At 39.9% G+C, this 288,358-nt stretch overlaps 3 protein-coding genes across 5 annotated transcripts; 2 read left to right on the top strand and 1 right to left on the bottom strand.

The window, feature by feature from the left end:
* Positions 1 to 63,022: 63,022 nt before the first annotated feature.
* LOC136881173 (transforming growth factor beta regulator 1) lies at positions 63,023 to 160,295 on the top strand. 2 transcript variants are annotated; one of them, XM_067153839.2, is made up of 7 exons: positions 63,023 to 63,109; positions 84,734 to 84,845; positions 111,522 to 111,656; positions 115,998 to 116,143; positions 144,008 to 144,153; positions 153,310 to 153,541; positions 157,961 to 160,295. In XM_067153839.2, exons 2-7 carry the CDS (start codon positions 84,767 to 84,769, stop codon positions 158,138 to 158,140), a joined length of 918 nt encoding a protein of 305 aa, XP_067009940.2. In that variant the 5' UTR covers positions 63,023 to 63,109; positions 84,734 to 84,766; the 3' UTR covers positions 158,141 to 160,295. The 2 variants fall into 2 exon arrangements, with proteins under 2 accessions (XP_067009940.2, XP_067009939.2); XM_067153838.2 differs by lacking the exon at positions 63,023 to 63,109 and adding an exon at positions 63,671 to 64,146.
* Positions 160,296 to 168,652: 8,357 nt separating this feature from the next.
* Positions 168,653 to 206,292, bottom strand: tank (EI24 domain-containing protein tank). Of its 2 annotated transcripts, none has more exons than XM_067153866.2 (7): positions 206,170 to 206,292; positions 205,739 to 205,908; positions 201,358 to 201,613; positions 196,162 to 196,281; positions 188,052 to 188,275; positions 182,835 to 182,909; positions 168,653 to 177,384 (listed from the first exon to the last, which is right to left on the bottom strand). In XM_067153866.2, exons 1-7 carry the CDS (start codon positions 206,182 to 206,184, stop codon positions 177,258 to 177,260), a joined length of 987 nt encoding a protein of 328 aa, XP_067009967.2. In that variant the 5' UTR covers positions 206,185 to 206,292; the 3' UTR covers positions 168,653 to 177,257. The 2 variants fall into 2 exon arrangements, with proteins under 2 accessions (XP_067009967.2, XP_067009968.1); XM_067153867.2 differs by lacking the exon at positions 168,653 to 177,384 and adding an exon at positions 180,494 to 181,064.
* A 259-nt stretch (positions 206,293 to 206,551) lies between these two features.
* On the top strand, positions 206,552 to 218,528 carry Trs23 (trafficking protein particle complex subunit 4-like protein Trs23). Its single transcript, XM_067153449.2, has 3 exons — positions 206,552 to 206,831; positions 206,948 to 207,226; positions 218,008 to 218,528. The coding sequence occupies exons 1-3, from the start codon at positions 206,657 to 206,659 to the stop codon at positions 218,205 to 218,207; spliced, it is 654 nt and encodes a 217-aa protein (XP_067009550.2). The 5' UTR covers positions 206,552 to 206,656; the 3' UTR covers positions 218,208 to 218,528.
* The last annotated feature ends 69,830 nt before the right edge of the window (positions 218,529 to 288,358 follow it).

Below are 288,358 nucleotides of genomic sequence, written 5' to 3'. Positions count from 1 at the left end.
TTATGCGTGGTAAATCTCTTTCCTGATTGGGCAGCCACAGCCCAGGCGGGGTACGACATGCCGAGTTCAAGGGGAGAAATGAAAGTATATACGAATAATATGTGGTGGGGCGCGATCCATTTTCATTGCTTATTATGAGTCACGAGTTGGTCAATATCGTCACTGCTCTATCTGAATTTATTTATTTATTTATTTATTTATTTATTTATTTATTTATTTATTTATTTATTTATTTATTTATTTACTTTAGCTTCAAGGCAAATTAGAATCAGTAATATTACAAATGACGCACGGCAATGAGGCAAGTATAATGAAATTACGAACTGTTAGTCTTACAAACGAAACTACAGTAGCATTCAAACAGGCTTTAAAATTAAACTGTCTATACAAACGCTCATACGCGTTTTCTTGGTAACTTATAGTTTGCTAGAAAATTGCAGTTTTCTGCGTGTTAAAGGAACATTTCAAGCTTTGGGCCCAGTGCGTTTACACGTCCAGCGCGTAATCCAAAACCCTTTTGGTAAAATGCATGGGTCAGTGTTGTAAAAACCTCCAAGATATTCTTAAATTGAACTACTTAACTGGAAAGAATTCTGCACGAACGAAGTCACGGGTAAACGCTAGTGAGTAGTTAAAGTTAAATATTATTTATTTGTAATTTCTACAATGATAGGCTACCTATACCTGAGAAAGTATACCATAACACTTGAATATTGAATGCATGTGTAAACATTAAGAGTTTTCTGGAGTTTATCCTTCTTGTATGCATTACTATGTAGGTGATTTCTAACAATTTGGGCGGAGCCTTGAATGGCCAAGACGGCTAAATTACGGTACAGATTCTTGGGAATGCCCACACTTTTGAAAAACTCAAGAATGTTGATATGGTTTCTCTTCCTCCGATGAAAACTCCTACAACCCTTATACAGGAGATGTATGATTCTTTGAAGTGGCTGATGGTTGGTTCATAGATGGCTCTCTTCTCCGCATCTACGTCTGCTGGCTGACTAGTCGACCTCACATCTAAAGATGGGGTCCATAAAATATGCAAAGTCCTGTTCTCGGTCCATTGCGATGATATCTATTCTCCGGTTGCTTCCACCGTCAGCAACACTTAGCACCTCTTCATGTACCTCGTAACCTTTCTGGGAGAATGGTGCTAGATCGTATTCTCTTGTGCCTAACATTCCTCAGCAAGTGCACATGAACCAAGAACACGAGCTAGGGCTTCAGGCTCACTGCAGTGGACTCCATCCCGGCTACGTCCTGGGAGGGTCCGTACAGGAGTCACGTTGTATTGCATTTTCAGCGCGTCTTTCCGGAGAGTCAGTTTAGGGTGTCGATCCATCGGTTAGCCGGTGTGTATTCCTGACAGAGGACGACTTCCTTACCGTGAGTTCTTAATGCACACCATTTGCTAAACTCTCTTTTCCTTGGCATTTCTCATAACTTCCTTGCGCTAAGTACTTCGAGTTGGGTGTTATCTGCATTTCTTAAGTCAAGTTTCCTCTCTTCTACCAGATTGAAGTGATCAACTGTTAGATCTGTTTATGGATCCCGCTGTAAGTTGACACATGAAGCAGTCTATCCTTATAATGAGGCAATGTTTTAATTGGGCGGTTCATTTCGTTTGCGCTTCTTATGGCTAGCCCAAACTAAACCAAACCCCATCACGCAACAGCCCCGAAGAACCTTGGCGTACCCAGCGACTGCTGCTCAGCCCGAGGGCCTGCAGATTACGAAGTGTCGAGAAGCAGCACGGCAATTTCCCTCGGCCGCCATCTCACCGTCAGATAGCCAGTCAATTGTAATAATAATAATAATAATAATAATAATAATAATAATAATAATAATAATAATAATAATAATAATAATAATATTGGCTCTACGTCCCACTAACGACTTTTACGGTTTTCGGAGACCCCGAGGTGCCGGAATTTAGTCCCACGGGAGTTCTTTTACGTGTCAGTAAATCTACTGACACGAGGCTGTCGTATTTGAGCATCTTCAAATACCACCGGACTGAGCCAGGATCGAGCCTGAGAAGTTGAGGTCAGAAAGCCAGCGCCTCAACCGTCTGAGCCCCTCAGCTCGGCATCAACTGTAATCACGCAGACTGAGTGGTTGAAGATGTACATATAAATCTTACGATTTTTGAGGTTGTTGATTAGTGATTACTGATTACAAATTCTCATGTCAAAGTTGCACAATTCAAAATGGCGGATTCAATATGGCGGATCAAATATTGAAAAAAAAATTAAGGGGATTGGCGGGAAACGTGTGTATATAAGGGTTTCCGAGGTCACTGATTCAAGTTTATTGTCAAAGTTGTAAAATTCAAAATGGTGGATCAAATACCAACTTACCGTCTTGCGAAACCCAAGCAAAACATTTTTAATTTCTCCGCATCAGTGCCACACCCGTTTGCAAAAGAACTTTGCTCTTTGGCTACACTTTACAACATTGATCCAAAAAATTTGCGCGGTGAAAGGCACATTTTCGAAAAATGCCTGCTACGTACTCTCACAGAAAAATGACGATAAATCAAAATCCGGTTGGATTGAAAATATTCTCAGAACGCACAATATCAAGACTATTTTTAAGCATAATAACATCATAGGCAATTGCTATGATTCCTTGCTCCTGTCCATCGGTTTATGCTTGCCAAACATGAAGGAAGATAGCAACAAGGGTTAAAAAAACATCGCAGGCACTTAGGTCTTTGCCAGCGAAAGAAGTCTGCTGTGGCAGAACACGCCATACATAATGACCATCAAATTATTTTTGATGCAACTCCTGTAATTTATAAAGAGAAACATTTTATACCTAGAATAATTCGTGAGGCGATAGAAATTGCTAAACACACGAATAATTTTAACAAAGGTGACGGCTATACACTGAGTAGATCATGACTACCCTCCATAGTTAACTCGTCAGCATCTTTCTCCGTGACTCTGGAAGCCCTGGAATGAACTATATTTCTAACAGCGTTCCTCTAGCTTGACTCTCTGTACTATAGAGTGATAGTTGCCATTGCATGCTTTGTTACTGCTCTGAAGATGGTCCTTGTCACAGATTCGAAACGCGTGAGCTGATTATTAATATTATGCGACCTAATATCCCCAAATTAAGTATTATTATAACATTTAGTGGTCGTGAGAGTTTGTTTATTAAGATGGTCAGCCAATTCGTATTTTTTTATTTAAATACATTCAAACTTGTCAGATAAACTTTTTTTTAAAGCGGTACTACTCGGAGAAGAACGTTTAGCCAAGAATGTGTGAAAATATATGTTTACGCGTGTGTTTGAAGTGGATATAATCGATATAGTAGTTTCAGAATGTGTTCAACTAACTTTCTGGGGTGTCATCCATTACGAATAGTCAAAAAGGAATGAGGCGGAATGTCACGAAAACACTTTCAACAATATACAACGGGAGACTTGAAAAACTGGCAACACAAATGTGGCTGGAATGTCCGCGTCACATTCGAGTAGTGTGCACCGGAGTCATCTATATATAATTTCATGCAACGAAACTCGAACGCGCACTTTTTTCTTTCATTTCGGCCAAGAATTAAATTATTTAACCACTGTGCGACGTATTGAATAACAATGAATACATGTGACACACTTGAAATAAGAGTCACTTCCGTATGGCTCGGATTCAACGCAAAGTGGAGTGCCCCGTAGCTAAGAGCATGATATCATTTTTTAATTTTTTGTTAAGGAGGAAGCCATACTTTCTAGTGTCGGCTCAGTTAAAGGCTCTTCAGTCTATAGAACACACAGGTTAACACTAGCACGCCCAGGGTTTACAACCTTCCTATAATGCCAAAAGAGAGTAATTTTGAATACGAATTTTTGTCCGTTATCTATATCTTTTTTGATAATTTAACATTCTATTTTTGGCAGTTTTGGCGAAGTTTGTCAAGACATTGCATGGTATTCAAACTATGGTTTTGAAAAAGATAAGTGCAAGAAATCAAATAATGAGCAACCATTTCATTAAAACATAAAAATATAAGTGTTAATAATATGAGTTACATCAATAACTTTTAATAGAACGCTAGCTGTGGACATTGTTACATACATTTTAATTTTCAATGTACTGTAGAAAGGAATAAAATAAATATGAACAGCTCAAAACACAATTAGATGCCATTGAAATTTTGCACATCCTAGTACAGATGGCAGTGCAAGATCCAAAGACTGCTTTGTTGGATGCGCTACATTTTTCTACTGTCCTACTCTTTTTGCAACTTTCCATGACTTGACGGTACTTTATCAATGACCCACCGTCGGATTGTTCGCTTGATATGGATAGCGTTTCTGGTGTTCGTGTAAGGATTTATCAATTTTTCAGCTAGTTTTTGCAGAAATTGTGATCTTGCTATTTTCTCTAATGTTCTTTCCTTGTATAGGATCAAGACATTTATTGCAGCCAGATCTAACGTGTTCTGGAAAGAGTGAACTGGCCACCGCCCTGTCCCTGTTCTGGTAGATTATTTGCGAGCGATCTGGTCCACTACATTGACACCATACTCGTTATAACCATACTCGTTATAACATGTCACTGTAGAGGGTGTTTTCTTCTCATTGTCAGATATGTCTACGTCTGGGTGGAGTGTGCTCAGAAGCACCACATTCTTCCTCCCCTTACCCTGATACACAGTAACGGTCATATCATCATTATTGTAGATTTTTGTTGAGCAGAGTTTTAAAACACAACAATGTTACGTCATCCAAAACAATAACGGACTAATCCATTACAGTGTTACGTTCTACCCACTGACTGGCTACTAATGTAAGTCAAAGTAACATGAAAAAGGGTATGATTTGTATGCATATCTCTCTAGGACTCAAAATGACCCCACTGGGCGGCTAAGGTAAATTCGAAGAATGCAAGCGTAGTTTTTAATTGAAACGATGAAAATTCATCGAACAGATTTCTTTGAATTCGTAAAATTAAAGGCTACAGCACACTAAGAAGAGGACTGAGGAGTCGAAATGACTCATCGGGTGTTCTGGTGTTAAATATTAATATTATACTAAAACACAATTAAAAACATATTATTAAACATGGGTCAATGTGTATTTTTACAGGTATGTTGTAGTATAATATTTAAGCTGTGTGTTCAACAGACTGGAGAGATTTTACGTTATATTATGATATCAAGAGTCACGTAAAATACAAGCTTCTTTTGTTTTTCAGGTGAAAAATGAACCGTTTCAACTCTTCGAAGAAAGAGGGTATCGGACAAAAGGACGGGAATGAGCATGAAGGGGGTCGGAAGAGAACAAGAGATGGCCAAGGGAGGTTGGATAGGAAATATGAACGTGGGGAGCCTGGCACAAGCAATGGGAGCAATAAGAAACCCAGCTAGATGCCCCGCGGTGTCCAACCCACGCTGCCAAGTTGAAGCCCCTGGGTCCATTCTTTCAATAATAATAATAATAATAATAATAATAATAATAATAATAATAATAATAATAATAGACAGGAAGCAATCGAGTCTGTAGAAAAACTCCATGAAATAGCAGCTCAAACAGGTCTCCAAACTTCTTATGAAGAGACGAAGTATGGAAGGGCCTAGATTAGGTTTCAACAGTCAACCGTTAATCACCAAATATGGAAATATAGCTCAAGTAGACACATTTTAATATCCAGGTGAAATTATACACCCAGCTAACAAAGAATGAACTGGAAAACTTCCAAGAGCTTACAAAGTTACTTAGAGCAGATACAATGAAAGAACTGTATAAAAAAAAAGCATAATTACGACATAATAACACAGTTAAATTAGAACCACTTTATGCATCCGAAACTGTTATATTTGGTGGCAAATTTCGGATTTAAAAAATCGAAAAACAAGAAAGGAAAATCCTCAGAAAATCTTAGGACCAAAACCAAAATACGAAAATGGTATTTGGATGAAATAGAAATCAAATGAAATCTATAAAGTTACAGAAAAAATCACAAATATCATCAGGAATCGGCGATTACAATTTTATGGTCGCTTATATACAATGGTTAATAACGCGCTCATAAGGAAAAGTTTAAACTTAACCCTATCAATGAAAAGCACAATAACTGACTAAAAGAAATCAGGGAAGACCTAAGTGAAATTGGCATTAATGAACAAGCAATTGAAGATAGAATAAAATTCAGAACACAAAATTTCTGCAAAGCCCACACGACTAAATACAGGATGCACTGAACAATGTAAAAGGAAAGCAGCGAGAGGATAAAGAGATACTGGGAAGAGAAGAAGAAAAAAAGTGTTAGTAAGTTCAAATGCGCTCCTTAGTTGGGCATAACGAATAAAATAATAATGGATTTACGATCCATTAATTACGTTCACGGCTTTCGGAGACGGCGAGGTGCCGAAATTTTGCCCCGTAAGAGTTCTTATATGTGCCGGTACGAGGCTGACGTATCTGAGCACCTTCAAATGCCACCGGATTGAGTCAGGATCGAACCTGTCAAGTTGGGCTCAGAAGGCCAGCGCCTCATCCCGGCGGTTTATCATTCAGAGCCGGGCTGAGTTAACCCAACAGCGAAGCGAATTCTGTTGAGCATAGTCCAGGTGAGACGAGCCAAATCGAAAACACGTGCTTTGGTTGAACGCTCCTTAATGTTTGCCGTGCGCCTGAGAGGTCACCTTGACCTCTCTAGACGTTGTTGACATTACAGCTACTGGATGTCCACATGCCACGTAGCAAAAATTGCAATCAACCATCTTCAACAAAATAGGGACGATGTGTCAAGAGCATGGTCTTTCGAGTCGACGCCGTATGGGTGTCTATGAGGATGGGGCTAATGCTGAAGACGGCACACACACCCAGCCCCCGAGCCATTGGAATTAAGCAATGAAGGTTAAGACCTAACGGGGATATATAGAAGCTTTTGATAGCGAGATTTGATGAAGCTAAGTGTACAACGAAATATCAGCTAACAGGCAGGCAGAAGGGGAACACTTGTTATTCAAAGAATAGAAAACAACTTTCTTTCACAATTTGCCTTACGTCGCACCGACACAGACAGGTCTTATGGCGACGATGAGATAGGAAAGGGCTAAGAGTGAGAAGGGAGCGGCTGTGGCCTTAATTAAGGTACAGCCCCAACATTTGCCTGCTGTGAAAATGGGAAACCAAGGAAAATCATCTTCAGGGCTGTCGACACCGGAGTTCGAACCCACTATCTCCCGAATGCAAGCTCACAGCCACGCGCCTCTAACCGCACGGCCAACTCGCCCGGTTTCTCACAATTCATGAGCCTTAGAATTATTTTGTTGATACGCTCATTTTCCCTTCGATTTATCATAACTCTATATTTCCCCTCTGGGAAGAGTCAAAGGATGCATTATCTGTACCTCTGTAAGTGGCTACTACGAGGGAAATAACCAAAGAATCTGCACTTGCTCTCTCGCCTTCTAAGCCCAAAAGCAAATTTATTTGAGATTCTATTCCTTACCGTGTAATGGAGAAAATGTTCGAGTGCAAAGTCCTTGTTATTTTGTATGTTAGATGTAAACCAGGCTTACTTCATCAACCCAGAGGCTGATGGATTTTCAAATAGCACCATCGAAAGTTATGAGGTTATACACTGACTGACAGAGCAAATGCAACACCAAGAAGGAGTGGTCAGAACTTTATGCCAATTGCAGGGTAGACTGACGTCACTGAGGTATGCTCATGATGTGAAATGCGCCGCTGTGCTGCGCACGTAGCGAACAATAAATGGGACACGGCGTTGGCGAATGGCCCACTTCGTACCGTGATTTCTCAGCCGACAGTCATTGTAGAACGTGTTGTCGTGTGCCACAGGACACGTGTATAGCTAAGAATGCCAGGCCGCCGTCAACGGAGGCATTTCCAGCAGACAGACGACTTTACGAGGGGTATGGTGATCGGGCTGAGAAGGGCAGGTTGGTCGCTTCGTCAAATCGCAGCCGATACCCATAGGGATGTATCCACGGTGCAGCGCCTGTGGCGAAGATGGTTGGCGCAGGGACATGTGGCACGTGCGAGGGGTCCAAGCGCAGCCCGAGTGACGTTAGCACGCGAGGATCGGCGCATCCGCCGCCAAGCGGTGGCAGCCCCGCACGCCACGTCAACCGCCATTCTTCAGCATGTGCAAGACACCCTGGCTGTTCCAATATCGACCAGAACAATTTCCCGTCGATTGGTTGAAGGAGGCCTGCACTCCCGGCGTCCGCTCAGAAGACTACCATTGACTCCACAGCATAGACGTGCACGCCTGGCATGGTGCCGGGCTAGAGCGACTTGGATGAGGGAATGGCGGAACGTCGTGTTCTCCGATGAGTCACGCTTCTGTTCTGTCAGTGATAGTCACCGCAGACGAGTGTGGCGTCGGCGTGGAGAAAGGTCAAATCCGGCAGTAACTGTGGAGCGCCCTACCGCTAGACAACGCGGCATCATGGTTTGGGGCGCTATTGCGTATGATTCCACGTCACCTCTAGTGCGTATTCAAGGCACGTTAAATGCCCACCGCTACGTGCAGCATGTGCTGCGGCCGGTGGCACTCCCGTACCTTCAGGGGCTGCCCAATGCTCTGTTTCAGCAGGATAATGCCCGCCCACACACTGCTCGCATCTCCCAACAGGCTCTACGAGGTGTACAGATGCTTCCGTGGCCAGCGTACTCTCCGGATCTCTCACCAATCGAACACGTGTGGGATCTCATTGGACGCCGTTTGCAAACTCTGCCCCAGCCTCGTACGGACGACCAACTGTGGCAAATCGTTGACAGAGAATGGAGAACCATCCCTCAGGACACCATCCGCACTCTTATTGACTCTGTACCTCGACGTGTTTCTGCGTGCATCGCCGCTCGCGGTGGTCCTACATCCTACTGAGTCGATGCCGTGCGCATTGTGTAACCTGCATATCGGTTTGAAATAAACATCAATTATTCGTCCGTGCCGTCTCTGTTTTTTCCCCAACTTTCATCCCTTTCGAACCACTCCTTCTTGGTGTTGCATTTGCTCTGTCAGTCAGTGTACACAAATCTCTCATTCCTCACATCCACTGTAACCCGTCTAAATCTCCAGGCCAGGGAGAAGGCGCAAACTTCTAGGTGGCCCGCCCTACCCCTTCAGGTTGGAGAATGAAAACTAGCATTCGGATTATATGCGAACTGTAAAACTCGACGTCGGCGCTTTAATGAGGTGTACTGCGGAGTGAGGTAGTTCGCCACTGCCTTCCTCACTGTACCAGAAAGTACTATGGCAGCACAACTGGGCTATGAATAACACCTTTCATAATATTCAGATACCGGTACATTAATCAGCAGCTTCTATACTGCCACAGTCACTGAGACCAAGACTTCAGTGGAAGCTGCATTTTGTTCTGATCCGTACCAAGAGACAGATGTAAAATTACTGCATCCATCATGACACAGGAAGTAAGCTGCCAACTGAGGAAAAATATTAGTAATGTTTAAAAATTGTAAAGTTTCTAACTCGTTGGCTGGCTGCTATCGTTAAAAGAACGGCGAAGACAGAATATTTGGTTTGCGTATGATAGATGAGGAAGACACGGTGAGGATTGTGGTTGTTATTCTAAGGACAAAGCCCCTTTTAACATTTATCATTCACATTATATTTAGGGGCTGCCTGGCCGAGGCGGTAAAGGCGTGCTCTGTTCGCCCGGAAGAAGGTGGGTTCGAATCCCCGTCAGGAAGTCGTAAAATTTAAGGAACGAGATTTCCAGTTCCGGAGGTGCATATGGCCCTGAGGTTCACTCAGCCTACACCAAAAATGAGTACCAGGTTAAATCCTGGGGGCAAAGGCGGCCGGGCATAGAGCTAACCACTCTACCCCATCACGTGCCGCGGTTAACAGTGGTACCTCTACGGAGGTGTCTTTGTCTATTCACATTATATTTACCTGCCCCGCTCAATATACCCTCCACAGAAATCTCCAAGACCTCCACGATAGATTTCCCGTTAGCACAGATCCGTTTATTTACCACATACTTGCACAGTTTTTGAAACAATCTGAACTGTCAATATAATTGAATTTAAGGGGAGTACAGAAGACGGGGTCCGCCTCTGTGGTGTAGTGGTTAGCGTGATTAGCTGCCACCCCCGGAGGACCGGGTTCGATTCCCGGCTCTGCCACGAAATTTGAAAAGTGGTACGAGGGCTGGAACGGGGTCCACTCAGCCTCGGGAGGTCAACTGTGTAGAGGTGGGTTCGATTCCCACCTCAGCCATCCTGGAAGTGGTTTTCCGTGGTTTCCCACTTCTCCTCCAGGCGAATGCCGGGATAGTACCTAACTTAAGGCCACGGCCGCTTCCTTCCCTCTTCCTTGCCTATCCCTTCCAATATTCCCATCCCTCCACAAGGCCCCTGTTCAGCACAGCAGGTGAGGTCGCCTGGGCGAGGTACTGGTCATACTCCCCAGCTGTATCCCCAGACCAAGAGTCTGAAGCTCCAGGACACTGCTCTTGAGGCGGTAGAGGTGGGATCCTCGCTAAGTCCGAGGGAAAAACCAAACATGGGGGGTAAACAGATGATGATGATGATGATGACAGAAGACGGGTATTGGTAAAAAAAATTGCCGATATTTAGTTTTTTATGGAACATTATTATTATTTGGAGGTTTTTCTTAATTTTATGCATTTTTCATTGATTTCAAATTACTACAAGTATTAAATTTAGAAGATATGTCACTGCACAAGCCATTTCTCCCGATTTCGTAAGCAATTGTTCAGATAAGACAAGATATTTCCGAAACTATTCGATGGCAGTGATTTATGTTGATATATAGTAGACATCCTGCTGCATAATTTGGCTACATTCATTGCTATGATATCACTTAATATCTGGTGTCCATGTGGTAAGAAAAATGGTTACCGAGCTCGATAACTGCAGTCGGTTAAGTGCGGCCAGTATCCAGTATTCGGGAGATAGTGGGTTCGAACCCCACTGTTGGCAGACCTGAAGATGATTTTCCTTTGTTTCCCATTTTCACACCAGGCAAATGCTGGGGCTGTACCTTAATTAAGGCCACAGCCACTTCCTCACCACTCCTAGGCCTTTCCAATCCCATCGTCGCCATAAGACCTGTATGTGTCGGTGCGACGTATAAAGAAACATGGTAGCATCCACGTCTTGTATGTGGCATTACACTTCAAGGTTTAATATCTGAGAGACCGAGCTCGATAGCTGCAGTCGCTTAAGCGCGGCCAGTGTCCAGTATTCGGGAGATAGTGGGTTCGAACCCCACTGTCGGCAGCCCTGAAGATGGTTTTCCGTGGTTTCCCATTTTCACACCAGGCAAATGCTGGGGCTGTACCTTAATTAAGGCCACGGCCGCTTCCTTCCCACTCCTAGCCCCTTCCTGTCCCATCGTCGCCATAAGACCTATCTGTGTCGGTGCGACGTAAAACAACTTGCAAAAAATAATTTCTGAGAAACTGCATATTTTTGCTAATGTTTCCTATTTTCTCAGAAACTACTTAAGGTAGAGCTCTGAAACCTTTTCCTCTCATTAACGCCATTATTGTTTTTATGTTGAACTTCAATGGAAGAGATACAACACATATTTTGATCACAAATACTTTTTAAAAGTAAATATATTTAAAAATTTAAGAACTTGATTTAAAATATCCACATGTTGATTTCTATTAAAGGTAGAACAAATAACATAGATGAATACATGTATTAGACATGATTCTATATCCTACCAAAATTTCGTTTTATTACATTGGGTAGTTCGTCCGACTCGTTGGCTGAATGGTCACCGTACTGGCCTTCGGTTCAGAGGGTCTCGAGTTCAATTCCCGGCCGGGTCGGGGATTTTAATCGCTTCTGATTAACTCTCCTGGCTCGGAGACTGGGTATTTGTGTCCGTTCCAACACTCTCCTCTTCATATTCAGACAACATACCACACTACTAACCACCACAGAAACACGCAATATTGATTACATCCCTCCATATAGGGTTGGCGTCAGGAAGGGCATCCAGCCGCAAAACAGGGTCAAATTCACATATGCGACGCAGTTCGCACCCGCGACTCCACAGGTGTGGTAAAAGCGGTAGGAAAAGAAGAAGACATTGGGTAGTTCAAGAGAAACTCGGATGTAAATGTGTTAATTTTAACATTATCAGGATAGGCCTTTGATACTCCCCTTATGAGCTGTGTACAGAGTGAAATAATAAAGCACGCTAAACTTTCAGGTTACATTCCTCACGTGTAGAAGAAGAACATGGGCCTGGAAATACTTCATTTCCATGCTAGAATTTATTTTCTTTTTCTACACCTCTACATAGTGCATGGGAAACACATAGGAACAGAACGTAGGTTACCAGAATAAAACTTGAAATGTTCAAATTGCCCTCCGTTAGCACTGATACTTACTCCAATTATACATGTTAGGGATTAAATTTCATGTCAAAAATTATTAGGGAGATGAATTCGGCAAAAGAACGTAAAGACTATGGAAGTTGAGAAATCGAAAGAGACCGTGGAGATCACTAATAGAAGGAAAGACCTTCATTATGTAACCCCATTTAGAGAACACCTCTCGGAGGGCTTCCCAATTAAGACAGCGGTGAGGTAAGGAGATGGGATCTCATGCATATTATTTAACTGCGTCCTGCTAAAGATCATCATGGAATAGACCAGATCCCTTACAATGAACACCGGATTAAGAATGGGGGGTCAAAGCAGACAACCTAAGGATCCCTTGCCTGGACTTTGCTGATGACCTGACCTTAATAGCGAACGACGTGCAAGAGTATACTATGCAACTCCAAACATTACACTCAATAGCGGCTAAAGCAGATCTCCTGATCAACATCGCAAAGACCGAGTTCGTTACCAATATAAAAGACGCCTCTGTAAAGTGTCCTGGAGAGTGGATTTCAGAAGACCTTAGAGAAATGTTTGCTCTCGAACAGAGGAGAATCAAACTATACAAGGCTTATCATGTCTGCAAAAAAATGTACAACTGAAAACATCTATTGACGAACGTCAAACTAAGACACTTGTAATAGTCAGACCGTCAGTTCAGGAGAGTGCCGATCTCTAACTAAGAAGACCCCACTAAGAGCCCACGAAGTACAAGAAAGGAAGTTCCTGAGAAAGACAGTAGAACCAAGGATCCTGTCAGATGGAAGGCGGTGGTACAAACCAAACCGTGAACTCTACCAACGCCAAGAAACCCTCACAGATGCCATCAGAAGAAAACGGCTTGCTTCCCACGGACGCCTATATAGAATAGATTTCCACAGGCTGTCCTGTAAGATCTTCAAAGTAGCCAGCAAGGGTAAAGCTGTGGATCCAGCAGGCAGAAAAGGATCTGGCAGAACTTAATATTAATAATGCCATCATAATTAACAGGAGCAACTACTGTTCAGCTATCAAAACCAGACCCTTCCTAACATCCCTTACAGAATCTAAGCACAATGAGACCAGGAAACGGTCCAAGCAACGCAAAATAGAGTTCAGCCAGAGAATTAGGGATTACTGGGCCAACAGAAAAGGTCAAGGTACCAAAAAGAAAGTAGTAGCCCAACCTACCATTAACTACCACAAGCAGCAACAACACAGCTGAAGCACAAGCACCGTGGTACTTAGGTACCCAAACGAACTTTAAAAATATTAGTTGGAATTCAAGACGACACTGGGGCAAAAATTAATTTATAGGAAGAAGGATTAGGGGCTGGAATAATTTATCCAGGGAGGAGTTTGATAAATTTTCAAGTCCATTGAAATTATTTAAGAAAAGACTAGTGAATGTGCCACTAGGCGACAGTCCTAAATGCAGATCAGTGATTGCTGATTGTCTCGCAAATCTAACACCGTCGGGAGGGGAGAGGACATGAGTTGAATGAGGAATTTCGGACACGAAATAGAGAAGTGTGCTCGCTAGCACAAGCAACACCAGTCTCAATTAAGAACGTGTGGTCACGAACCACGTCTCTCAAATCCTCAGTCGCTTAAGCTACGAGTAATTTAGTAGAATATGACTTTGCTCACTCGTATCGCGATGAAGTGAGAGCGAACGGTTCCGACAGAGCCGCCAGTCGTAAATGGTAGACCACGATGTAGTGGAGTGTATAGACAAACAGGTGCCGGACTGAAAGCATATCATTAGTTCCAATAAACAAGCGGCGGAGCAGTTCATTCTCTGCCTTGTCCAGACTACCCTTGGTTCGTCATCAGTCTGTCTTGTCAAACAGTTCCGCATCGTGTGCAGAAAATACAACTTTCGTGAAGTTCCACTCGAATTCAGACATCGGCATGTTGATTGTAGGGCAGGCGAGCACCATGTCGTATGAGTAAACAAGTACGAATGTCCCTGAGGATTGTTCGTATTTTAGAAGAAAATTAACTGTTGTTTAACATGGTATATAAGTCCTTTTTTACCGACCGAGCTGACCGTGCGGTAAGGGGCGTGCAGCTATGAGTTTGCATTCGGGAGATAGTGGGTTCGATCCCCATTGTCGGCAGCTCTGAAGATGGTTTTCCGTTTTTTTTCCATTTTGACACCAGGAAAATGATGGTACTTTACGTTAATAAAGGCCACGCCCACTTCCTTCCCACTCCTATCCCTTTCCTACCCCATAGTCGCCATAATACCTATCTGTGTTGGTGTGATATAAAGGAAATTAAATATGTAACTTTTTAATTCACTGGGGACTAAATCAGAAAAGTCAAGATAATGTCGCTCGTGTATTCCAAAAAGAGCGTTATCTATTTCCATATTTGTCATTTAAATTTTCTTTACAATGTTAATACGAATGGGCTTACAGAAAAATTCTGCAAATATTTATGTACAAAAAATTGGTGAAATATCAAAAAGTATTTTTTTTAAACTTCTTATCTCCTTCTGAAAAGTTGAAATCGTTTTGATAACGTCTTTTCTTTCAAAACGCCATAGAAATGTTTGCTCATGTGGAAGTTGGACTAATAGATTTCCAGTTTTCTTAGCGTTGTTCGAAAAGGAGAACTTCGCAGCCTTTTTCGGGAACAGAATAAGCTTAATTGTTCCAAATACTGCAGCGTGTTCCCCTGAGATGTTTCCCTTTATTCAGGACGACCCCATCCGTGTGATAAAGTTACATCACGTATAAAATATCTTCAGCACAAAGCACGATTGTGATAGACTGATTTGATCCACATCTTCAGCATCTTTTACGTGTAACTAACAAGGACTTCTTTCTGTAAATCATTGAAATTTTGACCAAAATTCACCTGAAGGATCTCGGAAATCTGGCGAGTGTTTTAAGAATGTATTTATTAAAGCTATTTGATTTCATGATGCTCCCATAATCGGAATTGCATGTACAGTGGTGATTACAACCGTATAAAGGGTTGAAAACACCTGCTGAAGGGGGTGGCCAGAAGGTACAGACGAACGTCATTGATGACGTACTTTTCCTGACATTTTTCCAATTATCCGGGGTTGGCACTAATGTGCATTAAGTTCGGGCTTAAGGTCGAATGTCGTTCCTGCCAACCTTACAGGATGTGGAGGGATATGCTCACAATGCGTGGTGCTGTTGTGATGTATGTACCTAGAAGAATATTGTGGCGATCATAAACACGCATCCCCCGAGACAGAGGAATTAACCAAACGCTGAAATCCCTCGACCCAGCTGTGAATCGAACCCGGGGTCCTATGAATGGAAGGACAATACCCTGACAACCAGCCAAAGACTCGGCCTCTGAAAACAACATACAATCTCATTTATAAATAACTAACGACCCACCGCGGCTTCGCACAGGAGCAATATTACATTTTATGCGATATGCCTTGTAAGATTCCCTTGCAGCTGTTATTGTTGTTCTTCCTGAAGACTGGCGTATCTCAGTGCAGGCTCTTCCGGGCCCTGCCTGTTAACTCAATCGGTCTATCCAACCATCGTGAATAAATTACCACTGTCGCCCAGGTGCAAGATTCTCTATCAGTTGTTTACCTAACCTTTCCCTAAATTATTTCAAATAAGTTGGAAATTTATCGGACATCTCCTTTGATAAATTACTCTAATCCTTAATTCCTCTTCCTATAAATTAACATTTGCCCCCACCAGTCCTCTTGAATTCCAAATGTATCTTCATCTATTTTTAAAAGTTTCATCAAGCTTAATAGTCTACTAATGTCATTCCACGCCATCTCCCCACTGACAGCTCAGAACATACCTCTTAGTCGAGCCACTCGTCTCTTTGCTCCCAAGTCTTCCCAGCCTAAAATTTGCAACAATTTCGTAACACTGCTCATTTGTCGGGAATCACCTTGACAACTTGCAATCGTCAAACGAGTATCAGTATCTGCTCTCGCACGATGCTGTATTGTTGGCGCATCTAGCACGTGAAAATGATGATGGAGATGAATATCTGTTCTCAAGAATTAAACATTAAAATAAAGCAACATCTATATAATATCAATCAAGTGACTGAATTAGTCATGTATTGAGGTCGAGAACGAAAAAATGTTATTGTTTTTTTTTTTTTTTCTTTTTTCTTTTACCTTCTGAGAGGAAATCTGGTCTATGGGAGACAGTAAGAAACGGCTGGAGCTATTGTTACAACATTTGAATAATGTATGGCTGCAACGTACACAAATATTGTGCTCAAATTTCTCACTTACGTCTAGAGCACTAGTAGATCCTTCGTGGCTCAGGTAGCAGCGCGCCGGCCTGTTACCGCCGAGTTCCGTGATTCAAGTCCCGGTCGCTCCATGTGAGTTTTGTGCTGGACAAAGCGGGTACTCCGGTTTTCCCTGTCACCTTTCATTCCATCGACACTGTCCTATATCATTTAATTTCATCTGTCAGTCATTAATCATTGCTCCAGAGGAGTGTGGCAGGCTTTGGCAGCCGGCACAGTTCCTATCCACGCCGCTATAAGGGAGCTTCATTTATTCTATTCCTGACCCGGTCGAATGACTGGAAACAGGCTGTGGATTTTCATTTCATCCAGAGCACTAATTTATTTCAACAAGTAGCAAGGTTTTTCATCTCGCACGAAGGTTCTGCAATGATAATGCCTGTAAAGTGGGTTAAATGTAGCTCATTTTAAGGACATTTTGTTTGTTTTATGGAACCTTAGTATCTGCGAACATATTCAGATCCCAAGGAGACAAAAAGCTCCTGCAAAACATCTTAAGAAAAATAGTATGTGAACAACCTGACTTAAAAATAGACAAAAAATCAAATAATATAGAGACATTCAGAGTGGCATTAGGAAATTTAATGGGCACATCAAAATAATGGACCGTGGCAGACTCATAAAACAAATACTAGTATAAAAATAGACACTAAGACAAGGATCGGCTAAATCAAAAACCGTTATAAATTGATAGGATCAGACAAGAAGTTATCCAAGGATCAAGGGTTCCATGAAGTTGACGTCACAAGATTACAGAAGACATAGGCCTAGGTAACCCACGAGTGAATGTTCGAGAAAATCGGTGAAAAAATGCAAATTATTATTTACGTCATAAAATATTGCATCACTGCTGCACTACCGCCATTTTTAAAGTCCCTCTGCCGGTTTAATATCTCACAGATATTACTGCAAGAAGTGCATGCAGATCTTCAATCGCTGTTTACTAATACTTCAAATGTTCAGTACTTTGCTATCTAAAAAATGCCCTTTGCATTGCAGCTTTTGAGATAGGCAGTTCAAACTTGCTACATTACTTTACAGATATATGGTGAATTAAAATAGCCTTCGATTTTCTTCTGAGATTTTTTAAAAATTTTATATAATTATATTTGATAAAAACTTTATGGTGCACAAATTTTTTAAAAACTGGAGGATTATCTACCGCTAACACACTGAAATAAGGAGAATTTTAAAAAATGCATGTGTGATGAATCTACTGACAAAATGTGTAGTTGAAAAAATGAAATTTTCAGTACGAGGGACTTTTTATGTGGCGTCCCATAAAAATGAACTAATTTGACCATATCGTCTGAACCATAAAAGCTACAATAATGAAATTCTATTAACAGTCGTGTGCTATTGGATCACAACTTTGGTACAAATTTGAAAAATGTAGCGTTTATGGTTTAGAACTTTTGAATTTCACTCACACTTACACGTGAAGTTAAAGGCATAAAACAGAGAATTTGATTTGTTTTAAAATGTGTGTGTTGCCTAATGTAATGATTTGGAGGCAGTGTTATGAAGTTCAGAGGTCAGAGCTCCGAGAAACGTGCACCAAGGAAAAATTGAGACTATTTCCATGACTAAGAAGTTGTTAAATGCGAGTCAAGTGAGGGTTGTTGCATCACGCACGCATTTAGACGTGTCTCAGAAATAGCTCGCTCTGTAACTACTGGCGGGGATTACGTGGCGAAATGAAATCTATATAGCGAGTGGTCTAATTAAAGATCGCACAATGACTTGCTTGTTTTGACTAGTACCTACAGCACATGTCTTTCGATTCTCTTCATACATTCTTGGCTCATAAACCGCCCGAAATGAGATTCCATGATTTGCATTATGATAACAATACCTGCGAGCAATGTAGCGCAGTTCGTTAGACGTTCATATTACGTGGGGGATATTCCACGTCAAGTCGGGTGACAAAGTGCAGAAGTAAACTTTGATCTATCAAAGATTTCGAAAAATTTAAAAAACATATAGGAAAGTGTAATTTTTGTTGTGTTTTGCTTTCAATGTAGAAACTGTTTCTTAGCAGACAAAATAGGACTCCCCACACTACGAAAAACGTAAAATTAAGCAATTTCCTCAATTGTGCCGAACCTTAAAGGGTTAAAGGGCCCGGAAACGTTTCAAATTGTGAGTCTTGGAGAGCTCTATCAAATTAAAAAGATTTCGAAAACCACTTTCGGGCTGAATACATTTTCTGAAAAAGTCTAAAATCGCTTGTTTCTGTACTCGAATTCTTTTTTATTCAAATCCTAGCCAAATTGACTTATTTACATTATTCTTTCTGCAATGTGTTCTTTGGCTCAATACCCTGAGGCGTTTATTGATTTCTCAAAAAATGTCCACTCCGAATGCAGTTATAAGGACTTCAGTGAAACTTTGCACTGACTCACATTAGTGCTCGTAGTGGTAGGAAAAGGCAAACTGCTAATCGGCCAGATAACGATGATTAACAAAAGGTATTGTAATTTTTATGAATAAATAAAGAATATATTCTCATACTTTATTATATTTTACTGGCCTAAAATTCGTAGCCTGGAACTGTGGATATTTTGCTAGCAGTTTAACGTTGCACAAAGAGATCGAAAGATTTTGAAGCCGCAAGAATGGGAAAGGGCTACGACTGGGAAGGTAGCGACTGTGCCCTTTATTAAGTTGCAGTACCAGTATTTGTCTGGTGTGAAAATAAGAAACCACGGAAAACCATCTTCAGGATTGCCGACTGTGGAAAGTGGCAAAATCAAGATTATGTACAAGGGTTGGACCAAAGATCATCGCACTTACTTTTTCTCACGAATGCGGGATCCAACAGACAAATATACAAACGAAAGTGGCGAGCATAAGGTGCTCTGGAATGTATTACGATGTAGGATATAAATATAGGAATCTGTGAGCCATCAAATCCTTGTGCTACATAAACCCTTAGAGTAGTCCCCCAGATTGTACACAAGGCGGTCTCAGTGATGCGGGAGACGTCGCATACCAGTCGCCTACCATTCGTTAATTTTGTGATCTAATGTCACACAGCGTTCGCAATTTCTTCTCGTGCACGAAGCAATCTCCCACGCAATCATTCTTTCACTTTGGGGGGTGAGATCAAAATCGGACGGAGGCAGGTCCGGTGAGTATGACAGGGGTGAGGGTGGGAAACTGTTCCGGTACTTTCCACCCCCCCCCCCCCGCGCTGAAGTTACCTCATAACATCTACACTGCACTGCTGTGTGTGGTACTGCCGTCCCACGCTGTGTCCATGGACTATGAGTGGCATGTTTTCCAAGATATATGTCCAATGTATGGTAGCACCCAGCGAGTGAAGGAAAAAAAAAGTAGTTTTCATGACTAATGCCCCAAATCATTTCCTATTTCAATTAGAAATGAACGTTAAATTATCGTCAAATATTGCTTTTCGTACCAGGTAAGGTCTATATTTCAGTAGAAAACTTACTAGAATTCTATTATGTCGTATGCACGGCATCCTACACATAACCTAACTTTTGTAAAACCTTCCTTCACTTATTATTGTTAACACATTTTAATATAGTTTATTAAATGCTAAGTGCGACTATATCCTGTAAATATGTATTGTACACTTGTGGAACCTCAAATACGTATTGTGAATACGTCTAACTTCAAAATATGTCTAGTCTAAAACTGTAGAAAACTCTGTAATTTTCGTATACTGGGTATAATCCACTATTATTCTGATGCATATGGAGGTTTCTGAAAACTTACTGTAACGATTTATTGTGCAGATATATGTAGAAACATTAGGCATTTTGTAGACATGTCCATGTATGTTTGTAAATGGTAATCGAACATTCTAGTTTGATCTACTCCAATCGAGAGGCCGCTCGATCGATTGTTCCTAGTATGTTCCGATATGTTCCATTGAGTGTTGCAAGAACATTTCCAGAAGCGGATATTTCTAGACTGTTTGTCGAACGGTATATGTATCGAGCTTACAGGCCGAGAAGTCAGTGAGACAGTGACAGAGAGAGAGTGTCTTGAGTATGGATGCAGTCCTTCTAAGGCAGACCCTCCGATGAGCGTGGGTGGCATCTGCCATGTGTAGGTATCTGCGTGTTATTGTGGTGGAGGAGAGGGTTATGTGTGGTGTGTGAGTTGCAGGGATGGGACAGCACAAACATCCGGTCCCCGAGCCAAGGGAATTAACCATTTAAGGTTAAAATCTCCGACCCAGCCGGGAATCAAACCCGGGACCCTCTGGACCAAATGCGAGTGCGCTAACCATTTAGCCATGGAGCCGGAGAATATAACGGTGCACTTTTCAGAATCCACTTGAGTGAGAGGGTAGTCAGTTTTGCCTTGTAATGGTAAAGTGATTAACCAGTGTAAATATCTGATCTTTACAGAATCGACTGTGTGATGGTGAAGTGACTGACTTGACAGAATCGATAGTAAATAGCTTAAGTGTGTTTCCCTTAATACTGTAGCGTTGTGTATAACTGTTGTTAAGGAATAGATGTAGCGACAATAAAGTGTTTTTTTTGTAAGGAAGTGAACGTATCTCGTGTGATATTTATTTACACCAAAATAAAATCGCACTGAGAAAGATAATTTACACGCATATAATTGTCATTAAGGTGCGTCCACACCAAGTTGTTTTCGTTAACTTTGTTAATAAACACTGTTAATGAACAATGTTCATGAACATATTTGTATGTTAATAAACAAAATAAAGTGTTCATTAAATTTTCGAGCATGTTGATAAAATGTCTTTAACTTTTGTGAATTAACCTTTTAATTAACTTTTAATTTAAATTAACTTTTCGTGTTTTCATTAACATTTCGGTTCGCACATGCGCAAAGACGCAATTAGAGCACACAAATTAGTAGCACGGAATAGGCGATTTCTTATTCCTTCTAAAAATTATCAAATCACAAGTGAAAGTTCTAATATACAGCACCTTTAATTCTGTATGATATTCTTTTACCTGTGTTCTAATGTAGTTCAATTTCCAGCTTCGCTCCTCGCTGAATAACCCAACCTCCAATAATCGCTTGTATATCATTAAAATAATACTATCCTAACTAGGTTAAATGAAGATTATCTTTATTTCGTACCTTTATCAATTGCTTGATGTTGTTGTATAAAGCTTCGAACACTTCAAACACAATTGCTTGTTTTGATACTCTAGTCTAGACAAATACAGTAGGTACATAAGTGAAATGTCAGCAGTTGCTGGAATCTTAAAGTTAGAGCATATCTATTATTAAAAAACTATCATTAGTGGAGCCGTCTTTCCGATAATCTGTATCATTACTTGCAATTTCAGACCAAATTGCTGTCAACAAGAACTGAAAATCATGTGGGGGCATTCTCAAGAAAATTTTGAAAGCCTGTGCCATGTTTGGAAAGACAAGATTCGAAATTGAGTACCATCTAAACAACTGTAATGTGGAACTTTCAAAGCCTTTATACCATCTGACCATCTGTTCAGGAAATCCTGCTGCTACAAACAGTTCCTTAAGTTCATTCTCCACATCTTCAATAATTTAGTTTCCTAATTTTGTGTCAAGGACCAATAATTTAATAAATAACTGATCAAAACTATATCCCTAATATACCCATTCAAACTGTTAGGATATTTAATAAATAAATGTAATAAATAAAAATATGAATGCCTTATCAGCCACCTCACTTATCATGTACTTAATTAGGAATATTCTTAAAGTGTTTATAGATATGCTATATAGTCTTATATTAATCTGGTTTAAGAGGTGACCATCTGGCCTTAATCTTGCCAGAATAAATAGAGCATCAATCAAGAAGTCAATCAAATATCATCGGTGTTTTCCCTTCTAAAACGAAAGTTTAAAAGGAATTGTATTGCGTAACGTGTTGCCTCATTCGAAAGAAATGTTGACAGTCTTCATGTAATACAACATACCGGTCTAACGGCCTTCGGACAGACCTGTAAATTGTTAGCAGTAGTTGTCATTGAAGCTGTTTACTTCCATCTTCTAAGGCAGTCCTTCGGATTTTTTATTAATCTAATCTTTCAGATCAATTATTTTCATTTTTGCACTACTAATTATGTCTTTAAACTTACGGCACGTCAAAGAAAAGAGCCTAGAGAATACTGTTTATATCAATACAATGCCATAAAAACTTCAATAAGTTTGGAATGATCATGAAAACTATATGTAAAAATGAATGTTACGGGAAATAAGCAACAAATAGATAACAGAGTGAGACGTGGCTAAGTGATATATTAGAGATTTACATACATCTTTTTTGAAGAATTGTAGTGGAGACAATCAATTTTTTCGCCACATTAAGGAGGGAAGTACATTCTATAAAAACGAAAATAAATTGAAGAAATGCACATTTTCTTAACCAAATCATTTTTGAACAAGCACTGACGCAACCTGAAGGACCGAGTTCGATAGCTGCAGTCGCTCAAGTGCGGCCAGTATCCAGTATTCGGGAGATAGTAGGTTCGAACCCCACTGTCGGCAGCCCTGAAAATGGTTGTCCGTGGTTTCCCATTTTCACACCAGGCAAATGCTGGAGCTGTACCTTAATTAAGGCCACGGCCGCTTCTAGCCCTTTCCTATCCCATCGTCGCCATAAAACCTATTTGTGTCAGTGCGACGTAAAGCAACTAGCAAAAAAAGAGAAAGCAACCTGAAGGACAATGATGATACTGTTCGTACATAAAAATGCAAAATATCTTGCTAGAATTGACATCTAAAAATTTGTAGTATTTATTAATAAATACATGAATATTTACTTCAGTTAATGCACCATTTTCGATCAACCGGTACTGTGAAATATTCTAAAATATTTTCTAAACCCAACAGAGCAGTTTTGAAAAACACATACCTAAAAATTGGAAGCTATAACTTTAAAATAAGTAAAAACTTCCTAATAGTGTATCAGTATCATGGTAAACATAGTAAAATTAGTTATTCCTATCAGCTCCAAAATCATTGTTTCAGTTGTTTCTTTTGCTTTACTGAAAACAAAGTATAGTTTTATCAGCTGGGTTTGGAATCCGCCTCCTTAGTTCTTCATGTCTACCTCCTCCCTCAAAATGATACTCATGAACTTTGTATACCCTTCAGTATGCAAGTGTCCGACTCGTTGGCCGAATGGTCAGCGTACTGGCCTTCGGTTCAGAGGGTCCCGGGTTCGATTCCCGGCCGGGTCGGGGATTTTAACCATCATTGGTTAATTCCAATGGCTCGGGGGCTGGGTGTTTGTGCTGTCCCCAACATCCCTGCAACTCACACACCACAATAACACTACCCTCCACCACAATAACACGCAGTTACCTACGCATGGCAGATGCCGCCCACCCTCATCGGAGGGTCTGCCTTACAAGGGCTGCACTCGGCTAGAAATAGCCACACGAAATTATTATTATTATTAGTATGCAAGTTACGGTGCGTCTTATGAAGTGTCATGCTTCTTCTTCTTCTTCTCCTTCTTCTTCTTCTTCTTCTCTAAATCTCTGGTAAATTCCTTCCATTCTTGCCCTTACCCGTCCCGATCTACTTTCCTTTAGCATCCCATCGACACTGCTTGTCCTTTTTTGATATCATTTTGCCTTCTGTTATTATGTGGAACATAACCTCTAGAAATAGCGGCGGACACAGTGAGGGGTAGGGGGTCATGTTACTATGACGTCATCGGGGGACTGTAATATCACCAAGCAATCAGTGGGGCTAACACGAGACTGCGTCAGAAATAACTCAGCATGTAGAGCGAGAAGTTTGCTGTGATGTGCTGTGAGTACCGCCAAGTTCCGCCTCTTGCACCAGCGTGTCCGGCAAGGGAACTTACTTCTCCCCTCATCCATCCATGACGATGATTCAGTTTATGGCCCGTGGCGCTGAATCTTAAGCCGGAAAATGTTTTTATTTCCGATTTTTTGTTCGTGGTTTTTCTTTTTGCTATTTGCTTTACGTCGCACCGACACAGATAGGTCTTATGACGACGTGGGATAGGAAAGGCCTAGGAGTGGGAATTAAGCAGCGCTGGCTTTCATTAAAGTGTGAAAATGGGAAACCACGGAAAACCATCTTCAGGGCTGCCGAAATGAACCTTAAGTATGTTATACTGTAGAAGTGCGTAAATAAGTCGTGCAAACATACATTCCTAGAGTGCGGTATAGGAAAATGAACACAACGAAAATTGCTCCATATGTGACTGGGATGCGTGATCAGTGTTAAAGAAAATGGATAGGAAGAGCATTGGAAGATATGACGTTTTGCCCGAACAGCGACGATATTACCGTATCGGTTAACGCAACGGCGCTACAGCCTTGGAATTTCTACTTTCAATTGTGAAATTAAAATCCACTGCCTGTTTCCAGTCATTCGACCGGATCAGAAATGGAATGAATGAAGCCCCCAACTAGCGGCGAGGATAGGAACTGTGCCGGCTGACGAAGCCTGTCGCACTCCTCTGGGGGCAATTATTAATGAATGACAGATGAAATGAAATGATAATTAAGAGTGTCGCTGGAATGAAGAAAACTGGAGTACCCGGAGAAAAATCTGTCCCGCTTCCGCTTTGTCCAGCACAAATCTCACATGGAGTGACCGGGATTTGAACCACGGGACCTAACGGTGAGAGGCCGGCGCGCTGCCGCCTGAGCCACGGAGGCTCTTTTACTTTCAATTGTACAGAGGTTTTTTTCTTCTATGAAGATATCAGTTCCTTCATCCCTTCCACTTCCAAGAAATGATAACGGACTCGCCCAAGTCGTTCGCGCGAGATGCATCCCCTCACGCACACCCCTAGAATAACGTATGAAAGTGGGAAGCATTCTGAAATTAAAATTATAGACGCGTTTTCACAAACATTTTTGTTTAGACTATTTTTACTTGATTTAATGTCAAATAAATCCAATATTCACCTCTTTAAAATAACAACAGTAACTTGTGATTTTGACATATATTAAATATATCTTTGAGCGGGGGAGCGGGAGCGGGTCATCCGGAAAATTCTGTAACGAAGTAGCGTCATGTAACAAAATGTGTAACGTGATGTTACCTAGCACAGTACCTTGAGAGCTGTACAGGACATGGCCATCCATCAATACTTCACATCACAGCCAGCACGGTTGCTACGTAACATCGAGTCACACATTTTATTGAAGGACATAGTTATGATCATTTGATTTTCCAAACAAGATTTTCCTTTAATTCTGAAAAAACTTCGTTTTCTTTACTTTTTGTGTAGGCTAGTTAATTGTATTTAATTTCAAATACCTAATATTCTAATTGTATTTCTTCGTAACAAAAACTTACTGTATACCAAGTATCATGGGATTTTTCTTTCAAGCTACCGAGCCACGATTGCCGAGGCGGCTGTGCGTGAGTCCGTACCTCTTTTAAGGAACCATTTATACTCCTTAGATAGATAACATTACAACACTGTCATTTATGCAAGTTCGTTGAGGATCATATTACTGAATAAAGAATTATATATTATATTGTGTTTTGCAGTAAAATATAAATATTGTTGTTTAAATGAGTGAAAAAATTGAAGGACAGTGCTGTGCTGAACGGGAGTCTTGAGGTGGGTCGGGAAGATTGGAGGGGATAGACAAGTAAGAGGAAAGGAAGTGGCCGTGGCCTTAAGTTAGGTACCACCCCGGCATTTGCCTGGAGGAGAAGTGGGAAACCACGCAAAACTACTTCCAGGATGGCTGAGGAGGGAATCTAACCCCCCTCTACTCAGTTGACCTCCCGAGCCTGAGTGGAACCCGTTCCAGCCCTCGTACCACTTTTCAAATTTCGTGGCAGAGCCGTTAATCGAACCCGGGCCTCCGGGAGTGCTAGGTAATCACACTAACCACTACACCACAGAGGCGGACATAATAATAATAATAATAATAATAATAATAATAATAATAATAATAATAATAATCCCATAGCATTTGCAGGTGGTTTTGCCATACTTTCAGAAAACCTGAAAAATGCAACAATACAAGTCAATCTCTTGGCGCCCTTGTGGGTGGGGGCGGTAGAATAACACACACGGTATCCCCTGCCTGCCGTAAGACGCGACTAAAAGGGTCCCCAGGGGCTCTGGACTTTAGAGCATGGGTTGGCGACCACGGGGCCCTTAGCTGAGACCTGGCATTGCTTCCAGTTACTTGTGCCAGGCTCCTCACTTTCATGTATCCTATCCGAGCTCCCTTGATCACTCTTGTTCTTTTTCGACCCAGACGCTATTAGGTTTGCGAGGGCTAGGGAGTCTTTCATTTTCACGTCCTTCGTGGTCCTTTGGCCGATATCTTCATTTTTCGAAGTGTCGGATCCCTTCCATTTTTCCCTCTGAATAGAGGATATAGAGGATGGTTTGCTTAGTTGTTCTTCCTCTTAAAACAATAATCACCACCATCAATCTCTTGGAAGAAATAGCCAACAGAACACGTTTAAGAATTTCTGTAGGAAAAAAAAAACAAATTCATTACAAATATAAAAACTGCTCGAGAATTTCTAATAACAGAAATTGGTCGAATAAGAAATGTCAAGAAAAGTAACTGGAAGCAATGCCAGGTCTCAGCTAAGGGCCCCGTGGTCGCCAATTTGGGAGAAACAGTTCAAGAAAATTGTTTGGAAAATCCTCTGTAGAAGAAAGGATACACAAGAAGAGAAGAGCATAAGGTATCACTAGCAATATCTACAGCAAACAGTGTTTATCTATAAAACTCAAAATACAACACAGAAGTCAAATGCCTATATGCGAGTGAATGTCTAGTACTGAATTACAAGCTGAATAAATTCGAAGTACTGGAAAGAAAAATTATACGGAAAATACTCGGTCCGCTAAGAATTACAGAAGTCGGGAAATCAAGAAGTAATGATCAAATCTACCGGAACATAGAAAACATAACAGAGACAATGCGGAAGAGGCGATTGATATGTTTTTGGACATTTATACAGAATGGATGAGAACAGGTTAACCAAACAGATCTTCAAATATCTTTGGAACAAGAAGTCAACAACAATCTGGATTCATGAAGTCAAGAAAGATTTGGAAAGAAACAATATAAGAGAAGAAACAGAGAGAGAGAGAGAGAGAGATGTTAGGAAAGAAAGCGTAAAAAATGGAAGGATTCCAAGGTCAGGAGGGAAAGAAAGCAGGCACACAATGGTCCGAGGAGAGGAAAAGCAGGCATAGTGAGCAGATGAAGGAGAATTGGAGGGGGAAGAAAAGGAAGAAAGAAGAATAAACCCATAACCTCGACTCTAAGTGGAGTTAGTTCTATTCCTGCTGCCTTTGCTTTCAGAAATATGGAGTGAGAATTAATAAAAAGAATACCAAAAGTATGATAATTAGAGGAAGAGGTAGAAAATGTATTACTACAGGTGGTGAAAAAGAGCAAATGAATAACTTTCAAATTTGGGAATATGAGGGAATGTACGTACTGCATAACAGAAATTAAGAAAAGAATGACCATGGCAAAAGAAGGCTTTAGGAGAAAATTGAAATTACTTTGTGGGCACTAAAGAAAGATTTGAGGAAAAGACTTGCTAAGTGGAGCATTGCGCTGTGCGGTGCTGAGACTTTGGCAGTAGGGAAGAAGACGGAAGAAGATTGGAGGCACTAGAGATGTGGATATGGAGGAGAAAAGAACAAGTGGAATGGGAAGACCGGGTAAGGAATAAAGAGTTGGAGAAGAACGAACTATGTTACAAATCATTAGAAGGAGAAAAATGAATTGGATAGGACATTGTTTGAGGAGGAACTGTTTATTGAAGGAAGGAATGATGCAAGGAAAAAGAAGAAGAGGAAGGGAAAGATATCAAATGATAGGCAACGTCAAATGAAAGAAATATTTGGACATGAAAATCTTGTCTACGTTAAGAGCCCTGCACGGATGCGGATACCCGCGAAGTTAGTGTCTTGGCGGATACAAACTGTATGGCAGTGCGGATAATGTCTAAATAATGATGTTTATTGATTTTCGCTCTGATATATCTCGACAAGTCAGTCTTTTATACATGGCATGCAGATACTTTTGCTTGGGGTCAGGCGACCCTTGACCTTGATATGGGAGAATAGTGATATAAAGAGCCAGGAGTTCATAAAGCCGTAATTCTGATCCAGGACTAACTGACTCCTGCCAGCAATTAGTGAAAGCTGGGAATAAAGGCACCACAATAGAACCGCTCAATATTTCGATAGTTGTCCTTCATACATCTATCAGTGTAGGGGATCTGGTGCCAGGTATCAGGCCTGCCATTTCAGTACTCTGGGTGTAGTATACCGAGCTCGACAGCTGCAGTCGCTTAAGTGCGGGCAGTATCCAGTATTCGATAGATAATGCGTTCGAACCCCACTGCCAGCACCCCTGAAGATGGTTTTCCGTGGTTTCTCATTTTCATGCCAGGCAAATGCGGGGGCTGTACCTTCATTAAAACCAAGGCTACTTCCTTCCCACTCCTAGCCATTTCCTGTCCCATCGTCGCCATAAGATCTATCTGTGTTGGTGCGACGTAAAGCAACTTGTAAAAAAATAAATGGGTGTAGTATGATTAAAGAGTTGCAATATCCGGATGAAGGAAGTGGGGATGCGGAACGAATACGGATAATATTTTGTATATCCGTGCAGGGCTCTAACTGTGAATAGGCAAAAGGCAGAATGATGACCACCACGCCGAAGACTGTGCCTCCCGATAATATTTACACATTCTTTATCACTCAAAAAGCAATGTTGAACCCATGTTCTTTTCACGTGAGCAGAGCACCCTTCATTGCCTCAGCTCGACAGCCCCCAGTTCAGCCTACGACACCATGAAATGCAACGTGCACAGCAGTATTAACGAAGAGGAACATCATTTAGCCGTCTAGCGGTCACCTGTATGTGGCGATGACGGCTGCATTACGAAACACCTGCTGCTTCAACAACAAACAGCTTTCCAAAGGTCACATACTGACACAGCCTCGCGCATTACGTGTACTCGGGATTTAACTTCATCAATATAAACAACTTGGCTGGGATTCTATCAGCTGCGTGCACAAATTAGCCTAGAGAACTCATTGCGCAAACTGTAACTTAAATTGCTCATTAAGCCTCTGAATTCATCTTACTGCACCGCTCAAGAATATGCCGCAAAAGTACCATTGACACAGACAAACAAACACAAGTTCCTGTTCCCTTAATCCTTACAAGAGAACGTTTGGTTTGGACCAATTAAGACATTATGTGCTTACATTCCACTGTAATAGTTATTTAAACAACAGCCAAGGAAAGTATATAATTAATAGGGCCCGGATGTTTATGCAGTAATAGGTTAGAATGCAAACTTCCTGAAGCGAGTAACAAGTATAGTCTACCTTCACAACGAGTATGCTACGGGGTTTGCATTAACAATAGGGGTACGGCCCATCAAAGCCCCTATAATTTATGTTACTCTTGCTACATTATGGAAGAGCGGGTGGCCGACACTTCCTACTAACCAAATTAGTTTGCAATCTAAGCGGTTACTGCATAAAAATCCGGGTCCTCATAGTTATATATAATGGCGTGTGGCCTCCGGGGAGGCCTGGTGCAGGTCTTTTGATTTGACATCCGTAGGTGACCTGCACGTCGTCATCAGGATGAAATGATGATGAAGACGACACATACACCCTGTCCCCGTGAGAGGGGAATTAACCAATTATGGTTAAAATTCCGGACCATGCCGGGGATCGAACCCGGGACCCCTGTGACCAAAGGCCAGCCATGAAGCCGGACGCCAAGGGAAGTGATCTGTTACACTATGAGCGAGATGTTTACGGAATTTTGAAACGAGTAACGTAAACTTATCACTTTTATGGCTGCTGTGTACAATATTTTATCCCATACTCTGGTGAATTGTCTTATTTAAAATCAAATTAATTTAATTATAAATAATTTTGATTCGTCACGACGCAAATCGCCCATGTTTGATCCATGCATTGACGTTTTCCTGCCTGTACCTTGCTATGAAATAAAGGTTGACCCAAAAGTCCGTTAACATTTGACGAGGCGGAATATTGGAGGTAGAGAGGTAATCATATTGGCATGTCATGGGGTTTTATTGACAACAAAATAAAGTACAAAAAATGACCAATATATGGTCCTTCATACGATACACAAGCAATAATTAGCACATAACGATCGATGTTAAACAAAGAGGATGTTCCTTATAACACATGCTCAACATGTCGGCCATCATTCATCAACTTTACCTGTAGTCCAGGGACAATGTAGTGAACAGCACTGTGCAGCATATCCATACGTATTGTGAGAAATTGCCGTCGGATGTTGTCTCTTAGCTTCCCTAACGAGGTCGGACGATCGCGGTAGACTTGCGACTTCAGGTAACCTCAGAACCAATAATCACACGGATTGAGGTCTGGAGACCGTGGAGGCCAAGCATGACATGCCGCGATTGCAGGCGCATCTGACGCTCTGTCTCACGACAGATCCTTTTATACCGCAGACGGATCTCATGCAGCAACAATGGCGTGTTCCTGTCCAGTGTCGTCCGTTGGCCACTTTGTGTACTTTAGTTTGGTGTCAAAAAAATATATATCATGCCAATCATGTGTGTCAATTATTATCTCTCTACCTCCAATATTTTATGCAGTATTGCCTCGTCAAGCCGGCCCCGTGGTGTAGGGGTAGCGTGCCTGCCTCTTACCCGGAGGCCCGGTTCGATTCTCGGCCAGGTCAGGATTTTTTACCTGGACCTGAGGACTGGTTCGAGGTCCACTCACCCTACGTGATTAGAATTGAGGAGCTATCTGACGGTGAGATAGCGGCCCAAGCCTCGAAGAATAACGGCCGAGAGGATTCGTCATACTGACCACACGACACCTCGTAATCTGCAGGCCTTCGGGCTGAGCAGCGGTCATTTGGTAGGCCAGGCCCTTCAAGGGTTGTAGTGCCATGGGGGGGGGGGGGGGGGTATTGCCTCGTCAAACGTTAACGGACTTTTGGGTCACCCTGTATATAAGAGGTGTGTACATGTGGTTATGTTGTAAAATATATATATATTACTGGTATTTGAAGCAGCGAACAGTCCACAAGCTACCAGACTCGTAAACATGGTTCTCTGGGCCTGGATTAGTGAAGGTAATACGAACTTTATGATATATGCGATATTTATCTGTCGGAAATGTATTAACCTATACAGTAGACAATATTGTGATGGCGGCAGGTGACTTGAACTGGGAGTACAGAGATGTCATTATTGGTGTAGATGAGTACGGAACTACGGTGCTGCAATCAGGTGGAGAAACAACACGACAAGGTTAAGTTTGATGTTCCTTGGTTAATCATCTCTCTGACTATTCGTGTTTACGTTCTGTGAGACTGAACGCCAGTTCTACAGGATCCTACTCAACGCTCCATTTTAAAATGTGTTGGGAGTTGCAAAGCTGTTTTCTCCGTACCTTCCTGTCTCCACATCTAGTTTGAGCTGAAGCTCTCGGGTTGCGTGATCAGTTGTAGAACCCGAAATAATAGCCGTTCGGGTCTGCCCGACTTGGCGCCAGTGCTCGTATTACACCTCTACGTGCAAGCGCACTTCTGTAAAATTATGTCTACGCGCATTAGGGTCTTAAAAGTAATGTTTCAGATTTTGATTACTTACTTCTTGGAGGGTTTAGTGTGAACTCCTATATTAATGGCATTCTATTTAGTGAACTATGGCCTGTGAACAAGAAATTGAGCGTATAAGAGTCTGGAAAAAGACTGTGAAAGTGTTTTGGAATCAAACCCTACAGAATCAGACAAGGAAGAGGAAGATAATGTCCCACATGTGCAGAAAGGAGAGTAAGACTGTGTAAAACTGGAAATTTTGTAAACGTTTTATTTTTCATGCAAGTATAGTTTTCGCACTAGTAAAGTCTTACGCGAAAACATTTGTACTTACAACAGATTACTCGTATTTATATTAGTTCTATTTATTTATTTATTTATTTATTTATTTATTTATTTATTTACCACAAGTACGGGTTGTCGTGCTGGACACGGTATAATGTTTGCATATACAGTATAATATAACAACGTTAACTACTTTCAACTAATTGTTTACAAGCAATATTCGTTTGCGGTACCAACTGGCAATTTTCTCTGACGATATTGATTAATAATCATACATAATCCGTGCCAATTATTACTTGTCACATGCGCAGTACAATTCACATGGCAGTAATAGTACCGAGCTGGTTAGCCGTGCGTTTAGGGGCCCTGAAGATAGTTTTTCCGTGATATTCCATTTTCACACCAGGAGGGGCTGTGGTGTAGTAGCTGCTACCCCCGGAGGCCCGGGCTCGATTCCCGGCTCTGGCACGAAATTTGAAAAGTGGAACGAGGGCTGGAACGGGATCCACTCAGCCTCAGGAAGTCAACTGAGAAGAGGTGGGTTCGATTCCCACCTCAGCCATCCTCGAAGTGATTTTCCGTGATTTCTCACTTCTTCTCCAGGTAAATGCCAGGATGTTACCTAATTTAAGGCCACTGCCAATTCCTTCCCTCTTCCTTGTCTATTCCTTCCAATCTCCCCCGCCCCACTTCCACAAAGCCCCTGTTCAGCATAGAAGGTGAGACCGCCTGGGCGAGGCACTGGTCCTCCTCCCCAGTTGTATCCCCCATCCCAAAGTCTCACGTTCCAGGATACCGCCATTGAGGCAGTAGAGGTGGAATCCCTTGCTGAATCCGACGGACAAACGGATCCTAGAGGGTAAACGGATTAAGAAAGAAAGAAAGAAAGAAAGAAAGAAAGAAAGAAAGATGAATGGCATCCGATTTTTAAAATGCACAATGTTAAATTTATCTCCCATTTTTAAAAAAAATAATTTTAACATCGCTTTTCAAAAGTCTGGTTTTTCGTCCTCTTCGGGTACAGGGAACGAGTAATATAGGAAAATAAATTGAGACAGATGAGAAATTTGGCTTCACGGTAGGGGCCGTGAATCTGAATTATTGCATTCTGGAGATGGTGGATTCGAACCCCACCATCGAAACTCTGAAGGTTTCTCATTTTTACACCAGGCAATTGCTGAGACTACCTAACTTAACGTCCTGGCTGCTTCCTTCCCCCTCCTAGCCTAAAACCTATCTGAGTTCGCGCCACTAGCAAAAAGGATTGGAACAAATAAAAGTATTTTTGGGGGGCGTCTCTTTTAATGAATAAGTGATATGTAAACGCTAGGAAGAGGCGAAGACACTACAAGAATTTAAACCAGTATGGGATGGAGTGGAGTAGAATGTTGTATCTAACTTGTCTATGGATTGATGGTTCTTGCAATGCTGTAGCTGTGAATCGCCATTTAATAAAGGAAGTGAAAGTATCTGAGGTCCGATTTCAAGGACGTAAACTCTCACAGTCTGTTACTCTAAAACAAATGGCAATATAGATACGCAGGAGCCAATACACCATGCGTAATTTAAAAATAAATATTTTGCTAATATGGTATGTGCCATTTTTGCCGTTTAACAAATGTTCAATAATATTAGCAACCAGATGATCTAAACTAAAGAGTCCATATCTAGACTATAGTCAGACCTTTTAAGGTAGAAAGTACACCTTTGAAGCAGTGGTGCAAACTTTGGGGCGGGGGGAAAGGCGTTTCTCTGCCCCCCCCCCAATGATCTTAAGGGGGCAGAATGCCATTTTGCCCCCCAAAATGTTTCCACCTAGATGTTAAGTCCCCTTATAACGTGGAGTTTGGTAGTATTCATAGGCTGTGATTATTTTTGACAGCTTCGTACATAAAGCATTCCTTCAAAATATTTACTGTATTTATGAATCCAGTTCTATTTCTCCGTTTACTTGTGAATATTATTGAAAACTCCGTATACAAGACTCGTTCAAAAATGCTACGCCCCACTTCGCCATATGTTGCCATCGTAATTCGAAAACCATTGAAGAAATTTGCATGATTCTCTTTCATGGTAATGTATCTTATTTACATAAACAACACGTTCTAGGCTCTTTTCTTTGACACAACTAACTTAATTCTTTTTAAACGTAGTTGTTCGAGCCCCACTGTCGGCAGCCTTCCTTCCCACTATTAGCCCTCTTCTATCCCATCGTCGCCCTAAGGCCTATCTATGTCGGTGCGACGTAAAGCAAGTTGCACAAAAAAACGTACTTATTAGTACAAAACCAAACCAAACCCCAAGCACCTTAGCTTACCAAGCGACCACTGCTCAGCCCGAGGGCCAGCAGATTACGAGGGGTCGTGTCCTCGGCACAACGAATCCTCTCTCCCGTTACTCTTGGCTTTCTAGATCGGGAATTATTAGTACAAGCATTCGAAAAATTGAGACGAAAGGAAGCAATTAAGAAAAGAATATTTTCAAAAGAAATATCTCTGACTTTCTAGGGTGTGTTGTTGATATTTCTCTGCAAAAGAATTATGTAAACATTCAATTAAGTTAATTGTATTTCTTATAGAGAATCTCTCATTTAGATACATATGCAGATTTGTAAGAAATGTTACAGGTAATTAGTAAGCCTTTACAAATCTAAACATCATTTCATTTAATGCATGTTTTAAGTATGCAACGTTTTGTTTAGACAACACTTGTAGTAATGAGCTATAAAATGCTAAATCTTACAAAATGTATGTTGAAGAAAGATGTAGACAATATGACTTATAAAGCTATATGGTTAGGAAGTTCTCGGCGTTCAAAGACAATTCTCCTGCATTTCCTCTGGAATGATTTAATAGTTATTCCAGGCAAATATTGGTACTGATTTCAAGGCATGCCTTCTAATGTGAATTCTACACGTTATATAAGCATAGAGGAGTAAAGAGGGATGCCCCTAAGTTCGTTATGAATTACAGTGACAAGTTAGCGGAACATAGTACTTACGATCAGTCAGTCACCTGTCGCTTGAAGGCTCTTACACTACACGGAGCTTGTGTGGTTGCGACCTACGAACTGCCTCACACGCTGTCTGTGGCAGAAAGTGATACTCAGTCAAGCACTGAGAACACAAGTGTTTTCGCTGCTGCAGCTTAATATGAAGCAACTTTACATCGTGCAAATGGTGTCGTCTGAAGTGGCTTAGAGCTCAGACGAGGAATAGACGGTAGACAGTATCTTGCTTGGTATTTGCCACAACTTGAATTGGGTAAAAACACTTTTTTTGGCTTAAATATGTTTTATAACCGGGGGACATCCAAAAAGTTGTGTAACGTATCGCGACAAAAATCGGAAGTTTAACCATAGCAACCGTGCAGGCTATGTTTTAAGGCGGGTTGCCATTTGTAATTAGCAGCCGTTGATAGATGGGCATGACCTGGGGATGTATTTATGATCATCTGATGTTCGCAAAGGGAAAAGTGGTTTTCTTTTTTTTTTACGCCGCATCGACACAGATAGGTCTTACGGCGACGACGGGATAGGAAAGGGCTAGGAGTGGAAAGGAAACGACCGTGTCTTAACTAAGGAGCAGCCGCAGCATTTTCATGGTGTGAAAATGAGAAATCATGGAAAATCATCTTCAGGGTTACAGGCAGTGGTGTTCGAACCCACTAAGTCCCTAATGCAAGCTCAAAGCTGCGCGACCCTAACCTCACAGCCAACTCGCTCGGTGGATAATAACAGATACCAGTACCGCTCCTAGAGTTTCCAAGAGCAGGATTTTAGTTCAGTTTTCTCAGTTTTCTCCGAAAACCGTAAAAGTACTTAGTGGGACGTAAAAAAAATTACTATCAGTCCAGTGGTATCTGACGATGCTCAAAATACACCACCTCGTGTCGATCGATTTGACAGAATGTAAAAGAACTCCTAAATGGCTAAAATTTCGGCACCTGGACGTAACCAAAAACGTAAAATTAATTAGCGGGAAGTAAAAATAAATAAATAAATAAATAAATAAATAAATAAATAAATAAATAAATAAATAAATAAATAAATAAATAATATTATTAATCAAACAATATTCTTCAATGTTGCTCTAGCTACGTTTTTGGAGACGCTGAGGTACCGAGATTTTGCCCCGCCAGAGTTCGTTTACGTGCCCGCGAGGTTGACGTATTTGACCTCTTTAGATACCACTGGATTGAGCCGAGATGGGACCTGTGAATGTCAGCTCTGAAGATCAGCACACTACCGCCTGAACTACCAAGATTTACACCGAACATGGGAGTGAGAAGGGATCGAAACCACCACTCCGAACTGAGAAAGCTAGAGCTCTAGCATTTCAGCCACTTAAATCAGCGACCTCTCTTAGATTGAGACTTTTGAAAAGAGAGAAATATTCATCAGGCTCTGTAGAACTATCACTGTTAGGACGAGAAGAGAGTACGAGTTGGACACTCGACAGGTTGGGTCTAATACAAGTGGAAACAGTTCCAGATTCAGCGAGAGTCCTTCGATTGCCACTCACGATTCACACGTCACCACTGGAGGAGTATATTCTTCTTCTTCTTCGTCTTCTTCGTCTTCCTCTTCTGTGAATCTGTCTTGAGACAGGTATCAAGTGGACATTCTCTATGATTCTCTGTCCGGAGCATCTTGTTTCAGTTGTTCATAGCTTCTGCTTTGCTTGATATCTGTTAACATTATAAACCTTCTTCCTCTTCCTCTTTTTCTTCCAGCTATTTTTTCCTCCATCATCCTCTGTTGAAGATAACGTGACCTAACTAGGATATTTTCCTCTTCCTTATAGTGATTTCATCAGGTGTCTCTTCTCTCCTACTATACTTAAAATAATAATAATGATGATGATGTTATTTGCTTTACGTCCCAGTAACAACTTTTACGGGTTTCGGAGACGCCGAGGTGCCCAAATTTTGTCCAGCATGGGTTCTTTTACGTGCCAGTAAATCTACCGACACGAGGCTGACCACCGGACTGAACCAGGATCGAACCTGCCAAGTTGGGGTCAGAAGGCCAGCCAGCGCCTCAACCGTCTGAGCCGCTAAGCCCGGCCTACTCTGCTTAGCACTTCATTTTTTCCATCTTTTTCTCCATAAATATAGTTCAAACTTTCCAGATATATTGTATCTTTCTTGCTTAATGTCCATGTTTCAGGCCCGTATGACATCACACTCCACACAAAACACTCTTTTATTATGGATTGCCTTACAAGCTAAGAGGCCTCTCGCCTTTCCGACTGCTTCTTTTCCTGTAGATATTCTGCTTCTTACTTCTTCTGTAAGGCCGATGCCTTAGATGTTAGGCCCCTTAACAACAAGCAAGCAAGCAAGGAAGCAAGCAAGCATCACTTCTTCTTGTGCACAGCTTCCATTCCATGTTAACAAACTCACCAAATACGTGAATGGCTTTACTGGAGGGTTATCCAGTCTTATAAAGCAAACCCATCTCGACATAGGCCTCGTAAAACCCTTCCACTATCTGTAGCGGGATAAGAGAGGTTAGCTCTATATCCAGCCGCCTTTACCCCCAGGAAATAACCTGGTACCGGTACTTGATTTGGTCTAGGCTGAGTGAACCTCAGGGTCTTGTATCTCTCCAGAGTGGAAATCTCATTACTAAATTTCTCGACTTCCTAACAGGGAATCGAATTGATGTCCGTCCATCTCAATTCGACAGTCTCATACCGTACTAAAATGTGCCCTTGGCCACGAGGGCCGCGCAGATCAGATAGTATCGTCAAATGAGGATTTGTCATCGTTCATTTCCCTCTGCGCGACTGGCCCACATCTGTCCGTACTAAAAATAGTGCTTCGCGCATTTACCAAAATACAGTCTCGTACGTCAGAACTCTCCCTCCTGCCGGGGTGCCGAGCACGCTGGCGGGCAATCCTTCTCCCGTTTTGGCGACTGTACAGTCAGAGCTTGTAATGACGTTACGTGTCAACATACTCTGCATACTGAAAGAGAGTTCCGTCACGAGAATGTGGTTCGGGAATTTTGGTATTTTTAGAAAACGACTTACTTGACTCGTCGATGCAGCCAAGCTCTACATTCGGGAGATGCGTGGGTTCGAACCCCTACGTCGGCTGTCCTGAGAATGGTTGTGTGGGTAAAAATAACGAATTATTCACAAGAAACACACGAGTCTCGTAACTATTTGTTTACTTTTGCATATCTACAAAGAACTTACAGGGCAAAAAAAATGAACAACATGAGTATCCATAAAAAAACAAATGAAAATGGTATTTCTTCTTTATTCCATGACGTAGGTAATGTTTTTACTCTATGCAACCTTCCACCTCCTTACCTAGTTTAATTCAGCATCATTAATTTCATCTTCATTAGCCACCGAGCATGTGGTCGTGGGATGTGGGATCACGCAACTATCAGTTTGCTACGCCCCACTCTGCAATGCAGTGGCTTCACAAAGTATTCGTCGCTGCGATAAAACACAATGCAAGATGAAATGAAATGGGGTATGGCTTTTAGTACGGAAGTGTCCGAGGACAAGTACTGCTCGCCAGGTGCAGGTCTTTTGATTTGACTCCCGTAGGCGACCTGCGCGTCGTGATGAGGATGAAATGATGATGAAGACAACACATACACCCAGCCCCCGTGTCAGCGAAATTAACCGATGATGGTTAAAATTCCCGATCCTGTCGGGAATCGAACCCGGGACCCCTGTGACCAAAGGTAGCCATTTAGCCATGGAGCCGGACTAATGCAAGATGATTTATTGAAATAAAACTGTAAGTTCAGACAATGAAGTATACATGGTTTATATGTATAAAACATAGTAGCCGCAAGGGAAAAACAAAGCACTGCACATTTGTTCCTGTTAATTGACAAAACAGACAAAAACAACAGAGTGGTCTCCAAGAAGTCCGGCAATTTCAACGTTACTTTTGGAGTTCAGTTTTTCCTTGGCCCATCCTTTTGTTTAATAGCCTCTGCCAGTCGTCGGGACAGGGACTTTTCAGTCGTAGTTCTTGTGATATTCTTTCACTCGTCCAACAATACTGCCTGCAATTCATTCTTGTTGGAAATAGGTAGGTCATTTTCGTATGTTTCGTTCCAATACATCCCACAAATGCTCAATTGAATTGAGGTCCAGTGACTAAGGTGGGGTTTGCATATAACGTGGTGTGTTATAAAGCAGCAACAACCTGGTATTAAGAGCCGTGCGTTTAGGGTCGTTGTCCTAGGGGAAAATGTCGTCCCCTGTCAGGCCCATTTGACAAGATGGTCCCTCAGAATCTGAATATATCCACGGTGGTCCAAGATACCTTCAATTGGATGTAAGTCCCCAACACCACTCGCACTCATACATCCCCATACTTGTATGTGTCTGACACTAGCAGCCAAGTTCCGTTCCTCCATCTCACCGTTCTTTTGTCTCCAAACCGTCACTCTCCCGTCCAACTTGAAAATATTAAATTTACTTTCGTCTGTGAAGACGATCCTTTTCCAAAATACAAAGTCCTTATTTTTGTTGGTTTCTGCAAATGTGCGTCTCTTTCTATTCACTTTGTTAATGTATGTCTTTCTACGGGCTTTGGGCCATGAAAGCCAGCTACGTAGAGAACAGGATTCTCTGAAGCACTCTTTCCTAATTCATTTGCGACCTGAACGTTTAGTCTCGGAGCACTCAATTTTGGATCCTTTTTGACTTGACGGACCACTAGCCGCTTTTCCTTCTCTGTCAAGATAGGTGGACGGCCTTTTCGGGGAGCATTTTGGTATTTTTGTGTTGTTTTTTTTTTTGCTAATTGCTTTACGTCACACGGACACGGATAGGTCTTATGGCGACGATGGGACAGGAAAGGGCTAGAAGTGGGAAGGAAGCGGCCGTGTCCTTAATTAAGGTACATCCCCAGCATTTGCCTGGTGTGAAAATGGGAAAACCATCTTCAAGGCTACCGACAGTGGGGCTAGAACCTACTATCTCCCGAATACTGGATACTGGCCACACTTAAGCGACTGCAGCTTTTGTGTTTTAGTAAACATGTACAGTATATTATGCTTCCTACTGTTGTTATTGGTTTGCAGAGAAGTCCACTAATGTCTTTATAAGATTTCGCTGCTTTAAATTGACGTACGGCAGTCCATCGTTCCTCCTCGGTTGTTTCCTTGTTTTTCCGTTCCATTCTTCCCAACGCCTTGAAGAAACAATAACACACTGCCTGCACCATATGACGTCGGTGTCTGCGTTGGATGGACTGCGGCTAGCCTGCGATATCTGAATTAGTGCATGCGGACGAATACATATTGGAGGGTAGATGTCGCTGATATTTTTTTTTATTTTTTTTTTTATTTATTTATTTTTTTTTGCTAGTTGCTTTACGTCGCACCGACACAGATAGGTCTACTCATAACATTACGAAGGTTAATAGGCGAATACTTCTTGAAACCACTGTACGTTTATTCCTCATTTTCCGTAACTTTCAATATTACTAATGGTTGCCACGGTAATTCGAAAACCATTGAAGAAATGTGCATGGTTTTTCAGGGTAATGTATCTTATTTACATAAACAAGACGCTCTATCTCTTTTCTTTGACAAAACTAACTTAAATTACAAATTGTACGTGTTCGAGCCCCACTGTCGGCAGCCCTGAAAATGGTTTTCAGTGGTTTCCCATTTTGACATCAGGCAAATGCTGGGGCTCTACATCAATTAATTAAGGCTATGGTCGTTTCATTCCCACTCCTAGCCATTTCTTATCCCATCATCGCCATAAGACATGGAGTTTTGTTGTAATAATGTTATTTCAAGCAGCGAATAGTCCACTAAGCTACCAGAGTGGTAAACATGGTCCTCTGGTCCTCGATTAATGAAGATAATACGAAATTTTATAATACTCTGTGATATATGCGGTATTTATCTGTTGGAAATACATTAATCGCTTCATTAGTAGTGTTGTGTTGACAGCACATTACTTGAACTAAGAATGCAACGTAAACAAAACTGTTCCCTTTGCGAAAATAAAGTGATCATAAATATTGTTTTGTTTAAATGTTTTCATTCCTCCCCTGAAGAGGGAGGCGGGCCTCTTAGACGGTGACGCCGTCTCTCAGGCCAGGAGATTTGTTACGGTGAAGGAGATGTGCGGAGAAGGTGAGCGGGTGGGCGCCCGTGGCCTACACTACGAACTGTCCCGGCATTCGCCTCAGTGCAGGAGAATGGAAAACCACGGAAAACCATTCTCAGGACAGCCGACGGGTGGGACCAGGCGTGAAGTCCGGCACTGTGCCCCAGGCCCGTCTCCCGAATGCAGAGGCGTAGAGCCACGGTAGAGCCGTGGCCAACTTTCCTCTGCTCGGTTGGCCGGTCAGAGTACAGAGCATATGGGACAACAACCCACTCTGCATCTACCGACCTAAAATAACATATCCCCCGGTCATGGCCATCTATCAACGGCTGCTAATTTCAGATTACTGCCATCCATAAGATACAGCCTGCGCGGTTGCTATGGTCGCACTTCCGTCACACATTTCGTCGCGTTACGTTGCACAATTTTCGGATGACCTCCAGTTATAAGACATATTTATGTAAAATATGTCGGTGAGACGTAAAGCAACTTGTAAAAGAAACACTTCATTAGCTCCAAGTGGGAATCTTATTTCCAAACAGGTGCCAGGTCCAGAAACTTTAATGATGATAGAAAATGTACATTGGTAGCAAGCTCCATAACATGATAGAAAGAGAAATCGTCAGAACGGCCCAGGTCAATGCCAAACAGTGCTTTGAAGATAACGTTTCGTGCCAGTATGTACCAAATCCCAAGGCGGGGGTGGAGGGGGACTGGTGATAACGTAATGTATCCATGCAAAAATGAGGAGCGATTTCCGGGCCACGGGACCAGCAGAAACAGTACACATTATTATTATTATTAGTAGTAGTAGTAGTAGTAGTAATATACAATTTGTTTTTACATCGTAGTGACACGGATAATTCTTATGGTGACGACGGGATAGGAAAGGGAAACGATCGTGGCCTTAATCAAGATATAGCCCCAGCATTTTCCTGGTGTGAAAATGGGAAAAATAATAAATAAATTATAAATAATCATAAATTAAATCAGACCAGGTGGCCGATAGTTAAAGATAGCTGTACCCCAAACCAAAGTGCTCTACTTGGCTAAGTTTATCGGCAGAGTCAACGAAGAAATATTCGTCCTGTACAGTATCTTATTGGCCAACAGCTGATAGAGATGTTGGCTTCATTTCTGACCTATTTTCGATACAGCTAGAATCTGTTCGCGTTGTGTAATAGCACTGCCTACAGTATGTCTGAACATTCCTTACCTGTACTGACGTCGCACAACTATGTTTCAACGTATCTCTCTTAACAACCAACCTGCCATGTTGGTAGATAATTCTTAATGTCACACATAGCGGCTAGAAGGGAAAATCTCAATGTACATCACCCGATATCAGTGGCGAAGCATGAAAGTAAGACAGGGTGAGATGAGCTTTCCCAAAAATACTCTGATAAAATAAAAGTAAATACATAATTTGTATTTAATGTCCGTCCCCTTGGCTGAACGGTAACCGTACGGGCCTTCGGTACATTGAGCTGCGGGTTCGATTCCCGGCGGGATCGAGGATTTTAACTAGCCTACAACATACCACACCAGAAACCACCACAGAAACACGTAATAGCCAATACATCCCTCTAGATAGAATTGGCGTCATGGAAGGGGATCCGGCCGCAAAACGGTGCCAAAGACGTAAACTTAATTTAGGTAGATTTACTGGCATCTGAAAAAACTCCTGTGGTACAAAATTTCTGGCACTTCAGCATCTCCGAAAACCACGTAAGAATATTTCCGTTCACAGTCTGCTTTACGTCGCACCGACACAGATAGGTCTTACGGCAACGATCAGCTAGGAGTGGGAAGAAAGAGGCCGCGGTCGTAATTAAGGCACAGTCCCACCTTCAGGGCTGCCGACATTGGGATTCGAACCCGCTATTATTATTATTATTATTATTATTATTATTATTATTATTATTATTATTATTATTATTAACAGATTACTACATTTCCTTACAATAATTAGCTTATATAATGGACAATGTATATCCCTCCCTCCACAGTTTCTTTACGACCTCAAGCAACTAACAACTTGACAGGTTTGACTACAAGCCTAGTGGTTTCTGCAACGCAACGACGTGACCTGTTAACCCGCAGGCTAATGGAGGCTGACGTAGGATTCCTTGTTAAGACTCTTCTCTACATTGAGGTTATGTGGCTAACATTACAAACACAATCATGCTGGCCTACTGAGCGCGCATAGCGATATGTGATACCCTTGCTCTCCCTGACACATGTTGGGCTACCTTGGTTAAGATATGTCTTGAAATCTTTTGACGTGCTTGTCACAAAAAAAAAAAAAAAAAAAAGCCAACGGCCGTAGCCGTGTTGAAACACCGGATCCCGTGAGATCTCCGAAGTTAAGCAACACTGGGCGTGGTCAGGAGTTGGATGGGTTGCCACGCGCTGTTGGTGGGGGGGGGGGGGGGTTAAGGGAATGGAGGAGCGGAAAGGAACTGGCCACCCTACCGCACGTAAACTCCGGCTCAGGAACACCTCTGCGGAGGTTTGGACCTGCCTTTGGGCAGAATAACCCTTACCTTACCTCACAAAAAAACCCATGGCACTACAGCCCTTGAAGGGCCTTGGCCTACCAAGCGACCGCTGCTCAGCCCGAAGGACTGCAGATTACGAGGGTTGGTAAAATTATTTCATATATTTCACTTTCAGCTGAGTATACATTCGCTACACTGTCAGCAGACCTAGGGCTAGTTGTAATGATTTTTCGCTATGTAAAACCTCTGTCAAACGCTTCCATTTCCGTATTTTCACGGCTATGGACCTATTTAAGCTGAAAGTGACGCCAGTCTTGACGTATGATTTGGAATGCATATGGGACCACCTGAAGAATAAAAGACCTGAAACTATTAGAAAGTGTCAAAGCAAGTATTTGAAAAAGGCTATGAATCTTTCAAAATTCACCCCTTCACGCCTGGTGTATGTCCTGGCTCGGCTGGAATACTACATTAAAGAACTTCGGATGCAGTTGCATCTGCCATCTACTGAGGCCTATCAACAATTGGGAACATGCATCATTTTCAAAAACATTTTTTTTTTTGAAAAGTACACCAATGAAATAGTACGTAAACGTATTACATTGTGGTATGTTGCCTTGTTTTATACCATTAAAAAATATTTAATAGTGCCTTTCCGCAAGGCGAGTGAAACGGCCTCTGACGTAAGCGGCGCGCTGTGACGTCACGATCCAGTACCGCATGGAGCTCTACCAGCCGTTGTGCATCAGCCGTTGCTAAAAGCCGATTGTTTATTACTCATGATCGCGAATAACTTCAAAATGACAGAAGAAAGGTTCAAAACAGCACAATCCGACAATCTACCATGTGTAGATGTCATCATTCTTGAAAAATGTGACTTTTATGGCCGCAGAAATTAGCGGATAACAAGCAAGTTTGTAAGTGGCGTATTTTATATACTTGCAATATACTGTAACCCATAGTATTAGGATAACAACGAACCTGGATAGATATCACATCACTTTCAACATTTCCTTCTAGACTGATTCCCCTATTAAAGAATAACATTACATTTTCGGGCTTTCAGCATTAGTAAAGTAAGAAATCGGATTTCAGCACTAACATAAACATATAGGTAGCATTATAGTACTAGTCCGCTTCTGTGATGTAGTGGTTAATGTGTGCCACTCCCGGAGGCCCGGTTTCGATTCCCGGCTCTGCCATGAAAGTTGAAAACAAATAGTACGAGGGTTGGAACGGGGTCTACTCAGCCTCGGGAGGTCAACTTAGTAGAAGGGTTTCGAATCGCACCTCAGCCATCCTCGAAGTGGTTTTTCGTATTTTCCTACTTCTCCTCCAGGCACCTAAGGCCACGGCCGTTTCCTTCCCTCTTCCTTGTCTATCCCTTCCGATCCTCCCATCCTCCAACAAGGCCCCTGTTGAGCATAACAGGTGAGGCCCCCTGGGCGAGGTAATGGCCCTCCTCACCAGTTTCATCACCATACTCAAAGTCTCACGTTCCAGGACACTGCCCTTGAAGTGGTAGAGGTGAAATCCCTCGCTGAGTCCGAGAGAAAACCAACCCTGAAGGATAAACTGATTAAGAAAGAAAGAAAGAAGGAAAGAAAGAAAGAAAGATCATAGTACTGTAGGTCTATAACCTATCATTTCTGAAAAAATATATATTTATGGTTGGGGCAACTGGTCTACCCACTTCCGGGGCCCATGAAAGAGAATTAAATATCTTTGTGGAGGGAAAAAGTTAAACATGATAAAGATAAATATGACTTCATCTAGTTTTCACAAGTTGGGCTGAGTGGTTCAGACGGTTGAGGTGCTGGCCTTCTGACCCCAACTTGGCAGGTTCGATCCTGGTTCAGTCCGGTGGTAGTTGAAGGTGCTCAAATACGTCAGCCTCGTGTCGGTAGATTTACTGGCACGTAAAAGAACTCCTTCAGGACTAAATTCCTGCACATCGGCGTCTCCGAAAATCGTAGAAGTAGTTAGCGGGGCGTGAAGCCAATAACATGAATTACATTTGGCTTTTAACAAGCTGAGCATATCAGGAAAGAAAAGTGTCCTGGTGACATTTTAGTCGCTCAATACAGGAATGTCTTTGGGTGCTGTGACTTTTACTTTTTTTTTTTTGTTTTTGCTGTTTGCTTTACGTCACACCGTCACATATAGGTCTTATGGCGACGATGGGACAGGAAAGGCCTAGGAATGGGAACAAAGCGCCCGTGGCCTTAGGTACAGCCTCAGCATTTTCCTGGTGTGAAAATGGGAAACCACGGAAAACCATCTTCAGGGCTGCCAGCAGTGGGGTTCAAAACCTTCTATCTCCCTGATGCGAGCTCACAGCTGCGCGCTCCTAACCGCACGGCCAACTCGCGCGGTATTTTTACCCTTCGGTTTATTGACTTGGCTTGTATAACCTAAAACTTAGGCTAAGTTGGATAATATTTTAAACACCTACATCACTATTTTCACCTGTGTGCAATTATGGTATTTATTTCATTAATATTATGATAATAATTATTATTATTATAATTGAGGATTGTTAACTTATAAGACCCCAACAAACAAACATTGGTTTTGTGTAGAGTTATACATTTGTTAAATTCACGTTGTTTTCTTTCATGATGTACACGCCTATTCTTTGTTACATTATAGAGTATTTAGATATAGCCTAAATTTCTTTACCAATTAAGCTCATTAATAAAGACATACATAACTGTCCCATGCCAAGATATATTGGTAGAATTAGAGCTGTCAAAATGGTTCATAACCCCTTTGATTTATTATCTTGACATGGATCACCCAAAACATAGGTTAGGTTTGGAGAATACTTTAATAATCAGCATTATTTAATGCACTGTTTATTACTTTCATATTCCAAGATGTAATTGAAGCATTTAAATAAAGCATCATACATTAAAATTTAAAGTTTTACCACTAGAACAGCGGACATGGAAAAGTGATTTGAAAATTCAAACAAATTCATCTTACGTTAAAATCTTCAAAAAAATAAACTGTAGACTTTCCCGATATATCACCAGCATTTCTCCGGCTCGCCAAAATCCATTTCTCCCTAGTTTTATCGTCTTTGGAACATGTATAAACAATTTGTTTGGCATGGTATGCGATGTGCTATTGCACATCGGAACTCTACACCATTTATAAGTTTTCTGCCTCACTGTCTGCGCAGGATTCATTTTAAGTCTAAAATATACCACTCAGATTATTATCCGATGTATAGACCTCGAATTTAATCATACTAGACACTAACGTAAAGTAGAAATACGCGAAGTGTATCCTGCTTCTCACAGCGCACTATGTGTTATTTCGTCTGCTAATTCAGTCAACCTGTACGATGACGTCAGACCAATGAGATCGCGTACTTGCGTGACGTGACATTTTCGTAGATTTTTATCATGTTTGGAGTTATTATTTGTACATTCTGATCACATTTTTGAATTCTGCATGAAATTTTGAATCAGATTAGCATATTTTTAATTAAAACCCCGGATCATGCATGTTCCCTATTATTGCACGAGCTGCAAGAGAAACGGAAGGAAATATGGGACGATTTCTATGCGACCGAAGCAATGATGTCGACTGACTAGATGGACTCGAACTACGAGCTGCGACCCGCCTTGATTCATGAGTTTCACCATAGAGTGTGTAGCATGAAGAAGTTCCACGTCCCGGATATACAGTGTCTGTGTGAACTATGCGGACGGCCATGTGACAGATATTACGTACTGTGGTGTAACCGATGCGACTCCTCTCTAAGAAAGTTCTGTGAAAATTAATTATTCCATGCACATTGTGCGAAATTCTATACTATTATTATTATTTTCACTTTATCAGTCCTCGAGAAAATACAGCTCTTTTATAGACACTCCCTGAATGAAAGTGAACTGTTTATATCCTCTTGACCACATACTAGCCCTGGCAGTTAGGATCAGAACCATGATGGGAGGGAGATGTGCAGATTTGATGTATAGGTCTAAATGAGGAAAAATTTAAAATACCATCTCCAGAATTCGACTGTGGAGCATCTAACATATCACTCATGGGCTACAATAGTGGCACAACTAAAAACTCAAGTTCTGGCTTTGAGTTTAAAATTTCTGACGAAACGCAGACAATAATTAAATTCTTGTGCAACAGCGGCACAACTTCAGAAAACGCTACGCGACGGCCGAGAAGCGCCAGTATTGCAGCCAATGTAAACAACAAAGCAGGGAATACAACACCGGCACAACTTCAGAAAACGCTACGCGACTGCCGAGAAGCGCCAGTATTGCAGCCAATGTAAACAACAAAGCAGAGAATACAACACCGGCACAACTACAGAACACGCTACGCGACTGCCGAGCTCCCACTGAGAAGCGCCAGTATTGCAGCCAATGTAAACAACAAAGCAGGGAATACAACACCGGCACAACTACAGAAAACGCTACGCGACTGCCGAGAAGCGCCAGTATTGCAGCCAATGTAAACAACAAAGCAGAGAATACAACACCGGCACAACTACAGAACACGCTACGCGACTGCAGAGAAGCGCCAGTATTGCAGCCAATGTAAACAACAAAGCAGGGAATACAACAGCGGCAATTTTACCATTTGTTGGAGGAATATTGAACTGCCAGATAGAGCATGCCGGTGTTGCTCCTGGAAGGAAGACTATATCTTCAGTTCGTATTTTGGTATTTTGCCATAAATATGTCTGATGGCTGGGGGTCATGCGGAAATTTGTGTAACGTAACGTGACAAAACGTGTGACGGAAGTGTAACCCTAACAACCGGGCAGGCTGTCTTATGACTAGAGCCCGGATTTCCATGCACTATCAAATCTCAAAATATGCACGCATTCATGCACGATCATATGGGAAAACACGCACAATAAACTGGAAAATATGCACTATCAAATTTCAGTTCCTTTTGAAACAATGTACAACTATTTTCTCCAAATAGTCTTGATTTTAGCTCATCCGTTTATATGTCAGCACATTCTTAAGCACAGAAAATGACCTTTCTACGTCACAAGAAGTGACAGGTGCATACTTAATTGTGGACTTTTGGGACAAAGCGAGGTTAAATTGTACGTCTTTTGCACTTTCACCATAATACGTCTTTTATAAGCTTGATGAATTCAAAATCATAACTTGAACGCATCACTTTGCTCAACCTATCTGTACCTGCCGCAGCTACTTCTCCGTGCGATGACTGCAGACACATTTGAATGCCCTCAATAACTGGTAACGATTGTATGCTGCGATAACAAAGACGTGTGGTAATTGTGAGTTCCGGGTAGAAAATTCCAGGATAACAACAGAAGAGGATTCAATGCAAAACCAAGGTTTGGAAGCTAATATCTCAGTAACGCGGCACCACAGAAGAGTGTTTCAAGTTCTGTTTTGTTCGTCTAACATAAACGAAAAAACGATCAATCAATGAGTAATGCACAATTTGCGGTTCAATTTATAGCAATGTATAACTGGGACACCTTATTCCTAAGAATTACGGAGATGGACGTAGAGCCTTCCGGCTTACGTCAATGTTTATTCAAGCAACGGATAAGAAAGTGCTTGGTTAAATTGGATTATAGGACCTCTACCGTATGTACTAACTTTGGTTGTAACAATAGGATACCAGGAATACATTCTCTCCGTCTCCTAGTAATTGACGTATTGTGTAACGTGGAAAACTAACATTCGTAAGAGGCACTATCATGCAAGTTACCATTATATATGCGCCAAAGTCAGAAGAAAAGTCTTATTATGCAATATTAAACGTTCAAATATTCGCTATTAAATCCAAAATCTTCAAAATATGCATTATGCATGAATTTTGTCCTAAAAAGGCCGAAACATGCAAACATGCACGGAAAAAGAACGGTTATTTGGAATTGTTAAGCCATAAAACGCATATTTGCAAAGTTTGAGAAGTGTAACTATCTTATTTAAAAGCATGCATTTGCATGAAAATCCGGGCTCTACTTATGACTGATTCCCATCTGAAATTAGCAGCCATTGATGGATGGCCATGACCGGGAAACATACTATTATGATCATTTGATTTTCGCAAAGGGAAAAGTGGTTTCTTTTCATTATGATTGCACGCCGCGAGCAATATCGCTGAAGACAGTCAGAGAATATTCTGCAGAAGGTCTAGAGAGAGAAATTTGCTGAATGGTGTAGACACAGCCTTGGAAAAAGAGTACAAGATGAAAATAAATAAATGCTAAACAAAAGTAATGGAATACAGACGAACGAAATAAGGCGATGCAGGAAATACTGGATTAGGAAATTAGTGTCCGCCTCTATGGTGTAGAGGTTAGTGTGATTAGCTGCCACCCCCGGAGGCCCGGGTTCGAATCCCAACTCTGCCACGAAATTTGAAAATTGGTACGAGGGCTGGAACGGGGTCCACTCAGCCTCGGGAGGTCAACTGGGTAGAGGTGGGTTCGATTTCTAACTCCGCCATCCTGAAAGTGGTTTTCCGTGATTTCCCCCTTCTCCTCCAGGCAAATGCCGGGATGGTACCGGTACCTAACTTACGGCTACGGCCACATCCTTCTCTCTTCCCTTCCTATCCCTTCCAATCTTCCCATCCCCCACCAAGGCCCCTGTTCAGCACAGCAGGTGAGGCCGCCTGGGGGAGGGTACTGGTCATTCTCCCCAGTTGTATCCCCGACTCAATGTCTCACGCTCTAGGACACTGCCCTTGAGGCGGTAGAGTTGGGATTCCTCGCTGAGTCTGAGGAAAACAACCAACCCTGGAGGGTAATCAGATTACGAAGAAGAAGAAGAAGAAGAAGGAAATGTGTCTTAAAAGGAAGTAGATGAATACTGCTACTTGGGTAATAGAATAGCAAATGGTGGAAGAATAATGGAGGGCATAAAATGCAGACTAGCACAAGCAAGGAAAGCGTCTCTTAAGAAAACAAATTTGCTCATTTCTAACATTGATATAAGAATTAGAAACATGTTTTTCAAAACAACGTCATTGCCCTCATTCCATACGAACACTATGGAGAGGTTGTAACCACAAAGACGTACATAGGAGATGTTGTCAATATTGTGTACACTGTTTTATTTACAAATTATATACACGTTACACACACACTAATGAACTGCTATCTTGAACAAAACACTGCTACGAAGAAGAAGAAGAAGAAGAAGAAGAAGAAGAAGAAGAAGAAGAAGAAGAAGAAGAAGAAGAAGAAGAAGCATCCTGCCACATTAGCATGTCAACCAACTACCAACACAACAAAATCACAACATGAGTTCACACACTTACTAACGACTTTCGGTAGCAACTCTCGCTAACAACTCAACTCCACTCCCAAGACTGTCCCTTTAGGTTTCTAGAAAAGTATGACACAACATGTTTTATCGCATTTTCTCGAGTCTCCAATAACCTATGTACAAATGAATGGAACATCCCATAAAGCTCTGTTGTTATGGACTATTACCCTGTGTAATATGCTTTATACATCATATTTACAGGTAATAATAAATTATATACCGTACTATTAATTACGTGTCCTTACATTAAATAAACTCTTATTAATATACATACAGCAGATGTATCGTGACATAACCTCACATGTGTTGTTACACACGACAGATCATACAACACACAAATAATAAATGATAAGACCACGATTTATACCAAATAAAATGTGTACATCATTACGTAAATAATAATAATAATAATAATAATAATAATAATAATAATAATAATAATAATAATAATAATAATAATGTCCGCCTCTGTGGTGTAGTGGTTAGTGTAATTAGCTGCCACCCCCGGAGGCCATGGTTCCCGGCTCTGCCACGAAATTTGAAAAGTGGTACGAGGGCTGGAACGGGGTCCACTCAGCCTCGGGAGGTCAACTGAGTAGAGAGGTGTTCGATTCCCAGGTTGGCCATCCTGGAAGTGGTTTTCCATGGTTTTCCACTTCTCTTCCAGGCGAATGCCGGGATGGTACCTAACATAAGGCCACGGCCGCTTCCTTCCCCCTTCCTTGTACATTCCTTCGACTGCCCTTGAGGCGGTAGAGGAGGGATCCCTCGCTAAGTCCGAGGGAAAATCCAACATTAGAGGGTAAGCAGATTAAGAAAGAAAGAAAGAAAGAAAGAAAGAAAGAATAATAATAATAATAATAAATAATAACATACGTAAATAACTTCATAGCAAACACCCCCACAAGTAATAATAATAATAATAATAATAATAATAATAATAATAATAATAATAATAATAATAATAATAATAATAATAATAATAATAATACCCACTAATCGAGCTCGATATTTAAACTATTTACCCATGGGTTTAGAGAATTGTTTCCAAGTTATACTAGTCCATTACACTTGCATCAAGGTTTGGAATTGAATCCAGGCTTTACGGTACACAATCTAGTGATTAGAAATTGTATACCACCACTTCTTCTACGTTGCCAGCCAACATTCAAATGGTGAAAATGTTTCGACCAACGGGACTCGAACCAGCTAACCACGGTTTCAGACCATACAGACTTGACGCTTTAATGATCATGACCACCACGTGGGCTTAATTCGGTATGCAGTGATTTTTCAACATTTTGTACTGAGATACGCAGGTAGACGATGTGTCACAGTTCATGTGTTCGTACATTACCGTAGACATGCCGTAACTTCTAGTCTCCATCAGCTACGAGGACAGAATGACTGGTTAATGATAAGTAATTTGATCAATCAACTCTAATTGATAGAAGTTAAGAGCGTTTGGGCAGCAGGGCTGAGTAACTCGGTAAAGCGCTCGCCTTTCGAGTTCACACTGGTGGGTTCGATCCCAGTTGAGTCCGGTGATTTTGACAGTACTGTACTCAAATACGTCAGGGTTCTTTTACGTTGCACTGACACAGGAGGATTTTAACCATAATTGGTTAATTCCGATGGCTCGGGGGCTGGGTGTGTGTGTGACGTCGTCAACATTAGAATCATCATAGGGAGGCGGCAAACCATTTAATTCTTAGATACAGCCCCAGCAGTTTGCTTGGTGTGAAAATGAGAAACCACCGAAAACCATCTTCAGGGATGCCGACGGTCGGGTTTGAATCCACTACCTATCTCCTGACAGCAAAATTCCATCAGTCTCGTGACCTTAAATTTACTGGCACGTAAGAGAACTCTGTGGGACACAATTTCGGCAAATTGTTTTTGAAGGATGAATGTGGTCAATTCTGACCGCCCGGCACCTAAACTATAAAATCAGTTACCCACTTCAACTCGAAGTTAGTTCGTTCACTTCTGAACTCGTCTAGCTTCCCGATCGTGTGAGTCTATCATTGCTGTGATTATTGTTCTAAGAGGAACTACAACTGGGCAACCATTCTGTCTTATATACAGTCAGAAGGGAAGAGGTTCGACCCTTAGAAGAATGAGGTACCGGCAAAAGAAATGAAATGAAATGGCGTATGGCTTTTAGTGCCGGGATTGTCCGAGGACATGTTCGGCTCGCCAGGTGCAGGTCTTTCAATTTGACGCCCGTTGGTGACCTGCGCGTCGTGATGAGAATGAAATTATGATGAAGACAACACATACACCCAGCCTCCGAGTCAGCGAAATTAACCAATGATGGTTAAAATTCCCGACCCTGTCGGGAATCGAACCTGGGATCCCTGTGACATTGAACCGGCAAAAGAGAGGGAAAGGGCACGAAGAGCGTGAAAATGAGAATTCCTAGGCCTCACACAGGCATGACCATTTCTGATGTTTGTACTGCTTACTCGGCCAGGCATGAAGGGTGGGGTGTACTGCGTTAGAGGGAGCTGTTTCAACCCTGGGTAGGACGGGAATTCCCGAAATGCGATCACTCTGAACAACATGCAGGTCCCGACAAAAACAAGGTAGGTACAGAATATCAGTGGATGACTTTTTTAATGTTATTTAATCTGTTGAGCCCTCAGGGTTGGTTTTCCCTCGGACTTAGCGAGGGATTCCAGCTCTACTGCTCAAGGGCAGTGTCCTGGAGCGTCAGACATTTGGTCGGATATATAACAAGGGCAGAGGACCAGCACCTCCCCCAGGCGATCTCACCTGCTATGTTGAACAGGGACCTTGTCGGGGGAAGATATTGGTAAGGAGGAGGCCGTGGCCTTAAATGGTTAGCTGCCACCTCTGGAGGCCCGAGTTCGATTCCCGGCTCTGCCACGAAATTTTTAGGTCATTTTTGGCATTTATTCAGTCATTAAAATCTGCACCCTGTGCGTCACTAAGAAACGTCCTGACATTTGCTTCGACAATAAGTAGGAAACCACTTCGAGAATGGATGAGGTGGGAATCGAACCCCTCTACTCAGTTGACCTCTACGCCCCCTGCCCAGAATTCGATTGGAGAAGAGCTCGGCTGTACACGCAATTCAAAGAAATGAAAGTCTCGTTAAAAACAGAAATATGTGAGCGCCCACTGAAATAATGCTGAAACTTACCATACCATTTCTCACAATATCTAGTATAACATGAAAGAGAGAAATGCACCAATTTTACCATGTCAAGTCAAGGCCCTCCTGATTCTAATGGATTGCAATTTATAGTATTTAGACTTCCACTTTCTTGTAAGGATTTTTTTGAATAAGATAAATTTTTCAAGGTCTTAATGAAACATGTCGTCTTGTTGGTACACATTGCTCCTAAACTATTCTACCTAGAGAATTGCGTTGAAACTAGAAGCATCAATTGACGTTTCTTAGTGACGCACAGGGTGCAGATTTTGATGACTGAATAAATGCCAAAAATGACCTAAAAATTTCGTGGCAGAGCCGGGAATGGAACTCAGGCCTCCAGAGGTGGCAGCTATCCACAGTAACCACTACACCACAGAGGTGGACTGGCATATTTCCGCTGAGTTATTTTGCTTGTGAGAACTGCATTTTTAATAAATGACTGAAATGTCATTCTCTCAGGTGTTCTATACCTATTATTATTATTATTATTATTATTATTATTATTATTATTATTATTATTATTATTATTAGATGACACACGTATTATTGTATTCAGTGTAGTCAGTCCATTACCAGTTAAAGTTAATGTAGATAATGCACTTACACGTACTAATTTGGCTAAATATATATTTTCCTTCATAATTTTGGGTCATTTTGTAGGCCATTCTTGAGGATTTTTAGGTCATTTTTGGCATTTATTGTCATCAAAGTCTGGGCATAATCTGCATGCCTTCAGCGTCAGCAGCGGTCGCTTGGTAGACCAAGGTCCAACAGTGTTGTAGAGCCATAGCATTTGTTTGTTTTATTTAAAGAATCGTGTATCACCTCATTTGACCCATAAAATGATATTTTACGATTCCTCCGTGGTTTAGACTTTAGAAGGATAGACAACCGCCGTTCATCGTTGTTTTGTGGTTTCAATACTGGACAATGCATGTGAAATTTGTGCTCTACAGAACATCATCCTGGTTTAAAAGAAGAAAAAGCCCTCGTTAGTCTGGCACATTTCTATTAACTCGTTGCTACGTGGAGCTCCACCTAACCCAGTACTTACCGGGCGAGTTGGCCATGCGGTTAGGGACGCGCAGCTGTGAGCTTGCATCCGGGAGATAGTGGGTTCTAACCCTGCTGCTGGCAGCCCTGAAGATGGTTTTCCGTGGTTTCCCATTTTCAAACCTGGCAAATGCTGGGTCTGTATCTTAATTAAGGCCATGGCCGCTTCCTTACAACTCCTAGACCTATTCTCTCCCATCATCGCTATAAGACTTATCTGTGTCGGTGCGACGTAAAGCCAATTGTAAAAAAGAACCAGTACTTGGCAGAAATCAGAATAATATGTTGCCGGTTCTACGTACTACTTTGACACTTTGGGACACATCAATGTACCAGAATTTTGTCCCGCAGGAGTTCTTTTACGAGCCGGTAGATCGATTGCCACGAGGCCGACGTACAGGAGCAAGTTCAAATACCACCGGACTGAGCCAGGATCAAACCTGCCAAGTCGGGTTCAAAAGACCAGCGCTTCTGCTGTCTGAGCCCCTCAGCGCGGTGCTGGAATCAGGCTGAGTAGATTACTTCAAATAATAATAATAATAATAATAATAATAATAATAATAATAATAATAATAATAATAATAATAATAAAAAAGTGCCGGACTATGTAGCTCGGTCGGTATAGTGCTGGCCTTCTGAGACCAACTTGGCAGGTTCGAAACTGGCTCAGTCCGGTGGTATTTGAAGTTGCTCATATAGGCTACGTCAGCCTCGTGTCGGTAGATATACTGGAAGTATAAAAACCCCTTCGGGACAAAATTCCGGTATTCGGCATCTCCGAAAACCGCAAAAGTAGTTAGTGGGACGTAAAAACCAACAACAACATTATAATAATAACGAGCAAGTGGCCGCGCGGTTTGTATCACGTAGCTATCAGCCTGCATTCGGAAGGTAGCGGGTTCGAGCCCAACTGTCGGCAGCCCTGAAGATGGTTCTCCGTGGTTTCTCATTTTCACACGTGGCAAATTAAGGCCGTGGTCGCCTTCTTCCCACTTCTAGCCCTTTCTTATCCCATCGTCAGTATAAGACCTGTCTGTGTCGGTGCGATGCGAAGCAATAATAATAATAATAATAATAATAATAATAATAATAATAATAATAATAATCGTATGACTTCAGTTACCATCTGTAGGCACTTAGGCATTCTAGGCTGTCTTTCGACGTTCCGTTTTACTCTGCCATCCGAATCTCTTTCGGGCGAGCAGTGGCGTATGTCTGGTCACTTATCTTGGTGTCACTAGAGAACTTTTGTATGCTGACGTTGTACGACATGTGGAGGTGGATGGGCTTTTACCCTCCCTTCAAAAAATCCGACTACCCCTGTTGAGTTTGAACTTGCTATCTCGGGATTCGGAGGTCCACACACTTACCTTTGATTCGCAGAAGTACCTGATTACTTAGTAATATTGTTCCAAAGTTGGCACTTCCTGTTATAACTCGCAAGTAGACAATGGTGTTACATTCTTATCTGATAAAAATATGGTTTGAAATAGAGACTCAGAGAGCTGAAATCCTGTAGGAGAAGAATTAACACATAGCAGGTACTTACCCTACAGAGTGTGACGTACGGCGTCAGTCAGGCACTACGATGCGATTCTCACTGAGTCTAAGAAAACTATGAGTGCGTTTGCCTCAGCTTGGAGCGCCCGCTCTATATTTAGTTATTGGCAGCACAGACTCCGCGAGGAGCCATCTGTGAGCAGCTCACTCAACCTAGCAAAGAGCACACATTACCAACAGCGTGATTTTACGTCTTCATCTTCGTCGCTGATGACGCCTATAGTTTTATAGAGAATCCTACCAAAGGAAACAGATCTTTAGAACAAGGAAATTCCACAGCAGTCACCGAAAATGGATGAGAACTAAACTGCCATATCGCTGGCAACAGCGACTGAGTTAGTCGCCAACGCAATGCTACATTTGTGTTCAAATTCCGCAGCATTTTGTTTCACCAGAGACGGAACCGTGCTCTTCGATACAAAGTCTCCCATCGACAAATTACAGCCATTTAATTCAAATGGGAGTGATTGTAAGACGATGTTACTACTACTACTCAAAGTCAAGGGATTTTTACCTCGAATGATAGATTCTCTTCGCTCGGGGACTGAGTATGTATTTGTGTGTGTGTCTTACCAGTGGCGAAGATAACGGGGGATATATCCCCCATGAGGCGCGTGTTCTCCTTATTATAAATATATACTAAAACATAATTGAAATAAGAAAAGCATCAGTTTGCAAAAACATCCGTTTAAAAAGTTTTTTATTATTTTTATTGTTGTTACTCCGTAGGAGCCTCCGTGGCTCAGGCGGCAGCGCGCCCGCCACCCTCACCGCTGGGTTTCCTTGTATTTTTTCCCCCGCTGATTAATGTTATATAAAAGATAGCTGCCTACTTGTACTTCCTCTTAAAACAATATTCACCACCACCACCACTCCAAATCCCGATCACTCCATTTGAAATTTCTGCTGTACGAAGCGGAGGCAAGACAGTTTTTCTTTTTCTCCGGGTATACCGGTTTTCCCTGTCGTCTTTCATTCCAGCAACACTCTCCATTATAATTTCATCTGTCAATCATTAATCATTGCCCATGGGGAGTGCGACAGGCTTCGGCAGCCGGCATAATTCCTGTCCTTGCCGCTAGTTAGGGGATTTATTCATTCCACTCCTGAACCGTTGAATGACTGAAAAAAAAAAAAAAAACCATGCTGTGGATTTTCATTTTTCATTGCATTTAAATGAACCACTGCGCATTTTAAATGTATTATTATTATTATTATTATTATTATTATTAGTAGTAGTAGTAGTATTCATATCCCCCCTACCGGGCGAGTTGGCCGTGCGGTTAGGAGCGCGCAGTTGTGAGCTCGCATCCGGGAGATAGTGAGTTCGAGCCGCACTGTCGGCAGCCCTGAAGATGGTTTTCGATGGTTTTCCGTGGTTTCCCATTTTCACACCAGGCAAATGCTGGGGCTGTACCTTAATTAAGGCCACGGCCGCTTCCATCCCATTCCTAGGCCTTTCCTGTCCCATCGTCGCTATAAGACCTACCTGTGTCGGTGCGACGTAAAGGAAATAGCATATCCCCCCCCCACACACACACACCAAGAACAAGGCGTATCTTCGTCACTGTTTTCCACCGTTTATTTTATTATTTCAGGCTCCTCATTTCCTCTTAATGGAGGTTAGCAGCAAGCAGAGGATAATGGGACGGCTTTCCATTTGAGGATTAAGGGAGAAATCCCTCCTGAACCAAAACTGGGATCGGCAAATTTTCCTTCATAATCTGTTGGTAGAGGAGGTGGGGGTGGAGGATACCATTTCAAACTCTGTCAAGGGCGTCATACACCTTAAACGCGGCCCTGTCTAACACGAGATGTTTGGAGAGGAAGATGCCAAATGTTCAATATAAGCTGCATTAGAATCTTGTAAATGCGCTTGTAAAATCACGAGTACCCGGGCTGTGTGGCTCAGGTAGTTGAGGCGCTGGCCTTCTGGCTCCAACTCGGTGGGTTAGTCCGGTGGTATTTAAAGGTGCTCAGATAACTTACTTTTTTTTTTTGTTATTTGCTTTACGTCGCACCGACACAGATAGGCCTTATGGCGACGATGGGATAGGAAAGGTCTAGGAAGCGGAAGGAAGCGGCCGTGGCCTTAATTAAGGCACAGCCCCGGCATTTGCCTGGTGTGAAAATGGGAAACCACGGAATACCATCTTCAGAGCTGCCGACAGTGGAGCTCGAACCCACTATCTCCCGATTACTGGATACTGGCCGCACTTAAGCGACTGCAGCTATCTAGCTCGGTAGGAAGAAAGCGGCCGTGGCCTTTATTAAGGTACAGTCCCAGCATTTGCCTGGTGTGAAAATGGGGAAACCACGGAAAACCATCTTCAGGTCTGCCGACAGTGGGGTTCGAACCCACGATCTCCAGAATACTGGATACTGGCCGCACTTAAGCCACTGCAGCTATCGAGCTCGGTGCTCAGATACGTCAGCCTCGTGTCGGTATATTTACTGGCACGTAAAAAGAACTCCTGCGGGACTAAATTCCGGCACCTCGGCGTCTCCGTAAACCGTATAAGTAGTTAGTGGGACGTAAACTATTAACATTATTATTATTATTATTATTATTATTATTATTATTATTATTATTATTATTATTATTATTATTATTATTATTATTATTATTATTATTATTCAAACCACGAACATTGTTTGGGGCATTCAAGTAGATAGAAAAGAACTAGATTTGATATGTAATAAATTTTGCAAAATGATAATGTGTCTACCAAAATGAACAGATAATAGTGGAGTTATACTGTGAAGATATGCTGTGAGTATCCATGGTAAAAATATTATGCAGAGGTTATACCTGCCAAGTTGAACAGGATGGAGACCTTTCAGAGCCCTTTCAAATAGGGTTAGAAGTGAGGCAAGGTTGCCTGCTCTCACCTTTGCTGTTCTTGTTGACATTAGATCAGGTCATGAAAAAAGTGGTTGAAGGAAAACAGAGGGGAATACAATGGGGGATGACGGGTCGTCTGGAAGATTTGGACTTTGAGGATGATATATATCTATTATCTCACTCATTTAAACATATGACTGAGAAAAATGAAAGGCCTCGAAATGGAAGCACGAAAGGAGGGACTCAAACATTGCCAAGACAAAGGAGCTAAGGTTCAATGCTAGAAACACGAACCTACTGGTATTAGAGAACGAGATTGAGCGAGTTGACAACTTGTGTTACCTAGGAAGTGTCATTTCTAGAAGTGGAGGGGCAAATGAAGATGTCCAAAATAGGGCAAACAAGGCCAAAGGGGCCTTTGCCCAGCTCTGGCCGGTGTGGAGTCCAGAGAATTGAGAACAAAGACTAAATTGAGGATCTTTGAGACAAATGTGAAATCATTGCTCTTCTACGAGTGTGAGATGTGGAAGATGACTGGAGAGATAACACGCAAGGTCCAAACTTTCATTAACAGATATTTAAGAACCATCCTAGGAGTGTGATGGCCAGATATTATATCAAATCAGGAATTGTGGGGGCGTACCAAACAATGCAAAGCTGAAATCCAGATATAAGAACGTAAATGGAAATCGATATGTCACATACTGCGTAAAGGTCCTGACAGTGTTCCAGAACAGTCTTGTAAGAATGTCAAAACTGGGGCAGCAAGTTGAGTCAGATGAAAAGCTCTAGCATGTGCCCTATGCTCCACCCAGGAGTAACAGGAATTAAGATAAGATAGATCCTGGTTAAGCTTAAGAAGGGGAAACGGGGTAGAAAATTATGTTGCTAGACAGAATAGGAATGGAAAACTCGATATGGCGTAGACCGGGAGTATCCGAAGACACGTTCGGCTCGCCAGATACAGGTCTTTAAATTTGACTCCCGTAGGCAACCTGGGCGTCGCGACTAGGATGAAATGATAATGAAGACGTGCCAGCGAAATTAACCCATTATGGTTAAAATTCCCCGACTTTGCCGGGAATCGAACCCGATAACCCTGTAACCAAAGGCCAGTATGCTTACCATTTAGCCATGAGAGACTGGAGATACAGAGATTCAGAACGAAGACAAGAAGCTGGGCAAGAAAGTAACGATTTGAGTGAAAGATATTGAGAAGCAGATTATTATGGCAGAATATAAGACTAAAAGAACATTATTGGAATTCCGCGAAATTATCCAAAAGCTGTCCATAAAGAAAGAAGTCTTACCGAATAGCATGATCATTGTTCGTACGGTACCTTAACATTTCATGTTGCCAAAGGAAAGGATGAGACTGAGACAGGTTTATGAAAGTACCTAACAAATCTGTCCTAGCCTATACTAGAAGATATACAGTAATAAACTATTATGCCCTAGAAACGCCACAATATACCAGCAACCCGTTGGATGTCGATAAGCTGCACCGCAAACCAGTGATAATAAATTAAGAAGGTAGCATTTTGAGGTTGAACGACATGAGTTACCTTTTTTTTTCTCAGAATGATGGAAACAGTCCGCCCCTGTGGTGTAGTGGTTAGCGTGATCAGCTGCCACCTCCGGAGGCCCGGGTTCGATTCCCGGCTCTGCCACGAAATTTGAAAAGTGGTACGAGGGCTGGAACGGGGTCTACTCAGTCTCAGGGGGTCAACTGAGTAAAGGGGTGTTCGATTCCCAGGTTGGCCATCCTCGAAGTTGTTTCCGTGGTTTCCCACTTCTCTTCCAGACAAATGCCGCGATGGTACCTAACTTAAGGCCACGGCCGCTTCCTTCCCTCTTCCTTGTCTATCCCTTCCAATCTTCTCACCCCCACAAAGCCCTTGTTGAGCATAGCAGGTGAGACAGCCAGTTGTATCCCCAACCCACTCCAGGACAGTGCCCTTGATAGAGGTGGGAACCCTCGTTGAGTCCGAAGGAAAAACCAATCCTAGAGGCTAAACGGATTAAGAAAGATGATGGAATCAGTGCACTATAGTTACCTTCCGTAGTTCTTGTAATAACGAAACACAACTGTTCCCATTTCCCATTTATTTCATGTGCTTGCCGTTCTTTCCGCCACTTTTCTACCGATAAGCTTAAAACTAATGAGTGATCTTGGACGCTCTCAAATTTATCAGTGAAACATTTCTAGAACATTTCATCACCAGTGTATATGATTTCTGATTATCCTCTTAAAGTGCAATTATTACACATATAATAGTGAGGCTAAAATGCTATGTGAAGATGCACCTAAAGTATAAACTTAAAACGCTGGTAATTTTAAGTAGTTGGCAAGGGTGGGGAAGTTCTCCCTACAAATGTGAAATTTAATTTTACACGCAACAGTAATTCTAGTTTAAAACAGAGATAAATTATATTTTATGTATAATATCTTTGCCAGTCTGTCAGGTGTAGGCTCGATAGCTGCAGTCGCTTAAGTGCGGCCAGTATCCAGTATTCGGGAGACAGTAGGTTCGAACCCCACTGTCGGCAGCCCTGAAGATGGTTTTCCGTGGTTTCCTATTTTCACACCAGGCAAATGCTGGAGCTGTACCTTAATTAAGGCCACGGTCGCTTCCTTCCCACTCCTAGCCCTTCCCTGTCCCATAGTCGCCATAAGACCTATCTGTGTCGGTGCGACGTAAAACAAATAGAAAAAAAAAATTGTAATCTTGAATCTGAAAAGTCATCCAAATATTTTAAAGTAGTGACTGCTTCGAGCTGATTTCTTCTCTATGTAGAAAAGGACTTAGGCCCTACTTACCTCCTTTCCTGAAAGTCATAGAGACAGTTTTGTTTTCGTTAATGTTCATCTTGTTGCGTAGTGCCCGCTTTGTCAGGTCATCAAACTCTGATTCTGCGAGGTTGACATTAATGCCATGTAGTCCGCGTACATCATTAGCTGTACGTTGTCCTTTTTTATCATTGTAATGTCAGCTGAAGCCTTTATGCATAGGAGTGGACTGAGAGGATCGCCTTGTAGAACGGTGACTACCGATCGGTAAGTAATGGCGTGGTGTATCATCCCTTCCATAATCTATAAATATGGAATGAAGATTCCCTCTTGGCACTGCTTCGATGTCATTCATTTCCAAGTAAATGCAACATGAACTCGTTAACTAACCCCACTTTTTGCTTGAATATTTCCACCCAGCGGCATTCATCGCTTCTGTTTTCAGAGTTCCACCATGCTACTTCATCATTTAATAAAAGGAATTGCATACACAGAAACTCATAAAAATGTTATCATCAATAGTTTGTTTTGTTAATAAACGCCATAGATTTTTCATCATCACACCAAACACCGCAGACTTTAAAAGAATCCAACAAAAACAAGAACTCTAAATCTAGGAATAAGAAACTTGTTAGCGTCCTGATAAGTGTTTTTTGGGGCAACGGAACGCTTAGTAAAAATACGGAATCATTCTGTATAGTCAGGGACGTCTGGTCAGTTTATTTATAGTGAGCTATGCAATTCGTCTCGATATATTCGAATTTCAAGCGTCGCGCCTTTGGAAATATTATAGCAGGGTAGCAACCCATAATTTCCTTCAAGTTGTGTCCTTATCTTAACTGACGTGTAGTAAAGGGTAAAAGTGCTTCTTAGTTCTTTAGTGCCATTAGGATAATTCATTAAATAAAATTCATAAATGTGTGGATTGCTATATTCTTTATATGCTGCTAATATAATTGACCTTTGATCAAGATAATTCGAACGTATGTTGGGTGCACTGTAGATTCACGAAGATCAAATAGCGAAGACGTGCAAGGCAATAGGAAATAATAGAAAGATGATATTAAAGATGGCGGCTAGCTTGTGTCTGTTCCGTGATGATTGCTCAATGCGTGAATGTGTTTTAGGAAAGTGAGCTGTTGGGAGTTTTATTCATGTGCAATAATTTATTATAAACAATGCCTTTTGGTTATTCAGATGGTAACAATTATATGGAGAACAACAGTGATTCTAGTCTTGCTGTAAACATGAAGTACAAGAGAAAGTATAGATATTTGAAGAGGTTAATTAAAGATATTGTTTTTGTAAGTACAACATATTTCATTTCTAAGAACATTCTTCTTGCTGTGATTTTAGATGATGAATCATTTACTTCTTTCATCAGAAAGTTGGCAGTATTTATTTTGTATCATGCACACGCAGTATTGATTCTACAGGTATTTCGTTGGACTATTATTTTTTAAACAACTGATCTGTGTATGGGACTGTCGTCCAGGTGACACATTCCCTATCAATTGCTACCATTGATGCTTTCACGGCCCGTACTTAGACATGGTATAGGCGTTTTGGGCTTATGCTGTGTCAAGAAAATAAGGTGAAATTCTTTTCGTTTCGCAGAGAACTTTGCTCTGCGTCTTCAGAAGAAAATCTCGACTTCCCTCATGAACTATCATGTCCCTATCAATTGTTTACGTAGTGAGGAAAGTGAGGAATCTGGCACAACTAAGTGGAAGCAATACCAGGACTCAGCTAAGGGTCCCGTGGTCGCCAACCCATGCTCCCAAGTTAAGAGCCCTGACGGTCGTTTCAGTTGCCTCTTATGATAGGCAGGATATACTGGGTGTTATTCTATCGCCCCCACCCACGGGGGGATCCTGGTAGGGGTCCCATACACTGCAGCTATACTCTAATTGGCATCGTACCGGTGACTTATACACCCTCTACTTTACATCTTTACTACAACCCCTAAATACCCTCTTAACCATATGAAGAGTCTGTGACCATTATTTCCACCTCGTTATTGTGATTAGGGCCTACCCCAATGAAGATATTTCCTCACATTAACACACAGCAATCCCTTTGTGGTACACTCACTCCATTGACACAGCAATTAAAACTGAATGGGCTTTTCCTCTTGATGAAACTTACAACAGGGGCCAATGACCTAGCTGTTAGGCCCCTTTGAACAACAAACATTATCAAACTTACACCCTGACTTTTCATGCCTTTTATCAGCTTTGTTGAGGTCTTTTTGAAGTTGCTGACAGTAATGTTATTGTATTGCATCGAGTTGACCATGTGGTTAGGGGTGCGCAGCTGTGAGCTTGCATTCAGGAGATAGTGGGTTCGAACCCCACTGTCAGCAGCCCGGAAGATGATTTTCAATGGTTTTCCATTTTCACACCAGGCTTTTTCCTATCCCATCATCACCATAAGACCTATCTGTGTCAGTGCGACGTAAAGCCAATTGCGTATAAGGTCATTACTCCCAGATAAGGGCAGAGGACGATATTCTGAGATGTTGGATGAACATGTGTGCGTTCCATCTGTTCAGTATTTTTGCTCGTAGTCCAGCTCCATGGCTAATTGGTTAGCATGCTGGCCTTTGGTCACAGGGGACCTGGGTTTGATTCCCGGCGGCGTCGGGAATTTTAACCATCATTGGTTAATTTCGCTGGCACGGGTGTTGGGTGTATGCGTCATCTTCATCATCTTCATCCTCATCATGACACGCAGATGGCCTACGGGTGTCATATCAATAAGACGTCCTTGGACATTCCCGGCATTAAAAGCCATACGCCATTTCATTTCATTTTCTTGGTAGTTGGTGGTTCTTAGTCAAGCATAGGCCTAAATGTAATGTGCCTCTATAACCTCAATGCCTGTTACTAATTGAAAATATGACCTGATATTTTCATGGTCATACAGAGGAAACAGATGTGTGAGTAGGTCTGTTAATCGTAGGGTTACCATATTTGAAAATGAGGGGAGACACATTTTACAGGTATCCTACAATCCAGAGATACTAGACAGCAAATTCATAGAGAAAATAATTCCTTGGAATTGGATCTATTCACAATAACTGGTATAGAAGAGAGAATACTAAAAAAGCAAGACGGAAAAGCAGCTGGTCACAATTTGATTTTCTATGAGCATATCAAAGCAAGCTGGGCGACACTGAAAGAACCAATATTAGAGCTATTGAATAAATGTCTAATTGAAGGAATTATACCCCGTAGATGGAGACTTCCACATTAAAAATTCTGTATAAAGGAAAGGGAGAAGTTCATGACCCAAACTCTTATTGTGGAATTGCATTAGAAAGCACACTATTTAAAATCTTCACAGGACTAATATAAAAAAAATTAGAAAAACTAGTTGAGCACTGCATCCCAGAGGAACAGTTCGGTTTCAGGACCGGAAGATCTACTCTTCATGCAATTAAATGTCTTCTTGAAGAAGTAGAAGGAACACTTAGAATACCAAAAAGGAAGCTATGTGCTGTTTTCATAGACTTTTCAAAAGCGTTTGACTCAATTAGCAGGAGTCTTATATTGGAAAAGTTAGAAAACATCATAGGAGATCACTACACCGTGCAGATAATCAGAAATATCTTATCAGAGAATTATGTCAGTGTGGACGATAATTTATCAATATCAAAACCCATATTGCAGACTGTAGGCGTACTTCAAGGAGACCCTATCAGCCCTTTATTATTTAATATAGGAACACATGATGTAGTACAAGCCACCGCCTCAAAACAAGTGAAGATCTTAATCTACGCAGACGACATGGTTTTGTTATCGCCGAATGTAGGACAGTTACAGAAATCCCTGGACAAACTAACTAAGTGGTCTGAAGGGAATCAAATAACTATCAACATAAATAAGATTGTAGGTATGATATTCAGAAGGGGAGGCAGAACCTCAGACAAAGAAACCTTAACATGTGATGATGTCAAAATTAACATAGTCAATAAGTGTAAATATTTAGGAATAACCATGCAGACCAGAGGGATAGTGTTCACGGAACACATTAGAGAGAGAACCATAGCCGGGGTATTGGCAATCAGCAGCATCAAGCTCTTAAACCAGATCTCTGTTAACACTGCAAGGATTTTGTTTAGGGTCAAAATAACACCTGTGGTTACCTAAGGAATACAACTCATTTGAAACTATCGTAGTAAATATGACTTAAAAGAGCTGGAGAAGGTAAAAGCGATCTACCTAAAAAGATTTCTAAGTGTATCAAAATTCACCCCATCTCTTTTAGTATATGAAGTGACAAGAGAAAGCTTCTTTATTGAAGATCTTCGGAATCAGATGCATCTGCCTTACACTACGAGCTTTGGAGACCTCTTGGACGAACTGAAGAGGAAGAAAGAAGAAATATGGGAAGAATTCTACTCTATTGATGCAATGACGACAGAGTGGACAGGTAGCGGTTACGAATTGAGACATTCAGTGACCCGCTTTGTTATTCACGGATGTCATCATAAGTGCTGCCAACGTGAGACGTATTACACTGTTATCCCTAAGGTAACTTTATTTTATAAATAATCGCTATTAACGGATCAAATATTCATAAATCAGTGTTTAAATTACAAAGAGTTACATTTATCTTTGTGTCACTACAACAAAATATGATAATATACTTATTAACAATACCACTAAACAAAATACGTATAATCTCATAAAGATCTATAGGGTCTCTCATCTTTCATATACATTTAAGCCTTTTGACTCAAAAGTTAAATTCTAGGCTTATTCATTAAATAGAGACAGTTAATGTTTCGTCAAACCATTCATTCCAGCCTTCAATTAAAAGACTAATGATTATGCTACCTTTGCACGGTCAAAATACCACGGCCCTTTAATTAACCATCAGGGGGCAGGCCCGACCTTAAATACATCTCAAAAGGACATGTTTTTGATAAACAGGTGAACATTAAATTTGCCTAGTTCCTTTATATAAATGAACATTTATTAAATATCTTATACTTTTATATACTAATTTTACCATTATTATAATTAAACTTACGTTATACAATTCACTCCAGTATTCAACTTAATATTATTATAAAATTATATTAAAATAAAATAACTTTTAACATTATTCAACTGATGGCTAATTTAAAGCCTACAATTCTTTACAACTCCTATAATAATTATAATTTTTATTGTAAAGCTTATCCCTTAAAATATTATATTCAATTAACAGTTAATATATTAATATAAAAACTATTATTAAATACTGAATTAAATTCATTTCTTGAGATATCTTAAAAACCTACTAATATTTCATTACAAATTTGTTATTCTTGATAATATCACAGTAACCAACATAACAAATTAGCTCTTTTTAATTCGGGAAAAATAAATCTCTATCCCAATTTTAATAAACCCTGATACACAAGGTACAATATTAATTTACTTTTCTAAAATTTTATTTTCACCTTTTTCATTTTACTTCACAGTACTATTTCACTATAAATAAATTTGTTCTATTCCTATACTAAGACATATATAATTAATGTTATTTCAATTAAGTAAATTCTCCCATTCACTCATTTTAAATCGATACTTTCAAAATAATTCGAATCACACAAACATCCTCTCAGTGTAAATGAGATGCTTCACTTTAAGGTTTATTTTGCATTTTAGATACACTTTCCAGTACATCTGCTATGTTACGACTTATCTCACCTTATAATGAGAGCGATGGGCGATGTGTACATGTTTTAGAGCTAAAATCATATCATAATATAACAATATTACTTTCAAATCCACCTTCAAATGTACCATTTTCATTGCAAGATCCATTTAAATTCTTTTATTGTAATCCATCTCTTACTTGACTATAAGCTGCACCTTGACCTGACATTCACTCTAATAAGAGTTATAGAAAATTATCACTCAAAAAAAAAAAAAACTTACGATGGCGGTATACAAACTGATAACAAAATCGAGTCAAATATAACGTGTATTATCTATTACAGGACAGATTCCTCTGAAAAGACTAAAACACCGCCAAATTCTTTGAGTTTCAAGAACATAACTATTACTACTCAAGTAACAATATTTACAATTGGAATAATAGGGTGTCTAATCCTAGTTTATAATCCAACTTTCAAAGCTTCATATATCATTCCCAAGTTCTACATAAATTCAAAATTCTACCTTAAAAATCTACTTTTAAACTTACAAAAAACTATTAACTTTTATACTAATAATGTTTACTCTAACCCTACGTATAACCACGGCGGCTGGCACGGCTTCAGCCGGCTACATATTATATTACTAATTCCAAGTCACCTTGATAAATAATATTAAATACTGCAAATATACTTTACTATTTAAGCATATAAACTTATATTCACAAAAATTCACATGTAAAACATATAAAAAGTAAACAATTAAGCAAGAATAAAACTTTTAAAATCCATTATTAAACAATGGGTCAAATAATAACAATATTAATTATAACATAACATCAAATAATTAATTAGGCTTATATATAATATAATGTACCCATTTTGAGTATTTCCTGGCGTTGGATTTTCATCGTATTCTTCGCCCCTATACAATGTAAATATTCACTTATCCACAAAATAACATATGGAACGCATATGCTATATACTGATAACTTCACTTTATCTAATTAGTTTAAACTCCCAAAAAACTCCGCAGGCCACGTAATAAATATTTAATTAGAATAATAATCATAGTATATATTTTTTTAAATGTATAATTCTTGAAATATATACTTAAAATAGGTATATTTACTATAAATGTACATATAATAATAAATACTTTAATGTAAATGTATCTCAGATATATATGTAGATATATAGCCCCTACAATGCTAGAAATATCTATAAGATCCTCTTTTTCTCTCTCAAGTATATTTGTTATTAACATTATCAGGGGTTTGTATATCAATAAGTTATTATTAATTAATGTACCTTTTCTATATGTAATTAATACAGGGCGATTAATTTGAAAATACAGAGCGGAGTGCCGAGGATTAGGCGTGCTGGGAAGCGGAGACAGCGAGCGCAGTGCCCGCCATGACAAGCAGGCATAGTCGGCTCAAAGAAGCGGCATGATTACGCCTACAGAAACTAAATGAAACTGAACTCACCGGCTACATAGATGCTTTGGACAAATAAGTAAATGAATAAACAAATAAATCAACTAGGAAATTAAACTGAATTCGCCAGTAATAAATAAATATATAAACAAATAAATAAATCAACTAGGAAATTAAACTGAGCTCACCAGTATTTACAGACGATGCTGAAAGTGATCTCCTTCAGCTGCAATGCAAGTTTCACATCTTGTAATGAGATTTCGAAACACAGTTTGTAGTTCATGGACACCGATGGAATGCACAATGTTCCTAATTTCAGTTTTTTAATTCTTCTGCAGTTCGAGGATAATTCCTGTAAACTTTTCCTTTAAGATTTCCCCATAGATAAAAATCACATGTGCTTAAATCAGGCGAACGAGGGGGCCATAAGCCTTTACTGATGATTTGATCATCATCAAACATTTCCCGTAACCGTCGCATAGAGCTACGCGCCATATGGGCCGTTGCACTATCCTGCTGGAAATAGTCGTACCTTTTCTCTTCTTCAGTCAGTTCAGCAAAAAATGGTTCCAGAATGTTGTGAATATAACGGTCAGAAGTAATCGTGTCCTGAAAAAATATCGGACCGATAATTCGTCGGGCACTGATAGCGCACCACACATCCACCTTCACATTGTGCAGAGGTCTCGGCTGTAAAATGTGCGGGTTGTCTGTATCCCAGATTCTATTGTTCTGTGAATTGACATTTCCACTCAAATGAAACCAGGCTTCGTCACTCATAAAAAGAAAGTTCGGATCCACAACACCGTCGTTGACACTATTTATTAGCCAATTGCAAAATCGTATTCTTGCATTGAAATCTGTAGGCAGTATGTTATGGACTGAATGAGTCTGATAAGATCGTAAACGTAACAATTTTGTTGCATTACGTGCTGAAGAAGGTGAAATGCCACTTTGCTGAGCTAATCTCCGAAGCGACTTATGTGGACTGACCTGGAGTCTTGCCTGTATATCTTCTAACCTCTCTTGTGTGAGAGCTGTTCTCCTTCGCTTCTTTTTCTTATTGCTTACGGAACCAGTACTATGCCACTTGTAAACGAGCTGATGCACGTAACGTTTTGATGGTACTGTCGCACCGGGAAATTGTCTACGGAATTTTCGAAGGCACCTTTTAACTGGTTTCTTCTTCTTGTGCAAATAACACTCGACCAAAAATATTCTTTGCTCTATAGTGTATTTAACCATCGTGATAATAACCTCACAACACACTTTAAAAGTCCAATATTTTCTAACTAACTGAGGGACAGAGTGCTAAACAGCTGCGCATTGCAGTGAACACTTCTTATCTTGCCGTGTTGACAGAAGCCATATGGCGCTCGCTCGGGACTTCCCACGGCATGCGAGAAGAAGTCGGAACACTTAAAATATTCTCCCTGTATTATATAAATGTGTGTATATATATATAACTATTGTAACTGACCAACATTTCTTACTAAAAATTATCAACTAATGTAAAATTGATCTTAAATATGGCCTTTATTAAAAAAAATTTAAAATTTCAGGTAATTTCAAAATTGTTGCTAATTTATATCAACTACATCTATTTTAATCATTTTTTTCTGAACCTCAAAATTTCCAAAAATTGCTGGTGACCAAAAATGCAGAAAATGCACACTTTTTCAAAAACATTTACCCCACAGGGATTGTCCTCCTTTTTATTAACCATTATAACACTAACTACTACCCTGCACCAATCCTTATCATTCGTGCATAAAAGTTTTTTACAGTGAAGTGCCTGATAAAAAGGATTACTGTAATAGAGTAAATCATGTAACTATTTACCTTCATTACATCTAATAGATTTAAACTATTTCCTAAAGTATCAAAAACCACTCTTAGGCCTTTTCTATCCCATCATCACCATAAGACCTATCTATGTCAGTGTGACGTAAAGCCAATTGTGAAAAAGAAAAATGAATCCTTGCAGAATTCTACATTGTTAGATCTTAATACAGTAGTGAAATGGCAGTAAAGACAGTCTTCTGGTCCTATGTGATTCCGTATCACATCAGGTACCTGCCTGTAGCAAGCACCCTGGACAGAGAACGGGGTGGGGGGAAGTTATCAAATGTCGTATTAAACCTAATACATATTCAGTGCCGCTGTGCTATTCTCTTTTCCCCATTCTTAAAGCTTGCCTGTGTGTGGTTTGTGTATAGTTGGTATATCTAAGGTATGTTTTAACGTTTTGAAAGAAAATCCAAAATTCTTAACTGATTTGTTTGAATTTCATACCATAAAGCAAAAAACATTAGACTGACGTATTTGTATAATGCAATCAACCTTTTCTGCCTTATCTTCACCCAAAAAATATGTTTAATTAAAAAACCACATCAGTTTTCAATATGTCATAAAATTTCCAAAAATGTTACAATCTTGAAATTTTCACCAAGTTGAAGTAGTTCATTCATTGAATGTTTTGAACTAGGATCTTCTAATTATCAAGAACAGAAAGGGAATTAGACATCATTTTTGACAAGAGTTTAAAAATGATTAATCATCCCTCTTAAAAATGCTTGTAATAATAATAATAATAATAATAATAATAATAATGTTTGTTTTGTTTGAGTCATCAGTCCATAGACTGGTTTGATGCAGCCCTCCATGCCATCCTATCCTGTGCTAACCTTTTCATTTCTACATAACTACTGCATCCTACATCTGCTGTAATCTGCTTGTCATATTCGTACCTTGGTCTACCCCTACCGTTCTTACCACCTACACTTCCTTCAAAAACCAGCTGAACAAGTCCTGGGTGTCTTAAGATGTGTCCTATCATTTTATCTCCTCTTCTCGTCAAATTTAGCCAAATCAATCTCCTCTCGCCAGTTCGATTCAGTATCTCTTCATTTGTGATTCGATCTATCCATCTCACCTTCAGCATTCTTCTGTAACACCACGTTTCTTTCTTTCTGAGCTAGTTATCGTCCATGTTTCACTTCCATACAATGCCACGCTCCACACGAAAGTCTTCAAAAAGATCTTTCTAATTCCTATATCAATGTTTGAAGTGAGCAAATTTCTTTTCTTAAGAAAGCTCTTCCTTGCTTGAGCTAATCTGCGTTATATGTCCTCCTTACTTCTGCCATCGTTAGTTATTTTACTACCCAAGTAACAATATTCATCTACTTCCTTTAAGACTTCATCTCCTAATTTAATAATTCCTGCATCACCTGCCTTCATTTGACTGCACTCCATTACTTTTGTTTTCGACTTATTTATTTTCATCTTGTACTCCTTACCCAAGACTTCACCCATACCATTCAGCAGGTTCTCGATCTTCTGCAGTCTCAGATAAAATAACAATATCATCGGCAAATCTCAAGGTTTTGATTTCCTCTCCTTGGATTGTGATTCCCTTTCCAAATTTTTCTTTGATTTACTTTACTGCCTGTTCATGTAAATATTGAAAAGGAGGGGTGTCAAACTGCAGCCTTGCCTCACTCCTTTCTGGATTGCTGCTTTTTTTGCAAAGCCCTCGATTCTTATCACTGCATATTGATTTTTATACCAATTGTAGATAATTCTTCGTTCTCGGTATCTGATCCCAATCACCTTCAGAATCTTAAACAGCTTGGTCCAATCAGCATTATCGAATGCCTTTTCTAGATCTACGAATGCCATGTACGTGGGCTTGTCCTTCTTGATTCAATCCTCTAAGATTAGACGTAAAGTCAGGATTGCTTCACGTGTTCCTACATTTCTTCTGAAGCCAAACTGATCTTCTCCCAACTCAGCTTCAACTTGGATTTCCATTCTTCTCTAAATAATACTTGTTAAAATTTTGCAGGCATGAGATACTAAACTAATGGTGCGATAGTTTTCACACCTGTCAACACTGGCTTTCTTGGGAATAGGTATAACAACATTCTGCCGAAAATCGGATGGGACTTCTCCTGTCTCATACATCTTACACACTAAATGGAATAACCTTGCCATGCTAGTTTCTCCTAAGGCAGTCAGTAATTCAGAGGGAATGTCATCAATTCCAGGTGCCTTGTTCCTATTTAGGTATATCACAGCTCTGTCAAGCTCTGACCCGAAATTGGGTCTCCCATTTCATCAGCATCAACAGCCTCTTCTTGTTCCAGAACCACATTATCTAAATCTTCACCTTGATACAACTGTTGGATATGTTCTGCCATCTTTCTGCTTTGTCTTCTTTCCCTAGAAGTGGCTTTCCATCTGAGCTCTTAATATTCATACACCTAGATTTCCTTTCTCCAAAGGTTTCCTTGATTTTCCTGTATGCAGCATCTACCTTACCTAGGACCATACAACCTTCGATATCCTTGCACTTCTCCTTCAGCCAGTCTTCCTTAGCTACCTTGCACTTTCTATCCACTTCATTCTTTAATTGCCTGTATTCTTTTCTGCCCTTTTCATTTCTACCATTCTTGTATTTTCGTCGTTTATCAATCAGGTCTAGTATCTCCTCAGTTACCCACTGATTCTTTTCTTCCTTCCTAACATTTCTTCATTTTTCATAACTATCCACTCTTCTTCTATTTTGTTTCCTTCAGCCTTTTCATTTAGCCTTTTTGCAACATGTTCCTTGAAACAATCCCTCACGCTCTTTTCATTCAACTTGTCTAGATCCCATCTTTTTACATTCTTTCCTTTCTTCAATTTCTTCAGCTTCAGATGGCATTTCATGACCAACAAATTGTGGTCAGAGTCCACGTCTGCTCCTGGGAAAGTTTTGCAATCCAACACCTGGTTTCTGAATCTCTGCCTAATCATAATGAAGTCTATTTGATACCTTCCAGTGTCTCCAGGTCTCGTACACGTATAAAGCCGTCGTTTGTGGTGTTTGAACCAAGTATTGGGAAGGACTAAATTATGATCAGTGCAGAATTCAACCAACCGACTTCCTCTTTCGTTCCTTTGTCCCAATCCAAATTCTCCTACTGTACTACCTTCTCTTCCTTGGCCTGCCACTGCATTCCAGTCTCCCATCACAATTAGATTCTCGTCACCTTTTACTTATTGTATTAATCTTCTATCTCTTCATATGTTCTTTCGATTTCCTCAACATCCGCTGAGCTAGTAGGCAATATAGACTTGCACTATTGTGGTGGGCATTGGTTTGGTGTCTATCTTGACGACAATAATTCTTTCACTATGCTTGTCATAGTAACTTACCTGCTGCCCTATTTTCTTATTCATTATTAAACCAACTCCTGCATTTCCTCTGTTTGATTTTGTGTTGATAATTCGGTAGTTGCCAGCCCAAAAATCCTGTTCTTCCTGCCAACGTACTTCACTTATACCAACTACATCTAACTTTAGTCTACCCATCTCCCTTTTCAGATTCTCTAATCTACCACAACGATTCAAACTTCTAACATTCCACGCTCTGACTCGCAGAATGTCAGTATTCATCCTCCTAATGATTGCCTCCTCTTGTGTACTCCCCACCCGGAGATCCGAATGGGGGACTAGTTTATCTCCGGAATATTTTACCTGGGAGGAAGCCATCATCATGACATCATACAGAGAGAGCTGCATGTTCTCGGGAGTTAGTTACGGCTGTAGTTTCCCGTTGCTTTCAGCCGTATAGCAGTATCAACACAGCTAAGCCATGTTGAGAATTATTACAAGGCCATATCAGTCAATCATCTAGACTGCCAACCTTGCAACTTCGGAAAGGCTGTTACTACCCCCCCTTCCCTATTTTGATGAACCATTCCTTAGTCTGGTCTCTCAACAGATACCCATCCCATATGGTTGCACCTGCGGCTCAGTTATCTGCTTCACTGGGACATGCAAGCCTCCCCACCGCGGCAAGGTCACATGGTTCGCAGGGAGGATGATAATAATAATAATAATAATAATAATAATAATAATAATAATAATCACAATATTAACAAAGTAGTAGTTTCTAAGTTTTACAATCTTAAAATTCTTCCACCGTTTTGATACTTTTTATTTGCCTTTTGGCAAATTTTATTTGTCAACAGTATATGTTTTATTCCTACTTAGGAAGATCCTCAGCTGTTATAGCTTAGGTGAATTGCTAAGATTTTAAACACGTTAATTTGCAGGTACATTGATTCACTTAAAAACTACTAAAATACCAATTCAGTTAAATGATATTAAAAACAATGTAGGGGTTAGTGTGTTAATGATATGAGAACGGATGATTACATAGTTGGTCAGCTTAAAAACTATGTCTATTCATTTGAAGCCATATGGCGCTCGCTCAGGACTTCCCACGGCATGCAAGCAGAAGTCTGAACACTTAAATTATTCTCCCTGTATGTATGAATAACATCTCATTTTTGTAGTAGACTTCATGCTTTATTAAAATGGCATTTTTGGGCAAAAAATGCAGTTTCAAACGTTAGTACATACCTTTTAACAAAACATACCCCAGCATAAATCACATTATTTTGAAATGTGAATCGTACAGATCTTACCTGGTATAATTGTTGGGCCGGGCTGAGTGGCTCAGACAGTTGTGGCGCTGGCCTTCTGACCCCAACTAGGCAGGTTCAATCCTGGCTCAGTCCAGTGGTATTTGAAGGTGCTCATATATGTCAGCCTCGTGTCGGTAGATTTACTGGCACGTAGAAGAACTCCTGCGGGACAAAATTCCGGCACGTCGGCGTCTCCGAAAACCGTAAAAGAGTAGTTAGTGGGATGTAAAACAAATAACATTATTATTATTATTATTATTATTATTATTATTATTATTATTATTATTATTATTGCTGTTGGAGAGTGATGTGTTCATTGGCAAGGGCAGGGACCCACCAGCTCACCCCCAAGAAATATATTTTCTTTTGTTGCCAAATATAAATCATACATTTCCCATACCACTCTCATCAGCGGCCACTGCTATTGATTAAAATTGGTACACCGGGCGAGTTGGTCAAGCTGTTAGGGGCGTGCAGGTGTGACCTTGCATCTGGGAGGTAGTGGGTTCGAATCCCACTGTCGACAGTCCTGAAGATGGTTTTCCGTGGTTTCTCATTTTCACACCAAGCAAATGCTGGGGCTGTGCTTTAATTAAGGCCACGGCTGCTTCCTTCCCATTCCTAGCCTTTTCCAATCCTTAAAAAGACCCTGAATTACTGTTTTCCTTTGCTACATAATGTATTCCTCCAGCAATTCAAAGCCAATTCTGTTTGCCATGCTTGCTTTGCAGCAGACAGGCATGATATGTACAATCGGACAGGAAATCTGTTCAACTTTCTACAGGATTTCTACAAGGTTTTCTTCATTTTTTAAATTGGTTTTATGTTGCACAAACTCTTACGGCAACAGTGGGATAGGACAGGGTAGGATGGGAAGGAAATGATGACCCTGGCTTGGTTTAAAAGTGGGAAACCATGGGAAATCATCTTCAGCACTGCCAGTGGTGGGTTTGAACCCACCTGAATATGTGGCCTGAATTTCTTTCCTTTTTTCTATAAGAAGTGAACAGAAAGGACATTAATTACTGGTATATTAAATAATAAGTACTTCTACCATGTAGAGAAAAAGGAATACACAGTTTTTTAGCATGTATGAAAAGGTTAACAATTTAGTTCTTCAATGAAGATGAGATTCTCCCAAAGCTATAAAAGTAATTAGTGGGTGTAAAAGAGATAATCAGATGAGATTTCTCAAAATGACTGGATAAGTGTTTCAACATTTTAGACCAAATTTTAATGCAAATGAACGTTAGAAGCTTTTTTTTTTTTTTTTTTTTTTTTTACACCCTATTTATTTATTAAAGATTCAGCATGTATATTACCAGTATGAACTCTTTTGTCCATCTTCACATACGGCTGTACCAAAATATGCCCTTCCAATATTCAGCTCACTGCAGGTTAGTAACAGGTGTCATAGAAAAATCCTCGCTGCATATTTCTTTCAGGTGTTCTCTTTTGAAAGATGGTCATACAGTCATCATTGTAGACTTTCAGGGTTCAGTCTGCAAGCCTCTGTAAAGAACTAAGCACTTCCACAATCGTGTATTTACAACCAGATCTCTCGCCACATTTAGTTCCACATCTGTTACCATTAAATAATTAAAAAACAAGTCTAACCGTTGCCTAACCTCCATGGCTGAGTATTATTCTCCTACGTAATCTATTTTCCTCTTTCACCTCACATGACCCTACCACTGAATCCAATTCAAATGCACAGTATCATTTGTAGAGATCATTTGCAACTTAGCCTTTATTTCCACACTGTGAATGCCCTTCTACCACTGATCCTAGTACGAGAAGAAATTCATCTGCAACATGTAACGAGTAAGTGCTACAGAGAAACTGTACCAATGTTATTTTGATTGTACAGGGTGGGCCAGAAGTCATGACCGAAAATGTTTAATGTTATTGTATTGAAACAAGAAGCCACATGAAAGGCAAACAATTGTATTTAACAAAACAAAAAATACATGCAAGAATGGAATAAGACAGAAATGAATGTTCTTACAAATTTCAAACACTCTCGGTACACTGACCATCATTCTTGCTGCATAGTTGGATTCACTGCCAAGTGCTTCTACTTGCTCAGTGCAGGCTCGCACAAATCACGCCGCATATTCATATCATGATCACTTAACCCATTGATGATGCCGGGTCGAAATGAATGGTAACTTTAATTCTTCATCCAACGACGCATGGAGGTTCTGGGAATGTCCATCTCACCGACCGCTTCCTTGGAAGTGATAAATATCATTATGGTTCCGTATTGAAGATACTATATTTGTAGGATGCTGATTCATTTATTATTTAACCACCTATTCAATACATTATAATGTATAATGTAATGTATGAATGTAATGTATTGAATAGGTGGTTAAATAATGTATAATGTATTGTAATGTATTAAATAGGTGGTGAAATAATAAATTAATTAGCATCCTACAAGACCGCTTCCTTGTTGATTTTGCTGCTGAACAAAGTATGATGCATTTAGGCGTTCTGTGACTTCATTATCGTTGTCATATTTCTTGGGTCTTCCACTGCATGGTGCATCTAAAACAGACCCACTTGCAAAGGTCTTTCTTTCCAGTTTCTGAAGATTAGCCTCCTTTGGGGCTTCTTTATTGAAATGATTAAAATAGTTTTCCCTAATTTCATCATATGTCTCACCTGTTAATTCCTTTTCATGCACCCATATGCTAAGAACAAGACGTTCTTAATATGCTTATATCCTCCATTATAACACAAATGTCACTTTGGTAGCAGTTGCCAGAACCAGAATCACAAGCAAAACAGAACACGATCACATGCCTTTACTTGGAGTGACGCATAGCAATTATCGCCTGCATTGTAGCAATTTGAGTGACATCTACAAGAAGAAAGACGTACTATGGGCAGGGATGAACATCATTCTCAACCTTAAACACATTTCCAGATCCATGTTACTGCGAAACTATAGGTTAAGTTACTTGAAATACTTTATGATCGTGACTTCTGGCCCACCCTGTACAACTGGTGCAGTCTAGGTGCAGGCGCCTGCATATAGCACAGCATTATGCTCGTTTGTTGCTGGTACGGTACGTAGGAAATGCTACCATCTGAAGGTTATGGGCAACACATTGGTTTCTTTGAAGCATACACCTAACAAAATGTGGCTATCTGTGTTGGTGTGACGTAAAGCAAATTGTAAAAAAGAAAATAATTTGGTATAGTTTGGTGTCACTGCTAGAATTCAACTCAGATTGCCAACTGTGGCACAGTAAACAATCCTAATCAAGCAAGATCTAACGTCTTGGGGTACACTGCACACTGCATGAAACCAACAGCTTGAGACCGCCTCAGGCAAAATGTTTCGGGAGTTTCAAACAACTCTGCTCACACGCTGCAGGAAACTCAGGCAGTCGTCTGGAGAAGAGGGTGTAGATGGCAGCTCTGGCTCCTTCAGATAGCGGTTCAGAAGTGTCATCACATCTATTTTAAATCACTGCTTTCTTCCATCATGTAATTTATCTACGTCTTCAACTAAACTTTCCAAGAAACCAGGATGTTACAGGCAGGTACCTGATGTGATACAGAATCACATAAGATGAGAGAACTGTCCTTACTGCCATTTCACTACTGTACTAACATCTAACAGTGTAGAGTTCTGCAAGGATTTTTTATTTTTTTAAATTTTTTTATATATACAATTGGCTTGATATCACACTGACATAGATAGGTCTTATGGTGACGATGGGATAGGAAAGGCCTAGGAGTGGGAAGGAAGCGGCTGTAGCCTTAATTAAGGTACAGCTTGGTTTGAAAATGGGAAACCAGGAAAAACCATCTTCACGGCTGCCGACTGTAAGTTCGAACTGCTATAGCCACAAAGATGCACACAAAATGCTGTCAGTTGTGTACACTGTTTTATTTACAAGTTATTTACACATATTCTACACACATGCACTAATAGACTGCCATCTTGAAACAAAACACTACTATGACGAAGGGGACGAAGAAGAAGAAGAAGACTGCCACAATAGCATGTCAACGTACTACCACATGAATTCACATACTCTGCCAAAGACCTGCACTCACAACTCTTGTTGAAACAACTCAACTCAACTCAACTCTCAAGGCTGCCTCTTTATGTACATTGGCTGACCTGGCTTCCAGATGAATATGACACAACATGTTTTCTCGTAATTTCAAGAGTCTCCAATAGTCTGTTTACAATGTAAGGAATTTTCTAAACAATTCCAGTCGCACATTGCGTTGTTCTAGACTATTACAGTGTGTTGCACAATATTGCAGTGGATTTATACATATATATAGCTAATAATAAATTATATACTATTAATTATGTGTTCTTGCACTAAATAAACTCATATTAATATACATACAGCAGATGTTTCATGACATAACCTCACAGATAATACGATCGTTATTTATACCAAATAAAGTTTGTACACAACTACGTAAATAATAACACTAATACTAATAGATGTAAACAACTTCATAGCCATACCTCACAAGTAGTAGTAATAATAATAATAATAATAATAATAATAATAAATCGAGCTCGATATTTCCATTATTTACCCATGTATGTATGTTCAGTCCGTCAGCGATGCCGCTGGTGGGATCCTCAACAGCTCTGGCATCAGCTGTCATAGATGGCCTAGGCATCACTGAAGAGGCGTACTAGGGAAAAGAGGAGTGAGGTAGTTTCCCGTTGCTTTCCTCACCGAGCCAGAGTTGCTATTACATATCAGTCTGCCAAGCCCACTGAAATGCATACACCAACCGACCCTATGAGCAACATTTTCACACCATTCATAGCAGGGACTGGCTGCATAATGATTGGCATTACTAGCATCCCTCATACCTCAGTCACTTTCATATTGTCAAAGCCAAGGATAAGACAGAGACAGATGTGTGAAAGTAACAAAATTTCTCTAGCCTATACCAGAAGACATAGTGCCCTGTAAACATAGGTCCTGCCAGCAAAGGCATCATTTACCCATGGATTAGAGAATATTGTTTCCAGGTTATACTAGTCCATTACAGTTGCATCAGAACACACTACCTCCCGGATGCAAGCTCACAGCTGTGCACCCCTAACCGCACGGCCAACTCGAATGGTAGGTTTCATATAGGTGGCCAATGTAAAAATCACTTTAAGTTTCAGAGATGTGTAGATAAATGCATACCAGTGATGTGACAGTGACTGCTCTTTAATTGAAAACCACCATGAAAATTTTGGGTTCATCTTTTAAATGTTAAAAGAATTAAAAGTAAGAGGCTAGTGTCCTTGGTAAATTAATTATGGAACTGTGAAGGTAAGTTTCTTAATTAGACCAGATAATCCCTGCAACTTTCGACCTTTTATTAAGTTTGATTGGGAATGAGATTACAAAACAAGACACAAATTTTCAGAAAAGCATAGCCCCAGAGGAAAAAACTATTTGTAACATTGAGGTGAGCGAAACAAAATAATAGAGCATGTTGTGGAGTAAATATCTTCAGTTTATTACTCCTTTCGATATGGGTACATCATTTTACACGAGAGTGTATAGTTCAGTGTCATTTGATAAATTGCTGAAGGGTGTATCAGGAGCAGGAGGGGTGGAATGGGAAGGGCAAGGCTCTGGTAGTGGAAGATTTGATGGTACATTTACCTTATGGAGAAGGTATTCAGGCAGTAGGAATAGAAGAAGTAACAGAAAAGGAATCAGGCATTACAATGACGGAGATGGAATGGGGAGTTAAAAGATGAAGATGAGAAAATCTGTGGAAATTGATGAAATAGCCATAGAAATTATCAAGGCTGCAGGATCAGTGGGACTGCAGTGGACTTATAATATACTCAAGTGTGTGTGCAGAGAGAAACAAGTGCCCAAGGATTGGGAAAAGAGGATTATAATACCAATATTCAAGAAAGGATATAAGATGTGCAGTAACTACTGAGGAATCACCATCCTCTCCCATGTTGCCAAGATAATGGAAAGAAGAATTAGAGAAAAGGTGGAAAGCCAGTTATAAGAGAATAATTTGGATTCAGAAAGGCATATGACAGCATGCCCACATCAAAAGTTTGGGAAAGCCTGACGTACAGCGACATTGGCAAGGAACTAATAAGAATGATAAAAGCAGTATGGGAACTGTTACAGCTGTGTGGAAAAACGGTGGGTAGAACAGAATGGTTTGGAATTGACAATGGGCTAAAACAAGGGAGTGCATTGTCACCTTTACTGCTCATAATGGTGATAGATGACATCATAAAGGCAGCAAGTGCAGATTATAGAGGGAAAAGAATGAATGTAATGATATTTGCAGATGATGTGATCTGGGAAGAAGATGAGGAGGAAATACAACAGCAGCTAGCTAGTGGCTTTACGTCGCACCAACACAGATAGGTCTTATAGCGACAATGGGATAGGAAAGGCCTAGGAGTTGGAAGGAAGCGGCCATGGCCTTAATTAAGGTACAGCCCCAGTATTTGCCTGGTGTAAAAATGGGAAACCACAGAAAACCATCTTAAGGGCTGCCGACATCGGGATTCGAACCCACTATCTCCCGGATGCAAGCTCACAGACGTGCACCCCTAACCGCATGGCCAATTCGGCCGGTTATCATCATATTGTGATCTTTCCTACTTTTAAAAACACCACTGAAACTTATTCATCTTCTAATGTCATTCTACATGATCTCTCCACTGACAGCTTGGAACATACCACTAATTACATAATTTAATAATGTAGCGGTTTCTCAACTAAACTGAAAGTACAATGAAGGAGATAAACATTGCAAGTTTAATCCGCTAACATCATTCAATTCAAATAGGACATTTAAACTTACAAAAATAACTTAACACTAAATAGTGTTAGTACAAACTGGGAACTAACAAGATTTTTAGCCAGATCTTACAGATGTTTAGAACATTACTATAACTTGGACATCAGTAAATTGTAATCAATGTCTAGTCCATCACAGCTATATTTTAATTTGTTAATTCTTTTTAATTATTGTTAACTAGTGGTAATATTTTATTGGTGTAAAATAATTTTAATGATCAAATTGTTTATATGAAAGTTCAATGTAAAGACTTAACCTTTAGATATTTGTTCAAATGAGGCTGAAGATGCCCGACATAACGAGCGAAACGTGTCCTTGTTAGTGTTGTATTGTAATAAAATGTCCTTCTAGATACAATAAACCTTTTTATGTATTGAATTAGGTGAAAAATAAAACAAGAATTGTAACAATTAATTAATTCCATACCACTAAGTCGAGCAGCTTGTGTCCTTTCTCCCAAATCTTCCCAGCCCAGACTTCGCAACATTTTTGTAACGTTACTCTTTTGTCGGAAATCACCCTGAACAAATCAAGCTGCTTTTCTGTAGATTGTTTCCAGTTCTCGAATCAACTAATCCTGGAGAGGGTCCTATACACTGGAACCATACTCTATTTGAGGTCTTGTGTGTGTGCTAGGGGCTTTACGTCGCACCGACACAGATAGGTCTTATGGCGACGATGGGATAGGAAAGGCCTAGGAGTTGGAAGGAAGCGGCCGTGGCCTTAATTAAGGTACAGCCCCAGCATTTGCCTGGTATTTGAGGTCTTACCAGAGACTTATATGCCCTTTCCTTTACATCCTTACTGCAACGCCTAAATGTGCAGAGATATGTACCCTTTATTTACAATCCCGTTCATGCAATCACCCCAATGAAGATGAAAGGGGAAGTCCCAACAAGTGTGATAAGTTTACCCCAAATCCAGCGGCTGAGCCATACAACCAAGGTTGTTGAATGTGTTTGCAACTAACAGATTCGCACAATTATCAAAACAACCAAAACCTTAAGCTGGATTGGTTGAAAATTGCAATATAATGATCTATGCTACATACCATAGCTTCTGTTGAGGAGCCCTGTTCTTTGTGCTTTTCGGGACCTTAAGAAAGCTTTTGGTTTTGTACTACATGATGTCCCAGAATACCTCATTAGGTAAGTCTGCTGCTTTATACACTACCAAGAAGCTACGTTTAAACCACCCCAAGAGTGTTAAATGCCATTGCCATTACAACTGATGTCTACCAGGATTCGAACCTGTCACTTGTTTTGTTTCATCCTTGTTGGTAACAGTAGATGTGCACCATTAAATTCCTGGACCTTCCTCTGCGCTGATATGTTGACTGCAGAAATCAAGCTTGATCTCGAACGAATACCGAGCGTATTGGTTGCGAGGTTTGGGCTGTGTAGCTGTTAGCTTGCATTCAGGAGAGGGTGGATTCAACAAAGGAACATGTCGATAAAGTTCGTTATTCACATTCTTGCAGGAAAATGCTGCCCTCTGTGATCAAGTGGTTCAGATGCAAGAGAAGATTGTAATTGTGAAGGAAGAGAGGAGGTTCTTGTTGAAGAAGCTCTATCAACTCCAAGCAGCTGCAGGTAATAATTATTTTTAGCATAGGCTCTCTTTAGTTGTGTAGAATAATGATAATAATAATAATAATAATAGTATAGTTGTGTGGTTTTCTTGTTGCCTTATTTATGAGTTTCATTGCTGATTTTTCCTTTTTGGATCCTTTTCTTTTTTCAGGTAATTAATAATTATATACCTCACTCCTCATCTTGCCTAGCATGCCTTATTTTGGCCCTACCGTAGGTTGTTGCGGTTTCCTTATAACTGCATGTGGTCTTTAGTGGTGCTATTTGAGGATCCAACCAGTCTCTGGGCTGATGACCTGACAGACACTAATTACACTAAGAGGAACATAAAGGTGTACCAGTTTTAGCTGTTGCAGTAAAATGTGTTTGAGAAAACCTTGGGTAAACTTTGACTGTCAGAGGTTATACTTCTCAAGATGACTCATGTAAAAAAATAGGCAGCTTTTTTTAATTTTATTTTTTTTTATACCATACTTGTTCAGTTATAAGTTGGACACTGATTGCAAGCTGACCACCACCAGCCACACCACATTCCAACTTCTGAAATCAAAAATGAATAATTTTTAAAACGTTGAATTTTATTAATGAAGCATACAAAACAAAAGGAACTTTCTGCCATTTAGTTGTTTAGTCGGTCATGACCATCAGATGATTCAGATTTGTCATCCCTTATTTCTTTGGTCTTGGCACAGAGTGTCATCTTCTGTGCCATCAGGCACTTCTGTTATTGAATGCTATTTAATCATGATTGACAATTTTTCTTGAGATACTCTTCCACTGACAATCTCATAACACTGAAAAAAGCAGGAGATAATATGATCCACCTTGTCAATCAACATCGTCTTGAACCAGCTCCAGTTTCTCGGGTGTGGTGAATGAGCGCTCTCCATTTATTTCTGTCCATGCAGGGGTTATCTTGCATAACCTGCTGCAAATCCAGACCTCGTTCACTTAGATCATTTCTAATTTGATCGATCCATCTCTTCTTTGGATGACCTCTTGATCTTTTGTCTTCAATTTCTTTCTCAAACCATACTCTAGCTGTTGTTTGCGGGTCCATTCTTTTGAGATGATCAAAACATTTCGGCCTGGCTTTGACACAGATCTCACTGAGGGATTCTTTTCACTTGGACAAGATGGTGTATCTCATCGTTTCTTATTTTGTCTCTCCTCGTTTTCTGAATCATAGTTCTAAAGAACTTCATTTCCACTGCTTGTCAATACTAACACAAAAAACTATTTAATACATATTATTATTTGTACTCTTCCACGCTTTGTCAATCCAGGTACTCACTTGCGATAGACTAATCCATTTCACATGACCTGTAGGCTTCAGCGTTTTATTCTCCATGGTGTACTTTCTACTAATTTTTGGTTGATGCACACTTCAAGGGGTTGAAGAATGGAAATCATCCTTTCTGGAATGACAGCCAAGTCCATATCAGCGTCCTTTAACTGTCTCTTTAGCGCCTCTGTTGTATAGTCTGCATAAGATTCGAAGACCAGGAGACTAGGAAATCCCAGCAAAGCACTTGAGCGATGTTGTCACACGAACCAAACACATTCCTTATTATGTTTTTGGTAAACCACCCACTTTTGCTGCTGTGTATAATGGCAATTTTTGGAAATGTTTCCAACTTTGGCATTGTCTTACATTTAAACACAGTACAATGAAACGAGACGGTTGTTATCTGTCGGCAGTTCATGCAAGTATACCTGAAATGCGTTGCTTTTCACCCCTTGTTGACATGATTTCCACTTCCTTCGTCCCTTTTTCTTGTATCACATAATTTGCAGGCATATCAAAACACATTGGGAGATTGGTCAACATTTTCTATCTGTCCGAGAAGATACTGTAGTTATTTTCAAACACAGCCTTATTATGAAGTGCTAAAATTGTATCAGTTTCTTTTTCTAATTTTCTGGCAACTTCTGCGCAATTGATATGCTCTTGCCAATTGAAATTCCCCAGCACTTCATGTGAAGTTTGAACCCAATGGTGACTTGTTTTAAAATTAATTTTTTATTCTTGAGCAATTTTGAGAGCCTAAATTTGAATAATGTCTGCATTCACTGGTAGGCATTTTGGATGCTGCTGCTTCAAGAAATCGTTTTAACACCACTTCCACTGCATGGTGGTGACTGTGTTTTGGCCCATCAAATGTTTTTTCCTGGCTGAAACGTGCAAATAGTTGCTCCCTATGCTTTTTTCCACCATCTGTTGTTACTTTCATCAATCCCATATTGCCGCTGCATAGCAAGATTCAATATCTCCTCAACAAAACAAATCACTTTCCTTTTAATATCGACACTGTAATGACAGTGCTTCATAATGAAACAGCTAAAACTCGCACTTCATATAACTCAACTTTTTTGTCTATCATATTCAACAGTGGATACAAAATTTGCAGAAAACACAATGTAATATCCGTACCAGTTGTGTAATGCAAATTCATGTATGGTTGCTAAAAGCTAATAAAATTGTCTTTGTTTCTTAATCCATTTACCTTAAGGGTTGGTTTTCCCTCTGACACATTGCGGGATCTAACCTCTACCACTTCAAGGGTAGTGTTCTGGAGTGTAAGACTTTTAAAAAATATTATTTAGATCGAGGGATACAACTGAGGAGGAGGACTAGTACCTCGCTCAGGCGCCCTCACCTGCTATTCTGAACAGGGCCTTGTTGGGGGATGGGAAGATTGGAAGGAAGAGGGAAGGAAGCGGCCGTGGCCTTAAGTTAGGAACCATCCCGGCATTTATCTGGAGGAGAAGTGGGAAACTATTGGAAACCACTTCAAGGATGGCTGAGGAGGGAATTGAACCCCCTTTTACTTAATTGACCTCCCAAGGTTGAGCGAACCCTGTTGCAGTCCCTGTACCAATTTTCAAATGTTTTGGCAGAGCCAGGAATTGAACCCAGGTCTCCGAGGGTGACAGCTAATCACACAAACCACTACACCACAGAGGCGGACGAAAGCTAATTGTATTGTGCTAAATTTATGCTTTTCATGTAAAGATATTTTCTCATGATGTGAATAACGAAAATATCTACTAAATCCTGACATGAGCAACGTAAAATTTACATTTCTTTCTTAATTAAAATCCACTACAACTAGAGAAATAATCGACTGATTTGGCAACACTGAATTTCTATAGCAGCAAAAATTACTTAAGGCAGATTCTGGCAATTTTTTTGGTAACTTTTTCTTGTGTCAATAAAGGGTGTTCTCTGCTTAACCGGCCTTGTTAACGATACCGCTTCTAAGCTGAGGAGCATATTTTGAACCGAGAAAAAAGTAAAGTGATAGCTGACAGTTGGGTAAATACAGTAGTTTGTCCATTTTTTAATGACAAATTATTCCTTTTCCAAACATATAAAACTTGGAAGGATATTATTTGCAGTTTATTAAAGTTATCTTCAGACTTTGTCTCCACGTGCATGGAAACAATTGTCCCTGTCATTTCTATAAAACATAGATTCACAAACTAATTTGTTTCACACGAGTGAAGGCATGACGACCGGTTAAAGATAGGTGGGCCTATAAGGTCACACAGACTTTTTTGTGGTACAGTACTTTTTATAACCTACAGTTCTTACTTGTGTAGTTTTTGGATATCTGTAATGGAGTAAGCACCGTAAGCAGAGGGAGTGTTCACATTGTGTCATTTTCTTAGAGTTGTTTTGCAGAAGCTATTACTGCTTCAAGGATTCCTTTCATGACAGTCCAATATGTAATAGACGAAAACTTTCCTCGGGAGATCTTATAAGCAAACGGTGAAAACCACGTAAAAGTCTGTGCAGCGGTTCTTGAGTTATGATAGCACACAGATAGGTAGACAGGCAGGAAGAGACCTTGAATTTTATGTACAGCATGTAGAATTATTAACAGTTCCTGTGTCTCTGCCCTTGTTGAAATTACAATTTTTAACTTTATTGGTTACAATATTGGAACTTGCCTCTGATCATCTTTTCTGTGACTTTCATCTCTCTTCTCGGCCTATACATCAATTAGCTTGTAGCCCAGGAACATTACTTTTACTTCTAACAGATCAGGCAGGTTCCCAGACACACATTTCCTTTGGCTTACTCTTCATTCTCTTTTGTTTTCCCCTGCCTTGTACGTGAAGAGAGCTTCTCTCATACTGTAGTATGCAAAATAGAGTTGGGCAATACGATTCTTTTTCAAGAATCGAAATAACCATTCATTACGAATAGATTCTTATGATTCGTTCACGATTCTTTTCCAGTTCTTTCGCGACTCGTTCAAGCTGTACGGAGAACTATTCCAAAGACCCATAGATGCGTGAAAGGTTTCTTCACTAGTCGCTACTCTGTGTACATACAAAATATCAGCAGCAACATTAAAGTATGCTGAATCTCTAATTGAAATTCATTTATTGAATTTTGTCAAGCAATGTAATTTTTAATACTGGATTTTACCAAAAATTATAAATGAGCAGGATATACAAAGCAATGATAAATGTGTAGCTCACGTATTTTGATGTTTCGTGAGGTCACGGATAGTAAATAGGCCTAAAACTGAGGAATGGGATGGGAATCATCGGCACGTGGCATAATGTTACATCATCAAAGTATATTCCAGTATTTATGCCATCATCAAGGGAATCGAAAATGATGTAAACATACAACATACGGCGCGAATGGATGATGTCATAGACGTTAGAGGTACAAGCATAAGGGCATGTGTCCCTGGTATTCTTCAGTTTGAATTACTTGCTTATATTAATGACAATTTTAGCTGAAGCCATCTTGCTCAATCCCAGGTTAAAGAAGCAAACTTTCCTTCTGCAGTGTACAATAAGGTAAATCAATCGTCTGTCCGGAAAGCTGCATCTGTGAGAATTTCCTCCGGTGAGGTACCAAGGGAATCGGAGGAGCAACAACATCTAGGGGACTTGGACGAAGATTTATTGTGGGGAGAGTTTGACTCCAGTGTTAAACATTTTACAAGCCCCGTTAATAGATATGATAAGTATGTTGATGAACCATTTCTGGTAAGGAAGGCGGATCCCTTTAGGTGGTGGCAAGAAACAGATATCCAAGGCTGCACCAGCTGATGTTAAGACAGCTGTGTTTTGTCGGTAGTTCTGTTCCGTGTGAGCATATATTTTCCAGACTTGTAAATACTTTAACTGAGTTGAGACAACACCTTACGTCCACAAAATTATCGAAGATAGTGTTCCTCACTCATAATTTATAAGCTCAAGTGAAATTCCGAGCATATATTTTGCATCATGTGTCTACTAAATCCTCCAACATAAGGTACGAGTACTACTCATTGTTTTCATACATCATTGTTTCTATTTTACTGTTACACTCTTCTGCCTGTTTCCTTCTGTACCCTCTAATTGGCGATTCGTCCATCTCAGTCAAGCACTATTATACAGTTATATTAACATTTTCTTTCTTTTCTAATGCAGTACTTTGTACCAATATAGTTGGTCCGTTATTGGACATTATAAATTTTCCAGCTAACTCATTCCTGGTTGCCAGCGTTTCGGCCCATTGTGCCAAGTTGGGTTTATCAGTTGGTAAATAGCACACCCACCAAGACGTACGGCTGGTGCATACCGTGGAGGCCACTGCGTAGGCTACTTGGAGCCACCGGCAGTGTCAATGCACTATGAGAGACTTTGTCTCATTACCAAAAATTGATGCCTGCCTTGCCATCAGATGATAAAGATGTTTTTTCCCATAGGGAACCTGAAATACTTGTCCCGAATGAGTAAATTTATAATACCAATATATTTGGCCCGTTATTGGACATTATACATTTTCCAGCTAACTCATTCCTGGTTGCCAGCGTTTCGCTCCAGTGTGCTAAGTTGGGCCCGTCAGTTGGTAAATAGCACACCCACCAAGACGCATGGCTAGTGCATACCGTGGGGGCCACTGCGTAGGCTACTTAGAGCCGCTGGCATTGCCAATGCACTATGAGAGACTTTGTCGTTATCATCTTTAACATCTGATCATCTGGCCATCGGATGATGAAGATGTTGATTCCCATATGGCCAGGCAGGCATCAATTTTTGGTAATGAGACAAAGTCTCTCATAGTGCATTGGCAATGCCGGCAGCTCCAAGTAGCCTACACAGTGGCCTCCACAGTATGCACTAGCCATGCGTCTTGGTGGGTGTGCTATTTACCAAGTGATGAGCCCAACTTAGCACGCTGGGGCGAAATGCTGGCAAACAGTAATGAATTAGCTGGAAAATTTATAATGACCAATAACGGACCAACTATATTGGTATTATAAATTTACCCATTCGGGACAAATATTTCAGGTTCCCTATGGAAATCAACATCTTTATCAGTACTTTGTAACCGTACAAAATATTAGGTAATGAAACTTATTTTGAAAATGAAAATGTGTTTTCCAGTCAATGACTGCGTCACGGATGGGATGAATGAAGCCCCAACTTGCGGGGAGGATAGGAATTGTGCCGGCTGCCGAGGGCTGTTGCACTCTACTGGGGCAATGATTAATGACTTGACAGATGGAATGAAATGATATTGGAGAGTGTTGCTGGAATGAAAGATGACAGGGAAAACCGGAGTACCCAGAGAGAAACCTGTCCTGCCTCCGCTTTGTCCAGCACAAATCTCGCATGGAGTGACCGGGATTTGAACCACGGTATCCAGTGGTGAGAGGCCAGCGCACTGCCGCCTGAACCATAGAGGCTCAGGAAATCAAACTTATTACCATCTGTATAATTAATGCTCGTGATTAAGTCATCTGGAATGATGACGAATAGCAACCTGGAATTCAACTTTGATTGACAACATTACCTCCAGCCGCGAAAGTCTCTGAAGCGAAAATATAGAATTTATGTTACAAGTGATAAGCTTTAACAGCTTCATTTCAAGTAATACTAATCCTGTATTGACTATAATCAACTAGTGAATATTCAAGATAAACTTAAATATTATAACTAAGCGGTCCGCCTATTCAATACAATATATAATTTATTATATTTAGTACACGTTTCGTCCCCTAAGGGACATATCAGCTAATAATAAATTAACATTAATATATCAGAAATACAAAATACATATTATTAAAATTGGAAGGTAAGGGTTATTCTGCCCGAAGGCAGGTCCGAACCTCCGCAGAGGTGTTCCTGAGCCGGAGTTTACGTGCGGTAGGGTGGCCACCAACAGCGCGTGGCAACCCGCCCAACTCCTGACCACGCCCAATGTTGCTTAACTTCGGAGATCTCACGGGATCCGGTGTTTCAACACGGCTACGGCCGTTGGCATTAAAATTGGAAAAACCCATTAAAATGTTGATGTATGTTTATGACATTTAAAATAAGGTCTTTGAAATTTTGTTAAAATTGTAAGTCATATGATAGATAAAACAGTTAAATGTCCATTTTACTCTTGATGATATTCGTGGAAAAAAAACAGTTATGCTTTATAAAATCTTAAATGATCAATTGTTGTAAATAGCACACTTGATTTGTATCTCTTGATGAAAGATTTGTTAAAACTTTGATATGCATTCCTTAAATAGTATAATATATTGAATGCTTCAGAATTTAAAGTCAGCTCGGGGCCGTAGTGGTAAAGTTCTTTGTAGTAATGGATATAATTTTATTCCTTATTATTGGCCCTGATGTGCAGAGAAGGACTCGCTTCTACCGAGGTAAGTGTGCAGAAATGCTTCATGCCGAGTTGGCTACAACCACAGACAACTCCAAATTCAACGATTCACGAACGACGATTCATTCTTACTCGTGAGACTCCAAATTCCACGATTCATTTGAACGACAAATCATTCTTACCGCAAATTGATTCACACAATTCTTTATTTTGAGTCGTTCAAATGAACGTTTTGTTCACCAGTCGATCCAACACTAATGAATAAGTACCGGTACAATAATTGTTGGACTTGTACCACAAATGGATACAAACACCAGTTTTCACTCTGAACCACTTGACGTGGGAGCACTCCAGGTCCTATGCACCACAAATGGATACAAATACTGTACCACTTTTCACCCTAGACCACTCAGCTGCACCACACTCGATGTGGGAGCACTCTAGGCCACATGCTCCAGTCTTTTAACATGTAAAGATGTTATTTCCTATCTGACCAGTAGAGTTATGAAGGAAATGCATTTATTATAATCATTGTATAGGTAATGTAATTCTAAATCCTGTGCGCATGCTCCTTTTTTTTTTTAAGAGAAAGTGTTAACCCATTTTACTTTTGTTTTTAAGATAACAAGATAAAAGATGACAGAAGCTTTTAAAAAATTGAATTCCAAGTACACTTGCTGGGCTTTGTTTTTTAATAAGACCACGGGGTCAGTCTTTACATTCGCAGGTTCTAGGTAGTGTTAAAAACTAGATGGTTGTCGTCATTGCCAGGAGTTACGAGAGTTATTGACCTATATGAACCTCTAAAGTCTTAATTCATGTCTCAGGATAGCAGTCGTACATTGCAGAAACAGTGTTTTTTGAGAGCCCACAGTCACTTCTTTGGACTCATTTCATACAAAGCCAAGCATCTTCATCATCATGAACTTTTTTAATATGTAATAGGTGGAAAATCTAGTAACACAGCAAATTTTAACATTACGCTTTAATAAAGAAGTATGTCTTTACAGTTTTTAAAATGTCATTTTCAATGATGCAAAATAAAATCATGAAACATTCTGTTGAATGGATTTATATGTAATGCAATATAATAACTAAATGAAGTCAGATGATGGGTTTCATGATGATTTTAAAGAAAAATAACTGATTGCACAGTAGACAGTAAAAAGTAATAAACAAGACTATAGTCGGTAAATGTTTGCCATCCCTGACCTAGACAGTTCTAAAATTGCCTTTCTGTTGTATGAAACAGAAAGCGCATTCCTTATGAGATAAATGAGAAATTTTGCAAGAGCATGATTAAAACAATAATCTTAAGCAGGAACTGCTTCCTGAGAATGGTAGTTAAGAATTCTGTCATTTACATTATAAGAAAATTATTAAGCAATTGTGATTAAATCGCTGTAGCTGCAATTCCAGGAGGATGTAACACTGTGTGTACAATATGGTGTACTGTATTTTATTTAAGATTGATTTATTTTTAAAAAATGATACATCAATACAGGACTCGAAAAATTTTCTTCTGGCCTAGTCACTAGTTCTGAAAACCGGGTGCCACAATAATACAAACACAGTGTGAGGTTTACTTAGGCCTGCATGTTACTGGTATAAAAAGTAAAAACCTAACTTAGTGTACAGGTTATCCCTCAATGACTACACTATATGAAGACAATCAATATACCAGGTGTATGTATAAGTTTTTTCCAGTTTCACTAAAAGATGGCGCCAGCCAGTGAACACTACGCAGCGTATGAATTTGACACATACGTCAGTTTGTTCGTCTGACATTAACCTACCAACACACTAAAGTTGAGTCCGCTAAACACCAGTGTCTGTGTTGTATCGTTCAGTGATTATGTTGACGTTTGTGCCTGAAAAAGAACATTGCGGCACACATTGTTTTTCTTATTTAATCAAAAGAAAAAGGCTGTGGAAAGTCATAGTTTGCTGATAGAAACATATGGTGAACACGCTCCGTCGATTAGAACATGTGAGACATGGTTTCGACAATTTAAACGGCAAGAAGACCGGGCTTTGTGTCTGGTGGGTCCAGAGCGGTACATTGTGTATTATGAACTCTTGAAGACCAGCAAAACCGTTAATGCACAACGCTATCACCAACAAATGATTAATTTAAATCACACATTGATCGAAAGACGACCGAAATGGGCCAGAAGACATGGCAAAGTGATTTTGTTATAGGACAATGCGCCATCTCGCACAGCAAAACCAGTGAAAGACACCTTGAAATTGCTTGGTAAATCTGGGACGTCCTTCTGCACCCGCCGTACTTCCCCGACATTACAAGTAATCATTTTCATTGAAATTCAATATAATTCTTAAAATACAAATGTTTATTTGAACAAACCACCTATTCAATACATGTAATTACTTATAGTTAGGACTTAATCCTTGTTACAATTGGTTATAGAACATATAAAACTAATAGCTTGGCTGTGATAGTGACTTAACTAATTCTAAGTACATTGAATAAAAATATTTTACAATTTAGTGGCAATTATGTTGGATTCATCTAAGCTTAAATGTCTAAAATGTCTAAACTTCTTTCAGTTCGAGACTATTCAATAAAGATTATTTGAAACATAACACTTACTATAATTTGTACCTAGAAAATCTGATCTGGTTAAAATCATTGTTATGATTGTAATTGAGAACAACGTAAGTATCCTTTAAAACTTTTATGTCATGGAAAAACAATATATTAATAATTGGTGTCTTCTGTAGCTGTTCATCATTAAAGAGTATAATCCTGTATATGATTAACTTAAAAACAAGACGTATCATAATTTGTATTTGGCGATTTAGAATGTCGTAACCGGCATTGAACTTCACTCTCGTAGTCGTATATAGGTGGAATATATCAGAGGGGCTAGTTAGCACACTTGGTTTAAAGCTGCAATGCTGCCACTTGTTGTGAGTTGGTCAAAAGGTGACATTCAAACAATAACACTATACTCCGCACGGCCTTACTTCTAAATTGAAGTTTCGCAAAACAAATGAGCATCGCCTTCCCTCTGTTGCCAGCGCGCTACGCCCGCGAGAACAGCTGATGCAATACAACCACGATAAACAGCCCTTTTAAATTGCAATACAGTACTCAGAAAAACGAATGAATATGGATTGAAAACAAATTCACAAGAACTACACTTTCTAACAATATCTAAAAGAGAATATATTATTAACAATAAAAGAGAATGAGGAAATAACACATCACTAACGGCTGGCACAGAAATGAGGTTATGACCTACAAAGGGAGCACTCCACTGATCTCAGTCACTAGAACCCTCCAACAATATGAATAACACACTAATTACTGAAGGAAAATGCAAAAGATAGCAAACCGTACCGAATAGCATACACGTTGAGCGAGATAGGTTAACCACGTGGCGAATGTAAATATTAGAGTTGGCAACTAAGTTTCGAGATCGTGCTCTGCCGATATAAATCGATATGAATGGCAGCTTGGGATTGGTTGGATGTCTATGCTTCAGTGCATAACCACCAGACAGAGCCAAAATCTGCTAAACGTCAATTTAGAAGTAGAGCCGTACGGAGTATAGATGGTGTGTGGGTGCTGCAACTGGATTGCAGAGTGCATGTTGAAACTGACTGCAATGAAAAGAAGACATGTAAGTCGAACTGCAAGTAGTGTTAATTTAATTTAAAAGGTCATGTTGAATGTTTATCACTTACCCCCTTGACTGTTGTAAGGTTGATGACTGACAGCCGCTCCTGCTTCTTGTATTGTAACCATGCGAAAGTTGTGGCGGGGGCGTGTCGGGGAAGGAAGGGTGTGCGGAGCATTGTGGTTACTTGTTGTGCGCGGAGGGGAATTGATAGGGGCGGATGAGGAGGGAGTTATATTTGTTGGTTTAGTGGGAGTTTGTAAGGACGTTGAATTAAGGACTTAAAAATACTACTTTCTTTCTTATTTAATGTTTGTACTGTAATAATTTTAGAATTTGTTCGTATAAGGGACTTTTGATTTCTATTATGTCATTCAAATTCTGGTTTTTATTGAGGTATTGGTCTAGATAGATGTAGATGTTCTTGAACCCTGTCATTAATTTACCTTTATCTACTTTTTTGATGATATCTAAATCTTGCTCTATTGTTGTAAAATGTCCAGTTTCCTTCATATGAGAACTCATTGCAGAAAATTTGTGTTTTAACGCCGCGTTGAAATGTTCAATATATCTGGTATGAAAACTGCGTCCTGTTTGTCCAATATATGAAAAATTGCATTGTGAACAATGTCAAGACACCTTGAAATCGCTTGGTAAATCTGGGACGTCCTTCTGCACCCGCCGTACTGCCCTGACGTGGCGCCATCTATCACCTCTTCGCGTCAATGGAACACGTGCTTGCAGACCAACACTTCAGCAATTTTGAGGAAGTTTGAAAATGGCTCTACGAATGGTTTTCCGCAAAAGACAAGCTGTTTTTCTTGCGTGGTATTCATAACTTACCTGAAAAATAGGCGAAATGTCGAGAAGCCGATGGCCAATATTTTGAATAAACAAGAAATGAATTTCCCTTGAAAATTATGTGTTTTCTTTACCACAAAAACCAGTAAAAACTTATGCATATACCTGGTAAGTGTAGTTTTACAAAGTAGCAGTGTGTGTTTTATGTTTATACACATGTCATAGTTTCAACACTGAAATACTTATTTTACACTGTTCTGGATGGATCAAAATTTTCTAATGAAGGGCTATTCATGTTAATAAACATGAAATTATTAAGGATATTCTACCTATTGATGATCTCAGATTATTTATTAAGTCCATTAGAACCCACAAAGTTGATTCTTAAAATTCTGCGCCAATGTTTCCATTTTCTTTTCTCCAAAATTCCGTACTTCCTGTTTGAACAGATAAAGGATCAAATACCCTGGTGCACACTTCAATGTTATCTTCACTTTTGAGAAACCTTTCCTCTTGGTGTTTTGCTCTATCTTGCAAGCTTGAAAAGAAGAAAATGAAATGGCGTATGGCTTTTAGTGTCGGGAGTGTCTGAGGACAAGTTCGGCTCACCAGATGCCGGTCTTTTGATTTGACTCCCGTAGGCGACCTGCGCGTCGTGATGAGGACGAAATGATGATGAATACAACATATACACCCAGCCCCTGTGTCAGCGAAATTAACCAATTATGGTTAAAATTCCCGACCTTGCTGGGAATCGAACCCGGGACCCCTGTGACCAAAGGCCAGCATGCTGACCATTTAGCCATGGAGCCGTACTTGAAAAGAAGAGATGGTACTTCTATTCTAACCATGTAATTGCACACTCGTTCAATGGAACTAAATACATTAGTCTCGTTAATCCGAACCGAATTATTCAATTTTTAAAAGAAAAATTCTCCTTATTGAATTGAAAGAACATACTGTATTATAGAATGAAGATTTACTTGCATTTTATTAGTTATATTTTACTAGAATAACTTAATGTAAACATAAATACACATCATAAACCATCAATCACTGGTCGTTAATCTTTACAAAGTTTGTTAGTTTCTTTTGCCGTAGTGATTGGAACCTAGTCGAAGATGCAGTGTTAAACCAGCGTCTCATAAACATCACATCTGTGGGCGTAGCTGCGGAGTGTTGCTCAACGTCATCAACTCCAGATTCTTTCTCCACCATAGCTACAATTTCTTGATGTGTTTGTAACTGATGACAGTTAGCTTCCATCCACTCGCTAACGTCATTTTCATTATCGTTTTCTCCTCTACGGGTTCTTAACTATCCTACTGTAATTTTATACATTATTTTATTAATGTAACTGCTAAAGAATGGACATTTCAAATTACAATATGTACTGTATTGTAGAAACTATTTTCCTCAGTCGGTTGAGGCGCTGGCCTTTTGACCCCAACTTGGCAAGTTCGATCCTGGCTCAGTCCCGTGGTATTTGAAGGTATTCAAATACATCAGCCTCGTGTAAGTACATTTACTGGCACGTAAAAGATCTCGTGCGGGAGAAAATCCCGGCACCTAGGCGTCTCCGGAAACCATAAAAGTAGTTAGCGGCACGTAAAAACAATAACATTATTATTAGATAATATTTTCCGGTTAATCCGAAAATTTTGTTATCCGAACAGACTCTGGTCCTAATTAGTTCGGATTAATGAGACTCTACTGTATATGACATTCAAGGTAAATCTGAAACTGTGAAATTTTTCTGGTAACAAATGTATTATAATTTGTTTTAATCCATCTATCCACATAAAAAGCAGATCTACCGGCACGCAAAAACTCATACGAACGTCAGAAAAACCTAGGCACCAGACTGATATTTTCACTCGCCATAGTGACTTGGTGCCCAGGATTTTTCAAGCCCTGTGATCAGTGTGTAGTCTCCTTTACAGTGGAAAACATGCAAATTATGTAATTATATTTCTTAGTTTCTCGTGGCTTAATATGTGGTATTCATGTCGGTCCCATGGACAGCGTTTTATCAAGTTTTTACTGTATTGTGATCAGCAGTCTCTCACCTTCCCTTTTTCCATTCCTACTTCCTAGCACTGTACTAGCACTGGTTCACCCTCCCTCAGCATCAGCCTGAATGAATAGCTTCCTCTGTGAATTGGTGATGGTGTTGGCTTCCAGATAAGGTCACAGATTCTAACCTAACAGTGTTAGTGAGATTTTGAAAGTAAAAATGTCCCATGTTGTCGACATAATCTCTGGTGGGTGTTTATCCAACAAAATTAATTAAATCTCGGCCACAGATTGCCCAACAGGAATCTGGTTAACTTTGCCATCTCGTAGAGTAAAACGTCATGCCTTAATTGACATGCAGGCAGCCTAAATCCTATCATATGGAAATACCTGCATACGGTAGCTGAAACTGTATGATGATGATGATGATGATTATTATTATTATTAGCGTGTATGAATAAAATTAAAGGGCAGAAGTGTTTTTTCCATCTATTTCTCTTTCACATGTAGAATTTCTGTTCTATAGCAAAAATGTAGTTGCCCTCCCCACTACAGAACATGAGAGATAGAACTAGTTGTCAGAAGAATTAAAGTAGGAAAAGCAGGTGAGATGGATGAAATAAGTATGGACATGATAAAGGGCACCTGGACCAGTTGGTTTACAATGACTGTATGGATTGGTAAAATGTGTATGGACAGAAATGTGCACCAGAAGAATGGGAGAAGGGAATAACAATACCTGTGTTTAAGAACGGGGGCAAGAAAATATGTGATAAATAAAGGAATCACAAGTTGCAAAAATAACGGAAAGCATGATAGAAAAGATTGACAGGAAAGATATGGTAAGACAATTAGAAGAGGAGCAATGTGGCTTTAGAAATGGCTGATCCTATCCCATCGTCGCCATAAGACCTAAGGTATTGGAAAGTAACTTGCAGTACAAGTAATTACATGATATCTTAAACTTGTGTCTAGCTACAGAAATTATAATCTAACATCTAATAACTCACTCTGACAGATAGTTATTGGAATAACAAGTGGAATTTTGGACATTATAAATTTTCAGGCTAACTCATTCTTGTTGCCAGCATTTCGCCCCAGTATGCTAGTTTGGCCTCGTCAGTTGGTAACCAGCAGACCTACAAGACACATGGCTAGTGCATACCGTGGAGGTATGCTGGTTACCAACTGACGAGCCCAAATTAACACACTGGGGCGAAACGCTACCAACAGGAATGAGTTAGCCTGAAAATTTATAACATCCAGTAACGGACCCATTATATTGGTATTAAAAATTTACTCATTCAGGACAAAGAATTCAGGTTCCCTAAGGGAATCTATGTCCATATTCATCTGATAACCTGGAATCTTGTAAAGTCACACTGTTTAAGTATCGGTCCAGAATTCTCCTCACAAATCCACTTGGAAAAGATCTGCAGAGCTTGGTGTTCCTTGTTTGATCATATTGAAGCACGTAGAATGTGATTTAAATCTCAAGCCTTATTGTCCATTGCACTTCACTGAGTGATACTTATATGGATACGCATAGAGAGTCTTTTCTCTGAATGTAATAATGCCCACTTCATGGATGATGTTATCGTTCGAAGAACTCCTTGAAATGTCATCTTTTGGGCCGATGACCTTCGATGTTAGGCCCCTTAAAACAACAAGCACAAAAGGGAATGTCATCTTTTGGGTTAAGAACATCCCACAACTTTTTTTAAGAATAGGAGAGATATCCGTCACACATCTTGGTGTGGGCTGGAGTGAGTGCAACATACATTTTGCACTTTTTCTTTTCTTCAAAGTTCTGTTATTGGACCTATCTACCATGCCATGCTTAGTGAATTGTTGGAAAAAGCTGGTATCGAAGATGCTGTTGTCCTGCACCAAGATGAAGCACCAGCATGTGTTGCGTTGCAGGTGTGTGATTACCAGAATGTGAGATCCTCCTGGCCAGTGGATAGGAAGGTTCTGAATATTATCCAGCTCTCTTAGCTTGACCCCCTAGAAGTCCCAATCTCACAACACCTGACAATGCTCTTTTTAAGGAAATAGTCCCAAAGAAGCAGTATCGTGCATCGCAAGAGTTATGAGCAACTGTGGAAGCTGCCTTCATGAGCATGACCCTTGGATTGCCTCCATAAAACATCTGCCAGGACATGGCTCAGAAATCATCTATGCTGGGAGGGTATGCCCACTTTGGGGCCACCATGTACAAGGTAGATCTCTTCAAAGGTGGTGCAATGATTGTCAAGTATAAGAAATGGAAATGAGACAAACAAATGTACAAAGTGTACACTAGCCAGGGGATTCCAAGCTTAAGGTTTGAGTCTCAGTCTGGTTCAAGACATCGTATCAGAAAAGAGAGACTATAAAGTAATTAATAAAATGTATTAGATGTTTTCAGTTTACAGTTGGTTTTTTTTTTTTTTTTTTTGCTAGTTGCTTTACGTCGCACCGACACAGATAGGTCTTGTGGCGACGATGGGGCAGGGAAGGGCTAGGAGTGGGAAGGAAGCATCCGTGGCCTTAATTAAGGTACAGCCCCAGCATTTGCCTGGTGTGAAAATGGGAAACCACGGAAAACCATCTTCAGGGCTGCCGACAGTGGGGTTCGAACCTACTATCTCCCGAATACTGGATACTGGCCGCACTTAAGCGACTGCAGCTATCGAGCTCGGTAGTTTACAGTTTAGAACTTGAGTACATTGTAGTGAGAGGTACTAAAATTGCTTTTCAAATCCAGAATTTTGTCAATTCTGTGCAAAGTATTCGATCTTAGGGTAGTTTTCTTATGGAAGATATTTGTAAAACTGAACAAGGCTTACTTTGTTGAACATATCTTGCTGATCAATGAGTTCCATTTGCAGTCCTGGTTGAACATCTTCAATTTCACTAGAAAAGCAGTTCTGGAAAATCCTGATCGTAGAACCTGTCTGAAAATCATTTCTTTGTATCAGCAAGAAATTGCATTGCAAACAAGAGTGGAAACTGAATCACAGACTAGCAACTGAGGAATTGTGCAAAATTTTCCTGTGGAATGTATTATTCAAAATGTATGTTTCTGTTTGAAAGTTTTTGCATATGTGCACAGGTCACAGATAACATTGTACTCTCCCTGAAGCTTTTGTTCAATTGATTGAAATAGAGCAAAGCTACTTTCGACAGCCATTCTTTGTCGCACAAGAAGTCCAAGGTTTCTTGTTTACAAATATTTCCATCTCTACTCTCAAAAAAAGAAAACTTGACAAAATTTTACCACAGTTCAACCACCTAATAACTGAATGGTGTGAGAGATCATATGACAGATATTCTATCTCTTGTAGGAACGATTTGAACTACCAATGTTTGAATACTTGAGAAATCATGGAATTCACCAACTCCCTCATAGGGAGCTCATGATGGGAGGATACAGGATATTGTCACAGGTTTCTTAACACCACTTGGTATGCATTCTGCATTTTGTCTGCCAATGAGAGCTGCATTTTTGCCACAAACATTTTTCCTGCCATCTGTTGTAATACCTTTGAGCCAAGAAGGAAGGAAGTTGTACTTTACATTTTCTACCTTCCCAAGCTTACTTGTTCTTGTACTGTTCAAACTAATCACATTTTCTAGTGCTTCAGTGCCTTCAAACTCTCTACTAATACCTAAGAAAACAACAAAACTTGAGCTGTATCAGCGACATTTGTAGACTTGTCTTGGGTTATTGACAACCATAGAAATTGAAACGTTTTTTCTGTTAACTGAGTAAGAAGATACCAATGTCTTCAACTTGACCTGCTCCTGTGTTTGCTGTAATTGCTTTACACTGTTCCATTTTGTCAGCAGTGGGGTTCGAACCCACTGTCTCCCGAATACTGGATGTATGTTACAACCAGCCTTAATCTCAAAATCAAATCAAAATCTCTTTATTTGCAAATGAGGTGTCTACCTCGGTGGCAAATGGTACACTAAAATACATTATTGTCAAGCACTAAATATTAAATTAACAAGAGAAGAAAATTTTTCCTATAATACAATATTATACAATTTACGCTAACAATGTTTTCTATTAAACACACAGCTCATCCTTAATAAATTTATATTGTTTACAAAATTCTACTTATAATATATCCTGTCCCACTTACAAATATAGTCAACTGATATACAACTGGTATAACATTAATATTTACATTGCATTTATTTATTTACTTTTTTTTTTTTTTTTTTTACCTGTTCTGGATCCTAAGTAGCATAACGACCTGCTGCGTCTTAACCAGAGCCCCTTTTGCCACCACTTTTCAGAGTTCCTGAAGGGCCTTCACAGCTACCGTAGCGGTCCCAGGGCCCTCGAAGTCCCCACTGTACTTCACCCCTACAGGCAGTCCCCTACTTGGCTGTCCAAACTCCTTAGACCAGGGGATGGAATTAATTTATTCACACACATTTTTTTTTTATATACAATAACCTGCACTGGTCGAATGCCCTCTAACATTTCATTTATTTTCTCTGTTGCTGTTTATTCTCTTCTTGAATATCTGTACAGATTTTGGAAAAGGATCAAACACTACCCCTGGTAAACTGTTCCACTCCTTCACACCCTTCCCAATGAATGAAAATTTACCCCAATCGCTTCTGCTAAAATTCCTTCTAATTTTATATTTGTGGTCAGTCCTGCCGATATAATTATTTTCCAACTGAAGCCTCTCACGGATATCTCCCCATGCTTCTTCTCCTGTATAGGCTCTATATAATCCTGTAAGTCTAGTTTTCTCCCTTCTCGTACTTAAAGTTTCCCACCCAAGTTCCTTTAACATTTCTGATACACTACTCTTTCTCCTGAAATCCCCTGTTACAAATCTTGCTGCTTTCCTCTGCACACTATCTATTTCTTTTATTAGGTATTCTTGGTGAGGATCCCAAACACTGTTTGCATATTCCAATAATGGACGAACCATACTCAAGTAACTTTTTTCTTTTAATTCTTTGTTGCATCCTTTAAGTAGCCTCATTATGACATGTAATGATCTGTATGCTTTCCCAACAATGTCATCAATATGACCCTTCCAGTGCAAATTACTTTCAAATCTCACACCTAAGTATTTGCACTTGCCATCTTTTGGGATAACTACCTCATCCAAAGTATATTCAAATTCAGTTTTAAAGCTCCTGTTTGTAAAAGTTGTAACAGTTGATTTGCCTCCATTAACCTTCATATTATTTTCTTCAACCCATTGTTGGATACTTTCAAGGTCCCTTTGTAATTCTGAACAATCCTCAATGTTGTTTATTTCTCTATAAACAATTATGTCATCTGCATACAATCTTATTTTTGATGTTATATTGTTCCCTAAATCATTTGCGTATATTAAGAAAAGTAACGGACCGATTATACTACCCTGTGCAATTCCCTTCCAAACTTTCTCTTCCTGAGATACATTATTTCCTACTTTGACTTTCTGAACCCTTGAATTTAGAAATGCTTTTATCCAACGTGTAACCCTTACGTCCAATCCTATTCCCTCCAATTTCTTTAATAATATTCCATGTTCCACTCTATCAAAGGCTTTGGAAAGATCTATGGCTATGCAATCTAACTGACCTCCTGAATCCAACTGATCTGATATGTCCTGCTGAAATCCCACCAGTTGTGCCTCACAAGAAAATTTCTTTCTAAATCCATACTGGCTCCTCATGAACCAATTTTTATCATCACATATCCCTCTGATGTACTTCGATATTAAACTCTCCAGAATTTTACAAACTATACTGGTCAGGCTGATTGGTCTGTAGTTCTCTGGTTTCCTTTTATCACCCTTTCCTTTATAAATTGGTATTATTATAGATTCCTTCCATTCCTTTGGTATTACACTATTATTTATGACATAGTCAAAGAGAAATTTTAAATAAGGCACTATGTACCACCCCATTGTCTTTAATACCTCCCCAGTAATTTGATCACTCCCTGCTGCTTTTCCTTGCTGAAGCAGTTGGATTTCTCTGAAAATATCTTCGTTTGTGAATGAGAAGCTTCTTGTTTCCCTCTGTCTCTCTCCCTCTCTATCTTCTGTTTCGGTTTCCAACTCTTGACAATCATCTACTGAATCTCTAAATTCCCTACTAAATAGGTTTGCTTTCTCAGTATCTGTTAAATAGTGTTCACCCCCTTCTCCCACCATTGTAGGAATTTGGATTCCTTTTCCTTTTTGATTCCTGATATATGAATACAGCTTTTTCCATTTCCCTTTGTGGTCATTACCCTCTTGAAGTATGCCATTCATATAATTCTCTTTTGCTTCCTTTTTCACTCTATTCAGTTCCCTCATCAGCTGTTTTCTAGTTTCTCTACTCTCCCTACCCTCTTTGATTTTCCTGTTTACTATTCTACATTTTCTTTTTAATTTTCTTATTTCCCTTGTATAATAAACAGGGTCTGAGGTCATTTTACCCTTCTTAACAGGTACAAATCTCTTCTCTCCTTCCCAAATAATTCCTTTAAATTTAGCCCAAAGTGTATCCACGTTACTCCCTTCACTTATCCAACAACTGAATTGTGAGTTAAGGTAAGTCCCAAATTCATCAACTTTAGTTTTTCTGTACAATTTCTTGTCTTGTGTAACCCTCTTATTAAGCCTTTTTGGTACGAGTCCTACATCCATTATTACAGCCTTATGGTCTCCTATTCCTTCAATTACCTCAGTTTTATCAACAATTTCCCATGGTTTAACCAAGAATACATCTAGTAAGTTGAGACGAGTCGGTTCTTGTACTACTTGTGTAAATCCTCCCTCCCAAATTAACTTATTTGCCAGTTTCTGTTCATGGGCTTCACTTGCAGCTCCTTTCCATTCAACTTCAGGCAAATTTAGATCTCCCCCAATTATTACCATATCATTATTATTGTTTTTACAAGTATAATCTATTATTTTTTCAAAGATTTCCATGTCTCTTTCCTCTCTTCCAGGCCTGTATGTTCCTATAATTCCCACCTCCTTCATATTATCACAAACTAATTTTATCCCTAATATTTCATCCCTTTCATCGGTAAACCATTCATGTGAACAGTAAGTTTCCTTCACCAGAATAAACACCCCCCCCTCCCTTTTTATCTCCTCGGTCTCTACGATAGACTGTGTACCCTTCTGGAAATACTTCTCTATTACCCACCCCTTCTTTCAACCACGATTCCACTATCACCACATCAGTCTCATAAGATTCCATCAATGTACCGAATTTTAATTGTTTATTTACTACACTTTGACAGTTTACCAAGAGCAATCTCAGACCCCCTTCCTCCCTAAAACTTGACTGTTGCAATTGGGTAACTTGAAATTCCTTACTATCCTGAGTTTCTTTTTCTAGTTGACTGAGCCAGCTTGAAGTATAGCTGGCTCTTTCTGCTAGTTTTCCTGGTCAGTATTATAACTCAAGGGAGTTGCCTGTTTTACAGTACATATCTTAAGATTAATAAAATCTAGAACAATATTTCCTATCTTTCGTTTACCTGAATTGTTTAGATGGAGGCCATGTTTTGTATAACAGTATCTCTCAAAACTGCTGCATTCAATAACCTGAGTATTCCGAAAATGTTTACAAACTTTAACAATATCTGTATTGACCTTGTCCACTTCAATGTTCACACACGAATCTCTACTCAAATCATGCCTGTGGGGCACGTTCACTACAAAAACGTTAGTGTGGGTCAGCTTCCCTAGTGTATGTTTAAGTTGTGATCTTACATTCTTGGCGTCGTCGCGAGCTACGTCGTTCGTCCCACCGATGATAAGCACTGCATCGCCGCTCCCGAAGTTCCTAGTTGCTGCTTCTACGTTTTCCACAACCCTGCTGATAGAAGCTCCTGGATATATTTCTCCGGTTGCTGCTATATTCTCGTCGTTAATCACTCCCGCAATTCCCCTTCCTTGGCTATCACCAAACACAGCTACCTTCGCTGATTTAGGCCTAACTGGGTCTTGAATCTGAATTCTAGGCCTAAATTTCAAACTCGGCACGGCAACGGATCGCGATGATTTGGTTTCACGCGCGCGATCACTTTCTTCCAGGATTAAATTATTTAGGGCAGAAAACCTATTTCTAATGTTTATTTCCGGAAATTCCGTTGTAGATTTCTTCTTAGCCGGCCATCCACGAACTACTTGACACCACGTGCTCGAGTTTGTTACTTGTACCGGTATATCACTCGAAGAATGGTCAGTCCCAAATTCTAGCGATCGCAGTCTTTCTTTTAATTCTTGATTTTCAACTTTAAGAGTCTCATTGTCCTTTTTTAGAATGTTTATAATTTCTAATGCACTTTTATATTCCTCATCGACTGTTTTCGGTGCTTCGTCAACGCCGTCCCCAACAACAACATTCCGAACACACTGCTCACAAATCCAGTCAACATTTTCATTAGTTTTTACGTCTCTAGGGCAATTTCCGCACCTATAATGCCACCATCGATCACATGAATCACACAACATTCCATTTTTTCACTAATTTTCGACATTTTCCGCACTTTTCGTCACATTTTACGGTTAATTTACTCGGAGAATAAAACACTACGTCGTCATTACCGGGCGCCATTTTGAAAAAAAAAACCGAGCTCGATAGCTGCAGTCACTTAATTGTAGCCAGTATCCAGTATTCGGAAGATAGTGGGTTCGAACCCCACTGTCAGCAGCCCTAAAGATCGTGTTCCATGGTTTCCCATTTTCACACCGGGCAAATGCTGGGGCTGTACCTTAAGGCCACGGCCGCTTCCTTTCGAGTCCTAGCCCTTTCCTGTCCCATTGTCACCATAAGACCTATCTATGTCGGTGCAACGTAAAGCCAATAGCAAAAAAAAAAAATATAACTCAGTGAACATGGCCTCTGGATAGCTTGTTTAAAGCCCAGTGAACACAGGAAGAGAAGGGACTGCAGTCACAGTGATCGTGGCAGCTTCTCTCTTATTGTCAAATAAGTGAAGACTGCTTTCTGGCGAGGGACAGCAGCAATTCTGGCAGTCCTCTGTAGAGTTAGGAAACCCATAAGAATTACAGACCACATATAAAAGCAAGCTTATTGTCTTGTTTTCCTGATAAAATTTAGTATTCTTGTTATCCAATTTTTATATATTTTTTGCAAGCCAAGGGCCTGATTAAAATTGATCTTCACTAGTCAGGTGTGGCCTGCAGACTGTATTTTGGAAATCCCTTCACTGGCCTATCATATTATTCCTTATGTGTGTTCTTATCTTCTGTCCGAATATCCTGTCTTTGTTGATTGTAAAGTATCTACAGTCGAACCTCGATGTCTCAAACCTCCGTTACTCGAAGTAACTTAAATTTTCCGACCGTTTATCCTATTCTTCACGTGTACTGTATTTATCTCTCTATTACTCGAAATTCGGTTACATGAATTTCTCGAAGTAAGCATTTCCTCCTTTGAAGCAAAAAATACTTTCTAACTCAAATTTTGTACAACATTAACTGTGCAATACGGCATTTATGGTTTGTGAGGAACAGTTAACAAGTAAAGAAAGGGTTGCAGTGATACTGGGAGCTAATATGATGGGAACCAATAAACTGAAACTTCCAGTGATCAGAAAATTGGCGAAGCCTCGCTGTTTCTCGGGTGTGATTTAATTACCGGTCACGTATGAAACCCCTGAAGTTGTGGATGACAAGCTCCATTCACGAATCTCAGCTGAGTGGTATTCACGAGAAGTTTCAACGTAAGGGGAGGGAAGTTTAACAGTAACAAACAGAAGAGACTAATAGATTTTTTCCCAAAAGTGTTAGGAGAGGTATGTTTCTTGTTTCACTACTGTATCCTGTCTTCTAAAAAGTTATTATAATAAGGGTTATAATTAAAGTGATGCTGTAAAATGGAGTTTGTATATTTTTAAATACTGTTAAAGATAATGTATTCAGTATGAGCCCATAGATACATACAATTCAATTATGTACTATACATGCTCAAAAATGGTATTCTCTCTATCTCAAAATTTTGATAACTTGAAACAAAATTTAGCTCCCGAGATGATTCGAGATACCAAGGTTACACTGTATGTTGAACGATTGCATGTTTGTAAAACTAGGCAACCATATTTCAACTATTCTCAACAATGCGGCATACAAATTGAGATACGACCCTTAGTTCTGTCAAGGCACATCATGCTTTGCCTAAACTGTGGGACTCAGGGAATCTGTATTACTCAGAGTTAAAACTTTTAGCAGCTTGTAATATGCTTGTTGAGAAACCATGAATTTTCACGGCGGTTTCCTTCTCTTTCTCGAGTCATGATTTTTCATTACGGTATGGCATCATGTCTGAACGAAAAACTATGTGCACTTTGCAGTTAGCAAAATTAAATGATTCAGTTTTTGAACTGTGCAAATAGGTCCTCTTTTGCTCTGCATTTAATCAGTTAAACTCACAGTTTCCTCTGTTAACCTTGCAATTGAGATGGCAACATCCTGGCATACAAATTGAGATACGACCCTTAGTTCTGTCAAGGCACATCATGCTTTGCCTAAACTGTGGGACTCAGGGAATCTGTATTACTCAGAGTTAAAACTTTTAGCAGCTTGTAATATGCTTGTTGAGAAACCATGAATGTTTGAGTCGATGCCACTTGAGAAAATATCAAAAAATTAATAACCTGCATTCAGTGCTTCAGAAGACGTTGATAAAAATGTTAAATGGCTCAAAATGATCAGGACCAGGCGAGTTGGCCGTGTGGTTAGGGGAGCACAGCTGTGAGTTTGCATCCGGGAGGTAGTGGGTTCGAACCCCACTGTCGGCAGCCCTGAAGATGGTTTTTCGTGGTTTCCCATTTTCACACCAGGCAAATGGTGGGGCTGTACCTTAATTAAGGCCACGGCGGTTTCCTTCTCATTTTTAGACCTCTCCTGTCCTATAGTTGCTGTAAGACCTACCTGTGTCGCTGCGACATAAAGCAAATGGCAAAACAAAACAAAAAACAACAATAAAACAGGTATTTCACCCACCAATATTTATGTACCTTCCCATTGGTACTGCAATGAACTACTCTTTCTTGTTGGCAGGTGAATTCCCGACTACTCATCATTTATAAGTAGATCACAGAGATAATAATTTAGTGTGGTCATTGCTAGCGAGGTACAGCCCTTGTAAAGCAGACCCTCCAATGAGGGTGGGAAGCATCTGACGTGTATGGGAAACTGCATGTTATTGTTGTGCAGGATAGTGCTGTGTGTGGTATATGAGTCAGGGAAGTCAGGGAAATGTTGGGAAAAGCACAGATACCCAGTTCCAGAGCCAACGAAATGAAACATCTACATATTGAGAGAGTTTACTAAAAACAGCCTTGACAAATCCGCCAGTCCTTTCTGCTTGACCGATTTGCTTCATTTTTGTTTTATTCTCTCCGAAACTACGTGCCGCTGAATCACGGGACTTCGATAGATCTCTAAGTTCAGTCAACTATCAATTCATTACATGATCACTCCAATAATTTCAGACAAAGGATTTCCCTAACCCGCAAGACATTCTGTAGTTAGCAGGCTGCTAAGCAATATTCTGATATGTGATTTTCATCCTTAGTAATGTCATTGCATGCAGCAATGTTTGATTACTACCTGTCAAAGTATACACTTCCTCTGATCACGGAAGAATACTATTCCCTGCTAGATGCTCTTTGATTCTCTAACTTTTCTCAGCTTCCAAATATATTCAACAGATGGCAAAATGTTCCTTATAACTTACATGCTGCTAAGAGAAAAAATTCTATGTACAAATAGACACCATCATGACATACACCTTTGACATTATCTGGGATCACTTATCGAAGGATAACCTAGCTGCACTAGGAAGAGTGAAGGCCATGTATCTTAAAAAAGTTCCTTGCCTGGCAAAAAACGCTCCTTCGAGAGTAAACTATGAGCTGACAAGACGGCCGTTCTGTATAGAAGAACTGCAATTACATATACCATTGCCTTCTACGACACAATACCAAGCTTTACATCAAGAACTGCAGGATAAAAAAAAAAAGCAAATGTATGGATAAATATTTACCAAATAGCCTGCTTGGTGACCTCAGAATGGATAAATTCTGACTACGAACTGCGACATACCGTAACACGCTTCTTATTAAATGTTCATAAAACCATTGAAAACGGGCAAAACAGTATGACTATGAATGATTGCTGCAGAGCAGCACGGGTCCTAGTTTAAAATTATAATCCCCAAATTGATCATGAATTGGACTTAAAACCACTGTTCTGACCGTTCAGCCAAGAAGCTGGATATTGCAAAGGTGACGGGAGCTCAAATTCCAGTAAGTGTGGGTCATATTCTTGAAAAGTAAGTCACATCCACGTGATTCTGGTTCACATAAAGCTGTAGGTCATGTTACACCACAAGAGTAACAGTTGTATGTTACAACAAACTTGTTTGTTTTTTAATTTGCCGATTGTGGGAGCCAAGCTCTGTCGTTTACTTTCTCTCATTGTTAAACCTTTGGCCTTTAACATTATACTTGATGGTTCATTTCACAGGATTTATCCAGTGTATGTTGTATTCTCTGTTTATTTCTTGCTGTTTGTATGGACAAGATTATGTTCTTCTTTACAGAAGCTGAGAGCCAGCTGCAGATTCACAACACTAAAGTGCAATCTGCTGGACATAGTCCACCATCAGTATCTTCAGAAAGTAGTTCATCGGCCAAGAAGTCTTCAGTGAAGAAGAGGGTTTCGACTGACACTCCTGGTACAGTGATTTTACATTATAAATTCCTATAAATTCTTACGAACCCGTCTGGTGGCCATGATCGTAGGTGTCAGGTCAATATGGTCCGACGCCATGGTTAGCAGGTTCAGGTACAGTTGGTGGAAAAAGAAAAATCATCATTGGAATGTTGGCCAGCAGGGTAGGAGAGGTGGTGGTATGCAATTTTTAATCATTAAATTGCTTGCCAAATGCCTAGATTCAGTTCAAACCTCTCCACAGTGTTCATATGGAATGAGGGCATATTACACTGTTGATGGTGATTCATCTGTTGGATGGAGACTTTAATTGACAGGAGTAGGTTAAGTGCCGGCACCGGATATCACTCTATCCATTCCTATCATCATATATCATCTCATTCAGCTCGTTAACTCCTCTGATGAGGTTGACATCAGGAGGGGCATCTGGTCTTAAAAACTCGCTACAAAGATTCATTTCATTTCATACCCGACCTGTAGATTATTTGGACAAGGACTAGAGAGAGAGAGACTCTCTCGCTCCCTCTCTAACAAAACATAACTACGCTTTTCAGACAATGCAAATGGACAGATAGTATTACAAAGTTTATTTTGAGTTTAATATTGTGGAAAACCATGATATCAAAGTAAGTTTCTGGCGTACTTTAATTGAAAATATTTTGGGTTACTAGATCGTTATAATGTCTGTGAAAATCAAGTAAGTAAAATCATTATTTGCTGAGGCATAATTTTAGTCATTGAGAAAATCTATATTGAATTACATGTGGCACAGTTATCTTTTGATAGTAGTTTGTTAATTATTTGTTTATTTACTACTGTTTACCCACAGCTTCTCACATGTAGAATGTTCTACACTTAGATATGAATTTCAACCAATAGTAGGACGCTTCTGCTTTCCCATGAGACAACAGCAGTAACACTATTACTTTAGAACATGTTTCATCTCATACATGAGACATCTTCAGCTAACAATTTATTTAAAATGACATAGACAATAGATGCTATAAATAACACTTTTTTAAAGTTATTTAAAAATATCTGTGTCACTGTTGTTTGCTTATTTACGAGGGCTGTAAATAAACTAGTGGCAATATTGATAGGACACAATATTTAATGAACTAACAAGTGCAATTGCATTACATTCCTTCAATGTAGTCACCTGCAAAGTCTATTACCTTGTACCAAATATCAGGAAACCATTGGGGACCGTTGGCAAGGCGTTCTCTGTTGATGACAACAACGGAGCGCCCTTCTGTGCGGGGTACAGATGCCACGTTGGAAATCGGCAGCCCGGACGGGTTTCTTCAACTTCGGAAACAGGTCGAAGTCACAAGGACTCACGTCTGGAGAGTACCTAGGGTGTTCCAAGACCTTCCAATGCCACTGTTGCGATAAGAGCTTGACATAGTTTGCGACATGACAACGTGCGTTGCAACGCGATACGGCGATTGTCTCGCAGTAAACATGGACATTTGCGCCGCATAGATGGACGCAGGCGTCGCTCCACAAATTGGCAATAGTAGTCGCTGTTGATGGTATGTCCCTCGGGCACTGCATGCGTAAGTATAACACCCTCGTAGTCGTATGCCACAATCAGCATAAGCTTCACCTCTGATTGGGTTCCTGTCAAAATTTCTGTGGACGCGGCGAACGTATGTGATGCCATTCATTCAATTGATGCTTTAATTCAGGCTCTTGTCCAATTGGATGCCGTCAGTGCACGCCGATACCATTTCTGTATGTTGGTGAGTTGATGTGGAAACCTGCAGGATTCAATTTTCCTCATGTTAATACATTTCATCAGTAGATCTATGAGCCACACACCATTTGATGACCGAGACCAACCTCTATGGATAATTCCCAGACAATCCATTGATGGTCTATGGAAATGAGAACACTCACAATGTCAATCTGATCTTGAGGAATGGATGGCCAACCAGTGCGGTCCAAATTTGCAGTCTCATTCTCAACCACATGAAACGCCTTGACCCATTGTGCATTCTCGCCATAAGCTTCACGTAATCCTCAATAACGTTCTGATGATTTTTGCCACGAGCAACCTCAATTTTAATGTACGAACGCTGGTGAGTGTCTGGACTACGTTGCTATTTCTTATCTTTCTTCTTATCTTTCGACTCAAGCATCAACCAGCTACACGACAACAAGAGCTAATGGGACCAGCCGGGAGACTCTATATCTAATATCTTATTGAAAGTTAAGAAACAAAACACCAAAATGTCAACAATGATGGGAGTTTTCCCAGCCAATTATAATGTCCTTTCAGTATAACGAAAATAAGCAACAGCAGCTTACACATTAAGAATTTATATGCTTAAATATAGATTAAAATATACCATTTTATGACAGCAGTGACAACTATAAGAATATTTTAAATTAGAAGAAGAAGAAGAAGAAGAAGAAGAAGAAGAAGAAGAAGAAGAAGAAGAAGAAGAAGAAGAAGAAGAAGAAGAAGAAGAAGAAGAAGAAGAAGAAGAAGAAGAAGAAGAAGAATAGATATTGCAAACCAATATAAATAAGCAAACGTCAGCAACACAAATACAGATGTTTTTAAATGACTTCTGAAGGTCTTATTTATAGGATTTATTGTCTACATCAATTTTAAATTAATTGTTAGATGAAGATGTCTCATATATGAGACGAATCATGTCCTAAAGTAATGTGTGTTGATTGAAGGTCAATATGGATCCAACAATGAAGTTTATAAGCAATGCCAGTACTTCAATACTATGTGGGAACAGAGCAATCCGTGTTGGATGTGTGAGCACCCTTTGGTCATTTGCTCAAATTAATCCTTTAAGTCATACATAAGCATAGTTTTCTGGCAAACCAGTAGAATACGAAGAAAACGTGTATAGGTATTTGTATAGAAGATTAAATTATTAATTCTGGTTTTTTGCATGACCAACAGTTTGTATGTTATTTTGGATTTTATTGGTTAAACTGAGTGCCTGGAAAACTGTTACGAGTTAGGAAGAAAATACATATAAACGTCTTTCTAGGAAATTGGAATATACGGTAATTAAATGTGGTATGCTCCATTTTGAAATAGGATTAATTGTTTATGCAGCTTTATTCACTTTTAAGAATCCCAGGCGTGATTTTCCTTGGACTTGCTTCAAATCTTCTTTCACTGTATGGCCCCCTCAAGAGCAGCTTGATAGTGAATAGCCTGTATGTTAACCGGAGTTACCAGCTGTAAGTTTGTCAAATTTCAGCTGTGTGGTCAAGTAGTTCTTATGTGAAAAAGAAAGACAGACAAACAGACCAACTTTCATATTATTATGAAAATGAAAATCCACAGCCTGTTTCCAGTCATTCGACCGGGTCAGGAATGGAATGAATGAAGCCCCCATCTAGTGGCTAGGGTAGGAATTGTGCTGGCTGCCGAAACCTGTCGCACTCCTCTGGGGCAATGATTGATGACTGAAAGATGAAATGAAATAATATTGGAGTGTTTTGTGGAATGAAGGATGACGGGGAAAACTGGAGTACCCGAGAAAAACCTGTCCCGCCTTCGCTTTGTCCACAAATCTCACATGGAGTGACATGATTTGAACCACGGGACCCAGCAGTGAGAGGCAGACGTGCTGCCGCCTGAGCCATGGAGGCCCTCTTCAGATTATTAGTGAGGATTTATATCAATAATGAATGGTTCTTCTGGTGCTATCTCCTCACCGAAGGTTGGTGTCCATCATTGAGTCATATTTTGCATTTCCTGTATCAGGATTACCATACTGTGTATGTTAAACCACTGTTGGGAGGTTCTGTGTCCAGAATAATTATCCCGGCCATGTTCAGGTTTCCCTTCTGTGATCAGTTGTATCAGGCGGTATTTGTCCGTTCAAAAGATGTAACCAAAATAAGCTGCTTGCCTGCATCTTGTGAGAGTTAAGACTTTGCACGATGTACTAGCACAACGGAGTACCCTCTTGTTGGCGGTGCAGTCCACCCATGGGATCAACAATGTTCTACGATACATCCACATGTCAAAGACCTGTAATCAGTTCATGGACGAAGCCTTTAATGTCCACCCTTTAGCGCAGCAGTGCACATGACATGTCATGGCACATTGAGTTTTAAATCAAAGGTTCATTTGCACAGAAGATATTTTACTTTCAGGAATAACCTTCTTGCAGAGCCAATTCTGGTACCTGAAATGTGATGCGCTTTCAGTGGTGTTTCCATTGAGCATAACAACGCTGTTTATTTTCTACATTCTAATTACAATGAATTTTGTTTTTTGGAATGTTTATTTTAAGGTCAGAGTCCTTGTTTACTTCTTGGCTTAAGTAAAATCTATATGCATGATTGTTTTCTGTTTCAGAAAATCTCAAAGTGAATTCTAAACCAAAGAAGACTATGGCATTAACTAAAACGAAGAAGATGGTTCAACCCATTCCTCTGGATATGACAGGTCGTCCTGTGTTCCCTATTGTCTTGGGTGGTCCTACAGTGCACAGTTTGGGGGAGGTGAGTCCTCGCTCGGTGCTCGCATAGCTGCCGCCACGAGAGAAGCCGTGTGCCTTACCTAACCTTCCTGGTTTTGGGGGAGTTTGGCTTTTAGTTGAGATTCCCCTTTCCTATCACCTTGTAGCTTTTGCATGTTGTAATCTTCAGTTCTTTTAGTGCTCTTGGCTGTATTCTCCATGAATCTTCACATAACAGGCCATTGAAAGAATAGGCTTCATTGTTTTTCTCTTTAGCAACCAATTTCAAATGTACAATGGAAGCTTCACTAGTCACTTTAAACAAAACTTTAATTTTTAACACAGAGATTAGTTGGTTCTTAAAGAAAGGCTGTGATAAAATAATGTTTGAGATATATTTGTGGAAGTAACAAAGTTATATTTGGAAGTGTTAATTGTATAGTGAAAGTTTATCTGATAATTTATGGAATGTTATACCTGCTGGATAGTGAAGAAAAATTAAGACTGTGATTTCCTGTATTGGCAGGATAGAAAGTGAAATTTATGAATGGGACTTGATAAAGTGAAAAATAAGAGAAATATCAAAGTTGAAAGTTATTTATAATGTGTGCTTTCAGGAGCACTTTTGTTATACTGAATTATTGTTTTTATGCTACAGACTTGCCATCTTCTTGAGAAGATATGTTGTGTGTTTTATATCCTTTAACTGTGGAACTTTACTTCCTGTGCTGTATTGTGTAGTCTTGTTTGTATTTTAACATTTTTTACAAGTTAAAGAAGAGATAATGGTTGTGGTGCTGAATATTGTTGAGCTATTGGAGATATTGTTTCCAATACAAGCAAAGTGATTGCCCATTATACTGTGTTAATAAGAAAGAAGCATTGAGAAATGTAAAGGAGCAAACCAAGAAAGTTAGTACAATAGAACTTGGTTGATTTGAACATGAACCTGAAAGCATCCAGAAAAAAAAGAAAGAACAAATTCAAGTAAACTACTAATTCAAATTAAACCATATTGCAGCCAAACTGTTCAAACTCATGTTCTTGATTTTTTAGGTAAGTTGATAGTGTATTTGGAGGAATGCCAAAATCCTCTGGGATCTGTGCCTTTTTAGTCAGTATTTTGTACTTGCCAGGTTTTCTTTTAAGCAAAGATGTGATTGTAAAACTTACAAACAGTTCTGAAGATAACACAGTACTCCTCAAAATTTAAGTGAACCAGGCTGGCCTCAGTGCTATACTGAAAAACAAAAGCACTGATGGCACACTGTACTCGAGCACTTTACTGTAAACAAAAGCACTGTATTTCCCCTTATTAGTTTGGGTTGGTAGCGAAGTCTAGTCATTGTGCATCTACAATAATGACTTGTTTGACCACGTGTCCCCAAGCTCCACCTCCAAGTCTTCAGTAGCCAGTGAGTGGAATGTCTCGTTTCCACTGCTGACAACTGTCGGTCAACTCCACATGTAGTTCTGGGCTAGGCCAAATGAGCGGATTTTCCTTGTCACTGAAAGTCAGTTACCCAGAAAACTATTCACGGAACAAACCGCCAGGCAGTCAACAGCTTTAACCTTTCCTTAGCTTTGCAACAAGTACAGTTCTGTTTCCAACAGCTTGATTCTACATTACTGTCTTCTTCTACCCAGGCAACGTTCCATCATCTTTAAACATCATTTCTTGATAAAACAGTATTTTTACTTTGAATAAAACAATAGAATCTTTCTTAGTGCTTGTGCCACATGCTGGCAGGGTCCACTGTTTTGATTCTGTGCTGCCTCTCTTGTGCTTGGTCAGAGTGCAGGCCTGTAACCTTGAGATGTTCATGCAGGGTATCGAGCCATCCTACTGGCCGTTTCCAAACTACTTGCAAAATAAAATCAGTCTTTACCACTGTTGCCGCCTCTGCTCGAAGTATAGGCGACTTCGATATTTTCAGTATTTGGTGCCACTTCATATTACCTGAAAACTTTGTCATTTGTGACATGATTGTGCATGTCAATCCAGATGTCCACCTGAGCATCTTTGTTCCTACAACAGCAAGTCATCATTCCACTTCTTTTGACAAAGACCAGTATTCGGCATCATACAAGGCAACTTCAGCTGGTCTGGAATCTTCCTGTCACAGAATAGATAGATAAATGTCTTTACTGGTGTAGTTAAGGCCATTAGACCTTCTTACACTAAACCGGTCACGGAACACCATTTAACCCAGGCAAAATTAAACACAAATTATTAAGGTTATGTTGTATAAGTATGCCAAGGGGCCATGAGAAAAGTTTGAAACATTCAAATTAACCAATTTCTACTGTGCCATGCGTTTGGTCCCTCTGAACTTTTGTCAGTCATTTGCAATTTCATTGGCGAGTTACTACTTTACATTTCTCAGCTCAGCTCAGTTGTTTGTAGTTTATGGCCCTAACTGCCCTGTTTGGAGTCGTAGGTCCCTTGCGCTAAAAATAGCATATTGTTGTGGAGTGAATTTTATTGAACTTGTAGACGGTTATGAGCTCTCAAAAGATAGGCTTATATTGTACATCCCCTACTAGCAATATCAATGAATTATGTGTCTTTCACCATATTTTGATTGTATATTTCTTTTAAATAAAACTCTCCTGAAAGTTATTCCGTACTTTCATTTCTCTGTTATCATTAGAGATATCACATGATATGGAATTAACACCCTACATGCATCTGTATTCATTTACTTTGAAGCCCAGGAGGTAACCATCTCTGCTGAGCTACTACAAAATGATTAAGGCAAAAGTAGGAAAGAAACTCTTAATCTAGACGTGGACATGAAAGACATAGCAGACAATATGTTGGTATATGTCTTCTGTCAGAGAGGAGTCTTGTGCTTCGGCAATAATACTGTTGGATTCAGAAGTATGGATACTAAAGTTCAAACATCAATAAAAATTGAATGGTTGGAACAATCTGAAATATAATCAAATCACGTTATAGCCACGTTCTTTCTGCGTTTACAATATTTTTTGCATGTTCATTTCTTTCAATCAGGATGGGAAAAAGAACTGTTTTTCTCATCATTCTTGAGAAAAACCATGATTTTAAAACTCCGTAAATTAAAAATGTGCCATCCAATCATAGGAAACTCATGATGTGTTGTTACCAAGTTTCCAAAATTGCAGACTTCTATCATCATTGCTTAAAATGTTGGGTTTCTCACTACTGCAAAGTCAAGACATCATTATGAATGCCATAATTGCTTTTTTCATAATCAAACAGGTGTATGTGTTCTGTGAATACTGAATTTGAAAACAGTAAGCTTGGCATTCATAACGTTGTTAAATACAACTTTGTCTGATTTATCAGTGTGAGAAGCCCATTCCACATTAAGTTGGTAACTTTTTAAGTAATGACAATTGAAATCTACAATTTTGGAAAGTTGTTAAGAATACTTATTGATATTAATAGTTGTTATAATTGAATGGCACGTTTGTTTTTATCGAGTTGTAAAGTCAAAGTTTGTCCATGAAGGGCAATTTTTTTTTTTTTTTTTGTCTGATCTAAATAGCTAAAGCACTGAACATGCTAAAAATTAGATACCAATCTTAACATACATCCATCTCCATTATAGTCTGTTATGCCTTTCAGCATTCAGTTTGTAAGCCTCTGTAAATTTACTAACTACCACCGCAATCCTCTATTTGTAACTAATTCTGTGGCCTTGTTTAGTTCTATCTTTAAATCGCTAGAAACTGAGTTTAACCATCATTGTCTTGGTCTCCCTCTACTTCTCTTGCCCTTCATAACAAGAGTCCATTATTCTCCCCCATTCTCCTCATATGACCCCACCAAAGCCTTGATCTCCTCATTCTGAGTACCCTCCTGTTTGTAACAGCAAACATTCTCGCTGCTTTCATGTCTGTTATTTGTAACTTTTGAATAAGATATCCTGAGTCCACCCAGCTTGCACTCCCGTAAAACAAAGTTGGTCTGAAAACAGAATGATGTAAAGATAGTTTCGTCCAGGAGCTGCCTTCCTTCTTACAGAATGCTGTTGATCTTAACTGCGAGCTCATTGCATTAGCTTTACTGCACCTTGATTCAATCTCAGTATGCTACCATCCTGGGAGAATACATGTCCTAAATATGTGAAATTATGTACCTGTTCCAGCTTCGTATCACCAATCTGACATTGAATTCTCTTGGGTTTCTTATCTACTGACCAGTTTAGTCTTGGAAAGGCTAATTTTCATACCATACTCATTGCACCTATTTTCAAGTTCCAAAAGGATTGCAGGCTTTCAGCACAATCTGCCATTAAGATCAAATCATCAGCATAAGCCAGACTGCTTACTACATTTTCACCTAACTGAATCCCTCCCTGCCACTTAATACCTTTCAGTAGATGATCCATGTAAACTATGAACAACAGAGGTGAAAGACCACAGCCTTGTCTAACTCCTCTAAGTACCTTCAACCAAGAACTAATTTTACCATCAATTCTTACTGCATCCCAATTGACACCATAAATGCCTTTGATTTATTTTAATAATCTACCCTTAATCCCATAGTCGCCCACTATGGCGAACATCTTTTCCCTCGGTTCTCTGTCATTTGCCTTCTCTTGATCTATGAAACATATCTTATCTACTCCTCTCGTAGCATTTTTCGGTTACCTGACACATACTGAAAATCTGATCGTGACAGCCCCTGTGTGGTCTGAATTACACTAGTTTTCACCCAACTTTCTCTCGACCACTGATCGCACCCTCCCTTCCAAAATCTCAGTGAACACCTTGACTGGTATACTGATCAGTGAGATACCTCTATAGTTGTTGCAGCCCTTACTGTTCTCTTGCCTACTGATAAATGCAATTATTAAATACAGGAGATACACAGCTATAATTTGGTGTGATTATGTTTGAGTTTGGCCCATTTCTTATTGGTGTTTAAAAAGGAAGTATTGGTACTTTTGAATCCGACAGTAGACTGGTGACTGATGAACAGAAATGATTGAATGCAATGGAAGGAAGGTTGGAATGCAGTAGCCAATGAAAGACTGTCAAATGGTCATAAAAATGAACTGGCGTTCATCTGGGAGTATGTCAGTGCAGGAAGGGAGGTGCAGACAGGAATTCTATTGATAAGTCATAAGAAAAGTGTTGTGATAGCGAATGTGCATAACAGTGGGGAAGCAATTGTTTTAGTTGCCTGTATTTCAGTAGTTGTGTGTAGATGTGGAGAAGATTTTAGACGTGTGTAGATGTGGAGAAGATTTTAGACAAGTCTTGTATAGACGGGTGATTCTTGGACTGGAGTTTGTGGAGCCATCAATATATCCTTTAGTATGATAGAAAATGTGGTGAGTTTTAAAGTTAATTAGAATTCAGAGTTATTTTTCAGTGGGAAACTACTGTTTGCAGATATAAATATACTGCCATTACTGATATGTACACGCTTATTTTTATTGTATCAGAAGTGAAATATGGTACATAAAATTGCACGGATAACACTATGTGGACAAAGGATTAAACTTTCATGGGCTAAAAGCAGACCACTTGAAGATCAGTTGTTACCATGACCAGATTTGCTGTTGTCCAACTGGCTGCGCAGGTAATACCACAGTCTAGTAACCCAATCGCGAAGCTCTAATAAGAGGAAGGTTAATCCATTTGACAGCTGGAGCGACACTAACACCTTTAGCGGCGAGGTAGAGGCAATTTGCTAGCAGATGACAGGGAACGTACTACCACTACAGTCTAAAATGGTCATAACTTCTGAACCATTCATACAAATAATGTCCTGACAAGGTTATTGTCATTCTTATAAAATAATGGAGGAGGTTAAACAATTTATTTCGATGAGGAGTTTGAGGATAATATAAAAATATTTATTTAATTTTAAGGAGTTAATTTTTTTACCACAGGCTATAACATAAAATTGCTTCTAGGGCAACCAGTTGGAAATAGGTATATACCATCGCGGTCTTTTTTTGTAGAGATTTCTATGTTCATAATACCAATATAAATGGTCCGTTATTGGACATTATAAATTTTCCAGCTAACTCATTCCTGGTTGCCAGCGTTTCGCCCTCGTGTGCTAGGCTGGGCTCATCAGTTGGTACCTAGCAGAGTTAGCTGGAAAATTTATAATGTCCAATAACGGACCATTTATATTGGTATTATAAATTTACTCATTCGGAACAAATATTTCAGATTGCCTATGGGAATCAACATCTGTATCATTTCTATGTTCTACAATTCGTACGCTTACACTTGGGGTCCGTCGTTGACGGTTCAGGCAGCATAAGCCAAGAAAGCAAGTGACCGACTGACCTTTCTGTCTCTTTCTTCATATTTACTGTATATCAGATCAGGTATACTGTATTATTTCATGAGCTTCGAAATATATTCAGAAATATAAGTTATTAGCACATAATAATGTTTGTTATTGGTTTTAAGTCCCTCTAACTACGTATTTGAGCACCTTCACCACCGGACTGAGACAGGATCGAACCTGCCCAGGTGGGCTAAAGAGGCCAGTGCCTTATCATTTGAGCTGCTACTCAGCCCGGCTATATTAGCACATCACAATAATTATAGAAAATATAATTTTCATTCAGTCGTTTATATCTGACACCGTTTTACCGTACGAGCTGTAATAATGGAAATATTCAAGTGTTTATTACGAAGTGTATCAACAGCCAAGCATTTCTGACGAAGTATTGTTATGCCATCACAATAGCAAACTAACTGGCTATGTTTGTCGTGATTGTCTTTATAATATGCAAAATAATAATGTTATTTGTGTTATGTCTCACTAACAACATTTACGGTTTTCTGAGACTCAAGGTGCCGTAATTTTGTCCCACAGGAGTCCTTTTATGTGCCGACAATGTTGTAGGTCCATATAACTTACCAACGGTGACATTTACCTTTGTGGCATTTACCTTTCTGACTCCTTAGGAAATCTAAAGAAAGACAATCCCCGTGAATTCTTCCGGTTATTGGAGCACCACACACGTTTCCGTAATATGTTGACTGCATTTTAATCAGTACAGCTATAGTGAACGTACAGCGTTTCCTCTACCTTGCCACTTGGAGCGCTGTAGTCACCTCGGATGAAAAATATCATCAGAGCTTTGCGACTGGGTTACTAGACTATAGTATTACCTTTCAATAAATGGGCTGTAGTCTGCTTTCCTTTAAATTCACATAATATGGAACTCACACTGAAGCACCATTTCCTGCATCTGGTGACGCTTAAATGCAGTCTGCTAAGTGATTTCCAGGTCACCCAATCTGGCATGTGGCCAAGAGGGAGCTGGTCATGTGACATTGACTATTTATTTAGCTTCTGATTTCCAGCCCACCATTCTTGAACCATTGCTTTCTGTAATGTTCTTGCAAGTGCCTCAGTAGATCTTAAAAGAAGCTCCTTCTAGATCCGAGGTGTCAACACGCTGGATGGGCCATGGATGTCATTGCCTTGTTCATGGGCAGCTATTTCTTGATGGATGTTGGGAGGTGCTCTACCAACAAAACAGTGGAGTTTTTCCAAAGTGTTGGACGTAGTCAGCCAGAAATAACTCTGCTTTTCTCATTGAATTCCACATCTACTGTTTTGGTACGGCAGGTTTTATACCACATTGGGCATGCAAATTCAACGGTAGAATAGTGCAGGGGCAGGTATGCATACACTACAACTCCCCATCTTTTCTTCTTTGTTACATTCCCCACTCATTGAACGGAAATGTAGCATGTAAAAATACATTCAGTCAAGTTGATTTTACTTTTCTTCAGTCATTCTGTATGGTTAGTGGACAAATGCAGTTCCCTTCTGCCAGGCTAAATGACTCATGGTACAATAGCGACCTTCCGAGTCCAAGTTTGCGAGTTTGTTCCTAGTTCAAGATGCTTAAATATGCCAGCCTCACATGGGTATATTTACTAGCATATAAAAGAACTCCTCTGAAACGAAATTCCAGTACTTTGCAATCTCTGAAAACAGTAAAAGTTTTTAGTGAAACTTAAACTGATAACCTGGAAATCAATGAGGGTTATCATAGTTGTATGTTCTACTGACATTGATACAAATATCTAAAGCTAAAGCGGGAGAGTTACATTCAGAAGAGTGTGCAAGCTGATAATTTCCTCTTTTTAATTCTTTATCTACTTGAAGAAAAAGAACATTACAAAAATACCATATTCAGTATTAGAAGTAGGCTAGTTACAGTTTGCATCAGGTTTAAATATCATTGACATCCCTAATTAGGAAAGTGGTATTCATATCTCAGTTTAAATCTTATCTTTATTTCCCACTCCCTGAAAAGGCTAAGTTGAGATTATTTTCCCAATCCCTACCATGTTAATGAAAAACAAAATTAATTTCTTACCGATTTTTATCTTATTAACAAAGTATATTGGGGCATGGTCTTTTAAGCTTGGATAATAAATGCTCTTCAAGAAAGAAATTTGACAGTGGACATTTGTAGTCCAGCACAGAAACAGAACATTCTGTATAAAACCAGCACCATATGGAAGCTACCAAACACTTTTTTTAGACTACCAACTATAAAAATGGAATACAAGAATGTTCAGTGAGAAAAAGGAAACAGAAACGGAGAAATGGAGAGATGTACATCTATTGCATGATGTAAAGAATATTGTAGGAGATTTTCAGAAAGCAAAGAGGAAGTTCTGCAGTCATTAGGTGAAACATATTACAGGCAGTTTGAGATGGTGCTTGCTACAAGTTTGATGAACAGCATAAGTATGATGTTATCATCCAGAGCAGCAGGCTAAGAAAACAGTAATTCAGCATTATTCAAGGTGTCCAAGTAGTGAGAGATGGCAACTCAGACTCAGACCATAATCTGGCACTTGCTTTCTTACACCACCTCTTTTAAATGTTGAAGCAAGTTGTCAGTCACTGAGTATAGAAATTAAACTATTTTGTATCTTTTAAAGATGACGCAGGATTGGGATATGAGTGTATCGGCATTCCATGAAATGTGTTTCTGAAATTAAAACATCTTGTGTGAACCGATGGCACGCCTTTGAAATGTAGATGTATCACAGAATGTTGAGGCGGTATTCCGTCACGCTGGAGAATCATGTGAAGTCTTATCTCTGGCAAAACACAGGGAAGCGATTTATTTTGGCCATAAAAATCCTCAGACTGTTTCCAGTCATTCGAGTGGGTCAGGAAAGGAATGAATGAAGATCCATCTAGCGGCGAGGATAGGAATTGTGCTAACTGCTGAAGCCTGTCGTATTTCTCTGGGGCAATGATTAATGATTAACTGATGGAATAATATTAGAAAGTGTTGCTGGAATGAAAGATGATAGGTAAAACCAGATTATCCGGAGAAAAACCTGTTCTGCCTCTGCTTTGTTCAGCACAAATCTCGCATGTAGTGACCGGGAATTGCACCACAGAACCCAGTGGTGAGAGGTTAGCACATTGCCACCTGAGCCACGGAAGCTCCTTATTGTAGTCACATCATCTGAAATGATAAATACGGCCTGATACAAGTGATCATAAAGGGGGTTTGTAAAGGAAATATGGATTTTTGCCAAGAAGATAACCCTGGGTCCAGAACCTCCGATAGTGGTTTGACATCCATGATACGGCAACTCTGATTTGGGGAACATGAAATAGGAAAGATTACTCCATGATCATCACTGTCCAGATAGGGGATGTGAGTAATACTAAAGATAACAATGATAACAATGACATTTACAGTAAGATACAAAAGTTGAAAACTAGAAAAGCAGCTGGAATTGATAAGATTTCTGGGGATATACTAAAGACAATGGGTTGGGATATAATACCATATCTGAAATACTCATTTGATTATTGTTTGGTTGAAGGAGCTATACCAAATGAATGGATAGTTGCTATAGTAGCCCCTGTGTATAAAGGAAAGGGTGATAGACATAAAGCTGAAAATTACAGGCCAGTCAGTTTGACATGCGTTGTATGTAAGCTTTGGGAAAGCATTCTTTCTGATTATATTAGACATGTTTGCAAAATTAATAACTGGTTTGACAGAAGGCAGTTTGGGTTTAGGAAAGGTTATTCGACTGAAGCTCAGCTTATAGGATTTCAGCAAGATATAGCAGATATCCTGGATTCAGGAGGCCAAATGGACAGTATTGCGATTGACCTATCTAAGGCATTTGATAGGGTAGATCATGGAAGACTACTGGCAAAAATGAGTGCAATTGGACTTGACAAAAGAGTGACTGAATGGGTGGCTATGTTTCTAGAAAATAGAACTCAGAGAACTAGAGTAGGCGAAGCTTTATCTGACCCTTTAATAATTAAGAGGGGAATTCCTCAAGGCAGTATTATTGGACCTTTATGTTTTCTTACATATATCAATGATATGTGAAAAGAAGTGGAATCAGAGATACGGCTGTTTGCAGATGATGTTATTCTGTACAGAGTAATAAATAAGTTACAAGATTGTGAGCGGCTGCAGGGTGACCTCGATAGTGTTGTGAGATGGACGGTGGGCAATGGTATGGTGATAAATGGGGTTAAAAGTCAGGTTGTGAGTTTCACAAATAGGAAAAGTCCTCTCAGTTTTAATTACTGCATTGATGGGGTGAAAGTTCCTTTTGGGGATCATTGTAAGTACCTAGGTGTTAATATAAGAAAAGACCTTCATTGGGGTAATCACATAAATTTGATTGGCAATAAAGGGTACAGATCTCTGCACATGGTTATGAGGGTATTTAGGGGTTGTAGTAAGGATGTAAAGGAGAGGGCATATAAGTCTCTGGTAAGATCCCAACTAGAGTATGGTTCCAGTGTATGGGAACCTCACCAGGATTACTTGATTCAAGAACTGGAAAAAATCCAAAGAAAAGCAGCTCGATTTGTTCTGGGTGATTTCCGACAAAAGAGTGGCGTTACAAAAATGTTGCAAAGTTTGGGCTGGAAAGATTTGGGAGAAAGGAGATGAGCTGCTCAATTAAGTGGTAAGTTCCGAGCTGTCAGTGGAGAGATGGCGTGGGAGGACATCAGTAGACGGATAAGTTTGAGTGGTGTCTTTGAAAGTAGGAAAGATCACAATATGAAGATAAAGTTGGAATTCAAGAGGACAAATTGGGGCAAATATTCATTTATAGGAAGGGGAGTTAGGGATTGGATTAACTTACCAAGGGAAATGTTCAATAATTTTCCAATTTCTTTGTGATCATTTAAGAAAAGGCTAGGAAAACAACAGATAGGGAATCTGCCACCTGGGCGACTGCCCTAAATGCAGATCAGTAGTGATTGATTGAACAGCGAGTTCATCAGGCACTTGTGGCAATTGTAATGATTGGATGATGGTTAGCAACAGCATAAGAGTGTTGGATCTTAAAATGACTGTGTTTGAGGAAGTCCGAAAAGCCATCCAGAGGCTGATGCTGGATCGATATTTAGTGCAAAAACTATTTCCCGAATTGTAACATGGGAGTGTTAAGTCTTTACGACAGAGTGGGATATTGGGATATCTGCACAAGTATTACACAAGTTTTATGACTGGTCTGCATATCTTGGAACATCAGTGAGGCCAGATGGATTGGGTATGGTAAACTTCAGTGATGGGGAAATTATCTTATACTCTGGATGTGAAACTGACAAGGGTATGAAGTAGCCCTTATACTAAGTAAGGCCGCACGTCAAGCACTGAATGGTTAGAAGGTTGGTGTTTAGGCTTAAAAATCAGTCGGTTTTACATGCCATGAACTCTCTCTTTAGTCTTTGTTTTATGACGCACCAACTCATACGGGTCTTAAATTGACAGTGGGAGAGAACAAGGCTAGGACTGGGAAGCAAGCAACTGTGGCCTTCAGTAAGGTACAGTCTGAAAATGGGAAACCATCTTCAAGGCTGCCAACAGTGGATTCAAGTAGACTATTTCCTGAATGCAAGCTCACAGCTACGCCACCCAAACTGCATAGCCAACTCGTTCCTTAGTTCAGAAAATGCTGTTCATACAACAGACAGATGCTGGTGCTGAGAAACAAAATTGAACAGAGCACAGAACTCTACAGGGCGTATCCGTGATGATGTTACAAACTTTCAGGGATGATGGACGACGCCAAATTGATCAATTTGAGATAAGGAACCATATTCTGGAAACGATCAAGTCAAAAGTTAAGCAGAATTCTACTCATTTATCTGCAAGTTTCTTAACCAGGTACAATTCCATTTGGATAGGGCTGATCGATGTATCACTTCAACTCGTAAGCACAGACTGAAGCCTACAGTACAGACATCGCACACCGATCACGTCAGTACACAGTATGCCGTCTGCATTGGAGTCGTTGAGTTATTATCCTAGCCTCTTCTGCTCGTCGGGATTGTCTCCCTATTGTACTCTTATCACATGTAGTGTACAGTACAGTCGGAGGTATACGACCGTTTTTCGCTTTAACTTTCGACTGCCGGCCGCAGTGGTGTAGTGGATACGGCGTTGGTCTACTAATCCCAAGTTAACAGGTTCAAACCCGACTGAGGTTGGTGGCTTTTAAGGATATTTAAAGGTGACAACCCCATGTCATTGGCTTCCGGCACGTTAAAGAACTACTGCGGGACGAAATTCCGACACCCCGGCATCTGTTAAGAACGGACGGACGTTAAACAACTTGGATTATTAATAACTTTTGACTCGAGTCTTTCAGGACTACGGTTCCTTATCTCAAATTTACTTACTCGTGTTTCTCACGCCCAAATTCTGTTGGGTTTTCTGCATTAACTTTCACTATTTGCAGAAAAAATTACTTCCATCAGTAGAAAACACCTCCACTCCAAAATCAGACACAAGCTCTCACAAAAAATAAGTTTTACTAGGCCTCACTTTAGGCATTTTAACGGTCTGGCTTTCCAGACTGAAGTCAAATATAAAGTCTGAATATAACCTTCCTACCCCTACCCTCTTATCTGACCTTATCTGACTTTCGATCTTTGCAGATACCTGCTGTTTGGTTATATATTCTTCAATCATCCAAGAATGTTTTTCTGTCTTTTCAGAGATGGTTCAGATATACAGGGTGGTTATAATTAAACTTTTGTTCCTTGAGTCAGTGTAGGTGGAAAGCTATGTACCGTATGGGTACCCAACTTTATAGGAATGATGTTCAGACTGTGCGCTGCAGAATTTGCGATATTAGTATTGTTAGTGTCATGATTTGCCGTTAGGCGCCAGTACTGGTACAGTGACGTAAGGTTGAAACACAAGCATCAGTGTGCATTACAGTTGCAGATAGTCAACATGGGTCTGGACAAGGTGAGCAGGGCTTCTTTACTCGTAAAACTGTTTTATCAAAACAACAGCAATAGTGCTGCTGCTCTTCACGAGTATGGATGCATTAAGGGAATATGGAGAGGTCTTCTTTCCATACTGGGGTTGAAGAACATTATTTGGAAGTTTGAATTAACTGGCGATTTGGGAATTGCTCCTGGGAGAGGCCAATAGCCAATTGCGCGACAAATTGGTGAAGTTACTGTTTCCATGGCTGCGAATGCTGGACGCATTGTGCGATCTTCAAGCAGTGCACAAGCTGTGTAATGACAGCTGAATGTTCCATGGTCCACTGTTCAAAAAGTGCTGCGAACAATTGTAAAATTGTATCCATACAAATTTTATCCTACTCACCAACTGTTGCCATGTGATGCAGACATTCAAGTAGACTTTGCTCTTACATTTCTTGCAAGGGTTCAGGTTGGTGACATGTGGCCATGGAACATTTTATGGAGTGTTGAAGCACTCACGATTGTCGCATTTGGGAATCATAACGGCGAACGAACGTTCATGAAGTTCCCCTGCATAGTGAATGCATGCATCACTTTGTGGTGTGGCTTCATGGCACAGTTCATAATTGGTCCATTTTTCTTTGAAGAACTGGGACCCCAAAGGACCAAGGACATGCAGCATGAACGGAACACATTTCTGTGATCTGCTTCGCCAACATGTGATCCCTGCTCTACGGGAGAGAGGTGCTTTGGACTCAGCTGTTTTGATGTACAATGGAGCTCCACCTCACATTGCTTATGAGGTCACTCGGTTACTCTGTAACACATGTGGAGAAGTCCGAATCATTGGCTGATCGTTCCACACTGCCTGGCCACCAAGATCACCAGATTTGAACCCATGTGATTTCTGGTTGTGGGATTACCTGAAGGATAGGGTTTATCAACAGGACACTAACACACGTCGGAGATTGAAGATGAGCGCAGCGAGGGAGGTAGCCAACATCCCACCTGAGATGTTTCGGGCAGCATTAGAGCAGTCTCTAGTGTTCCAGGCTGTCGTGGATGAAGATGGTCGTCACATTGAATATGTTTCTTTCATTTGTTTATTCGTTATTTCTCTTCTGCATATCTTTACTAATGTTTCCACCAAGTTCAATTGTCCCACGACCACTCGTTTTTCCATGGGGGCCTTCTCAACTAGCGAAAGTTTTATTGTAACCCCCTGTATTTATTTACTACAGTAAAGATGTTCAAGAGGTGATGAACTGATAAGATTCAAAATGAGATTAGGCATTAAAAATGTAGACGAAAGGAGATGAAGTTGCAAAATACAAGCTGTTAAGACTTTAAAAAAAAAGGACTAATAGGTCAGAAAAGGGGACAAATAAAACTCACCATTTTCTGGCCTACAGTGACCTGCAGTTAACATATATTATGGTGGGTGTACACTCAGGGGGAAAGAAAAAGAAGAATTTTACTGAATTTCCAAGTCCTAGTTGTTATTATTTTAAGATATTATATTAAAAATAATTTGAAACTCATTTAAAAATTATGGGAACTCTGGATGGACTCTTGGCAGTCAAGAAATTCTAGTTAATTACTTTGATGACTGGAATATCCATATTACAGTGGAGTATAGGAACTGTTGTGCTAATACGGACCAAAGAAACTGAAATGGTGCTGAAATCTTCCTGTAGTCATAGTATTTCACTGGTGTTGTAGCATGAGCAAAGCTTCCCATGAAATCCCTTTGTAGATGTAACAAATGGTAGTTAGATCCCTTCCATATATTCATTTTTTTGTTTTTGTTATCATAGTCTTTTGATTGGGATTTGTTAGTTCATCCTGTAGTGTTAATATATGGGAAACAATTATGCTTTTTTGGACCGCTGAGGTTGTGAGTATTTCAGGGAAGGAATTTGAGTTTTTACATGTGAATTTGTCTGTTTTATTTTTTGTTAAAGTTAGAATCCTTTTGAGGCAGTCATGGTGTGAATCACAGCCACTGTACAGTGGCAGAAACAAGGGACCTCGTACACTATGTAGGTCATGCTGACAAAAGCAGGCTTAGCGGAGTTTCAGGCAAAAAGTTAACGTGCAAACAAGTACTAGGAAGGTAATTGTTGCATGTTATCAATCTCATTCCGTATTGACGGTTATCACTTTAAAAATAAATAAAAAAGTCTTATTCTGTCCTCCTTTTCAATACAATAAACCATCTATATTAGATGAGATAATGTCTAAACATGTTTCAGCCTATCTAAAGGTCATCTTCAGTAGAAGCTCAAATATTACATATATGTGCAAACAAATAAAAACATTGAAAAATGTGTTGAATTAAAAGACAATGATTATGATTAACATATTAAAAACACATGTGAATGTCAAGGTAGAAAAATCCTCTCGTCTAAAAACTCTTCTGGTTAACATAAAACTTGCTAATCCTTTTTAAAAGTGGACATCTGTGAGGCGGCACGACGTACTGAGACCGTCGATAAGGGGATAATGAGTGCGCGTCATCTGCAATGGGAAAAGGGAGGAATGAATGGGTGAAACAAAAAAACACAAAAATATTACATGAAAAGAAAGAAAAGGATTTAGGCTCAATCAAAACTTACTCGTTCGAAGACTGACGTCTTGAGTGGTACGACCTTGTCAGTCTCATGTCCCTATTGACACTAAACATGTGTGTTGCTAGCAGCGGGTTACACGTTCTTTCCTCCCTTTTACCCATTGCAAATGATGCACACTCATTATCCCCTGATTGACGGTCTCACTACGTCGCGCAAAACAGATTTCCACTTTTAAAAAGGATTTTTATGTTTACCAGAAGGGTTTTTAGATGAGAGGATTTTTCTACCTCAGCATTCACATGTGTTTTTAATATGTTAATCATGAACATTGTCTTTTAATTCCACACATTTTTCAGTGTTTTTATTTGTTTGCATATATATGTAATATTTTAGCTCCTACTGAAAATGGTCTTTGGATAGGCTGAACCATGTTACATTTTATTTATTTAATTGTGTCAGAAACATACATTATATCCTACAATAATATCAGGACAATAACAAGTCTGGTACTATAACCATTAATTATTTCTGATGATGCCAGGTAACGATGTGATTAAGCTCTACATAAATACAAATGTAATTAAATGTGGTGAGACCAATATGCGGCTAATTCACATTCTGGAGAGAGCAAGTAGTTGGACACAAGTTACAAACAAGAAGATGGCTCATTGTCTGTTCTTCACCACATTCACATAGAGTCGAGTCAGACAAAACCCCACTTTCTCTTGTTAGTCTTTGTTCTTCCAACTCCTGAACGCAACCTGTTGAGCGTCTTGCATGTTGTCCAGCTCTGCTTGTGGCCTGAAGGAAATCTTTCGGAAGGCATCATCCATTCTGCAAGGTGGCTGGATCTGCAATGCCATGAATTCACTCTGAAGTTCGATGGTGGTTCAGTGAGGCTTTCAGTTGTATGGAGAAAGCTTTTCCTTGACTTGAGCTGTTGGGTTATTGGTTGGTACCCATATAAAGTATGGGTCATCAGGTTCAGTGCTTTAGATTTCTCCAGTCTGGATGCACACTCACGGCGAATATCTAGAGGTGGGATACCTGCTAGACAATAAACTTTATCAAGTGATGTGGATCTCAGACATCCTGTAATGAGTCTTCAGGTCTCATTTAAGGCAACATCCCCTTGATTAGCATGACTAGATCTACACCAGACAGGGCAGGCATATTCTGCTGCTGAATAACAAAGAGCTATTGAAGTTCTTAAAAGGAGAGGATGTGGCCCCCCCTCCCGACAGGTTGAACCCGATAATTTCCGGATAATATTGTTCCATGCAAAAACCTTCCTTTTCGTGTTCACACAGTGTGTTCTGTAGGTTAGTGCTCGGTCAAGGGTTACTCCTAGATGTTTGGGAGTGAAGCAGTGTTCTAATATTTTACCTTCCCAAATCACTTGCAATTTTCTTGCTGTCTGTCGATTTTTCAGGTAGAAGGCACAGACTTGTGTTTTTGATGGGTTTGGCTTTAGTTGGTTCTCTTGGTAATAACCACTTAGAATTTGTAGAGCATGGGAGAGCTTCTCTTCAGCAAGTTCATACGTTTCCTCTTGAGCTGCCAGAGCGACATCATCTGCATAAAATAAAGCTCTTTATCCCTTGTGGGCGAGGCTGATCATTGGTGTAAATGTTGAAGAGTATAGGAGCTAGCACACTCCCTTGTGGAAGGCCATTCTTTAAGTTCTTCCATCTACTCCTCTGGCCTTGGAATTCAACAAAAAAGCCTTCTGTTCTGTAGAAAGCACTCAATCATTTGGGTGAGTTTATAGTCCTTAGTTATACTGTGCACTTTACGAAGCAGTATACAGTGCTTAACTGTATCGTAGTCTGATGTCAAGTCACAAAAACTACTCCAGTGACTTTGTTGGTTTCATAGCCGTCTTTGATATACATGTTACATTATCCCGTCTAATATAGATTTTTTTTTTTTTTGTATTGAAAAGGAGGACAGTATAAGACTTTTTTATTTGTGAGAAGGTAATAGTATCTGAAACTAGAGGAGTAGGTCCCAGTCAATTTCAGTATTCTAAAGATGTTTCCATTTTGAACATTTCACCAAAATAGGTAGCATGTAAATTCCAAATGTTATTTGCTTCTTGTACACCAAAACTTTACTGTTCACGTGTTGCACGAGTACTTGCTTGTATTTTTACACTTCACTCTTGACATTCCACAAACGCTTGAGTTGAATGTATTTTTTCTTCCCTTCACCCTCTTCTTTATTTTCAGTCATTTTGCACACTACAGCACCACACCAAATATGCAGCGGGGAAAAGATCAAATCACTCGCTCCAAGCAGTAGGTAGATCAGCAAGTGCAGGTTACCTTCGTGTGAAATTTCGTCGGATGGGGTTCCAACCTGAGCAAGTAGGCTACACATTTGCTGATCTACCTGACTTGTTGGAAAATGGCCTTTAGGTTGCCTGCAGCAGGTAATTGGCAACTGAACATTCATATGATTCTGGTCAGGTACCTTCCCAACCTGATCTGCACGCCAACCTATATCGTGTACAAGGTCCCTAAGTAATAGCACACAATATATTGTTGAAGTCCCAGTCAGGATGCAAAGCACTGTTTCTCCATGGCTAAATGGTTAGCGTGCTGGCTTTTGGTCACAGGGGTCCCGGGTTCGATTCCTGGCAGGGTCGAGAACTTTAACCATAATTGGTTAATTTCTCTGGCATGGGGGCTGGGCGTATGTGTCGTCTTCGTCATCATTTCATTCCCATCGTGATGTGCAGGTCGCCTATGGGAGTCAAATCAAAAGACCTGCACCTGGCGAGCCAAACATTTCCTTGGACACTCCCGGCACTAAAAGCCATGCATCATTTCATTTCACTTGTTGGTGCAGACCTTGGGACTGGTAGTCAGTGTAAGTCAACTGTTATCATATCTCATTATTAAAAATACAAAGGTCTAGTGTCACAATGAATGCTAAGTAGAACACACCTTGTTGAACATCATCAAAGTAACGTTTAGTTTGAGAAGGAGATGATGGCACAAGAAATACACGTATGGCTTCGTGCTGGGTGTCCGATCAGCTCAGTAGTGGCATGCTCTCTCCTGAACCTTCCTGTGACTGTATATATTGTTTATTATTTTTTCGCATAACATTTCACTTGCAAAAAAACAAAACATGGTGCTTCTGCCCTGGTGGCCCTTGGTGTAACAAACAACTCCTGCTTAGCCTGAAGGCCTGCGGATTACAAGGTGACACATGCAACCAATCCTCTCGGCTGTTATTCTTGGCTTTTGACACCGGGCCGGTACCTCTTCAGTTCTCGCATAGGCTGAGTGGACCTTGCACCCACCCTCATATTCATGTCAAAATCCCTCACTTGGCCAGAAATCAATCCCAAGACTCACTGTTCCTTCACTATGAGACCATCATTTCACTTCCAGTGATTCTGTTTCACTGTTATTGATGTGAAATCACTTTTTCCATTCCTCATTTTATGTGCATTTGAATACAAGTTACGATGACAATGATGACCTCAGCTACTATGTACAGGCATTTGATTTGACTTCATCTCGGCTGCCTGCGCGTTAATTTTGATGTTCTGTTTTGCTCTTCCAGGTGGCAGAGAAATTGGATATCTCTTGGGCAATCTTTGGATGAGATTTTAATTAATTTTGTCAGGTGAACACCAAATTTATGACCTGGGATCTTTTACGTGCCAACGTCGCATGACATGAAGTGTCGACTGGACTATCTTCTGCCTTTCAAGAATCCAGCTACGTCTGAGGGGTTTGAACCCACAATCTTGGGATATGGAGGCTTACATTCTGCTTCTGATCCACAGACGTATCCACTGTTTGAGGAGTCATAATCTTCATAATAGGAGGACTGTTGGGAAGAAGGCCATGACAGAAGAATATGCTGTGGATTGTGCAGCCTCTGTCATCAGTTGGGAGAATGTAGATTGAGGAAGAGTCATCTTTTCCGACAAGACATGCATCTCAACTGACTGGCAGGCCCTGTCGGAATTTATTGTAAGCCTGGTACAAGATATGCCCCACATTATGTGAACCGGCATTAAAAGTCAGGGTGCTTTTGAATGTCATGCTGGGACTGGACCTCTCACGATGGCACTGGCATGTTGGAATGTATCCATATCCATTGTCAGTTAACCACTTTTAAATATATTGATATTTTGGAGAAAGCGTTGCTTCCTTTCGCTCCAGAACATTGTCCCCAAGGTTTCATTTTCTGGCAGAATCACCATCTGTTGCACCAAGCCCAAGTCATTCAGGTGTGGTTTCAGAAGAGGCCCGAGATTTTCATCTTATATTTGCAACCGAAGATACCAGACTTGAACAACATAGAGATTGCATGTATGGGTGATGGTAAAATGAAGGAGGCTTGAAGCATATAGAATCTCTCTTGCTATGGTCTACAGAAGACAAAGAGTTGTTACTGCCTGATGTTGGAACCATGGGAATGTTAATATCCTCAACATCTGTTGATAATTGCTTGAAGAAGAAACCTATTTGATTTGAATCCCACCATCAGCTGCCCTGAATTCTGCAATAATGTTCTGAGTATTGATGAGAAATTGGTGTAATATATGGGGGATTTAGGCTTTACTAAAATTACTCATGTGAAAGAATGTACAGTATACTCAGTGATGAACACATTGCTTTTGTGTTGTACTTTTAGGCTTTCGTTGTCCCTAACCAGTTTCTTGCTGGCCAACTTATGAGATGTGCAATGTCCTCTCCACGTATTCTATGGATCTGGAAACATTTAGTCAAACAATCTGTACTGTGTTCTGCACTGTGAGCTGGGCACCCATCTTGCTGTAACAGAGTGTCATTTGACATCAATGGAAGTTCATACTTTTTTCATTTTTTCAATTTGCTCTACGTTGCACCGACACAGGTAGGTCTTATGGTGGTGTTGGGATAGGAGTGGGAAGGAAGTGCCCGTGGCCTTAATTAAGGTACAGTCCCATCATTTGCCTGGCGTGAAAATGGGAAAACACGGAAAACCATCTTCAGGCTTCTGACACTGGGGTTTGAACCGACTATCTCCCGAATGCAAGCTCAGGGCTGTGCGCCTCTAACCACATGGCTAACTTGCTCGGTAAGTTCATTTGTTAGGAAGATGCCATACTTATTAGAATTCAGGGACCTGTGAGTTGCTGCCCCACTATTCTACCCACTCATTTACTCTCCATGGGCATTGATGTTTCAAGTGGCAAAGCTAATGGGGATTCAAAAATTAAGTTCCCGGAAGGGAACCATGAATTAATTTCACAAATTGTGAATATGAAGGTATTCACGCTCTCCAGGCCTTTTCAGTCGTAAAATGATCAGCGTTTTGCTGCAATCACACTACAGTGTCATCAGTAAGGATGATACATGACAAATCACTTCAATTGATGGAGAGAGACATGGAATTTAAAATGTTTCAGAATTAATAGTACACTTTCTTGATGTGCGCCACTTCCTCTTGCGACATCCTGAGAACTAATGCGTAGATCTACAGTAACAGCTGCTAGAACATAAATTTCACCATCTCTTACAGTCACTGGTTTGTTTCTGGAATGTTTTCAGGGTGTTACACAACCAGTTTACCTTAGCCATTTAACATGTCCACGTAAGACAGAATAGTTTTATTTAGTGGTGCAAGTCTCTAAAAATAATCATGAAACCCAGTTGCTACAGATGCCAGAGAAGTTGAACCATTTTTTCCTCCTGTAACTTGACATAATGTTCCACACTTCACGTATGCTCCTGGATGGTGTAGTGTGGTATGCTATTTCTCACTTAGTGTCTATAACAACAACAACCATCATCATGTGGCCTCAGCTCCCCTATGCAGGCACTTTGACTTTATGCCATCTAGACTGCCTGTGTGTAAATTTTGAAGGCATTCTGTTTTTCTCTACCTGATAGCAGAGAAACAGATTTCTGTTTGGCAATCAATGGCTGAATTTTAATTAATGTTATTGGATAAACACCAAACATGTCACCAGAGATCTTTTACATACCAAGAGTACCGAATGGAATTTTTCAGACCTTCAAAAATCGGACTACCTTTGCCAAAATTGAAATCATGATCTTGGGATCTGTAGGCAGATACTCTACCACTGACCCCCTGTGGCTGGGGGACACAGACGATGAATACACCCACGGTATCCCCTGCCTGTCGTAAGAGGCGACCAAGGGTTAATCAAATTAGAACCATGACACTACTTGTAATTAGTACTATCATGCAGGGAACACCATAGGTTGCTTTTATTTGTGCATAGTACCACTATGTTAGGTACAAAATAGGTTTGTGATTAGTAGCATCAGTGTGTGGCTCAGGATGCATTTTACAGTACCTGTGATTTGTACCCCTATATGAGCGACACCATCGTTCTGCCTTGCCTATGCTTAGTACCCACTATGTGAGGAACACCACAGGATAGTGCGGGTCCCTGTGGGTAGTCCACGTATGCGAGGAATGCCATAGGTTTGTGTTGCCTGTAAATAGCTCAGCAGTGTGCGAAACACCATAGGTCTGTGTTCCATGTGTGCATTACATTACCTGTAAATAGTACCATAATGTGTGGAATACCGCGATTCTACACTACTTTTGATTAGTACCGCAAGATGACGAATAGCATGGGTCTACTTTCCTCACGATAAGTACCATTATGAAGGGACGATGACCTGGATTTTGGACCCATTTCGACTACAAGCATCATCAATTCATTATTATGCGTTAGAAGCAGTCCCTTGGTCAGTAATACTATTGTTTAACGCTAGTTTCTGGGAATGTGGGACATTGCAGGTCTGATCCACTGATTGTTTTAACTTCATATTCATTCATTCTTCGTCCTCTCATTTTTGAATTCTGGTCAATGAAGGATTATGAATTTTTAAATTGTCATTACTTTTAGTCTCATTTCGTACCATTAGGGGCCGATAACCTAGATGTTAGGCTTCTTTAAACAACAAGCATCATCATCACTCTACCACTTTACCTCATCCCGAGGTAAAGTACGTAAGAACCTCGTTTATCCAGCCCTCATTAATCCGGATCTCTGGTTTATCCGGACCAAAAATAATAAACATTTATTTTTACTTGTACAGAATTTCTTTTACAGATCGATTCTTCTTAAATGTCTTTTCCACCAAGGATAGTTAAGGACAGGAATTGGAAGTAAGTCAGTCGCGGTCTATCAAAGGTACCGCCCCAGCATTCGCCTGGAATTGAGAATGGGAAACTATGGACTCTTCTGAGTTCCTTGACACATTTGCACGCATTCCCAGATGCTTGGACGTAGATGTGAACGACGTAAATGACTGGTTAAAAAATTACCGCAATTCAGGCTACGGCATAATGACGGATGAATAAATTATTGCCTCTTATTCCTCAGCAGGAAATGACGAGGGTGATGGTGAATTCGAAAACGAAACCGGCACTCCATCAGAAGAAACAATGACTCTTGGAGATGCAACAGTGCAGCTGGACAAACTGATAGCCTGTTTAGAATCCCAGACTGAAACCACACCGGCAGAACTGATGTTAGTAAAACGTATTCCTGATCATGCTGCGCGCAAACACTATACAAATGTAAAACAGAAAAGGCTCACACATTACTTTAGTGCATAAAACAGTGTCTAAATATAAGAAAAGTGGTCTTATATTTTTTTTGTACAATTTTAAAAAGGTATTACTGTACAACTTATGTTAATATGTTGTATAACATGTACTGTATTTATTTCTTAGTTTTACTGATTATCCGGGTTTTCGATAATCCGGATCAGTTCCGGTCCCACTATATCCGGATAAACGAGGTTCTTATGTAATTAAACTCGTGTCCTCATCCCGAGGTGGCGCAGCTCTTTTCAGGCACACCCCCAAGGGTGGTGAACTGCTTGTACCATTTCAACCACACACCAGCCCTTCTGCCATTCTTAAATTTCGGGCAGTACCGGGAATCGAACCTGGGCCCCCGAGGATGGCAGCTGACAACGCTAACCGTTATGCTATGGTGATGCAGCTGTACCCAGGCACAACCCCCACCCCCAATGGAGATGAGAGGAATAGAGACATAAAGAGAAGGTGCAGGTAAGAAAGAGAGCTAAGAATTATTGTGGAAGTAAGTAGCGATTGAAGGAACTTACTAGAAAACAGAATTTAGCAACCAATTTAAAAAAAAAGTCAACTAAGATTTTTTTTTCACCAGTTGCTTCACATTGCTCTGAAACAGATGAGTCTTGTGGTGACGTGGGATAGGAGTGGGGAAAAAAGCAACCATGGCCTTAATTAAGGTGCCCAGTTCAAAAATAGTAAACCACGGAAAACCGTTTTGAAGCCTGCTGACGGTGGAGTTCGAACCCACTGTCTCCCGAATGCAAGCTAATAGCTAGAGCCCTGTGCAGATATACAAAATATTATTCACATCCGCGGATATTGTAAATATTTAACTACAGTATATTACGCCCAAAGTATAGAAACGGATACATCTGTTAACATAACACAATAGACCTGGCACTTGGCATCAGAACCCCCACAGTCACAGGTTTATGAAGGAATTTCTCTTGCGACAACTACCGACGTATTGATCTTGTTCCTTCCATTAATTGCAGGCAGGGGCCAGTTGGGCATAGGTTAGATTTTTGGCTTTATGGTCTCAAAGCTCTTTGTATATCACCATTCTCCCATACTACTGTCAAGGGTCATTTAACCACAAGTAAAAATAAGAGTATACCTGAGTTAAAATTAATAAACTTCATTATTTAGAAATTATCAGCAAAATTATCCACACTGCCATACAGTTTGCATCAGCCAAGACACTAGTTTCATGGATATCCGCATCCATGTAGGGCTCTGCTTGTAGTTACATGACCCAAGCCACACAGCCACTTACTCGATTCAGCTAAGAACAACATGATGGCAAATATAATAGGCAGTCATAAATTTTAGGAAAAAATGGAAGGTTATGTATAGATACTTTAAGGCAGAAACAGGTTCCAGGAATCATTAATGAACAAAGGGAATGTAGGAGTGTATATGTGAGGACTTACAGAAGGCAGAAATATTCACTCAGCAGTATGTGAAGATATTTGGATATGACAATAATGTCCAGGATGAGAAAATGAAAATCCACAGCCTGTTTCCGACTGGATCAGGAATGAAATAAATGAAGCCCCCATCTAGTGGCGAGGATAGGAAATGTGTCGGCTGCTGAAGCCTGTACCGGGCGAGTTAGCCGTGCGCGTAGAGGCGCGGGGCTGTGAGCTTGCATCCGGGAGATAGGTGGGTTCGAATCCCACTGTCGGCAGCCCTGAAGATGGTTTTCCGTGGTTTCCCATTTTCACACCAGGCAAATGCTGGGGCTGTACCTTAATTAAGGCCACGGCCACTTCCTTCCAACTCCTAGACCTATCCTATCCCATCGTCGTCATAAGACCTATCTGTGTCGGTGCAACGTAAAGCCCCTAGCAAAAAAAAAAAAAAAAAAAAGAGCTGAATCCTGTCGCACTTCAGGATGAGAATGTGTCTAATACATGTGAAGTACCGAAACTTACCTAAAATAATAAAAACATTTGCAAAATGATACATAAGTTGAAAGCTAGAAAAGCAGCTGGGATTGATAAGATTTCTGAGATAAGCTAAAGGCAATGGGTTGGGATACACTGCCATATCTGAAATACTGTACTTATTTCATTTCCATTCGTACAAAGGAGCTATACCAAATGAATGGAGAGTTGCAAGAGTAGCCCCTATGTAAAGGAAAAAAGGTGACAAACATAAAGCAGATAATTACAGGTCATTCAACTTGATGCATGTTGCATGTAAGCTTTGGGAAAGCTTTTTTTTTTTTTTCTGATTTAAACACGTTTATGAAATTACTAACTGGTTTGATAGAAGGCAGTTCGTGTTTAGGAAAGGTTATTCCCGTGATGCTTAGCTTGTAGGATGCAGCAAAATATAGCAGCTTATTTAGATTCAGGGAGTCAAATGGACTGTATCACTATTGACCTATCTAAGGCTTATGATAGGCTAGATCATGGGAGTCTGGTGACGAAAATAAGGGCTATTGGACTAGATAAAAAAGTGGTTGATTGGGCAGATAACTTTCTAGAAAATAGAACTCTGAGAATTAGAGTAGGTAGAGCGTAGGGGTAGCGTGCCTACCTCTTACTCGGAGGCCCCGGGTTGGATTCCTGGCCAGATCGGGGGTTTTTACCTGGCTTTGAGGGTTGGTTCGAAGTCCACTCAGCCTACATGATTAGAATTGAGGAGCTATCTGACGGTGAGATAGGTGCCCCGGTCTAGAAAGCCAAGAATAACGGCTGAGAGGATTCGTCGTGCTGACCACACGACAGCTCGTAATCTGCAAGCCTTCAGGCTGACAGCGGTCGCTTGGTAGGCCAAGGCCCTTCGGGGCTGTAGTGCCATGGGGTTGTTGGAGTTGAAGTGTTACCTGATCCTGTAACAATTAAGAATGGAGGGGAGTCCCACAAGTCAGTATTATTGGACCTTTATGTTTTCTTATGTATATAAATTATATGAGTAAAGAACTCGAATCATAGATCAGGTTTTTTTGTGGATGATGTTATACAGTACAGAGTTGTAAATAAATTACAGGATTGTGAGCTATTGCATAAAGACCTCAACAATTTTGCGAGATGGACGGCAGACGATGGTAAACAGGCTGCAAGTTTCACCAAGAAGAAGAGTCCTCTCAGTTTAGATTACTTTGTCGATAGGGTGAAAGTACCTCACGGGGATCACTAAGTACCTGGGTTTTAATATGAGGAAAGATCTTCATTAGGCTAATCAGACTAACGGGGTTGTGAATAAAGGTTACTGCTCTTCTTATGGTAATAATAATTTCGTGTGGCTATTTCTAGCCGAGTGCAGCCCTTGTAAGGCAGACCCTCCGATGAGGGTGGGCGGCATCTGCCATGTGTAGGGTATCTGCGTGTTATTGTGGTGAAGGATAGTGTTATGTGTGGTGTGTGAGTTGCAGGGACGTTGGGGACAGCACAAATACCCAGCCCCCGAGCCACTGGAATTAACCAATGAAGGTTAAAATCATCGACCCAGCCGGGAATCGAAACCGGGACCCTCTGAACCAAAGGCCAGTACGCTGACCATTCAGGCAATGAGTCGGACAGGGTAAAATCGTGTCCTCGTCCTGCGGTGGTGCAGCTCTCTTCAGGCACACCCCCAATGGAGGTGAGCTGCATGTACCATTTCAACCAATACCAGCCCTGCTGCCATTCTTAAACTTCTGGCAGTACCGGGAACTGAACCTTAGCCCCCGAGGATGGCAGCTAGTAACACTAATCATTACGCTACAGAGGCGGACCTTCATGTGGTTATTAGGGTGTTTAGGAGTTGTAGTAAGGAAGTACAAGAGAGGACATACAAATCTCTGGTAAGACACCAATTAGAATAAGGTTTCAGTGTGTGGGACCAGCACCAGGATTACTTGATGTAAGAACTGGAAGGAAGGCAGTACGATTTGTTGTAGATGATTTCTGATAAAAGAATAGTTGCAGAAATATTGCAAACTTTGGGCTGGGAAGACTTGGGAGTGAGGAGACGAGCTGCTCGACTAAGCAGTATGTTCTGAGCTGTCGGTGGAGGGATGGCATGCAATGACATTAGTAGACAAATAAGCTTCAGTGGATGATGATAAATTTGGAATTCGGGAGGACAAATTGAGGCAAACATTCATTTTAGGAAGATGAGTTAGGGATTGGAATAATTTATCAAAGGAATGTTTGATAAATTTCCAGCTCTTTTTAAATCATCTGCTACCTGGCCAGCAGCCCTAAATGCAGATCATTAATGTTTCATTGAGTTACATGTACCTTGAGTTACAGTACTAGCCCTCCTGCCAATCTTAAATTTCTGGCAGTGACCATGAATTGCTAATAGTGTTAACCATTACACTATCAAGGTGGGCAACATCTGCTAGTATACAGATATAAGATACTGTAATTTTTTATCATGTAACACACATACACACAGTGTTCATCTTGTTGCAACACCCTGTTCGAGATCTGGCTAACTAAGGAGAAACATCTTAAGGCAGTCTGATCAATGAACCATCCATGTTGCACTGCTTGAATGAAACATCCCTTTAAACTTTCAGGTAGTATCAGACCGTCCAGATTACCACACAGAGGAGTTTATTTTTCCAGTGGGCTTCTGTTCTACAAGAGTTTATGGCAGCCTGAGGGACCCCGAAAAGAAGTGTGTTTATACATGTAAAGTGCTGGATGGTGGATCGTCTCCCAGGTAAGTCCAAAGATGTATTTGTTGATACAAGCAGGATAGGGCATATAACATCAAGTATGTATACCTTGTGTACTAGTATGATTAGTTCTATCCAGGTTTTTCCTTTTTTTAAATCTAGAATGTTGGAATGGAAACTTGCAGGCGATTCTCGATTATTTGTGGTAACGGATGGTAGCTAGCCTGTCGATAAACAAAAACATGATTAATAAAGGTGATAAATATGGGGGCTCTTAAAACTAACATCAATGAAAATCCCCTGCAGCATTAGAATCATTCACTCTGAGAGATTATAAACTTTCATTAAAACAATAAAACATTAAAACTACTAACAGTTTAATTTTATCACTCTTCAGTTGTTTATGTTTCAGGGTAGAGTTTATGAAGTCTAGACGCAATGCACAAGTATATGAAACATTGCAAGGAAAAAGAAAGTTCCCTGTTTAATAATCGAGAGTTGATTATATTTCATTGCAGTGAAAAATTAAGAAGAGACGTGTTCATCATCATCTTCCGCAGTTTCCTGCTTCTTGCCAGGTTTCCGGCTCTTCTTTGTTTCTTGTCATTTTAATTCCACTAGTTCTCTGTTGATACTGTGTTCCAGTCTTTACTCCTTTCATTCGTCTGTCTCTCAGCTTGATGGCACCAACTGAATTTCATTTCATTCAGCTGTACTCTGCTAATACCTCTTCCTTTCTTTACTCAAGTCATAGATTAACATTCTAACATAAGAGGCATGGTATACAAGTTCCCTGGGAAGAAAGGGCAATATTCTGGGGGATGGTGCTACTGGTCGTTGTGAAGTAAGGCATTCACATAAATATAGGTTTCATATAGAATGGTTGTGGAGATAAACCCATTTGAATGTAAACATTGAAAAACATGTTTATTTTGTGTTCTTGTGGAAGTAACAGCATTGCAGGACTTTCTCAGTAACACACCCTTTTCTTTTCATGTTGGATTAATTTTTTGTTTCAGTGATGAGTTTACAAAAATTCAACTGTCTACTTCAGTGCATTTTTTAGCTTAATTTTCCTATATGCCAGCCCTTTTCAAACAAGCAGTTCTTCTCCCATACTAGTCATCCTTCTGTAGAACTCATCCTTTATCCAATCCTATAAACAAATATGTTAGGAGTTTGAGGTTTGGAGATCTGGGTGGCCTGGGAATGGTACTGCCACAACCAGTCTACCAATTAGAAGATTAAGGTACTCCCCCACTTGCTGCGAATAATAAGTAGGGCTCCATCAAGTTGAAGGTACATACCTGAGGGACCCCGAAAAGAAGTGTGTTTATACGTGTAAAGTGCTGGATGGTGGATCATCTCCCAGGTAAGTCCAAAGATGTATTTGTTGATACAAGCAGGATAGGGCATATAACATTGTGTAGCCAAGGGAACGCCCTGGAGTAGGTTTTTCAACATTTACATTCAAACAACATACCAGATTAGTATAGACCTTGTATTCATATGAACTTTTTTTTTTTTTTTGTTCACAATGACCAAAAATTGCCCTTTTCTCCTGGGACATCATGTATAATGCGAGATCTGTTTTTTTAAGTAAGGACCATTTTGCAATAAAATAAAAACTACTAAATATTTTTTGGCAATTTTATGTTTCATCCTATTCTACACATATTAAACTACTCTTCCACATAGTTTCCATTTTTGTTCAAACATTTGTTGTATTGTGAGGTAAGTTTTCATAAACCCTCGTTATAGAAGTCTACCACCTGTGCTGAGAACCATTTCTGAACCATTGTTTCCATTCGTCGTTGGTGTGGAAGTGCTCATTTGCAAGAAACTTTTTAGGATGAAGGAAGAGATGGTAGTCACTAGGTGCAAGGTCAGGGCCAAACGATTCAATGTGAGCTTGCATTCAAGCTGCAGAGTGAGGTCTTGCATTGCTGTGAAGCAACAGCACTCTAGTCCAATTGAGAAAGCTAAATAACAATCAGGAAACTCAATCGTTAAAAATTACCAGTGTCTCGCCCCAGTGCGGCATGGGCTCATCAGTTGGATACCGCACCTTCTCAAGACACTGGCCGGCTAGTGACACCAATGCAAGATATCCTGTGCTAAGCACAATGCAGTGCTGACGTACTAGAGGAGAATTACATCTATATATGCGCCCCCGGGCTAGCAGTGGTGTCGCTAGCTGGCCATTGTCTTAGGAATGTGCGGTATCCAACTGACGAGCCCATGCCGCACTAGGGCGAAACACTGGTAATTTTTGACAATTGACTTTCCTGATTTTTATTGAACACTCTAGCATACAAAAGACCACGTCATTTATTCTTGATTATGCAGGGAATACTAATGTAAATGGTCCGTTATTGGACATTATAAATTTTCCAGCTAACTCATTCTCGGCTGCCAGCATGTTGGAAATTAGCGACCCACCAAGATTCACCAACTTAGCACACGGAGGTGAAACGCTGGCAGCCAGGAATGAGTTAGCTGGAAAATTGATAATGTCCAATAACGGACCATTTACATTGGTATCATAAATTTACTCATTCGGGACAAATATTTCAGGTTCCCTATGGGAATCAACATCTATATCGTATGCAGGGAAGTTGTGCACAGTTCGCAGCTGCATAGATTGTTGTCCCTAGCAGCATAAAGTCCACCAGCAGAACATCATGTCTCTCCCAAAATACGGTTGCCATAATCTTGCAAGTTGAGAAAGTCTGGTTGAATTTTATTGTTGGAGATGATGCGTGTCGCCTCTCCATCGATTGCTGCTTGGATTCATTGGTCATGTGAGACACTTATGATGATGAGGTCCAATAACGCATCACTTCCTCTCATAGTACTGGCTCAAAAATGTTGAAGCTCTGGCACATCTCTTCATTGCACAACTTTATGTTGTGCCATACCATATATGCCCCAAATAGTAAAGTAGGTAATATGGTGTAATATTGTGCATTTAATACAAGGAGTAGTCATGGTGCAATAAGGAAGTTGCGTAATTTAATATCTCGGCAGTGCGTGGCATCAGAAATTTCTTATCTTCCATAGTAACAGCGAGAAGCTTGGGTATTTTATATGATTCAATCGGGGAATTTACAAGAATGTATTAGAGCGGCCAATTCAGAAGGGACCAATCACAGCCTTGGAAGCGAAATTGCAGAATGAAGGGATATACAGAACAAACGAAGTCAGAACTACCAACTTCAAGATTTACAGTGCTGCACTATTCTTGATTTAATTAGGCAACATGTTATAAAGCCATACTCCACGTTTTTGATATGAAATAGAAGTAAGTTATACATTAAAAACTACCCGTAGACAGTTACAGTACTTAATTCTGAATTAATAAAGTAATAAATATATTTCTATTGAGTCAGCGTTTTACCGATCAAGTGGCTGAGCCATGGCGTCATCACATCAGTGAAATCCCCGATGGTATTACTAATTTACACGTAATTAATCTCATACCGGAAGTTTGGTGAACACAGTAGCTTCAGGAGATGGGACGATCGTTCTGCTTTAACGTTGCAAACCGCGCGGGTCAGTGTGTCTTATTTTAAGCCAGTGGTATATGGTAGTGACGATATTATCAACCAAGTAGGCATACTTTGTGTGGAAGCTGAAACGTTATTTTATGAGAATATGCATTACCTAAATGCAAGTGATATAATGTAATTACGAAAGTGTATTGTGCAGTTAACAAAGCAATTACCTTTGCTATATATAAGATTACGTATGATGTTGCAGTATGCCAGAGTGCGGTTTTGGTGTGGGATTGTCAATAACTAAGACGATATTTATTATCGATATCTCCAAACCTGTGTCTGTAATTTGCATCCGTATAATGTAAATACTGTGATCGGTACGCGTCCGATATCGCGAAGAACGTGCGCGAATCGTCGTTTATCATTTCGGTACAAATTAATGTTATGTGCGGAGCACCATTTCTGAAGGACTATGGAAGAAGAGAAGACCAGCAGTGTATTTTGTAACGCCATCCAGTTTGTTGCAATAATGGCCTAATCTACGCAGACGTAGCGGCCTGGGACCAAGAGAATGCGGAGACGACACCAAAAGTTTATCTTAAAAGTTATAGGTATGCTTAGATAGAAAGAATTAGGCTAATTTGATCATATTGTAGTTTAAATGTAAATGTCAGTCCTTTTGTGGCTGAGCTATGTTTTCTTTCTGTAAAGTAATGTCATGTTTCAGGGAAGATGCATGTTTGAACCCTGATGTTTGTTTATTATTTTATTTCCTTTTTATTAGATGGGAAAGAGGGAAATGTTAGGTGTAGATGAGGATATATGTATGTCAAGAGGTAACTGTGTATTCCAATTTTTGTAACAAGATGAAGACTCTTTCATTAAGAAGGCTGCACAGCCTAAAGCTTGTTTGGGAATAAATTTCAGCAGGGAACAGTTTTTCTAAAGCATGTAGCATGTTTACAGGAGTGCATGGCAGATGTAACCAATGTGAAAGTACACCATTGAACTAGTGTCTTTTAGATCGGCAAGGAGGACTAGCTAATTGGTACTGTGTTGTGAAATTACGAGAAAAAGGCAAGATTAGCCTGAAACTGAGATTATACAATGTGTGTTAATACAGGACGAAGGTGCCTGGTGATGAATAAAGGGGAAAATATAATGGTGTAGCTGCATGGTGAGAGAGAGGCTTGATTTGCCTCGAGTGTTCATTAATACTATAAGAGTCGAACTCTTGGACTCCGAGGTGTTAGGCCAGATGTGCCGTGTGTCATGTGTAACAGTCGTGTTAAATTGAGATGTGTATTTAAGGCCATATGAATGTGTATTGAGAACCCTTAAGGTGAGTTTGAGGCCTGTTGTTAGTTTAATGAACAGAGAAGTGATTTGCAGCGTTAATATGTGTTCCCCGCTATATTAGAATCTCTCAGGCAGGAATTACAAATCCAATTAGTTAGTGTCTTCTCTTGGGAGGCAGGATGTCTCATAGCTGGAGTATTAGAAGTGTCAGTTGATTTATAATATAGCGTGCTAGGTGATGACTAACACGTGTAGCTGAGCCAGGAGTTCCGTGTTTTTTTAATATGAAGGAGTTTAGCATCTTATTACTTGTATTTCAGATAACGGATATACAGATGTCTTGTTTATTTTATTTGCATGAATTTTACAGGTTTTTTTGAAGTGTTCTGTTTATATTGAATTGTGTTACATGTATTTTTGCTGATTATGTCATTGTCATCGTTGATAAAGACTTGTTTTTAAATCTGAGTCCGGAGCTCACTTATTGGGAAGTAGGCTTTCGAGCCATCCAATTTGTAACAGAGCGGTCTGTTAGTAAACTCAGTGTAGATATAAGATAGGGACCCTGGAACATTGATTTGTTGATAAGTGTTGTACATATTATTTTTATTATGGATCGGATTTAGTATAACTTTATTCTGTTGCAGTATGTCCTATAAACGTTATTTGAATGATATCCGTCAGGAATCAATAAGAGAAATTTAAATGCGTTGACTCGATGCGAAGTGTGTTATTCTTCCCCCAGCTTTTATTTTGTTAATATTTATATATTAACACGGGACATTACCCGTCATTTATGACGTGTATAAAATGTGTAACTATGTGTACGGCACATATTGGAATTTTTGGCACTTATTTGAGCCATATTTCTGATCATTTTCATATTAATTTGTTGATTTTTCGAGTTTCAATAATGTTTTCTTAGATAATAAATCTATCTTACCCCCTATTTTGAATTTTATTTTGGAATTATGTTACTGTTTCCCATTCACATACCCATGGTATAATTTATCTTGAGATATTTAATTTATTTTAGCCCTGATCATTTTTTTTACGAACCGAACACGCAGCTCTCTGACGGTGCCAGAAGACTGTATTTTAGACGGGAACGGTACAATATAGTCCAACTTTTCTGTCGACAGTTTTGTAGAGAACTGACCTTGAGACATGTGGAAAGTGAAGTGACAGAATATTGTGACGGATGGTGTCAACCTCCCGCACAATATCGTCCTTGATTGGAGGGCATTATGAACATTCTCTTGACCTTCTTGAATAACCTTACTCACTTGTGGATTCTTCCATCACTCATAGTGTTGGGACCATACACATTACAGATCTTCAGAGATCTTTAGATTCTCTGCTGCTGGCACATTCCCTGCTGCAAAGAAGTGGATAACCGAGGGTATGTAACACTCAACGGGCCGCTTAGTCTTCTTAATGAGTTCCATTGCACACTATGAAGCCGCAACACAGTACCAACGTTGCAGCAAGCTTGCGTTTGTGTGCAAGGTATGCTGGGAACCATTGCCATTCGCGAAAGAATGAATGTGCAGGATTTTTAAAGTTGTGGACAACCAATCCTTAATTAAAAAGTAGTCTTTGTATGTTAACCTTGCTCTTGATCAGGCTACCAACACTTTATGCATGTCTTCCCTGTGCACGGACTTCTTTTGTCATTTCAACTACCTTCCTCAGACTTAACATTAAGGGCCGGTTCTACCACCTACTGGTAAAGTAGCGCGTAATTTGCCCTCCGCGTAAAAGGATGTTTCCGTCCGACCACTCCCAGGTAGCGCTATCAACAGCATAAATCGTCGTTACCCGGCGCGTAATTTATCGGCCACTTCGAGGGCCCGATAAGACTTTACCTGCCGGCCAAGTTCTGAGACCTGAACATTATTAGCTGTATTTCTGGTGATATGCAACTCAAATTAGCTTCGTATACTGAAAAAAGCAGTATACTGTAACAGTGATCGATATTGTATTGCAGGATTTTGAACATTAATGCTTCCCTTTAGTTGCAACGGTCACACCAGCCTCTCGCATTGGTAGCGCAGGGAACACATTTTATACGTCAAGCTTTCGTAAAGAAACTCTAAAAGGATATAAAATCAAAATCTATTTGGAAATCATTTCAAACAGGCTTTAATTTTCTACTTTTTCAGTTTTCGGACACGAGATATATATTACTGTATGTATACTACCTAACTCAAGCGTTTTCCTAGCATAGTGGTTAACACGCTCGCTTCGTAATACGAAGTGTGCAGGTTCGAGTCTTTATTATGACGAATCTTTTTTATTTCCATTATTAGCGTTGTGTTAATCTGTATACCTCTTTTCATACGTTCTTATTACAATATTATGTCTACTAGGAAAATTGCTTTATATGTATGCTACTTATAGCAAGTGATGTTATGATTAATAGCACACAGCGCTTGCGCGGAGGTGGTTGGACGCAAGCCAAAGTACCAGCCGATTTACACCTCCAGGTAGTTTACCTCCCGGGCAGCTGCCAGCCCAGGTAGCAGATTCCCTATTAGTTGTTTACATAGTCTTGTAAATCATTTCGAAGAAATTGGAAACTATTCCATTCCTGAATTCCTCTTCCTATGAATGGATATTTATCCTGATTAGTTCTTTACATTTACAGTACCTTCCAACTTTATCTTCATAAAGTTATAAAATTAAAATGAAATGCTTTATCAATAAATGGAAGCATCTGAAACTAAACGAGGTCACAGAACTAGTTGCAAATAGAGCATCGCGGAGATACTTAATCAATTCACAGAAGCCTGCAGATAGAATGCTCAAAGGCAATAAGTCCGTAAAGAAGATGTGTGTGTATATACGTATATGGAAGCGCGTAAAAGAGAGTTAAGAACAACGGCAGGGAACGAAAACACATTTTAAAATGTAAATTAGAAATACGATGAAAACCTGCGTACCTTCTATTACGGAGCGAGCGACTTGACCAATCTACTACGAGAATACTTTTCAAAAACGCTGCCTTACATGACAGGTTATAACTGGCGTAAGAAAATGTAATCTCAAGATTTTAATCCCAATTAGGTATTGATATTAAAGATCATAGATTAAAATCACGAAAGCTTGACATGAATCATTGTCCATAACTCTTAAGACTCCCTTTATTAGGCTTTTTGGTGATAATCAGCAGATGCAAGCACAGGGAAATAAGACAATCGAAATGGGTTTCATGCATCTGACGATAGATAGCACCACACTCGAAAGCGAGAAATCGCTGAAAATCAGTCTAGCCAACTTTGTATATCGGTGTCTAGCTCCGGGTAGCTACCTAGCGCTTGCGCGGAGGTGGTTGGATGCAAGCCAAAGTACCAGCCGATTTACACCTCCAGGTAGTTTACCTCCCGGGCAGCTGCCAGCCACTTTACCAGCAGATGGTAGAACCGGCCCTTAAGTTGAATAAATTATCCTCAGCTAATTTCATATAGTTACATGGTAAATACAACTTATGGTTTAAACAGAATGTATATGAGAATGATGACGACATTGGCCCTAACCCCGAAATTAAATATTAACTTAAGCTTCTTCATAGTTCCTGTCCAGTTGTGATCGATTGTTGTTAGGCTCAAAATTGGAAATTTCAAAGACTAGTCAAATAATGTAAATAAACAGTATGCCAGGAATAATTACATTTTGGAAGTGTGCGGGGTGTTTCTTTATTTTTTATTCTTTTTTATTTTTTCCTTATTTTTTTATTTTTTGTGGTTTAACGTCACAAACTAGCACATCAAAGGTTACTCAAGGGTGGGAAAGAGACAGGATTGGGAAGGTAGCGGCTGTGGCCTTACTTAAGTTACAACCCCAGCATTAGCCTGGTGTGAAAATGTTAAACCATCTTCAGGGCTGTGGATGGTGGGATTCTAACCCACCTTCACCAAACTGCAAGCTCACAGCTACGCATCCGTTACCTCGCGACCAACTCACTCAGTTTTGTTTAAGAAGTATGTTGATAGGAAGATAAATCATATACAGGGCGTAAATGATAAAAGGGATTACGACAGGAACTTCTAACATCCAGAGTCATCTGGCAGAAAGTAATGTAGTTTATCTGCTGCGAGTCTCCACAGTAGTTATGCTTTTCGCGAGTGAAGGGAGTAAATTTCCAGGTGTTTCATGGCACTAGACAGCAAAAAGATGGGTTTCATAAAGGCGTTGTGGAGAATTCTTTTGAGAAATTGGGCCACAGACCTCATCTAAAATGGCATTGTTATTTTCTCCATTTGAATCTGGATGAAAATTGAGAGTGGATTCGTTCTGATCCTCATTTTAGCTGTCCTGATCCCCTGTATCACAATGTGTTGTTGTTGGATGAACATCCTGGATAGTGAGCCTGTAAATGTGGTACATTTTCTTGTCTAGTTTCGAGATAGTGGCAGACAACGAACTAGATGCTCCGCTGGTGGCTCGATCTGCAAACGACTGTCACTCCTTGCTGCTACGTCACATCAACAACGCTGTTGGTATTGAAGTTGTGAACACTCAAGGAAGAGGCCCAGAGTTCTTTGGATTCTCTCATCCCACGATACAGAACTTGATCCAGAGTTCCCCTGGCACTCGTAAATGTTCTGCTTACAAGTGGAGCAAATTTGAGGTAAGTGAGATAGTGAGTGTGTGTTCGTGTGCATGTGCAAACATTATGTGTTATGGCATGCCTGCTACAGATATTTTGTTCCTAGCTATACCAAACCATTCTGGCATCTTGGGTCTGAGGGCCTGTACTATGGCAGGTAAATGTGCAGTTTCAATTTATGAGACAGATTGCACATTTATCTGGAAGTTTGGTCGAAAATGTATACTACAGCCTTCATTTACTGCAATCTGGAGGAATATTCTCTACTTTAGCTATGTCAAAGATGGAGCGGCAGTGGAAGCTCATGTCTGGGACTTGGCTGTAAGAATCATGATGGCTACACATCATGATGAATCTGTAGCTGCATGATGCTACGCGAAAATAATGTAATCTATGTATATATTTATAAAATAGATCTGGATTTCTGCCCAGGTATCAGAAGGTTTTTAATTACTTCCCAAGCTAGCAAGTTGTTCCCGCTAAATATATGAATTGCATGTAAACTTTGCTTTTACAAGCTTGCTTGGTAGCCATGGTTATTATGGCATCATTTCATGAATCAGCCACATAGTGATTCACCGATTCGAGTCCCGTTTTAATTTTCTTATCGAAATGTTAGTTGGCAGGGCACTAGAGGTGGTGGTATACAATTCCTAATCACTAGAGAGCGTGCCAAAAGCCTGGGTTCAATTCCAAACCTTTCTGGGTTGTTCATATGTAGTTGAGTATATGAAATTATTCATTACTCTAAAAGTGAGATAAATACTTGCCAGTTATTACTCTAATATCATCTTGGAATAAATAAACTACTTATAAAATTTGAATAATTATTAATAAATTTACTGATCCTCTGCTACATGTATGGTGCCTGCTAGTGCTATCCAGATTTCCTCATTTATTTTACATCTTAACAAAATTGGTGGCATTGATTACGAAGATAAATTCCACTTTCACCGTAACATGTATCCTCTTAATTACTACTTGAGAAAAAAGAAAATTATTAGGAATTGTATGGAAAGATGCATAACTTGAATCTTTCTTTTGCATCCATGTAACATCATCAGTCTTTTTATTTTCTACAATAATGTCTGTATTTCCTTACAAAATTAATTTTATTCTTTATATGTGTGGATTTCAGTCCTGATTCTTTTCTTGGCTGGAACTTCCACTTTATAAACTAATAACAGTTTGATATTGGACTCTCATAATACTGTACAATTTCAAACAAAACAAAAAAAAGTGCTAAACAAACAAAACACCCGAGAATAGCTATACCGGGAATAGGCTGTGCGTTTGTTGTTGATAATAACAGGTTTCTTTTTCCTCTACCGGAAGACTGTAGTGTCTACACAGCAGAGCTCTATGCTATCTGTAAAGCCCTGCGGTACACACTGCCCGATGAGCGCCGGCAATTTCTGCTGTGTACCGACTCCTTGGACGCGCTTCAGTCTATAGATACATGTTTCCCTCAGCACTCTCTGGTGCAGCGGATCCAGGACCTGCTGACCTGGTGTTCGGATGCTGGCACCAGAATTAGGTTTATGTGGCTCCCAAGTTACATGGGTGTAGAGGGAAACGAGTTAGCTGATAAGGCTGCCAAGGAGGCTGTTACCTTGCCCTCATTGCCTCAGAGGGTTCCTGCCAGTGACATTTGCTCTCAGCAGAGACATCTGGTTATGTCCCATTGGGAGATGGAATGGCAGGCCACCCCTCTCCCAGATAAGCTGAGTGCCATAAAAGGAACTATGAAGGTATGGAAGACTGCGCTTCGGGCTTCTCGGAGAGAAGCTGTGGTATTATGTCGTCTTCGGATCTGTCATGGCATAGTAGTGCACTCCTACCTACTGAAGGGTGAAACCCCCCCCTCAGTATGTACTTGCGACGGTCATCTAACCGTGGTACACATCCTTATGGAGTGCTGGACCTGGCTGATCTTCGCCCCTTATTCTAAAACTCCCGAGTGCCATTTCCCACATCCTACGAGATGAAGAGCAGTCAGCAGATCTCGTCATTCATTTTATGAGGGATAGTGGCCATTTTTATCGTGTGTAATAATGTATTTTGTATTACTGTATTTTTGTAAACTTACGCTTTCATTCCATTGACTCTATTTTAATTCGTGTTTGCATATTTTAATGTGTCATTTTAACTTCTTACTTGAATGATATATATCTCTGTACTTCAAGGCATCATCATTTATTTTAAATTCTAGTCAGTGGATATATTTTAACATTTTAATCATCATGTCTTTTCATTAATCTCGTACCGTTAGGGGCCGATGACCTAACTGTTAGACCCCTTTAAACAACAAACCTCATCATCATCATCAATAGCTAGCTATACCACCATGCTAAATTTCACTACATATTTCAGGAACCTTATTGCCAATGCAATAGATATGTTATTACATCTTCTGCATGACAATATCATAGTTAAAATTTGTTGGTAGTATGCAAGTAAATATTTATCTTCTAGATTTCAAAACTGTAGCCTGCGTGTCTGTAGTACAGGCCCTCAGTGTAGCATCTTTTCCAAGCTCCAACCAAGCTTAAGGGAATTAACCTCTAAAGGGCACCTGCACATGAACAAAACCAAAAACCATGGCGCTTCACCCCTGACAGACCTTGGCCTACTGAATGGCCGCTGCTCAGCCTCAAGGCCTGCAGATTACGAGGTGGCACGTGGTCAGCATAACGAATCACCTTGGCCATTATTCTTGGTTTTCTAGACCTGAGCTGCTATCTACCGGGCGAGTTGGCCATGCGGTTAGGAGTGCGCAGCTGTGAGCTTCCATCTGGGAGATAGTGGGTTCAAATCCCACTTCGGCAGCCCTGAAGATGGTTTTCCGTTGTTTCCCATTTTCACACAAGGCAAATGCTGGGGCTGTACCTTAATTAAGGACACAGCCGCTTCCTTCCCATTCCTAGGCCTTTCCTATCCCATCTTTGCCGTAAGACCTATCTGTAATACCAATATAAATGGTCCGTTATTGGACATTATAAATTTTCCAGCTAACTCATTCCTGGTTGCCAGCGTTTCGCCCTCGTGTGCTAGGCTGGGCTCATCAGTTGGTACCTAGCACACCTACCAAGACGCTGGCTAGTGCATACCGTGGAGGCCACTGCTGGAAAATTTATAATGTCCAATAACGGACCATTTATATTGGTATTATAAATTTACTCATTCGGAACAAATATTTCAGGTTCCCTATGGGAATCAACATCTATATCATCTGATGGCCAGGCAGGCATCAATTTTTGATAATGGGACAAAGTGTCTCATAGTGCATTGGCACTGCTGGTGGCTACAATTAGCCTACGCAGTGGCCTCCACGGTATGCACTAGCCAGCGTCTTGGTAAGTGTGCTAGGTACCAACTGATGAGCCCAGCCTAGCACACGAGGGCGAAACGCTGGCAACCAGGAATGAGTTAGCTGGAAAATTTATAATGTCCAATAACGGACCATTTATATTGGTATTATAAATTTACTCATTCGGAACAAATATTTCAGGTTCCCTATGGGAATCAACATCTATATCAGACCTATCTGTGTCGCTGCGACGTAAAGCAAATATCGAGCTGCTATCTTACTATCGGCTAGCTCCTTAGCTGTTCTCGTATAGGCTGAGTGGATCTTGAACCAGCTCTCAGGCCCCTGTGAGTGGGGGAGGTAAAATAATAACAGCCTATCATAAGAGGCAACAAAAATGGGGACCCGGGGCTCTCATTTTGGGAACGTGGATTGGCGACCATGGTTCCCCTAGCTGAGTCTAGCATTACTTCCACTTACTTGCCTCAGCCTCCTGACTTTCATCTTTCCCGTCTGACCTCCTTTTGTCAACTTGTGTTCTTTTCCAACCCTTATAGTATTAGGTTTCTGAGGCCTAGTGAGTCTTTTGTTTTCACGCCCTGCGTGACCCTTACTTTTCTTTTGCCGATAACTTTATTTTCTGAAGTGTTTGGACGTCTTTGATTTTTCCATCTGATTAGTGTTAATGGAGAATAGTTCCCCAATTGTACTTACTGTTAAACAGTAATCACCATCACCTGCCCTCAGATCCAGGTAAAAATCCCTCACCTGGTATTATCTTCTGGATAAGAGGTAGGCGGTTTACCCCTAGACCACGGGGTTGGTTACCTGGACGTGAAACTGGCATGTTTTAAGGCTCATTTTGTTGGTTCATATCTAAGAACCTCCTTTAATACATCAGTGTTTGTTTTCTTTTCAGCTTCTTTGTATCATCCTCCGCTATCCATTTCTACAACTTTGAGATAGAATATTGCAGGCACTTGGTCAGGATGGAACAAATGCTATGATCTAAACTCAATTTTAAATGTAGAAAGTTAAGCCTTCTTAACACTTCAACAGCGCTATATTGTAACACTACCACAGTGGACAAATTGCCTTCAACGATGTATACTGATGTTTCTCTCTTGTAGGTCAGTCGTTCAGGAGAGCCACCTGCCGAGGAGAATGATGCTTCGCTCAGTTTTGATGCTCTACAGCGAAGCATAGCCTTCTCCAAGTCCCACATGCGCATGGTCAAGATGAAGGAAGAACAACCAGAACAGATGATACGGGACTCCAATGCTTCCTTACGGGATCTTCTCATGTCGTGACAAGTCTTCATTTATCATGAAGTTTTACTTCTAGGCAGCAGAAATATTTTTTTCTATTTCTGTCTTTCTTTTTGTAATCTTTTTTGAACTTTCTGATGTTGTATTATAGTCCAGTTAGCCATGTTTGGTCCTGTTTCACTGCTCGCATTTCATCAGAAATGTTAGAAGATAAAGAAACAATGAAAAAATGGGCATGGAGCAAGCATTAAGACAGGAAACAAGCTGTTCGTTATAAGGATCTCTTTTCTCTGTTATGACAAGCACTTTAGTTGAGTGAATGTTAATCATTACACAGGGTAAGTCTACTAAAATGTTCACTTCAAATAACTTGTACCATTGAAGATACTAATAACCTGTTTTTTTTTGTTTTTTTTTCTCTCTTGCATTCAGTAATATTACTAAGGAGCTCATGATGAAACTAGCCTTAATTTCCAAGGTTGTCAATATCTACTTATTGTAGATAACGGTACTATCTTTGTTGTTTGAAATGTAGCCACACTATTTTCTACTCCTAGATATGGGCATTACAAATTCTAGTACCAGTATCTCGGCATATATTAACAAGTTTGATTATGAGCGCCCTGGGAAGGCTGCTGGAAGTGAATACAGATTTTTGGTATCTCTAGCAGTTTACGAGTTATTTTAGTTGAACATTTGAGCCGACTCGCCCAGTATCTCTCATCTTTTGTACCACCCTGTTCAGAAAGTTCTGGAGCTTGATTAAGCTACTGAGGTCTTTGTTTAGTAGGGTACATGTCTTTAAACCATACGTGAGGATTGGTACGAAGACATGATTGTTTTCCCTTTTTGTGGTATTTTGCAATCCCAGAGAAGATTTCTGACTCGACTGTAGAAGTTTGATGCTTTCTGTGTCCTGCTGAGTATTTCCTGCCTAACAGTGTTGTCTTTCGAGATTGTGCTTCCGAGGTACTTGAAGTGGGAAGCTGATTCGATTTTTGCTCCCTCCAGAAATATAATTATCAACACACTTGAATAAAATCTCACAAAGTTGCAATGCTGTCCTATTGCAACTGACTTCAGTGAAAACTTTAGGTCATTTTACATTTCCGTTTGAAGTAACATACTGTAGAAATGTATAAAGTTCTGATCTATTAGAAACATCTGTCATTTCATCCATAAAAATGACAACAAAAATAGTATCTTTCACTTTCTTTTCTATTTCAGTTTAATGTTTGAAACACAGCCAGTTATTGTCTGGTTCCATGGCTAAATGGTTAGCGTGCTGGCCTTTGGTCATAGGGGTCCCGGGTTCGATTCCCGGCTGGGTCGGGAATTTTAACCATCATTGGTTAATTTCGCTGGCACGGGGGCTGGGTGTATGTGTCGTGTTCATCATCATTTCATTCTCATCATGAGGTGCAGGTTACCTATGGGCGTCAAATCAAAAAACCTGCACCTGGCGAGCCGAATATGTCCTCAGACACTCCCGGCACTAAAAGCCATACACCATTTCATTTCATTTCATCCAGTTATTTCCTTTTGAATACAATTTAAAATTTCTGAAAAAACTGTAGTATTTTTAGACATGATATAGGCTTTTGGGCTTATGTTGTGTCAAGAAAATAAGGTGAAATTCTATAAATTTCGCTGAGAACTTTGCTCTTTATCTTCAGAAGAAAATCTTGACTGTTCACGACAAAGGCTTCTCAAACCAATGAGGTTTGAACTTAGACATCGTAATAGAAGTGGTGCATTCATTAGTCACCAGATGACTCTTCGGACGCGGTACAGTGCTAGCGTTCGAACCGGAAGCTGACGGAACCATCAGAAATAGTCTGAGAGGGTCACATAACAGGTTTACACACATACGAAAGTCCCTTCACTATTGTTATTTCGTTTTGGTGTTTTCCAAATTCATACGTTCCTTATCGCCAGATGTTTCATTCCAAGCCTGTATCTGTGTCGTACTATGTCGGTTTTCTGTCCACGCAAAATAGTCTACGCTAAATTTATGTCGCTAATTCTGATAGACCCCCAGCCCAAAAACATCATCAACATCATTTTCATCTCCCTGCCCTGCTAGGTCGGGGTATTGATGGTACTTCTCCACCGCTCTTCAGTAACTGTGTTCCATTCCAGTCTTCTGTTTCTTATACTGTTCTTCACATAGTCATGGCCTCCTTCTTGCTCTTTCTCTCCAACACTTGGTTTGGTATCCTTCCCTCCTCCCTTGCAAAAACATAAAGCAGTCATTTCTCTACAGGCCATGAAGGCCCGTGGAGGGGTGGAAGGTAAAGATTTCCATTATCTGTAACCTCGGCACTTGATGGAGCACGGTGGTTTGCTCTTCGCCCGGCCACCTTTGCCCCCAGGAATTAACCTGCTACTCCTTTTTGGTGTAGGCTGAGCCTGCCTCAGGGTCATGTGCACTTCCAGAACTGGAAATCTCGTTTCTTGATTTTTACGACTTCCTGACGGGGATTCGAACCCACGTCCTTCCGGGCAAACCAAGCACACCTATATCGTCTCAGCCAGGCAGCGCCTCATTGCACATGTTAATTTTGAAAACGATTAGATGTACTGAAACATAGACTCGAGACTAGCCACCTGTGTCACTAGGCGACCAGCCAGATAAATAATAATAATAATAATAATAATAATAATAATAATAATAATAATAATAATAATAATAATAATGAATATCAGTAACATAATGGCCCTAAAGATAAAATCAGTTAATTGATTTTTATTTACTGACATGGCAATTTACCACTGGGATACCATTCATCTCTTACTGTCATTATCATCAGCCATTTGTAAATAAAATTGCATTGGCCATGTAATTAGTTCTTCATTTCACCCAAAGTCAGAATTGCACAGGATGACATTGTCATGAAAACCTAGTGGGACAGTCCCTTATCTGTCCCAACATATATTTTTTCATGAATACTGGAAAGATATTAAGTGAGGATTACTTATTGTGGTGTATTTTCCAAACATGTGCGAATATGTTAAGTCCAGTATATTCATATCACTCTCCACTGAATGTGCATGTGTGCATTGCCGGCTAATTGACGATGCACGAAAAAGTGTAACGGACTGCACATGCAAGTAAAGTAGAACGACGGTATCTGTGGTATAAATTTGCTTAGGTTTCATGCGGAGCTAAGACTAAGAGAAGTGCTGTGTGATGAGAGTTTTGCCATATTTGAACGTAGAAGTAGATGTTGAACAATCCCAGATTGGACGTCACATGTCCGATCGCACAGAGGTATCAGTGGTCATTATCAAGTGGTGCATGAAGTATCCACTCGTACAGGTATTTCTGGGTCAAGTGTGTTCTGTATTTTACTACAGGACTTGCAGATGGATTCACCTTGCCCATAATGAAACACTAGTTTGTATTTAGTTGCCACTAGCTCCTGTACCTATACCAGTTTGGTGTTAGCATTCCAGTGGCCTTGAAATACTAAGTGGGTTTACATTGGTGGTGGTTTATCTGAAGATATAACATAGATGTCGTAACTTACAAAACAATCCTCATAGCTGACTTGCTCTGCGCACTACACTTATTGTAGACTTCTGAACTAGACACTTTTCATACAGCCCATAAGATAGTAATTCCATTTTCTGTTAACTGCAGTATGAGCATGGAACAAAGCCAAGCATGGTGTAGGGAATCTCGTAGATACTTTCAGTTTTAACCCAGTATATAGGAAGAACTAGTACCAGGCCTAAGAACACCATACAGTATTTTTTCTATTTTTTTTACTTTTTACTAGGTTAAGTTATAAATGTAGAGAATCTCATTGCATAGTTGATTACTTCAGTGTATTGTGAAATGTGATATAGTTGTCATTTATCTATAGAAGGTTAAGGTGAGAGTGCTGTACTTGAGAAGTATTAGAACTGAAAGGCAACAGTACCAAATATCAGTATCATTGATAGTAAATTTACAATTGCATTACCAATCTGGACAATACTGTATTTATTTGTTAACAGTGTGTAATCATTTGTTGCACACAGTATTTCTTTTGAAAAATATTTATGTAAGATGCAGAATTAAAAAAACGGTTTAAGAGTATTCATTGGAATCAAGACATTTAAACAGTCCTGTGCGTGTTCCTTTCCATTACTTACATTTACTATTTGGGTTCTTTTCTTTCCCTTTTCTGTTTGTCCTGTACTCTTAATCGTTTACCATTTATATTTCTGTTTCGTCCCTTTTCCTGTGTTTATCTCACCTCCCACGTCAAGACTGAAGCTTCCTCGGTGGATCGGTGGTAAAGTATCGCCCTCCAGATCCCAAGATTGTGGGTTCAAAACTGGCAAAGGTAGTTGGATATGTGAATACCGGAGAGCTAGCCCCGTTGTGTAGGGGTAGCGTGCCTGGATCTGAGGGCTAGTTCCAGGTCCACTCAGCCTACGTGATTAGAATTAAGGAGCTGTCTGACGGTGAGATAGCGACCCCATTCTAGAAAGCCAAGAATAACGGCCTAGAGGATTCGTCGTCCTGACCACACTACTCCTCGTAATCTGCAGGCTTTCGGGCTGAGAAGCGGTCGCTTGGTAGGCCAAGGTCCTTCAGGCTGTAGTGCCAATGGGGGGGGGGAAGACCCCGGAAAAAATCCATTTGACACGCCGTGTCTTATGAGGAAAATATACCTACAATTGGTTGACGTTAATCAATACACAAATGTTATCACAATAGGTACATGCTTCAGTCCTTTTGGGCCTTCTTTAGCCTTAAATAAAATATAAAGTTAATAAAGTAGTCTAAAACTCAACACTAACAGTGTGTCCTTATGAAAAGTTAATCTTGAAATATCTTATCATGAGAAACAACCAAAAAAAGACCACCACATGTAAAGTCATTCGTTCTTGAAATCTTGACGTATGAAATGACGTCAGAAGTGTGACAGTGGTGTATTTATATATAAATTGGTAAGATACATAAAAAAATAATAGTGATTTAAGAAAAATGTTTCTTATCCTATACCAGGGATGGCAAACCTTTTCTGACTAGCATGTCAATTAAGGTCTTGTTTCACTGTCAGTGTGCCACTGATTATTTTTATTTAAAATCATGAAACCCCCTCAGTTCACTTTGTTTAGGTATTAGATTGCATTACATATAAATCAATTCGACTGAATGTTCCATGATTTAATTTTGTGTACATCACTGAAATTACATTTTAAAAAACAGGTAAATTTTATGAATAAAATATATTTTTGCTTTAACCTAACAATATTTGTGAAAAATATGGCCATAGAATTAAATTCGACACACTTCTTTGTTAAAGCGGAAAATTTATAATGTCCAATAACCGACCAACTACATTGGTATCACTGTCCTATACCAGGCATCGTCAATCGAGAGCGAAATGCCTTCGAAGCCAGTTTGCTCCTCGCTCTCGAGGAGAGAGAGCAGCTTAGCGAGCCATTAGGGGAAGTGCATGACGTAGTACGTACTGAAGGTCAGTGGCGCAAAGGTATAGTACATCTTTCTGGGCAGGTTAAATTGCGTCACGATACATGTAACTCATGAGAGGTGACACTAGTGTGTTTCCGTCTTTATCCTCGCACTACACAATGTTCAACTCTAGCCGGTTAATGTTGCATTTACTATGGAAGAGAGTTCAGCACAGCGTAGGCCATCAACGCCAACAAGTTTCAAATCTTTTTGGGAAGAAGAGTATTTAGTAGTTCAAGAAAATAACACAGCAAAATGTGTAATATGTAATAGAATATGGAATCACATTTTTAAAAAACATTGGTTTTAATGTCACTATGAGAGTAGGTTTCTGTTCGCTACGCCCTTCTCAGTGGATGTGCAAACTGTTAGACCAGAACTACAGCTAGAACTGATTGACTTACAGTGTGATACTCAAATGAAAGATAGGTTTGCAAACACAAACAGTGTGACTGAATATGTTCGTTTTCCACAGGAGAGATTTCATAGAGTGTACACATATAATGCTCATATTGTACATTCGGATCGACTTATTTATGTGAACATATGTTTTCATTAATGAAGATTTGTAAATCTAAACACAGAAGTAGGCTCACCGATGAAAACTTGAAATGTGTTTTGCGACTTGCCAGTATGCAAACGATAGTACCAAACATTCACACACTACTATCTAAACGAGCCCAAAGGTCCCATGAAGGAGGAGTATGCCACTGATATGTTTCAGTTCACGTGTTTAATTTGTTGTCATGGTCATAAATGCCATACAATTATTGAAATGTATGTTAATGAGAGTGCAAAGAATATGTACAAATCACATAAATTGTATTTTCTTTCGGTAAATGTACGTGTCCCAAAGCTTCAGTTAATCGTGAAAATGTATTTATTCAGGAAATATTGCACACTGCTGTATATTTCCTTTGTCAATGCATAATTTTCTTGTCCTGTTGTACTCCGTAATCTGTGTCCTGTTCGTCTCATATGATTCATGCTGCAAATTATTATTATTGTTGTTATTATTATTATTTTTTCGTATGGTAACATTTCCGAGCGGCAAGTACAGTATGGTCACGGTATGCAACCCGCCTGTTCGCTGCTCTCTTGTCACGTGACCAACAGGCGTCCGAGCAGAGCAAGTAACACCGGCTCCCTAGAGCAACTACGTAATGACGTCTGTCCTATACAATCAATATGGAATAAACCAAATATGAGATTCTTATATTGCACGCCATGTTGTATGATGGTGGCATGTAAAAGATCTCTGATGAAACATTTGGTGTGCGCCCAACAAAATTAATTAAAACTCAGCCATAGACGCCCAAGAGAAATTCGGTTTACTCTGCCATCTCGTGGGCCGAGAGTAAAATGGAACTTCGAAATTGATGAGCAGGCAGCCAGATGATGTCAAATTAAAATGCCTGCACGTGGTAGCTGAGGCTATACAGTTGTTATTATTATTAAGACTGAAGATCTGTCAAAATGACCCTTCAGTGAGCATTGATGCCTACCCTCCTGATGAATCTCGAAGCAGAAACAAGCCTGTCGGATGCTGAGAAGAATTTGAATTGATGAGGAGAGAGCTCATCTATTTGAAAATGGTATTGTAAGAAGATGTGGAGATTGTCCTCTTTTAATGCTGACCTGTCATTGTGTTTATCCTCTGTTCCTATTCAGACTTCTGATTATGACTAGATTTGTCGAAATATTTGATTTTGCCATTGTAAAAGATATGGCAGTAAGGTTTTGTTTACCTAGCGTTATATTTTGTTTATACATGTAATGTAAATAAAGCAACTGGTATACAAAGGCTACCTAAATCATCAGAGATAGGAAAGATGATGTGGATTTTATCCTTGTCTCTTCTTCTGCCCTTTCTTTTTTTTATCATGTGTATGTTCCTGAATTCTTTCCTATCTTCCTCTCTTTGATATACAGCAAAACCACATTAAGAAGTTTCTGCAGTGGACAAGGAATGAGAAAATGTTTTCTTTTTAAAATGGAACCACTTGAGCCTTCCTTTTTTTTTTCTTTTTTTTTAAATATGCATGCATTTTGAATCATGCATGTTCATTGAAAGCTTTATATACAGTTTCTGAGGATGAGGGGTGAGTATTAAAAGATGTAAAAAAACATGAGAAAACAAATATGAAAACATTTTCCACTGTGGTTTATAAATTAACAACATAGTATTAAACGGTGTTAAAAACAAATAAATACAAAAATATTTGCACAAGGGCCCATAAAATTATCAGCATATTATTGTAGAACACTCTTTGTGTGAAACAAATGTGTAATGTTTAACTGATGGTTGAAGCCTTTTGTTTTGGACCAGTGGATTATTAAGGGGAGATGTAGGCAGAATATGACTCGAAAATACAATTTTAAAAAAACGTTTAATTATGATAGCATAGAGTCTCATAAATGTATTCCCAAAGTTTCATGGCAAAAAAATTACCTAAGTACCTTAAAACAATAAAAATTCACGGATGTGCATTTCTGTCATGCCCACCTGTCAAAGAATAGTTGCCTGCATGTAAGTTCTGTTCCCATTTCTTGCAGGTAGATTCAAGAACAGTTACATTTTTTGCATTATTCTTGTAGGCAAGATCTAGAAGCCTGTATGTTTGTTCTTATGTGATTTGTTATTGTTGAGACCGTTTCTATGTAAACTTTAAGTAAAATACATATAAACTAAAGTCTTTTGCTATCTGTATATTAAAGTTAATCAACTATGGAAAGATCATATAGGATTTAAGAAAACATAAGAAGTCCCAAGTAGCGAACATACCATTATGAAACAAGACATATTTCGCAAAAGAGGTTAGGAATCTTACTTCGCCAATAATGGATGAATTTACAGGAAACAATTCTGGAAACATACCCCCGTGAAAACCACACCAACTGCAATTATAAAAATAATGACAAAATATTTTAAAAAGCTCAAAGTAATGAAGAACAATTTGAGCATAAAGGTAACCTTCCTGCAGCTGTGATTAATGATATGACGTATGGCTTTTAGTGCCGGGAGTGTCCGAGGACATGTTCGGCTCGCCAGGTGCAGGTCGTTTGATTTGACCCCCGTAGGCGACCTGCACGTCGTGATAAGGATGAAATGATGATGAAGACGACACACACACCCACTCCCCATGCCAGAGAAATTAACCAATTAAGGTTAAAATTCCCGACCCTGCCAGGAATCGAACCCGGGACCCCTTTGACCAAAGGCCAGCACGCTAACCATTTAGCCTTGGAGCCGGACGCTGTGATTAATGAAATTAAGCTTATGTTTAGAGCCTTAAGCCACCCTGGCTTCCTGAAGAAATGTGTCCCATAGAAGGACGCAAAATCCAAATGAAAGTCTGAACAGTCTCATTTGGAAAAGGCGTTCAAAATCCACATTTGTATCAGGAAAGGTTGTACAGATTGCTGCTTCTGATGCAGTAGATATCTTTAATAACGGCAGTTCTGGAAGAGTTTACACAATTCGCAACCTTGGTTTCTCTCCAGGTGAATTCGCGTTGAGGATTTTAAAAGACATTGACGACAAATGTGTTGCTGATGCAAAAGCAGCAGTGGAAACAATATCTAGATTTGCTTCAGCAAATGAGTGCATCAAAGAGGAAGAAACCACAACTTGAAGAAAGAGACTCAGAATATATGCATGTGGCGAATTTTAGTGAAGAACTCCAAGTGTGATATGTGTCCATCTTTAAATGCATTTTTCTAGAAACATGATTTTTTTCATATTCATCTACCTTTTTCTCAGAAACTCAGATTTTAACTTAAAATTGTGTACAGATGTACATCTAAGTTCAATAATAATTTTAGTGGACCGGGCGAGTTGGCCGTGCGCGTAGAGGCGCGCGGCTGTGAGCTTGCATCCGGGAGATAGTAGGTTCGAATCCCACTATCGGCAGCCCTGAAAATGGTTTTCCGTGGTTTCCCATTTTCACACCAGGCAAATGCTGGGGCTGTACCTTAATTAAGGCCACAGCCGCTTCCTTCCAACTCCTAGGCCTTTCCTATCCCATCGTCGCCATAAGACCTATCTGTGTCGGTGCGACGTAAAGCCCATAGCAAAAAAAAAATTTTAGTGGAAGAATATTTTGATAAATTAAGGAGCACCTATTTTACAGCCATGAAAATGTTGTTCGCAAAGGCCAAAAAAAGTGATGAAAATTTTAATTAATTGCCTCATTTTTCGAACTACTTCACTTAAAACAATTTCCTTCCACCAATTTGTTTGTACGTACATTGAATAAAGCTACATTAAATTTCAGCTGTCTATTGCCAACGGTATTCGAGAAAAAGGTACGAAATATTTTTTCAAAACTTCGAATTTATTATATTTCGATGAGTCAGGGCACTGAACAAAATGGATAGGGTTCTTTTAAGTATACTGTATTTATTTGCCAAGTTTGTTTTCTGTGTTTAATAATAGCTGAAGACAAAAATATAAATTTCAGTAATGTAATTTTGCCTACACCTCTCTTTAAACCTTGCTTCTTGATCACACTCTTTGGCCATGAATTAGTCTGAGGTTACACTCGCCCATGTGCAAGAGAACAACTTCAGCTCTGGCATTGTTTTCACTCACTTGTGTCAGGCTCCTCACTTTCAGCTTTCCTATCTGACTTATTCTTGTTCTTTTCTGACACCCATGGTGTTAAGTTTGTGAGGCCTTATTTTCATGCACCGTTTTGCCACCTTCAAACTTTGAAGTGTTTGTCGTCTTTCTTTTTTCCCTTCTAATTAGTGTTGAGATAGGATGGCTGCCAAGTTGTACTTCCTCTTATGACAATCAACACCTACACCACCACCTGATTGCTTACTGATGTGGCAACCAATAACCATTCCACGATCGAGGTCACTAAACTCTCTTGCTCCACCCATTTTACAGGCATCAATGCTCTAGTTAACATGTACAGTTGAGTGACAAGACAGTATAGGCACTTAAGGAAAGTTTGAAAGGATAGGCTGAATATCAAATTGCAGATTTTAGAGGTTATCTAATAACACCACTTAGTAAATTTCGGAATGAAAGGGACAGTGAAGACATGGAATATAAAATGAACCACACAGCCATATCCAAATACATTTTACTTATACAATTTTCATATAAATTAATGTATGTGGCACTTTTAACATAACACAATTACTTAGCAAATTTAAGACACTGATCAAAATGATCGTGAGTGCCTCTATTTGTCCATTAAGAATAAATATATCACAATTGAATTTAAGATACACTGGCTTAATACAGTCACTCAGAGAACCTCTTGAACAATACAACAGAACTATTACACTAAACTACATTTATTCGATGCCTGTTCCAAAGCAGTAAGCTTCATTTTTACAAACATACATATGACTTAGAACTACTACACAGTACATTTCTAGCAGGTGTCAAGATTAAGTCTCCAGACAACTTTAGAATGATAAAAGAGTGGATAATTGGTTCTACATGAACTATGATTCACTTAGCAACGAGAATCCCTACATACAGCAGAGCTGACCAACTAGTATTGCATGTCAACTAACGTACTGAGCTGCCCCATCAACCAAGACCAATCCAAACGGGTTTTCTTTCCTTTCTCATTGAAAAGAAACCACATACTATCCCAGTGAACTGAAAATTAACCACTTAACTATTTTTTAAACATTGGTTCAAAAATTTCCAATTATATTTGGTGAAATTTATTATAAACATAGGTTATGGAGAGTTGAAATTTTCAAAGTTATTCACAAAGAATGTGTTCTTTAGGACATACATTAAAAGCCCAAATGATGTAAAACATAAATTCAGTGAAAGGAGTTCAGCAGTGAATGTTTCTTGAACAGTCGCCATCAAAAATGTTCAGTGACTGCTAAAAAGTCTTGCATTCATGTCTTATTTCCCACCACACCCTGATGCTCCATAAACTAACATCAGAATCACTTCTGTAATCCAAGAATGCAGTATCACACCCACTGTGTCTTAACATTTGTCTTGGATCTACTACACTCTAAATCGAATTCTTCATCACTATCCATCTAAAAAAAAAGAGGAAAGAGATGAGTGAAATATAAGCGAAAAATATTCAATATATCTAAGCACATTTCTCATTTTTTGCTGCCAGCTGATTAATGCCACAAAGTGGCTGGCATCCTCAAACTGCGATATGAATTTGTAAAGAAAAAGTATAGCGGTATGCTATGTTTTGGCTACGTTACTAGTAACTTGAACTTAAACTTTTGAAACCCTGAATACAAACGTTGTTTGCTGTATACTGTGGGGTTGCCCAAAAATTTTTGAGGTTTTAATTTTTTATCTCGATTTTTTAGTGAAGATAAACTTGGAATTCAAGAGGACAAATTGGGGCAGATACTTGTTTATAGGAAGAGGAATTAGGGATGAGAATAATATACCAAGAGAGATGTTTGATAAATTACCAACTTCTTTAATATCGTTTAAGAAAATACTAGGTTGATAACCAATATGGAATCTGCTATTTGGGCAACAGCCCTGAATGCAATTGATTGATTGATTGATTGATTGATTGATTGATTGATTGAGCTTAAGCAGACAACTTTTTCTGAGTTAGAGCTACATAAGAATAACAATTTGATGAAAGTAGTTTTAAATAAAGTTACTTATACCTGGGACTGAATGGTCATTTTGCAAAATCCGGAGTATGTTAACTTTCAAAATATGTACACATTACTTTAAAAGCACTCATTATTACATTCAGAAATATTTCTGATCAAGTACAAGCTATCTCAAATTTTATTTTTCCTATACGTGTTACTCATGCTGTTATTACTAGATTCTAAAAGTGACACAGCATGCTGGGAAGTAAGTCACTAGAGAATATCAGATAAAACTGAATTATACCATTTATCTGGCAATTACTCTTACACTTCTTTCAGGCATATAGTTGCTTTAGACAATAAAATCTTTAATATCGAGGTGTAGGCACAGAACAAATGTCTATGTTACATCTTTGTGAAAATGGAGTTGACAGAACTAATGTTTATCATGTGTCCTTGATCTGTATTTGCACTTAGTTTGCAACAGATGGCCTCAGTATTCCAAAATTCTGAGCGAAATGCATTTTAAAACCCTCGGAACAAAAGTTTATGTTACACTTTGTTTCCTGTGCAAAGATGCGATAGCAATGTTACGAACTGAATTATTTAAGTTTAGTTAATTTCTTGCTAACAAAATGAACATGCAAACTGACATTATTATTGTGTGTGTGTGCACGTGCGTGCGTGCGTGCGTGCATGTTTTATGCTTTTAAAATCTCTCTGTTCCATACTTCAACCCATAACAGATCGGTCAAAAAGCACGGCAAGTCTCTCTCTTCTAGGACACTTGGTCTGTGTTGCTTGCTTGGTGCACACATACAGTATTCATGTACTGTAAGGCATTTAGCTTTTGTTGACTGTGTTGGGCTGACACTGTTATGCACTGTAGTGAACAGTTGTTGCCACATGATTTACAAGTACTGACAGGAATGAGATGCAGAAAGAGTAACGTAATACGTGTCACCAAGAAATACGGTAACTGGCATTAAATGTTCAACTTTTGACTTGGTTCCTGTGTATTTGAATAATCTGCCAGTTATGAAGGAGTGAAAGAAGGATTTGCAAGATATACTGAAGGAGGAGTACCACAGTTTGTATTTAAACCTCCAAAAACAACCTATTCAGTGCTGAGAAATCTGTGTTCATTCAAGTTATATATTTACATCAACATTACATGCGAAATGTACCATAGATGTTTGTTCTCCTTTAATGCTTCAATTCTTGAATTTATTTTTTCTACACTGAAAAAAATTTGTGTTTATATAGTTTTGAAATTTTGCTGGTAGGGACATTTATTTGTATCCTGCCTCAAAAGTAATAGTTCACCAAGTAATTTAATCAAACAGCTCAATTCTGGCCATCAAATTGTGATATCTTAACATAAAATTAGACTCTTGCACACCTTTACAAAACTGAACTATAAAGTCTGCTGTTTTTCAGAATACATACCCAAGAAGTATGATGGGAAAGACAGATGAGAAACAAAGATGTGAGAAAGGAGGTTGGAATGGAAAATCTAAATGAGAGAATTAACAAGAGTAAACTAAGATGGCTGGGACATAGAGGAGGAAAGGGAGACACAGGACTAGGTGGATTGATTCAATAAAGCAGAGTGCAAGAAGAAGAAGAAGAAGAAGAAGCCGCAACAGCCTGGAGTGGGACAAAATGAAGGAAGAGGAATGGTGGAAGGAGAGAGGAAGGTGGAGCAGTGCCATAAATGCCCTGACACGGCAGGACCTGGATAAGGGGAAAAGAGGATGATGATGATGATGATGATGATGATGATGATGATGATGACGACGACGACGACATACTTTGTACATTTTACATCATTAAGTTTGAAAAGTTGCTGCTCTAAACTTCAAGGTCACCACTGACTTCAATCAAAATAATTTCTCTAGCAGGTGGCACTGTAGTTTCCCTCGTGGCTGTCAATGAACTAAGACAAAGCGAGTCATACATAGAAAGATAGGAGTAACATAATGACAGGTCAGTGTGGGAGGTAGTGAAGCAGGGAGCAACAGAAAGAACAAACAAGGACAATCATGAAAACACTGAAGGACATGGAAAATGTCCAAAATCTTCATATGCTGTCGTCTTCACAAAGATGGGCTCTCTCTCCTCATCAATCCCAGTTCTTCTACATCCATTTCTTCTCAGCCCCTGACAAGCTCATCTCTGCTTCCCAGCTTCATCAACAGAGCGGGCATCAACATACCTTGAGGGGCCATCTTGACAGATCCAACTCGATGTCACTCAGTTTGTCACTTGCTTGCTTTCAATCACTTAATATGGACTTAGTCAGGTGCCTGAACAAGAAACGGATCTTGACCTAACAAGCAAACGTTACTCAGCCTAAACCGTTCCACAGATCAAGGTAAACATTTCTAATGATGGCAGTATGATTTGTTTCACTTTAAGGTGTTGGTCATCTTTGGATAAACAGAAACTGTCTCGTAGAAACCAGCAATATGGATCCTTATATTAGTTACATTTTCATAATAATGCTCAGAAAATCATATCCAGAGTGTACCTAAACATTTACAACAAGTGCCTGGGGGCAATCTGTTCGATCAAAACAAGAAAAATGTCCCTATGAACATAGTGTTATTGGCTTTATTCCACTAACTACTTTTACATCTTTCCGAGATGCTGAGGTGCCAGAATTTTGTCCTGCAGGAGTTATTTTATCTGCCATCAAATCTACCAACACAAATTATAAGTGCAAAAATAATCCATAAAATGCATAAGTTACTGTGATTTTCCAATTAATTTGCGAGTACAGGCACGAATATGGTGCAGAAGACAAGGAGGGATAGAGTCAGAAATGAGGACATAAAAAGGAGCTAAATGTGCAAAAACTAAATGACAAAAGTGGAAAAGAACAGATCAAGGAAGTTTGGACATGTCAAGTGGATAAAAGAAGAAAGACTGCCAAGATAACCACTGGAAAGATAAATGAGAGGAAAGAGAGGATGAGGAAGACCAAGATTACAACAGACGTACTCTCTAAAGAACAGCATAGGACAACGGAACTTACACTGGAACACAGTGTTGGACAAGGAATGGTAGAGAGACAGGATGAAGTGGAGAGGAGCCAAGTTTGTATACACCCAGTGTCAGCTGGAAAAGGGGAAGCAATAATGATCACTAAATTGGCACTGTAAGATACTGAAAATTTTCTAAGTACTGTCTAGCTATATGTTAATTTTGTCAACATTCCACACTATGGAACAGCAGGAACTGTCAAAAATATAGAGCCTTGCCATTAATTACATTAAACAAACACATTAAATGTCAATGGTGAACAAAAAATTAAACAAAAGATCACTCTTCAGAGATATAACCATGTTATAAATCAAACAACGATGGCAAGATATGAATGCCAACGTGAGAGTAAATAACACAAACATTGGAAATAGATTATGGCAATTTTTTGTCTGAGATCTCCACTGAATTGAGCTCTTCTTTTACTCTTATGGTACCCATGTAATGAAGAAATCAAAGTACTAAGATATTAATGATTCTTGTTTGGGAAAGACTTGCATGTATCTACAAAAGTTGGCAATTTTGGTTATATTGAATTATTCTAAAAATAATTACAATTCAACAATAAGTTGGTTCTATATAAATAACACATAGATCAATTATCCATTCTTATTTGATGAATGTCAAGTTACAGTCAGTCCACACCTCTACATCAGAAAAATTAGCTGCCCATTGCTTACAGTGGGCACCTGAACACAAAAAATCCTGAATTTGATATGTCTCAATCAGACAGAATAACAGTTTGGATCCAGTCCATGGCAGCAATTATTTAAAGAATATTTTGTAACTGAATGAAGTGGTGAAAAAAGACATTGGTTATCTAATTCAAACTCTTGAGTGAGAATACTATGATAGGACTCCCTTGCTCATATCACACCGATAGAAGTTGTGAGCTAATTATTTAACCTGCATACAAGAGAAAAAAAAGCTTCCTTCAATGATTCAACTTCAGATCCCTATTAATTCAAAAGTTAAAAAAGAAATTAAAATTCTTGCTTTTAAGCAATAGTGGGATATGATGCAAATAATGTATGCTCATTTTCTGCATAAACCAGCCAAAGCAGCATTTAAAATCAGTACACCTCCATCCTGCAACTGTACATTTGTTATCTTGAGGAGGAAAGAAAACAAGTATAGGAGCCAAGCTTAGATACTACAGCATGGTTGTTAAACCAGACGGATTATATGCTTTGTGAATAGACAGGGGCAAGTCAGCCAGCTTGGAAAAAAATTTGCAACAGATGGGATAACTCCCAGGTACAACTGAGATCTAATTAGGAATTATACAGCAAGATAGAACCAATGACATCATCAATTAAAAAGGAAAGATTACTGTTCTGTGAGCACATCTTCCGTAAAACTAATGGCCAACTAAAGAAGATCTGAGACGGATCAATAACCCAGAAAAGAAAATCAGTAACAATGATAGTCAAAAGGTATTAAGAGGTCTGAAACAGAATCAGAAGATAGAGAGAGTGGGTTTCCCTGCCAGAAGAGCAAAAGAAGGCACGGATCAATAAGCTTGGGAGATAATGGCAGGATGTTACAGCCAGTGTAAGAACAAGATCTAGACCTTGAAAATGGGATTAATTGTCACTACACAGTCAACAGAGGCTCAACTTGAATGTAAATAAATAATCTCTACACATATTCCTTGAAACAAGTAAGGTTCTTCCATTGTGTCTCTCTCCTACGTGGGCTCATGAGTTTCTCATTCAGCTATTGGTTGAACAGTTGTTATCGTTGCAACCAAAGCACAGTTTCTTGTTCCTTCCTTGCTCTTCATCACAGACATGTGTCATAGTGTGATATGAATCATATCCAGCACATTCATTTTGTTCATATATGACATCAGCAATAATAATTACTTTTACAACATTATATCATGGAGAACATTACGCACATAGCTTATGACTTTCCAGATCAAGAGTGGAACTGATCCACACGTATACAGTCATGGAGAATTTAGCAAGCAAGATCAGGCTCTCTGTAAATGAGGCAAAATCGAAGAAAATCTGGAACAAGGATACAATGCCAGATGCTGTCAGTTTGTGGCTAAACTTCAAAAGGTGTTGCTGAAACTAATGTTAGAGATAATAGTAATGTTTGTGAAAATGATGACTGGGAATTCAGACCCAATGGCCAAGAAGGGTGGGGGAAGGTGGAAAATCCTCAACCATAGGCCTCTTGAAAATGAGAGATGTGTACATAGTAACATATTTTCTGGAGTGTTAAACATTTGATTCTGTTCAACAATATGCATAGTATGTTTTTATAATATAGTATGATTTTCTTGACTTTTGCTCAGTAAGAAGGTGTCTGAGAATGCAAGGGTTAAAAGAGATGAAGACTGACAATGAAAATATCACAAGAAAGAATGACCTCTCATATTTCATCAAAGTGGACAAAACAGAACAAAGCACAAACGCCCTCTGCACTGCACAACTGAAACTAGATTAAGACGGTTTGGTCACCTAAAGAGAATAGACCCACAGAGGACAGCCAGAGTGCGGTATGAGAAAGAAGTAACAGGTCAGCTGAGGAAGAGATGGTCTGACCAGATAAAACAAAACCTAGAAGTATGACAGCTGGAGTGTCTACCTGGACCACTTATTTACCACACCCAGGCAGGTGGAGTTGGTTTATGGTGGTGGTGGTGATGATTGCACAGCTTAAAGGATGCAAAGAAAAAATTCCTGGCTTTCATATTCCTCTAAAGAACCTGGGCAGCTTCAGTCAGGATCAATTGAAGAATATGTGCAGACCTACACAACAAGGGTAATGTGTGAACTTCAAAATGAAACTGTAGAGCAGCTCAGAACATTATCCAGTAAATGGTACCAATGTCCTCAGCATCAGTATCAGGAAATAGGGAAGGTTTACTGAACATACTGACCCTTGGGAGGGCATACAATGGCTGCACAGAGTACTAAATGCTGTATGGACACACAACAAAATACCTGCAGATTGGAGCAAGGGTTTTATAATTCCCCTGTTTAAGAAAGGCAGCAGACGGAAACCCACCAACTATAGAGGAATAACCCTGCTGTCTCATGGGCTAAAAATACTAAAGAAGGAAATTGAGAACCATCACTGAACCAGTTAGAGGAGGAGCAATATGGATTCAGAAGTAACAGATCAACAATGGATCTAATTTTTACACCGGCATGCTGATGGAAAAGTATTGGGAGAAAGGCAAGATCCGGGTTATTGTATTCCTGGGTATAGAAAAGGCCTATGACAGAGCTATAAGAGATAAGATCTGGAAGTGCCCGAGGAAAAGAAATGGGCCTGAAGGACTGGTAAGGAAAACTACTAGCTGTGTACCAGTACAATTTGTATAGAAGTGTAGGTGTCTGCCCTATAGATGCAACAAAATTAATACAGTGGAGATATTGCACTTTGATGGGAATAATACCAGGAGGAAGGAGGAGAATAAGAAGATACAAATGTTATTGAGAAAAACAAGTTTTACAAAATACCCTACAGTTGCATCACAGTGACCAATGATACCCTTATTAACTAATTTTTCAAAACAATCATCGGTTATTAACTCACGTCTTCTTTAAAATTTGATATATGCAGGAGTCCGCTCACTTCGTCAAAAATGTCCCTAATTCTAAAATTTCAGAGTTAAGTTGAACAATAGAAATTACTTTGTACGCTACCTATCAGACACCACATTGCTCTTAATGCTGCATTAGGCCTAACTGTTAAAACATTTCAATCACAAGTATTTTAATAACTTCCGAAGAATACCAGGTACAAATAAACAAATTTTCCCATTCATACCACATTGCATTCAATATGCACAATCATTTCAATGATAATAAAATATATTTTAAGAACATCACATTGGCAAGTGGATCCTTAATGGATAACAATATTAAAGAATGGTACTGTAGTCTCCTTTAAAAAAAGAGTAACAGAGAGCTGAGAAGTTCCTAGTCTGGAACAGCTGAACACAACTATCCCCACCATCTCTCTCTTGCGAACGATGAACAAAAATAAAACAGCGACTCTTGTCCGTGCTTGACTGTGCAAGTCCCGGCCGTAGATGTATGTCGATCATCTTCGAACTCGGGCGCTTTCCTGAGTGGCAACTGGAGTGGAAGGAGCCTTATGTCCGATTGTGCGGTTGAACAATGCATTAGATATTATTATCACTGGAGAAAATAGCTGGAGAGGATAATCACTGAAAACACAATGAGCATTACTCAATAACACAAAATTAATCAACAATTTGTATAGGTACAAAAACATTTTCAAAGAAACCATATATATATTTCTTCTTGTTAGAAGCAAAGGGCTTGACTGCACCTAATACAGTATATAAGAGGCTGTATGTATGTTGGGTATTCAGCCTGAAGGCTGGTTTGATTCTCCATGGCTCGGCCAACAGTTGTCATTCATAGCCTAGGTGTCACTAGGGAAATGAGGAGTGAGGTATTTTCCTATTGCTTTCCTCACCGGGCCAGAAGTTGCTGTTACATATCACTCTACTAAGCCCCCTGAAACGCATGCACCAACCGATCCTATGAGTGATATTTTACACCAGAAACTAGCTGCATAAGGAATGGTATTACTAGCATCACTCATTACCTCAATCACTTTCATATTGTCAAAGCCGAGGATGTTTTTGAGAGGGGTAAATGAAAGTAACAAACGTATTCTAGTGCATACCAGAAGACATAGTGCACTGTAAACATGAGGTCTCGCCAGCAAAGGCATATATAAGGGGCAGTCAAATGAAAACTGAACACCCGCCATAACACACATGCCGCATGAAACGTGGCAACACTATTGTTACGTATCGATACTGCCATTGCTGTGGTAGAAGAACTGCACAGTGACAACTCATATGTGCACACAGTTGCTGGAGTGCGGACTGGTCTAGTGTGTTCGTCCAGCTGTACAAATGGAGGCAAGCAAAGAAGAGCAGAAAAGTGTGACTGTTTTTCTGGTGACTGAGGGTGCTGTAGTACGTGAAACTCATCATCGCATGTCTGCTGTGTATGGTGAACACTGCTTGTCCATGTCTGACTCGTTGACTGAATGGTCAGCGTACTGGGTTTTGGTTCAGAGGGTCCCGGGTTTGATTCCCGGCCGGGTCGGGGATTTTAACCTTCATTGGTTAATTCCAGTTGCTCGGGGGCTGGGTGTTTGTGCTGCAACTCACACACCACACACAACACTATCCTCCATCACAATAACACGCAGTTACCTACACATGGCAGATGCCGCCCATCCTTATCGGAGGGTCTGCCTTACAAGGGCTGCACCCGGCTAGAAATAGCCACACGAAATTAATTAAACTGCTTGTCCATGGCGAATCTGCACGAGTGGCATAGGAGACTCCGAGAAGGGCGCACATCACTGCCCAGAACAAGTCCATCGAGCCATTACTCCTGATTTGGTTGGGAAAAGCTTTAACATTCTCTGTACAGTCCAGATTTTTCACCTTGTGATTTTCGCATTTTTGTCGACCTGAAGAAAGATATTTATGGATGATGGTTTCATTCGGATGAGGAACTGCAAAGTGTGTGTGGTTGTGGATCCGTCAGTGACCTACCTCTTACAAAACTGGAATCGATCCTCTCGTCTCCCACTGGGATAAGTCTATTAACGCTTTTGGTAATTACTTTTGAAGAAAACCATTCCATGGTCATGTTGTAGCGAGTGTTTGATTTTCATTTGGCTGCCCTTTATATACTGCGAAGTCAGCCTGATGTATGATCTGCAAACAAGAGGGAAGGGAAGGAAGTGGAAAAGTTGTGGAAGAGAGGTGGGCTAAGGTTTTAAGGGGAAGGAAACTGAGGGCTAAGGGTACTCATCAGGGAGTATGAAATGAAATGGCGTATGGCTTTTAGTGCCGGGAGTGTCCGAGGACAAGTTTGGCTCGCCAGATGCAGGTCTTTTCTATTTGACGCCCATAGGTGACCTGAGAATCGTGATGAGGATGAAATGATGATGAAGACGACACATACATCCAGCCCCCGTGCCAGCGAAATTAACCCATTAGGGTTAAAATTCCCGACCCTGCCGGGAATCAAACCCGAGACCCCTGTGACCAAAGGCCAGCACGCTAACCATTTAGCCATGGAGCCGGACATCAGGGAGTGAGTTCAGGAGAAATATCGGTGAGGAAGCGGTACAAGTCACTACAGGTAGAACGGCCGAGGGAAGTGTTACTGAGGAAGGGGCGAGGCAAGAGGAAAGGGAACGGTAGGAAACTTAGAGGTAGAGGATAGAACAGGAAGAGGGAGGTGGAACAGGGTCATAAGCGGGAGAGAAGGCACAAGGAAGTAGGTTCTGCAGTGTCAGGGAAGTTTGGTCATGGGTAACTCTAATGTTAGACATGTACAGAAAGTGTGTGGAGGAATGGAAGTACAGTAAGGTGCTATCCAGATATAACGTTAAGGCATATGTTGAGGAAAGTAGAAGGGAAGGAGGAAGGTAATAAGAAGGTGGTATTTTCCACATTGATAACAACAATGTAAGGCAAGCAGGAAAAAGTACTAACATCTACCACCTGAGCTTCCCAGCTTGCCAGTGTTATGATATGATTAAGACAACAATCTAAGTACAATGTATTCTAGTCACAATTGCAGTAGAATGTCTAAGTGCAGAAAAAGAAGAGTGTGCCCTTGTTTAGATATTGAGAAACGTCCGGCTCCATGGCTAAGTGGTTAGTGTGCTGGCCTTTGATCATAGGGTTCCCGGGTTCGATTGGGTCGGGAATTTTAACCATCATCGGTTAATTTCACTGGCACGGGGGCCGGGTGTATGTGTCGTCTTCGTCATCATTTCATCCTCATCACAACACGCAGGTTGCCTACGGGCATCAAATCAAAAGACCTGCACCTGGTGAGCCAAACATATCCTCGGACACTCCCGGCACTAAAAGCCATACACCATTTCATTTATTGAGAAACGACGAGATGAGGCACCAAACTTCCATAATATATAGTATATGATATAGTGGTTTAGGGTAAAGAAGATGAGGAAACTCAGTTACGAGTGACACACACTATCAGGCAATTGAGGAGTTTGGTATGAAACTCGGCATAGCCAAGAGTAAGACGGTACTGTTGACTAGAGAGCGAGTCGAAAGAGGGATAATTCAACTACATGGCAAATCACTGGAAGTCAAATACCTGGGAAGTGTTTTGTCAGAAGATGGACAAGGAAACTGATGCAAGAACAGCACAAGCATCAGGATTTTATCCAAGTGTTAATAAAGATACAGAGTGGAACAAGGAGGTCTAGGCGATTTCATAAATGAAAATGTTGTCACCGTCTTTTTTTATTCATAATCTGGTACATTTGATCACGGCATACTTTTGGTCACCATTTTAATTCTCAATGTTGTTCATTTTTTCACCTCATACATAAAAAAGGGAACTCAAAATTACATAGAAGTTGCTACAATAAGATTTTTAAATAAACATTAGAAATATTACTGTGGAAGTTACGTTGGGGTGTGTGCGTGTCTCTCTCTCTCAATGTGCATGTTTTATTTTCATGCAGTCTTCAACCACAGCTGTGATTCACACCACGAAGATAATGAAAAATGATATCCTCTATTTCTTTTGGTATCAATAATGTGTGAAATCTTGGTGGAGAGTGTCCTGCTTCCAATTTCTCAAAGTCCTAGTGAACGACGGCCGGTTTCTCTTCGGAGCAACTGGATGACATGGTAGAAAGGATATGGTTTCCACATTAAAGTGTTGAGCCACCTGTGCCATGCTTCAAAGGTACTTATGGTTCTAGGTAGATTCTGCCTGGTTCAAATGTATAAGTTCCGTATTCATGGACAGAAAATGGACTGCTGTCTGCCTCTGCTATGTTTCCGACCCTTCACACATAACTGTCCTGAAAATGGTCAGACTGGGGTTAGGGGTTAGATCATCAGTAATATTTTTCTCCAAGCATGTCAAAAGCATAGGGGCTGCCTGGCCGAGGCGATAAAGGCGTGCTTAGTTCTCCCGGAAGGACGTGGGTTCGAATCCCCGCCAGGAAGTCGTAAAAATTTAAGAAACAAGATTTCCACTTCTGGTGGTGCACATGGCCTTGAGGTTCACTCAGCCTACACCTAAAATGAGTACCTGGTTAATTCCTGGGGGCAAAGGCGGCTGTGCGTAGAGCTGACCACTGAACCTATCAAGTGCCGAGGTAACGGATAGTGGAAGCCTTTACCTTCCACCCGTCCCAGGGCCTCCATGGCCTGTATGGAGATGATGTCAAAAGCATAATCATCATCATCATCATCCTTGGGCACAAAGGCTAAAGCTATCAAAGAATGAAACTTACTTCCAAATTCTTAATTTCCCTCCCCAGAATATTTTCTTCTTAGATCCTCGGTTTGAGATCTTCTCTACATTCCTTGCTCCAAGTGAAAGAGCCAAGTCCTTTCTTGACTACTTTCTAGTCCGCAGAGAAAGTGATTAGTGATCCTCTGATCGAACATCAAAAGCCTTGGTTATATTTTGTCATGTGAACATGTATTCATGATAGATCAATTTCTCTTTTACTCTACTTCTCATTGTGAAATTAATATCCCTATTCTTCTTATATGAAATGCCTGAAACTCAAAACTGAGAAACTCACAGAAATTCAGTCACTGTCACCCTGTTAATAATGCGATTGTTACATTACATTAAGTGGTGATGAATACAAATTTATGTAAATTCCTGATCCCAAATAAGGAAGTGCCTATGAAATGTGAAGAGGTATTGTACAAACAGTATTATGCACCAATCCTGACATACACAGCAGGAACAAAGACATTTACAGAATGACAGAAGAGCAATATCCAGGCTGCAGAAATGTACTTCTTTAGAAGCATTACTGTAAAACCACGAGAGACGGAATGAAGAAGTCAGGAATGCTATTAGAGTGAAAATAATTTAAAATAAGATAGATGTAACCAAACTGATACAGTTTGGCCACTTGATGACTATGCCAGAAGAGCGACTACCTTTGTAGAGAGTACTGCAGAGATACATCACTCAACTGGGGAAAAGAAGAAACCAAACAGGAGAATTTTGGAAATTATTATTATTATTATTCTTTTACAATCTGCTTTACGTTACACCGACGCAGATAGGTCTTATGGCGACGATGGTATAGGAAAGGACTACGAGTGGGAAGGTAGTGGCCGTGGCCTTAATTAAGGTTCAGGCCCAGCATTTGCCTGGTATGAAAATTGGAAACCACGGAAAACCACTGTAAATATATTGTATAATTCTGGGCATTTCTAACTGTAGAGGTGTGATTTTACAATTTCCAATGAACTACGGATTATATTAAGCACATTTCCAGTTTTTTGGCAAACCAAACTTCTTTCAGAACTGCATGAAGAATGCTTGTACCATACAGTGTGCTCCAAGCATCAGCGCATCGTCGCCATAAGACCTATCTGTGTCAGTGTGACGTAAAGCAAATAGCAAAAAATAAAAATAAAAAAATTTAAAAAATCATTTCGCTGGGCTTAGCACACTGGGGCAAAACGCTGGCAACCAGGAATGAGTTAGCTGGAAAATTTATAATGTCCAATAACGGACCAACTATACTGGTGTTAAAAATGTGCCATCCACAAGAATGCTTTAAAGATAATAATAAGAATACATGTTTATCACTCACCATGCTCCAACAACAGGCTCTGCATCATTTCCACTGATTATGAATAGGGGAAACAGGATAGAGAAAATACAGCCGCTGTGGACACAAAAAGTAGACAAGATTAAATTAATTAGAAGATCACCAATTACAGTGGAGGCACTATGAAAAAAACTTCGGGAAATCCAGGAACGAATTAATACCATCAACAATTTGGCTAAATATAATTATAATCTTACAAACACTCCTAAACGAAACCACATAGGGCTGTGGCCTTTCAAGCGACCGCTGCTTAGTCCATAGGCTGGCAGATTACAAGGCAACACATAGTCAGTGTGACGAATCCTCTCGGCCGTTATTCCTGGCTCTCTAGACCGGGGTCGCCATCTCACCGCTAGATACCTCCTCAATTAATTGTAATCACGTAGGCAGAGTGCATATCTAGGTAAAAATGCCTGACCTGGCCGGGAATCATCCTGGGGCCTGCGGGTGAGAGGCAGGCAAGGTATACGATGGGACCGGCTTCAAAAGCTCATACCTACCTAAATTACATGAGCTAAAATCTTGATACTTTACATTAATTTTTACTGGGGAATCTTGGTCAGTTTTCCGTGAAAACTTCTTTCAGGTCAGGAACTTTCATCAGACAAGCTCATCGAAAAATATCTAATAAATAATGCCAAGCCAAATAACATCACATGTAGTTTTTAATTATCTAATCTAATAACATAAAGCAGATCCAATATAAAAGCGCCCAACATGATTGCAAAATGCCTTCTTTTCTTTTATGTTCCATTGTAATATGGTCACTACTGTCTGTAGTAAGTTTTGTACTGCATAAATTAGGCCTACATTGATTTTTAAAGGTTATGTTGAATTCAAAAATATGGTTTCAAATGTATCAATTCTCAAAAGCTTATAATGTTAGGCTTTTCAGTTTGCCAAAACTAATTTTGAATAATAGTACATTATGCAACAAGCCTATAATGGCAATAACTAAGACAAGAGTATGTTTATAAAATGAGCGAAGCGAGTGTCTTAATTACTATTATAGGCGAGTTGCATACGACTGTTTATACTCAACGATATTTATAACTCTATTTTTTAAATATTCATAAATTTCTGCCAAGATGCAGCTTGACAGTTGAGTGCAGAGCAGAGCGCAAAGCGCACGCGCTGGGTTATTGATTTTCCTTGAGTGATCAAAGACCTTGACAATGTCATATGTTTTCAAAGCTTTGATAGACGGTTATCATAACCTAGCTTTATTTCAAATACAAATTGTTTATTGTGCAGTAAGTGAAGGAATTTGCGGGACTGTGCCGTGTGGTTGTGGAATATTGGAAGTAGAAGGTGCATTGATGTTAATGTGTATCCGACATGTTTGATTTTGCAATCCTTACCTAATTGGTGAAACAGTTGTATCGTAATGAAAATCTGAACTCTGATTGGTGGAGAACCTGTTTGTTTGTCCAACCCTTGTCCCGTTTCCCTACGGGGTCGGGTATGAGGTGAGATGAATTTGTCGTGGCGGTTTTTTATGACCGGATGCCCTTCCTGACGTCAACCTCATCAGAGGAGTTAATGAGATGAAATGAATGACGTGATATATGATAGTAGGGAGAGGGTGAAACCCGGTGCCGGCACATAGCCTACTCCTGTCGAATAGCACCAAGGGGTCTGCTCAAGGCTTAACGTCCCCATCCGACGGACGAATCACCATCAACAGCGTCATATGCCCTCACTCCATATGAGCACTGCGGAGAGGTTTGGAATTTAATCCAGGCTTTTGGCACGCAATCTAGTGATTAGAAATTGTATACCACCACCTCCCCTACCCTGCCGGCCAACATTCTGATGGTGAAAATTTTTTCGACCAACGGGACTCGAACCGGCTAACCTCGGTGTTAGACCGTTTTAGACTTCAGCGCCTTAACGATCATGGCCACCAGGCGGGCTGGTGGAGAACCTGTATCGTAATGAAAATATGAACTCTGATTGGTGGAGAACCTGTATCGTAATGAAACTTGAACTATAATGAGCCTTATTGAGGTTCAGTTTTCTGGCATATAATATTTATATTTCAGCATCGTTGCGCATAAATAATTTTATAAACCACCTGAAAAAAGAAAACTTATGGTAGGAGAAATGTACATGAAAAAGAAACAGCTTAATTAAAATAGAATGACATGTTTCGTCTTTGAAAGAACATCATCAGGTTTTATCAAATCACACTCAAAAATATTTAGAAATGTATAAACACTTATGTTTACTTCTGCATGAATCCTTAAAACTTGAATTATGGATCTTCATTTTGATGAAATTCTCACTTCTCTCCACTCTAGCATAGAATGCAAGTTGATCATTACTTCAGCCCGGTTGACAAGACTTTCACACGTGTGTAACGACTGCCGTTTGTTTTTATAAGTTAAAAACTTCATTTTCCCGTATTGAACTGAGATTCACAATTAAAATATCAAGGAAGGTTCAACCTTTTCAATACAAAACGTGTTGCATAAGATGTTCACAACATAATATTTATTAAATAGTTAGAACCGGTTTCGACGCTCATTGCGTCATCATCAGCTACAAAAATCACAAATGGGCAAAGTACATGTCATAAAAATTGCATTAATAACTCTTGCATGGCTGAATACAAATGGTAGACTGCTTTTTCTTAGAAGCTAGAAGAACTTAAGTAAAATATGATGATGTGATATGACACATAAAAACATAGTAGTTTGATGGGTAAGTGTTGTGCATAAAATTGAACTGATGCTTTGAACATAAAAGTCTGAATATGATGATAAAACGATGTGGTAAAAACAAAGTAGTAAAATTGTCCACTCTTCTGATGTTCAATTCAGGCACATAAGTCCAGGTCCGATGTTATATAGCAATACCAACAAAAAGATTTTGTCGAGGCAGGGACACCTGATGTTGGGCGATTGAATAAAGGTTGATCTTCGAATTAGTCTCAGCTCAACAGGGTAGTGAGTCTTGTTTAGCGTGCTGAGTGTGTGGTGTAAGAAGAGTTGTGACTATTTTACTACTTTGTTTTTATCACATCGTTTTATCATCATATTCAGACTTTTATGTTCAAAGCATCAGTTCAATTTTATGCACAACACTTACCCATCAAACTACTATGTTTTTATGTGTCATATCACATCATCATATTTTACTTAAGTTCTTCTAGCTTCTAAGAAAAAGCAGTCTACCATTTGTATTCAGCCATGCAAGAGTTATTAATGCAATTTTTATGACATGTACTTTGCCCATTTGTGATTTTTGTAGCTGATGATGACGCAATGAGCGTCGAAACCGGTTCTAACTATTTAATAAATATTATGTTGTGAACATCTCATGCAACACGTTTTGTATTGAAAAGGTTGAACCTTCCTTGATATTTTAATTGTGCCGTTTGTTTACACGCTCGCGGCCTTCTCGGAAAGGATGTTGTCAAGCATTGCTCAGACCTGCCAACCTGTGTACTTAGGAACTAATGAGTAGGTGGTGCTTCGATACCTGGTGGTGGTGATTATTGTTACATGATCGGTGAGGAGTTGTTCTTGCCGTGCGGATGTTAGGATAGGACCTGGACAAGACCATTGGTCTGGAGTGGTTCTTGCCGTGCGGACGGTTACGATAGGATCTGGACAAAACTTGTGGTATAGGGACAAGCAACATGTTACATTTTCTTGTGCTGTTATTGTGTTGGGGTTGGTAACAGATTATGATTAACATTATTGACGGGAACGAGATCACGTGCCACTTTACACTGGCCAATAGGAATGAAAGTAGCTACTTCAGAGATGAAAATGGCGTGTAATATTTTTCATTAGGTTAAAAAAAGTAAATGTACTTCTTGGGCCAGGAAGGTGGGTTCCTGGACATCACAATGAACACATCTCTCCTCTGAGACACTCTCCAAGTAAGATTTCATTAATTTCCACTTACTTATAACATTAGAAATATTATCTTGATCAGGCTAAAGTAATACCGCAAGTTGTTGCAATTACACGAAATAAATATCGGTATTCTGCCATTGGCGTGAGTCCAACTGGCTAGTTAGTCCATTAACCTTCCGCCATGCCATGTCCCCTGCCAGTGACATGCTCTACTTACTTCTCGGTGCTTCATTTTTAGTGTTCCTCTTGTTGCTGTTGTTGTTGTTGTTGTTATTATAATTATTATTGTTATGAGCATTTAATGGACTGCCTATTATACTGGTATATCATTTTCCACTTATGTCAATTCTTTGGAACTGTACTGGCAGTTTTGTGATTATCATCATCATCATCGTAAATTTAGTTTATTAATTTTCTTTTTTAATCTGGTGTGGAAATTTAGTTTTTCTTGGTCTATATTTGTGGTGTTGTAGTTTGTTACTTAAAATTTGTCTTCATTCAAACTATGCTATCATTTTCACTGTTCTCATTGCTCTCAAAATTAGCGGACACAATTCTTGACAATGAAAGTGTAAACAACTTTGTCATTTGATTGTTTCTGATATCAATTGTTTCATCTTCTTCTTTTTCTTCTTCTTCTTCTCTGCCGAGTGGGCCTACTGAGGCTTGTATCTTCTCATCACTTGAGCTCTCTGTTTTCTCCTCTTCCAGTATTTCTTCATTTTCTGCCTGTGAGCCAGCTTTCTTTCCTCCGTCCACAAAGGTCTGCTGGTTCCTGTATTCTTCCTACTCGTAAGTGACGTTGGAAATATTCCTACCTGGATGGCTTGCCGAAATTGTGGGCGGTCATGTATGGACTCATGCAGGATCCTCACTTGTTCCAGATCCAACATGACCAAAGAGATCCATTTGTTCCTGGATACCTGTCCTCTACCTGTCACAGCGAAGATCATGTTGGTAAGACTACAGGGATTCATGCGGATTACACAAAATGAACATTTCCATGTTTATCATCTTTAACTGGAAAGTCCGTCACAACCTATGTGTAGGCTTCTGTAAAAAGGACGGCATTCTGTTGGTGAAAGCTTGAAAAGTGATACAAAGTTCACTTATGATGGCACATTCTGCAGTTTCCTCCTGGCTAAATCGCTTATCATTACACATAGGAGATAATGCTTTGCATGCCAGAAATAGCACAAAAAATACAATAAGACAATGTTAAAAACTCATTTTTGTAAAAGTTGGACATAGGGCCCCTTTCCTCTGATGCACAGATATGTTGTTACAAAATAAGAATTAAAAATAAACTGTAGTGATAGTCAAATAGTACCTGGCAATATAGGACTCTGGCAAAGAAGTGAATATGGCAAGTGGCAAACCAAATCCTAGGAAGTACGGCCAGTTGGTCTCGATGAAAGTCAGTCGTTTGTGGAGCTCCCATCCCATGTTGAACCATTTGTATTCAAATGCATACAATGAGTAGAGCATACACATGTGTATCAGACAGAGCACCTCTCCCAGTACCACCAGTGGCATAAGGCTCACCAACATGCCCTGATAGAGAGGAGACCATATTAGTCAAACATAAGGACACATCCTCCAGGATAAGGATCATAAAGAAATTTCTAAATAAAAACAAAACTTCAAAATTCCCTTGAAGATGTATATACATTATAAACAATGTCCCCACCAGGTATCTTTCTGTATTTGTGTGAGTTAATCTTGAGAACCATCAAACAGATTTTGATAAGGTGTCCACTGTTGTACAGAACATTTATATAGGAACGTTTGGATGTGTGAAAAATTAATATACAAGAAGAGGGAGCCAAACAGTGGTGATTTGAGTGAAGCAAGTCAAAGCAAAATAGAGGGTCTTCCAGGTGCCTTCTTGGCTTAAACCATTAACAACAGACCCCAGTGTGGAAGAATTGTTGAGCATAAAAGCTATACAAGAAAGCCATGGCAGTATATATTTATCAATAAAAGGTAGCCCTCAATAAGCTTTTTTTTAATATTTTAGTTTGGAGTAAAAATTAACTTTAAAATTAGAAACCATTTTTGAGATTAATCATGTAATCCTTCACAAAATAAATTGTTCATTCATCTCAATCATCTTATTAAGATAAAAATTTCCTTTACAGTACATAATTTGCATGTGTGGTTTAGGAGTTATAGTCCTTTTACTGAAAGCACAGATAAAGTTTATATATTGCATGGAGAGGAAGGAGCACAAGGTTGCCATGTGCTTATTTGGAAAAGAGAATAACAGGTAGAAGACCAGCTGGAAGATCAAGAAGAAGATGGATGTAGCAACTGAGGGAAGATGTGGAGAGAAGAGGATGGAATTGGGAATCTGTTATGGACAACAAAATCCTTTTGAATAGGCGACGTTGGAAGATGCACGTTTTCAAACACCCTACCTGGCTCGCTACAAGGGCAAACCGATGATGATGATGATGAGGAAGGAGCAAGCTAATGGACAAGCAGCTTGAAGAGCCTTGGAAAACCACAGCAATGAGCTAGATACATACATATCGTACATACATATATCAGGAGGAGAATCAACTATGGTCATCTATAGTACCTTTAAATACAATCTCAGCAGATACAACCCTCCAAGCCTATAGTTCGAAAACAGTGACAGTAAGGTAGTTCACAGTGAATTAGTTCAAGTTCCTTCTTGACAGCAATCGAGAGAGACTTGCAGAGCTGTGTAGGATGTTCAGTGGAAGACTACAAAGGATAACTCAGGTTGCCTTGTATCTTGGCCCGGCCACCATGTTTGAAGAACGTTTGGTCCCTTCTTAACAGAATACGGACAAACTGTAGAAGATGCTCCAACTCCTTGTTTAAATAGAGCATGACATCCTAGCTCAGCAGAAATTGCAGTGCTGAACATCGATTGTTCGACACATTGTCCAGACATGTCCAGAGGGCCCACTGGCGAACCAGAGGAATCGATGGAATATATTATCAACCTTCGAGGGCTGTAAATACAGTCCTGGCAATATTGATAGAACACAATATTTAATGAACTCACAAGTACAATTGCATTACATTCCTTCAACGTAGTCACCCGCAAAGTCTGTTACCTTTTGCCAAATGTCGGGAAGCCGTTGGGGACCGCTGGCAAGGTGTTCTGTGTTGATGACAGCAATGGTAAGCCCTACTGCATGGCATAGGGATGCCATGTCAAGAAATCGGCAGGCCCGGAGGGGTTCGTTCAACTTTGGAAACAGTTTGAAGTCACGGAGATGAGTACGAAGGGTGTTCCAAGACCTTCCAATGCCACCGTTGCAATAAGAGCTTGACATTGTTTGCGACATGACAACGTGCATTGTAATGCAAGCACAATAGGGTAACCGTCTCACAGTAAACGTGGACTTTTGCACGCATGGCTGGATGCAGATGTCACCCCAAAAATCTGCAATAGTAGTCACTGTTGACGGTTTATCCCTCAGGCACAGCATGCATATGAATAACACCCTCGTAGTCGCATGCCACAGTCAGCATAAGCTTCACCTGAGTGGATTCCTGTCAAAATGTCTGCTTGGCTATCAAATGATAGATGTTGATTCCCATAGGGCAGGGATGGCGAACCTATGCCACGCGTGTCATTAGGTGACACGCGAACATGATTTCGGTGGCACACCACATGCACATATTAAAAATTTTATGTACGTTTTGTCCTATAGACTATACATATCTCGTGCATCGTACAGTCATAGTGTTTCAGGTTTAAGAAATAAATACCAAAAATCTAAATTCTATTCCATTCGAACGTGCATTACGGCAAGACTACAACACTGATAGGTCCGGAAGTCAAGTGAAATAAATGACAGATGCGGCCGACGAGCCATTCACTCAACCATATCAGTGAATTAGTGAAGTTTGGCTTGTGTGTAAATGCCAGCATCGCATAGTTATTCTTAGTGAGTAACTTTTTATTGTTGTGAATTTTGTAAGACAAATAATTGCCAATAAATTATCCCAATTTCGAAATTTGGAGAAATTATCGTACTTTATTTCAAAACCTCATATTCCACAAATTAGTATTGTTTTTCTTCTTTTGAGTGGTTAGATATTGACAGTTTAGAAATGGAGTTGACTGAATTTTAAGCAAGCATATATGGGTGAAAAATTTCGTACAACTTTATGGAGCATTAGTGAAAATCGAGTGTGCTGTTGATGGAGAATACTCTCTCCAGAAGCCAGAGAACTTAATACATGAACAGTGGAACAGCCTCCCACAAAAGTTTTCGGTCATGAAGAAACTTGCTACAGCGTTATTTACTTTGTTTGGGTCACCATACGCGTGCAAGCAGCTATTTTCTACAATGAACGTTGTGAAGGCAAGTTATGAACCTAACATAAATTACAAAGCTACTAAGTATTTTTGCGGTATTCGCAAAATACGACCATGAAACATTCAATCACATGTATTTGGTATTTTACAATATATATATGTAAAAATGAAATGGCGTATGGCTTTTAGTGCCGGGAGATCCCAGGACGGGTTCGGCTCACCAGATGCAGGTCTTTTGATTTGACTCCCGTAGGCGACCTGCGCGTCGTGATGAGGATGAAATGATGATGAAGACAACAGATACACGCAGCCCTCGTGCCACGGAAATTAACCAATGATGGTTAAAATTCCCGACCCTGCCGGGAATCGAACCTGGGATCCCTGTGACTAAAGGCCAGCACCCTAACCATTCAGCCATGGAGCCGGACTATATATATGTAATAACATATTATGAAACATAATTTGGAATTAGGGATGGAAGTCGGTGGTGGCGGTGGTGAGTGGGGGCGGGGGTTGTATCTATTACAAACGAAAATAACAAGTGGCACAGTAGACAGTTGAGAATAATAATCCAGACCTAAAATGGCACACTAGTTAGAAAAGGTTCGCCATCCCTGCCATAGGGAATCTGAAATATTTGTTCCGAATGATGGCCAAGCAGGCATCAATTTTTGATAATGAAACAAAGTCTCTCATAGTGCATTGGCACTGCCGGTGGCTACAATTAGCCTACGCAGTGGCCTCCACAGTATGCACTAGCCAGCGTCTTGGTAGGTGTGCTAGGTAGCAACTGATGAGCCCATCCTAGCACACAAGGGCGAAACGCTGGCAACCAGAAATGAGTTAGCTGGAAAATTTATAATGTTCAATAACGGACCATTTATATTGGTATTATAAATTTACTCATTCGGAACAAATATTTCAGATTCCCTATGGGAATCAACATCTATCATCTGATGGCCAAGCAGGCATCAATTTTTGATAATGAGACAAAGTCTCTCAGAGTGCATTGGCACTGCCGATGGCTACAATTAGCCTACGCAGTGGCCGCCACGGTATGCACTAGCCAGCGTCTTGGTAAGTGTGCTAGGTACCAACTGATGAGCCCAGCCTAGCACACAAGGGCGAAACGCTGGCAACCAGGAATGAGTTAGCTGGAAAATTTATAATGTCCAATAACGGACCATTTATATTGGTATTATAAATTTACTCATTCGGAACAAATATTTCAGATACCCTATGGGAATCAACATCTATCAGCTGTGTGTGTGACGTAGCTGCAGGGACAATATAGACTACCCGCCTGACGCCACGTGTAGCCTGCATGGCCTGGTTTGTTCTGGATATGAATGTCATGCCTTCGCGAACATTCGATTGAAAAAATTTCAAAACTTCTCTAATAATTATCGCAGCATCTTGAGCAATACGTCATTTTGAAGAGGATAACATAAAAGTCTTAAATTGTGAATATCAAGTAAATCCGTTAAGGGATCTGCAAGATAATCAGCCTCAAGAGATCACGTTATCTGATGACATAGGAGCCCCAAACTGAATATAAGAAGAGCTCACTTTACCCAGATCAGACAGTCATAGCTGGGTGTTCAGCCTGACTCTCCACGCTGCAGTGTTCGTCGAAGTGCTGACAGAGTCTATCTTTGAATATTCAAAATCTTCATGTGGGACTTAAACTCTGACAGTCGTGTTGAACTTATAAATTGTGCGCGTGTGAACTCTAATGTATAACGAAGTCTTTATAATGGACATTGAGTCCATCAGTTAAGTTGAACTTACAATTTTTGCATGTGTTGGAACTCTGTGACAAGTCGTGTATTGGACTTAATGACAGCAGTAAAGTATAACTTATATTCTGTGCGCATGTACAGCAGAAACTTCTCAATATAACTTACTTTCGTTCTTGTGGAACTGAGTTTATTACCATGTTGCCTGTGTGAAACTTAATCTCCGAACCAATATTAATTTAAATGTGACACTACTGCAATATTCTAGGAACTGTGATATTCCTCTTTAAATCTCAGTCAGCAGAGCTTAATCTCTGAACAAATATCATTAATTTCAGTGTGATACTATTACGTTATACTATTAACTGTGACATTTTTTCTTTAAATCTCAGTCAGCATAATTTCCTTAATAAACACGACTATTTATGAAAGTGTTCGAACTTTCCCATGAATAATACAAATGATTACCATGATAAAAGTATAATCGTGTGCTAGGACACAAGTGATTCACTCCGAACTCAAACTGTATCCAATTCAAACAAAATTGTGTATTATTTCTTCTGAACAGTGTGTAAATTATTTGTGTGTGACTGACAGCAGTGTCTTTGACAAACTCTCGAACAGTCACCTATTTTATTTAATGTCAAGTGCGCCTAACAACGAACTGTGCTTTTTATTTCAACATTATTTCTTCGTCAAAGTGTTTAGTATTATTGCATGACTGACAGCAGTGTCTTTGATAAACTCTAACTGAGCTCGATAGCTGCAGTCGCTTAAGTGCGGCCAGTATCCAGTAATCGGGAGATCGTGGGTTCGAGCCCCACTGTCGGCAGCCCTGAAAATGGTTTTCCGTGGTTTCCCATTTTCACACCAGGCAAATGCCGGGGCTGTACCTTAATTAAGGCCACGGCCTCTTCCTTCCACTTCCTAGGCCTTTCCCATCCCATCGTCGCCATAAGACATATCTGTGTCGATGCGACGTAAAGCAAAAAAAAAAAAAAAAAATAAACTCTAGAGCTGTCATACATTTCTTTCAATGTCAAGTGCTACTTTATTTAGTGGAAAATCACCACGAACTGTGCCAAGTGCATGAAAAATTTTCAGTTTTATTATTTCCATTCATGAACTGTGCTTTATTTTTTTCCAATCTCGATGCTACCCGCATCTTCATCTTTAGTGAACTTATAAATTCTATCTACAAGATTAAGAGTGAATTCGACTGCATCATCACAACCACATTAAATGAAACAGTGTTGTTAAACCAAAGTGTCGGGGGACTGTGTAAATGTGGATACTCGTATAAGTTATGGGACGAGTGATTACCCCGCAACATCGTCCAGAACGTCGAAAGTTCGAGACTCCACTCATATCAAACCGACCTGGGTGTTCTGGCCTTATCTCAACGTAATATTGGCAACTTGCAGAACGTGTTCCAGCCCCGTTCAGCCTGGTGAACTGGGAGCACAGGTCATCAAAAGGCAATGTTGAAGGCAGCGACTATCAACAGTAAGGTGATGTGCACTTTGAAAAGCATTTTCTGAATAAAAAACTATTATTCAATCTAATTAAAATTTTCTTGTAGATAGGACCCTGCCTCCTGTACCAAGCCCTAGCTAGAAACCACCCAGAATTGCCCTGAGACCTACTTCGTGCTAACTTTCGTACTACACCGTTTGATGCCTGAGACCGACCGCTGCAGATAATTCCTGGACAGTCCATCAATGGTGTACGGAAACAAGACCACTCACAATGCCAATCTGATTTTGAGGAATGGACGACCAACCTGTGCGGTGCAAATCCGCAGTCCCATTCCGAACCGCATGAAACGCCTCGACTCATTGTGCTATCGTCCTATACAGTAATGCATTCTCACCACAGACTTCACGTAATCCTTGATAACATTCTGATGCATTTTTGCCACGGGCAACCTCGAATTTAATCCACGAATGCTGATCACCTTTTGAAAACATACTTTAGAGTGGTAAAATAGAAACTCGTCACTTCAACGCCACACAGCAACAACACTCCCAACTGGATGCCTGTCAAATGCACGCTACACTTCAGAGCCACCTGACCACTCCCATGCCCAATCTTCTGTGAGTGTCTGGTCTACATTGGCACTACTTTATTTAGAGCCCTCATAGATGTCTGTATGTGATCTTTCTCAGCACTGTTAAATGAGCTTAAACTTAAGCAGTTTGGCATAGTTTAGTTATAAGTTACAAGTTCATGATGTGATCCTACCCATACACTAACCAACCAACCTGGACTTGAAATCAACTGCCATCAAACATTTGCCTAGGAAGCAGAAGACCTGGCCATCACTGAATCCCAGCCTGAAAAATGGACACAACTACAAGAGGCCCTGGCTGGAACAGGCAGAGTGAGTCTCACTTCTGAAACCCCGGAAACATACATGATGGGATTTTTTTTTTGTTTGTTTGTTTTGCTAACAATGGGAAGGAAGCAACCATGACCTTAATTAAGGTACAGCCCCATCATTTACCTGATAGGAAAATGGGAAACCATCCTCAGGGTTCATACAAGTTGGAACAGAGAATACGATGCAACAAGGTTCACCTGACAAAGGTAGAACTCGAAGAAGAAGTATAAGTAGAAGAAGAAGAAGCTAACAAAACAAACTTTGTGGATGCAAGAGAACACACTGCACAGAACATCCGTGATGCAAAAAGTATGTCTGACAAATTGCAGTCGATGCAGAACTAGACTTCCAGAGGACCAGTGCACACAACTTCTACAGTACCTTTAAATACAACCCACCAAGCCTACAGTTCGATACTCTGATGTTAAATTACCTCACAGTGATAAGGACAACTGCCAGATTCTGGTGAATTACTTCAAGTCCCTTCTCAATTGCGAGCCTCCAAAATCCATATTCTCTTTCAAGGATAATATATATGTTCATCCAGTTTTACTTCCGTCCACGAAAGAAGTAATCAAAGAGACCATTCAGTCACTCAAGGACAACAAGGCACCAGGCGAGGACTCTATAATTGTTGAATTTCAGACTTGTTTTTAAACTGTTAGGTTCTTCAGTCTATCGAATCTAATTTATAAATAAATTCATGAACTACCTGAAAAAAAAAGGAAGAACTTTAGACTGTCAAAACTCCCTGTCAACAGACTGAGGACCTAACAGTTATAGATTAACGAAGATGAAAGTGAAAGGAAATGGCTTCCATTATAATGAAATGTTCCTAACTTGTTATTTCTTAACTTCAAATATTGTGACAGTAGACAAGAAATGGAGACATGAAGGATTTGACATGACAGAGAAAAATGTCCTACAAAACAACCTGCCCTTGAAAACAAAAGCAAAGAACAAGGGTAGAAGAAAATGCAATGAATGACAAATATCAAGAAAGAATACTAACCTGCATTAGGAACAGAGCCTGCACCAGAATGCTGAACAAAGTGTCTGCAACAACTTTGCTCACGCTAGAGAGTGTTTGCGGTCGTCCTCTGCTGTAGCGATATGCTGAATTTGCTATGTCCTGAGGAAAAAAAAAAAGAAATGTGTAAATGGTTGTGATGTAATGATAGGTATTATCCTCAAAATACAATCAATAAAATCAGAAAGTAAACCTGACTAAGCCTAAGAAAAGTAAACAGAATGCATTATAAAAAAATGTAAAATGCAATGAATACTTAATTTTCACAACTGCATTGTAATCAAAATCAACTTTCAACCTGTTAGGTCATGTTATGTACATATAGTATGTGTTGAAGAGATGTTAAGTACAGAACAAAAATGGCCAATCAGACATCAGTGGGATCCCAACCCACAACCTCCCGAGTTTGCGTTGGTTGCTCTACTATTGAACTACGGTAGCCTAAGTCATATTTGTTCTGTTGGAAAGGATATAAGGTACAGGTCAAGCACTACTGCCATCACATTGTCGAGTGCATGCAAGTTGCCCTTTGTGGGGTCTGACTGGCCATTTTTGACTTAATACGGTACCATTCTCTTCATCACGTACTATATGTACGTAACATGACCTAATAAGTTGAAAGTCAATTTTAAGTAAAATGCAAGCTTGTGAATTTCCTCCATCCACTGAAAATAAAAGGCACATAAAAATGGAATCATTATATAACTCATCATCATAAGTGTTCTGCACAATTATAGGTCCAGTACCACATCATCTTCCATTGTTCCCTTTGTTGTTCTTTTTATATTCTCGAACTTCCTTCTTTCAGGTTGTCTATAAATTTTGTCCTTCCTCCCTTCCACAACAGTTCCTTCAACAAACTGTCTCTTCTCAAATAATGTCTAACCCAGGTTTTCTTCATTTTGGTCAGTTCTTAGTAAATTATTCTCCTTCCTTATATGAGGTAGTAGAATCTCTTCGTTCATAACCATAACACTGCATTTTATTTCTAAGATCCTGTTCCATACCCACATCTTAAAGGCTTCCAGTCTCTGTATTTCACTTTTCTTAATAGTCCAAGCTTCTGACTCGTACAATAAAATACTCGAGACAAAATATTTAATCAGTTGTTTCCTTAATCCTAAGCTTATTCTGCAGTTAGTAAGCTGTCTTTTCTTCTATAAACTTCCTTGGCCATTGCAGTCCTTCCTCTCATTTTCTTTTGAGGTCTCCAACTCTCTGTCATAAGAGTGCCAAGATATCTATATTCTTGCATCTGTCCTATTCTTTGATCGTTAAGGTACTTTTCAATTCCCTCCTCATCCCTAATTCTCATTGCTTTTGTCTTCTTTCCATTGATTTTTAGCACATAGTTATCTACCAGTTTTACTAGCTTGTAGAGCATACCTTGTAGTTGTTCAGTGTTGTTTGCTACAATAACCATGTCGTCAGCAAAACGAAACCTCTTGTCGAACAATGACAGATAAATACCTGTATCATCATCATCATCATCATCATCATCATCATCATCATCATCATCATCATCATCATCATCACTGTTTGCCTCGTCCAATTTGATCTTGGATTGGGTTGTGGATCAATGATCTCCATCTCTGTCTGTCTTTCCATCATTCTTCATCAAAAACTTTGCCACTCTCTCCTTAGGTCTTGTTCAATTTGTTCTCTCCATTATTTCCTGCGTGCACCTTGTGGTCTTTTCCGTCTAACCTCCAGTTCAAGCATCGACTTTGGGATCCTTGTTCTTCCCATATTTTTTTTTCTGAGCCCATACCACCTCACGTCTCGATTGTTCAACACTCTCCCTCTCACTCTGCATACGCCTAGTATTTTTCATTACATAAAATAAGCTTCATGGTCCATATCGCACTTACATAGATTCACAACTAAGTATTTTTTATTTTCCACCTTGTCGATACACAAAATAGTCAATTTTCAACTTCTGGAAAAAATATTTCTTGCATAACAGATCCTTTCAAACTACATGTCCATGAAATATTCCAGTGATGTGAAATATATTGCCTGATTTCTCTTTGAACATAGCTTACTGGAGATTTGTGGTATGCAATATCCAAAAGAGATGTAGCAGCTGATTTAGGTAATGAATCTGCTTTTAAATGACCAGTAAACTCAATGTGTGTTGTTGAAGGAAAATATAACAAACATACTGTATACACAAATCATATCCATTATGAACTATCAAATAGGATGCTAGAAAGCTTGAAGGTAGAACACACTGCAATTCACAAGAATAGACAGGTTCTCTGATTTCCAAAACAAATAACCATCTCCCATAGACTGTTAACATTGTTGCTTTACAATAAGGGCTCATCCTCACTGATGTATCACAAGTTGGAAAATAAAAAATATTTAGTTGTGAATAGTATTTTTCATTCGGTCTTGTTTTGGCTTGGCCAGCAAAGGTGTTGCATGTAATTAATTATTATGGTAGTAGTTGTGATATTACCAAATTTATCCAGAATGTTCTGAGAGTGATAATTCTAATATTTGAAAACTAGAGAAATACTTGTAATTTGAACAAAAAGGAAAGTTAAAGTGACTCAATGTGTGTTGTTGAAGGAAAATATAACAAACATATACACAAATCATATCCATTATGAACTATCAAACAGGATGCTAGAAAGCTTGAAGGTAGAACACAGTGCAATTCACAAGAATAGACAGGTTCTCTGATTTCCAAAACAAATAACTATCTCCCATAGACTGTTAACATTGTTGCTTTACAATAAGGGTTCATTCTCATCCAAGTCAATTCAAGAAACTTATGCATAAAAATTGCTTTAACACCCATGTCTGTATCATATACACTGATGGCTTCTGCATACCAAGTTCTGATAGAATTGACAGTGTTGGCTGTGCATTTGTAGTCTATGAGAATGATGCTGAAATATTTGCAGCTCAGTATAAACTTTCTCCCAACTGCTCAATTTTTTAGGCAGAACTTTGGGCCTTAAAGTGTGCATTACAATGATGCAAAACTAACAACTAAAGAGTACAAATCTTTAGTGATTCACAAGCTGTATTGAACTCAGTAAACAATAAATACTATATGACTTAAATCCAATAGCTGTGAATATTAGAGCAATAGCTCAGAAGTGTTCTCATATCTGTACACCTTGGACTAGAGGTCACACTGGGTTTACTGGTAATGAAAAAGCAAATTCATTAGCTAAATCAGCTGCTACGTCTCTTTTGGATATTGCATACCACAAATCTCCAGTAAGCTATGTTCAAAGACAAATCAGGCAATATATTTTACATCACTGGAATATTTTATGGACATGTAATTTGAAACGATCTGTTATGCAAGAAATATTTTTTCCAGAAGTTCAAAATCGAATATTAGTGCCGAACTTTGTTTTCACCCAATTTTTAAATGGTCATGAAATATTTAAATCTTATTTGGAACGCTTTAAATTTAACGTTACAGACAGCTACTTATGCCTTTGTGGATCAATTCAGACAGTGAATCATTTGATATTTGAGTGTCCAGTGTTTTAAATGAGAAAATATTTTTTACAATGCCACCTGAATAGTTGTAATCTGCAACTTTCTAAACCACTGTATCATGTACTCAAGATACATTGTTGTTATGTGCAGTTTCTCACATTCATTACGAAAATTTTTTGTACCATAAATTTATAAGAATTCTCTTTATTATGATTTTAAACCGTAACCCTAATATACCTTTGGTAAAATAGGGTTCCTGTATTGTTTTTGGGAATTAAACAAGTAAATAATTAATAATATCATGGTTGACAGACTTGTGTATGCTTTTAGTTTTAACGCTGTACCAATTCAGACAGGTTTTTGCCAAGAACGGGACAGACAAAGGCTAGGACTAGAAAGAAAGTGACCAGTTCTTCATTAAGGTACAACCCCACCATATGCCTGCATTGAAAATGGGAAATCACAGAAAACTACCTTTCAGAGATGTCCATAGGGGAGTTTGAACCCATTAACTAACGACTGCAAGCTTTCGGCCACATGATCCATACTACGCAGCCAACAGATAACACTATAAAAATGACAGTAATCTGCACTTAACATATACAATAAGGAAATGGTTTCATTTGCAAGTCAAGCATGTATCTATTAGTTTACCAGTTAGATAGGAGCAGTACAAGGGCAGTCTAAAGTCTGTTATGAAGAAATGTAAAGCTGACTTCAGCAACTGGGTGGATATAGCATCTAGCCGGCTAATATAGTGATGGGCCACAACATTTTGGACAAAAGCATCTAATACATGAGGCCGAAAAAGGGGACTGCACAAAACAACAAGAAATAACCACGAGATTCTACAACATCGAGGAGCTTTGGCAGTCCTGATGTGGTAGAGCTTGTAGTTTTAAAATTGGTACACAGGCAACATCATTATAAACACTAGCGAGTGAATGGCTGATGATGACCATTTGACTTTATCACTACGAAAACCAAATCAGAAGCTCGACTACACTTACTTTAAGCAGCTAGCAACTGGCACGCTGACCTCCAGAGCACATCAAACTTTCTTTTTTGTCCTGCCTTTCTCCCAATTACTTGCGGGTCAGCACTTCATGTGGAATAAGCCCAGTTTTATGGGCGGCTGCTCTTCCTGGCATCATAATATGTCAAGGGATGTATTCACTATTGCATGTTTTTATTTTTTCTACACATGTCGCATAGTGACAATGGGACAGGAAAGGGCTAGGAGTGGGAAGGAAGTAGCCAAAGCCTTAATTAAGGCACAGCTCCAGCATTTGCCTGGGGAGATGGTGGGTTCGAACCCCACTCTCGGCAGTCCTGAAGATGGTTTTCTGTGGTTTCCCATTTTCACACCAGGCAAATGCTGGGGCTGTACCTTAATTAAGGCCAGGGCTGCCTTCCTTCTCATTCCTAGCCCTTTCTTATCCCATCATCACAATAAGACCTATCTGCGTCAGTGCGATGTAAAGCAACTTGTAAAAAAAAAAAAAAAAAAAAATCTGTTTTTCCTCCTGACACCAACCTGTCATCCTGTTTATTCTATTATGTGTTCCTAATCATGTTCCTATCTTCCTACAAATGACCTGATTTGTCACTCGTTTTTTCTTTTGCATTAATAAACAGAGGTCAAATACTACAAACATATTCAAGAATTTTGTCTCTAAGACAGCAGGAAAGAAAAAGAGGTGATCATACCTGGAACCAGAGACTGTTAATAATCTTGCTGAGCAGAAACAGTGGCAGTACCCAGATGGTGCTGAACGTCCACGTGAGGAGTGGTCTCATCCATGACCAGATAAGCTTACCAGTGGCTGGAGAGTCTCCAAATAATATGATTAGGAATCTCTTTAAGACTGGGAGCAGTCCACATTCAAAAAACATGATGCTTGCCCACACGACTCCTCCGTTCAGGATACAACACTGTAGTGTTCGTGACCATACTGTTGCTTCTCTGAAGTAGAATGACAAAACAGGCTATTTTTGAAAACTGTATTAACAAACAACAAAACACATCAACACAGCCTGTCAGAGCTCAACATTGTTTATTAGTCTCATATTAATTTCAGATGTCAGAAAAATAAACCATTATTTAAAAAAAAGTTAAAATAATGGTAGGTACTCATGAAGGAGAGTTGTGAGTTTTGAGTCCCAGTGCATTAGCACTCAACATGGCTGCCACTTCAGATACAACACAGATCATGCCTCATGACATGCAACATCCCTGGAGTGATCTGGGCCTAGTGTCAAAGTGAGTGAGATACTAAACTAGTGGTACAGTAGTTACCACACGTCAGCACCTGTTTTCTTGGGAATAGGTATAACAACATTCTGTTTAAAATCGGATGGTACTTCTTCTCTATCAAGAGTAGATAAACAGCTGATAGGGAATCTGCTATCTGGGTGACAGCGCTAATTGCAGATCAGTGGTGACTGACTGACAGATGGACTGATTCATTGATTGCTGTAAGGAATGATCTTCACTGGAATAATCATATAAACGAAGTTGTTAAGAAAGGTTACAGGTATCTTCACATGGTTATGAGAGTATTTAGGGGTTGTAGTAAGGATGTAAAGGAGAGGGCGTATAAGTCTCTGGTAAGACCACAATTGATGATGTTATTTGTTTTACGTCCCACTAACTACTTTTTAAGATCTTCGGAGACGCCGAGGTGCCGGAATTTAGTCCCGCAGGAGTTCTTTTTCGTGCCAGTAAATCTACCGACACGGGGCTGTCGTATTTGAGCACCTTCAAATACCACCGGACTGAGCCAGGATCAAACCTGCCAAGTTGGGGTTAGAAGGCCAGCGCCTTAACCGTCTGAGCCACTCAGCCCGGCAAGACCACAATTACAGTATGGTTCCAGTGTATGGGACCCACACCAGAATTATTTGATAACAGCACTGGAAAAGAATCAAAGGAAAGCAGCGCGATTTGCTCTGGGCTATTTGAGCTGGGAAGACTTGGGAGTAAGGAGACGAGATACTCGACTATGTGGTATGTTGATATAGATGTTGATTCTCATAGGGAACCTGAAATATTTGTCCCGAATGAGTAAATTTATACCAAAATTTATATCAAAATTTACTCATTCGGGACAAATATTTCATTTTGATATAAATTTACTCATTCGGGACAAATATTTCAGGTTCCGTATGGGAATCAACATCTATATCATCTGATGGCCAGGCAGGCATCAATTTTTGGTAATGAGACAAAGTCTCTCATAGTACATTGGCACTACCGGTGGCTCCAAATAGCTTACGCAGTGGCCTCCATGGTATGCACTAGCCATGCATCTTGGTGGGTGTGCTATTTACCAATTGATGAGCCCAACTTAACACAATGGGGTGAAACACTGGCAACCACGAATGAGTTAGCTGGAAAATGTATAATGTCCAATAACGGACCATTTATATTGGTATTATGTGATATGTTGCGATCTGTCAGTGGAGAGATGGTGTGGAATGACATTAGCGGACAAATATGCTTGAGCGGAGCTTTTAAATGTAGGTAATAATGTTATTGGCATGAGTTCTTTTACGTGCCAGTAAATCTACCGACACAAGGCTGACGTATTTGAGCACCTTCAAATACCACTGGACTGAGCCAGGATCGAATCTGCCAAGTTGGAGTCAGAAGGCCAGCGCCTCAACCATCTGAGCCACTCAGCTTGGCGGTTAGACTATAGGTCTGAAGGCAAGCAAAGGAGGTCTGGGGGCATAAGCCCCCAGGTTAGAGCCAAGACCCTCGATCTAGATTGATTAGACCATTGGTCTGGCTAAAAAATATGTGAATTTCGCTCCCTCTGGACATAATATATTCATGTCATTAATACATCTGGCACACGTGTGACACTTTCAAACTTTGTGGTTTTGTTATTTTCACAGAATGTAGCAGAGCTGTGGCCACACTTGATGCGAGCTCTATCAGAGATAAGAGCAAACTACTCTAGCCTATAGGAACACAAGAAAATGGCTGTATTGCCCAGATTTACAAAGACTGTTTTAATTTTTCTGTGTAAGTAAAACTACTCCCAGGGGCAGGTCGGTGCATCCCTAGCAAGCATAAAGGAAAGATATCTCATCTTTGCTGTTTAAGGTATCATTTCACATAATTTTTGTATGATTTTCTCCTTCAACATGAACCGCTCCCCCTGCGGGCACTAAAGTGTAACCCATCCTTGGTTTCTTTACAGCACGTATCGGCATAACTTATCAATAGAGCTCAGAAGTTGATGAAAAATCCTCTCTTTTCTTGAGTGTCGGAAGACGAGGCTCAGCATAACAGGGCTAGGCCCTAATATATTCATTCTGGGCCATTGTAGGTCAGAAAATAGTGGGTTTTATTTGTCCTTTTCTGCCTTTATTTTTTTTTTTTTGCTGTATTGGTCATTTTTTAGCTTCTTTAGGTCTTTTTTGTAACCTCACTTTCAACTATATTTTTACTGTTAGTTCTCAATTAGAATCACCATTAGTTCATCCACCACCTCTTAAACATCTTTTCTCTAGTAAATACATATAATGAACCATATCTGAAGAGAGAGAAAATGAAATGAAATATGAAACTGGTGCTTGGAAAAACCAAGGGTGTTAAATTATATGCAAGATAAGTAAAATATTGAAAGGAAAAAATTTTGATGCAAGTGTTTTTGAAGAGGAAGATCTCGCTTGTTTCGAGTATGAACCCTTAATATCCCCTGATATGGAGAGAAGTTTTATTGATATTTTGCAACATGGTGTCTGAAAACCGACGATCCTTTACACCTAAGAAACTGGAAATGACTATTTTGATATACTGCAAAGCCAACTGACGTACGGTTTCTGAATTCCAATTTCTGTAACCCTAGTGTGCTTAAGCCAAATATGATTCCAGTTATACTAATTTCAATTTCTTTCTCCAGGATGTCCATTGCAGGTTCGCTGAATTCATTCTAGGTGGAAAAAAAAAATCTAAATTCTGCAAGTACTTTTTTTAAACAAACACTGAATTCCTTTTTTTAAATTATGTAAATCTAAAAGTATATAAGTTACAGTAATGTTGAAAGAAGAAGTAGGCCTATTTCACACATATTTTTCACTGTATATTGCATATCACCAGAATTCTGCATTTTTAAACATTATATTCCTTCATTAAATATGTAATAAAAACCAAAATTATGAATGAATTTGGATCAGTATTTTTGCGAGTTTTAGGTCCATTTTTTGTGGAAATTTTAGGTCTTTTTATAGGTCTTTTTTAGGCAGTTATAGGTGTTCAATTACTTCAATTACTTTCAGAATGATGATATGCTAAACAAAGCAGAACACAGTTTGTTAAGGGTCGTGGGTGTGTGTGGTAGAGAGAGAGAGAGAGAGAGAGAGAGAGAGAGAGAGAGAGTGTGTGTGTGTGTGTATGTGTGTGTGTGTGATAATTTATCACCACTGGTTTATTTAGATAACTTATATGCCAAGCAAAGCAAGGAATAAGTTCAGGGGTTAGATAAGTTATCACCATTGGATTGTTTGCAGCATAGGATTGTTCTGTGTGCAATAATTGGTAACGTAACAAAATCTACCTCCTTGATTACTGGGAGCGACACCATATCGGATGGCATTTTGGCCAATGACAGAGGTAGTTTTTTGCTAGTTGCTTTATGTCACACCGGCACAGATAGGTCTTATGACGACGATGGGACAGGAAAGGCCTAGGAATGAGAAGGAAGCGGTCGTGCCCTTAATTAAGGTACAGCCCTAGCATTTGCCTGGTGTAAGACAGAGGTAGTAGCCACACGAGATATGGAAAATGAGGTGTGATTAATGATATTAGGTCATAAAAGTAAATGCACTTCTAGAAGTGAGCTACTGAGTCCCTGACATTCATAATGAACACATCTCTCTTCTACGAGCAACTCTAGATCATTTACCTTTCATTATGTTGTTAATGTTACGGGTTCTTTAGTGAACTTCTACCAAAGAGGGAAATTATATTAGCTCTAAATATAATTTATAAACAGAGAATCGGAAGAAACCCTGAAACTAATATTATGGTTGTGCAATGTATGATTATGATGACTCAATACTTTAGAAGCATACATACTCCTGCTTTGGAGGGGGCTCCCGTAGAGACTCCTTCCTCCTTGATGATTTGGGGTCTTTTGTGGGAGAGGTTTTCTCATTTCTTTCTCTGATGTGTCTGTCCAAGTAAAATATTGACACAGCTCCTTTCAAACTATCAAACATTCCTTTAAGCATTGCACGAATAATACTCTGTGAAACAAATAAAAGGAAAGTGTCATTACAGTCATTGCATTATCCATTATCACATATTTCATCAATGTATTGACAATTGTCAATGATAGCCTGATGTAAAATTATATCTAGTTTCAAACATATTTCATTTTACTAAAATTAACAGTGACTCATTCATTCTTTTTGAGGCACTGACAGCTCCAGTAAAGAATACAGTTGCTGGGTCTGATAAAATTGCAGATACACAAAGAGTAACAAGACATGCATATAAATCCTTACAGAAATATTTTCCATGGTTATATTCAGTCCTTTCGACCATACGTTATTTTCCTAAGCCAGCTGACTACATTTAGCACAACATTCAGCTCATAAAGGTTGGTCTACTGATTATTTTACGCTATCGATACATATTTTCGATCATCGACTGGTAGTTCCTTCGCTTCTTTCTATGTATGATTTGCATTTCACTGTCATTAACTGGGTTTCTCATGGAAATGAATAGTTTCTGATGTGTTATCACAATTTCAAGAAACGAAAAAAAGAGTACGATAACCATATATGTGGAATAAAATCCTGCGAAATCAGCCTACGAATGTCTGGTCTGGTCATGACAAGAATCGACATATAAATATCGAACATGTCTCCAGTTCGATAACTTCAATAACCAGCTGATTTTTTGACAGAAATGTTTTGGGTGTGTGAAGATTTGTATGTGAACATTACAAATTGGTGCGGTTAATAGAGTATATAACTTTCCACGAAAATCATGGTGATATACGGTGTATATATTGTTTCCAAGTCTGGTGGTTTAATATTTAACCACGATCATAATATTCCGAAGGTTGAGACAGAAAAGACATTCAGTTATCCCTTAGATATTAAATTGAACTATGAGAATAAAAAGATTGTCGTAGCATTTGGCCAGAGAGATGGTATAAATGGTGAGTAAATGTTTAGAAAAATAATTCATTGCCATTTTTTTTTTTTTTTTTTTTCACATTTTATTTTAATGTCTGGTAGTGAGGTTATGTTTCCTCATGTTCTTTCTTCATTCTAGTTGGTCATGTTCTGCTGGCGGTCAATGGTATACCTGTCACAGCACGCCAGCTAGACGATGGAAGAGATGTATTCGACGTAATTGAAAATGAAGAAAGTTATCCTTTAAATCTAAAATTTGGTCGACCGAGAATGACTACTAATGAAAAGATATTTCTTGCCAGTATGTTTTATCCCTTGTTCGCAATCGCCAGTCAGTTGAGTCCAGAGCCACGGAGTTCTGGAATAGAAGTTCTTGAAGCAGATACATTTAAGCTATACTGTTTCCAAACATTGACAGGTGAGTGAATCTTATGCCAATCATGTTCTTTCCAAATATGTGCACTTCTCTAATCACACTATTGTCTCTTCTACTATTCCTCTTTGCCTCATATCTGGATGTCATTGAATCCAGAGTCTTTAAAAGTAAACTACGTTTCCATGTTCATTTATCTTAGTCGCACCATCTAGCAAATTCATGTGCCCATTAACTTGGCATTTTTTTCTTCATTACAAAAATATCCTTCAACTATAGTTGCCTTTTATTCATCGGAACAACCATTTTTGCCCCTTTTATATCTGTTACCTCCAGCCTGTGTGTATGTTTGCAGTCAATCGAAATTTATCCTCAACAGTTTCACCATCAGCTGTTGTAGAAAACACAGTTTCACGGAAGGTTCATACTGCGGAAATGAGGAGCAAGGTGGTTTCTCATTTCTCTAGAAGTTTACTCTTTTGTAATAATCTTCCAAACTCACTGAAATACATATCGTCGTTGCTCATAGAAAAACTGCTATGTGATAATATTTCAACTTAGAACTCTGATCAAAAACGTTAAGGTTCAGTATTGCATGAACTGTATAAACAAATTGCCGGCAGATTCTGGCCTTGTTCCTTGGACACGATAAATTTTCTAGCTAACTCATTCCTGGTTGCCAGAATTTTGCCACATTTGGGCTCATTAGTAAAAAATAGTTTACCAACTAATGAGTCCAAATTAGCACACTGGGGTGAAATACTGGCAACCAGAAATGAGTTAGCTGGAAAATTCATCATGTCCAATAACAGAAGAACTATATTTGTATTATAAATTCACTCATTCGGGACAAATATTTTAGGTTCTCCATCGGAATCAACATCTACTTCAACATTGTCACATAATGGTATTTTGAGATGCAACAACGATATATACCATCCAACCCTAGTAGCCATTCTATCACATCATTTATCACAGGGACTGGCTACTAGCACCTCCCTGTGTGGATCAGTCGTACTTGTCAGCTTCCAGATTCCAAGATTGTAGGGACAAAAAAAAAAAAAAAAAATACAGAGTTAATTAGATGTTTGTAGTAAGAAGTTAGCTTTATTTAAGATTTAATAAGAATGGAGAAAAGTGTACATGGTATGAGTAACTTACTCCTTGTTATATGGTAGGCTATTTGGCATATAAAAGATTTCTGCCTGGCTGAGTCACTCAGACAGTTGAGGCACTAGCCTTCTGACCCCAGCATGGCAGGTTCGATCCTGGCTCAGTCCGGTGGTACCGGTATTTGGAGGTGCTCAGATATGTCAGCATTGTGTTGGTAGATTTACTGGCACGGAAAAGAACTCCTGAGGAACTAAATTCCGGCACCTCAGCATCTCCAAAAACCGATAAAGTAGTTAGTGGGGCATAAAGAAAATAATATTATTGATTAAGATTTCTAGTGAAACATTTGGCATTCACCTGATAACATTAATTAAAACCCAGCAACAGGTCACCCAATGAGTTCCCAGTTTCTCTGTCATCTGGTAGATTAAAATGGAACAGCAGAATTGACGTATAGGCAGCCTAAATGGCATTTAATAAGAATACCTACATACAGGAGCTTATTATTATTATTATTATTATTATTATTATTATTATTATTATTATTATTATTATTGCTCATACCTTTTGTCACTTTAATATTGTCCAATGGTTTCTCACTGAAAGAGCTGTGGTTCAAATCCAGCCAAAGCTTGTGGGATTTTTCAAAAGAAAAGTCGTGCCCCTGTGGTTTGGATTCCATGTAAAACTGGAGGTCTTTTAGGTCTGATCATGATATTAACAATCGCTTAAAATTACAGGCATGCTTGCTTTAGTTTCTCGTACATTAAGGAATTTATCTAACAGCATTTGTATGGTACGTTGAGTTTGATCCTCAATAACTCTGGCATCAACTGTCATGTAAGGCCTAGGCGTCACTGAAGTTTCCCATTGTTTTTCTTGCAGAGCCATGAGTCTGCTGAGCCTACTGAAATGCACGCACCAACCGGCCCTATGAGTGACATTTTCACACAATTCATAGCGGGGAAGGACATTACTAGCTTTGCTCATACTAAGTCACTTTCATATGTTCAAAGCCGAGGTTGAAACTGAAACAGGTTTGTGGAAGTAACAAATTTGATGTAGACATGATGTAGGCCTGGTATAAGTCCAGGATCCGCCGGCACGGGCAAGCACGGGCTCCGCGTCTTCAGAAGAAAATCTCGACTGTTCAGGAGGAAGACTTCTCCAAGAATGAAAATTTGAATTTAGACGTTAATAACAGAAGCGTAAATGGTACCTTCATTTGTTGCCAGATGGTTCATTTCATGCTTGTGTCAGTGTCATACTTTCATAATGTCTGTTTTGTAACCCTCTCTTAGGCTGATTCTGATGATACCGTCAACTTCCGCTTCAGATGTTAGCGCTGTACCACATACAACACAAATAAAATGTTTATTGTTGAAGTTTTTTTACTCTGTATAAAATAAAGGTTTCTCTAACTTATTTCTTTTGCTGAATGTTCATTAAATCCATAATCTGAATAAGCTTGAGGATGCATTGGAAACATGATACATATATACAAATCTAAGCTAACATGTACAATAAGTTTCTTGTTGCCAGAACACAACGCAAATCAATATCCCTCATAATTGACTGCCTAAGTTGATCATGAGAAGGGTTCTAGCAGAAGGCTATATAAGTTTAAAATCTTAATATGACTGATGTCAGTAAGTAAAATGTATCAAGTGATAGAGCCATGTAAAGCAAGTAGGATGAGGCTAGAGAGCTTGTCCCGAGCTGAAACCTCACGGCTAGTATTAGTCCACTATTTCGGTGCACATTTTCAAGAAGCGTGACCTCCGTACCCGACTTACGATGTAGGCTTAGTCGTTGGACAGCTCCTAATAGCCTGCCTGTCTCTTCCGTCTACTCACCTATATATACCACGGGCGGGCTGACGTCACAGTCTCATCAGCGTGCCAGCTGGGAAATAGACTTGCTGTGTAGCGCGCTGACTTCAAACAGCTGAGGTGGCGGCACAACAGCTACTTAGTAGGAGCAAGGGGTGCGTAGAGAAATGAATAATGACGTGTACTGCTGCGTGGCGATTCTTTTGAAGTATCTTCTGAACCTGTGAATATGAAGGGAAGAAAAAAGCACACCACAAACCTACTAAGCTAGCATAGTAGGGGCAGAGGTGATACTCGCACATGGTGCGTCCCAGGTGGCGGATAGGGGGGTCCTAACCGGCTTGCCGGCGGACTTGAGGGAAATAAAATACCTCTCGCGGACCAAACACACTACTCCCTTCGTGTGGGGGACGCGCATGTAGAATACACCCGCGGTATCCCCTGCCTGTCGTAAGAGGCGGCTAAAAGGGGCGACCAAGGGATGATCAAATTAGAACCATGAGACTACTTGTAATTAGTACCATCACGCAGCGAACACCATGGGTCGCATTTACTTGCGCATTAGTACCACTATGATTAGTAGCGACAGTGTGTGAATCACGATGAGGGTCTTACAGTACCTGTGATTTGTACCCCTATATGAGGAACACCATGGTTCTGCCTTGCCTATGATTAGTTCCCACTATGTGAGGAATACCACGGGATAGTTCGAGTCCCTGTGGTTAGTCCATTCATGTGAGGAACGCCATAGGTTTGCGTTACATGTAAATAGCGCCGCAATGTGTGAAACACCATACGTCTGTGTTACATGTGCACTACCTGTGAATAGTACCATAATGTGTGGAATACCACGAGTCTACGCTACTTTTCATTAGTACCGCCAAATGACAAATAGCATGGTTCTACTTTCCTAGCGATAAGTACCATTATGAGGGGCCGATGACCTGGATTTTGGACCTGTTTCACCGAGCTCGATAGCTGCAGTCGCTTAAGTGCGGCCAGTATCCAGTATTCGGGAGATAGTAGGTTCGAACCCCACTGTCAGCAGCCCTGAAGATGGTTTTCTGTGGTTTCCCATTTTCACACCAGGCAAATGCTGGGGCTGTACCTTAATTAAGGCCACGGCCGCTTCCTTCCCACTCCCAGCCCTTTCCTGTCCCATCGTCGCCATAAGACCTATCTGTGGTGTCGGGGCAACGTAAAGCAACTTGCAAAAAAAAAAGGACCCGTTTCGACTACAAGCATAATCGATTCCGCATCGTGCTATGGAAGCAGTCCCTTGGTCAGTAATACTATTGTTGTGTGCTAGCTTCTGTACATGTGAGACACTGTGGGTCGGTTCCACTGATCGTTTTAAATGTCTCATTTCGTACCATTAGGGGCCGATGACCTCGATGTTAGCCCCTTTAAACAACAAGCATCATCATTATCAAAAATGGCACAAGTACTGACAGGTGTACTGCAGTTGAAGAGGGAAATAATGGACTCAAGTGTTGACTCAGAAAAATTACTTCTTCCAGATAAACGAGTGGATTTATATCATAAATAAAATGCTAGGTTGTAAAGAGTGCCATGATTTTACAAGTTTAGGAATAGAAAAACAAGACCGGGCGAGTTGGCCGTGCGCGTAGAGGCGCGCGGCTGTGAGCTTGCATCCAGGAGATAGTAGGTTCGAATCCCACTATCGGCAGCCCTGAAGATGGTTTTCCATGGTTTCCCATTTTCACACCAGGCAAATGCTGGGGCTGTACCTTAATTAAGGCCACGGCCGCTTCCTTCCAGCTCCTAGGCCTTTCCTATCCCATCGTCGCCATAAGACCTATCTGTGTCGGTGCGACGTAAAGCCATTAGCAAAAAAAAAAAAAAAGAAAAACAAGAAGTGAAGATTTCTTCAGACTAGGCTAGTAGTAAAATGAGTACCTTTAGAAGAGAAGAAGACGGTACGTGTGCAGATATAAACAAAGTGTGAGATTGAGTTTAAGAAGAACTTCCGGTGATTATCGCCACCCTTTTATCTTAGAAAAAAGCGCTGCCTATAAGTAAATTGTAAATGGTCAAGACATTGTTGAAAGACACACAGTTTAGGGAATTTCCACACCTATGGTTGTACTCTCCTTTAAAGACACTGTATATTATGTTCACTTTCCACTTATTGTCAATGTTTACTAGCTTGCTGTACTTTTTTTTTTTTTGCTAGTTGCTTTACGTCGCACTGACACAGATAGGTCTTGTGGCGACGATGGGACAGGGAAGAGCTAGAAGTGGGAAGGAAGCGGCCTTGGCCTTAATTAAGGTACAGCCCCAGCATTTGCCTGGTGTGAAAATGGGAAACCACGGAAAACCATTTTCAGGGCTGCCGACAGTGGGGTTCGAACTTACTATCTCCCGAATACTGGATACTGAGACTTACAGTAATTGAAAATCTTCCACCACATGTTTCGTTCTCACTTGAGAACATCTTCAGCTATTGTTAAGCTTAGGTGAATCGCTAAGTTTCTGAGTACATTATTTTCAGGTACATTGTTTCTCTTAAAAACTATTTGAATACAAATCAAATTAAAATGATGTTAAAACAATGTGGGGGTTAATGGGTTGATGAAATGAGACAGGATGAATACATAGATAGCCTACTTAAAAAAGTGTAGTTTCAACTATTCCAATGAATAGATATATTGTTTTAACATCATTTTAATTTGATTTGTAATCAAAGTTTTTAAGAGAAACAATGTAGGCCTACCTGAAAATAATGTACTCGGAAACTTAGCGATTCACCTAAGCTTAACAACAGCTGAACGTGTTCTCAAGTGAGAACGAAACATATACTGTTTATAATTAATTTAATTTGCTAAAAAGCAAATTAAAAAGTATCAAAAAGGTGGAAGATTTTCAATTACTGTAATTACTGTAAGTCTCTGTGATTAGAATTTGGTACGGAAAATGAAGCTGATTACTTGCAATACTGGATACTGGCCGCACTTAAGCGACTGCAGCTATCGAACTCGGTTTGCTGTACTCTGTACAGGATGTGACATTTTTCTTGAATTTTCCTTTGTTCACATAAAGAATATTCTGACCCCAATCTAGTTTGGATTTTCTCTCATCAGAAAATTTAAATTTTTATGAATCCTCTTTTCTCTTCCTTTTATATAAACTTATGTTCATATCTATTTATGCACCACTTCTGTTAGACACAGCTTCTTTCCTGATCAGCAAACACTTCTTTTCAACTCTAGTAGCCTGTCTTACCATGAATTTGAATCCCTCTGTTTTAATTCTCAGTTTAGATTAGTGGCTGAAAGTCTGGGATGTATATTACTCTTTCTATAAGTAATTATTTTTATTATATGTTGGTGACAAAAGATCCCATGAGCCACTGTCTCATGATAGGGACAGTACAGTACATGCTTTTCTTAAGGTGACAAGTACATTTTTGGTTAGCTAAGACATAGGGTTTTTTTTTTTACACATGTTAGCATGATAGTTTTTCTAAAGTATATTCAAATATTGCATGGCTGTAAGGTATTAAATATGGACAATATATTATTGTATTAATTAAAGTAAGTGTTATAGAAATTATATTAAGATGTATAAGAGTAATATTCCTTCAGTTTTTTCTTAAAACATATAACTGATTTAGAGTTCTTTATAACAGGAGGCGACACATTATATTCCCTAAACCTTGATGATTCTATGCCTTTCTCTCCATCCTCTATTGTCATATCTATGAATTTCACTAAAATGGGAGACATTAACAGTAGAGTGGGTTAATTTCCTGTCTAACTTATACGTAAAGACTGAAGAAAATGCAATTTGTTTATGGAATGGCAGGATACTTGACTGAGAAAACTTCATGTGATGGTTTGAGGAAGGGGAATCCATACAAAATTTTGATGGCTCTTTTATGTAGGATTTACAAATGATTAACATAATCTTTCCTACAACTTCCCCAAATAAAGCTTATGTATGTTAGATGTGGGTGGATCATTGCATAATAGGCTATATATACTTCAGCTGTTGATCAGAGAAATTACTGTATCTTAATTTATATTACTCTTTCTATGAGTAATTATTTTTATTATATATTGGTGACAAAAGAATTTTTGTTGATTACATAATTATGGCTAATATTATACCAAGATACTTAGCTGAGTTGACGCTCTCTATTACTTGGTCCTTTAGGGTAACAGTGTTAGCCGCTTTGATTTTATGGGTTGTTTTATGAAAGATTAAGTATTTTGTTTTAGTCACATTTATGATCATTTTTTTTAGATAAAGCCCAGTCTGGTAACTTGTTCAAGTCACAATTTATATCTTCCATAATTTGTGTTTCACTTAGTCCTTTATAAGTTATTAAGATATCATCGGCAAATAATTTACATTTTCCCTTTAATGTTAAAGATTGTATGTCATTAATATAAATCAAAAATAGAATATGACCTAGTACTGAGCTTTGCGGTACTCCCGTTTTTGTTTGTTGCTTAGAACTTTTAGTATCATTAATCATCACATATTGTGTTCAGTTTGGTAAATAATTTTGGAACCATTTGTGTGCTAAACCCCTAATTCCTGCTATTTTTAACTTGTTCAGAAGTATTTTGTGGTCTTCTTTTAGTGAAGTCCTGTACTCCTAGCCACAATTTTCTTTCTTCAGCAAGATGAAGAATTCTGGGAACTGCAGTACAACTTCAGTCAAGGTCTCCAACTAGCACCATCAGACCATAAGATACTTTACAAAGGAAAAAATTTAATGTATCCTCCTAATTCAATACAAAACATAATCCCATCATTAGATGGAGCAATAAAATTCAGACATGTTTTGACTCATTTGATCCATCTTCAGTGAAATAAAGGGGGGGTTAAAGTAATACGCATAATACAAGCGTGCTAAACATAATGAAGGAACAAATGAAAAACAAATGAGACAGACGGAAATAAAAACAATAATAATATACAATATTTACATCACTAGGTGGAGCAGTAAATAACTCGCTGAGACAAAAGGGTTAATATAAAACATAATTGAATCCAAAAGATATGCTAAACCTAAGAAGAAAATAAAATAAAAGATAACAGACGGAAACGAAACAATAAGTGCTAAAAGTGAGCTTGCGGACCTCTTAGACTGAACATTTTTTAGTTTGATAACAATTCAATTGAAAATTCAGGCTGACAGTCTGTCTTTGTAGAAACACCATCCCATGAATGACTAGGAGGGGAGCGAAAAAGCTTGTGAAACCAAGTTGTAATAGTCCGTACTATGGCAGGCACGGAGGACAATGCTCTCTTGTTTCCTCCCTCCTCGCTTACTTCCTTGGAGAGAGTGGAGAATGTTACCAACTGTCGAAAAAATCTCCATGAAGGGTGTGTGCTCATCCTAGATAGTGACAGTAATTCATTGGTCTGATACATCAGGGGTTGCTTACCACAGAGTGACTCAAAAAGAGAGTGGCCTTCCACATCTGGGTCACTGTTTTGCGACAGACCATTGGTCTGATTAACTTAATAATAACAACACCACCAGCACAACCCAGTGAGTTGGCTGTGCTGTTAGGGTTACGCAGCTGTGAGCTTGCATTTGGAAGATAGTGGATTTAAACCCCACTGTCGGCAGCCCTGAAGGTGGTTTTCCATGGTTTCCCATTTTCACACCAGGCAAATGCTGAGACGGTACATTAATCAAGGCCATGGCCGCTTATTTCCCACTCCTAGCACTTTCTTATTCCATCATCTCCATAAGACCTCTCTGTGTTGGTGCGACATAAAACAAATTGTAAAAAGTAAATGAACAACAGCATGTAAGTTAATTCAGAAGTATTTTTTACAAGCTTTTCGTTTTCTCCAGTTCGTAATGAAATATTATAATTCTTGAATTACGGGAGTGCTGCCATGTCTAATGACTTCAGCTTGTAGCTGTGTTCCTTCACGTATCTACTTTGGAAAATGTACTTTGTTTCGTGATGTTTTACTGTAGAGGTAATATACCATTTGGGGGGGGGCTGGTGGGTCCCCAGCAGAGGTGTTGAACACTTCTATTTCTCCTGCATGTAATACGAGGTACAATTTATAAGATTCCACTTTGTAAATTGTGTAGGCCTGCTTTATGCCCTGGGCCTGTACTGATGTTCCACCACGAGTGTAGAACTGTCTGTGTGAAGATGGCACTTTACAGAAGTGTGGAGGTTTGTCCTTGTCTCTTCATTCTGTTTCCCCTTCCATCTACTCTGACCTGTTATGTTTGTCCTACAGTATGTTCCTATTCTCTTTTCCTATATATCTCTGTAGCCTAAATGACTTGGTTCGTCACTTGTTTGTTCGTCTCCATTAGTAACGCACAGGGACAACACTTTATCTATTCTACTTTATCTCAGGCCGGTTGCGTGCGCTGTGAGCCTGTCTCCCGCCAAGCACTCGGCGTGAGGTTCAGTTTAGTCAAGTGTTCACGTGTTTGGTGCTCAGTGTGTTGTTCCAATGCCATTTTTGTGGCACGAGTGTGTGTATATATACATAATACCTTCATAAAGTAAAGGAAATCTTGTGCGAAAACACACACTGGCCACATTACGGAGAAGTGCTTGGCGGGAGACAGGTTCGCAGCGCACGCGACCGGGCGAGTGGGAATCCCCTCAAAATACCCCTGTACTTGCATAAAATATAGCCTATATGAGTTAACTTGAACATATCAAACTGATAACTGGCTTATATTCAGTAATACTACTTGTAAAAATAACACTTCATGAAGAAAAGTACTTTTGCTCAGTCCAGATGGTCACCAAGCTAAACAGTGACACAAAAAAGCTGTGATTGACTTTGTATGGCATGACATGCGAGTTGTAGATGTTTACCTACTATGGTCGTCTGACGAGGAGTTGCGTGGATGCGGTGTAAGGTGTGCGAGTTGGTAAGCACGGCTGCTGCGCATGCGCCAGTCTCAAGGCGGGACAGTAAACATCTGTTCTGTCTGCGGTGACTCTTTTGAATTGCGTTGTTTGAGAGTGGTAGAGCAATTGTGCTTTAGTTTGAAATTTACTGTAATTACTGCACAATGAACAGTTTAATAATGAACATGCATCTGTTTCAGGGAGCTCGCACTGTTTATGACAACTAATGTTTAGCTTAGCGTAGTATCTGTTACATGTGCCGTATCTACAAACTGCTGTGACTTCTCATCAGATCAAATAACAAGTGGAAGACTGCATGTAGAAAATTGGACCCTGCTTGTGGATCAGGTCATTAAGAAGAGATAAGGAAGGAAATAAAAAATGGAGAACCAATAATACAATGGGAACTGTACAGCTCTAGTCGATGAGAAGATGCAAGATTAAAGGCTGAGATGGTATGGTCATGTTGTGCACAGCATTGACCAGTCTATGGCAAATCAGTGACAAATGTGTTGGTACCAGCTAGTAGGCCGAAATGACATCGGAGGATGAAATGGCATGAAAGATATGCAGCGGTTGAATCTTATCTTCAGGGATGCACTGGACTGTTTTAAGTGACTCAAGCAATGCCCTGCAACAGAGCGAGATAATGCAAAGAAGTAGAAGAAGACTGGAAAACTGTTGAGATGTGAAACAAAAATACATTGACATATTTTCTTAGAAAGAAGCTTGAGGTCTCTAATAAAGGAATAACCTTATGTTTTGTTCTTGTCCTTTTGTGTGTTCATGTTTGTCCTCATCTCCTATCTCTGTTGCTTCCTCTTCCCATTGTGTTTATCCTAGTGTGCGTTCCCTTTCAGATTGCTATTCTTCTGCATATGACTTGGTAAACTCAGACTGGTTACATTCCTCCTTTTGTGTTTCCTGTCTTCTATCACATTTCGTTTGTTCTCCCTACTGTCGATGTATATACTTGTCATTCTCAGAAGCATGGTGTTCACAGGTGTCAAGTTCATGGCGGTTGCTGAGCCTGCTCAGCAGGGCATGGAGTTGCTGCTCAAGAGGATATATGAACTGTATGCAGACTATGCTCTCAAGAACCCTTTCTACTCCCTGGAAATGCCTATCCGTTGCGAGCTCTTCGAGACGTACCTGCAGACCCTGCTGGAACAGGTGGAGAAGACAGGAATCAGTAATGTCTAGAATTGAAATGGTATTTGGATTGTGTTTATTACCCACAGTGCAGACAAAGGGGATGAATAAAAACTGAAGATACTTTGAGTTTTCAACCCGCCCCTCCAGGGGTTCACGACTGGTGAGTATCCTGATGAAAGCTGCTAGATTTTAAGCTAAATCTGGCATCACTTATGTTTAATTATTGTTTGTAAAAAGATATATTCTCTATAATGACTACATAACAGACATTATGTAATATTTAAGCTGGTCGTTTTGCAGTATTGAATATGTCATATTGCAGTTTTGAAAACTGTATCGTTATTGGAATTAAAATGTGTTACAATGTAATGATTGCACTTTCTTCAAAGTTTAAAATGTGTGACAATTCCAGTTGTGCCAACATACCATCTTGCATCTTTCTTACCTATTCCTTGTTTTCTTTAGAATCACTGCTGCTCATATGTTGCCTGGTCCCTTCTGATTCTGGTTTTTGATGAGGCAGTGCTTGTAACTAATATCATTGGTCACCTACCTCAGAACTCTTTACCATGAAGCAGCAGTCCCTTGCAAATTCATCAGAACACTACAATAATGTACACATTTTATGTTCATTTTGCACTTATTCATCTATTATATAAATTTAATCTTTCTTCATCATCATCATCCTTATCCTTGAGCCATTCCAGCATGCTAGGTAGAGTAGTTGTAAAGAAGCTCTCTCCACCACCATTGCTTGTCCAAGTTGGTATCCATGACAAATAATCATTTCCATCCTCTGTCCTCGACATGTTCCCTCCATTGGTCCTTTCATCTTTTCCCTGGCCTTCCTACCATTCTCCTGCCTGATAGCCTTCTTTCTATATAAGCATGTTATATTCTGATGCTTTTCATTCTTTTAACATGCCTAGACCATTTAATATTATCATCACATCATGTGACATTCTTCATTAGATTTAGTAATGTTTTTAAATAATATATTAAGTTAGCTTTAGATCTCATGACCAGCTGAGGATGACCTCTGTGAAGGTCGAAACTGGTACTGCATAGTAACAAGACATAATAAAGTATTGATTGGGTGGACGGTACCCATTCTTTGTGATTGTGAATACCAAGTATCAATACGGACATGAAACTGATAGATTACAATAGACCGTTTAAATCTGGTTTCCTTAGCCTTTCCTCATAAGATCCAATTAGTCGTAGGTTTATTCATTGCCTAGATATCTGAATTGATTTACTGCTTCAACCCGCTGACCTTGCAGTTGTAAGTTGCAACCAAAATTGTGCTCACGTTCATTCTCTATTCCTGTAGCTTACCCCCTGTGGGTGGGGGACGTGGATGAAGAATACATCCATGCTATTCCCTGCCTGTCGTAAGCGGTGACTAAGAGGGGCGACCAAGGATCGTGAGACTACTTGTAATTAGTACCATCACGCGGGGAACACCGTGGGTCGCCTTTACTAGCTAGTAGTTCCGCTATGTTAGATACACAATAGGTTTGTAATTAGTAGCAACAGTGTGTGAATCAGGATCGGTTTTACAGTACCCGTGATTAGTACCACTATATGAGCGACACCGTGGGTCTGCATTGCCTATGATTGGTGCCCACTATGAGAGAAACACCACAGAATAGTACGAGTCCTTGTGATTAGTACACCTATGTGAGGAACACCATAGGTTTGCATTGCCTGTAAGTGGCGCCGCAATGTCAGAAATACCACAAGTCTGGGTTACATGTGCGTATTACATTACCCTTGAGTAGTATCATAATTTGTGGAATACTGTGAGTCTACGCTGCTTTTGATTAGTACCGCAACATGACAGGTACCATGGTTCTGTTTTACTAGTGATAAGTACCATTATGAGGGGCCGATGACCTAAATTTTGGACCTGTTTAGACAACAAGCATCATCGATTCAGATTGTGCTTTAGAAGCAGTCCCTTGGTCATTAATACTATTGTTTTACGCTATTTTTCGGGAATGTGGGGCATTGTGGTTTGGATCTACCGATTGTTTTAAATTCATATTCATCCATTCATTCTTCATCATGTTTTGAATTCTGGTCAGTGGAGGATTTTTGACTTTTAAATTGTCATATTTGGTCTCATTTCGTACCATTAGAGGCCGATGACCTAGATGTTTGACCCCTTTAAACAACAAGCATCATCACATTCCTGGAGCTTAGTTCTCCAAATACAGTATTAAGTTGAAATTTATTCCGCACTCACATCTCCATGTTATGGAGATGGCTCTCGGCATCCACCATCGCTGCCCAACACTCCGTGCCTTACAGTGCAACAGGGCAGACAACTAACCTGTAGATCATTGTTTTGAGCCAGACTGGCATTCGTCTGTCACATAGCACACCACTGAATTCCTGCCAAAGCATTTTCATTGATGCTGCCCTCACCTTAGAGATGGGAGCAGATATACTGGAAAATGTCCACCTTTTTAAATTTATGTCCATTGATTTGGAGTGGTATAGGAGTTCTCTTTCCAAATGCTCCCGTTTTCTAGATGTTCAGGCAGAGTCCAAAATGCCTGAGGAGGTCATTCCAAGACTGGACTTCCCTCGTCTCTAGTAGTAGCAACAAGCATGATGTCATCAGCATACAGTGTGGTCCAGGGCATGTTCAGATGCAAGTCCCATGTGATGGTGTTCGTTACCATTTATATCGGAAAATTCTTCTCCTGAGACAGTCAGAGTTGGCCGTGCACTTAGTGGAGATAGTGGATTCGAATTGCACTGTTGGCAGACCTAAAAATTATTTTATGTGGTTTCCCATTTTCACAATTAAGGCCATGGCTGCTTCCTTCCCACTCATAGCCCTTTCCTATCCCATCATTGCTATAAGACCCATCTGTGTCATCACCTGAGATATTTGCCAGTCGAAACCTTCAGCTTCTTGCACCTGAACCATCTTGTCGTGTCATACCATTGGCCCATCCTCAGATGTTGAGCAAAATATACAGCATATGACAGGAAATATGTAAGACACATTAAAAGAAGAAAGCTGTTGAGTGCAGGTGGGAATCGGTGCTAAACAATTTAAAAATTAGGATATAGGTAATGATAGACTTGCCGTATAGCTGTGTAAAGTTTCTCTGGAGAAAAATGGACACTAAGCCTTTAAGGTGAGTACAGAAAAATATTTTATAAACGCTTTTTGCTTTTAGGGAATTGAAATGGGCAATCTGAAATTGGCTCAACTGTGAGATGCTTCTGCTTCCCTGTCTGTATTTATTTTCAATTTCACATGTGTTTAATTAATGTTACAAAATCTTTTACTTTGTTTCTGTATTGGCAATCGTACACTTGATAGTTTATCATAGGCTACTGTCACAAGATGGCAATGGTGTCTCCTCTCGTACCTTTGACTTTTCTACCTCCTTGATTTTAAGTCTCTTAATGATATTTTTTTCTTTGAACTTCGGAGGAAAGCAAAATGGAGTCCAGAAACACAATACATATTTATAATAGATTCAAATGATGTTATGCTGGAGATTCGTGCAGAATCGATTATTTCTTATATTTACTTAATTTGGTAAGTTTGTGACTATGCCCACTTTATCTTGATTAATTTACCCTGCTTTATCGGTCATAGTTTGGTCACCTTTCGGCCAATCATTATGCTTTGAAGGTATTGCCATATTATTTACCCTTTGCTTGGGTTTTGGCTATTTTCAACGTCTTGCCACATTGTGTATGTATCACTTCAGTGTTGTGGCACGATGTGGTCTATTTCAATATTGTTGGTGCCTGGCTGAGTGGCTCAGTTCGGTGGTATTTGAAGGTGCTCAAATATGCCAGGCTCGTGTCGGTAGATTTACTAGCACGTAAAAGACTCCTGCGAGACTAAATGCTGGCATCTCTGAAAACCATAGTAAAGTAGTAAGTGGGATGTAAATTAAATAACAAAAATAAAATTGTTGGTGTGATTGACATCTCCGTTTATACGTGCATAGTATTTTGGATATTTTGTCGGGGATTTCATCGGTGTCTTATGCTTGGCCCGTCTTAAGGTCTCTAAGTCTGCTGCCTACGTGGCATTTATCATCAAACGTACGTCATGGTTTAGTACAGTATTATTATACTAAGTGACTTTATATTTTGGTGCACTTCTACATGGCACTTTGGATCTGTAAGATGCCCTATTTTGTATGTTTGTCGTTCGGTTGAGTGGAATAGATCGTATTTTGGCACACAATGAAGGAGAAAGATCTATTTCACCTTCAGTTTTTATTTTACTCTGGATTAATGTTTTATTTTACTGACCCGTCTTTACATCCCATTTAGGTCTTGCTATTGTGCGACCTAGCGGTAACCTTATCCTTTACTTTTGGGTTCTTTTGGAGATAGCCATTTTATTTTTCTATGCGAATCCTTACCTTTTTTTCTGTCATTTGACACCCGTCCACATGTGACGCAGTTTTGCCCTGTTTTATTTTCTTCTTTGCCTTAAGTCATTATTGAGCTTTTTTTCCTTCGGGGTCTGTACCTTCTCTGTGGTGCCTTATATTTTATTTTGAAATAAGTTATGAATATCAAAATATATCATCTCTGATGTAAACGGGATGTTATGCGAAGAGGTTTCTCCTGATGAAAGAATGAGTGAGGGCCCTAGCCCATCTCTGTTACTGAAGTACACAAATTGTATTATCTTATGAAGGTCACTGGGAAGGCGACACATTGACAATCTTCACACGCAATCATTTGTAAGAAGTCTCTAAAAGAATTTATCATCTGTGTTTTGTTTCCTTGTTATGAATTTATCTTCCATTTGAACCTTTTTAGTAAACTTATGTTTAAGTTTTATCTCTTTCTTTCCTTTGCCGTAGTAAGCTTGTTTTAGTTGGATGTATATTACATACAGTAGGACAGAAGGATTCCAACTGTGAACAGTCTCTTGTTTGCTCCGATCGACGATTTATCGGGCCTGAATACTTTTCCACCACATTGCCCCTCTCATACTAGACACTGCTATCTTATAATTTATCACCTTGTATTATCGCGACCTCTTCACTTGCGTTTTTCCCCATGTTATCTCTGCTGTTTGGTAATGTGGTGTTTGGAGTAACGAAAGGAGGGATGTACCCTTGTCTAGCAAGAACCAGCAGATTACCAACATCATCAAGTTAAATGCGTTCAGTAACACCTATAAGTTGAACAAAAAAATTCAATCAATTAATAGAATCTTAAACACTTACTGAACTTGTCACTACTACTGAGGGGAGATGGTGGGTTCGAATCCACCATCGGCAGCCCTGAATATGTTTTCTGTGGCTTCCTATTTTCACATCAGGAAAATGTTGGGGCTGTATCTTTATTAAGACCACGCACCCTACTTTCCCAATCATAGCCCTTTCCCATCCTTACTTACGTTGCCGAAAACCTTAGTGAGACGTTAAGCTATGAACAAAAATCTACTATTGAGTACTGAACCAAATTTTCATTTCTCTTAGTGCTTAGTAGGATAAAATAATAAAAATATTCCTAAGTACTGTAGTATTGTAGTGGTCAGTCTCTGTGGTGTAGTGGTTAGTGTGATTAGCTGCCACCCCCGGCTCTGTCATGAAATTTGAAAAAGGGTTCGAGCATTAGAACTCGGTCTACTGAGCCTTGGGAGGTAAACTGAGTATAGGGAGTTCGATTCCCACCACAGCCATCCTCGGAAGTGGTATCCATGGTTTCCCCACTTCTTTTCCATGCAAATGCTGGGATGGTACCTAACTTAAGGCGATGGCCACTTCCTTCCCTCTCCCTTGCCTATCCCTTCGAATCTTCCCATCCCTTTACAAAGGCCCTGTTCAGCATAGCAGGTCAGGCCACCTGGATGAGGTACTGGTCCTCCTCTCCAGTTGTATCCCCGACCATATATCTCCCGCTCCAAGACACTGCCCTTGAGGCGGTGAAGGTGGGATCCCTCACTGGGTCCGAGAAAAAAAAACCCAGCTCTAGAAGGTAAATAGACTTAAGAAATTATTGTAGTGTAATTATTTTATTAATTAGTATGTTGCTTTCTTTGTTATAAATGTTAAATGTAATCCTCATGTAGTAGCTAGTATTTCTTTCATTTGATTCATTATATTCACAGTATATGTCATTTTATTTTTGTTGATTTTCATAATATTTCATGTTTCCATAAAGAAGATTAAAGAATGTATAAGGCATGGAGGAATAATTCGAGAGTTTGAGGGAGATATTTAAATTTTTAACGAAGGACAGGAATGACAATAGGTGTCCATCAAACAATGTACAGGATATGGTAGATATACAAAATGGAGAGGGAGGTGTTGTGGAAGACAGGTGGGCTGTGTTTTAAGGGAAAAGAAATTGAGGCCAAGGGGTCTAGTAAGGGGCAGAGTTCAGGAAAGGTTTCAGTGAACAATCGGTAGAGTCGCTGCAAGTAGAACAGCAGACGGAAGATGGGGAGCAGGGAAGTGTTGCAGAGGAGGTGGGAAGGAAAGAGGAAAGGGAAACGTAGAATAGATAAGAAGAGGGAGGTGGATAGACTCATGAAAGGGAGAAAAAGGAAGAGGAAGTAGGTTCTCCAGGCATCAGTGAAGATGAGGGAGACATGTGGGGAGGGATTGAGGAACTGGTCATAGGAGACTGCATTGTTAGGCATGTTGGGAAATTGTGTATGGAGGAAAGGGAATGCAGGAATTAGGTTAAGGTAGATGTTGAGGAAGGTGGAGGGTAAGGTTAATGTGGTACCATTAGTTTTTTCACATTGGTACCAACAATGTAAGGCAAGCAGGAATAGATAACATAGTTGGGGGCGTGTGAGACCTCTTTAATGCAGTGTGGGGAAATTTAAGGGAGCAGAGATTATCGGTGGGATACTGACTGGAGGGTGATTGGGGATTTAAGTAAGACTATGGAGTGAGTACATAGGAAACTGAAAGTGAGATACGTAGGTCCTAATGGGTAGATAAGAGAGAGGGATCTGTGCTCAGATGGTGTTCACTTGAATCACAGTGGTACATATAAGTTAGGTTTGTTTAGAAGGGTTAGAGGGAAATGGGCGGCCTTAGGAGCAGTGAGAAGAGTATAGGGACCTGGAAGTCAACTAGAGATGACATAAAGTTGGGAGTGTTAAACTCTAGAAGTATTGTAAGGAACGGAATAGAATTAAATAATTTAATAGATATCATATTTACCAGACATTATAATAGAAGTTGAGTTGTGGCTTAGAAGTGATATTATGGATGCAGACATTTTCTCTCAAAAATGGAATGTATATTGTAAAGACAGGATAGATTTGATAGGAGGAGGAGTATTCATACTGGTGAAAGAAGAATTTGTAAGCTATGAAAAAGTTCAGGTTCAGAATCATGAAATTCTAAATATAATGGGTGACTTGATGTTTTTGGGGTGTACAGGCCTGGAACTGACACAGAAATGTTTGATAAAATAATAAACTCTGTGGGGAAACAACATAGATAAGAACATGATTATAGCGGGTGATATCATTTCATGAAACTTTAATTGGGAAGGTAAAGAAAATGACAGAAACCATGACTAAAAATGGTAAATAAGTTGATCTGCAAAGGACAACAGAATCAGAAAGTAATGGAACAGGGAAGGATGTTTAGACATGGTGCTGATCAAACGAGAGAAATTGAAATGATAGGCAGTATAAGTAATGACGGAGCTGTTTTCATCAGTGTTAAAAATAAATAAGGAAGAAAGGAAGGTTGTTCAAATAAGAGCATCAGGCAGGACCATATATTTGGTAAGACATGGATGAGGTTAAGGAGGAGGTGCAGCTTGGAAGGAAATAAAGTTAGGAATGGTTGTGGAAGTGAGGAGAAATTGAAGAAACTTACCAGGAAATTTAATTTAGCAAAGAAGTCTGGGAACGAAACCATGATGGTAAGCATAATTTGCAATCATACGAATTTTACTGAAAAATGGCGTGTGTATAGGTAGTTTAATGCAGAAACAGGATCTGAGAATAATTAATGAACAAGGGGAACGTATATATGAGGATTTATTGGATTCGGAAATATTTAGTTATAAGTGTATAATGATAATGTCCAATTAGAAGTGACTGATACTAGCAAAATACTGAAATATGCAAAATATACAAAAGTTGACAACTAGAAAAGCAGCTGGATTTATTTATTTATTTATTTATTTATTTATTTATTTATTTATTTATGTATTTATTTATTTATTTATTTATTTATTTATTTATTTATTTATTTATTTACAGTGCTTTATGTCGCGCAGACACAGATAGGCCTAAGTCTTATAGCGACAATGGGATAGGAAAGAACTAGGAATGGGAAGGAATCGGCCGTTGCTTTAATTAAGGTACAGCCGCAGCATTTGCCCGGTGTGAACATATGAAACCACGGAAAACCATCTTCAGGGCTGCCGACCGTGGGGTTCGAACCCACCATCTCCCGAATGCAAGCTCATGGCTACGTGACCTAACCTGAGCGGCCACCAAGCCCGGTTCTGACCAAATATTGAAGTTAAATATTTAGCTCATGAGATTGGTATAATACAATGGGATATTGGTCAATGAAAGCTATGTCGGAAACTGATTTGTCAACATGGTATAACATTGTTAAACTTGATGACTAAATACAGCAAGACCAATTTCTCTTCCCAGGGTCGGAGTGACCCCACTTTATAAGGATGTTTCTCTGAAGTGGTAGTGAAAGTAGGTTGTGTAGGTACGTGACTGCGTAACGCTACGGCTCTTGGTGAAAATATAATTGCTCCCTATGGCCTGGTCCGTGAATAGTCATTGAACGTATTGCTAAGATTTAAACGTACATGCATTTGTATTTTTTGGACACGTAGTCTAAAACGAATAGTCAACTTGGAAGCGGAGGGAAATCAGATCGATGGACTCTGTTTTTTAATGATTAAATGATGAGAGGTTAAGAACTAAAGGAGGCCGTAGAGCTCATTGAAAACAGGGGACTTTGGAGGTGCTTAATTAATTCAGAGATGCTTGCAGATTGGGCGCCGAAAGGCTTAAATTTTCTCAAATGAACGTATGATGTGTGTTCAGTACTCAGTCAAAGCTAGTTAGATCCTCAGCGGCTGTTATAGATGGCCCAGGCGTCACTGAAGTGGCGTACAAGGGAAATGAAGAGCGAGGTCGTTTCCAGTTGCTTTCCTCGCTAACACATATCAGTCTACCAAGCCCGCTGAAATGGACGTATCGAGCGAGTTGGCCGTGTGGTGAGGGGCGCATAGCTCTAAACTTGCATTTAGGAGAAGGGGGGTCGAATCCCACCTTCAGCAACCCCCTCCCCCTGTGGGTGGTGATGGTAGAGTAACGCACACGGTATCCTCTGCCTGTCGTAAGAGGCGACTAAAAGAGGCTCTCAATGTGAGAGCGTGGGTTGGAGATCACGGGGCACTTAGCTGAGTCCTGAAAATGCTTCCACTTACTTGTGCCAGCCCCCTCACTTTCACCTATCCTGTCCGACCTCCGTGGGCTAACTTTTGTTCTTTTCCGTCCCCGACGATATTAGGTTTGCCTGTCCTAGGGAGCCTTTCATTTTCACGACCTTCGAGGCCCTTGCCTTTCTTTGACCGATACCTTCATTCTTCGAACAGTCGGACTCCGTTCATTTTTCCGTCTGATTAATGTTCTATTCAGGATGGTTGCTTAGTTGTACTTCCTCTTTAGAACAATAATCACCATCACCACCGGTAGCCCTGAAGATGGTTTTTCATGGTTTCCCATTTTCACACCAGGCAAATTCTGGGTCTGTACCTTAATTAAGGTCGTGACCGATTCCTCCTCAATCCCAGCCCTTTCCTATCCTTGTCGGGCTGAGTGCCTCAGACGGTTGAGGCGCTGGCCTTCTGATCGCGGCTCAGTCCAGGGATACTTGAAGGTGCTCTGATACGTCAGTCTCGTGTTGATAGATTTACTGGCACGTAAAAGAACTCCCGCGGGACAACATTCTGGCACTTCAGCGTCTCCGACAACAGTTAAAAGTAGTTAGTCGGACGTTAAACCACTATACAAAAATAAATATACACCAGGTGTATGCATAAGTCTTTTCCGGTTTCATTAAGAGATGGCACCAGAGAACACCACGCAGCGTACGTCAGTTTGCTGGTCTGACATTAACCTACCAATACATACAAGTAAAGTCCGCCAAACTCTAGCGTGTGTTGTATCGTTCAGTGATCGTGTCGACGTTTGTGCCTGAAGAACATCATTTGCGGCATGCATTGCTTTTCTTATTTGATGAAAAGAAAAAGGCTGTGAAAAGTCATAGTTTGCTGGTAGGAACATAGGTCAACATGCCCCATCGATTAGAACATGTGAGACATGGTTTCGTCAATTGAAACGTGATTTCAATGTGAAAGTCAGTACGCGCTCTGGTAGACCAAAAAAATGCGAAGACGAGCCGTTGCAGACGAATCCGTTAATGCACAACACTATCGCCAACAAATGATTAATTTAAATCACGCATTGATCGAAAGACGACCGGAATGGGCCAGAGGACATGGCAAAGTGATTTTGTTACACGACAATGTGTCGTCTCACATAGCAAAACCAGTGAAAGAGATCTTGAAATCGCTTGGATGGGACACCCTTGCGCACCCGCCGTACTACTCCGACCTGAAGCCATCTATCACCAATGGGGCACACGCTCGCAAAGCGGCACTTCAGCAATTTTGAGGAAGTTGGAAAATGGCTCGACGAATGGTTTGCCGCAAAAGACAAGCAGTTTTTCTCTCATGGCATTCATAACTTACCTGAAAGATGTGTAGAAGCCGATGACCAATATTTTGAATAAACAAAAAACGAATTTCCCTTGAAAATTACGTGTTTCCTTTACCACAAAAACCGGAAAAAATTATGCATACACCTGGTAAATAAATTCCCGCACCAACCAACCACATGAGCAACATTTTCACACCAGACAAACAGGGACTTGCTGTGTCTGGAACGACTGACGTTTAAATCATTTGGTTCGTAGGCCTACAGTCCTATATCTCACTCGTTTCCATTTTAGTGGCTTTCCACTATATCTAGTTTTTTTAAAATTTCTGTACGACATGAATTGTTTTTCTTCTGTTCGTGTACTGACTGACGAGAAATCTGGTCGTATTCTACTCAACAAGTGGATGAAGCCCAGTTACGGCCAGACGCCAACCCTATGTGGAGGGATGTATTCTCTATTGCGTGTTCCTGTCTTCTGTGTATGTGTGTACTAAAGCGAACAGAAATGCCCAACCCCCTAACCAGAAGAATTAACCAGATGTGGATAAAATCCCTAGTTCGGCCAGAAATCGAACCTGGGGCCCTCTGACCATATACATCTGCAGAGCGGAGTTTTCGGTTTCGAATTTTTATTTCTCTCGAAAGCTGCTATTTGACTATGGACAAGCATCCGACCAATCGGAAGTGATGGTGCACAACTTCTATTCGCTAGATTATGAACGTTTCAGAAACGAATGACAAATAGAGGGAACACTGAATGGCGTAGTCCAGTCAGCCATATGTTCAGCCGACGCACTTCCTCTGCTAGAAGATTGAATTATAGCATAAGCCACATTTGTCCAGAACTTTGCATGACAGTCTGAAAATGATGGAACTTGTGAATTACATAGCAATGATGTTAAAACACTGAAATAAGGGGTTAGACTTGGAGACAATAACAATGATACGGGCTTTACCGAGCGAGTTGACCATGGAGGTAGGGTCGCGCAGCTGTGAGCTTGAATTCGGAAGATAGTGGGTACGAACCCCACTGTCGGCAGCCTTGAAGATAATTTTCCGTGGTTTTCTATTTTCACACCAGACAAATGCTGGGGGGTGATCCTTAATTAAGGCCACGGCCGCTTCCTTCCCGCTCCTAGCCCTTTCCTATCCCACAAGACCCAGTCGCCATAAGACCTCCCTGGGACGGTGTGACATAAAACAGATTATAAATAAATGGGCTTTAATGCCTCTCGATTGTTTATATTCGTGAATAGATATTTGAGTACGAGATTTTGTTCTGAAATTGCTAATTGTGGTGGTAAATTTACCTACATGAATCTCCCTAATTGAAGTACTGTACTCTTAAATGGCAAAAAACTGCGCCAGGATTTCAACCCTTAAACCTTAGTCTAACCAACTGTCTCATAGGCCTACAACTGGCCGAAGACAACAAAAGAACAGAAGAAAATCAACTCATCTCTCGACAGATTATTTTGGATTGCGTTATGAGCTTTGGTCGTATTACGAAAATATGCATCTTGGAACCGAGCTCTAAACTAAATATTATGGAGCAAGCATGGGCCTACATGTCGTTGCCCATTTCTCTTCCATCATCATACACCACTGTAGAATGTTAGCTACTGTTCACGGTCTTAATGTGAAAGGATGAACAACATGGACTTTCTCAAACTAGGTTTGACCGTTCTGTCTCCCCTATGAGATAGGCTACCCAACGTACAGTGGTGTGCTCGGTGTCCTCTGGTCTACAGGCGTTCCCGATGGACCTCAGAAGGCCAGGCCACAATTAACAAAATGGCTGCCTCTTCAGATACATCCCAATGTTGAAAAAAAAAGCAATCCTCTTCATGCTTAGAATGTGTACAATAATATTAAAAACAAGTGCTGGAAACTATGAAACAAGGTGTGTTAATGCAACCAAAAATCGTGAACGAATGAGAGTATTTATAACCTGGATGTTCAAATTTCTGCACTCTGTAGCTGATCCACGCAAGTTGTCGACGGAAATTATTACTTCCCTCGCGGTTTACAACAGTTTCTATGCCCAGCCGCTTTTACTACCAGAAATTAACCCGGTAATCATTTCAGTTCCATGTTTTTCATATCGCCGGTCATTCTAATCTATTTGTGTTGGAGCGGAATAATCTCTCTTTCTGTCCAGCAGGGACGGCTCGAAAGTTCAAAGCCACATTCGAATAGCGTGAAATATCACTTAGAGGCTAAACGTGTATATTAGATATTCAGTGAAGGGACTGCCTGGCCAAGGCGGTAAAGGCGTGCTCGGTTCGCCCGGAAGAACGTGGGTTCGAATCCCCGTCAGGAAGTCGTAAAATTTAAGAAACGAGATTTCCATTTCCGGAGGTTCATATGGCCCTGAGGTTCACTCAGCCTACACCAAAAATGAGTACAGGTTAATTCCTGGGGGCGAAGGTGGCCGAGCGTAGAGCTAACCACTCTACCCCATCACGTGCCGAGGTTAACAATGGTGGAAGCCTTTACCTTGCACTCCTCCAAGGACCTCCATGGCCTGTACGGAGGTGACTTTGCTTTGCTTTTTACCTGGCTTGGAATCGAACCCGGGACCTGCGGGTAAGATATAGGCACGCTACCCGTACACCACGGGGCCGGCCTTCTCCCAAAAAGGTCGCTCTAATTACTTTTACTCCAAAGATTGCACAAGAAATAAATTTATATATAGACTTACCTTCGCGATTAGTCGGTTGTCATCATCGTCAGATAGAAATAAAAGACGTGCACGAGGAACATGTTCTCGGACACTCACGGGACTATAAGCCATACAATTAATTAATTCATTAATTACAACTCAGCAATAGGTCACCCTGTGTTCCGGTTTTTCTGTCATCTGGTAGAATAAAGCACGACGTCGAAACTGGCACGCAGGCAGCCTAAATGGCGTCAAATCAAAATGTATGTAAACTCCACCTTAAACCGAACGATTATTATTATTATTATTATTATTATTATTATTATTATTATTATTATTATTATTATTATTATAAACTAGCTTCATCCCTATAAGTTACTCCTATGATGGGTCGTATTCTTTTTCGATTAGTTTACGATTATTATTTGTAACTTCCATTTTTGCTTCCTCCCTTTGCAATCACTGCAAAGTTGTTCTCACTATCGTCTAATGCATTTGAAACCTTTCTCGTCAGTGTATTTACTGAAGTTGCTCCAATAAACATGTTGCAATGAAAGTGGTGAGTAAGTTTCTCATAGTTTAATTAATATTCAGACACGCCGACAATAATTCCAGTTCACAGGAGACAAATTACGTTTCGATCATGCGGTTGACAGCGTCAATCAATATAACGTTGACTAAAACTGAAATAATTACCAAATGGAACATCTACGTACAAGCTCTGCAAGATAACTTGTCGCAGTAGCCATGGGCCTTTGGAATATGTGAGGAAGAATCTCAATACATCAACGCAGCTGCTCATGTGGTAATTAATTTGATCAGGAACAGAACTTGATAACGACTCTCCTTATTATTACAGTTAACCCTACGAACATCTATTCTACCGTTTTACTCGAAGATTTGTGCGTAACCTCTCCAGTTTATGTAGACCTATATGTAGTTAGTTAATGGTAGCCGGAACTGCTCATTGAAGGACGGACATTCCCTCGCCGGACAAAAGAAAGCTCACGTTCGCGCTTGAGAAACTTTCTCTCCGCAAGGAGCGGTCGAGAATAATAAACCAACGTTGGTAGGTCCGGGTTCAAATACAGTACATACATCTCCTCTCCTCACACGTGACTTAACAGCTGCTGCCAGATTTCTCCTTATGGTATTCAAGTGTTATGCTAAGAATCCTTTCAGGCAACTTAATTAATGGTTCCAAGAATAAATTACAGTTTGGCAGTTATTATTATTATTATTATTATTATTATTATTATTATTATTATTATTATTATTATTATTATGCTCATTCATAAGGCGCGTTGGAACTTGTTAAATTGATTGATGACTTTCGCCTTCTTATTCTTCCAAAATCTCTTCATGAATTCACCGTGTTTCCTCTTCCGTTCTTCTGACCACTTTGTACCAGTCCTGTTGCTAGTTTTTACCACAAATGCGTGTTTATTTACTAAGGTCTTCAAGACTTCGCGATTTCTCATGATTTCCCCGATGTTCAATTCATTCAGGCCCTCTCTTGTTTCCTCCAGCCAATTAATTCTCCAATTTTGGGAATATATACCATTTTATAATCTTCCTGTGAGTTTATTGTTATCCATCCTAAAAATGCGTTCAAAAATTGCAAACTCTCCTCCGTACAGTGTTGATGAATCTGTCTGTGTGGCTATGGATGTATGCAGTTCGCCTTTTGATCCAAATTCCAGTTTCATTTATGGGGTCGAATATTTTCCTAAGAATTTTATGTTCTTGTTTTTCAATATCTGTAATTTTAGAATGCATATAGAGCTTGTAATGTTTCCGTTATGATAACTGTTTTGTAATGTTTCATTGCGTGACATTCCTAGTTTATTGTCGTGATCCCATGTTAGTCGAAATACCCTCTGACGTTTTGAGGTCCGTTCTGCCGACGGGAGAATTATTTCTCCAAGGTATAAAAAATCCACAGTTCTAGCCCTTTAGGCAAGTAACTCAATGTTGAAACCATACTAGGGATATGAGCTACGAATTATTTATTTATTCCTAAAAAATTACAATCCTTTTCTTAATCATCGTTATCCGGTCGATTAGATTAGCAGCTTGCCTTTGTCTGCCACTACGGGCGGTCATTTTTGTGGCAATGCAGATTACCGGGCGAGTTGGCCATGCGGTTAGGAGCGCGCAGCTGTGAGCTCGCATCCGGGAGGTAGTGGGTTCGAACCCCACTGTCGACAGCCCTGAAGATGGTTTTCCGTGGTTTCCCATTTTCATACCAGGCAAATGCTGGGGCTGTACCTTAAGGCCACGGCCGCTTCCTTCCTATTCCTAGGCCTTTCCTGTCCCATCGTCCCCATAAGACCTACCTGTGTCGGTGCGACGTAAAGCAACTAGCAATGCAGAGTTTCACTTAAACCCTTATAACTACTGTAATTCGAAAAATCAAAAAATGCCTGAGGGTATTGAACCAAGGAACACATTACAGAAAGAATTATATAAATAAGTTGCTTTGGCTAGGATTTGAATAAAACTAAAGAAACAAGCGATTTTAGGCCGTTTTCCAGAACTGAATTTAGGTCGGAAGTGATTTTTCGAAATTCGGTTTTTTACTTTGATAGAGCGATCCAAGACTCACAATTTGAAACCTTTCCGGGAACTTTAGTCCTTCAACTTTCAGCACAATTGAGGAAATTGCTTAATTTTACGTTTTGTTTTTTTTTTTTTTTTTTTTTTTTTTGTAGTATGGGGACCCTACATGGTCTGCTAAGATATGTTTTCCATATTAAAAAGGATACCTATGAAAATGTCCTATTTGCCGTTTCGATTTTATCTTTCTTGCTTTTTTGCTGAAAATTCTGCATATAAAATACTTAGTTTTCTAGAATAATGCCCGAAGGCCTCCCTTTGATCTATTTTGTGTAATGTCTTGTCGGCATACCTAGTTTACTCGTTTTTAGTAATGACCGGTAGGTCATCTGCGTAAGCCAAGCGTTTCATTTCGATTTTCCTCCTAGCAGTCCCGATGTTGACGTCTGTCACATCCTTTTGTCTCTTGAAGTACACTCGGGTGTTCGGCAAATAGATGGACTCTCTCCTCTTCTGTTTAATTGGTCTTAGATCAAATCATCAAAGAGTGAGAGACGGATAATAATAAATAATAAGATATTTCTTCCTGTTCACCGCAGTGACTTCCTGCCCGGCTGGGCTTCGGCTAACGTAATGGAAAGAACTGTCAAGGAATCCGCCACCTGTGTGACAACCCTGAATGCAGATTAGTGGTGACTGACTGATTGAGTCAACATTTGGAACTGACGTCATATGAGCGTCGTTTTCACCTACTACATTTGAAATGTCACGTTCCATTGGTTCAAATTCTACGTGAAACTCTAGATTCCGTGGCTTCGATGAGGCTATTGACAATCACATAAACCTAGAAGATTTTTCCTAAACTTGTCAGTATCTGGGTAGATTTCGTGTCAGTATCGCCATTAATAAATAGGTTTAAAAGTATGCAGGGACTTATGAAGAAAACTTGACATGTTTCACGTCTACCTTGATACGAGTTTAAAACTTCAGTATGGCTGTGAAAACGTGCATTCTGGTTGAGTGACGAACTGTTTTCTTGTCGGCTTTTTGCCATGCGGGACAAGACTGAGGTTCCAAAATAAATTCGCAATTAAGGTGGCTGTTAGGAAAGTTTCGCTTGATTTCGCACACTCGCTCGCTATATTTAGCCGGCACGGTACGTGCTGGCTGTACGCAGTGTTTTTTGCGCTCAGCAAGTTAACTGTAGGCGGTTTCTCCGTCCCCACTCCGAGCTTGGGGGAAATCCAGAGCCAGCCAAGATTGATGAAGCAGCTAATACCTGCCGCTTGGCGTGCTGCAGGGACAGAGGGCGAATGTATAGACATTCGAATTAACTGGAGGGGAAATTCGTGACTGTTTGCTTTTTCTTCACGATTTGAGTATCACGGCAGTTTCATGTTGACAGGAACGTGTCATATATTCCCGTGCATTATTGTGTGAAAAAAATGAAAATACATAGGCTGTTTCCAGTCATTCGACTGGGTCAGAGATGGAATGAACGAAGCCCCCATCTAGCGGCGAGGATAGAAATTGTGGCGGATGCCGAAGCCTGTCGCACTCCTGTAGGGCAATGATTAATGACTGACAGATGAAATCAAATGGGGTATTGGAGATGTTGCTGGAATGAAAGATGCCAGGGAAAACCGGAATACCCGGAGAAAAACCTGTCCCACCTCCCCTTTCTCCAGCACAAATCTCGCATTGAGTGACCGGGATTTGAGCCACGGAATACAGCGGTGCGAGGCCCGCGCTGCCGCCTGAACCATGGAGGCTCATTAATGTGGGAAAGGAATAGAAGTTGTGAGATAAGAATAGGCCTAGATAGCAATTTTAGCGTGCTAAATATAATTTATTGAGGGTAGCTTTCTCGACATATGATCCCACTTTCAGGATTCCGATTCCAGCTGAAGATGGTCAAAAATCTTGGCACTCCATCCAATTGTCGTCCAGTAACTTTTGAAATGTTGGTTTAAAACTGCGATAGGCCTAACTGAATTTTAACTTAGTGTTTTATTACCAATTCCTAGTATTTCTAATTCTTGGGAGATTATCAACTCTCGGAGGTTAACATTAAGAACGGTGTGGTGCAGATTTTTCGAACTGACTCCTATAAGCGCCCTGCGCGTCTGTAAGAATGGGTCCGTACCTATGGTAAATTCTAATGTTGAACACGGCACACACACACACACACACACTTGCTCCCCGAGCCAGAGGAATTACCCATTGAAGGTTAAAATCCCTGCCCCGGCCGGGAATCAAACCTAGGACCCTTGAACCAGAGGCCAGAACACTAACTAACAGTTTAGAAATGGAACCATACCGTCCAAATCGTCGTTGCGCCTCGATGTTGAGGGGAGGAATACTGACCCGCAGCACATTCGTTGATACAGTTCATACAATACTGAACCTTAGATAACAGAACCTTTCTGGTCAGAGTTCTGAACTGAAATATTATCACATAGGGGTTTTTCTAGGATCAACGACAGAATAATGTTTCTTAACTCGGTTTATTGATTCTTGACGGCGGCGTAAATCCAGACAGGCCAAACGCATCTGCAGAATTTGATAGCTAAATGTTCTGCGAGAACTCTTTCGGTTCCAGCGCGGTAGGCCTTAGAGTGAACTTTCCTGAAGTGTAAAGACTACCACTTAAATCGATGTGAATTAAGTCTACGGCCGCTTCCTTCCAACTCCTAGGCCTTTCCTATCCCGTCGCCGTCATAAGACCTATCTCTATCGGTGTGACATAAAGCAAATTGTCAAAAATATTAAACAATATGTTATATAATCGGTGTAGCCTGAACTTCTCTCAAAGTTTGTTTTGGGACTGATTTTGTTGATTTAGGTCTATAAGCCTATGTACTGTATAGGCCTACAGGCCCCCTATTTTGAAGTTTGTAATTTAAATTATGTAAATAATTTTCTTACCTTAAATTAGTTGCTAAAAAAGCAAACCCCATGGCACAACAGCCCTGAAGGGCCATGGCCTACCAAGCGACCGCTGCTCAGCCCGAAGGCCTGCAGATTACGAGGTGTCGTGTGGTCAGCACGACGGATTCTCTCGGCCGTTATTCTTGGTTTTCTAGACCGGGACCGCTGTCTCACTGTCAGATAGCTCCTCAATTGTAATCACGTAGGCTCAGTGGACCTCGAACCAGCCCTCATATGCAGATAAAAATCCATGACCTGGCCGGGAATCGAACCCGGGACCTCCGGGTAAGAGGTAGGCACGCTTCCTCTACACCGCGGGGCTGGCATTAGTAACTAATCTCTATAATATAAATTTTAATTCGTTACTGTGATTATTTCTTACTCGGATATATAAAGTGAAAATATTGTTTTAATTTTTTAGTATTTTTACGCCCTATTAACTAATTTAACCGTTTTAGGTAAGCCGTGATGCCGGAGTTTTGTCCCCACGAGGTTGGTGTATTTCAGCACTTTCAAATACAATCGAACTGAGCCAGGATCAACCTGCTAGCTTGGGCTCTGCTGTGACAGTTGCTGTAGCCTGTAACAGGTAGTCTACGAGATCGCTTGTGAAGGAGCGTGTCGATTTCCTGTACGAGTCTTTATAAAGATATCTCCTTCATTCGCTGTTTTTATACCTCTTACCAGCTATTACTCATGTCAGTGAGTCAGTGTTATACTCAGTGAAATTAACATTGAATTACTCGAGTTCTGAGTCAGTTATGGCTTTGAGTCATGTGCGGCTACGTTTGGAGCAATGAAAACGAGTCTTGTTGTTCCTGTCTGTGTCTTTTAGCTGTTTTTGTTTACATACACTAGTAAATGTCCCTCAGAAGATGACTCCGACAAAAATATTTTGGAAATTTTGAAATGAAAAGTAGTTTTATGAAGTGAACCTGTTAATTAGCGAAAGTAAAATATTAAATCGTTAATAAGTAGAGACCGGACGTTCGGCACTAAAAATTTGCAAGACAGCCACTGTCGCAGATACCCGTTTTTTAAAAACTCGGTATTCAAAATAAGTGGATACTGTACTTAAATGTAAATCTTAACTGTAATCCTTTCAACATTAGGACGACCGGGCGAGTTGGCCGTACGGTTAGAGGCGCGCAGCTGTGAGCTTGCATCCGGGAGATAGTGGGTTTGAACGCCGCTGTCGGCAGCCCTGAAGATGGTTTTCCGTGGTTTCCCATTTTCACACCAGGCAAATGCTGGGCCTTAAGGCCACGGCCGCTTCCTTCCAATTCCTAGGTCTTTCCTGTCCCATCGTCGCCTTAAGACCTATCTGTGTCGGTGCGACCTAAAGCCAGTAGCGAAAATAAATTAGGACGGTACCACTTTGGTCTTCGGATGTTATGAACGAAGGCATCAGAAATGCCTATGAACCTCCTGCTTTTCTTTACACAGTGGTTTCGGGGCTGTTGCATGTTGCGAAATGTTAGACTTTTTCGCTCGCTTCACCGTCTTTACAGAATCGGATCGACCCGTCAATCCAAAACACATCAGAATCGAATTCTTTAACGAATTTATCTTGTATGGCAATTTTGGAATGATTATTTATTTTTCATTCAGTCAGTCATTTATTTATATATTTATTTAGTTATTTATTTATTTAATTTATTTGTTTGTTTATTTATTGAGATTGATTGATTGATTGATTGATTGATTGATTGATTGATTGATTGAACAATTGATAATGTATTATAACAACCTATATTGGAAATATATTAGAATTAAGCTTAAATATAATATTTACAGAGTAAATTGTAGGTAACATTGTGGTAAATTAAAACGTAACGTCCAGTGTATTCAGCCAGTTGACCGTATTTGCAGTGGCTCTTTCTAGGCTCTATCTTGGATCGATCATACAAATCTCCTCCGACGATGGACGTGGCATGTAGTGACTGAGGATGACTGCCGCGGTGTGTCACGTTTCCGGAGTATCTGATGGAACTCATGGCATGCCCAAGGAGTCTCGTGTTTCTTTTCTTTTGTTGTTAGTTGTTTGTGCATGGAAAGGGGCTTTGTGAACATGTATCGGAGCTAATCGCCTGTTATGTACAATAAATAACTTACTATACAAATCTCCTCCATGCGACATGATGGATGTTCTGAGGCACATTGTCACAGTGACAGAATGGGCTTCCCGTTTTTCCCCATTTCTACAGACAGGATTTGCATCTTCCATAATTTGTTCGGATCCTATTCAAGGATGTCCATTCCTTTCGTGGTATGTTGAAAACATCTGCAGATCGGCATGGGTCGTTGATTAACCTCAAGTGGTCAGTATTTTAAGTGGCCCATTCTTCACGCCAGGATTGATCAGCATTGAATGAGCTTCTCTCCTCGCCTCCATGGATGGTTCCTGGATTTCGGTCTCTCCGGTTTATGGGAATTGCAACCCTGATGTACGGCCACAGCATCCGAAGGCCAAAGGAGTACCGACGTCTTTGTGAAAGGATTACATTTAAATTTTATATTATCACTCAGAATTATTTTTTGCTAGTGGCTTTAAATTCCATTTTTCCGTCGCCGAAAACCTTCGAAGTATTAGTACGACGTTAAACAAATAGAAAAATATTGTTACGCATTGAAACTGAGAGTTATCTTTAAAAGTTTTACACACCGGGTGAGTTAGCCGTGTGGTTAGGCGCACGCGGCTCTGAGCTTGCATCCGGGAGATAGTGGGTTCGAATCCCACTGTTGGCAGCCCTGAAGCTGGTTTTCCGTGGTTTCCCATTTTCACACCAGGCAAATGCTGGGGCTGTACCTTAATGAAGGCCACGACCGCTTCCTTCCAACTCCTAGGCCTTTCCTATCCCATCGTCGCCATAAGACTTATCTGTGTTGGTGCAACGTAAAGCCACTGGCAAAAAAAAATGATTTTACATTTTGGGGGTCCACTGTAGGCTGAGGCTGTAAAATACGTCAAACGTTTCGCAGGAAGGATTAGTATTTACTTTCGGATGTAAAACTCGTTAGAACTCCACAAAATTGAAATGTTTTAAGATCTTATCTTATTTATCATCTAGGACGCAGTAGAGATCAACACGTGAAAATTTGACTTCGTACGTCGAACTGTAATGGAGGAATGAATGTTTTGTTTTAAAAATATTTCCCATTTGACACGCAGGACATATAAGGCCAACCTTCGTATAACATTTTTAAGTCCGTACGTGAAACGGTTTCTAAAGAATGCATTTTGTGATTTTCAGAGTCAACCCCTCTCCAAAGCTCCTTAGGGGAGAAATATTTTGAAATGTATGATATTTGACACATGCTACAAAAAGAACAACCTTCCTGTAAAATTATAACTTCGTACGTCAGACAGTTATGGACGGATGAATAATTTCGTTTGCAGAGTTAACCACATTTAAATCCTTTTCTGTTTTCTGAACTTGCCTTATTTAACATCTCGTACATAATAGAGCAACCATTGCGTGAAGTTTCAACTTTGTCCGGTGAACGGTTTCAGAGGAATGAACATTTTGATTTTCAGGATTTTACCCCCGTTTCATCCCCTTAGGGAAACCCCCTCTTAGTGAGCACCTACCCTGTAGATCTAATAATAATGTAACCCGAAAATTTCATATGTTCGTGTCCAGTAGTTTTGCCTGGGCATTGATTGACATTCACTCAGGACATTGCTTTTTGTAGAGATAGATTAGGCCAATACATTGTTTGCTGTTGTAGACTACAAAATACCGGGCGAGTTGACCGTGCGGTTAGCGGGGCGCAACTGTCAGCTTGCATTCGGGAGATAATGCGTTCGGAACTCACAGTCGGCAGCCTTGAAGGTGTATTTCCGTGGTTTCCCTTTTTCACATCAGGAAATTGCGGGCTGTACCTTAATTAAGGCCACGCTCGCTTCTTTCCCACTCCTAGGCTTTTCCTATTCCATCGCCGCCATAAGACCTATCTGTGTCGGTGCGATATAAAGCAAATTGTAAAAAAGGAATTATTATTATTATTATTATTATTATTATTATTATTATTATTATTATTATTATTATTATTATTATTATTACCTATGCATTTTATTCGGTCAGGCTTTTCTTTGAGAATACGAATCACAAACTCAATGAATGTGTTGACTATCATAATACTGTGTAGGCGCACGGGTCCAGTCATGCTTAGTGTCACTGTGGAACTTTCCTGAGATGAGACACATTGCATTCTTCTGGGAAATTAATTAGTAATACTGAACACTCACACAGCAGCTGTGTCACCGCATTACGGTAATATGAGTAATTGGAATGGAGGACTATAAAATAGAGGCCGAGTAAACTCAGCTGACACAATCACTGGGACATCACTCCAGGTAAGAGGAACTGAAACTTCACATTATCCTGGTCGCAGCTTTTTTTTTTTTTTTTTTTTTTTTTTTTTTTTTTTTTTTTTTTTTTTAAGAAAGACAATTAGAGTGAATTTGGTAAAATCGACTTTTAAATATCTTGTTGCAATATTAAATGTAGAATTTGCTTTCTTAGTGGTTGCCTTGATTAACGTTATTGGGACATCTGTGGTCTCGTGCCTTGGCTGTGTGTAGAAGTGGGTCCATAACCTGCTCCCCCTTCTATCATAACACGCTCGCTGGTGGCACACACATGTGAGGCCTACTGCCGGTGGTACGCGCTTACACACTGATTCATATCCTTGCTGGTGCTTTAACGTCACAGTAAGACATCGACGACGAAAGGCTGGGAAAAGGGCTATGACTGGCAAAGAAGGGGTCGTGGTTTTAATTGTCACATCATCATCATGTTCATTTCTCTTTGTCCAGGTCATGCCAGGTCGGGGTGTTGATGGTACTTCTCCACCGTTGCCTATCCTTCTACCCTTCCTCTTCAGCAATTCTATTCCACTCCGGTATTCTTTTCCTTATACTGTTCTTGACAGAGTCTATCCATCTTGCTCTGGGCCTCCCTCTTGCCCTCTTTCCCTCTATCTTAGCCTCCAACACTTTTGGTATCCTTCCCTCTCCATACTCATAACGTGTCCGAACCATCTCAATTTATTCTTCTCCACGCTGTCACTCAGTTTTTCTACCCCTATTTCTTTCCTGATCTCGACATTTCTTACTCTCTATCTCCTTGTCTTCCCTACCACACACCTCAGGAACTTCATCTCACTGGCGTGAATTTCACTCCCATATCTTGCTGTCAGTGTCCAGATATACCCTGGTGTGAAAATTGAAAACCACGGAAAAATAATCTTGAAGACTACCGACAGTGAGGTTCGAACTCACCGCCTCCCGAGTTCAAGCTGACAGCTATGTGACCCGAACAGCACAACCAGCTCGTATATTTCTGCCTTCTCAGTGGAATTAGCCAAGAAGAACCATGGTGTATGGTTTTCGTGTCAGCTGTAGTCTTCTACGAGTGGTACACGAAGAAAACGGGCATGAAAACACCGAAAAAACACTGTGAGCGCTGTTAAAACGTGTCTTTCAAATATCTACAACAACAATATGGAAGACAAAAAACATTCGGCTTACGGCTGGGAGGAAGAGAAGTGATATTGTTGGGAGGGGGTTGATATCCGACTGGCTTCTCACCAAGGCGGACTCGGTTCGAATCCCAGCAAATTTATATGGGATTTTTGAAATGAAAAGGTACGTTGGTTGAATTCTGTTTCAACGTAAAACTGGAGGTCCCATGGCTACGATCACTTGTCGTGAAGAACTTCAAACTATCTCGCTTCCTTGAGTCGAGAATTAGTTTGAATCTGGTAGAACTTTTTAAAAGCTAGTGGTTTTCATAATAGCGTATCATAAAAACATGTAACTGAGGCATGGCATTCCATTAAATGTGGAAAAAATATTCCCATTATTACTTTCTGAACTTGCCTTGTATGATAGTGAGTTAAGCTGTAATTTAGAAGGATCTTTCGGCACAGCGAGGAAATAATTGTCAAAAAAGGATGCTATGGATATGGCACCCCTGATAGGCCTTCAGCTTATCGACCCTGTTGTAAAACGTCGCTGCATTCGTGTTGGACCGGGCTGAGTAGCTCAGACAGTAAAGGACTGGTCATCTGAGCTGAAGTTGGCGGCTACGATCCCAACTCAGTCCGACAGTATCTGAAGGTGTCATCATAGTTGTGTCTTGTAAAATAACTCACGCGGGACGAAATTCCCGTACCTCGGCATCTGCGAAAGCCGTAAATGTAGTTGATGGAAAGAAAAAACCAATAACGTTACTATTAATGGTATTTTTCGTGTTAGAGATAGGAAACTCGAATCGTGGCGATTCACCAGCTGTCCTGAGGTGTGGATTTCACTTTCTTTATGATGCTCGTAGTCTATAGAAATACTGTTCTGCCTCTCTTCATTTTTGGCTAAAACGACTGGTCACTTTCTCTCTCTCTCTCTTTCTCTCTCTCTCTCTCTCTCTCTCTCTCTCTCTCTCTCTCTCTCTCTCTCTCGGCTGCTGACCAGAGATGTCCTTCAGAATAGGATATACTTACAATAATCAACAACTGGAATTTTGATCACAGACTGAAACGAAATTTCTGCGACCAAAGTGATATTGATCTTTCTATTTCTCTTACCTTCAAGAATGTCTGTCAGTAAAATTTTGTAACATTTGTACACTGTCATATTGTCATAAATAAATGATCTCACTTAGTAGTAGCGTTTGGAGTAGACAAAATCTGTCCAGAGAACAAGTAGGATATATCGGTGAATCACTGGATTGAATTGTAAAAGCATTACAGTACAGAGCCTTGTTAAAATGTACTGGTGCCCTCACTTATCTGATTCCCATCTAATAAGCGTGTGAATACTGATTAAGAAAACTCCTATCTTCTAATTTACGATAGGCTTGTAATTTGTGACTAAGGGCACCTTATAGTTTTGGTGAATAATTTATAGACCCTTTATTTACAGAGGCTTGTGAACTGAAAGTCGAAAGAAGCATTCTATAAAAGAAATATCTAAATGTATGTATGTAGTTTTTATAACCGTTTATTCACAGTACGCCCCGTTACCTGACAGTAATACTACATGCTTTGAGTAATCATATTACAAGTGTAACGTAATTTTCTAATTACATGTGAGATACATTCGTAATTCGATGGCTGTTGTGAAATAGTCTACGTAAGTAAAAAAAAAACGAAACTGTATCCGTTTTCACATTTGTTCAAGAAAAACTGAGTTCATGAAACGTAAGAACTGTGTAAAATAATTTTGACTAACCTACTTTTGCTCACTGGCCACGATTTCGATTTTAATTAAAATGCTTCTTTCTGTCCAGGCAACAAGTAGAGTACGACGGTGTATGTAATGAATGTATGTATGTAATGCATGTGTGCAAGCATCGATGTAATGTATGTATGCATGCATGGATGTAATGTATGTATGTAATGCATGTGTGCAAGCATCGATGCAATGTATGTGTGCAAGCATGGATGTAATGTGTGTATGTAATGAATGTGTGTAATGTAATATATGTATGCATGGATGTAATGTATGTATGTAATGTATTGTATGTATGCATGCATGTATGTAATTTATGTATGTAATGTATGCGTGTAAGTATGCATGCCTGGATGTAATGTATGTGTGTAAGCATGGATGTAATGTGTATATGTAATGAATGTGTGTAATGTAATATATGTATGCATGGATGTAATGTATGTATGTAATGTATGTATGTATGCATGGACGTAATGAATGTATGTAATGTATTGTATGTATATATGTATGCATGTATGGATGTCATGTATGTAATGTATTTGTGTATGTAATGTATATGTATTGTATGTCATGTATATAATGTATTTGTGTAGGTTACGTAATGTATATGTAATGTACGTCATGTATGTAATGTATTTGTGTGTATGTATTTATGTATGGATGGATGGATCATCGTAGAGGAATATTAACAAAGACTGAAACTAGGAGCTAATTCTTGTTTTTCATTAGTCAGAGCTATTCCTTGTTTGTCCATTTCCTTACTTTTTCGAAGTAGGGAATATAATCAATTGTTTTAATTATCGAAGTAATTAAATAGTGCAGTGCTATCTCGTTTTTAATAAGACTTGAATTCTAGTTGAGTGAACATTTGTAAAATGTTTTGCTTAGTGTTTTCTAATGTTCGTGTAGTGTATCATAACCGGATGCTGATGGTTAACATTTGTTATAAAAAATAATTACTGTATCTTTTTCCTTTAACACTCTGTGTACTTCAAATATCCATGAATCTGTAAGTACAACCTTGAGGACATCGCGGTCATGGGGCTCATGCTGGGTGCAAGGGGCACCAGTCCTTAACTTACGACGCTGTGCTGCGCCGAATGAGACCATTGTGAGCTGGAACATACATTACATTGAGTATCAATCTTGAGGTATCACCACTACGCTCCACTCAATTAAGTATTTTTCTTCTATATTTTATCTGGTTCTTATTTGTCATTGAGGATTGTTTTATGTACGTTATCATTAGCATTATTGTTTCTATGTTATTCTACATTGTAATTAGATTATCCTGATTTCTATATTGTGTGATATTCTTTGTCGGTTTGGCAACCCCAATCATTTGAGGAAGAATAAATATTATTATTCTGTATAAATATCGGAAGTATTATGTTAACTTGTGCCATCATTATCTTGTAAGTTTAAGCTATTTTTGCAAGGCAAACCGTTAATGAACTATACATTTTGACACATGATGTAGATTTTTATCTGTTATTTACAAAATATTGTTCTGTCCTTTGTCTCTCTCTTTTGGATATTATTTTATTAATTGTCCGGTCTCTGGTCCTTAAAGACCACTTAAAAGGAAGTGTTCGTAATATTTAAAAATCTCTCGGTTTGCCGTTTTCATTATACGTCTATTGTAAACTTGAATGATGGTTGACCCTACGGCCTTTTTACTCAGTGCACGGATTCTTTGAAATAATGTGCGAGTTTGTTATACGTACATTGAAACAACATATTATTATGATTATCTGTATTTATGGTTTTATTTTTCTTGACAATTTGTATTGTATGCAACATACTTAATGGCTCACTAAATATTATGACATGGTTGATGATAATAGACTGGCTACTTGACTTAATGGTCAGGACCCTAGTTTGTTTCAGGGCGACCCGGATTCGATTCCCGGACGGGTCTAGGATTTTTATTACGTATGGTTAATTGCTCTCTCTCGGGGACTGGGTGTTTGTTTTCGTCTTAACACACACTTTCTATACACACACGATACATCACAATACAAAAACCACAAAAACACACAATAACATGGGTTGTTGCCGGAAAGGGATGCGGCTGTCTGGGCCAAATCCACGTATTCATTAGTGCCTTCACCGAATAATTGAGAAAAGGCTTGTGATGATGATTACGATTATTATTATTATTATTATTATTATTATTATTATTATTATATTCCTGATTTAGTGGATAATCTTCTTCTACCGCTTTTCCCACACCTGTGGGTTCGCGGGTCCGAACTGCGCCGCACTTGTGGATGTAGCCCTGTTTTACAACAGGATGCCCTTCCTGACGCAACCCTATCTGCAGGGATGTAACCACTATTGTGTGTGTGTGTGTGTGTGTGTGTGTGTGTGTGTGTGTGTGTGTGTGTGTGTGTGTGTGTGTGTGTGTTGTCTGAATATGAAGGGGAAAGTGTTGGGACAAATGCAAAGAGCCAGTTCCCGAACCAGAAGAATTAATCAGACGATACTAAAATCCCCAACCCGGCCGGGTATCGAACCGGAAACCTCTGAACCGAAGGCCTCTACGCTGAACATTCAGCAAAGGAGTTGGACGATTTATTGGATAGTGTAAATGTCAATATTTGTGCATATGGCAATGTTTATGTATACTACTCTACCTTCTAGAAAGTCTGATTCAGTTTTATAGAATGAGAAAAGGATTATTTTCGAAACCCTTTGAACTTCATGTATTGTAATTATTGTTAGATGAGTGTTACTGAACACAATAGTATACTGTGAATAATTGGTGATACTTCGACTGCTTTATTATTATTATTATTATTATTATTATTATTATTATTATTATTATTATTATTATTATTATTATTACAACTCAGGCCATTGAACACTCACAGACTAAGGATTTTTTTTAAATGTTATTTTTTATAAGAATCTATAATAGGCCCATATGCATTTGCTTTTCCTAAGGAAGTTCTTGCGATATTCTTCTCTTATCTTATGCCTGATTTACTTACCTTTCACCTCTTTTCTTACCGCAGGTAAATATTTTCAATACTTTGAACAGTAACCTTTAGTTCTTCTTAATTTCTCCTTTAAGTGAAACTACCTCAACCGATGAGAATCACCAGTTAGAAACTATCCTTGGTTAGTTCAGTTGTACTTCAGTTTTATATAATGGTCAAAGTTTTCACGAATTGAAAATTTTTCCAGGCGTTTTTCTTTCCTTGGTGTGCTCATATCGTCGGATTTTCTTTCTGAATTTCCTAATATTGAACCTAATTTCAGTTATTCACTGGAAATTAACGTTCCAAGATAGCGTTGAATACGTGCTAATGGAAATGCGATCGCTCACCATGTAGAAACGTCTGTTAGAGTGTAATGCCTTTTGTATTAATAAAATAATGTGCGTATTTCTTGATGCGTATTTCAAGAATTTTCTTTTAAAAATGGCTCCTCTATTGTAAACTGACTTCTTTCTCGTTTTGAAGCATTTGTTGAGAGGTTTGCAAACTGGTACTTCTTTTTATTCTTCCTCCTCCGTTTTCCTCCACTCTGGTGGGATCGCGGGTACTATCTGTAGCGCACATGTGAACTTGACCCTGTTTTATGGCCGGATGCCCTGCCTGACGACAACCATTTCTGAAAGGGTCTCTTCACTAATACGTGTTTGTGTGGCGGTTGATACTGTAACGTGTTGTGTGTCTATGAGGATGAGAGTGTTGGGGCAAACACTAACATCCCGTCTCCGAATTAGGGGAATTAAGCAAACGCGATTAAAATCCTCGACCTGGCCGGGAATCGAACTCGGAACCCTCTGCACGGAAGGTCTTGACGCTGATCGTTCAGCCAAGAAGCTGGACTTGCGAACCTATTATTATTATTATTATTATTATTATTATTATTATTATTATTATTATTATTATTATTATTATTATTATTATTATTATTATTATTCACATAGAACTACACTAATAGAACAGTGCACACTTTAACAATCAAGAATTTTGTTTTAATGTCCATGTCGATTTATGTCCGTATTTTAAGTGCTAGTTCTACGTTCGAGTTGACTAGTCCAATGATCTAAAGATGGAACGAATCACAAATGTAGTTGTAATATTATTTTCGCTGCCAAATACTTAATCAAATAAGTTAATGTCTGAAATGTTTATATTGTGTTATCTTATGTTACGTATTCTGTTCTCTACTTTAAGTGTTCTGATATTTGAAAAAATATGCTAAAGTATGCTCTTGCATAGCCCATTGTACAAAAAAAGACGGAAAAGATAACATAAAATGTGGTTACTGTTTTATGTGGCGAAACACGTTGTATATAAGTAGGTATGCTTGTTTGTTTATTTGTTTGTTTGTTTGTTTGTTTGTTTGTTTGTTTGTTTGTTTGTTTGTTTGTTTGTTTGTTTGTTTGTCTTGGGTCAACTTCTGTGACTCGCAGTCTTTCAACAGTCCTGTATTATGATCTAGGATATTTTGCGAAATACTGTGTATTTTATACTTTTTCGCTTTTGCAGTAAATGGTTCCTATGTTCCTATAACAGACATCCTAAACACGTTCCAGAAATTGAAATTGAAAAAAAATGTGAAGAAAAGAAGAAAAGACTGAAAATGCGTGTCAAAGAACGAATGTTCCTGTCACACAAGAGTGGAAGGAAATTCAGAAGATGATTTGTTAAAATAAAGCCTCCAAATTTGATTCTTCAAAATCTTATTATATTGTTCACGATTGCAGTAATCGCTTTTTCTTGCACTTTTGTGTGACAAGGAACTTAATATTGTTTAAAGTATAGTTTATATTCCAGTAATCAATGTTGCAAATTTCTTTGTACTGCTTTCTACCAGTTAGAACCGACATTTCGAAAATAAATGTATTATATTGAAGACAAGTGAGTTTGTCGACACCGGCCGTGCAAGTCTACACCAGTATACATTATATTGTTGTTAATTTTTTGATATTACAAAGACATCATTTATTATTCCTATGAATGGAATTCGTCGGGATTGAAAACTGTATTTTTAAAGGTTATGCAGTATCAGAGTACCGTACTGAATGTCCTGGATGCAAGTCTCATTTCATCACTTCTCATCCTCCCTTTACCTTCAGTTCAAATTAGACGATCCTATACGTTTCTTTCAATAGACATGCAACAATATATCGTTGATGTGGTATAGGCCTAATAGTGTATTGAGAATGTGTGTTTAATGCCCCTTTATTTACCATAGATTTCAGTAGACCCTATATTGTCTGAATTTTTGCCAGAAAAGTAATTCCTTAACGTGCCAGCTAGTGGGACGTAAAACCATATTATTATTATTATTATTATTATTATTATTATTATTGCTGCAGTGCGGTAACTGGAGAATATCTAACTTTATCATAGGTTCATAGTTTTTGTGGTGAATGTTTGTTCATTAATGGAGAGAACTATTGACAGATTAGGCTACGCTATATAATGAATTGACAAGAATTGGCTATAAAATGATGATGATGATGATGATTAGACTATATATGTATGCTCCTCAATATTCACCCCAAATAAAATATTCTGTGCACACTAATGCTCTTACTCCTATCGTTTCCAATATCTGAGTTTTATTTTCTAAATATGGTGGTCCTATAGAAGTGCTTAATGATCTAGTTTCCTGTCCATCAGTTGACTAAATAATAACGTGATTTGAAGTGTGTCCTCTGACACATCTTTCTTATTTTTGGCTAGAACATTTCTATCAGAAGATTTAAGTGAGGAGTGATGTTCGTTCAACGGATGGAGTTGGCGCCTAATGCGGCTAACCACATACTTGTTAATTTTAAAACGGCGTCTTCTAGACTGTGCAGCCGCCATCTTGTAGTCGGCAGTGCGTGGGTTGATGATGGAGACGAGATGTAAGTTGTAGCGGTTAGCTGACTAAAACATGAGCCCGCCACGCAAACTGAGAACGCCAAGCCCGTAAACATCAAGTAGCCTGGCAATTTTTGTACGCAAACCCATTTGGAGGTATTGTAGAAATAGATCAGTGTTTATTCTATGTAGCCTATACAGCACTGTAAAAGGGACAAACGTTTGCTAGACTCAATTTTAACTACGGTCATGTTTCCGGAAATGTGTTTTATTCTGTATCGCAAATGCCGGGGCTGTACCTTAATTAAGGCCACGGCCGCTTCCTTCCACTTCCTAGGCCTTTCACATCCCATCGTCGCCATAAGACCTATCTGTGTCGGTGCGACGTAAAGCAAATAGAATATTCTGTATCGTCAACAGTAGGCTACAGTAAGGGGCGCCGGGTTTTGAAAATGAGTGGAAGTGCTCTAACTCAGAGTCCAGCTATCAGCTTGCATTCGGGAGATAGTGGGTTTGAACCCCACTGTCGGCAGCCTTCAAGATAGTTGTCCACCCATTTTCACACCAGGCAAATACTAAGACTGTACGTTAATTAAGGCCATGGCCGGTTCCTTCCCACTCCTCGTTCTTTCCTGTCCCGTCGTTGCCATAAGACCTACCTGTGTTAGTGCGACGTAGCCTAAAACTGTAAAACCTCACAGCCCAAAACGAGCAAGGCGCCCAAAAATTGTTGAAATGTTACCCTCATTAAAATGCTGTTTTAGGTGTTTTTTAACGAGAAATACTTGATGGAAAATATAAAAAATTTGTCTTATTATGCACTTTTTCAAAAATAATGAATTAGTAGGAACAAAAGTCCACATAATTCCACATACAATCGACATTAAATCCACATAAAAGGTAATGATAATAATGTTATTTGCTTTACGTCCCACTATTTGTTTATAGTTTTCGGAGACGCTGAGGTGCCGGAATTGAGTCCCGCAGGAGTTCTTTTACGTGCCAGTAAATCTACCGACATGAGGCTGACGTATTTGAGTACCTTCAAATACCACCGGGCTGAGCCAGGTCATACCTGCAAGTTGGGGTCAGAAAGCGAGCGCGTCAACCGTCTGAGCCGCTCAACCCGGCAAACATAAAGGATAAAGATGAGTTCTAGTCATGAAAAAAGTAAGGGATTTTACATTTTAAATATAAAAGTAGGCTATGTGAATTTAAGAGGTTGGAAGTTAAAGAAATAAAAATTGTGTATCCAAAATCCTAGGGTACAAAGAAGTCTCGGCCTTTTCGTAGAATGACACCAAACTGAGTTAAAAATAGTAAATTGCTTCACTTTTGGCGTTCATTATTAGTATAGACTACTAATAAGAGAGAAACTGAAACACTTTAGTAAAAAATGTAAAATATTTGCGGAATTTGTAATTCTCACTCGTGCAGAGTGTGTTCCTACGAAAGTCGATCGTTTGTTGAAAATGTTCGCCGAACTTTCGATGTTCAATTTATTTTTTGTTTCTTGATTATGGACATGCATGATTGAATTGTCGTTCAACTTTTCTTGCCTTCACCGTCCGAGCCACTCTGGCCGGCCCTCTCTCTCTTTTGAGTTTTACTGACAGCGGTAGTAAGGGGACTCGTCATTTCTCTGCTGTCCCAGCTAGTAGAAATATTCATCTCTCAGAGGGTAGAATACCTTATCATAGACTGTTTACGAAATTGTGATCAGAATTACGGACCCGTTATCAGGTCAACTGATCAGTGAAATGACATGGTTCTGTAAAACTATCTTAACGCCAAGTTTTCCTTGAAATTATTGTTTTCTTTCGCAATTTAAATTCGGACATTTTCAACCTTCTTCGTTCCTGAAAAGCAAACTTATAAACTTAGCAGTTGCATTCCATTATGCATCGTGTACCCTATAACGTTGTTTTTTAATAATAGAACGTTTGAATTTCTCTCGTTCGTTGAATAAGTAATTTAAGTTTATTTTCCATTTCGTTTCAATTTAGTTTCTTAAGAGACGACGGCTGTCAAGTTATTCATCCTTTAGAAACAACCACCACCGTCAGGATTACTACGATTGCGAATCTAGAAAATTCGTTCCTACTATCAGACAGTTTTTGAATATTTTTCGTTGGCCGTTTGTTATATATTTCATATTAGAAGATGCCCGTCCGAGGACAAAAGTTCGTGGTTTCGATTTCCCTCAGAAAGTTAAGTTTAGGAAAGATACCCCCCACCCCCTCTTCTGGACTTCATTTCTATGATTGACTTAGACCCTTCTGTGGATCAGTGCTAGAATATCGGCGTCCGAATTCTGAGATTGCGAGTGCAAACCCGAAAAGTAAGTCGGATTTTTGAAAGGCGAAAAAAAATCCAATCGACGCTACATGTCGTACGATGTCGGCATGTAAAAGATCTCTGGTGACACATTCGGTGTTCACCCTGCATAGGCGCCCAACAATGGTCTATTTCTCCGCAATCTATTGTGGTAAAACGGAAAGTCGAAATTGACACGTGGGCAGCCTAAATCGCTCAGATTAAAAATCCCACAACACGGTTTTTGAGACCATATGATTATTTTCCATTTATAAAACATTACAAGATCGAATTTTGTTTTTCCCAAAAATGCCCAGTCTATTTCGAAAATTCGTGTGTGAGAAATTACAACGTTGAATGCTCGCAAAGACAAATCTTTAGTTTTGTTAAGAACTCTTTTTATTTGAGGCGAAAAGAAAGAAAGAAGAAAAATTATAAACGGATCTGAAGATACATACTCCAATATAACGACAGCGTTCCCTTACAATACCAGTCTGTCGCCTCAAATGAAAGGAGTTTTAGCAGACTAAAGATAGGAAAATATTACCTCAGAAACTGAACGTGACGACGACTAAAAAACCTAGGCATGGTTTCCACAGAGCACACATTAGCTTCAAAACTGTCTTTTGAGCACAGTGAAAAAACGTTTGCAGCAAAAAAAAAAAAAAAAAAAAAAAAAAAAAAAAAAGCCTGTAAAGTTAGGTTGTAGTGTTTTTCTTACATTTGATCAATATATTAAGACATTGTGTAAAATGGCTAAGTACTTGAGTAAAATCTGTTATATCTGTTATTAGTACAATTTTTCCATTGTAAATAATTCTGTTGATTCAACCCACACATATACCGTTCGCGATATCATTTGATAAACATTTTAATTTGCAGCGATTTTAGTAAGTGTAAAATACTGTACAGTACAATACGTGCTACTCTGAGATTGTTTGTTAATCACATATCTTATAATTTTATTTTAAACTAAAAATTAAATTACTGCATGTTTGTAATCAAGCGTTTACCATCTATATTGAAGAAAAATGCAATAGGGGAATTACTGCGTGATGTTGATATCGGGCGTTGTCGGGGAGGGTTATCCTTTGGTTTGTCGGTAAAGGAGAGGGGGACGGTGAGGCGTGTTCTTGCCCTAGGTGGAAACTAGCTTAGTTACGTCCTTGCCTGCAGCTTAATTGTTTTGTTTTTTCTAACGGCATTCGGCGTTCGAAGACTATGTGCCAGCATATCGTTGTTGCCGGGACAAAACCTATGTGAAATATTTTAGCTTAGAAATTTGGCCGGTAAGGTTCTGTCATCTAAGGTGCAATATTGTGTGACAATTGTCAAGGCATTCTCGCTCTTCATAATGTATGTGCTGCGGGTCAGTATATCTCCAAAAATATTATCACATAGGTGATTTCGTCCCGGCAACGATGATATTCACAGTGAGAGAGCATACATCTATAGATCTTCATGGTTGAAAAAGGGCCATAACTTATAATACTAGTCTTATAAATATTGACAGGGGATAATTGTAGAGCTAGTGGCAGTGGGGTATTTAACTTCACTAGAGAAGAGTACAGATGTTTCTGTTGTTGAGAGTAGCCTACTCTTACATCCATGACCCAGACGCATTCTTATTGAAGATGAAAGGCGTCGTCGTGTTAGTTTCAAAGTCTTGTATCAGACTAGCGTTGGAATGGTGCGCTGAAGTGCTTTCTTCTTGCAAGCTGTGACTTTTTCCAGCACTCATAACATTCCCTGTAGGCCTGTTGCTTGTTTGTGGTTAGGAAATTAGAATATGGTAACTGTTTGTACAGGCGGTGTTCGCTTGTTTCGCTAGCTGGTCTACTATCTTGTTCATCGTTATACCAGCAGCTTATTGTTGACGAATAATTCGTTAGTAGAACCTATTGACAGACACTCCTGACGATGCCAATTAATTATCATACGATGATATGGTGCCAATTACTAGACTACTCCTCATACTTAGGCTACTACAATACACATTGTTGTTTTCGTCAAACGAGTAGCCTACTCGATCTGTACTTGTACGATGCCGTATGCAATTCGTATAGAGAACCTTAATGTGTAAATCTTGTCTGAATGCACCGATCAAACGGCGGAAAATGATGGAGCCTCGTTGTTTAAGATGTCCTGGTCACTGCTAAAGGATAAACCACTGTTTCTAGAGTCAACTTTTTGCTCTCCGGTAAGTAGACCATAGTTCACTAATGTATGGTAAATTGCTCTTTCCTTTGAAGCTCCCGTAATGTCCCCCTTATAACTAGACATTCATCAACACTCGTGCGGCACTGTGATTATTGGAGGGAAGATGCAAGATTGATTGGAGGCAAGCGGCAACTACAAACAAGATTCTGTACATCGAATGTTATTACAGGCCGGTGTACGGACGATGGCAGCTGTTCTGCCGCCCATCCAGGTAGAACTGAACATCTGAAGAACCGCCATGGATCGCCATTTTGTCCGCTGCTCTCGCTTCCTTGTGGTTAATCCTTCCTGTTGCAACGCTGTGCGCTTGTTTTTTTAGCACATCATGTTGGCAGCACAAGGACAGCCTTGTAAGACATACCACCTGCACAGCGTGGGCGGATTCCAGCAAGCTGATTGACTCTGAGAGCAAACAGCACAGCAGGCTGGTTTGGCGGGAGTGCGATTCTCAGCCTCAGGATTGATTGCCAAGGCGTTTCTGAAAGAAAATGGCGGGATGGGGATGTAATTCACTCATTTCAGGGAATAAAAAGATAAGTTAAACAATTGAAGCAGTTTTGGTTTTTAAACAATAGGAAATTACAGATTCACCAAATGTTTCAAACCATTCTTTGTTATATAAAACAGATGTTTAGATAATGGTTTGATTTTATTTTTTAATTCAAAAAATGAAGTATCTGTTTTGGACCTTGAATGAAAGTGACTTTGCCGGGCTGAGTGGCTCAGACGGTTGAGGCGCTGGTCTTCTGACCCCAACTTGGCAGGTTCGATCCTGGCTCAGTCCGGTGGTATTTGAAGGTGCTCAAATACGTCAACTTCGTGTCGGTAGATTTACTGGCACGTAAAAGAACTCCTGCGGGACAAAATTCCGGCACCTCGGCGTCTCCGAAAACCGTAAAAAAAGGTAGTTAGTGAGACGTAAAGCAAATAGCATTAATTAATGAAAGTGACTTGTCCTCTGTAGATCAAGCATTTTTTTCTGATGGGGACCAGTCAAAACCAAAGTTGTGTAAGTCACATTTATGTATTGTTAGCTAGTGAGATTTTAACAGTTGTCTTTAACAGAGACAGCTGTGTAAATTCACTACCAATAATTCATTTGTATGACAGTAATGTACACGTCCACTCAACAGAAAATCTACTATACACAAGACAAACTGACTTTTCTTGTTGAAGCTACGTTTATTAACCCTTAGGTACTCGCGTGACAGAGAGACGCATAAACACTGGCGTCGGGTCTTTTTGACACACAGTTGAAAATGGAATAGTATAGGTGTAATATGAGGGGAAATTATTAATGCATATGCATAATATGAAGTCCTGATCCTTGGCTGAATGATCGCCGTACTGCCCTTCGGTTCAAAGGTTTCTGGGTTCGATTCTTGACCGGGCCGAGGATGTTAACTTCGTACGGTTGATTTCTCTCGATCGGGGTCTGTATGTTTGTGTCAGTCTTAATACACACACCACACACCTTCTACCGACTATTACAGAACGTTATATATTATAATGTCGTATGGTCTTCTGAGAGGTCGCGCATATATTTCGAGTTGACGCCCATGGCGACGTGCCACTTGCGAGAGTGGGGCAGTCTAATGTTGATGGAGGCACAAACACCCAATCTCGAGCTGGAGGAAATAACCAATGAAGGTCAAAATCTGCGACCCAGCCGAGAATCGAACACAGGAACTCTTGCACTGAAGGTCAGCATGCTAACTAATTAAACCATGGAGCTTCACCATAACATAACATTTACATATGAAATAAGAAATTTGTTTAGCCGCTCACTAATTTTCTAGTTGTTTCTACATATAAATTTCTACACAAGCGTCAGGTCAAATCTCATAACTAAACCTATAGCAGATGCGCAAGAATTTGTCAGAAAGGACCCCTACTGCAGTATGATATATACCTCAACAACAGATGAAATTACATAGTGCTAGCAATAATTTATATTACTATATATCAAATTAGGGGCTGCCTGACCGAGGCGGTAAAGGCGTGCTCGGTTCGCCCGGAAGGACGTGGGTTCGAATCCCCGTCAGGAAGTCGTAAAATTTAAGAGACGAGATTTCCACTTCCGGAGGTGCATATGGCCCTGAGGTTCACTCAGTCTACACCAAAAATGAGTACCACGTTAATTCCTGGGGGCAAAGGCGGCCGGGCGTAGAGCTAACCACTCTACCCCATCACGTGCCGAGGTTAACAATGGTGGAAGCCTTTACCTTCCACTCCTCCTAGGGCCTTCATGGCCTGTACGGAGGTGACTTTGCTTTGCTTTGCCTTATCTTGTTAGTGTCAAAGAATAGTAAGTTACCGGTACTGCAAGAAAATTTTAAAAATCTTAAAACTGACTAATCTGGTTTTCTCCGGGATGAATGAATGCGCAGCATTACACATTGACTTGCATGCTAGACATTCTCTCAGACATTGGACATTATTATTTCTGCTTTTACCGGGCGAGCTGGCCGTGCGGTTAGGAGCGCAGCTGTGAGCTTACATCCCGGAGATAGTGGGTTCGAATCCTACTGTCGGCAGCCTTGAAGATGGTTTCCAATTTTCACACCAGGCAAATGCTGGGGCTGTACCTTAATTAAGGCCTATCCCATCGTCGCCTATCTGTGTTGGTGTGACATAAAGCAAAATAGCAAAAGAATCTGATTCACAAGTTTGCAAAAATTGTGCCTTACTTCTGTCTACAGATGAAGTGGCTGTGTGTGACTAGTGTAGCAGCAACGAACGATCTTTTCTTTAGAGGCATAACGGAGGCGACGTACAGGAACGTGTATAAAACCTGTCAACAAATGTAACTACAACAGGTTCTTTAATGCAGGTGAATGCATAAGTCTGTTCCGTTTTCACTAAGAGATGGCATCAGCGAACAGTACGCAGCGTGCGTCAGTTTGTTTGACACACAAGTTGAGTCCGCAAACACTAGCGTCTGTGTTGTATCGTACAGTGATCATGTCGACGTTTGTGCCTGAAAAAGAACGTTTGCGGTACGCATTGCTTTTCTTATTTAATCAAAAGAAAAAGGCTGCGGAAAGTCATCGTTTGCTGGTAGAAACACGATCCTTCGATTAAAACATGTGAGTCAATTTAAACGTGGTGATTTCAATGTGAAAGGCAGTGCTCGCTCTTCTACTGCCACTCATCTCTGCTCTGCTGCAATTATAGTCTACAAAATCGAATCCAACTAGAATAAAATATATATCGAATACGATTTCTTTGAACAAAGTACATTGTTTGAATAACGAGGTGAAAGCCGAGTTTCTTTAACAGCATGATAAAAAAATAGTACAAGAATTCTCTACGACAGTCTCAAATAAAACGAAAATTAACATTTACACTGAAAAGGAAATCTCTATTATATAAAGCCATTAGGCTAACTGACTCAGCACTCACCGACATTATGCTTACCCACTTCCAGATGAGCTAGAAACTTGAATTTCGGTAAGCTGATACCTATTACGCTGTAACCAAACGAAAAATCCCAAAAAGTTCAAATGTTCAATCTTTACCCCTCCCCAAATAAAATGGGTGATGCAAACTTCCAAGTGCGCTAGAAAATTGAAAGTTGGCAGTGTTATAGCTTTCGACCTGCAACCGACGGAGAAATTCCGAAACGTTCCAGTGTTTAACATTTTACCTCCAAAGTTTATCGAAATATGGAGCCAATTTTCACGACCATCGTTAAGAGGTATTTTATGGCTAAACGGTAAGTCGTATCGCCAAACGGACAACACATTCGGCACCCATAATGAAGGGATCTACAACTTGCGACTTTTAGTCGTATCTCGATGCCTTAATCCTTAGATAGAGCTGTATTTACCATTTTACGTCAAGTTCGTACGTTTTCCACGATTAAATTTACACGTATAAGACTGATAGATCATGAAATTCGGCAGGCTCATTGGCACATCCGTGGGTAGGTCTAATATGCGAGCCAAATTGCACGATTCTAGCTGCTGTGTAAGTATGTAAAAACGAAAGGGATATTTGGAAACTGTAGTCAAATTTCAGCCTAATCTAAGTTTCTAATCCACTCTAAGGTGTACCCGATGCAGATAAGACAAAACGTCATAGAAGCCAAATGTAGATCGTTTCAACAAGATACGGTCTCCCAGGTTTGAAGACTATAGCTGTCCATTAGGTGAGGAGAATCATTTCTCATTTTGTGAAAAACGTACGAAATTTGCCCCAAGTCGAAACGTTTACCTCTATCTATTCTATAAATCGAGAATATATGAGCAAATGTCATAAGAACAAACAAATAGGCCAATAAAAGGGCCGTCTGATGGAGCAATCCGTTCCGCGGTACGACGTACCGTTGCGCCACAGTATTTTTCCAAATTACCTCTTTTAATGTAGAAGCATCGAGGGTTTGGGGGCGGAGCCTCCAACGAGCAAAAGCGAGTTATTATGTTAAAATTGATTTTCAGTTTTAAGTTGATCTACTCTTTGCGATCTTTGAAGGGATCTTGAATTCATCTAGCAGCAAAGGTGACAAGTGTAAATGAACAACAATGGTAGTGTATATTAATTCATGTGGCTTTATTTATTTAGCGTATAGGGAGTGTCCGAGGACATGTTCAGCTCGCCTAATGTAGGTCTTGCTATTTGACATCCACGGCCAATGAGTCCTGGCACTGCACTGCTTGCACTTCCAAAACTCATTTCTGTAGCAATGAATTAGTGTGTTGTCAACAATGCACAACAAAAATAGAAGTTCGTATGGGGAAAAAAAATGTGTCAAAGTCAAGAGTCAAATCATTGCTATCATTTTTAATCAACCATTTTCAACATTTGAACAGCCATACCAATACAGACATTCCTACATGAGTTGATTATCGTTCAGCAGTCATTGACAATACTTTTTCGCGCAATTGTGACCTCCCGTGAGCGGTGCGGGTGGTCTCCGCGATGACTTTATTGAGGACTCGGTGTGTGGTAGATCCTAACACGTGTGCTCGTCCACATCCGAGCGAGTTTATTGTTCTTCCTTAGTCACGGCACCACAAGTGTTGCAGGAAAGGGAGGGACTTGACTTACTTGTATGGAAATGCCTGGCGACTTTCTCAAGCAGACAAGAAAATTAACCGCAAACACCAGTAATTTGCAGGCTATCAGAATCATGTAACCACACCTCTTATGCTACAGCCGAAAAGTCAAAGGTGCAAGTTAGCAACTGATCTGATTCTGACATTTTACCTCCTATTTTGTGACTCCCAATTATTTCCTACTAAAATTCACGCAGTACTGATACAACATAGCCTAACAATTGTATATTACTTTACTGCCATGATGACTCACAAACATTGTTAATGCTCCTGCCCCCGACGCCCGCTTGGCCAAAATGAATAATTATGTCTTCAAATTGTTGGCCACAGTGCCGGATATATTAAGGGGTCCGCTGAACACGGACCCAAAGCGTCAATTTTTGGGAGACTGCAAAGCTCGCCGAAACGAAAGAATTTATTATTATTACTCTGCTTGGCTCTGTGGCTATATGGTTCGCGTGCTGGCCTTTGTTCGAAGGGAGCCGGTTCAATTTGCGGCCAGATAGGGTATTTTAATCTTCATCGGTTAATTCCGATGCCTCGGGGGTCGGGGGTGTTTGCCGTTGTCGGGATTAGCTAAGCATGCACTAACACAGACGCGCATGATGCCATTTAAAATCGCTGTTCTATTAATGAATACATCATTTAATTGTAAATTATTAACCTTCTAATTGAAATACTACTACCACTACTACTACCATTTCACCTATCGTGTGCGGGCATTTCAATTTGACGCCATCTGTCTGTCTGCTCGTCAATTTCGACGTTTCGTTTTACTCGAGGCCTACTAGAGGGCAGAGTAAACCGAATCTCTCTTGGGCGTGTATGACTGAGTTTTAATGAATTTTGTCTAGTAAACACCAAATATGTCACCAGAGATATTCTACATGCCGACATCGTACGACATGGAGTGTCGAATGGACTTTTTTCCACGCTTCAAAAATCCGACTACCTCTGCCAGGTTTGAACCCGCTATCTTGGGGTCAGGAGGCCCACACTCTACCACTGATCCACGGAAATAGTCACTTCTTCTTTTTCCACCGTTTCTCCAACATCTGTGCGGTCGCCGGTGCGTACTGTGTCGCACATGCGGATTTGGCCCTTGTTTTACGGTCAGATGCTCTTCCTGACGCTAACCCCATATGGAGGGATGTAATCACTCCTGCGTGTTTCTCTGATGGTTTGCAGTGTAGTGTGTTGTCTGAACACGAAGAGGAAAGTGTTTGGAGAAACGCGAACACCCAATTCCCGAGCCAGGAGAATTAATCAGACGCGATTGAAATTAGCGACTCGGTCGGGAATCGAACCCGGGACCCTCTGAAACAAAGGACTCAACGCTGACCATTCAGCTAAGGAGTCGGACACAGAAATAATCACTACGTTGTATAAATATTAAAAGCAGCAATCACTATTATAATTATGTGTTAAAAACTTGACCAGCTCCACGGCTAGCATGTTCACCTTTTGTCCAAGAGGTCCAGGGTTCATTCCCTAGCGGCTCGGGAATTTTAAATTTCATTAAGTAATCCCTATGGCTCTAGGACTAGGTGTTTGTGCAGTCTTCAGCATTAGAATTCATCTTACGTTTGATTCCATCCTCAAAGAAGTGCACGTCGCCTATAGGGGGTCAACTCGAAATAGCTGCACCAGGCCTTTCTTGAGACCACGCGCCATTATTCTCGATTATGACAAATTTTTAATATTATAATTTTAAACACCGCCATATACTGTTACTCTGTAGAGTTTATTCCACTTTTCCGAAGTCCTGAACATCCCTGCAACTCATGCAACACACACAACACCACAATAACTCGCATACACGTCAGATCCCGCCCACCCTCGTCGGAGTGCCTGCCTTACAAGGGCTGAATATTCAAGCCAACAACAACATTTCTCATGGACATGTTTTATTCGGCTAAGTTATTTTTAAAGATATATATTTTAATTCCACAAAATTAAAAAGAATACACGTGCTCCACTTTAAATAGGCTACAGTAAATATATGGTTATTCCGACTAATGAATATGGTGATCATGGTCGAAAAATCGGATTATTATCGCTAATCGAATTCATTGAGAAATTTACTGACAAAATTGTAGGATATTTTATAACATTACATTCTCTTTAAATAAACAAATAAATAAATAAATAAGTAAATAAATAAATAAATTCACCCTATGTGTGTAGAAGGTCCACGACTAAACCTACTAATAGTTAGAGCCTTGCGCGACTATACAAAATAATATCCGCACCTGCCTCTGTATCCGCGAATGGTTATTCGCATCCGCGAATATTGTAAATATTTAACTACAGTATGTTACGCCCAAGGTACTGAAACGGATAGATCTGTTAACATAGTGCAATAGGCCTGACACCTGGCACCAGAACCCCTACAGTCGCAGGCTTATGAGGGGTTTTCTCTTGCGACAACTACCGACGTATTGACCTTTGTTCCCTCCTTCCATTAATTGCGGGCAGCAGCCAGAGAGGCTTAGGTCAGATTTACTGCTTTATGGTCTCAACAGTCTTATCTTTTTTAAAGAATTTGTTTTACGTCACTCTGACACAGGTAGGTGTTATGGTGACGATGGAATATGAAAGGCCTAGGAGTGGGAAGGAAGTGGCCGTGGCCTGAATTAAGATAAAACCCCAACATTTGTCTGGTGTGAAAATGGGAAACCACGGAAAACCATTTTCAGGGCAGCCGACATTGGGGTTCGAAGCCACTATCTCCTGAATCCATGCTGACAGCTTCGTGACCCAAACCGTACAGCCACTTGCTCGGTGTGCGTTTTCTTGAGTGATGAAGTAAAAGTGAAGACCGTAGACTGGCAGTTAGTGGAAGCCTGTGCCGTATCGACATGACTGGAATCCCACCGAAAACCAAGACTGCAACTGTTCTTGCTCCCACCACGTATCTCGAGACCTCTTATGGACGGGAAAGTGAGGCATACTAAAAAAATACAAGATGACTGAAGTTACTATCAAAGGAATACTGATACGAGCTAGAGGATTCCTCTTCTGTTTTCCAAGTTCCTCAAACATTACGTTTGAACAAGAAGTCGTTGCCTCCATATCGGGCTAATGGCATTTAAAGGCTCGATCTCTATATTGGGGAACCAGCTACGTAAACTTGTGACAGAATTGGCTTCTTTCGGGAACTATTACAAACAGAACAACAATGAAAATTAATTAACAGTGTAGGTATATTTTGTCAATCAGAAACTGCTGATCTGCATTTAGGGCAGTCGTCCAGGTGGGAGCTTCCCTATCTGCTGTTTTCCTAGCCGTTTCTTAAATGATTGCAAAAAAATTGGACATTTATTGAACATCTCCATTGGTAAGCTATTCCAATCCCAAACTCCCCTTCCTATAAACGAATATTTGCACCAACTTGTTATCTTGAATTCCAACTTTATCTTCATATTGTGATCTTTCCTCCACCCATGATTTTGGGAAATTGTATTAAATAAAACTGTTCAGTTTTCACCGAGACGCTAGACCGATAACAGTGTATACTGTAGTGAATTGCCAAGCGTCATAGGTTTTATTGCTGTCGTAAACATATTTCTTAACAATTCAACATACAACAAGCTTAACTGAAAATAAAGGACACTACTCTGCACTTACAATGTTTTTAGGTTCAGGAATAATCCGCAACCCGGATGACCCACTCACGAATAATCGGGAGTTTGCTGTAGTGACATTGCTGTTTCTTGTCACCCTGAAGGTAACTCAGAGGGAATGAAGTCATCATCAGAGCTCGCTGTTGTGGACCTCCCACAATGGGAAATGTTGCGTGATTATCCCTGTGTGAAAATATTTCCCTATTGAGCAGCTTAAATAATGTCCACCTACACAGCCGGTAAAGGTGATAAATTACAACTTCACGCTTGATGGATTCCGGAGGACACCGGTGTCTAAAGAGAACCTTTTCTTGCGAGGCATCTCCTTGGAAGCCTCTGCGGCAAACAGAGAACAGCCTGACATTCTGTCCGCTTACTTGTACCCGTTGATTTTATGTGGAGAATGATGACCATGGAACTCTTAAGTCATTTTGACCCTGGTTCCCCTTACTCATTTCAGTTTCCACGAACGTAGTACGCTGGCGTAGCAGAGGGAGAGGTGATACTCCCACGTGGCGCGTCCCAGGTGGCGGACAACGGGGTCCTAACCGGCTTCCCGGCGGACTTGAGCGAAATAAAATAGTTCTCGCGGACCAAACACACAACCTCCTGTGGGTGGGGGACGCAGACGAAGAATACACCCACAGTATCCCCTGCCTGTCGTAAGAGGCGACTAAAAGGGGCGACCAAGGGATGATCGAATTATGATCATGAGACTACTTGTAATTAGTGCCATCACGTGGTGAACACCATGGGTCGCTTTTACTTGCGAGTAGTACCACTAGATGCGGAACTCCACGGGCTTACGTTGCCTGTAATTAGTACCATTATGTGAGAAACACCACGGGTCTGGGCGTTGCCTGTAATTAGTACCACTATATGAGCAACACCGTGGGTCTGCGTTGCATATAACACCGTGGGTCTGCGTTGCATATGATTAGTAGCCTACCCACTATGTGAGGAACACTACGGGATAGTACGACTCCCTGTGATTAGTACACCTATGTGAGGAACACCACGGGATTGTACGAGTCCCTGTGATTAGTACACCTATGTGAGGAACACCACGGGATTGTACGAGTCCCTGTGATTAGTACACCTATGTGTGGAACACCACGGGATTGTACGAGTCCCTGTGATTAGTACACCTATGTGAGGAATACCATAGATTTGCGTTGCCTATAAGTGGCGCCGCAATGTGAGAAACACCATAGGTCTGCGTTACGTGTGCGTATTACATTACCTGTGAGTAGTACCACAATATGTGGAAACCCGTAAGTCTAAATGACGCATGATTAGTACCGCGACATGACAAATACCATGATTCTACCTTACTAGAGATAGGCCTAACTACCATTATAAACGGCCGATGACCTGGACTTTGGACCCCTTCAGACTACAAGCATCATCGATACAGGCAGTCCCTTGGTCAGTGATACTATTGTTTAACGCTAGTTTCTGGGAACGTGGGGGCGTTGCGGGTCGGGTCCACTGATTGTTTTAAATTCATATTCATCCGTTAGTTCTTCATCATCACGTATTGAATTCTGGTCAGTGGATGATTTTGGACTTTTAGATTTTCATTACATTTCGTACCATTAGGGGGCGATGACCTAGATGTTAGGTCCCTTTAAGCAACAAGCATGATCATCACCATATTATTTCAGTTTCTGCGTGGTCAGTTGAGCTGATTCGTATTCCCCATGACGACGAATTATCGAATTCTCATTTATGCGCTGAGTACGCACATCTTCTGCAGTTGCCTCTTGCAGTTCGATCTTGGACTAGGTCAATGGTATTCAAACTGTTTGATTGTTTGCAGTGCCTGACAAATCCAATTGTTTTACCTTCGTACTCTGTGAAGTATACTTAGATTATACCAGAAATAACAAATGATTGTTGCGTTACGCCGAATAATAATAATAATAATAATAATAATAATAATAATAATAATAATAATAATAATTGTTGCTGGGTATCTGTGGAACGCAGAGGTGAAAGAAGGTGCCGGGGTGAATGGGTCTAACTACAATGTCAAGAATTGAATTTAAAACTTAAACTGGAGGTTATATTTTCAAAAACTTCAAACTTAACAATTTTTACAGGTACAAGTAGCAAACATTAAACAAGTTTAGGAAGGACAAGATTAATGGTATTAACAGATCACTTTACTTTTCCTGAGCTCCTAGCTCAAATTTACAAAAAAGCACAAATTTATACAAGGGCAGAAATCCCCTAATTCAAAGAGCACTTGCGCCCAACATTACAACGTCTAGCCTTCAAGAGGCATTCATTAATCATACAAAAACTTTGAAAAGAGCTAACAGGCTCTCATTTTCTCCAAGCCTACTCAAGACAACATAGCATGAAACTCTAATAATCTCTGGCCTTACTAGGCACTATTTACAAATAGAAATCTAATTACACAGAGGTATCTAGTACCCAACAATATTGCACGTACAATATCAAGCCTCCCAGAGGCACCTTTTACAACACTTGAAAAAGAGCTAACGTACTCTCAGTTTCTCAAGCCTACTCAAGGCAACAAAAAAAAAAAAAAAAAAAAAAAAAAAAAAATCCTTACTCTCTTTGGCCTTCCATGGTCCAACTTACAAACTGAAACAGGGGTCTCTAGTGCCCAACCTATAGGGCCTTTGCGGAAAGAACAGGTTAAGTAACTGACCCGAAACACAAACTGAATGGAGGCGTACAGTGCTCCAAGATAGTGAAAACTTAAAAACCTATAGGGCACTAGGCCGGTAAAACAGGGGCAATTCCCAAACTACTGAGGTGACTCGTATAAGAAAATTAATAAAATGGAATCTTACTTGTTTGACCCTTCAGTACTGACGTTTTTTTTTTTTTTTTTTTTTACTATGGGCTTTACGTCGCACCGACACAGATAGGTCTTATGGCGACGATGGGATAGGAAAGGTCTAGGAGTTGGAAGGAAGCGTCCGTGGCCTTAATTAAGGTACAGCCCCAGCATTTGCCTGGTGTGAAAATGGGAAACCACGGAAAACCATTTTCAGGGCTGCCGATAGTGGGATTCGAACCTACTATCTCCCGGATGCAAGCTCACAGCCGCGCGCCTCTACGCGCACGGCCAACTCGCCCGGTGACGTTTTTTACGTCATATTTGAAAGATCGGAGGTAGCGGGTGATAACTCGTGAAATAAATTCAGAATGGCGTACAAGGAAAGTTGGCACCCCACAAGGTAGTATTTTAGGACCGTTGCCTTTTACATTGTATATCAATGACATTTCATCTTCTCTAAAAACGTGTAATTATCATAATTATCACCTAAATGCTGATGATCTCCAAATTTATTACCATTGCAGCTTAAGCGAATTACCAAACGCAGTAAAATGCATAAATGATGACATGAAAAAATTCAGTGAATATGCTCTCGCAAACAGACTTCTCATAAATCCATCAAAATCGCAAGCTATCATTGTCGGTTCCCAGAAGCTCCTACACAAGATCAACGATTCTATCATTCCTCCTCTACAAATAAATAATAGCACAATCCCGTACAGTAAAACAGTGAGAAATCTTGGGGTGACTATGACTGAAACGCTAAATTGGACAGAACATATCAAAAACGTAAGTCAGAAGGTGTTTGCTACTCCACACCCACTGAAATTAAATAGATATTATACCACTAAATATGCGGCAAAGATTAACACAGACCCTAATTCTTCTTATCCTTGACTACTGTGATGTTATCTTGGTAGACGCTACTAAAGAACAAACTAAGAAACTGCACCGTATTATGAATTGTCTTAGATTCATTTTTAACCTAAGGTATGATGTGCATATTACTCCTTACTATCAAGCACTGAACTGGTTAAAACCTGTTAAGAGACGTGAATATCATATACGTGTCTTAATACACAAACTCCTGCATAGTAACCCCCCCCCCCCCAGTATATTTCATCTAAACTTCACTTCCTCTCTTTCTTCCATAACCGTAACACTCGCTCGGGCTCCGCTCTAGCTATTCCTCTTCACCACTCTTCTGTGTATAATAAATGTTTTATTGTATCCGGTTCCAGGCTTTGTAATTCCCTGCCAATAAGTGTCAGGGGCATTGACTCTTTCCTCACATTTAAAATATCTTGCCGAGACAACCTGTTGAGAGTTACCGACTGAAGTGTGTATTGGTGTGTATTGTGTGCGTGTTATTGGTAATTGTAAAATTAAAAATTGTTTCTGTTAGTTTTATATAATGCAAACGTAAGGGTAGTTGATAAGTGTGTACATTGTAAGTGTGTGTGCAAGTGTCTGTGTGAGATAGAAAAGAGGACTGAAGTATCGAGCTAATAAGCTAATAAGCTGCATATTGTGTGGGTGTGTAACTTAAGCTTAATTTAGGAAATAGTATAAGTAGTATAATTCGTATAATTAGTAATAGGCAACCTTAATATTATTTGTTGTATTGTGGTTAAGTGTAAGAGAGGGCCGTGTGCCCTAACTTCGCCACATGAAAGAAGCCATAATAAATAAAATAGATAAATAAGGGTAAATTAATACATTACGGAAAGGAAGAAAAACAGTTACAAACGTAGTCACCTCAAACCAAGATGAAGGGGAGCTCGAGAGGGTACATCACTCTTTATCCCCGATTTACAGTTAAAGATTTTATGAAGTTATTACATTATCCGGCAGAAAGTTACATTTTTAGAAAAGGAATGTTACATAGTTAATGATTCGGACCTTTCTCTCGGGTTAAACTGCGGAGTAAACAAGAAAGAAAGAAGTTATGTGGCCATTACCTGGTAGATGTACTGCTGCCTGAAGAAAGAGACCGCCCGCCTCCTGCTTTGACACATACACTTGGTAAGATGACGATCAATTGGCCTAGAAACGAGAAAATACGCAGTTTATAAACCTTCGGGGAAAGTTCGAGATCATTCAAGATTAAAATAGCCATACCCTCTCATATGTATTGGTCACATTAAAAGTTACACTCAAAATCGAAGAAGAAGAAGAAGAAGAAGAAGACTGTGATTGGTAGAAAATTAATTACAGAAATTTAGGGATTGGCTGGATTCAAAACTGGCGGAAATAAAAGGGAATGTTGCCAACCCAAAAATAAATGAACATCAATCAGTAAAAAAACTCAGGAATACTAAAGTTCTTTGAATTATAAGTTCTTATACCTCGCACCAGGGTGCATGATCATAGTTTGTAGTAGTGACACCTGTGGAAGAATGTCCAAACTTCTTGATAGATAGCAAACAAAACTAGTAGAAATACAGTCAGTTCAGGAAACTTCACAATAACAAAATTACATCATGTTTTAGTGGTGACATCATCTGAGTAAATTCCTAAGTTGGTGTAGTTTCAGTTTCGCTGTTTCACCAATAAAGGAGTTCATTTAGGTGCTAGATTTAAATGCGCGGCGCTGGGGTGTACCTCCCGGTACAATAATAATAATAATAATAATAATAATAATAATAATAATAATAATAATAATAATAATAATCTTCCGCAGCTTGCTCAGGGTACCTGCTCGCATTGAGGCATGGCAGAGTTGTGGCCGGAGATTTAAGGTCGCATTTCCTTCCTGACACGAGGTATTTTTCAACTGAAAATCGCACAGCAGCAAACACCGGGAATCAAACCACGGTCGCGGGAATGACAAGCAAGCAACTAACCCGAGTAGTATAATTGGACAGTTCTGCGGCCACCGCCACCTCCGGCTCCCAGTGGCCACCTCCACCTCAGCCAGTGGCCTCTTCCAGTACTGCCAACTTAACCTAACTAGCGCGACAGTACTGCCAACTTAACCTAACTAGCGCGAAATTTGAATTTGTAAACAAAGCCACGTGCTTTTTGACAGCTGTCATCGACAACAACGCATCGCTAACCTCAGTACTGCCATCTTGACGGGCCTAAACCTCAGTAGTGCCAACTTAACCTAACTAGCATGAGGTAAACAAAGCCACGTTCTTTTTGACAGCCACGTGCTTTTTGACAGCTGTCATCGACAACAACGCATCGCAAACCTCAGTACTGCCATCATGACGGGCCTAAACCTCACTAGTGCCAACTTAACCTAACTAGCATGAGGTAAACAAAGCCACGTGTTTTTTGACAGCCACGTGCTTTTTGACAGATTTGTAAACAAAGCCACGTGCTTTTTGACAGACAACAACGCATCGCTAACCTCAGTACTGCCATCTTGACGGACCTAAACCTTAGTGATACCAACTTAACCTAACTAGCGCGAGGTAAACAAAGCCACGTGCTTTTTGACAGCCACGTGCTTTTTTGACAGCTGTCATCCGCCATCTTTAAACCACAAAGCACTGTGCTGCCCTCTTTCGTCACCTGCCATCGGCAGTGCTGCCATCTTGACGGGTCTAAACCTTAGTGCTACCAACTTAACCTCACTAGCGTGAGATAAACAAAGCCACGTGCAGCTGTCATCCACCATCTTTGAGCATCGTGCTGCCCTCTTTAGCTACTTACCTTTGAAATGTGGTACGTTATCCGCCATCTTGCATCCGAAACCTCAGTGCTGCGCTCTATGTAGTGGCGGCAAATTCCATGTGCTCTTGTTTGGAAACAAAGCCACGTGCAGCTGTCATCTACCATCTTTGAGCATCGTGCTGCCCTCTTTAGCTACTTACCTTTGAAATGTGGTACGTTATCCGCCATCTTGCATCCGAAACCTCAGTGCTGCGCTCTATGTAGTGGCGGCAAATTCCATGTGCTCTTGTTTGGAAACAAAGCCACGTGCAGCTGTCATCCACCATCTTTAATCACCGTGCTGCCCTCTTTAGCTACTTACCTTTGACAGTTGTCATCCGCCATCTTGCATCGCCAACCTCAGTGCCGCACTCTATGTAGTGGCGGCAAATTCCACGTGCTCTTGTTTGGAAACAAATTCACGTGCTTTTTTGACAGCTGTCATCCGCCATCTTTGAGCACCGTGCTGCTATCATGCGGGCAATTTCGTTAGCTGTCATCCGCCATCTTTAATCCAGAGAGAACAGTGCTGCACTCTATGTGGTGGCGGTAAATTCCATGTGCTTTACAAACCTATGTGCTTTTCTGACAGCTGTCATCCACCATCTTTAATCACCGTGCTGCCATCTATGTGGTGGCGGTAAATTCCACATGCTTTACAAACCTATATGCTTTTCTGACAGCTGTCATCCGCCATCTTTAATCCAGAGAGAACAGTGCTGCCCTCTATGTGGTGGCGGCAAATTCCACGTGCTCTTGTTTGGAAACAAAGCCATGTGCAGCTGTCATCCGCCATCTTTGAGCACCGTGCTGCGAGCAATTTCGTCAGTTGTCATCCGCCATCTTTAATCTACAGAACACCGTGCTGCCCTCTTTATGGCTACTACCTTAAGCACGTAGTAGTGGGCAATTTGAAAAGTTCTGTTAGCTATCATCCGCCATCTTTAATCACCGTGCTGCCATCTTTAGCTAGATACCTTTGAAATGTGGCGGCGGATAATTTGAAAAATGCTTTTTGACAGCAGCTATCTTTGAGCACCGTGCTACCCTCTATGTGGTGGCGGCAAATTCTACATGCTTTACAAACCCACGCGCTTTTACAGCCATCTTTAAGCAACAGAGTACAGTGCTGCCCTCTTTGTTGTGGCGGCAAATTCCACGTGCTCTTGTTTGGAAACAAAGCCACATGCTCTTTTTGACGGCTGTCACCCGCCATCTTTAACCAACAGAGCACTATGCTGCGGGCAATTTCGTTAGCTGTCATCCGACATCTTTAATCAACAGAGCACCGTGCTGCCCTCATGCGGGGTAATTTCGTTAGCTGCCATCCGCCATCTTTAAACACCGTGCTGCCCTCTTTATGACTACTACCTTAAGCACGTAGTAGCGGGCAATTTCGTTAGCTGTCATCCGCTATCTTTGAGCACCGTGCTGCTCTCTGTAGTAGCGGGTAATTTGAAAAGTTCTGTTAGCTGTCATCCGCCATCTTTGAGCACCGTGCTGCCATCTATGTGGTGGCGGCAAATTCCACATGCTTTACAAACTCACGCGCAGCTGTCATCCACCATCTTACATCGCAAACCTCAATGCTACACTCTATGTGGTAGCGGATAATTTTAAAAAGAAAAATTCTACAGCAGCCATCTCTCGACGCTAATTGCACAAGATGGTAGCTATACATGACTCCTTAAAGGTGCTCATGCAAGATGATCGCTATACATAGACGCCCTTGGGATGCTTGCGCAAGATGGCGGTTATACAAGGCTCCTTATGAGGGATGCTTGCGCGAGATGGTGGTTGCTCTTATGAGACGGCTCAAGGATCCATGGCTAGAGATGCCCTAAGGATGCTTGCGCAAGATGGCGGATGCAAGATGGCGGCTATACATAGCTCCTTATGAGACAGCCAGTACAACATGTGATCAGAACATTGATTGATGTGTTCAGAACACAAAATAAGTAGAATCGAACACTGTACTCGATACAACATGTGATTAAAACATTGTGTGGTGTGTTCAGAACACTAATCGAACGCTGTATTAGGGGATACCTTTGTTTAGATTGAAACATAACAAGACTAGAATTGAACACTGCACATTGATTGATGTGTTCAGAACACAAAATAAGTAGAATCGAACACTGTACTCGATGTCGTTAACTTCAACATGTGATTAAAACATTGGCTGGTGTGTTCAGAACACTACATAAGTAGAATCGAACGCTGTATTAGGGGATACCTTTGTTTAGATTGAAACATAACAAGACTAGAATTGAACACTGCACTCGATGTCAGAAGATCAGATTGAAAACATAACAAGACTAGAATTGAACGCTGTACATTGATTGATGTGTTCAGAACACAAAATAAGTAGAATCGAACACTGTACTCGATGTCGTTAACTTCAACATGTGATTAAAACATTGGCTGGTGTGTTCAGAACACTACATAAGTAGAATCGAACGCTGTATTAGGGGATACCTTTGTTTAGATTGAAACATAACAAGACTAGAATTGAACACTGCACTCGATGTCGGAAGATCAGATTGAAAACATAACAAGACTAGAATTGAACACTGTACATTGATTGATGTGTTCAGAACACAAAATAAGTAGAATCGAACACTGTACTCGATGTCGTTAACTTCAACATGTGATTAAAACATTGTCTGGTGTGTTCAGAACACTACATAAGTAGAATCGAACGCTGTACTCAATGTCGTTACATGTGACCCGATACAACATGTTAGGGGATACCTTTATCCTAAGAACCGAACACTGTACAACATGTTAGGGGATACCTTTGTTTAGATTGAAACTAACAAGACTAGAATCGAACACTGCACTCGATGTCGTTACATGTGATCCGATACAACATGTTAGGGGATACCTTTGTTTAGATTGAAACATAGCAAGCCTAGAATCGAACATTGTTTGATGTGTTCAGTACAACTTCAATGATTAACATACACACTGTGCACATATCGCATAGCTAAAAACACACTGTGCACATATCGCATACCTAACACTTCAAATGATTTGCTTAGTACGAAAATAAAAATAAAAAATCTATACCGCGTAGCTAACTCGTTCATCACACTGCTAAGACGCTTAGTAATTGTGAATACACTCATACGAAAATCAAGAAAGCACACTGCGTAGCCAACTCGCTCGGCACGAAAAAATCTATACCGCGTAGCTAACTCGTTCATCACACTGCTAAGACGCTTAGTAATTGTGAATACACTCATACGAAAATCAAGAAAGCACACTGCGTAGCCAACTCGCTCGACTCACTCGCTTAGTAATTGCAACACACACGGATAAGAATGTTCCGAGATACTTACATGTTTTTTAAGGGGAGGGTGAAAGATCATAAATTATATGTACACACATGTTGTCTCCTCCAAGTTGTAAGATGAAATAGACGCAGTACTGCGAGTTTCCGCTCTAGCTGGCGAACGGAAGTAGCATGATATCTCAGCAAAAAATAAAAATACGCGTGAGCTTGCAAGTCAGACACAATGATGGATACCGCGATTCAAATCCTGGCAACTTATGCCGTCGGGAAGGGCATCTAGCTAGATCATGTAATGACGTTCGCGCAGGCCCCTCACCTAACATTTACGGCTTCTAGTTCGAACCCGCTATCTTCCGAAGTAGCGAGAATGATTGAAGAGTGTTTGAGGGTGATTCATTTGTCGGATGGAGGCGTTAAGTTATGTGCAGGCTTCTTCTAGTCGGGGTACGCGATTCAAATCCTGGCAACTTATACCGTCGGGGAGGGCATCTAGCTAGATCATGTTATGACGATCGCACAGGTCCCTCGCCTAACATTTACGGCTTCCAGTTCGAACCCGCTATCTTCCGAAGTAGCGAGAATGATTGAAGAGTGTTTGAGGGTGATTCATTTGTCGGATGGAGGCGTTAAGTTATGTGCAGGCTTCTTCTAGTCGGGGTACGCGATTCAAATCCTGGTAACTTATGCCGTCGGGAAGGGCATCTAGCTAGATCATGTTATGACGATCGCACAGGTCCCTCGCCTAACATTTACGGCTTCCAGTTCGAACATGTAAGTATCTCGGAACATTCTTATCCGTGTGTGTTGCAATTACTAAGCGAGTGAGTCGAGCGAGTTGGCTACGCAGTGTGCTTTCTTGATTTTCGTATGAGTGTATTCACAATTACTAAGCGTCTTAGCAGTGTGATGAACGAGTTAGCTACGCGGTATAGATTTTTTTTTCGTGCCGAGCGAGTTGGCTACGCAGTGTGCTTTCTTGATTTTCGTATGAGTGTATTCACAATTACTAAGCGTCTTAGCAGTGTGATGAACGAGTTAGCTACGCGGTATAGATTTTTTCGTGCCGAGCGAGTTGGCTACGCAGTGTGCTTTCTTGATTTTCGTATGAGTGTATTCACAATTACTAAGCGTCTTAGCAGTGTGATGAACGAGTTACCTACGCGGTATAGATTTTTTATTTTTATTTTCGTACTAAGCAAATCATTTGAAGTGTTAGGTATGCGATATGTGCACAGTGTGTTTTTAGCTATGCGATATGTGCACAGTGTGTATGTTAATCATTGAAGTTGTACTGAACACATCAAACAATGTTCGATTCTAGGCTTGCTATGTTTCAATCTAAACAAAGGTATCCCCTAACATGTTGTATCGGATCACATGTAACGACATCGAGTGCAGTGTTCGATTCTAGTCTTGTTAGTTTCAATCTAAACAAAGGTATCCCCTAACATGTTGTACAGTGTTCGGTTCTTAGGATAAAGGTATCCCCTAACATGTTGTATCGGGTCACATGTAACGACATCGAGTACAGCGTTCGATTCTACTTATGTAGTGTTCTGAACACACCAGACAATGTTTTAATCACATGTTGAAGTTAACGACATCGAGTACAGTGTTCGATTCTACTTATTTTGTGTTCGGAACACATCAATCAATGTACAGTGTTCAATTCTAGTCTTGTTATGTTTTCAATCTGATCTTCCGACATCGAGTGCAGTGTTCAATTCTAGTCTTGTTATGTTTCAATCTAAACAAAGGTATCCCCTAATACAGCTTTCGATTCTACTTATGTAGTGTTCTGAACACACCAGCCAATGTTTTAATCACATGTTGAAGTTAACGACATCGAGTACAGTGTTCGATTCTACTTATGTAGTGTTCTGAACACACCAGACAATGTTTTAATCACATGTTGAAGTTAACGACATCGAGTACAGTGTTCGATTCTACTTATTTTGTGTTCTGAACACATCAATCAATGTACAGCGTTCAATTCTAGTCTTGTTATGTTTTCAATCTGATCTTCTGACATCGAGTGCAGTGTTCAATTCTAGTCTTGTTATGTTTCAATCTAAACAAAGGTATCCCCTAATACAGCGTTCGATTCTACGCCCAATAAACCCTACTTTATTGGGCCCTTTACGAATTTGAATATAACCTAAAACCTTCCGTTCATGTAGTGTTCTGAACACACCAGCCAATGTTTTAATCACATGTTGAAGTTAACGACATCGAGTACAGTGTTCGATTCTACTTATTTTGTGTTCTGAACACATCAATCAATGTGCAGTGTTCAATTCTAGTCTTGTTATGTTTCAATCTAAACAAAGGTATCCCCTAATACAGCGTTCGATTAGTGTTCTGAACACACCACACAATGTTTTAATCACATGTTGTATCGAGTACAGTGTTCGATTCTACTTATTTTGTGTTCTGAACACATCAATCAATGTTCTGATCACATGTTGTACTGGCTGTCTCATAAGGAGCTATGTATAGCCGCCATCTTGCATCCGCCATCTTGCGCAAGCATCCTTAGGGCATCTCTAGCCATGGATCCTTGAGCCGTCTCATAAGAGCAACCACCATCTCGCGCAAGCATCCCTCATAAGGAGCCTTGTATAACCGCCATCTTGCGCAAGCATCCCAAGGGCGTCTATGTATAGCGATCATCTTGCATGAGCACCTTTAAGGAGTCATGTATAGCTACCATCTTGTGCAATTAGCGTCGAGAGATGGCTGCTGTAGAATTTTTCTTTTTAAAATTATCCGCTACCACATAGAGTGTAGCACTGAGGTTTGCGATGTAAGATGGTGGATGACAGCTGCGCGTGAGTTTGTAAAGCATGTGGAATTTGCCGCCACCACATAGATGGCAGCACGGTGCTCAAAGATGGCGGATGACAGCTAACAGAACTTTTCAAATTACCCGCTACTACAGAGAGCAGCACGGTGCTCAAAGATAGCGGATGACAGCTAACGAAATTGCCCGCTACTACGTGCTTAAGGTAGTAGTCATAAAGAGGGCAGCACGGTGTTTAAAGATGGCGGATGGCAGCTAACGAAATTACCCCGCATGAGGGCAGCACGGTGCTCTGTTGATTAAAGATGTCGGATGACAGCTAACGAAATTGCCCGCAGCATAGTGCTCTGTTGGTTAAAGATGGCGGGTGACAGCCGTCAAAAAGAGCATGTGGCTTTGTTTCCAAACAAGAGCACGTGGAATTTGCCGCCACAACAAAGAGGGCAGCACTGTACTCTGTTGCTTAAAGATGGCTGTAAAAGCGCGTGGGTTTGTAAAGCATGTAGAATTTGCCGCCACCACATAGAGGGTAGCACGGTGCTCAAAGATAGCTGCTGTCAAAAAGCATTTTTCAAATTATCCGCCGCCACATTTCAAAGGTATCTAGCTAAAGATGGCAGCACGGTGATTAAAGATGGCGGATGATAGCTAACAGAACTTTTCAAATTGCCCGCTACTACGTGCTTAAGGTAGTAGCCATAAAGAGGGCAGCACGGTGTTCTGTAGATTAAAGATGGCGGATGACAACTGACGAAATTGCTCGCAGCACGGTGCTCAAAGATGGCGGATGACAGCTGCACATGGCTTTGTTTCCAAACAAGAGCACGTGGAATTTGCCGCCACCACATAGAGGGCAGCACTGTTCTCTCTGGATTAAAGATGGCGGATGACAGCTGTCAGAAAAGCATATAGGTTTGTAAAGCATGTGGAATTTACCGCCACCACATAGATGGCAGCACGGTGATTAAAGATGGTGGATGACAGCTGTCAGAAAAGCACATAGGTTTGTAAAGCACATGGAATTTACCGCCACCACATAGAGTGCAGCACTGTTCTCTCTGGATTAAAGATGGCGGATGACAGCTAACGAAATTGCCCGCATGATAGCAGCACGGTGCTCAAAGATGGCGGATGACAGCTGTCAAAAAAGCACGTGAATTTGTTTCCAAACAAGAGCACGTGGAATTTGCCGCCACTACATAGAGTGCGGCACTGAGGTTGGCGATGCAAGATGGCGGATGACAACTGTCAAAGGTAAGTAGCTAAAGAGGGCAGCACGGTGATTAAAGATGGTGGATGACAGCTGCACGTGGCTTTGTTTCCAAACAAGAGCACATGGAATTTGCCGCCACTACATAGAGCGCAGCACTGAGGTTTCGGATGCAAGATGGCGGATAACGTACCACATTTCAAAGGTAAGTAGCTAAAGAGGGCAGCACGATGCTCAAAGATGGTAGATGACAGCTGCACGTGGCTTTGTTTCCAAACAAGAGCACATGGAATTTGCCGCCACTACATAGAGCGCAGCACTGAGGTTTCGGATGCAAGATGGCGGATAACGTACCACATTTCAAAGGTAAGTAGCTAAAGAGGGCAGCACGATGCTCAAAGATGGTGGATGACAGCTGCACGTGGCTTTGTTTATCTCACGCTAGTGAGGTTAAGTTGGTAGCACTAAGGTTTAGACCCGTCAAGATGGCAGCACTGCCGATGACAGGTGACGAAAGAGGGCAGCACAGTGCTTTGTGGTTTAAAGATGGCGGATGACAGCTGTCAAAAAAGCACGTGGCTGTCAAAAAGCACGTGGCTTTGTTTACCTCGCGCTAGTTAGGTTAAGTTGGTATCACTAAGGTTTAGGTCCGTCAAGATGGCAGTACTGAGGTTAGCGATGCGTTGTTGTCTGTCAAAAAGCACGTGGCTTTGTTTACAAATCTGTCAAAAAGCACGTGGCTGTCAAAAAACACGTGGCTTTGTTTACTTCATGCTAGTTAGGTTAAGTTGGCACTAGTGAGGTTTAGGCCCGTCATGATGGCAGTACTGAGGTTTGCGATGCGTTGTTGTCGATGACAGCTGTCAAAAAGCACGTGGCTGTCAAAAAGCACGTGGCTTTGTTTACCTCATGCTAGTTAGGTTAAGTTGGCACTACTGAGGTTTAGGCCCGTCAAGATGGCAGTACTGAGGTTAGCGATGCGTTGTTGTCGATGACAGCTGTCAAAAAGTACGTGGCTTTGTTTACAAATTCAAATTTCGCGCTAGTTAGGTTAAGTTGGCAGTACTGTCGCGCTAGTTAGGTTAAGTTGGCAGTACTGGAAGAGGCCACTGGCTGAGGTGGAGGTGGCCACTGGGAGCCGGAGGTGGCGGTGGCCGCAGAACTGTCCAATTATACTACTAACCCGCTACACCATCTTGTTCCGAAATAATAAAAATAATGTACTGAGCCGAAGTAGGGAAAAATTTTCTTGCCATGAGTGGGCGACTACCTTTTTCCTGAATCGAACGCTTAGTCCCGCGGCGTCTTTCTCCTTTCGAGCTCTACGAGTGGGTATCAATTTTTTTTCTTGAGCCGCGCCACAGTGCCTATCTCACCTTTCGGTCCTCCTCAGCAATCAAGAAAATTCAATGTTCAAACAATATCTCAGGGAATAAGTTACATCAGCATTTTTTTTAACCGTGAATCCGACTGGGATTACCCTCTCTACCTTTCATTATATGCGAACATCGATTGGAATATTTGGTCATGAAGACTCGGTTTCAAACTCATTTAATTACCATCATCAGGTAAGATATTACCTTAAATTAATCTTATAATCTATAAATAATATAAAATCACTTAAATTCTAAATTATTAATATTTATTCAAAATTATATCATATTTTCAGATGAGCTAAATGTTTTCTAAATATTTTGTATGTACATTGGTATTTCATCCAAATAAAAAAAAATCTTGAAATCGTCCTTGAAGTCCATGATAATTAATCAAAAACTACCTCATTATTGCCTATGGTCTCATCCTACCAAATAAATAAATCTTCTCCTAAAATTTGTCATGGATTAAGATTGTTCGATGAATTCATCCTGACTTATTATGAATTACAATCTATCTTCATATTCTCATTCTCTTATTAAAAAAATTATAATTGTATAGTTCTTTATATTGACATTTAGAAATTAATTAGATTAATGAATTAGCTTGAAATTGTGTAAATGACACAACAAGAGTAAAATAAAAGTGAAACTCTTTTATGAATAAAGTCAAATTCTCGTGAAATATAAGATTCTACTGTTAAGCTCCAGCAGAATGTCGAGTTCTGACATACATCCAGTTTCGGTTATTGATATTTTACAAAGTTTCAAACTTAAGAATCCGAGAATATTTTTTTTCTGTTTTTTTTTAACTTTTGGTAAGTAAGCTTAATTATCTGTCTGGGCTCTTCAACTAACTTTATCTTTCAGAAAACACACGCATAATAAGAAATGTTTCATGATTGTAGCTCGTAATAGCTACCTACGTTAATGTATATATAAACACACACACATATATATATATCATTATTCATGACTAGATGTGATCAAAATATTCCTATGAAACCTGTAAAATCTTCAAGATAGACTCAACACCCTTGCATTCAGGTTATAATATGTCGCACCGCTTAATAAATTCAATTATATGTTTGCAATAAGTCAAGGAATACCTTAGATGACAGTTCCTAAGCCATTAATAGTGATTAGCTAACATTACGATGACACTAATTTCATACCTGCCGACACTAATCTAGTGTTTCAGCTTAAATCAGCTTAAATATCAAATAGGATGTGGAAATTTTCTTTGAGGTTGCCATAATAGCCTGATTTGTAGGTTAATTGAGATTAATTTCCGATGACCGTACTTCATTAACATCCTGTAAACCCATCTTCAATTTGCCAATACGTCACATATAGATTATTCGAGGTTACGTCGCTTTAAGCATTAAATAAAACCTTAATTCTACACTACGTTACATACACTCTCATTAATTACTTATACGTGAGATTCTTTCCTCAAACGACCTTCCATTTATTATCATTCCCCAAACAAATATTCAAGGATATCTATTATTTATTATTCGCACTCCCTATCTCATATTTCCATCATATCCTTGCATCACCGCATACATAAACTTCATTTGATCTATTCAATGTAACGCTCGATTTGAATAATTCCATATCCCAATGAAATTACAATATTATGGATCGACAACATCTATTTCTGACAATATGCACTTGATTTGTCAAAATATATATATAAATATGACCCATATTTACTCACGTTTGGCAATAAGTTGATATTAATGATGATCTTGGTAACCTACGATTCGATATGCATTACCGGTATTTACTCACTCCAAGTACATTTGAACAGCTTGATTATGGCATAACTCTTTGAAAATCGACTGACAAGACGTTATTATAGTGCTTCATTGGCGAATGCGACATTTCCTACATATGGAAGTTCTTATCTGCTTTTGAAGATTACCAAACACCTTCATCTGAACAGCACTATCAATACGTTCGCGATGAAACTATCTTTATAAGTCATCTCTCGAAGATACATCGATCCATTCCTTACATCAACACAACCAACAAATTACTACATGATACTACACAAATATCTACTTTTGAAAAATACAGCTTTTAAACTTATCTTATTCTGCCTGTGTTTTGGGCTGGGACTGCTGTAATTTCGTCCTCTTATGTGGCGATCATCTCTGGTTTATATCTGCGGCATCTCCGAGTCTTGATCGCTGGACTTGTGTTGTCGGGCAAGGCCGGTTCGGTTTCCGTCTGTCGCCAATCCCATCTCCATTTAGCAGGCCAACACAGCGTTTTCACGTACATGCATGAAAAACATAGACAAATATAACATTAATTCCACGGTCTCCATAGTTATAAAGCCTTCTTATATTCTTTAGGTTCTTATGAGGAGAATATGATGACGCAAATTCAACTATTGCAGTTTTAACGACACGAATGGTGGCTTAAATACTGTCAGGTTAATGTTAAAATGCTTCAAGATATCATTTTCATAGAAATCTACTTCAATAAACTTTCATCGATCCTCAGTTCAACCCTGCTTTCCGTTCAGTCGTCTTCTTCATTTCATGCAGTGTAATCTTTACGAGAAATATAACATTTGGACTTCGTATTTTTGTTAATTCTTCCGATAATGTTAGTATCTTCTCTCTAAAATCTGCTATTTCTTTATACAGTAGCTTCTTGAAATCTTCTGTGTATATTCTTCCTTTTTACGATCTTCGAGTGTTCCTACTGTTGGTTTATAGTGAACTTTTGTTATATCACGGTTACCTGGATTCCGTTTGCCTGTATATTTTCCCTTATGTTAGCGGCCACATGGATTCCATTAGTCTGTATTTCATTACTTCGAACTTTCTGCCGCACGATTTACGGAACTTTACCGCTATTCTCGGCAAATGACGATTTCAATTCCCTGTTACTTTTTTTTTATAAACATTTTATATTTAGGGCAATGAAATGGTACAGTACTGTATATATTGTACTCTTTTTATGGCCGCCTTACGGGTGCAATATATACATCTTCTCTGGGCAAAGGGAACCTCGTAACTTCTTTGGAGTGAACTTTACTGTAGAAGCCATAACTGGGCGCTGAACAATGGCCGGAGAACTTTTCCTAGCATTTTCAGTGCTTAATGATAACTCAATTATTCAATCATTGGAGTCTTATGTTTCCTTCTCAGGCAGATGGAGAAACGTGGTTTTCTCTTGAGTAGTATTGCGAGGTTTTCATTCTCTAGCTACGATGAAATGAAATGGTGTATGACTTTTAGTGCCGGGAGTGTGCGAGGACATGTTCGCCTCACCAGGTGCAGTTATTTTGACTCCCGTAGGCGACCTGCGCGTCGTGATGGGGCTGACATGCTGATGAAGACAACACACACACCCAGCTCCCGTTCCAGCGAAATTAACCAATCATGATTAAAATTCCCAACCTGCCGGGAATCGAACCCGGGCCCCCGTGCCCAAAGGCCAGGACGCTAACAATTTAGCCATGGAGGCGGACATACCACATATATGAGTATAATTATTAACATAGTCCGCCTCTGTGGTGTAGTGGTTAGTGTGATTAGCTGCCACCCCAGGAGGCCCAGGTTCGATTCCCGGCTCTGCCATGAAATTTGAAAAGTGGTACGAGGGCTGAAACTGGGTCCACTCAATCTCTGGAGGTCAACTGAGTAGAGGTGGGTTCGTCTCGCACCTCAGCCATCGGGGAAGTGGTTTTTTGTGGTTTCCCACTTCTCCTCCAGACAAATGCCGGGATGATACCCAACTTAAGGCCACGGCTCCTTCCTTACTTCCCTCTTCCTTGTCTCTCCCTTCCAATCTACCCATCCCCCCACAAGGCCCCTGTTCAGCATAGCAGGTGAGGCCGCCCGGGCGAGGTACTGGTCATCCTCCTCAGCTGTATCCCCGACCCAATGTCTCGCGCTCCATGCCAGTGCCGTTGAGGCGGTAGAGATGGGATCCCTCGCTGAGTCCGAGGGAAAACCAACCCTGGAGGGTAAGCAGATTAAGAAAGAAGAAAGACAATTATTAACATAACAATTACTATTTTAGTATAAACACTGCTACGGAAGACAATTTGAAGTAAATGAGCGGAGCTCGAAACAAAAAGTTTTAAAAATATATCAGTGCAGCATAAGTAAGCATATTTACATACCTAGTCAGTGGGAAGTACAAACTGATAAATATTTTACAATGAATAGTTCGGAAAGGGGAATGCCTGTAGCGGTGGACAAAAGCACTAAATCAAAACATGATTTTAATGAAAATGAGCTGGCTCAACTCTTTTCTGAACTGCTCATCGAAAAAAGAAGCTGCCATCATTTTGCATACCCCTTGAGACGACCCCGCATACTACACTTTGAATACCACTGGACTGGGTGATCATTTACAGTTAGAGAAGCATTTCACATTTCCTTTAATTCGTCTTTAATGTCACTCATGTTAAGATTCTCCTGATATTACAGTTCACATTCATGCACAGCGGGCCCGAATACCTCAGACGGTTAAGGCGCTGGCTTTCTGAGCCCAAGTTGGCAGATTCGATCCTGCTCAGTCCAATGGTATTTGAAGGTGCTCATGAACGTCAGCCTCGTATCTGAAGATTATTATTATTATTATTATTATTATTATTATTATTATTATTATTATTATTATTATTATTATTATTATTATGTCCGACTCGTTGGCTGAATGGTCAGCGTACTGGCCTTCGGTTCAGAGGGTCCCGGGTTCGATTCCCGGCCGGGTCGGGGATTTTAACCTTCATTGGTTAATTCCAATGGCCCGGGGGCTGGGTGTTTGTGCTGTCCCCAACATCCCTGCAACTCACACACCACACATAACACTATCCTCCACCACAATAACACGCAGTTACCTACACATGGCAGATGCCGTCCACCCTCATCGGAGGGTCTGCCTTACAAGGGCTGCACTCGGCTAGAAAAAGCCACACGAAATTAAATTATTATTATTATTATTATTATTATTATTATTATTATTATTATTATTATTATTATATTCGAGAAGAAAACGTACAAATTTACAGTCAATGTACAAATCAGTTTGAGGTATACAAAACATAACTTGAGATCCTAAGTTATTCCACATGCGCAGTATTTTACAGTGTGCTTGTAGGAGATCATCCTCTGTGCGAGATGTTGGGCACAGAGGCTACTGAAGCATGTTGCTCACGCTTTGTTCTTGTACACATTCACACCTTATATCACATGTACTGAACCGCCATTTCTTCAAGTTACCCCTGATCTAACTAGAAACAGCCACAAAGCGTGGAGCCTACTGAGGCGCCTCAGTAACGACCAACCAGATCTACTGCACATTCCAACATCACTGCAGAGCAGATAGCTCACGAGCTGTTCATGAATGAGAAAGTTCGTCGGCAGGTTTACCAGCAAGTAAAAGAACTCCCGCGGGACAAAATTCCGGCACCTCGGCGTCTGAGAAAACCGTAAAAGTAGTTGGTGGGACGTAAAACAAATAATATTGACATTCGTGGGCAGCAGCGGCCTTACGCCGTAAAGTAGGTCGGGAATGTGTGCAAGCAATGGGAAGTTGAAGTTCCGCAGTACATCGGGGAATTGAGGATTTTGAGCGTCAGAAATAATTGAGATCTGAATGACTTTACGGCGCGAAATGCTTGCGAATGTGTCTTTAAAAGTCCTGTATATTAACAGAAATGTCCTAAACATTACTTGTTAATGAGTATTCAAAATATGCCTCAAAACAAGGAAGTAAGTAAGAAAGAAAAATGAGTGAACATGGGCCTGTATTTAATTATTGGTGTTATATTAAAATTACATGTTACTGACGTAACAGAATAATCATGTAGCTAAAAGCAGCAGGTGCATGCTATTGTCAACAAACTGAAAATATGTGTAGGCTTATAAGCTACGAATATACGTTATATTAAAAATATTATTTAAAATTAACAGAATGAGCTTCATATGGAATCATTAACAAATAATATACATAAGTTTACTGATACCTATAAAGTACAACTTACTGTAAGCTCTTGGATCACCAGCAGCATAAAGATGATGTGTTTGAAATGGTTTGGTAACATTCCCTCTTTAGAATGAAATTAACTTTATCCTCCTATCCATATGTCAGACACATCTAAAGAAATTAGGTAGGCAAGGAGCAAACTCGTTTCAAAAGAAAATATTTATTTAAATTAAAGCGCGAATCATTCAATACGAGATCTAGAAATTTGTAATATCCATTTATTAAGTACATTTCATTAAAAAAGATTACTTCTTGCCTTCAAAATTGTGGAAATATGAACAAAATTTAAGAATTTTCCGAAATATGAGGAACACATTTCTAGTTACAACCGAACTGCTTCTAAATTATTAAGTGTTAAATTCGACCTGAAACTAAAAAATGCCATAAAAATCTCAATTCTAGAAATGTTTTCCGTCCAAACCAAGCCCTATTAATAAAATTTCATTTTATAATTTAACTATCCAAACTGATAGCTTCCGAGCATTTACTAAGCATGAAAGGGGAAGTTGATCTTTATCGGTAAAATAAATTTACTCAATGTATTTATTTTCTTTGTACAGTTTACTTCCCTCTTTAATCTGGTAAAAAGATAAATACCTCCACCACTTGCAAATTGTCCTAGTTCTGTATTTCACTTGCTATATTACGTAACACTTAGTTCATATGTTTGCTTATTTTTTATAAATTTACTTTTTACTCATATTTGTCATCATTTTTTTTTAAATATTGAAGATTTATGCACGGGATATTTCATGTAGTGTGACTATATACGAGGGTGAGTCGATAAATAAAGCGCAAAACAATTGAGGCAAACAATCAAAGTAACTTTCTGACATTTATTTCACTTTTTCACATACTCACCCTGTACATTCAGGCACTTATCCTATCTCTTTACAAGTCCTTGAAAGCCAGCAGCAAAGAAGTCCTTTGGTTGCTGTCGCAGCCACCGTGTAACCTCACAGATTACGGCATCATCTGTATCCAAATGATGACCACCCAAATGACTTTTTGGGGGCCCAAACAGATGAAAAGCAATCGTCACACGCCGGTCATTACGGATGAGTTGATCCACACGCTGCAGTGTGGTTGCAGTTGACACCTCCGCAGGACGACCAGGACGCTCCCCATCTCTGATGCTTTTCCTTCCATCGTTAAACTTCTGGATCCAATTGAACACAGCTTTCCGTGAGAAACAGTCTTCGCCATAGACGGGATCCATTTCGCGATGCACCCCTGAGAAAAACTGGAAGGAATCCGACACTTTGAAAAATGAAGATATCGGCCAAAGAAATACAAGGACCACAAAGGGCGTGAAAGTGAAAGACTCCGTAGGCCTCGAATACCCTAATAGTGTCGGGGTCTGAAAAGAACAACAGTTGACCAAGGGAGGTTGGACAGGATAGATGGAAGTGAAGAGCCTAGCACAAGTAAGTGGAAGTAATGGCAGGACTCAGCTAAGGGTCCCGCGGTCGCCAACTCACGTTCCCAACTTGAGAACCCCTGAGGCCCCTTTTAGTTGCCTCTTACGACAAGCAAAGGATACCGTGGTGTTAATTTTACCGCCCCCACACACAGGGGGATTCTTTAACAGTTCTGGTCTCTACCCTATAAAGGAGTGTTGATCAGACGTAGCATTTCAACAGCTTTTGCCTGAGTTTCAGGTTTACATTACCATCACAAAAAAAAGACCTCATATTTTGGAAATATGATGTGGAAATCTTAATACCGCTTAATGGAAAACTTAGGAAAAAATGTTATGAAAGACGAAGACGAAGGAAAACATATTTTCGGAATGAATATCTTAGAGATTCTATGTTGATATTAGTCTTAACACTATTTTATTGTAAAATATCATAGCCGGGCTGAGTGGCTCAGACGGTTGAGGCGCTGGCCTTCTGACCCCAACTTGCCGGGTTCGATTCTGGCTCAGTCCGGTGGTATTTGAACGTGCTCAAGTACGTCAGCCTCGTGTCGGTAGACTTACTGGCACGTAAAAGAACTCCTGCGGGATAAAATTCCGGCACCTCGGCGTCTCCGAAAACCGTAAGAGAGTAGTTAGTGGGACGTAAAGCAAATAACATTATTATTATTATTATTATTATTATTATTATTATTATTATTATTATTATTATTATTATTATTATTAAAATATCATGTAAATATTCAATTAATTGTCCAGGTAAAGGAGGTGATTAATACCGGCCAAGTACTGAAATTGGCCCGTGATAACGAAAATATTTACAAAAAACCATACAAATTTAAACTAGAAAGGCAGCTGGAATTTACAAGACTTATGGGGATATACTAAAGGCAATGGGTTGGATATAGTACCATATCTGAAGTACTTATATGATTACTGTTTGCATAAAGTACCTATGCCAAATGAATGGAAAATGACTCTAGTAGCCCTAGCGTACAAAGAAAAGAATGATAAACATAAAGCGGGTAATTACAGGCCAGTCAGCTTGATATGTGTTGGATGTAAACTATGGGAAAACATTTTCTTGTTATATTAGACACATTTGAGAAATTACTGACAGGTTTGATAGACGGCAGTTCGGATATCGTGAGGCTCAATTTGTTGGATTCCAGCAAGGTATAGCAGATATTTTAGATTCAGGAGGCAAAATGAACTGTGTCGCGGTTGACCAATCCAAGACCTTCGACGCCATCAAAGTGTGGTGGATTGTATTCGCCGTTAGGCTACATTGTTTCTGTGGTGGTTTGTTGTGTAATGTAATGTCTTTAGATGAAGAGAAGTGTATTGGAACGAAGACAAACACCCAAACCTCAGGTCCTATGATCCTCGGTCAGCCCGGGAATCGAAACCGGGGCCCTCTCAACCGAGGACCAGTACGTTGACGATTAAGCCAAGGAGCCGGGCGCTATGTTTTGTACAATAATGTCCCGAAACAGCTGGTCCAGCAGAGTGACTAGGAGAAAACGTGCTAAATTCATCGTGGAACTAAAAATGTGATGTACGATAATGATACACATACGAAAACCACATCAATAAATGATTTTTGCTCAAAGCGAGAGGTATTACTGAAATATCATTTTAAAGTGTATTCATCTCAAACCACTGATCAGTCACAATCTGTGCGTGTTTCTTGGAATATTCCAGATGACGTGATCTGCTTTTCTTCCAATATTAATTTTCTGCCGTAAGTCAATTTACAAAGCCCATTATAATATTTCAATCGTCTGTGTAAAGGAATCGTGCTGAGATGTACGAGATACGGACATCTCGGACAAACCGACACCCACTAGTAGCTGGAACTATGAGCCAGCTCGCCGTGGGAGAGATTCACACCTACGATTAGTAAGCGTACGTTATGAGACTGAACTAATAACAGTTTAGCGGTGTTATCAGTCTGATCAGGGTTGAAGTCAGTCCTAGTCAACTTGCCATCTTTGTAAACGAGTACTTTCTCAACTGGTTTGATTCACAACGAGCTACGTTCATTACAAACCAAGTACTATTTCAGGGATTCTTTTGAATTTGGCATATATATACACCTATCAATCTTATTCCAACCGCAAGATTCACAATTCTTATACACTGAACTTGCAAGAGACATCACAAACAGCTCTATGTATTAAAAGTTCTTGTAGCGGAATTTAACAGTCCACATCCCCAGGTAAGATATTAGGTTCGTGACATAAAGTCATATTGCTCATATTGCTTGCTATTTGGATCAAGTATCCATTAGTATTATTTATTTGACACAGGGACATAAGATAATTTGTTGGTTGATGGGAGTATACAAGAATAAGGCCATAAGAAAAGAGGTAAGGAAAATCAATGCATTTTATGCTTTAAATATGTG

Source organism: Anabrus simplex, chromosome 9 (assembly GCF_040414725.1).
Source record: "Anabrus simplex isolate iqAnaSimp1 chromosome 9, ASM4041472v1, whole genome shotgun sequence".
NCBI classification, from domain to species: Eukaryota; Metazoa; Arthropoda; class Insecta; order Orthoptera; family Tettigoniidae; genus Anabrus; species Anabrus simplex.
This window is presented reverse-complemented; position numbering and strand designations above follow the sequence as displayed.

What these genes read in the sequence shown, in the direction of transcription:
- LOC136881173 (XM_067153838.2), top strand. Translation starts at nt 64,021, where the DNA reads ATGCCTTTTGGTTATTCAGATGGTAACAATTATATGGAGAACAACAGT. An exon ending in TAATTAAAGATATTGTTTTT is followed by an intron (nt 64,147 to 84,733) that starts GTAAGTACAACA and finishes ACATTCTTGCAG; the next exon opens with GAAAATGCTGCCCTCTGTGA. An exon ending in TCAACTCCAAGCAGCTGCAG is followed by an intron (nt 84,846 to 111,521) that starts GTAATAATTATT and finishes TCTTCTTTACAG; the next exon opens with AAGCTGAGAGCCAGCTGCAG.
- tank (XM_067153866.2), bottom strand. An exon ending in TTAACAGTCTCTGGTTCCAG is followed by an intron (nt 196,282 to 201,357) that starts GTATGATCACCT and finishes TTTTTTCCTCAG; the next exon opens with GACATAGCAAATTCAGCATA. An exon ending in AGGCTCTGTTCCTAATGCAG is followed by an intron (nt 188,276 to 196,161) that starts GTTAGTATTCTT and finishes CCTCTCTATCAG; the next exon opens with GGCATGTTGGTGAGCCTTAT.
- Trs23 (XM_067153449.2), top strand. Translation starts at nt 206,657, where the DNA reads ATGGTGATATACGGTGTATATATTGTTTCCAAGTCTGGTGGTTTAATA. An exon ending in CCAGAGAGATGGTATAAATG is followed by an intron (nt 206,832 to 206,947) that starts GTGAGTAAATGT and finishes TCTTCATTCTAG; the next exon opens with TTGGTCATGTTCTGCTGGCG. An exon ending in CTGTTTCCAAACATTGACAG is followed by an intron (nt 207,227 to 218,007) that starts GTGAGTGAATCT and finishes TGGTGTTCACAG; the next exon opens with GTGTCAAGTTCATGGCGGTT.